Raw genomic sequence first — 238,653 nt, 5'->3', positions numbered from 1 at the left:
ATGTTAGAAAATTGATGCTGTTAAATTTTGGTAATTAAACGTAGAGGGCAGTGGCGTGCCGTGACATTTGATGATAGGGAAGCTGTGTTTCTGTAAGAAGCCGACTTTCAGGGGCAATCAGTTAATTGCGCGTCAGTGATGGTCTAGGGTCCATTCGTACGTGCGAATGACAAAAATAAACAATTTATGTACTTTAATTCTAAAATACAAATAATACATACATAATACAATTATAGAAAAACTTGTTTCTTTTTTTATTTTCTATAAATTAACTCTATTCGGCGATGTTTTCCCGCAAAGTCGTTAATTACTTTATCATAAAAGTCACTCGTCGTTGATTCCATCAACGTATTTAAAAGTTCTTTTTCTATAGAAAGCAACGCTAGCGACGACAATCTTTCCTCCGACTGAGTGTTCCTGGCGAATGTATGAATTCGCTTCATTGTTGAAAAACTACGCTCAACAGACGCACTGGTAGATGGTATTGTAAAAATTAATGATATTAAACCATATAATTCTATTAGTACGTCTTTGTTTAGGTCATCATTAATTATAATATTTTTTATGTCTAAGAGTGACTTACCAATATAGTCCGGACACGAATATAAATATTGCAATTCACTACGTAATTTACATAAATTAAAAAATTCTCCATAAAATTTACGTAAAGCATTAAAACTCTCTCCGGGAAATTGTTTTTCATAATATTTAAAATTATTAAAATCTAAAAGTGATAAAAATTCTAGAGATTTTATGTCGGCAAATCTGTCAATACAATTTTGTATCAATGTATCCATTATTTCATAAAACAGACGTCTATATAAATCCTTTTTAGACTCAATATCAGTATGTCTCATTCCTCTTTTTGGTTGAATTTCTAAAAAAGAAATTTTCACACCTGAGTAAAATATTCTACTTGCAGTTGGTACAGAACAATGAAAAAATAAAGATATAACAGAAAAAGAAATATTTAATTTCATTTTGATTAGGACCATAAAAAGTTTATCTTCGAAAGAAAAATTAGTATTACTGATTTGTTTTGTTTTACATACATCACTAAAAAGTTTAACAATAGCATTAAATAGTTTAAAAGTGGGTATACCAGTAATGGAATTTAGTTGGGATTCTGTCTTAACAAAATTACGTATGTTCACCAAAAATTCTCCCGTGGATATTTGTATGCCAACTGATCTGTAATATTTTAAATTTTTATCAGAATTAGAATTGCATAACATAGAGAAGCTGCTGAAACACTTTTAATCATTAATTTAAAAATCAATTGCATGGGAAGTTTTTTTCTGTTTGTTCTCTATCACTAATTTCTGACTCAATTGCATGGAAAGTTTCTTCTGTTTGATACATTGTTTCTGGAAACTTATTTCTTTTAATTCTTTTAGAACATGTTTTTGTACAAATACTGCTCTCCGGCAAAAGTAAACTTGGTACGGAAGTTTTCTTTAATTGTCTTCTTTTACATGCATATGCTAAAATTTAAATAAAAATTATTTCACAATTTGAATAGAATTAGATTTTATTGAAGATAATCCTATAGTATAGGTTAAAAACGTATACAAATACTAAATTACTTTACATTTAGAATATATGCAATCTTTTTCAGTTTGATTTTTTAATACTATCAAATTACAATATTCTAAACATATTTATAAAAACTTGATAGCATACTTACATGACAAAATATAATCTTCAGGAGTAAAATGTTTCGAACATACTACCATATATTTCGTAACTTTTTTGCCAATTCTTAGCAGTCGAATCCACTCTTTCCGTCGGTTACATTTCTGAGATTCGCCGAATTCTGATTTACGTAAAATCATCCGTTTTCATGCGGGAATACATGAAAACTTACATCGGGATCACGTATGGCTTTGGAATTACAATTTGGAACACAACAGAAAGCTTTACTTTTCCTTTTACTAGTCATCTTTACTGCTGACAATACACAAGGAACATTCGAACGACCCAGATAGAATAATTTTGCTCTTAAACACCAGAGGGCGAGCATCCGGTGAAAAACGCGAATTGCGACAATCAGCCAACTGTCGAAGAGACAGTCCAACTGAAAAGATTGAAATGGTTTGGCTATGTCTGTAGAATAGACGCTAGCCAAACGCCATATGAAATGCTCTGGTGGAAACGCCCTGTGAGCTAAAAAGTACGGGAGTAGCACCTAAAAAGACGTGCTCCAACCAAATCGAGAAGAATCTGCAAAATCTGCGACTAAGCCTCAATGATGCCAAAACTACAGCCATAAACCGTAAACCGTGGAAGGCCATTATTAGTGCTGTCCGAATTTTTGCAGTACCTACAGCTGCGTATAGGCTCAGAAAGAAACCTCGTTTCAATGCTAGCTAAAGGGTAAAGAAAGGAAAAGAAGAAAAACATTGCTAAAAGTACTAATAAAATCAAGTTTAACCCTATATGAGATATGATACACGAGCGACTCTATCTCTTCATCCCTTTGACCTTTAATTTCCGAAATTTAGTAGAATTAACCTTCGGTGTGCCTGGTGAAGAAATTTTTGCCGAGCGCTTTGTGGAGTCTCAGAGACCCCAAAATAAAACACTACATTATATGGCTTGTAAAGATAATTCCAATATTATGTTAATATATATATATAATAGGTCTATTAAGACATATTTAGAATAAAACAATCATTGATTTACGTGAAATATTTATTCACACGACTACATAATAAAACACATTAACTATTTTTTGTTGTAACAAAAATATTAACTTTGTTTCTCTAGAAATCATGATGTAATCTCATTATAATTTAAGTATTTTGGCTTCATTTTAATGGCACATAATATAATTATCTGTTAAGGCATAAAAATTAATCTTCTTCAGTTAAAATTTAAAATCGAGAATTCAGGCATTTTTTCCATAGTAATTTCGCATGTCCCATGCAAATAAATCTGGATCATTTTTTACAGACGCTCAGTAGCTGCTTAAAAGTTTATCTACTGACAACGTAAACGTGTTATAAATCAAGCAAACACAAAAAATATTACTTACACTTTTGCAACGCGGAGCGCCTGGTGGGGTCTGTGAGGTCAGGCACTTATTCAAACACGCCTTCGCAGGATATCGAGCGATAAACTAAAAATTTTGTGGGGATCGCAAGCGCATGAAGAGAACTGAAGCTACTAATAACCTTAAGTTGCTAACGCAAATATTAGAATAGTTATAAACTTTTGAAAATGAGTCGGGCCTCTTAGACCCCACCAGGCACCCCGAGGGTTAATTCCCCTAACAACCACAATACTCCGCGAAATTTCAGAAATTATCGACGAAAAGTAAAAAAGTTATTAAGCTTCAACCTAGATGAAAAAAAAATCACGCCAACCCACCACACAAACGACAGCTTTTATATTATTAGTTTGTGCAATTCAATTTCTAGTCGGAATTTTACACTTAGTTTCTAAAACAATGCTTTAACACATCGCACTGTCGTTTGTGTAAAACGATTCCTGCCTGTGTGACACGTGTTCAATTCTGTTGTCTGTCCAATTATTCATAGAGTCCACAAATCACAAACGACTTCGTATTTGGGGGTCGGACATGTGATTATTTATCACCTGTAAAGAATCTTTGTGTGGGCGACTAGATGTTAGCTGTGATTTGTTATTCACATCTCGCGGCATTATTTTACCATAGTAACCATGACTCCACAAATGGCCAAGTGGTTCTGTCGCTAAACACTGGGAGTTCGGTTGCCGGTTCGCGCCGCGATCGGACGGGCTGGCCACGTGGAGTTTTCTGTGTTTTCTCCGTTTATAACATTTGAATAGTGGCCAGTTTCCCATACAAGACCTCCCAGAAGTCATTCTTTTTCCTCGCGTAACACTGCGTTCCAGAGAAGGTACGGGGATTTATCTTGGCGCGTTACTAACTACTTATTAATATTAACCTGCGACAGACGCTCGCCGACGTCAGGATGTTCTGATATGGCACGCAGAGAGAGAGTAACCTGACATCAACACTTTAGTATTTCATTTGTTAAAAATAAATGGCCCAGGCGCAAGCGCTATCCCCCATGCAACCTGTCGATGGCCCTGCCTGCATATAAACAGTAAACTGCTAGTTTTCTTGGATAAAAAGTTTTAGGCTGATGCAACATTTTTCAGAAATTTTATTCACAATTAATATAACTTTCTTAATAAGTGCAAAAATACATAAATTTTACTTTTTAACGCAAAGCAATTGTTACAAGATAGAGTAGTTTATTAACCTGTTACATTAAATATCCATTTTCTGGTAAAAACTGGCTCTAGTTCGATTTGTCATTATGATTATCCAATAAATTTTGATATCTGTATACAACATAAAATTTTTAATACTCCTTTGTGTTAGTTTTGATCAATATCCACGTTTCACAGCTACAACATGTGACTCGATCTCACATAAAATGGCGATTTTTAATAAAGTAGTAATCAAATACCATTCAATTTCTTTCCAATTATCGTTGTTACGCTGTATTTCTTAACTGTTTTATCCTCCGACCTCATTAAATCCTATTAATGAGATACAGCTGATGTCAGTTACATATGCAGTATTGTGAGATAATGCTGACAAATATAAACAACATCTCATATTGATCAGTAGCGCAATCATTTTCATATTGCACTACACCAGTAATGTGCAAATACTAAGTATATCTCTTGTTTCTATTAGTAATACAATACTTGATTCTAAAAGAATTCTTCAGTAATCCAGTATCAATCGAGGTTTGTTACATTCTACTCAATATCCGCCATCTCCTAACAACTAACTTCGAATAATGTTGAAAGTAAAACGTATCTATCTACATCACTAATCTAAACTTAAATGTAATTCGGTGAAAGATTGCTGACATCTATTTTGTTACACAATAGATTTTCACATCAATTATACTATTAAAATGAATATCAATTTATAATTTTCTATTGAAGGAAAGATCAATTCTATGATGCAGCTTGTATTTCCCATTAAATAATGTGCACTACACACAAATGCATTAAAAGAACGATTTAGTGTCATTATTTTCCAATGCATGCAGTCATAAATCGGGAAATAACTTGATATGAGGTCGTATACTTTCAAACAGATCTTTCTTTAAAAGTAAACCATACTCTTCGGTGTCATCATCTGTAGAAAATTTCAATCTAACCAACTCGTAAGATAATTGATTTGCATCATCAACCAATATTTCTGCAGGATTTTCGACACAATTGAAAGCTTTGAGAAAATACGCAGGGAATGTATTTAGTCGACTTCCCTCTCCATACTGATTGAGAACAAAAGGCACCTGAATTATTCCACAAAAATAGAATTTAAATTTGTTCCACGTGTTTTTAATTAATATATCTCGAATTTCCTCCATCTGTTTCCAACTATTTTCCATTGCTCTAGTATCTTTCTGTCGAAGAAGCTCTTTCCTTATTTTCATAAATATAAATATTTCCACTTCACAAGAACTTGGAACTCTTCTGTGAAGTCTATCCACACTTTCAAACGTACGTTCGTAAAGGTTGGGAGGATCGTTAATGTCAACAATAAAGTATATTTGTAAAAAATCTGAAGGAATCAGGAAGTCATTAACGTTGATATGTAAATTGTAAGCGTTTTCGTACTTTTTAACTGTGTTCGAAAATATTTTCTTGTCTTCTTTATCGACGATTTCGTAGTATATCCTTTTCGAAAGGTCCAACGAAAATACAACTTTTTCCAAATGATTGAAACAACTTTCTGGAATTTTTTCGTTTCGAAATAAACCAAAGTAAAATATAAGAAAATTGTGATCAGTTGTAAACTCTGTAACAAGTGGTACAGTAGAATCGCTAGTGACATTCAGGAAAAATACTTCAGGGGTATTATACAAATACAAGGCGACGAGCAATTCTTTGACGGTCTCGTGCACGAAATCAAAGAAAGGATTATCGTCAATGTCATAGCAGTGAATAAGAAAATCCAAACCATAACCAAAAATCTTATTACCATCACCGACACATTTATTTAATTCGACGAATGTAATTTTTTGTTTCTTATTGAAGGGATAAAATCCTACTTTTTTATTGGAATTTTTTTCGTAAATTAACTTTCCTAATTTAACTAAAATTTCTTCCAAATAAAAATACTTTCCTAGCTGCACATATTCATTTTTATGACGAAGTTTTCTCCATAATCTGTTTGTAATCAATTGCATTATATAAAAATACAAATCTGTCTTTATATGTATATTTTCTAATAGATTAGTTTTGTGCAAACAACAAAGCATATGAAAGAATAACGGATTTTTAGACAAAGAAAAATAACATTCGTTTTCTAACATTTCAAAGAGTGTTTGTGTTTTATCAACATCATGTTTGAACACAAACTTTACGTATTCTTCCTGCTGTTCAGGTGAAAATCCTTTAAGATCAAATCGAAAATTCACGTATTCTCTTATTTCTTCTCCACAGTGAGGACGACTCGTCACAAGAATGGTCAATTTTCGAAAAATATCAATGGAATCATTAATCAAGAAATTTTTCATTTTGTCGTGGTCTAAATATTCATCGTATCCATCTAAAATAATTAGTACATTTAAATTTGCATTCCGTATTTTCTTCTTCATTTCTAGTTGTGAAGTTCCACAAATATCTTCTAGAACTGCATTCTCCAATTTCTTATCACTTTCAAGTTCTCTTAATGTTAAGACTGTAACAAATTCAAAGCGACTTAAGTAATTGTTTGAGGGATTATCGACAGCCCAATCGTAGGCAATCTTCTTGCACAATGTAGTTTTGCCATAACCGGGATCCCCACACACAAGAATGCTGGTATGTCCGTCATCCACTTCTTTAAATATATCCTTGATATCAAGAATTTCACCACTTGGACTACCAAAATTATCTGTTTCCTGAAGTTTTAAATTTACGTAATAATCTTTTAGAGGAAAATCTCTTCTCTTATGATCCCATAATAAAGACCTCATAAAACTGTTTTCTGTTTGGTAAAATTTCTTCCGTCGTTTTTTATTTCGTTGAAATATTTCTGAAAAAATCTTGATTGATAAAAAATTATTGTTTAAATGATTATATATGTTACTCTAAAACGTAGAATAATAAATAAAATATATAAAGTAAAACCTGTAAATTTAGAATTTGAAGGGATCAAAAAATGTCCAGTTTGAGTTATGGATAAATTACAGATAATTCCGGAGTGACATAAAATTCAGGCTGTAATAATGATTTGGTTAAGTTATTCATTACATAAATTGTCAACAGAAAAATTATAAATAGATCTTTATTAATGTAAATCGTTTTGTCAGTTCTTAAATGCAAAGTTCAAAATGGCTGCCGGAACGAAGAACTCCGCACTAAACCGAAAATATGAATTATTTATAAAAATCTAGAGTCAGTTTTCTGCTAAATTAGCATTAGTAATGTCATGTCTTGCTGATGCAACTGTATTGATCCTATATTAAACAATGAGTCAAAAGAATTGGCAGATCTTAACAGGTTTTTCTACTCCTGTCAAGATTTACCTAACGAAAGAGTAAAGATCACAGGTTTTACTGCATTTATTATTTATATTGTAGAATGAATCATACCTAATTCATCTGTACTAAATTTTTGACAGTGCGCACTATTTCTGTTGTAGGAAGATCCATCTACTTGTAACATGGTGAAATTTATTTGAACTGAAAATACAGTACATCACAGTTAGTGTAACGTCGATTGTTCAAGATCCCAAACAGCTGTTGAAAAATGAGATACACAAACTTACCACTTTCAACGAGAGTCTGAAGGATATATTTGAAGATTTCTCAGAAACTTTTGAACTTAGTTCAGTATCCACTTAAGCACGTTGTTCAGTTGCTTGATCGAAATGAATCTGAAATAAATGAACAAATGCAACTTACAGAACTCATACAATTTAAATTTGTTTTCATTCTCTAGTCGAGAGCCAGTAAATGGTATAAAATTCAGAAATAAGAATCGATAAATTTTTAAAAATCTAAATAATACAATTAATACATATGCCTTTGTATCCTTATTATACAATTTATTATATAAATGTCTACTAAAACATGTATTAGTAGGAGTTATTGTACCGGTCTCCTGATTCTGTGAATTGATTAAACTTATTCAAAAAAAAAAAAAAAAAAAAACAGTCTTTATTGTTCACCTGTTTCTGATTAAGTTTCCTTAATACGCAAAACCCGTACACCGGTACAATAAGTTCTATTAATACGATATGTCCTAGTAGATATTTATATAATAAAATGAGATGCTAGTTCACAGTTCATTTTATATATATGTATGTGTATATCAGTCCTTAGCAATTATAATCATCAGACCGTGGCCGATTTTATACACCTTCGACGTGATTTTAATGCTCTATAAGAGTTTTTTAATAACACCTTTCTTTAATAATACTATTAACTCTAGCATTATCAGTAATCGATCATTCAACGATTATACCAACAGATAAACATGGCCAAAAACTTAATTTAGCTTAAAATAAACGATGATATTTGTTATAATGGCAATTATGTTTGAAAAATACTTATTAAATAGATTTATTTATAATTTCACCTACTGGAAAGATGAAACGAACTGAACGGTAAGAAGCAAACTTCTAATATTGCTGCAGTCATGACGAAGTCATACAAAAATGGAGTGTAAAGTTGATAAAAAAATATATATAATTGAACAGGTAATTACACCTATTTAGTCTTATTTCTTACCTGAAAATAAAACAAGACGAAATGAATTACCTGACTACGCCATCTGACGTATTTCTTTCAACTGTTACGTGGACGACACGACGATTTGCGACGTAATTAGAAAAAGTAATTCTTTATTTTCGCTGGCGTAATATATTTGAAAATATCCAAATTTAGTTATTTTTTCTTTGTACAAATCAGAAATTACTTGTAATTCGTAATTCTCGCGCTACATTTAACAATACTCGACAGTACTTGGGCACAACTATCGAAACTAGTGTATTAATTAAACGTATTTTTTTTCTTCTAAAGTGACTCACTTGTTTATGATTTTCCTACCTTTACTGAATTTTCAATAAAAAACTCACCGCCGAGACATTTTTGCATTTTTCGACTGGGGAGAAATTGAAACGTCGAGAAATTAAAAATAAATAAATGAATAAAACTTGGGGGTGTTTCTGTATGTTAGTTTCTGTTTATCTGCTTATCACACGACTGTTGTACTTCGTATAGCCGAGTAATTTCTGCTTGATTAAGTTAGATTAAGTAACAATACTGCATCTAACTGATTAATTGCATAAAATTAAATACATTTAATTATTAATTTTAGCGTTTTCTCTTAACTGTAGTCCCTACTCTTTGTAACTGTGACGTAATTGTAATTTAAATCGAAAAAAAGTACAGATTAATTATATAAACGTTGCAGTTAAAGTATTCACTTTTGTTATATAAAATGTATTATAATTGGATGTTGAGTTTACCTCTTTAGAAGCGGAGTCAGCTATGTCATCAATGAAAGACGGTATTGCTTTCGGTGTGGAAGACATTTCTGCAGAATTTTATAAATAATTGTCTTGTTTAATTATTTAGCTTCTTTGTTTAATGCAACGTCAAACTAAATATAGTTAATATTAAAAATACCGAAAAACCTTATCTCTACATATAGAAACTTATATATGTAAAACTACTTAAATAAGTTCTCAGTGATTTGGCACGAGTGTACAATTATTATTATTTTTTTCTTTTAAATCAAATTCAACATATAGGTTTATAAATGTAAAGCTTAATTATTCGAATATTCGACTTGAAACAGAAGAATACATTTCTATTTACACTAAAACAAAATCCAAAATTTTTTTACTACTGTATTCAATAGCCCCGTCCCTCGCCACCCGAAAAACTCCTGGAAATCTTTCGACGCGTCCGGACTAGATACCGGGTTCCGCACAGCGTAGACTGCCACCTCGACCGCTCGGTCATCCGACCGTCGAACTGTTCGGCATTTGTCCGTGAGACAAATGTCCGCATCAACCGTTCCGTGGGACCTGGTTTGGATTAGAGTACCAAGATATGAGAGTAGCGACATACCAGTCATCGTCGCCATGTTCTGTCGACTGTCATCACGTGGTCTATGGGTTTACGTCGAAAAATGGCGATTGTTTTAGTTTAATAAAACATTTTATTCGTCAAAATACAAATATTTGATTTATATTTATTTTAATTCTGTTCAAATCACGCGGATAATACGAGACTTTGCTTAAAGTTATATTTAATGCGCAGCCATGAAGATACAAGTTACAAATTAAAATGAAATTTGTCTTATTTAATATACAAATATAATACATACGTATGTGTATATAATAATTTATTTAAATATGAATAGTTAAATTAATAACGTTAGTGCGCATCTCTTTGTTTATTTAGATTAAGCTGTAATTTAGAAAATTGTAAACCTAAAATTTCGTACTATCGTCCATCCGTTAGTCTGTCCTTCTATAAAACGATTATTGATGCTAATGTGTGAAATTCTGTTTAATCCGTGCAAGATGTGTAATTACCAGAGCCCCTTCGGCCGCCAATTTAAAGTCTCTTAATCTTTAAAATTGGCGTTTCCACTTCCCGGGACGAGGACCCAGGGGTTGGATTTGTGGGAAGCGAGTGTTCGGGTTGTTTCATTGTGTGGAATTACACAGAACGAGGCGCTTGGCGTGTAAGTGCGTGAGTGCGAGAATTCGAGTAAAGGTTAAACGGTGTATATCTTCGTGTACAGTGATGTTATGTCCGTGCGTGTGTGTGTGTGTGTGTGTGTGTAATCGAAGAACATCTTCGGCATGTCTATAAACAAAGAAACAGTAAATTACAATACGAAAATAAGATGTGTTAAAAAATGAAACGAAAGAGTTCTTACGATCGGAGATTTCGGAAAATATTCACGTGTCCACTTGGTCCTCTTGGTGGTAAAGTTGGGGAGGGAGATTCTTCTCCCTCCCAAATGTTCCTAGAAAACACAAAGGCAGTGAGAAAACGAGAAGGTTCATTCATTTATTACCTAAAATTAATATTATTACCTTTATCAGACAGTCTTTCTTCCCGAACAGTGTTATGAGAAGAGCGACAAACCCGACCTGGCCTAGCCTAGCCTAATCTAACCTACCCTAACCGGAAGCTCAATCCTCATAACAGCTGTTTGGGAAGAAAGGTCGGCCGAATGTCGAATCCGGTGAGTAGAAGTGTCAGGTCCGGGTGGTCACAATCGGGAGTCATATCCGTTGTTGTCGGACTTGTCTCCCGAGTGTCACGTTCGGGAGACAAGTCCGTGGGTCACGACCGAGTAAGAAAAGTCACGTCCGGGAAAAGGTGTCGAGTCCGGGTGAAAAGTGTCGAATCCGGTAAGAAAGTCGCATCCGGGTGAAGAAGAGGAAATCGAAGAAGATCACCGCCTAGGCCAAGGGAACCGCAGCCGTCCGCAGCAACGAAACCACGGACAGCACGGTCCCTCAACTTCGGCGGCTCTCTCCTCCGATTCCTCCCCGTTCTGGCTTCGGCAAGGCGGTGGCGTCGCCGTCGCGGACGAACGGGCAGAACGCGACAAACCAGAAAATGTCAACTCGGACGAGCTGTCATTCTCTACATCCACCACAGCAAGGTCTGTGGCCGGATGACCCCCGAAGACCTTCGCCAAGTGCACTGGACCCAGGGTGTAGCGTCGCATCATCCCGACTCCGGGAGGATGCCACGCCACGCGCACTTGGGGAAGGCCTTCTTCACCCGTTGCCTCTCGCTCGTCGAGCCCCCGCTCCTCCAACGGCACGGAACGACAGACTCGTTCCGCGTCGTCCGAGGAACCCCCTCCCTCCGGTGCCACCGTCTGCCTCCGCCGGAACCTCCTCCAAAGCCGCACCAACGACGCCATTCTGTAAAAAAAAAAAAAAAATTGCAATTAGTCCGGTGAAAACAAAAGCTTAAATTAATGCTTAAATTCTTCCGAGAAGAACAAAATGCCTTTTCAAATCTAAAAGATTCGAATCCGAAGCGCAAACGGCCGACCATCGAACGATGTGCCGAGATGTCTTCTGGAACCGATCCTTCAAGTAATATTAAATAAATTCTTATGTCTAAAGTCAATATGGACTAAGACTTACCTGAAAAATCTTTAATCTTCTCTGTAAAAGTCTTTAAACCGCAAAAAACAGCACGCAATCGAAGAGCACAACAAAAGCACGTCCGACCACAACAAGAAACACAATCGAACTGCGAATCGTCATGCGTGACGAATTTCGAACAAACGTTAAAAGACGCGTCAACAATGTTCGAATTACGTAGAAATTCGAATTAAAATATCAATTTTATTTTTTTTTAAATTAATTTATAATTTTTTTTTTAATTTTGCTTCAATCATTTTATTGTGTTTGGAATTTGATAAATAAATTATCTTCTGCATTTACATGGTGCAGAATGGCCACCGTGGAGAGGTAAAAGACGATCATTTGAAATTTTAGTCTCGAAGCTTGACAATCTCCGAAAATTGCCCGAAATACGTTTGAATACGCTGATAAATATCTTTATCGTCCGTTTTCGGCCGAAAAAGATATTAATCGCATGAAATCAATCAAATTCTTAGGATTTCCATTTATTTCGCCCAATATTATTTCGCCTTACGGAAAGATTCATCGGTCGCCGTCGGGGTTGCGAGTTTCGCGTATTAATAATATCTGCAAATCGAAAAACATTTTATTAGATTGGCGTGTAAGTAAAATTCAGTGGCGTGCCGTGACATTTGATGATAGGGAAGCTGTGTTTCGGTAAGAAGCCGACTTCCAGGGGCAATCAGTTAATTGCGCTTCAGTAATAATCTAGGATTCATTCGTACATGGGTGGTGGCTATAGAGACAAAGACGACAACTATCTGACAAAACCCGTTTATTTTAACATAAAATAAACATACACTATGTACAAAATAGTTTTCTTTAGGACAATCGGCCGTTCCGACGTCCTGAGCGTCGATGTGGTTCTTTGATGGTCGATCGAAAGTGGCCCCGGGACAGTGGCGTTAACGAGTCTGTAAGGCACGGGGAGACTTCGTCCGTTGGAGTCGGGGACCCGGTCTAAGTCCGAAGTGGCACGGGTTACAGGTTTTTTTTAAAACTCTTTCCGCCCTGTGGGCACTAAGAGGGCCTCTTTTTGCAAGCCATTATGGGTTCGGCCAAGCCCACAATGGGGCGACCGGGTAGTGAGGGACGGGGGCCAGACGTAACTGAACGGACCACCCCCCGAAAAATTCCTGCGGATTTTTCGATTTGTCGGGATTCGAACCCCGGTCCTCCAGAGCGGTAGGCTGCTACCTTGACCGCTCGGCCATCCGGCCTACGGGTTACAGGTTGGCACAATAGACGAGAAATTGTTTTTTTTTTGCGCGTTGACACACGGTGTTTTGGTTATTCGGAACGTTAACCGAGTGCCAGGTGTCCTCGATTGTAGGAGATTATATCAATCTCCGTTCTTTCTTTCGTCCATTTTGATTGGTTGTTCTCCCTCAAACACGTTTCCCGAGTGCTTGGTCCCTGGTTACTAAACGTTACGAGACTCTTACCTGGAGCGGGAGAAAAGTCAAAATCGAAGACGAATTCGATCTTCCACCGATCATAGGACGACTTCCTTCCGCGATTTATGGTTTCTGCCCGGCAGTTTGATATAAACAATGGGTGTCCGACTACAAGCGACTTTTACCTATGTTTTTTTAAACTAATAAATTTTTCTCTAAATTAACCGTTTTTTCGCGTCTTTCGTGACGGGTCAGACCTGTCCGGTACATCACATTTCCATAAAAGTTTTAAACAAATACTGGAAATGACAAAAATAAACAATTTATGTATTTTAGTTCTAAAATACAAATAATACATACATAATACAAATCGATACGATACAAACAACGATAGAAAAACTTTTTAAATTTTTTTTATAAACTAACTCTATTCGGCGATTTTTTCCGCAAAGTCGCTGGTCGTCGACTCCATCAACGTATTTAAAAACACTTTTTATATCAAAAGCAACGCTAGCGACGACAATCTTTCCTCCGACCGAGTGTTCCTGGCCAATGTATGAATTCGCTCCGTGGTCGAAAAACTGCGCTCAACAGACGCACTGGTAGATGATACCATAAAAATTAATAATATTAAATCATATAATTCTTTTAGTATGTCTTTGTTCGGATTGACATCAATTATAATATGTTTTATGTTTAAGAGTTACTTATCAATATAGTCCGGACACGAATATAAATATTGCGATTCGCTACGTAATTTAGATCAATCAAAAAATTTCCCATAAAATTTACTTAATTTAAAGAATTAAAACACGCTCGGAAAAATTGTTAATAATTTTAATATTATGAAAAACATCTACAAGTGATAAAAATTCTAAAGATTTTATGTCTCAAAATCTGTCAATATAATTATAATTTTATTTTAATTATACTGTAATTAAATATAACTTTGCAATAAAACGTACATAAAAATAACATTGAATACTCTTTACTTTTTAAATCTTAAACAATTCACTTAGAAAGCTTCCTACTCAGTGGCTAAGGGATAGAATCGTTGGAAGCGTTACACGTGTGTAGCTTCCACCAGCTAAACCGGCTGAGGTTGGTGCTCTGTAAAGCGCATGCGCCAATGCCCTCTGGCTGCTTTACACCATTCAGTTATTCTCGCCTTGAAAGCTGTCTCGGAAGCGCTTCCATTCCGCCACTGACATTCGAATATACAATAGCAATCTTATCGTTTTTTTCACATATAGCATAAAATTTTTTAATAAGCTACATAATGCAGTTATAATAAAATATTAATTTTAATTAATTCAAAGTACGTTAAAATATGAAAATTTATATTTTAGAAAATACAAGGGAAGGTCATTGAAAGGTGGATGCGGCGCTTCCACCGCTTCCAATGACGGCACGCCACTGGTAAATATTATTCCAACACAAAGGAAAGGTTGTAGGGATCATGTGAGGCTGCCTGGGGTAGTGGAGACGATAACGATATACAAGAGATATATCGTTATCGTCTCCATTGCCTCTTGGACTGCCGAGCGATAACAATCGACGACATGTGGGAGCGGTTGAGTCAGAGACTGATGCCTCGTTCACAAACAACACAATTGGTTTATTAGACAATAAACATACAATAAAAGTACTATTATCCCGAAGGGTTGAAGCTCTTGTAGATTTCGGCTGCAGTCTTCGAAAGAAAAAGAAGAATGTTCGGCGATCAGAGTGGTTTTCTATCGCTGGCCCGATGTTGCATTCTATGACCAGTTCTAGAACAGAAAACGATGGCTGGTGAATGCAGATCGGAATTTCCGAAGTTTATCTCAACGAAGGTCTATAACTTTCGGAGGATACATCTGCAAAAAACGAAGAAAGTAATTGGCGGGAAACACCCTGCGAAGGACATAGCGTCTCGGAACACCTCGGCAAAGAACTTATTGTCCTTGTGGTGTGTTCTAAAATACATTTTCTTCTCGAAAATCGTTACTTTACTGGTTATTAACCCTCTTTCTCGGTTCCCGATTGGTCTTTGTGTTACCAGGTAAAATTGGACCAGCTCGGTTCCCGAGAAAAAAGATTGTTTATCTTTTTTGTTCATCTTCTCTTATACATGATTTAATTTACTACTTTTTTATTTTTTACCGCGGAGTTTTAATAATGAAATATTTTACTTTTTCCCTTTTTCTTTATAATTTAATTCCCTTAATCTTAAATAATCGCGAAGATGAAGATTGGTTTTTGTTTGAATATGACTATAAATTGTTTTTTTATTTCAGTACAGGGCCTCAAAATCGTCAAGAGAATTATAGTTATTTCGTTCTTACCTTCTATTTTTAAGATATTCTGTAAGATTCTGTATAGGCTATAGGATTTCTCATTTCCCGAGCTTTTGCTTGTTCCGGGATTCCGGGAAAAAAGGGAAACTGTTTACTGTTAGAATCGTTTTTAATGCATTTAAGAGAAGACAGATGTTATGTGTTTTTTCACCCGTAGCCTGGAAGAATTCTACTTCGTATTTAGATGCGTTGCAGTACTTATTTTGCTCTAAAGTATTCTCGATTTATCTACCTTGGCTGCTTTAATAGTGGCATCCAGCATGTAGCCCGATAATTCGGCAGTACAGTTGGCTTTTATGATCGGGTTTATGAAGAAAAATTTCATAGTTGCATACTTCGTATCAGTTGTATACTTGCCAATTTGCATAACCTGGCATAATGCAGTCATTGAAGCTACTGAGTACGGTTAGAAATTACAACAGAATCGGCGCAATTTTCCAGATATTACGGGTTCTGACAAGTAAAGAATTTTTAGTCCTGCCACAAATAAGCTACATACTGATTATTGATAATCTGTGACGTGCCTTAATACGCAAAGATTTTTAAAAAAAGTAATAAGCTGGCTTTAAATTAATGAATACAAACGTACTCTGACAGTTTATGAGTTAATTATACTTTATATTTTTCAAATTTCATCAAACTTAATATAAAATATTAAAAATACACTGAATTTTTAAGTAATTTGCGGGGATTTTCCAGAATGAGAAAAATTTTCCTGTGTTAAAGACAGCCGTGACCCCGTTAGAGAAACCATAATATGTGATTAGATATGTGGTTGGATAATTATAGGATTGTTTTAGATTTTTAAATTGGTTTTCGTTCTAATTTCTAAACCTTGGATAATATTTTTGTATTGTACACTTGTATTCAAAAAAGATTAAGGAGAAAACGTGGGAAACTTTCTGTCCTTTTCGTTGAATATGCAATGGGCATTCGATTCTCTCGAGAACGATATTTTATGGAGACATTTATAGGGGATTCGTCTAAATCATGGATTTTTTCATTATCTAATCCAATTATAAATTAATTCAGACTTGCTGTACTATTAATGGAAAGAATACGAATATATTTTTTACGCGTAAAAGGGTTAACAAATATAAGTCCATGATGCTTCGCCTCTACCCATTAGAATATCAACATTATAGTTTACCATCTCACCAACTTTGTAATAAAAAGACAACCTCGTAAGAAGACAAAAATTGACAAATAAATACGGTTTAATTCAGAATTCCCTCACAGTTCCCTCACGACATTAGGGTTTCTCATTTCCCGGTCTTTTGCTTGTCCCCGGATTCCAGGATAAAAGTGAACTGTTTCCCGGGATCCCGGGACAAAATTAATTATTTTTAAAATATACAAAATATCATGAAATCAAATGATAAAATTATTTTTCGTTTTTTAAAGTAATTTAATACGTTCTGAAACCTTCAAAATCGTATTAACAATGCTGTGTAACATATTAAAAATTACCTTTTAATTGCGTAGAAATTTTCACAAATAGAAAAAACTTATTAAAATTTGCTGGAAACTGCATACAACAACTGTAATTTTTGTTGTTTTTTTTAAAATAAAATAATACAAAATATTGTAAATTTTTATAAGATTTTAAAAAGAAAAGATGGTCAATACTCCGATCACTCAATCTAATTATTATTTTAGTAATGAAAAGTCTTGCTACCGAGAATGCCTTTTCCGATTCAATTGATGTGATTGGAATCGTGTTTAATGCATTCAAAAGAAGACAAATATTATGTTTTTTTCATCTGTATCCTGGAAGATATCTAGTTCGTTTTCGAGATTGTAGTACTTCTTTTGTTCTCTAGTGTTCTTGAGTTGTCTACTTCGACTGCTTTAATACAAACATCATAGCCCAATAATTCAGCAGTTTGTTTATCTTTAATGATTAAGTTATGAAAAAAACTTCATACTTGCAGACTCCGTACTCGTTTGTATCCTTGCCCAATTTGCACAACATGGCGTTACGTAGTTTTGAAGCTACTATTACAAAGATTTAGCGACTACATGTATTTATCCTAATTATATGCAATTAAACAATTAAATGCGATATTGTTTCTTAACTTAATCAAGCATAAATTAGTTCGATACACAATCCGACATACTTGATAGAAGTGTCACACAATACAACAGTCGTGTGAATAAGCAAATAAACAGTTTCTTTTTTATGTTCACGAACATATTATCTATTATTTTATCTTATGAAGTTTTTCATATTCGCAATTTTACTGTTTTATATTATACATTTAAATTATATATAGAAGTTAGAATTCTGAATTCGTTAATTCGGTGACAGAGTTAATTACAATTACAAATTACACTTGAATGGAAGGTGTAAAGATAACAATGTGGACTGAGTAGCATAGGGAAATGAGTCACGTGATTCCGAAATGTCTGTCAGTCACGCGACTGAAATAATTTGTTCTGCTTCAGCTGTATTTTGGAAGTCTCTCGTGATACAGGAATGATGTCGTCTTTCCTAGCACGTGCTTCACCCCTACGGAAAGTCGTTAAAACGATAGATTTTAATACCGACGTTTGTGTCTGTATAAAATTTAATGCTTAATCTTCGGAATTCGATATACAAGTCTGGTGTCATACAAATTAAAACACGTTTGAGGGTTATTAATTGATGTAGAGAAACGTATGCTGTAACTTTAACAGGCAGATTACTAAGTGATGCGTATCAATAAATAATAAATGTAACTAAAGCATATTAATACGTTCAATTTAATACATAACACATAACATGTATTGTATTTTTTTTCTTTAAATTAAATCAGAAACGTATGCATTAAAATATAAATTTTGGTTAGAAAGTTGTCAGTGTATTTCTTTACATTTAATAAGTTTTTCACAGGTTTGTATGTAGAAGACATCTTTGGTTTTATTTCATATTAAAAATATTTAGAAATATAAAAATGTATATTGTAGAAACAAATAAGAGGGAAAGGGAGCGAGATAAGGTCGATAGGTAACAATAAAATTTATTTATCAAAATATGGCAACAATGCTTTTAATTACAGTTCAAATTTCATTTAATTTCTCTTCTACAATTATTTTACATTTATTAAAATGTGTTTGAATGTTTTACACAGCGTGAATATTTTTCGGTATCTCTTTTTCTGTCAACTAAAATTTTACGAACAGCAATTTGTAACACAAAGAAATTCTCTTCTGAATCACTTCTCCCGTCTGACGTTTTCGTAAACTTCTTAATCTCATCCATCATTTTCCCTTATAGAAAACTAAAATATTGTAAAAAAAATTTTGGCCTTTCATCGACAGGGAGAAATAATGTGTTATAACGATAAAAGTATGCTGTGTTCACTATTATAATTGCATTTTAGATATTCATCCCTATATAAAATTCAGTCAACACATAATTTTAATGACAATCCAATTATGTCTAGTTTTTACGACTCGATTCGTGTCTGCTTAGTACTTTACGTGTTCTTTTAACGTATTTAAGATCATCTAACGTGACAACTTCGTTAACCTGTTACAGTAAACGTCCATTTTCTGCCGAGAACTGAGTTCTACATCCTCCCATACTGCACATTTGTCATTATGATTATCCAATTTATTTTGATATATTTCTACAACACAAAAGTTGTAATTTTGCTTTGTGGTGGTTTTAATCAATATTCACTTTTTATAGCTAAAATGTGTGACTCGATCACACATAAAACAGCGATTTTTAATAGTGATTAAATGTCGTACATTTCCTTTGCAATTATCCATGTTACGTAACATGGATAATTACTGGACGTTTACTGTAACAGGTTAATGAAGTTGTCACGTTAGATGATCTTAAATACATTAAAAGAACACGTAAAGTACTAAGCAAACACGAATCGAGTCGTAAAAACTAGACATAATTGGGAAAATGATTGATGAGATTGAGAGGTTTACGAGGTTTCTTAAATGTTTTATCTTCCGACCTCATTAAATTCTATTAACTACAGACAATATAGGATCAATTGTGCTATGTAATGTACCTAACATGTGCAGTACTGTGGGATAATGCTGACAAATATAAGTCACGAAAACTCATATAGGCCCTATTAGTAACGCAATTATTTTCATATTACACTACACTAGTAATGTGCAAATACTATGTATAACTCTTGTTTCTATTAGTAATACAATACTGGATTCTAGAAGTAATTTTTCAATAATCCAATATTAATAGCAGTTTATTACATTCTACTCAATACCAGCCATTTCCTAACAACTAACTCCGAAAGTTGAAAGTAAAAGATATCTACATCACTAATCTACACATAAATGTAATTTGGTGTAAGATTGTTGACTTTTTTGTAGTTACACAATAATTTTCACATCAATTATGTTATTAAAATGAATATCAATTTATAATCTTCTATTGACGGAAAGGTCAATTATATGGTTCAGCTTGTATTTCTCATCAAATAGTGTGCTGTTTACTGCAATACTGCTTTCAATGGACGATTTATTATTATTTTCCGACGTATGCAGTTAGGAAATAACTTGATATAAGGCCGTACACTTTCAAACAGATCTCTATTTAAAAGTAAACTATTGTCTTCGGTGTCATCTTCTGCAGTAAATTTCAATCTAAACAACTCGTAAGTTAATTGATTTACATCATCAACCAATATTTCTGCAGGATTTTCGATAGAAGTGAAAGCATCAAGCAAATATGCAGGGAATGTATTTAGTCGACTTCCCTGTTCAATCTGATCGACAACAAAAGGTACGCGAACTATTCCACAGAAATAGACTTTGAATTTGTTCCACGTGTTTTTAATCAATATATCTCGAATGCTCTCCATCTTTTTCCAATTATTTTCCATTGTTTTGGAATCTTTCGGTCGAAGAAATTCTTTCCCTATTTTTATAAATATAAATATTTCCACCTGACACGAATGCCGAACTCTATCGTGAAGTTTATTCAGACTTTCAAACGTATCTCCGTAAGGGTTGGTAGGCTGGCAAATGTCAACAAAGAAGTATATTTGTGAAAAATCTGAAGGAATCATCCAGTCAGAATTGTTAATATGTGAATTGTAAGAGTTTTCGTACTTTATAATTGTGTTCGAAAATATTTTCTTGTCTTCTTCATTGACGATTTCGTTGTATATCATTATCGAAAGGTCCAACAAAAAGACAACATTTTCCAAATTATTGAAGCAACTTTCTGGAATTTTTTTGTCTCCGAATAAACCGAAGTAAAATATAATAAAATTCGGATCACTTGTAAACTCTGTAACAGGTGGTACAGTAGAATCGCTAGTGACATTCAGGAAAGGTACTGTACACAATACATGAGAATTGCCAAAGTGAAGAGCAAACGACGCTACATTTTAACCCAATTTCCTGCCGAAGCGTAGTAAACTAAAACGACTTTGTGTATATTCCAATGAACATCCCAATTTTGAAGACAAGCCCAAAAAAGTGGGCACCGGAATCAAGAAAACACGGTAATTTGGAGAATTCTAGAATAGATTGGTACGCAAAAATACAAGCTAAAGCGGACATCGAAATTGCCGATTACGCGATAAGCTTCACAATCAGAGCTATGTTTTTTTTTTTTTTTAACTCTTTCCGCCCTGTGGGCACTAAGAGGGCCTCTTTTAGTAGGCCCATTATGGGTTCGGCCAGGCCCACAATGGGGCGACCGGGTGGTGAGGGACGGGGCCCGACGTATCCGAACGGACCACCCCCGAAAAATTCCTGGGGATTATTCGACCCGTTCGGATTCGATCCCGGGTCCCCCAGAGCGGTAGGCTGCCACCTTTACCGCTCGGGCATCCGGCCGTCAGGGCTATGTTCAGTAATGAATATTAATCAATAAGTCAGAATTCTGAGCTGAGCTAAGAATTTTCTGATTATTATTAAACGATTCTTCTTTGTCAGATAAACTAGGAAAAATGGCGGCCTCTTTACTCATAATCAGTTATCTTCAAAAATGAACTTATTTAATCCGGCACGAGCAGCCATTACATTAGAATTTTACGCTTACGAGCGTAAAGTTCTTCAATGGTGAGGCGGAGTGACAGTAAGTCTACTAAAAGTAGTCTAAGTAAACGAGTAGGTATTGAGAATATCGTCCAATGTCGTGGCAAAGTCAGAATTCTGCGTTACTGAACACGGCCCGGGATTGTTCGATAATTTTCCTCACACGACTCATTTGATCCATGTTTATTTTTTCCTTCAAAATTCTGCGGCTTTCTTACTGTCTTCAGGTATAATTGTGCTTTCAGTTTCACTTTTAATTAGTACTGACACTATCTAAAAGTGAAACTGAAAGCTCAGTTAAACCCGAGCCGTGTTCAGTATCAGAGAATTCTTGCTAAGTCTAGTTATGTAGTTTTGCTGAACTCTTAACTATTTGACTCGCCCATTGCTAGAATTCTAATTAGTTCAGTCAGCTTTTATTTACTAGTGATATCATTGTTTTTGTCTCGTACAACTTGCAAAAGTCGTACTGGACTAAATATTTTTTTATGTAACAATTATTATTATATCATCATCATCCATCGTGTTTAAAAACGATGGATGATAAATCTACACACCATTCAAGGGTACCCAGAATACTTAAGCTCCGTCCTCCTAGCCAATTAATTTCTTACGTATTCTGCTTTACTGATCACAACCCTGGGTTTAGAGGCATGTTGACTGCTAACAGAAATTTAATCAAAACGAGCTTAATTAAAACCCATTTTACGATTTTTTGTTAGATTTAGTTATTCGTATAAAACGAGGAAAAATTTATAACACTAATATAGAAAACGCAGTCATTTGAGCGAGGTAAGGAATAGTGGAATTTTGTTAAACATATCTATGAGAAATAAATATTGTAGTATGGTTAATTACATTTTAACCAAGAGATAAAATGATTTTATTAATACGTTTTATTTATAAAAAGCTTAAAACAAAGTTCGTTTCAAAATTTAGATAAATTACTTTAAAAATATCTATTATAAACAGAAAATATAAGGAACTGCCTAAAATATATAATAATAAGGACAAACATTTTTTCACGTTTTGAATTCAAAATATATGTTATTTTTTTGGCTGATGGATTTCAATCTTTATTTTTAGATGCATAGTTGTTGATAATTAATATTAAAAATCAAATTTAGAATGAGATAAAATTCTACATGTATTTTATTTTTTGGCATACACAAAACAGTGAGATTACAATGGTATACCAATTCTAAACACAAAAGCACAGCCGTTTGTGCAGAACATTTCACAAGACAGCACAGACTTTTCTTTTAATATACAGTGCATATTCCATGTCTACATCTAGAATGTTCTAAAGTGGGGGAGAGATGAAATTTGATGGCAATATCATATTAATCAGTAGCATGAAGGCAATATTCACATCATTAAGCAAAGCAGATATGGCAAAAACATGTTAAGAATGATGCTGGTTGATAGATCTTCTCAATTTTTCAATGATTGAAGTTTCACTTTTTCTCTGCAAATAATTATTCAGATAATTCTTATCTTTCAGGAAAGCTATTGGGAATGGATTACAGTTGCTGTTTGGACAATTTTAAAAAATAAATTTTTATATTGTTAGTACTAACACAAGCTCATCATGATAAAACAAATATATTGAATTGCACTTACAATATAACAAAAAAATATAAACATTTTGATAATACATAAGAGTTATTATTGTTATTTATTTTTCCCCTCTCTCAAATTCAAGATGTAGTATTAACAATAACATGGAAAAAATTTTCTTTCAGTTATGTCCAATATACAGCATCTGTGAATTCATCTTTTCCATCGTCTGGAATTGGATTAAATCTTGATAACAGAATTTTTTGAAAGTTAAAAGGAAATAATATATACCAAATACAAATATTTATTATAAACACTTCACATCTCAAATACTTTTGATCTTTAAACTATACAAAATCAGAAAAGATACAAGATATTAAACATATTTATAAATGAAGTTTATGACAAAATATTTTGTCATTGGCTAAAAATCATATATTTAAAGTTTACAAAGATTTCATTCTCTTTCATACTACTATGTTTATTGAAAACTGTAATCCACTTTTGTGGTATTTGTGCTAATGAGAATATTTTGATGCAAGTTTTGGTTAAAAACACTTGACACGCAGCACTCAATGTTTTTCTAAGTAAAATTTATCCAAACAGTCTGTTTATAAGGTAATTTAATGAGAAAGCTCTCCTTGAACACTTAATCTTGAAATATTATATATTTCACACAAGCTACATAAAAGGAGAAGGTTTGATGGAAAGGAAAAACTGTTTTTGAATTTGAAAAAGTCTAAACACATTTTGTCACAAAAATTGGTAGTTTTAACAAAATGCTGGAAAATAGTCTTTTTAGTTTTCCTGTGATGACAAGCATGTCTGACATGGTAAAATCACATTGATAAGCCTTCTCTGCCAATTACTATAGATGGATTGGTACAGAAATCTTGAAACTTCCCGACCCCAATCTTTTTATTGAAATCCCAATGTTGGACAAATTTGACAAATCATTATGATGAGTGCGATGACTTTATGAATGAGAAACGTTTTAAATGTACAACACGTGCTGGGTCCCGGGTTTAAAAATGAATGTACAACAAGCTTTGTCCCCAGGCTTGTGATGGTCATCATTATTATTTTTTTCTTTATTTTTGTTCACGAAGAATCTTCAGTTTTCATTTTCTTTGATGATTGAATGCCAGATCGTCTATAAAAGCAATATCCAAAAGTTAAATTCATAAAGTATTAAATGATAAAGTGAAAATAAAAGATAGCATATCCTGAAAATATAAAATATAATTACTTATAAGTATTATTAATTTGTACAGTTCTACATGAAAAAATATACAAACTTGTAAATTAATAATTTTAAGCTACAAGAGTCATGTCTTCTATTTAGTAATTCTGAAATTTCATTACAATATAATAGCTGAAGTAAAGAACCTGGCATAATGCTGATTTTAACTATTCCATTTAAATATGAATAGATCATAAACATTAATATACTTCTATTTCAGTAAAATTAAATTGAATTTGAATTTTTACAAGAAAGAATATGCCTAGTTATTAGCCAAATTCTGTTTTCATTTATCACATTTTATGGCATATAAGACGTACCCTCATTTCACCAAAGAATATTTAGGAAAAAGTATTTAGTGTAGTTAATTTAAACCACCCCTTGGGTGTTTGGCATTCAGGACAATTGTTTTTAGTGTATTCTGTTTATAAAAAAAATTAAGATTGCAATATACTAATGCACACTTTTATCATCAGAAGAAAGCTGTTGAAAAAGTCATTTACTATTAAAATATTCTAAATGAATTCATGCAAATAAGATTAGCTATAACAAAAAATAAAATAAAATAAAAGTTTAATTAAACAATAACATTTTTATTTAAGAAGTGGACTCGGTAGAGGTTACCTGTAGCCTATTGAGGGCCGTTTGAGGATTTCATTGGCCCATGGGAGATCATAATTTCATACGAGTTGTAGGGTGATTTTTTTCGATCTTTCTTTTTTGGACAAATATCATGTTTTATATGCCATAAAATATCAGGTTAATGTTACCTTAGGTAGCTAAGATGGTGGCTCATCTCTGATTCCAGCAAATAGAAGAAAGGAAACAGTGGGGACGCACGTTCTAACCTAACCTAACCTATTCTAATAAATTACCATAATTATTGGCAAGCAAATTATTAAAATAGGTTAGGTTAGAACATGCATCCCACTGTTTCCTTGCGGGAATTAGAGACAAGCCGCCATCTTGGCTACCTAAGGTAACATTAACCAAATATCATATTATTAATAAAGTATAATAAAAGAAATAATAAAAGGTTATGTTTTAGATTAATTATACAAATAAAAATTAAATAAGTAATTCTATCTTTTTTCTTATTATTATGTTGCAAATGTCATTGCTCAGCTGATACTGGTGCCAAATGCAATGCCAGAACAGAGTCAAAGCATAGCTACCTAAACAAGTGTAACATTAACCTGTGTTATTGGTATGTGTCAACATCTAGAAACTTCCTGACAATGTGACATGTTCAATATTGCAGCTTTCTGTAGTGCTATGTATATGTTTTTATTAAAGTTTAATGTTTCTAGACTTTTGTAGTATATGAGGTATAACACGAGTTAGGATTTCTCAAACAGGATCTTGGCTGTTTTTGTTTAACCCAGGAAATTTTTCTCATCCTGGTATATCCCACAAATTTCTTAAAAGTTCACTTTTTTCATTTTTTGTGTTAAGGTTGAGGAAATTTTGCAAATAGAAAGTATAATTAACTCATAAACTGTCAGAATACATTTTTATTTATTAATTTTAAACATGCTTGTTAGTTTTTTAAATTTTTGTTTGTTATGACATATCACAGCTTGTCAATAATTAATACTTGTGTTATCGAATCCGCCATCACCTATGGCATTGAGATCTGGAGAAAGGCCACCACCAACAGTCAAATTAAGAGAAGGTTCTTCTCTATTCAGAAGAGCTGTCTCATCCATATTACCAAGAGTTACAGGACTGCACCTACAAATGCCCTTCAGGTTATTGCCAACTTAACCCCCCTAGACCTGAAGATTACTAACATCTACCTGTGGTACCACCTTTTCAAGAAAAATAGGAAGAACTTGAGCATCATATGATCTACATCTCAGAAAAGGTTTGCACTCATGGCATCGATCTGAAATACGACCAGCAGCCCAACCACCTTGCCCATGGTCCTACTAACATTTCTAGTTCTTCCAAAACCAGTACCCATGTGTTGCAAATCTACACTGACAGATCCAAGTCTGTCAGCAGTGTTGGTGCTGCTTTTGTGCCCTTGACCATAATAACCGCTCCCTTCATCAAGCAGCATTCAAGCTTGAGGCCCATTGCTCCAACAACCAGGCTGAGAGCCTCGCCATCCTGAAAGCTCTTCAATTTATCATTGATAATCACAATAAGCTCCCTTATAGCAACATCAAAATCTACAGTGACAGCAAGATCACCTTTCATCAAATTGTCAACAAAAACAACAAACTCCCAATTATACAAATAACCCTCAACCTCATTAACCAATTGATCAACCTCCATCTTAACATCTCCTTCAACTGGGTCAGGGGCCACTCTGGCACTACTGGTAACGAGCGGCAGACTTGCTCACCAAAAAACACCTACCATTGCCTCCAGCTGCTCTTACGCAGCCATCCCTCCTAGCTGGATCACTTACCATCTCAATCTTCACACCATCTCTGAGTGGCAAAATCACCGGGATGCTGAGAATACAGGTTGCAGTACTCACAAATTCTTCCCAGATATTTCTGCCAGACAGAAAATGGACTACCTAGTAACCTACCACAACGTCACACAACTGCTTACCAGACATGGGAACTTTGGTACCTACTTCCTGTAGTTCCTGAACAAGGGGAATGACAATGTGACTGCGACCTCAATGAGGATGACAACCCTCAGCATGTCATCTTCTTATGCCCAAAGTTCAGGAATGCACACAAGTGTCTTGTGGACACTTTACACAGAAAAGGCCACCATTGGCCCTGCCTGTCCAGAACTCTTGTGAGCAACAGGACCATTTTCAACACATTCACTGTCTTTGCAAAGGCAACGGACTGGACCTTTCCTGCTATGGCTAGCGTCTTCATCCACCTGCAACCACCACTGGTGTTGTGACATCCTTGCCCGTAGTGCTGTATTCATCACTGCTGTATTCTTTGTAAATTCCACTTTATTATTATTATTATTATTATTATTATTATTATTTTTTTTTTCTTAATGATGTCCAACTCACTGCTTATAGTAGGATTTCTCAACAGCCTGTAACTCTCATTGAAATCATTGCAATTTTCTATGTATTTTTGTTTATCTGCAGTTACCCTAGCCTGTATCTTCACTCAAATTTGGTAATGTATACTATTGTAAATTACTTAAATAATTGTAATTTTCACAATCCTGTATCAATTGTAGCATCATGCATGTACAAACACCCATCCTTGTATATTTCTACATTGTACTATGTATTATTGTTTGCTTCTTATTGTCATTGTAAAACTGTATACTGTATGTTGTTTTTACACTACTAATGGTTCCCAACCCTCTCAACCACTTCCTCCTTTCATTTCCCCTTGATCTATATACTTCTACTCTTACCCCTTCTATTTCACCCTTTCACCCTGGCTATGCCTTATGCTTTGGCAACTACTACTTTCCTAAATGTAAATCCTAAATGTCAATAATCAATATGTATTTCTGGCAGGACTCTGAAAATTTTTTACTTGTCAGAACCTGTAATATCTGGAATAATTGCACTGATGCTGTCTTAATTTTAACTATGCCCAGTAGCTGCAATAACTGCATTATTCCAGGTTGTGCAAATTGGGCAAGGATAGAAACGAGTATGAAGTTTGCAAGTATGAAGTTTTTCTTCATAAACCTGATTATTAAAGTCAAATCAACTGATGAATTATCAGGCTATAAGCTTGATACTGCTATTAAAGCAGCCAACGTAGACAAATCAAGAATACTTGAGAGAAAAAGAAGTACTGCAATGCATCTCAAAATGAACTCTTCGAAGCTATGGGTGAAAAAACGCGTAACATTTGTCTTCGCTTAAATGCATTACAGACAATTCCACCCACATCCATTGAATTACAAAGGTCATTCTCAGTAGCGGAACTTTTCATTATTAAAATAATAACGAGATTGAGTAATTGGAGTATCAAATATCTGTAGTTTTCAAAATCTTATAAAAATTTACAATAATATTTTGTATTATGTTTTATTTAAAAAAACAAAAATTACCTTCTAAGTTAGAACTTTGATCTAAGTTCATTTTTCCTTTAAATTTTTAACTCAATTCAAAGGCATTTTTTTTATAAGCAGTTTCCAACAAACTTAATTTTTTCTATTTGTGAAAATTTCTATGTAATTTAAAAATAATTTTAATATATATTTTACACAGCATTATTAATATTATGATTTTGAAGATTGCAGAATGTATTAAATTACTTTTAAAAAGGAAAAATAATTATATCATTTGATTTCAAGATATTTTTTATATTTTAAAAATAATTAATTATATCCCAGGAAACAGTTCACTTTTTTCCCCAAATCCCAGGACAAGCAAAAGACTGGGAAATGAGAAACCCCAACATCAGTAGAAGAGAGAACAATGGGTTCAATAAACATCTTATTCATCCTCTACATGAGTCTTATTTCTTGAGAAGTGGAATGTACTTGTTGATTTTTCAGTGTGGACAATTTTTATGTTATTAATGTTTGGAACAGAGATGTCTATTATATAAATGATCTTACTGCATTTATCGATGAGAGTGATGTCAAGTCATAGTATATTTTTGTGTGTATCATTTTCTAATATGGCCTGTGGAGTATATTTGTAATATAATAGCTGGGCATTTAATAATCTGTGTTTGTGTGCAAGCTCTGGTATATTATATTTGCTATTTGATTATGCCTATTAAATAACCTGTTTGTGCTAAGAGCTTGCAACCAGAAGTTGTATATATTGTTTCTGGCAGAATGTGGCATTTTCTGCTAGAGTCATTTAATAGTGATGTATCCTTCGGGATGCGTTTTCTATAGTTTTTAGCATTTATGACCTGACCTTGAATGGCAACCATAAACCCCGCAGTCTCTCCAAGCAGACAGTATCTAATTGGCCAGTAGTTAATGCAGTTTTGTTAACGTAGTCCTGAACTATGCCTGACATGAAGTGGCTTTTGGGACTACAACCCAAATTCGAGAAAAACAGTGGGGAAAATTTGGACAAAGCAAAAAACAGAAAGAAAATCAGACAGAGAAACAGAAAAGTTAATGAAATCAACGATGGAAAATTAGAAATTGTTTTTTTTTTTTTTTTTTTTTTTTTTTTTTTTTGTGGAAAATTAGTGGAGTCTATGTTATTTGTGTGTTGAGCTATGTCAAGATGCTTAGAGTGTAAGTTTAAATATGTGTGGTTACTGTCTGCAAAAGTTATAGCTATATGTAATCTTTGTTTCTTGTTTTGTGTGGAAAAACTTCCACATTGTCAGAATTTGTTTGTAGTGCAGGTTAATTATATAAGCCAGGCAATGACCACCACCTTTATGAGAAAGAGTTAGTCTTTCTACAAATGATTTCAGATGATATTGTTTATGTTTAGTAAGTGTTCTTATTTTCCTTTGGAGTTACTCAAGATCTGTGCATGCCTAGTGTATAACTCCAAAAGAATAAGTGAGTATAGGGACAACATAGGTATTAGGTATTAATAGCTTTAACTTATTATTATTATAAAATTAATAAATATAAAAGATAGTTACTATATTTTAAACAAAGGTCAAAATGTATTCACCAGTGATTAAAATTGTTTATTTTTAGAATAAATTAATCATTTTGTGATCATCTTCAGGTTGATATATTCTACAAATCCAACAACAAAGTTACATACACAAAAACCTTTCTAAATGAAACACTAACATTATGCTTACACATTTGTGAAATTTTCAATATTCAAATATATAAATGAAAATAATATATAATTTTAAAAGTTGTGGAATACATGTATCTAGTAAAAAATAATCATTAATCCTGAAATACTGACATTAGATCCAAAGCAATTTGAGTATTATTATTTTATTTTATGATATTTGAACAAAAACATCTGAGATGTAAAAAAAGTGCACCAAGTAAAAATTATGACAATTTGAATGAATGACAGTCAAATTTATTTTTAGGAGTTTTTCTTTGGGAAAGATAAGGTTTGTGCTTTGAACTGAAATGAAAAAAACATTAATACAGGTAAAAATCTTGTGGATACTACTTTGAAACACTAAATTTAACTTTACCACAGAAAAACTAAGAAAAAAAAAAACTTGATTGTCATTCAAATTGTCATAATCTTTTACTTGGCACAATTTTTTTACATCTGAAATATTTTCATTTGGATATTGATTGTTTTTTTGGTTAATGATTCTGTTATTACATCAAGACCCAAGACTGACACAAACTACACAGTTTAGTTGTTGCTTGGCAATTTGATGGTTACTGACCGAGTGCTTTCAGTATGCCATTAGTAAAATCATTATTAAAAGTTTTAATTTGCACAAATTTGAGCTTTTGTTAGTTTTGCCAGCACCTTGCTGATAACAAGAAAGGCTTATGTTTAAAATGTGAGCTTTCTTGACCTGTTAATTTTTTCTCTAGGAGTGCCCGTAGTGCTGAATGAAAAAAAGAAGACAAGAAGAAAATACAGTTCTTTTGGAAACTTTTGCACTTTTCAATAGCTTATATTTCAGTAATTCCTTTATTTAAAAAACCTGAAATTTTCCACACTACCTAAAAAACAAGTATCTTTCAAATGAATATTCAAATTACTAGAATTACCATCGGCATTTGGGATACAGAGAAACTGAACCCTGAAAATCAGCAACTCTGATTTCTGTATATATAGTCAGTGACTTTTTCACTTGATGCAGTGTCATTGCTGTCACTTTTGGTAACATGAATAATCCAGTGGAATGACAATGAGTTCTATCTAGCTTATTTTTTTCCCCTTTGCATATAATCAAAATTAGGTTTAATCTTGATCAAACTGTCATAATGAATAACTGATGTATAATCAACTACCCAAGGTCACTAATGTTATAAAAAATTGAGTGACTCTTTCATTCTACCTTTGTACCTTCAATAAAAAATAAAAATATTTTGACAAACTGATCTATAATCCTTTATTTACATATTTTTAGAAAGGTTTTTGGCATTGATTTTTATTTACAGATTTAGTGATATCAGAAGTCTTGAATGAAGATTGTCTTCGTTAGACAAAAAATAAAAGGAGGCACAGAAGTTCATTATGTTGGCATCCCCATAAAAAATAGCTAATAATCTGAAATTGTCAGATAATAATTTGGCAAGCTATTATTCCACAAATCATCATCATGTCATTTGTTGAGCATGTAATTTGCTGAAGACCGTAAATGGAAATTTCAGCAAAGAGGGGATGTGTCCATGCTTGTTGCTATATTCTGAGAATGTCATGTTCTGGAATTGAGAGAGAGAGATAACTGAGAAAAATTACTCATTTTGTCACATTAAATGCTTTGATTTTACTTTCTTGTGCCTAATGGATATTTATGCTATAATTGCCAAACAAGTTGGTGCAAACATCTTTCAAGATTGAATTTTAAAGCATAACCTGATGTTTACAGATTTTTTCAACAAGAATTCATTTTCACTACATCTGCATGGGAGAGTCTACTTCCATGCAGATGTAGTGAACTTCCCTCCACAACAATGCCAATTTTTGGAAGTTATTCTACAGTTGCTGTCAGGCCATCATTTATATGTCAAAATCAGTGAATAGAATAATTCTAGGCAACACATTGTCTTTAAATCAAATTTCCAGCACTGCTTAGCCATCAATTACTGCTCAAAGGTGGTGCCAACATTTATGCAATCTAAGTTATCTGACCTTGCAAAGGAAAAAAAGAAAGTGGGAAATACATAAACCTCTAATGCTATGCATTTCAGATGAAAGAAAACACATCCATCTCCAGACTACAACAAATAATACCAAAGTATTATAAATACAGTCAAACCTGTTTTTGTGCAGGGGATAGGGACCGCATAAAAGAAAATGCATAAAAAAAAAAAAAAAAAAAAATTGCTCGAAACTTCACCAGTGGCTATAAAAAATAGTTCTCCCAACACAATTAAAAAAATATTTTTTTTTGAGGTGAATAGGGACCGCATAAAAAAGTCTCACGTAGAAAATAACTCGAAACCGTACGAAATAACTAGGAATTGCTTTTTTAACTCCTTGGGCCTTTTTCTGCAACACCTAATGGGGAAAAAAATCCTCTAAGAATTTTAATTTTTATATTAATTAATTATTTCCACTTAAATACGAATCTAACATTAAAAAGTTAAAAATAATCGTTAAATAATGATTTTATTTAATAAATATAGCTGCAGGAAGTGTTATTTCATTTAACAAGGCATGAAATTTCACACCTGCAGTCTAAAGCTGGAGGGGAGCTAACTTACCACATCTGTTCAAATATAACATAATATTTATGGTTTTTATGCTATTAAAATAAGAGGGAACCGAAATAAACATATGAGAAAAAAATTTTTCTGAATAAAAAATGAAAAAACCTGCTGATGTCATAGAAAACAACCAATAGAGTTTTTAAAAATTTTACAGGAGTCAATTATGTTCCAATTTGATTGAAATTTTCATATACTGCACAAAAAAAAAAAATATTGCACAAAACAAATTGCACAGAAAAAGACCGCACAAAAACAGGTTTGACTGTATATAAAAAAAGTAAAATGCACAAGTCACTAACCTTAACAAAATAATTCACTCATTTAACTTATATAAAAGACGTACACATACAAATTATTACTCAACAATAATTCATGCAAAGCTCTACAACTCATTATTTATCCTGTTCTGTGTCTACCACAACTTTTATTACAGGTGAAGACATCATTCCACATGTCATCTATACCCATACCCATATTTAAATTTATAAGATTCTCATTACAAATTATTGCTGTATGTTCTTTAAACTTTTGTAATAGGTACTTTTTCTTTAAATAAAATTTTTACATTCATTTTCTCTATAAGGGGTGGGGCATAAGTAACGCCCTTTTGAAATTTTAAATTTTATTGAACAAAAATTACATAAATACAACAACAAAAATACAATGAATTAACAATAATGGACAAGCTCAATATGTTCCCCTTCATATTCAATACAATACTGAACTCTACTAGCAACACTTCTACAAACTTTTTGACACATTTCCATGATAATTACAGAAAATTATCATGAACCTGATCCTTCAATACACCTCACAAAAAAGTCCAATGGTGTTAGGTGTGGTGATCATGATGGCCACTCAATAGATCCTCGTTGTCCTATCCATCTCTTCTCAAAATTTTGATTTAACCATTCCCAAACTCTTAACCCATAATAGGGTGGCACCCCATCCTGTTGAAAGTAAACATTTGCAGTACAAACTAATAGAAATTAAAAAGGGCATTACTTATGCTCCACCTTGCAGTATAACTATATTTCTGACAATGTGTGAACTTCGGATACTGTTCATACTTTAAGTGCTGTTTCATGTTCCTTTATTCTTATTCCTAATGATCTGTCAGTCTCTATTATATAATATACTTTATCATCACAATTAAGCTTATGAACTAGTACTGACAAATTAAAAATTTTTTTCCTTCTAAGTTAGTACTTTTTTTTAATAAATATTTTGATTAATTGCCTAATCTTTCTGCCAAATTAATAAAAATTTTACAGCAAAATTTTGTTACCACTTGCAATATCTTTGGATTCATATCCTTCCACATAAGCATATGCAACTTCTTATTCCATTCTGTCACTTCATTGATATCTTCAGATTCTGCAGAAACCGTCTTGAACAGATTGAAGGCTGCTGCTATCAAAAACTTTCCAACCATCCATTGGAAGCTTTGAAACAGCTTTTCCCCAATTTCTCAGCAACTTCCTTGGTCTTTTCCTTGTAAAAACTGGTCCAGAACAAAAATATTCTTTATCTTCATACTGATAAACAAGTAATCTGTCCCAAATAATTTCATTTACATTGTAACTGCCAGTTTTTGCTTCCTTCTTCATAGGCCCATTGCCACTCAGACATTCCTGTTTGATATATGACTCTGATTTCAAAATCTCATGTCTTGCCAATCTTAAATTTGTCCACAATTTGTTTCATACTTTATTTCTCTTTCTTAATTGCTTCAATAACTGACTTTATTATTTAGAGAAAGCCTTACTCTTTTCCTTGAAGCCATGATGACCTCTTCCTTTGTGTGTGCTCTCAACTGACAATACTGGAAATTTGGGAAATTTATAGCATCATTTAAAACCATTTTCAAATTTAAATTTTGAAATTTGTTTTCAATTCTCCGAAACCGTGTTTTATAATTTTCTATAATTCTTTAGAATCATAGAATTTTGAAATTTGTATAACCATTATTGAAAGCAGAACTACTTATTCGATATAATAGTTTAAATTCAAAATTTGACTGTCTAACAGTTTAAATTTGAAATTTGAATCTTGTCTATTGAATGAGTTAGTTCTGCTTTCCTATGACAGCAGCCACACTGCAGTTAAACTATAGATTAGAATACTTTATAAGGTTTTTACTTTCAAAAGTATAGATTCAGAGCATTTTATGAATGCCACAGAAAAACAATTATCTCTTATGGGGATATGCTCATTTCCATTTCTGTTTTATGCATATTCCACTACACACAAATTATTCATATTGATTTTTGCAGAATTTATATGGGACCAAAGAAAATCTCCAGTAAGGGCAGGTTTTCACTATATCCAGGTTTGACTGTATTAAACATTATTTTTTTTAAATGTAATAAAGAAATAAAGTTAAATCATTTTTCAGGAATCAGTTTTATCAGAAATTTATTTATTTTTAAAAGATTTCTTATTAGCTGTATACAACATCTTTTCAAATGCACATGCTCAAGCTTTTGTGGTTGCTTTCAAACAGTGGATGAAAATTTAAATCTGCTCAAGTAGCCACTTGGTATAAATGTTTAAGCACCCAATAATGCAGGTTTGCATGATACAATCTTGACTGTTTGCACTTTCTGTAAATCAAGCTTTTTTCAAACTTTCAAACCAATGGTAGTCTTTATGCATGATCTCTCAAGCATCATCTGGTGGCAGCAAGAATAGTCTGAGATTTGGTAAAGACCATAGTCATGATAAAACAGTGTTGAATACATCTGGGGTAGTAGACTTATCTAATGGCTTGGAAAGTTGAATCATGATACTTGTGATAACATCAAAGCCACAGCAGTAATATTTGTAAAATCTCAAAAGAACATGAGGAAATATACAGTTTAATCCATTTATAACATCATCCATGGGACCAGCAATTTTTTGACGTTAAAAGTGTCGTTATCTGCGGGGTCATAATCTCAGTCCGATAAAAAGTACCAAGTGTGTTTAAGAATCTATTATAAACTCCATTCTAATTTTACATCATATGTATTACTGTAAAATTATTTCTTAATGGTAATACAGTATACTGTATCTATTATGATAGTAATTTATTATCATATGTATAAAAATGCAAACTACATGTTTAAACTTTATTTACATTATTTTGTCTAAGTTTACATCAATGTAATTAAAAATTTCAAAAATTACATTTTATAAGAAATTTCTATTTGTCTTAAGTTTCAATAATGGCAGAACTTCCGGTTTTGAGAATACTGTTGAATCAAAAGATTAAATTAATGTACGCCAATGAAAAATAATTCAATTATTTCTTTATAAACTATTTGATATAATATGTTATATTAAAAATAATAGAACATTTAACAATTTAGCATAAAGTAATTTAAAAATGAGTATGTAATAACCGATCATCACATCATTTAAAAGTGGTGAATTTCACCCCACTGAAGTCAAGTGGTAAGAGCACCACCCACAATCATTCTAGGAAAGTGAACTCTGACCCTAGGACTGAACATGTAGTATTTTCTTTGTTAAATAAAATTTGTAATCTAATTTTGCAAATTTGGGAGTGCTTCAAATATGACATTAAAACAGGGTTTTGTCGTTACAAGTGGGTTTTTTATCATTATGTAGTATAGTAAAATCATGGGACCGATAAAAATTTAACGTTATATTAGGGCTGTTGTTACATGCAATGACGTTATAATTGGGTTAAACTGTATTTGAAATCCATTCCAATTTGTACTATAATATCACGTTAAAAATCTTAGAAAATGACAGATTAAATAAATATTTCACTTCTGTAATAATCATAAAAAGCATCCTAACTGATTTTTCATTTTTAATTCTAAGATAATGATTTGGAATACTATATGGCAAATTTGTTTACTCATAAATATAAGTTCAGAGGTAGTAAGTTTATATTTGCAACAAAACATTCCAGTTTATTTAAATTAGCCAAATATCTATAAAAAAGATTCAAATTCACAAAATTTCTCCAAGAAGAAAATTTCCAACTTAAATCCTGGAGAGTCAATTTATATGGCAGATGAAAGTCTAAACTGAAATTTTAAGCTAAAAATCTTGAGATTGACATACCCACAGAGCATATTGAATTTTTGATTGAAATTTGCCTTCACATTGGTACTCTAGATAAGGGATTCTTAATTCTTAACCTTTTTAGTTCTATGGATCCCTTTCCCAGTTATGGTCATGGACCCCTTCTTTGAATAATCTTTTGTAATTTTATTTTATCCATTTAAAAACAAACCAGTTATATAGAAATACAGTAGAGCATCGTTTATCCAAATCAATTGGGGACTGGGGTTGTTCAGATAACCGATTTTTTCGGATAACCAATTATGTACAAAAAATATATTAACCTATCCCATCCCATGTTGAAATTTTTCTCCGTTGCGTGTCGCTTCATGTTGAATTTTCATCGATTTTAAGTTTAACGAAAATTTTTATAATAATAATTGAGGCTATTGTATCATTAAAAATTATTTCTTTATTTTGTACAAACAAAATAAATATATTGAAAAATATAAAAACAAAAAATTTATACTTTAGAAGTTAATCTAGTATCAAAAACGTTTGACTCAGCTTGACACGGTCTGACTGGAAAGCTTTCAGTTAACCAACTTTTCGGTTGACCGGTTTTCAGATAAATGATGCTCTATTGTACTGTACATTTCTTAGAATAAAAAACACATGTAGTAATATATATACTTCTTCCTTAACACAATACAAAATTAAGATAATATATGATTTTTACACTTTCAAGCTCATGGACCCCTTGGGGGTCCATGAGCTTGATGGACCCCTTGGGGGTCCTTGAACCCGAGGTTAAGAACCACTGTTCTAGATGATTTTATATTCAAATATTTTTTTTCCATTAATGTAAAGTAACAGTACAGGCCTATATTTAGAACACATTTTTTATCATAATATATATAATAAAAAATTTACCATTGTACACAGCATTTGTCTAATTATTTAATAACAACTCCAGCAAATAAACATAATGAACTCAAAAGTATTTTTGACTCAGCTTAGTGGATCATCTTCAGTTACAGATCATAAAAAATGAAATAGAACACAGTATTCAAATATGCAAGTATAAAAAAAAAAGGTAAAAACAAACAAAACTTGGATGTTAACATTTGAACAAAAATATTCTAAAAGTAAAATTACATAAAGCTAAACAAAGCTACATTTTGTGTAATTATTTCCATGTGGTGGACAATGAGTCTGCATCCTGATAGAATCCTGGATGTGTTAACTATTTGCCTTGTAAATTTCTCAGATTTCCAACTGTTTTAGGCTGTTAACATCATTCATTAGGTCTAGTGATCTCATCACTGTCCCAAATCACTTCTTTGACGAGATCATTAGCGAATGCCAACAGGACTGTGGCATTCGCTAATTTCACCAGCCACTTGTGCTCCTTAATTCTACTAAGGAGGTTCCCCTTGGTTGTGCCATGTATTTCATTTTTGTGTTGAATCAATGGTCCTGTATGTGTCCAGAATAAATGCCAAAAGAACTGGAAGGATTCTGTGGATTTTTCTCATTACATACAAGTTTGAAAACAGTTGGGCTACACTTAAAAGTGAGGGTCAGATTGTTGTGGTTCACAATTGCCTTATGTATTATATGTAAGGCAAGGAAATATCTTAAAGTTATGCACTGTTTTATCATATGATATGCTCACTCTATTTCATGTGTTTCAAAGGCATTAATTGTTTGCTAACTTTCTAGGGTAACAATATTGTAGCGTCACCTTCCTGATGTAATTAAGTTCCCTTAAAGTATCAAGCATATTGGAGCAATGTATAAAAGCCCTCCTTATTGATGACCTGAAGGCAGACAACTTTACATGAGATGGTCAGCAACATGTGTAGGACAAAATTAGGATGATAGGTAGGTTTCCAATATATACTGTTATAAATTTCTTCCCTTTTAAACATGACAGAGATGTCTAAAAAAAGGTGGACTCCCATATAGCTTTCCTGTTTTAACTTAGTTGTACTGTATGGAATATAATTAATTTTCTGAAAAAATGCATTACTCAGGCCATGCAATTTGGTCCTCTTTATGTCCCTTCCTCTAATGTATCTAGAAGCCTCTATACTGAATATCAAGACAATTACCAAGAACATGGATGAAACATGCAAGGAAAATCTACTGGAAAATGGAAGTGAAAGCACATGATACAATAGCCAAATCAAAGGTGCAACATTTTTGGCATACAATATGTAATAGTAAGAATTGATTAAATGGAACAATGTTGTCATTTTGAAAGTTACTAAACCAACTGGCACAACCAAGTGGAACCTCCTTAGTAGAATTAAGGAGCACAAGTGGCTGGTGAAATTAGCGAATGCCACAGTCCTGTTGGCATTCGCTAATGATCTCATCAAAGAAGTGATCTGAGACAGTGCTGAGATCACTAGACCTAATGAATGATGTTAACAGCCTAAAACAGTTGGAAATCTGAGAAATTTACAAAGCAAATAGTTAACACATCCAGGATTCTATCAGGATGCAGACTCATTGTCCACCACATGGAAATCATTACACAAAATGTAGCTTTGTTTAGCTTTATGTAATTTTACTTTTAGAATATTTTTGTTCAAATGTTAACATCCAATTTTTGTTTGTTTTTACTCCCCCCTTTTTTTACACTTGCATATTTGGATATTGTGTTCTTTTTCTCAATTTTTTTTTTTTTTATTTAACTTTAAATTTCGTATGGTCTATTTCACTTTTTATGATCTGCAACTGATGATGATCCACTAAGCTAAATCAAAAACACTTTTGAGTTCATTAAATTTATTTGCTGGAATGATTATAAGGTAGTGGTTTTTTCATAATTATTTCATTAATATATATATATATAAAATGCATTATCTAAAGAAAAACATATCAAACTGAGAGAGTAGCACATCTCTCATATTTTGGAATATTTTATTAATTGTATTTATTCTGCATCATATGATTTATGTTTTATAAAAATATTTAGTCCATTTATATTTTCATTACATCATCTTTTTTATATCAAATATAAATATCATAGTATTGTTTTATTATATCGTAAAATAATGTACAGATATATAAACTAGTACATACGTATCTGAGCCAGGCCTTTTCATACTGGAACTTCCAGAGGAGTTCCGACTCGCAGATGGATTTGTTCCATCTAAAAAAATTGATATTTTTAGTGTGTATAAGATTTAAATTTTTTAACACTAGTTCAATTCAAACCTAGAATTATTAAAATTTTATGATAACTAATGAATAGCTAAAATAATTGCTATATTTTTTCACATGTCAACAGATTAGAAATTGTACAGTTTTATCAACAGCTAAATCAATAATATAAATGTTATTGAAACTATAAAATATAAAAAAGATATTACTATTAATTAATAAGGAGCAACAATGCATTCATATTTAACATACATGAGTAAGTTATATTTGTAAAATTGTAAACAAAGATTAAGATATTCAATTCAATTATTATTAAAGGAATTTATTAGTGAAAGAATCAAATTTAATTCAATTATTTTCAATATTTTCAGACCTATGTAATACCTTTTATTTTCTTAAATATATATAAAAAAATATAATCCAATTAATTTCTAAAAAATTTATAGTAACTTACGCACAAAATTATGATACTCTATTTTTAAAATAGAAAACCTATAGTTTTATTACATAAACACAATTCATACACATATATTATTATTTCTGATTCTCTCTTTGCAACAGCATGTGAAAAGATAAAATGAGATTTTTGAGTTTTGATTTCAAAATAATGTGGCCAGAGCAGTTGAAAACATATTTTGGGCACTGTTTTATTGAAAGTGCACAATGTGCTAAAGACCTGTTCAGAATGCAATAAGTGATGAGCTACTTTATCCCATTAAGATACATTGCAGACTGTTTTAATACTTGTTATCTTCTAAAATTTATGTAATAGAATGACTTATGGTAAGAAATGCAAAGTGATTATATTAAACACCAAACTGGACATCATTAAACAATTTGATAATGGTAAAAACAAGGCCAGTTAAAAAGGGCTCTGGTCTTAATGAATTAACTGTGCATGTTTTTATATCAAAATCTAAGAAATACAAAATATAAACATCTCTAAGCTCGATAGTTATATTAATATAAAATGCAAGGTGAGGTGGCATCAACTTCTTTTAATATGCAATGCATTAAAAACAGAATTTTGTCTGATGATGGAAAATCTGTTAGTGTGGTGTGGCTTAAATATTGTAATCAGAAACATACAAATAATTTAATAATTAAAGCATACAGCTGTTTTCATCCCAAAAAGCAAAATCCAATGTAAATACAATATTTTCAGTTAGCAACAGATGCTCCAGAAATTTTAGGCCCATACAAGCATGCACAAATGTAAAATTGATGGCAGAAACCACAAGCGCAGACAAGAATTAAATTGTGAATAAAGAATTAAACAAATTACAAGTGCAGTCAAATTTCCTGCACTTGTAATTTTTGTTTGTAATTGTTTAATTTTTAATGCTGATGAAACCAGTCTTTACTGGGGGGAAAATACCTTTTAGAACTTTTCTGGAAAAAAAATGAGAGTTTACAATTGGGTTTCAAAGCCTCAAAAGATAGATTGATTCTTTTATTGGGAGGAAACTTGAAACATGATTTAAAACTGAAACCCTAGTTGATTTTCCACTTGCAAAATTTAAGGGCTTTAAAAAAATTTACAACAAATCATCACTTCCTATAATTTAGAATCAAATGAAAAGATATGAGTCACAACAGCATTATTCAAAAACTATTATCCAGCAGTGGAAAATTACTGTAAGCAGAATTATCTGAAATTTAAAATCTCATTCATCAAAAATGCACCCAGCCATCTTATATCATTTACTGAACTATGCAAAATTGTAAATGTTGCTTTCTTACTTGTGAACTCTGTCTTTCTCCAGATGATGGGTCAGGATATAATTTTGACATTCAAGGCATATCTATAGAAAACTTTTGAGCAAGTAGTTCAAGCTACAGCAGATGATAATTCCATTTCATTGCATTTATTTTGAAAAATTTAAATATTAAATAAGCTGTGGAAAATATTTACAAGTCTTGGCAAGAAGTTAAGAACAGCAAAACAACGGTTGATGGAAAAATCTCCCTCAAAGCACAAATGAGTCCAGTGACTTTAATAATAACATCAATTTGACCCTCAAAGAAATAAGCATGATTGGACAGGATTTTGGTTAGGAGAAGTTGATTCAGGGAATGCTTTGATTTGAATTCACAGTCACTCACTGATAAAAAGCTCATGAAGCTGGATCAGTAGCAGGCCAAGTTTGAGGAAGAAACAGCTGCAACTGAGGAAGAGCAAAATGTCGCCAAAGAAATCTCTTTTTAGGAACTTGGAAAAATACTAAGAAACTTCAAAACTTTAAAACAGCATGTTATGGATATGGACCTCAATTTCAAATGAAGCATGATAATTTGTCAAATATTTGAAAATGGAATCAATTTTTACAAAAAATGTACAAAGAGAAAAGAAGGCAATAACTGTGTAGGTGATGCTTGATAAATATTTTGCTTACTTTCTAAAATTTTATATTTCATGTTTTTCTTTACTTGGGTTACTTTTATAAATCTTTATAATCAATTTTTGATGTTATTTTTCATGATTTGTTTCATTTTTGTTTGAAACTACAGTACTTTGTCAAGTGTTTAATTAATTTTTCAATAAACTTTTTTAAAATTTGACAAATGGCTTAGGATAAATGACAAGTTTTCAGCAGCAATTTCAGAAGTGTGAGGTATGTGATTAGAAATTTTCTGTAGAGTATATGCCAATGCAACTTATATGCTGTTGCAGATAATTTGCAAGAAATTGTGGAAAATATAAAATATCAGACATATTGGGATATAACACAACACAATATTGCATAAATACTAATTTAACAGATACAAATCTAAAAACTCACCTTGTAACCACCTAACTTGGGTTGCTGGACCATAGCCTTTTTCATTTCTTGCAGCTATCCGGAAAATGATTGCAGGTTTGGTTGTTGTGTCAATATGGGCTGATGCTAAGTTGTTATTACTAACTGTGCATGATGGATTAGGACCACAATAAACACGAACAAATGCCAACTGAGAAGGATTTGACATGACAGTTGTTTTTGTGCCATCTCCCTGATTAGCTGTGGTGGCAGATCGTACAGCTAAGTATACAGAATATTCCATTATTTCTCCTGATGTCGTTTGAGGTGCTTCCCAAGATAAATGGGCACCATCATTTCCCTAAAATTAAATTTTAATGATTTCATTAGAAAAAATAAAATTTGAGATGCTATATGTAAATATTTTTTCATTAAAGTGTTTTACATAAAAATGTAATTTTATCTGTTTTAAAACTGATTCCTAAATTTAAAATATTCCAATTATCAAAACTTTAATATTGTTTTAGAAGATTTATTGTTTGTTATTAATACAATTAATAACAAACAACAAATCTAAAACATTCTGATTTCATTGTATACAATTGATTATATATAATAATAATAATAATGTGTTTTTTAAAAAATCCTAATTTAAATAATTTTATATTTTTTTATTTAAAAACTTTAGTGAGTATTTTTAATAATAAAGGAAATATTACAAGCAGCATTTATTGTGGAATAAAAAATTCCATAATGAAAAAAAATGTAACTTTTTCTTCTGAGAACCCAAAGACCCTCATTAACATATTCACAAACCCTTGGGTCTAAAAACCACAGGTTGAGAAACACTGCATTACTTGAATTATCTCAGATGCCTGGGTACAAAAATTTCTATTGTTCAGCACTAGTTAAAATTTTAAAAAATTGGAGTATGTAGAGGTACACTGTCAAAATTCTAAAATTATGCATAAGAAACAAATCAACATTAAATTCTCTTCAACTTGGTAACATGTTATCTAAACACCTAATCTGCTTAAAGAAGCAATGGTAATGATGCCATGATGCATACACAAGTATATATTGTAAATGGTGTAAGTATTTTAAAGGAACGAGGTAATGAATCAACAGTGGATGATCTTCATCTAGATTACCAGCTTCAGCAAGAAATGAAATGATTTTCTGAGACTGTAGACAATCAACAGATAATCTAGCATTTTGGGAATTTTATAAAACTGTATATATCATTCTTCATAATTATTTGAAAATGCATCTGGTCTGTTCTCACACTTTTCAAGGAAATTAATGGATAAGCAACATGCATTCATCAGCACATAAATGACTGACATAGTTGATATAGATGTGGGTCCTACACAAAGTGATTATTGGCAATGAAACCTGGTATCTTTCTGTATTATTCACAGAGCAGATGCACTTCATTTACATGGAAATCAAGTCTCTTCACAAAGACAGAAAAAATTTCATCTTGACAGATCCAAGGAGAAGGCAATGGCTTGTGGCTTTTTTTGATATGAAAAACATTGTGCATTATGAGTTTGTTCCTGACAGTAGACCCAGTAACAAGGAATCCTATATTGACTTTCTTGATCACCTCTCTAATGAATTAAGATAAAAATGGCCTCATGGCTGGCAAGCAAAAATGGGTTAACCACCACAATAACCAGTATCAGATTATGTTCCTTTGAGGTGCTAAACACAATTCTGTAAGGCCCTGTATGTAAAAGTTTTTTTTCTTAAATATTAAAAAGAAAAAAAATCCTTAAATAATAAAGTTGTTTTTATTTATAATTATTTCTTTAATTTGTCTAGTCAGTAATTATTACATCTTACCATGTTACCTTTCATGCTTTTAAATCTGTAAATAGATTGATATAGTTAATGTGTTAAATTATGATAGCATAATTTTCTATAAACATTATAGATTAAATCATCTAAATGAATCTGCCCTAAACTATTTCTTACATATTTTTTTAAATTCTTTTTAAGACCAAAAGAGGGGAAACATTACCAATAAGCAATGCTAGTGGTCAGTCAAAAAATGTTTTGTCTTTATATTAAGAAATGTACTTTGCAAACCATCTATTATTGTTTTTTACATTTGAAAAGAACATGATACACCTTCCACTTCAATAAATTTTATAAAATGAAAAACCTCACTTTCAAAATATTCACTGTCTATAACTTTTTGATAATATCTTAATGTAAGTATTTATATCTTCTTGAACAATGTTGTTATCACAAAGTATTTGAAAATTAACTTCATTGTAAATAATATTTATATTTGTAATTTTTGCAATAATTACATCACATATTACATAAATAATAAAAGATTCACTTGGAAAAAAGGAGTTTCATTATTTGAATTTATTATTTTTCAATTTTATTTGAAAAAAAGTTTACCTTTTCATTATCTTCAAATCTGCCTCCTATTTCCATTACATATTATGACAGTGATTTTAATAAATTTGATCCTTGAAGAACATTAGATCTGATATCTTGTAATTACCTGCTGGTGATTCATTCTTTGTAACAATTTATCCCACAAAACTACTAACAAAGCAATTTCCTATTCATTTTTTTTGTCAATTTTTTAGCTTAAAGTTTTCTTAATGGCTTTTATTCTGATTTAAATTAATTTCCATAAGCATATTTTTATTATTAGCATAATTAAATCATAATGTCAAAACTGCATCCACCATTCTTTATCCTCCTGGTATAACTAAGTTTTTTTTTTTTTTTAATTTTTCTTGCTGTTATTTTGTACAGAGTTCATTACACTAATACAGAGCAAAAGATCAAGATTCTGCTGCACATATTCCAATTCAATTCCGAGAATATCTCACATGCTATATAAGTTGCTCTTTTCAAATAATTTTTTATTCTAGCTTGTCAGTCCAAATATTTGCAGTATTATAATATAATTGTCTTGGGCACATTTTAATATGAAGTGATAAATTTTTTAATTTGTTAATACAACGTTCTGTAAATTAGCAGAGATAATTTTGTTTGATTTTTTTTATCAAAATTGAAAAAAGCTCTTTTATTATTAACATACCTCAAAATAAAAGTTAGTTAATCACAATGTGTAATATCCAAAGTTAAATCAACAATTATAGAATAGAAACTAACATTTATAGTAAAATTTCTACATTTTGCTGGGTTTGGTGTTAGTGAGCATTATTTTTGAATATTTAACCAGTTGTTTAAGGATTATTTTTAATTATAGAATAGTATAAAGGTTCGTTGACTTTTGAAATGATGGGTGATAAGTAAAAACTTACAAAATTTATAAATTCATTACAAGTTGTATGAGATAGATAATTTACTTTATTTCAACTTCTGGAAGTTCCATTTTTTTCCCATATGGTTTTTTAAAAAACTATCAAATACAGATAGATATTTTAAAATATTTCTCTTTCTAACAGAATCAATATTTTCTTTGTGCCTTGAAATGCTAATCCTACATTAGTTGAAAATTTGACCGTTTCAATAATCCTTTTTAAGACTTTCTGCCAATAATTCATTCTGAATCTATTTGACCAACCAACTATGTATCCATATATCCTGTAATAGTTGATAGTTGCTTTAAAGTTAACTTTGAGGTAATGCAGTCTTTAAAAGATTTCAATATACATGATCAATTTTTATAGTCATTCAATTCAGTACTTAATGTAGTTTGTAATTTTGAAAAACATTTGCATGGATAACTATACACACACACACACTTGCTTGTATCAGAAAATATCCATTTTCAATTTACTTTATAGCAATAAAAATTTGTTTCTGAAAAATTCTATGATAAACTCTATTTCTGTCTATTGCATATCAGGAATTGCATACATGATGCAGGTTTGGCTCCTTTTTTTACTATTTTCTACTTTATTAAAAAATCTTCAACAGAAAAAAAATTACAATTTCTTTTAGCTTTGTTTTGTTTAACTATTCTGATATACTACTCCACACTAACAACAGATACAGTCTCCTCCTCATTTTGTTTGATTTAAAAAATCTTTTAGAATTTGTTTTTCTTAATAAATTTATTTTTATTTAACTTTATTTGGTAAATTAATTCAAAATACTGTATTATATTTTAGAGATTTCAATTGCCTCTTAAGCCTTAATTATACAACTTTGACCTTGATTCTGAAAATCGTTAATACAAATTTTCAATAAAGTAAACTAACTGCTGTCACACTAGTGATACATATTAATGCAAGTTGACTGTATTACCATGTTAATAAATATTTTAAAATTCTATTGTAACAACTAAATTTATTAAAATAAATAATATTATTATTTATTAAGTTAATACTTTAATATATTAGTTTTTATTGAAAAAATTTACACATAATAGTGCAAGAATTTGATTTAATTTTAAACTGATTCTATTGACTTAAAATTATTAGGTATTAATATTTTTACAAAGTATGCAAGTCTCATAATACTTTAGTTTTTTATTATTACTGATAACTAAATACTAATGTGAAATTGAAAATTAACAAAAAATTGACTATACTTTGCTAATTTTAATGGCTGATGGTGCACCAGGATAACCAGGAAGGCAAGTTTTAAATGCTGACACTTCACTCCAAGGACCTCTTCCACAAGCATTAATGGCAGCAACTCTGAATTTATAAGCTGTACCTGGAAGCAATTCTTGTTTTTTCAACATTGAGTGATCAGGAACTGACACAACATCAATATCCTAAAAATATCATCAATTTATAATGAAGCCAATTTACAAAACAAAAGTTTTATAAAGCTAGATTTAAAATTAATTATATTCTTCACAATTTTTTATTATACTTATAAAAATAAAAATTGATAGTTACATATAATTGTTATTATAAAACTGTAAGACACACACACCTTCATGCTGAGAACTTTAACTTTAAATTTAATCATAAAAAACAAACGTTTTTGGCCACTCCACTGGCCATCATCAGGTTAACTATATTCTAATACTATTTCGAACAACCCGTTCAAATTGAAATAGATTACAATAGAACTCACGCGCTCAACTACGTAAACCAAAAGTAATATAAATAACATAAAAAAATAAAATAAAATAAAACATGTCAATGGTACATGTAAACTTCAACTTCAAGGAAGACATAATCTTGTACAGAAGATATGTGGATGATGTGCTTGTCATATGGAAGAACCACGCAAGGATACACCAATTCTTAAATGCCATGAATTCCAACGATCATGGCCTACGGCTAAACTTGGAGCAACTTAGTAGCGACGAATTACATTTTTTGGACATTGGTATTGCATTTAAGAACGGATCAATAAGCACGAAAGTTTATATAAAGCCTACACACGACCCGCTATATATACCGTCAACATCCAATGATCCTATTACGTATAAACTCTCAGCGTTTAGAGCGTTAATTGGAAGAGCGTTTCAATATTGCTCTAACATAATGGATACGATGCGGGAACTGGAGAGAATCAGGCAAGTGGCCAAGATGCTGGGATTTGGTCCAAGAATGGTTGAACATTTGACTGTCGCGTACAAGAATCCTAAGAAAAACAAGAAAAAACGAGATCTTACAAACGGTATCACGAAATTCACGTATAATAAGCGTCTATCCTCTGTTATGGAGTGTATTGCGAGCCACAGGAACAGCAATATTGTGTACAAAAAGGCTCCCTCGATATATAAATTACTAAGAAACGACAAGGAAAAAATTAAACGGAGTGAGCAGTTGGGGGTGTACTCGATACCGTACAGCTGCGACCAACTAGTGATAGAGAAAGAATACATCGGGGTTACGACGAGAAGCCTAAGTAAAAGACTTAAGGAACACAGATATGATGTGACGAAAAGTAAATGCACAACAACGTTAGCAAAAATGGTGCAGACGGAGGGATCCGTTGTTAAATGGGAAGAAGCCAAAATCATAACACCTGTCCATTCGCCGACACTTGCAGCGACAACCGAAAAATGTGAAATTTATAAGTCCAGCTTAACCAAAAAATGCTTAAATTACAAGGATGCGACCATTTTACCATCAGCTTGGAAGTTTCTAATTAAAAAAGTCACAAGAACACATTAACTAGGCGCAAAAGATTGCCTATAGATATATATTGGGACCTTGAATAAATTCTCGCTGTTTTACAGCAGGGGGCGTTACTAGAACTGTGTGCGTGTATTTTTAGATGGTGACGCATCTGTAAGGAAGTACAATAAGCGACCTTGAAAATCAGTATATGTCATTTCGCCGAAGTGTTAACAACTTTTTTTCTCGTGGTGTTAAAAATGTCACATTTTGTGCCAAAAAAAGAGTATTTGCAGGGAATTTTATTGCACTATTTTATTCAAAAAAAATCTGCAGCTGAAGCATACAGAATTCTTGTTGAGACTTACGGTGACCATGCTCTGTCGGAAACAACATGCAGAGATTGGTTTAGACGCTTCAAAAATAATGATTTTGACATTGAAGATAAAAAACGTTCTGGCGCACCGAAAAAGTTTGAAGACGAGGAATTGGAGGCATTACTTCATGAAGACTCATGTCAAACGCTAGCTGAACTTGCAGAATCATTAGGAGTTGATCATACAACAGTTTCAAAACGTTTGAAAGGATTAGGAATGATTCAAAAGCAAGGACATTGGGTGCCGTACGAGTTGAAGCCGAGAGACGTCGAACGGTGTCTTTTCACATGTGAACAGCTGCTTCAACGGCAGAAAAGGAAAGGTTTTCTGCATCGTATCGTGACTGGGGATGAAAAGTGGATTCACTACGATAATCCTAAGCGTAGAAAATCATGGGGTAAGCCTAGCCATGCATCAACATCATCGGCAAAGCCGAATATCCATGGCTCAAAGCTTCTGCTCTGCATTTGGTGGGATCAGCTAGGTGTAGTTTATTATGAGCTGCTCAAACCAAATGAAACCATCACAGGAGATCGCTATCGACTACAATTGATGTGTTTGAGCCAAGCATTAAAAGAAAAATGGCCATTGTACGAGCAGAGACATGACAAAGTGATTTTGCAACATGACAATGCTCGGCCATACGTTGCACAACCGGTGAAAACCTACTTGGAAACACTTAAATGGGAAGTCCTACCCCACCCGCCGTATTCACCAGACATTGCCCTTTCCGATTATCACTTGTTCCAATCGATGACACATGGCCTGGCTGAGCAGCATTTCCATTCTTATGAAGATGCCAAAAATTGGGTTGATTCTTGGATAGCCTCAAAAGACGTATCATTTTTCCGACGTGGAATTCAAATGCTGCCAGAACGATGGGAGAAAGTAGTGGCTAGTGATGGACAATACTTTCAGTAACATGTTTTGTATGACATTTTTTAAATAAAGCATTAATTTTTACGAAAAAACAGCGAGAACTTATTCAAGGTCCCAATAGATATTGCTATGTTTACATGTACCATTGACATGTTTTATTTTATTTTATTTTATTTATTTTTCTATGTTATTTATATTACTTTTGGTTTACGTAGTTGAGCGTTTGAGTTCTATTGTAATCTATTTCAATTTGAACGGCTTGTTCGAAATAGTATTAGAATATAGTTAACCCGATGATGGCCAGTGGAGTGGCCGAAAACGTTTGTTTTTTATAATTAAATTTAAAGTTAAAGTTCTCAGCATGAAGGTGTGTGTGTCTTACAGTGAAATTGAGTCTGAGTGAGATTAGGAGAAGTATTATAAAACTATTATGCTATGAAGGTCACTCAAAGTTTTGCCCCATATTCCTTATTTAGGCTGCACGTGATTAGAAAAAGCCACAATTTGGCACCTAAATATTCATATGTTTTATTTACAAGCTCTGTTTTCATATATAGTTTCTACTATCTGAAAATAAAGATCTTTATTCTTTGTTGGAAAAGATTCTGTGGGTATATTAGAGTCATATCTTCAACTCTTTCATAACCTCATCATAAACTTTTGTTCATGTATAACATTCTTCACTGTACCAGAGATGAAAGTCTGATGGAGCCAAAACCAAACTGTATGATGGATGGGACAACACGATCCAACCCAATTTTGTGAGGGCATCTCTTGTTTGAAAACTGGTGTGTGGTCTGACATCATCTTAAAATAGAACACAGTTGAATAATTCATTTCATGTACACCTCTGGAGTCTTTGCAGCATAGCCACAAATGTCTTAGAATTTACTGTTGTTCTATTCTCCATAGTTTCAAAACAAAATTACCTTTCTTTATGCTCCTAGTTTCCCATCACTTTCCCTACTGGGAAACTATTCTCAATTTTATTGCATAGGGAAGACATATGATGCTGCTTCACAGATTGACATTTCCTTTCTGGCTCAAATTAATGAGGCCACATCTCTTCTTTAGTTACAATTCTCAATAGGAAAATATCTCTATCTGTCTCATAATGAGCCAGAAACTTAGCAGCAATGTTCTTTCTCTGAATCTTGGCTTCTAGTGTCAGTTGTCATAGAAAAATTGAATAGATTTTTATATCCAAATCACTGAATTATCCTGTTCACAATTCCTTTACTGTTTTCAATCTGCTGTAAGTTAAAAACTGATCACATCCAAGCCATATGGAAAATTTTAATGTACCTTAATTATCCAGAGGCATAAAAATTCAAATCTAGCATAACAAATTTCACTTTTTCCGATCCTTTGTGGCCAAAATAAAAATCGTGAGTTTAATCTTGCTAAAAATTAATAATCACAATGATTAAAATGAAAATTAATATAATATTAATAAAACTAAGTCATGAGTCAATAAAAGTTAATATTTGATTCTATGATTATGATGAAGATCCAGTATTTTCTGGATGATATATTATATCTGTAAAAATCAGGATTTAGAAACCAAAGGGAAACCAAATTCATTGAAATGATCATGTCATTTATTCGAATGATAATTTTTTGTAAAAATAAAATACATTGTTATTTATCAAATAAATAAGACAAGAATACTCAGCAGTTTATGACTAAGAAGTGAAATAATACTGAAAAGATTAAGAATATAAAAACTAAAAATGATTAAAGCATTTGTTTCTTCGTTATAAATTAAATTTGTAGAAATAGATAAATAAAATTTAAATAGATAAATTAGAATAGAAATAGATCAGTTAAATTTGGTACCACCAGACTACTGGTTGTTCCCAACATTAAAAGCAATGTTAAAAGATCTTTTTTGGGTTAATGTCAAAGTTCAAGTTCCTGTATAGCAGCGGTTCCCAACCAGTGGTCCGCAAGAGCTAAAATATGGTCCGTGAAAGATTTAAAACTTTTATTCATTTTAAATTATTATTCCCATATTCATACAAACTGAATTTAATTTTTACTAAAAATGTTATGTTTTCTATTATAATAGTACTGTTAAAGTATGTTACTAGAGTTTAACGATTACTTATGTTAAAAGTTTTCATTAAAGTCTATTTTTAGATTGACACAGTTTATTTTTCTTAAACCTTGTGGTCCCTGCTAACAACAATGAAATCAAAGTGGTCCCTGGTCAAAAAAAGGTTGGGAATCGCTGCTGTATAGGAATGGCTCAAAAAAATACCAAAAAGCTTTTACATACATAAAATGTAATAATGGATTAAACATTTCTAAAATGTTACTTTGAATTGTAATTATGCTGCAAAATGAATATGTATAATTAAAATAAAATTTTTTTTATTACTTTTTAAAAACTGGTTGTATTATTCTACATCTCAAACAAATTTTATAAAGTTAAAAATTTTATTTTTCAATTAATCCGGAAAGGTAGTGCGAAAGAATTAGAGAGAGGAGATGAGTTATTGAATCTGATGCAGGGTGAACAAGAACAAATTGTAGAAACCCCTTCTATAACTAAAAGTGGGATAGTGAGAGATTCAAACATTCAAGATTACTTTGCAGTGGCAGCGGAAGAGGATGAATGTGAAACGGAAGAGACCCAATATACTTTAAAAGGAATATACGAGTTAATTCAGGAAAAGTTTATGCAGTTAAATTCAGATTTAAGTACGATAAAAGTAGAAGTAACCTCACTAAAAGTAGAAGTAACCTCACTAAAGGAAGAGAATAGAACTGAAAGAGGAATTGGATAAAGCCTTCCAGAGAGTGACCGACCTCGACCAGATAGTTAAGTCTGGTAAACAACTGCAAGGTAAGCTGGAGTTTCAAATTGATTCTTTGAGAAACGAGAAAGTAAAGAATAATATTATAGTCCTGAACTTCCCGTTTAAGACAAACGATCTCACGGATGAAATTAATTATTATATTAAGAACGAACTAGAATTACCTGGCTGTTTGCCTGATAGTTTGGTCAGAGTGTCAGGCGGGGATGATAAATCTATTGTGAAAATTATATTAAGTTCTATCTATGAGAGAAACTCGATTTTGCGAGAGTTCTGGAAAAAGAGGTCAAAATTGTCAGGTACAGGAAAGGGAAAGCTTCTATTTATAGCAGATCTATGTAAGAGATCCAGGATCAGAAGGAAAAAATTAACTTCAATGATAAGTCAAGAAAAAGCAAAGGGACATAAAATAAAGGTTAGAGACGATTACTTCATAAAAGATGGTAATATCTTTACGCATGATTTAAATTCGGAAGAAATAATACAGATTATTTTTATGAGTCGCCAGACTGTTGATAGAGAGAGGCGTGAGCAGGAGAGGTTGGAATCTGATGTTAAAAAACTGACTAATATTAAGGAAAATTGTAATCTCCACCAGGAGAGTTCATTAAACTTGTTACCTCTAGACCAAGTCGAGGAGAATATTCAGGCTATCCTAAATAAAATTAGCATAAGCTTTTGGAATATCCAAGGTCTATTTAAAAAAATCTATAAAGACCCTGTTAAACAGTTTTTACAATCGCATGAAGTAATGGGATTCACAGAGACTTGGATACCAGATATAAATAAGATAGGGAAGAGACCCCTAGAAGATAAGTTTTGGATTCTATATAGTAATGCTCAAAAGCCACAAAAATTTGGTCGACCAGCTGGGGGCTTGTTACTATTAATTAAGAAATCGTTTGGTCAACTAGTGCAAACACATATTACTTCCAGTTTTATATTCGCCTTGGTGGAATTAAACCAGAGGCTACAATTGTTGTGGGGAGAAGCGAGATTGGGAATCGTTCTAGTATATATATCCCCATCGTCAGCTGCTCTAGGGCATATTGAAGAGATACAAGAAAAAAATCAACCAATGGTTAATATATTCCGACCTTTCGGTGTTAGATGGAGATTTCAATGGACGTATAGGCGACAAACTGGATACGATATATAAAGGAAAAAGTTTGAGAATTGATAATGCGAGGATATCGAAGGATAGAGTGTCGAACAATAATGGAGAAGTACTGTTAAATTTTACACGTGAAAATAATTTCTTTATGCTAAATGGGAGATTTACCGGAGATATTCCAGCGGAATATACGTTTATAAGCCACACTGGCAAGTCAGTCATAGATTATATCATTTGTTCAGAGGAGATGCTTAGTAAGTGTATAAAGTTGTCGATTCTTGACCTTGATCACTCAGACCATTTTCCAGTACAGTTGTTGTTGTCCGAAGATAGTCCAAGAGTGGAGTTCTGCCAGAACAAACTACAGAAACATAAAGAGGCGGGATCGTTGGGAAGTAGAAGGTTTGATAAACAGAAATTGTCACAAGATTTGCCAAAAAAGTTTGAGGAGATATTAGTCCAAGAATCACTCCACAGACCGATTGATAATTATGAGAATCTAATTGCGATAATAGATGCGTGTCGTGTAAAGTATAGGCAGGGATGTGAACCACGGAGATTTAAACAGATTTGATATGACAATAGATGTTACTACTACAAGATACGGAAGCAAAAGAGTTTAGCTCAGTTTAGGAAAACAAATCAAGAAGCAGCCTGGAAGAAATATGTACAGAACAAAAGATGGTACAGGAATTTTGTGAAGGCAAAAAAGAAAAGATATTTATCCGAACTTAACGATAGGCTGATAGAAGCTAAGGACTCGAAAGTATTCTGGGATATCATAAATGATTTTCGTCGACCCATGGGTTATTTACGAGAGCCAAGTTGTGTACCGTACACTAGTTGGCTACAGTATCTTGAAGGGTTCTCAGCCGATTATCGTAATAAAATGGATCAAGTTTATGAGGAAGAATCTTATACTGAGGTAAAAACTAGTGAAGAAGTGTTTAGTGTCCAGGAATTACAAAGATGCGTTGCGAAACTTAAAGTGAAATCAGCACCAGGTATAGATAATATTCCTAATAAATTAATTAAAAGTTTACCAGTATCTATACTTAGTTATCTTGCAAGACAATATAATGGCTTTTATTCAAGAGTAGTAGTTCCAGTTGACTGGAACAAAGTAATATTCTTCATGTTATACAAGAAAGGGGAAAGGTTAATACCTGGCAATTACCGTCCCATTGCATTATTACCGACGTTTCGTAAGCTGTTTACATCAGTGCTGCTTTCCAGGTTTATTGCATGGATTGATAGAGAAAATCTTAGGAATCCCACGCAGTTTGCCTTTGTCAAAAAAGGTGGGACTCGGTTAGCTCTATTTGTGTTAATGGCCATTGTACAAATTCAGCTGTATAAGAAGAGACAGAAAGTTTTCGCCTTATTCCTAGATATAGAGAAGGCATATGATGCAGTAAATATTAAAAACCTTCAAAATAAAATGCGATACTATCAAGCGGAGACTTTAATGGTAGAAATGATAGGATTGTTATTTGGAAGCTATGAAGCGACTATTAGACAAGATGACATGCAGTGGGCGCCGTTTAGGATAGATCGTGGGCTGTTACAGGGTGACCCATGGTCCCCCCACCTCTTTAATTTTTATACTTTTGATTTAAATAACAGTTTGGAAAGGGAAGAGGATGGATTCTTGATTGAAGAAAATATAGTTCACTCCATTGTCTATGCAGATGATATTGTGATAATCGCCCCCACTGCTGCTGCTCTACGGAGGAAAATTCAGCAAACAATGTTATATTTTAATAAATTAAAATTGAATATTAATCCGAAGAAATCGGCTATCATGGTGTTTAGAAATGGTTCTAAGCTTTCAAAGAAGAACATGTCATTTTATATTAATAAAGAGGAATTAAAAATAGTCAATGAAATAAAGTTTTTAGGGGTAATCTTAACCCCTATGTTGTCCTTTGAAAAACAAGTCAAGATGTCACTGGTCAAGGCAAATAAGTTAATAGGAAGTATAGGAATGTTATTTTCAAAAATTAAATTAAAAAACACCCAAACGCAATTTAAATTGTTTAATTCAATAATTGTAAATGCAACAAGCTATGCAGCCCCAATTTGGTGTTTGCCAAAATATCAGAAGTTAGAGGCGATTCAAAATAAGTTCATACGGAGAGTGTTTTTACTGGACTATAAAATCCCTGGAAGTATACTAAGATTAGAGTTGAATAGATTCAGAATGACGTCAATGTTGGTTAAGAGATGTGTAAAATTTTTAATGAAGGTGAGAGACAGTGGGCAGCTGTTATTTAGTCTTTTGAACCAATTATATAGGAAATCATTACGAACAGAATCGAGAAAGAACTGGGTAAGTCACCTGACTAGAGTAATTAATAATTTTGGATTTTCGATGGGCCCGTTTATACACCTTCCGGAGATTAGTGAAGATTTATGTAAACAGCTTACTAGAAATGTAATGGAGAATTCATTGATACTTGATGTGGAGGATATCCGGACACGAAAGATGCCGAATTCATATAATATAATACTGGACTATCCTAATATTAATAATTACATGTTGTTTAATCTCCCCTTTGGTGTTAAGAGGTTCTTTGTCCAGCTTCGCCTTAATAATGATGTAATAACGATTGAAAACAATATTTATATCTATTCTAAAATTGAATGTCCAAGGTGTTTAGAAAACTTCTCTAAATTTCATCTGGTCTGTGGATGCGAAAAAGCAATAGTCCTAAGACAAAGTTTCGATTTAAATATTTTAAATGAGTGCTCCTCGGAAAAAGAAATGTATATGTTTTTTCATGTGGCTAAGTTAAAATCTATTTATAACTTGTATAATTTTGTTAAAAAATTTGTAACTATATAACTGTTTATTTAATGAATGTTGATCATAACTCCCCTTGTAACAGGCCAAGGCCTATTACAAATAAAGATGAATTGAATTGAATTGAATTTTTCAATTAATTCTCATAAAAATAAGAAACGAGTTTACTTACATCATCTTTTTTTTCTGATGATTCTGATGGCAGATAAAAATGTGATACCACACTAGATGTCTCTTTAAATATTCCTACATCATACCACTGATTATCTTTTTTAATAGTTTGTTTACCTGTAATTGTATCTATTGAAGAAACTTCCTACAGAAGAAAAAAAAACTAAGTTAAACATTTTAAAAGAATGAAATTTAATCTTTATTAGCATTCATGTATTCACTTTAAATTTGTTTTATAAATGAACAAACTGTAATTTTTATAATAATACCTAAACTCTTCTTTTGTTGGAACTTGCAACTTTAAGTTTCTCTCTCTCTCTCTTTCTTTTTTTTTTTAAATGCAATTCAAGCAATCAAGTCCATCATTACAAGAAAAACAGTGTCTGAACTTCTCTACAAAATCATTTGTAGCTGTTCACTAACATCTTTGTAAAACTAAAATCATAAAATTGTCGACACTTGACTAACGACTTCCTATTCTATGCAAGGGAAACTAACTTTATTTTTGTACACAGGCAACATTTTTAAATTCCTGGAAACTTTCTTCTTCAAAGAAATGAGAAAGAATATCTAATTTAAATTTGTGAATTCCAATAAGCAGAGTTTGGGTTTTATTATTCTTATTCATTTTATATTTAATGCATTTTAATTATTATTTATAAATGTTTAGCTACATTTAGAATGCTCATTATTTTAAATCTGAGACTATTTAAAATAAGTAGACAAAAATACTTGATTAATTATTATAAATTTTAATCCATTTGTTCTGCAAATAAATTTAAATCTAAACTATTTAAACAGAAATTTGTTTGCCCTTATATGTGTTTTATTACTTAGTGAGAAAAACATGATAATTTAAATTTATATACATGTGTTAATTTTCATTTTAGTTAGAAACATTTAAAAATTAAAACTATTAATTTTTCTTCATTTCATCAAAAGGAAGAACAATAATGATTATAATTAACAAATACCTGTTTTGGTTCTGGAAGTTCAGATTTAATGGACATTATTCCATTTGTAGTTGTATTGGATGCTAAAGACTGTGAAGATAATTGTGTATCTTGTTTGACTGCAGAAGTAATCAAAGTGGAAGTTGTAGATGCCAATGATTTGGCTGATATGGCAGCACTAGCCAATGTGGCTAAAGGATCTATTAAATCAAACAGAGCAATTGTAAATCTTAATTATTTGAAACATTTTTCATTTTTATTAACATTGCAAAATATTTTGCAATGTTAACTTTTCATTATTAATAAATTATAATTAATACATACCAAATATAATGCCAAATTTATTGAAATATTGGATAATCTAAATGACAAATCAAATAATGCTTGATTTTCTGAATTATAGTTGTTTTTTGTATTCTATAAATGCATTTATAATTTAGATCCAATACTAACTTGCTTGAAGAATAACAAAATCATAATTCAAGAAATCTGGCATTATTTGGTATATGTTTAAATATTTTGAGTTATCATATTTTTGAAAGACAAGTCTAGTTTATTTTCATAATCAAATAATTTGAAGGAATCATTCAAATCTATACAACTTCTTTCAGCTAAATTCTTGGAATTTCTCAGCTGTTTAATACTAAAATGACATAATCAGTTCATACTTTTGTGTTTGATGTGAAAAATGTAAACTTTATCAAGCAATTTTTAAAATTCTAGTGTTAACAATGCAACAGTTTAAATACAATAAAAAAAGTTTTTAATCACACTATATTTTCAACAGAAGGACTTGAAAACAAATTACATCTAAAATTTTGTAAATATAAACGACTATGTAATAAATGCATATATCATAATTGGTTTGTCATATTTTTATCAATACAACATACTCAGAACACCTTGTAAATTTGCAGCCGTGTTTATTAAATACTAACGTTTTCGGTCATATTTAATGACCTTCTTCAGAAAAAACAGCAAAAAATCAAACACTTAAAACATTTGCACTAATGAACAAGCATTTGGAACATTTTTAAAAGATATTCTAGAGAGAATTTAAAAACGTTCAAAACGCTTGTTCATTAGTGCAAATGTTTTAAGTGTTTGATTTTTTGCTGTTTTTTCTGAAGAAGGTCATTAAATATGACCGAAAACGTTAGTATTTAATAAACACAGCTGCAAATTTACAAGGTGTTCTGAGTATGTTGTATTGATAAGTTATGCAGTCTACGATGAGTTCATATTTTTATAATGTTTTATCTTTTGCTCTCTCTTTCCTTATTTATTTATTCTTTTATACTGTGTTGTTTTTGTTTTAAATTTATTTCAATGTTATTTCGAGGTTTGTTATAGGGCAGTAATCAAATGCTGTTAAGTAATATGTGTAATAACTGGATAAATAACTTAAATATTTCAATTCAACTTAAAACATTACTAAATTGTTGAAATGTTATTTTAAGTACAGATGATTAAAAACTGAAATTGATATCAATCATTTATCACTGCAACAAATCAAGACAATCTAAATAAAACGTTTATTTAGCCATTGTTTCTGAAGTACCCAATAGGAAACTGCCTAACTGTTTAGTCTAATGTTTCCTAACAAGAATAAACTTCTTTGTGGAGAAAAATATTAAAGAGAAGATAGTAATTTTTGAGTGTAAAATTTTAATTGTAGACTAAGGGATTTTTTTTATTTTGGATAAGTTTTTCTTCAATTTAAAGTTAAAAGTATCAAAAGGGGATTAATTACATCCATCTCATGTGTATTTATATTAATGTGCATATAAATAAACACACAAAAACTGATTGTGATCATTAAGGAGAGGAATTTTAGGTTTTATGAATATACAGAATATGCACCTTAATATTTGGGTTATAAATTTACCTTCTACTTTGGGTGTAAGTAAACTACTTTTTGGATTACTCATTTCTGTTATTGAATCAGATTCAGAACTCTTTTGTTCCATAATAATAGGACTGAATTTTAACGGAGTTGTTTCAGATTGAAGTGGAGGATCATCTGCACACATCTGAGCTGGAGGCTGTGCACCAGGTTGTTCCAAAGTAAGTTGAGGTTGGCTTTGAACTAGGGAATGATCAGTATCTATAGATGAATCTGGTTGAATCAATGATGATTTATGAGCTGAAAAAAAATTAATTAAAACTTTTAAATATTTTCTTCTACAAAAAAAAAAAAAACTAGATTTAATATATTTAATCCTGTTATTTATAAATGACTGAAACTGATATTATTGTGACATTGTCACAATGCTGGGATGCAATTTTTAATTTATTTAATTTAAAATATATGTTTTCCACATCAAATTAGTAGTATCTTATCCCTGTATATCATACTTTTCCTGTTATCAATAGAGTCATGCTAGTTATCTATCTAGCCCCTTTCAGGGGAAAAATTTTTAATTAAAATAATGTGACTTTGGGCAGTGGAAGTTCATAATTGGGGTCTCCTGCCGGCAAGTTTTCTTTATCTGGTCTCAATTTTCATCTAACTTCATACTCAAGACTAAGGAAAAACAGACATCAGACAGATGGAGAACAATGGAAATTTATAGGTCTACAGTTTTTTGAAATTGCATCCCAAACATTGATTTAACATATATATATATAACTATTTAAGCATACATATGTTATGGTAGGAATGATTAACCAGTAATTATGCATAATCACCAATCATCTTGGTGAGTAATAAATTTCACTAAATTTCTCACTTTTACCAGTTTTTATGTATAATTCTCAAATGAATTTTATAACTTTGATAAATATCATAGAATATATTAATTTTGAAGTGAATTTTGCATAATTTCCAAAATGTCATTCATAACTTTGATAGATATCATTAAATTTCCCACCTTTGTTGTTTTAATAATGTAACTTATGGATTTAAACACTTTTAATAAAATGAATCAAAAATGCATTTTTTTGTTTTATTAATTATTAGAATTATATGTATAAAAATATCAAAAAATTTCTTTGAAAAATATATAAAACTAATAATTCTTACTGCTTATTCAAACATGGCAAATTATCATGACATTCTGAGTTGCATAATTTTTCATTTTTGTTGCATTTGCATTTGGTTGAATTACACTTTCTTTTACATGAGCACATTTGGTACCCGTGACTTGAAATTGATGTTTTATTTGTACACTCCCTAAGAGATTGAGTGATATTTGGTACTCTCTCTACTGTAAGAAATTCTTTGTCACATAGCACAAACTAGTTTCTGATATTCGTAGCTTCACTGCATTTCCTACTTCGACTACAGCAAACTTCAGCTCTGATATTTTCTTCATTTTCTTTGCTTGAGCTTTTAATTCTGCCTTTGCATTCACTCACTTCTCAATTTCTTCCTTTCTGTTATTGATTGTAGAAAGACTGATCACTTCCATACTAGACTGTTGACAAATCAGGGATTATAAGAGTGAATGAGTGATGGCTGTTCACTTTCAATGCTTTTTCTGAAATATTTTCATTGGGTACTTCTAATTAATTTTGATTTTAATCTAGATATTCAATTATTTCTTACAGCTCCTCTTTTGTGCAAACATCTGCTACAGCATTATTAACAGATGATGTCTTCAGCCCAACTTTTAAGGGTGAACTGAACATAGCTTCACAAGGACTACACGTAATGCCTTAATGATATAATCTATTCTTCATGAGCTTCACAATTCTCAATCCTGTGCTGGGTTTGGTTACTTTCTAACCAAGAGTTATACTTGATGAGAATGCATTATTTATCAAATTTACCACTATCATGGAAGTTTACAGTCATTTATTATTTAAGACAAACTACAGTCCTGGATCTGGCCTGCAAACCTATTTGTCACATCATCTGTAAACAGTAAAAACAGGCATACTTTTTGTATACATGTAACACAAAATATTTGTTTCCTGTTTATCTATAATTATATGTGCAATTTGGCCTGCCAATTGAAAAGTTTGGGCACCATTGATCTATTCATTCTAAAGCACAAGTGTTTGATTGAATTATAAAATTTTTGTAGTAAAAAATTCTGTCAACAATAAACTAACAATTGCATGATAATTTTGATAAAAATAAATTATTTATTGTATATAAATAAATTAGAGAAATGTCAAGGAATTTAACACATGCTACTTAATATGCATGGTTACTCCATAAGAAAGAGATCCACAGTTTCTTGAAGGTACAGCAATAGTGAGCTAAGACACTATCATTCAGATATAAAGCCTGATGAATGCTGTTCCAAGCACACAGTCTGATGTCATCATCTGGAATCTAACTAGAAATGTTTTTGTTCTTAACCATTTTTTTTCACAACAAAACTAAATAATGCTAAATACAGTGGAACCTTGATCAACGAGAAAAAATTACTCGCTTAATGAGCAACGTTTTGCATAATGAATGATGAGAAGAGGAAAAGTCCCGAATTGTGCACATGCTACATCAGTCTGTGTTTACCACTCATCCCACTAGCAGCTTAGCATTGCTTGTGATCACACATTTTTCCAAATTTGTGTTCAGACATATTACATATTAATGTCAACAACCATAGTATGTTATATAATAAACACACCAAACGATATGCCAAATTCTTGGACTTTGTAAAGGCTATAATTAAATATTAGAAATTAATTAATTTGGCTACAGGTAGGCAGTTATGATGCCATCTCATATTAAATTTAATGATCAATTCAATTCCAAATTAAATTTTAGAAATGTCTAAATTGAAAATTAATTATTAAATTTAATACGAGATGGCATCATAACTGCCTACCTGTAGCCAAATTAATTAATTTCTAATGTTTAATTATAGCCTTTACATAGCCCAAGAATTTGGCATATCGTTTGGCGTGTTTATCAGACATATTAACAGTGACTTTTTTTGTTTTCTGCAAATCAAATTTGCATTCTACATTGGTTCATTCCATGCTAGAAGAAAAGATGATGATGATTCACACCCCTTAACAATGTATATTGTATAAATTTCTTTGAATAAACGTGATTAGGGTTTCTCATTTCCCAGTCTTTTGCTTGTCTTGGGATTCCAGATAAAAGTGAACTTGTTTCCTGAGATCCAGGGACAAAATTAATTATTTTTAAGATATACAAAATATCATGAAATCAAATGATATAATTATTTTTTGTCTTTTAAAGTTATTTAATATGTTCTGTAACCTTCAAAATCATATTAATAATGCTATGTAAGATATATATTAAAAATTATCTTTGAATTATGCAGAAATTTTCATAAATAGAAAAAATTTATTAAAGTTTGCTGGAAACTGCATACAACAACAACAAAAATGCCTTTGAATTGAGTTGAAAATTTAAAAAAAAAAGATCTTAGATCAAACAAACTTCTAACTTAGAAGGTAATTTTTGTTTTTTAAATAATATATTATACAAAAAATTGTAAATTTTCATAAGATTTTAAAAAGCAAAGATTGTCAATACTCTGATCACTCAATCCAATTCTTATTTTAGTAACAAAAAGTCTTGCTAACGAGAATACCCTTTACGATTCAATTGATGTGATTGGAATCGTGTTTAATGCATTTAAGAGAAGACAAATATTACGTGTTTTTCACCTGTATTCTGAAAGATTTCTAGTTTGTTTTCGAGACTGTAGTACTTCTTTTGTTCTCTAGTATTCTTGATTTGTCTACCTTGGCTGATTTAACAAAAACATCATAGCCCAATAATTCAGCAGTTCGTTTGTCTTTAATAATCAGGTTTATGAAGAAAAACTTCATACTAGCAGACTTTGTACTCGTTTGTATCCTTGCCCAATTTGCACAACCTGGCATTACGCAGTTATTGAAGCTACTGGACATGGTTAAAAATTAAGACAGCGTAAGCACAATTATTCCAGATATTACTAGTAAAGAATTTTGGGAGTCCTGCCACAAATAAGCTACGTATTGATTATTGACCATTTGTGATGTGCCATAACCAGCAAAACTTAAAAAAAACTAATAAGTAGGCTTAAAATTAATAAATACAAATGTATTCTGACGGTTTATGAGTTAATTATACTTTCTATTTGCAAAATTTCCTCAACCTTAACATAAAATAAGAAAAAAGTGAATTTTTAAGAAATTTGCGGGATTTCCCAGGTTAAAAAACAACCGGGATGCCAAGATCACGTTTGAGAAACCCTAAACATAATACATAAAATATTTGAGTATTTTTTTTGGCATGGAACACATCATCATATTTTACATTAATTTATATGGGAAAAATTATTTCACTTAACGAGTGTTTCACATTATGAGTAAGATTCTGGAACGAATTATGCTTATTAAGCAATGTTCCACTGTAGTTTTATCTATTTTTGTTTGTTTAATCTTTAAATATTTATAAATTTACATCAATTCAATATTTTTACCCCCCTTTGTATTTTGTTCTATAACTGTCAAATTAAACATCTGTAATGTTCTATTTAATACCTGAACTTTAGAATGTTTTTCTTTGTTTAATTTGAAAACCATGTATGATTGGTGAATATAATAGTATGGAATTTATCTCACCACATTCTCACTATTCGTATGTCACAAATGATTCATCTTGTTTTTATATACAAATTTGAAGTAAAGCAAATTTGGGATAAGTAACGTTATGAAATTGTTGTGTTTTTGCTACAAAGTCATAGATCATCTTTGTCTAAGATTTGTTGAGATAAATATGATAATTTTGTATATATATATAACACTTTAATATTTGTCAGCATGCTAAACTGTGTCCAAGCACAGAGTACTGTATTTTCGAATTATGTAGTTATTACTGTGTCAGACTTGTTAAACATTTAAACAAGTTTATTTTCAGAATATTTCCAAAGAAAAAATATAGAGAAGTTACAATTGATGATATTTTCTAAATTTGTAGATAGCAATGCCTCTCATAGATTGAAGAAAACAAACTTCTAGCTAATAAAATTCATCTTAAGTCCTATACTCTTTGCAGTGTTTAGCATTTTATCTTCAACATTCCATAATTTTTTGATTTTTTTATGATCAAACCAATTAATTGATAGAACAAAATGTATGCACACATACAATTATTACTAGAATATGTAATGCAATGTTTTCAGATTTATGATGATTCTTGTTAATATTGACTAAGAAAAATTGTTTGATCTGATCAAATTATACCATTCCATTATTATAATATAAATAAACATCACTAGGCCCAATGAGTATATAATGAAATACTAACGATCGCCTTAAAAATCAGGCTATAAATTGGCTAATTAAATGACTGGTATAAAGTAATTTGTTACTAGAGGTAGACGTTAGGCACCATCTCTTATCTAAGTTAATAATTATAATTTAAGTAAATATTAAATAAATGTAGAACCTTCTGGAATAAAAGAACTGACTCAGGGCGGTGCTTGAACCTGCAACCTCCACTTGCCATGCGGTGCACTTGCTAGTTATGCCACCTGGACCCCAAGCAAGTCTTCGCTTCCAGAAGTATATTAATTTAAATATAACCTTACTTGGTTAAATATGGTACCGGCTGGAGACAACTCCTACGTCCACGGCCTAAGAACAACTTCACAATGACACTCAGCCAGTTATATCTAAATTAATATACTTCTGGAAGCGAAGACTCGCTTGGGGTCTGGGTGGTGTAACTGGCAAGTGGAGGTTGCAGGTTCAAGCCCTGCCCTGAGTCAGTTCTTTTATTCTAGGTTCTAAATTATCGTTGGTATTTCATTATTATAATTTTCTAGAGTTATTTAATCAATTACTCAAAATCACTGAATTTGGCTATTATGATTGAGCTAATTAAGTTATAGTATTTCCAATTTTGCAATCATTGAGATTGAAAAATTTTTGTAGTTTAAATTTCATAACCACTAAACAACTTAGTCCAATTGCAACAAATTGAATTTTGTCAGATAATAGTAAATGATTAGTTAATATCCAATTTTGAAAATATATTCATTTTTTTATAAAATAGTTTCACAAAATTTTCATTTCTTTCATATTAATTAGTTTGGCAATGTTTATTTTGTAAAGTGATGTATTTGTATCACTATTTATTGATATATTTGAACAGTTTTCATAAAAAATGTATTAATTAAAATGTATCTTTATATATTGATAAATATAATTTTTTTATAAAGTTAGAAATTTACCTTCTGTTAAGACATTTTCCTTTTCTTCTTCAGTTTTCTTAATCTCATCAAAATTTGATTCAACAATATTAATTTCATCTTCACTTTTTACTTTGATTTGTTCTTGCTCTGAATGAAGTTTTCTGTCTTCAAAACTCTGCTTATCACCATCAGTTATTTCAGTTTCATTACCATTATTTTCATCTTTAATACATTTTCTCTCAGAATTTTCACTATCTTCACAAACTGTTTCTCCAGTTTTATTCCCATCACCACCACTTTCTTCCCCACAGTTTTTTTCATCACTATCATTTTTTTTATCTCCTTCTCCACAATGTTTTCCATCACTACAACTCTCCTCTCCACAGTGCTTTCCATCACTGCATTCTTCTTCTCCACAGTGCTTTCCATCATTACACTCTCTTTCGCCACAATGTTTACCATCATTGCACTTTTCTTCCCCACAATGTTTTCCATCACTGCACTTTTCTTCCCCACAATGTTTTCCATCACTGCACTCTTCCTCCCCACAATGCTTCCCATCACTGCAGTTTCCTTCTCCACAATGCTTTCCATCACTGCACTCTTCCTCCCCACAATGCTTCCCATCACTGCACTCTCCCTCTCCGCAATGTTTCCCATCACTGCACTCTCCCTCTCCGCAATGTTTCCCGTCACTGCACTCTCCCTCTCCGCAATGTTTCCCGTCACTGCACTCTCCCTCTCCGCAATGTTTCCCATCACTGCACTCTCCCTCTCCGCAATGTTTCCCATCACTGCACTCTCCTTCTCCACAATGTTTCCCATCACTGCACTCTCCTTCTCCACAATGTTTCCCATCACTGCACTCTCCTTCTCCACAATGTTTCCCATCACTGCACTCTCCTTCTCCACAATGTTTCCCATCACCACAATCCCTTCTTCTGCAATGTTCACTATGACTACAATTTTCTTTGCAGTTTTTCTCATCAGAACATTGACTTTTTTCACTAAAATCTTCTCCACAATGTTTCCCATCATTACATACTTCTCCAGAACTCTTTTCACTATCACACTTTTCTCCACAATTTATCCTATTGTTACTACTACAACTAGGATTTCTATAAGCTTCTCCAGATCTGCCATTTTCAGTGACTTCACTACCACAATTCTTTTCAGTACATTGCTCTTTATTATAACCATTTTCCCCACATTCCTTTTCATTATCACAAATCTTTTCAGTACATAATTTTTCTTCTTTGTTTTCATTTTCAAAATTTTTTACATCACAACCCCCTCCTTCACATTCATTATCATATAACTTCTGCTTATTATGCTGACTACTATCAGAAAAATTTTCTGTACATTCTTTTTCTGATACTTCTGAATCACAAGCAGTTTTTTCACGACTTCCACTTCCTGCATTTACTGTACAACCTGTACTTATATTTTCTTCCACTTCTTTTGGTTCCTCAACTGAATTTTGTGCTGTCAACATATTTTCTGTTTCTAATGAAACAGCCTGAAAAAATATTATATCCCATTAACATTTAATTTTCATATTTATCAATAACTGTATTTAAAATTTATTGAAATAATAAGTAAAAATATTTTTTAAAAATCATTTAGAACATTTAAAATCTGTAAAAAGGACAAACTAGAATAATTTTTGGACTAAGAATAATTTTTAAATCATTAAAAATTCATTATTTTTTAATCAAAATCATCATTATCAGAATGAACTCTAAGAATAAATATAACTAAAAAATCATATTAACCAATCACTAAAACAGTACACATGCCCATACTAATGCATGGTGTTTTATTCTGTTTTTCATATTGTTAAAGAGCATTCCAATATGTTTTCCATTTTTTAAATTGGTTTGATCTTTAACAGACATTGTATTTTGTTTGGTTTTAATGGACATTGAAATTTTTATTTTTCTGTGATTGTATTCTATCAACAAAACAAGGAGAATCACCTGAAACAAAACTCAGGTGGAGCCTAAAAACATTTGTACAGTGTACATATTACCAACACCAAACAAAAGGTTTATAGTGCAATTTATTTGTCATCCAATGTGAGTGTTCTTTTTAGTTTATTCTTAATCTAAATTTGGCATCATTAGTGAGTACATTTTTATTCAATTCTCCCTCATTCAATGCTTTAATCATTGTTGTTATTAGCAAATGACTTTAATGCTAAAACAGGATTAAAATATGTGACATATCTGTATGTGTCTTTTATGATGTTAAGAAAAAACTGCAATTGCAGATACAGATATCTGTAGTGAATAAATTTTTACTTTTATATAAAGATGCCTCTTGGATAAGCAAAGGATAAAGTGTTTAAGTATTTCTTAATAAATTACAAGTTGTAAATTGGCAGATAAACCATTCTATCACATCACTCACATCTAATTTCAAATAGTTTTTACTTTCCTGGCTGTTATGTATATATAACAAAGAAAAGTATTGAAATTTTGTGTCAAATTTGGCCTCCTAGTTCTTTGCAAATCTCCATGTTTTGAGATTCCCTGCCTTGAACAAAAAAAAGGGGGAAATTCCATGTCTCTTTCATTTAATGTCTCAGGATGGGGTAATGATAAAGAAATGAAATTTTGCATGATATTTGTGTATATGGATCATTGATGCTATTAAATTTTGATGTGTAAAGGTTGAGGGGATGAGGAGATAGGAGGTTGTCATGTATCATATGAATGGAGTTGGATTTAATGAAGATTTTATTTGTTATTAGAACCTTTTTTATTATAAAAAGTTTTTGTAATAATATCTCATAATAGATGGTGCCACATCTGATTTTATTCATTTGTATAATTAATATTACAAAAGTTGTTTTTTAAATAAAATCCCATAATACCCAGAAAAGTTATGCAACTCATTGCTAATTTTTTTATGGCTAACCTATAGGTTAACCACAACAGTTACCTTCATGAAAATAAAATATTTTTAACTTTATACAAACTCAAAATCTTAAATTAGCTGGGTAAAAGTAAACAGTCATATATTTGATGACCCCTTTCACTTAAAAAAAAAGTAAAAATTTTCTAAACTATGTATAAGTTTTAATCTATTGCAGTCTGAATACATTCTTTATAGAAATTTTAAAGAAAAACTATAGGCAGAGTAATGAAGGGAGTAACTAATAGGAAGAGTAACTAAACTATAGGTAGTTTATTAATCAAGTTCATCATTTTCATCATTCTAACACATATTGTTCCAATAAAATTCTTGTCTAAATTTATCTGTAGATTGGTAAATTTCAAACCTTCTATAATGAAAATAATAAAACAGCACTAAAACTGTAATGAAGAATTATTAATTGATAATATTAGCAAAAATAATTATTCTGACACATCTAAATAGTAATTTCACTTTGTGTGTCAAACTATTTTTTATTATGTCAACAACATCCATACTATACCAGGTAATTAAAATAATAAAAATGAATTATTATAAAATAAACTGCTACCATATGCTCATAAACAGAATTGTCACTAATAAATAATTAAAAAAACCAAAGCTAAAATAGGAAATTTAAAAAATGATTTTTCAAAATTGCATTTCTCCAACCGATATCTGCACATTAGTTCCAGAGGGTCTGCAAAATGTTCAAAAGTTAACTAGCAATATATACCGTATATTTCCACAGATAAGACGATAGTTGAATCATAAAAAAAGGCCCCCAAAATCCAGGGTCATCTTATAGGACAGATACAAAAAAATTAGATTGAAATTTATATAAATTAAAACCATTATAAAAAAAATGGATAAACTGTAATTATTTCCAAGAAGCACTAAAGTACTGTGGTTTTAATGCATTACCACATCCCTGCCCTATCCAGTCACACAATTTTGTACACTCATATTTCTGACTATAACATATACAGTAAAACCTGTCTATGGCGACCACACATGGTTCCTTTCAAAAAGTAGTCTGTTAGACAGGTGGTGCTGTAATACCATATTTCTGTATGTATTTTGCACACTATTTAGCCATTTCTACTAAGAAAAATTCTAGGTGAGCAAAAATAAGCAAATTTTTTCAATGATAGAGCTATATTAGTATTGTATTTTATTCTTATTGGATAACTCCATTAACAGGAGTTATCATGATTTTATAAGACATTTAATATCAATATTTTAAAGATTAATACAGTATTCGCATTTTCTTGATTATAATGCATACTTTCTTTTTTCCAACTTAATTAATTCAACTTGGTTCTCTTCGTTTGCTCCTCAGTTACTTGCATTATGTCATTGATATAGAAGCACGATGTACCTCTCTGGTTTTGATTTTCATTACTTTAATCTTATTTTAACTTTAAATAATACTGTATTTTTTAAAAAATATTTAATATTTTCTTAAGTACAATAAGAAAAATTAATTAATTAATAATAAAATGATTTTATTATTTCTTCTCATGATATGATTTCATTACATCAATAACAATTGCAGAGTCAAAAAAAGGAAGATTGCCTATAAAACTGACTTTTGCGTTAATGTGTTTATTGTTTTTTGAATATTTTGCATGCGAAAATTACTTGGCCATTATTTTTTTTAAATATTGTGAAAATAAGATAGGTTGATACAGAAACTGTTTATCACACAGGTACTGTATATGTATGAGCTTCAAAAAATATAAACAAAATAAATTATATCAAATGATGAGATTAGCCAATTAATTGTATCATGTACAGTATTTTTATACCCCTAAAGAAAATACTGTAGGTCTACAGTACAATAAACTGCGTTTTCCCACAGTTAAACTTTGCCGCTAATTGCCGTTGTGATAAACCATTTTCACTTTCTCTGATAACTTTCACATGATCTTCTAACCACAGCACTTCACATTTCTTTTGTTTTTTGACATTTTTGAACAAACTGAAATGACTTTCCTTTTTAGCTGGACTAATCCATTAACACCTGCACCTAATTTCAAGAGTGGAAGAAGTGCCCGAGTTGGGTTTGAACAATAGTTTAGACCAGATATATTTGCGGAAGCAGTCGTTTATTACAGTTGTTGTATGTTGTTTCCGACCAAAAATCAATGTCCACAGTTGCGTTACATAGGTGGTCGTTTAATACAGGTAACTTATGTGAAGACTATGTATAAACTATTCCATACCAGAAATGAAGGTGGTCACCTAAGCAGTTTTTACTGTGTATGAATCTGCAAACATTAAATTTTTGAGTCTGTGGATCGCAAAAGTTTGGGAACTACTGTTTCAGAATATTACATTTTCATAAAATTAACTTTACATAATCTTCAAATAATGTTTGTAATCTAAGATAAAAATTATTATATAGATAATATACTAATTCTAAAAATACCTCAGACTGTTGTAAAGAATCAGTAAGATCAGAAGTTGATTCAACTGAAAAAGTAGTAGATTCATTACTTTCTACAACCATTCCTTGATTCTGCTCAAGAATTTCTCTATCTGTGATTAATGATGTTGCATATTGTGGTTCTACAACATCTTTATTAGTATCCAAAGTAATCATGTTTGATGTAACTATAAAATAATGAAAAAATAATAATAAAGATTAATTAAAATAAAAATATCACAGTTTTATTATTAAATTTTAAAATAAAAATTTAAAATGTATATGATATATATACAGTGGTATTTTGTACTTCAAATGACTGACTTTGGACACAAAACACAACAAAAATTTGCCCCAGAGTTTGAGCTGCACACACAGTGAAAGAAATCTGCTCGAAGCATAAATGTAATCAGTTATTTGTCAAAGTCATTTCTCGCTCTTGCATTATACTTGTATGTTTTCAGTGCTTTTTTCACTTTATTTTTGGTGTGTTTGGTTATATATACTGTATTGAGTATTATTTATTGATTTTTAACAGTTTCTTTCTGCAATATTTCTTTGTTGACAGCTTTTGGGTTTTGTATCCTTTAGTTTAAAATTATCCAAATAAAACTTTTCAAACCACATTTGACACACTCAAAGTTTAGGAGTATCTTCCCCTTACACATTAAATCTGTTTTTTTACTGTTTGTATGGCATTATATGCTTTTTGAAACTCAAAGCATAATATGTCTGACATGCTTTTTATCTGAAGACATTACAACTTTATTACTACAAAAAACAAACATTTAAAGCAAGCTTCTAAACAAAAAATAAAATCTCAGACTTCTATATGTTTTAATTATAATAGTTGTAAAATCTATCACACATCATGTTAAGATGTGGAAGATCATAGTGTGCAATCAATAAATGCAACTTTTATTTTACTATACAGTATTTACTTATTTCACTTATGGTTTTCACATTTTAATTCATTATTCAGTCATTTAATTCTGTTATTTTTGTCTTAAGTTGTGTATTTACTGTTTTAAGTTTTTCAAAATGGGTATTGTTCAGGGTCTAGGAATGGACTAATTCACTTTCCATTATTTCTAATGAAAAAAATTGATTTGAACTTCAGACAATTCAGAGTCCAAATGGTCTCCTGAAATGAATTAAGTTTGAAGTACAAGGCACCACTGTATAACAGACTTAAACTCACATGTAACAGATAATGATTAAAATATTTTTTAATGCAGCGATTTATTAATATAAAATTTTAAGATACATTTGTTAGAACAAAATTTGATCTTAGAAATTTTTTAAATAAATGCAAAAAATCACTTAATTTTTAATAATTAAAACAAAACATTTATGCATTACCTATAAAAAACTGTAAAAACTGCAAATATGTTTTCTAGCAATTTTGCAGATATTTGTTCTTTATTTTCCATTGAAAATGAATGACTTATTTTCTAGTATTATTTTTAAAATTTATTTGTATATTTTTATTATCACCCCTTTTCTCTACTATTACTACTACTATTACTCAATAGAACTTTACTTTAATCATACACCTCATTTAAGCATAATTTCAAGAACAGAGTCAAAACATACTTAAAAGACTAAAAATACAATACTCTATTAATTTTTTCACCAGAACAACTGTATACAAAAAAATTTAATATAATTTTCTAACACACAATGATAGACAAATTCAATAAAAGTAAAGTTAAATGTACCTATATTTATAAAATTAAAAAAATGTATGTTTTTCAATATAGTATAATGTTTAAACATTTTATGAAACAATATATAAAAGTCTTTGTGTTATATACTAATCTGTGTTAAAATTTTCCTATAATATTAATATAAATAACAAAATGAAAAATAAACATTCCTCCTCCATTTTGTTGTCTGAACAAGTGTGCACTATGATGATTTTCTTTTCATATAAATCATACATTTTGCCAAGCCCACAATGGAGAGTGCTAAATGATGAGAGTATTTCATAGATGATTTGGACTAAACTATGAAAATTTCTTTAGTTTCAATTTACAAAACAGTCCAAATCCTCAGAATAGCAAAGCTAATACTTTCACCTCATACTTACATTCAATTCTCTTAGTTTTAGCAAATATTATGACAATTATAATTTCTTTATATTCTGTAAATTATTTATGGATTTATTTAATATATTTTAAAATAATATAATTTTCATCACTAAATTATATATTCATATTATAAAGATTTTGTAATTTTGGGATGTGTATGTATGACTTGTTACAGAGTGTTACAGGAAGTAAAATGGTAGTTAAAAATTATAAAAACAACATTGAGTAATTTATGGGTGATTCCTTATGCCGATTTCTAAAAGATCCTTATAATTATTTAACTGTAATAAAAACAATTACAATCCAAATTAAAACATAAAGAAATTGAATTCAAACTATATCAGTAGTGAGCAGCACCATAACATGTCTTTCATGTATTTACTAAAAGTATAAAAAGTAAAATAACTGTAATAAAGAAGTAGGGAGTGCCACATGAAAAAATCAAGTTAGGATGCAATTGGAAAAACATTGAAAAACACTGGACTATATCATGTACAGTAATACTAGCAATTTTATTGCGCTACATACTTGCTAATTATATATAGACTGTTAAGTATTTAACAATCTTTTAAAGTTATCATTATATACAAATCTATATATATAATCGAGACGAGATGATGATGATGATGATAATAATAATAATAATAATAATAATAATAATAATCATCGCAGAGCCCAAACGGTTAGGAGTTGAAAGTTGATACACAGTTAGGGTACATCACGAGAACACACACTAAGAAGGGATTTTTTGAAATTCCTCCCCACGGGGGAGACGGACAGAATTAAGTCTTAACACTTCCATCGTTGATGGAAGGGTTACGTAACAACGGAAGTGTTAAGAGAGCGACGGGCAAGACGCAGATGCAGTCTTTTTCGTTTTTGCGGGAAATCGAACATATTTTTAGACCTATCTAAAAATTCTGTAATTAGTCTGGAAACAGGGAGGACCCAATTCTTGTATTCTGTGAAAACAGATAAGGTTGACTATAATGTAATAATCTTAATATTCACTAAAATGGTTAAGAGTTGAAAGTTGAAATTTGGTGCACAGTTAGGGTACCAGATTTAAGTACCAAAGTGTTAAGTAACGATGGAGAACAAGAGAAAGCAACGTGCAAGATTTACGGGTGCTGGAAAAAAAGAAAAAGAGTAATATGTTGGAACATATTCGATTTTCAAATTTAAACAGATTAGTTCAGTTTTTCTCGACCTTTCTTCTTTACAACATTCGATGAAAATCAAAGGATATAATCAGAACACGTGAAAATCAAACAATATTAGAACATTCGATTTTCAAATTCGACCTTTCTTTAGAAAAACTTAGTTCGTTGATGAAATTACTCTTTTTTTTTGTGACTACAATGTAATAATCTTAATCTTCGCTATCGTTACTTTTACCCGAGCAATGCCGGGCCTACCTGCTAGTTTGATAATAAAACAACAAAGTTAAAAACTTATATTCATCAAAATAATTTTATCTTTAAAATAGTTAAGATTTCTTCAGCTTCACATTAAACACACACTGCCAGAAATGGAAATCCCGACACTGAGGAGGAGTTATACTAGATGAATGAAAATTACAGAATATTTACCTATGATTACATTGATACCTGTTTCAAGGGCATAACTCACAGGATTCATGTACAGTGCCACAACAAATGCAAATTAGTTGGCGATAAGTTTCTAGTTGATATATGTGACGCTATTATGAGCATTAGTGTCATTGAAAAATTGTGATGACATTAGCTACAACATACAGAATGTCTCAAAAGCAACAATGACATGCATATCAGCAATTAACAAGGTTTGAATGAGGCCTTGTGATAACTTAGTGTAAGTTTTCAACTATCAACCAATTTCAAAGTCTTCTGGAAGATGAATGAGAAAGAATTCCATTACAAAAAGTGCATGTATTAGTAGAAGCAATGCACTATAGCAGTGGTGGCCAACTTTTGTGTACATAAGATCTACTTTTCATCTTAAAAATATGTTGCAATCGACTTGTTGTCATAGTCCTAGTCTAAGTGAGGAGGGAAAGGTGTGAAATACATACTATGTTTATACACTGTTTTTCATTCCGTACAGGCAGTACCTAAAAATTTCAATTTTTTGACTCTTTTACAAGATAGATTTTTAGTAACTTAAAATATAATTTAATTTTTTAATCAATTGCAATGTATAAGTTGTGGTACTATTTGTTCGTAAATATGAAAAAGTTGCTATAAAAATGCACAGTATGGCTGATAATTTGATTATAAGATTTCACTTTTGCAATTTTTTGGCCAGGAAAATTTATCATTTTTATACTTATTTTTTGCTAATCTATCAATAGCTTGCGGGAGTGAACCTTGTACTGAAACACCCTGTATATCTACCTATATAAAAAAACAACAATTATTTAATGGGCCAATAAACTCACATCCAGGGAAATTAAAATAACATGAGTAATTATTAACAATATTTATTAATTCAAATTAGCTATAGATAAAGACAGATTTAGAATTTATTTTATTACCTTAATATTAATGGAAGGGCTGAGTTTGCATGTCTCTAAGCAAGAAATCATAATTAGGTGTATATCCTGACAAAAATGGGTCTTTAGTATGGTAATCAGTCAGGACAGAATGTTGTTTAGTCTTTGTTAACTTTAAGTATGAAAATGCCGATTCACACAGGTATGTAGATCCGAAATAAAAATAAATATATTCACTACATTTGGTGATACTGGGATATTTTTCTTGGTTGATGTATGACAGTACCAAATATTCAAGCTAAATGGTTGTGTTTTTCTATGAGTCGAGTAATAACTGCATGCATACCGTTGCATTTGCGCATTAGGTTCACACGTTGCAATCAGTTACAAGTGTAACATATTAAGTCAAGACATCGTGAGCAATTGACCAAAATGAATTTGTGATCAACTTGTTGGCCACCTCTGCACTATAGAATTAGTAAATTATTATAAATTAAAAATTCAGAAAAATAGCAAAATCTTAGTACTTGGTTTAACTTATGTGGTATGAACTATTTTAGTTCTGTAGATTTTTGATTTGGAACCAATTAATGTTTTTATGTACCTAGAGTGCATGCTGAAAAATAAAGCATATAGCAAATGTTAACCGTCTTTTTGCTGTACTATTGTCTCATTTTACATCACCATCCATCTTTGCAAGCTTAATGTCAGTGATATATGCAATGGTACAAATTCCTTTGCATTTGACTGTTTGTTTGTGTTTTGAATCTTGACATATTAATATGTGCTAATAACTAGATGTAAAACTAATCTCCTAATTTACTGAAGATAATGGAAGCATTTGAGTGATACAGGTATTTCATTTCCGTCATCATCTTTACTAACACATCATAAACGATAATGATCTAAACACAGAATCAACATAAAAATGTTCTTGATGTTTCATAACTTTCATCATACACACACTAGCTTTATCTATTTAATATTTGTCAGATCTTAAAATTTGTATGACTTGATAAATATCTAACAATTTTATGTGACTGTATCTATGTATGAAGCTATAATTTTAGCCAGATATTTGACAGTGACAGTAAACTTTCTTTCCATAACATTTTTGTTTAAGAGTTTTTGCAAAGTTTGAATCTATTTAGATATAACTTAATTAAATTAATTTTCCTATAACTTTAATAGATTTTTAAACCACCATGTGATGTTGCCATCTGTATAAATTTACTAAATTCCTGCTCTCTGTGTCAGCAAGAAAAGTAGAGATGGTTGTGTTTATTAGTACATGGAAAGCTACTAATTTATATAACATTCTGTCATCAAGAATTCCACATAAGCATCTACAGCAGTATGTTTGTAAAATATATTTGATCTTGTGACTTAAAAAAAATTGTGATATTTAAAAACTACCTTTTTGATCAATATTAAACTTAATATCAGTAAGGTTGTTATCATTATCCATGAAATCTTATGGAAAAACAAACAAAAACCTACAGTGAGATTTATGCTGTTAAACCTAATTTTTATGTAAAAGATTTATATATGAGTTTTGTAGGCTTGAAAAGTTGTTGGTCATTTAAGTTTTGTCTGCAATTTATATATGTGAATTGTTATTCTAAGTGAAGGAAAGTAAGTTTAATCAATAAGTGGATGTTTTAGTATAAGAAAATTAACAAACAGTACTTAATTTTAAGATTTTAGGATTAATAAAATTATTATGGTTAATTTTGAAATAAATTTTGACTTTTGGAATAGTATGTTTTAACATGGCAAAATAAACAAAAATGTACTTAATTTTAAGTTTCAGAAAATCCAGTTTGGTTAATTTCAAATAAAATTTGATTTTGAATAGCACACTTTTTCAACTCTGATGCAAAACAGCATTATGTAATGCAGCATGACATTGGAATGTGACACACAATGCACATACCCATAACATAAAAGTGCCAATTGTTGTATTAACTGTTTACAAATTTAAATGTAATAATATAAACAATAAATAATGTTTTGTATAAAACATAACATTAAAAACTATAAATAAATGAAAAAAAAAACTCACTTGCTGGGTCAATCACTGTAGTTGCTTCTTTTTCAGAACTATTGACAGGAATTGCAGAAATTATTGGCACTCCAATTGTAGAAGAAGGTGCAGTAACTATCATAACTTTCGCCGATGTTCCAATGGATGTTTGTGTAGTGATAGGAAGACCAGTCAGAGCCTATTAAAACAGAAATTTAGATAGTGTTTTTACTTTTATTATTCTATCTTTTAGATGTTAATGTTTTCTATATTTTATATCTCATAAGTTTAAAAATATAAAATATCAGATGCCATAAAATTTAAATTGAAAAAATATATTTTCCTTTTCTAAAGTATAAGCATGGTCAGATATATTCAAAATTATATCTATATATAAAATAATATAAAATACCAACCAGTGAAGTATCCACCATGATCTAACCATGATCAAAATATGTCTTTTTGATTGTGAAATTTAAGATTCTCAAAACTTAATGATAAAAAATTGCTTTATTTTCTATATAATTTTAATGCTTATTATATAATTAATATACATACCTTGTATATTTTAATTTATTGAGGCAGTGTGTTAACAAAGCCTCTTCTATATGGCTTACAGAATTATGTTTGTTCTGAAAATATGCTTGATTAAATTTTGCCATTTCCCATTAATTGCAATGGGAAATCCAAAAATGTAATAAAAAATGGGGGCCCATGACTTTTTTTTGGAGATATATGATTGTAACACCAGCATATGCAACAAAGTGATGTCACACAAATTGTACAATTTTGTCAGGCAATGTCTAAAGGTCACTTGCATCTCTTCTACAGGCTTATAGAATTGAGTTTGTTCTCAAAATTTGATGAATGATTTTGATGAAACTGCCATCTTCCACTAATTTCAAATTCCAAAAATATAATGAGGGTCCATTAAAATATAAAAAACAGAGTCCATAACTTTGTTTTCAAAATACAGTGAAGTCAAAGTGGCAATATCATTTGTGTGCCTAAAAGAATATAGGCCTAAGGGTCAAAATTAAAAACAGCATTGCACACACCTAACAGAAAATCAGTATGAAAAACAAACAAAGCTCTCCCTGTCAGCAAATACAAGAATAGTCTCTATAGCCAGTTCAAGGAAAGCCATTTTTATGCCTAACAGGTGCAGGGATTGCTTCTTTCTTTCTGGCTTCACCTCAATTCTACCACAATAAGATAAAGTCACACAATGTCCTAGTTTATATTAGTTGTCAACTTCATTCAAATGAGAACAAATTTAAGATTACAAATTAATGATTATAAATAAGATATAGAAGCATAATTACTGTAAAATAATAATGAACTAATGCTAAAATAAGGTTTAAATCTCTGCATCTATCTACTACAAAGAATATAATTACATAAAAAATTGTTTTACTAGATTAGTTTGAATTGAAACAATTATTGAAGCAAATAAACCAAACAATCACTGTAATTAATCAGGCTATTTTTTGCTATTATTAATAATTAGATACTAAGTAATTTGGTATTACAGGTAGACTTTAGGCACCATCTCTTGTCTAAATTAATAATTATAATAATTTAATATTTATTAACTAATTTTTAATAAATATTAATATTAGCAAAAAATAGCCCGATTAATTATGGCAATCACTTGGTTAATTATTAATACATTGGGCTTAGTGATGTTTATATATTGAAACAGATTTCAGAAGAAATTTATTCTTATTGAATCAGTTAATTTGAAAAGAGTGTAAGTCATTTGTGTGCCAATTAAAAAAAACTGATGCTCATTTAAATGCTGAATAAATACAAGTAAATATATTCTTTACAAGTGAAAACTTATTAATAAAATACTTTTTCTTAATGCTTCCTATCCTTCGAAAAGCTGATCAATATATGTTTTCTTTGTAAGCCAATTTTTGAAATATCCTGCCCTTTTAATAATCTGTACTGAGTATTTATTACATATTACACAATCAATTCTCTGGTAAGTGCAGACGGCAAGTTCAGCATTGTTCTAAGTGTTTGCTTTGTTTCCCATAAAAAAGAATCAGTACTTTGGATGACACATTTGCTTTGCACAAAGTTTTTCCAGGGAGATGCAAGTTTTCTTTTAATGTTCATCTTCCCACTTTGAAAAATTAGCACTTCCTTCAGTTTCAGAATTGACATTCAACAGCTCCAACCTGGCCACAATAATCATTGTAACATACACATTAGGTATGTACTGTACTGTACATCCTGTAAATTTGCTTAATTCTCTCAAAAAAGGCAAAATCTCTATTGCATGACAAATAGAAGTGCCCCATTCCAGATAATATTGATAGATTTTCTTAAACTGACATGTCATTCTCTGAAGTACATTTGATTCCTCTTCACCCATTAATTTGTAGTGAAGTAATGGCGTGCCCTTATAAACTCTTTAGACTGAAACATTAATGTTGAAATATGTGTAAGTCATGACTTGTACCAGTACCTTTTTTCAAGTGCTATGCAAACCTTTGGTAAGTTTGCATAGCATTTGAAAACCATTTGAAATCCAGACTTTGCATGAACCTTATGTACATTTCAGTGTCAACTTTTATGTCCTATATGTATACAATAGAACTGCACTTTTAGTTTAAAATGACAGAAATGTTGACTTTCACCCTTTTCAAACTAATCAATTCAATTCTATGGTGTTCTCTTTATACAATTATATTACTTCTAATAATAACTGTATTGTAATCATTTTTAATAAAATTTCTTTACAAATTTACACCTGTATATTTAATTCTATGGCCTATTAACTCAATCTTTTCCAAAAATAAAGCAACAAACATGAAAACTGAGTTTATGTGTATGGAATTTAGTATCCTTATCATCTTCTAATCTAAAAGAAATGATACAATATAATTTTTTTAATAGGAAAAAATAATTTAATTAGGAAAAAACAAAAATGAAAACACTGAATTTGTATATGGATTAATTTTCAAAGTAAATGAGATCAACCTGCAACTTCTACGAAACATTCAGTTCAAGCTGTTCTTTTTTATGCAGGTAAACTCAAGTAGTAATGTACAATTTTATTAGTTTTACAAATATAAGAAATAGCACAAATTCATATCAATGTTTTCACTCACCACCACAATTCAAGTTTTCTTAGATTTGGGTAAAGAAACATAATAAAATGTAAACATTTTACAGAATAATTTCACTTTTTAATTCATTTAATGCACACTACATTAATTATTTGGCACACTTCTAATCTATATATATAAATGAGAATGCTTGTTTGTTCATTCACTATGCATGCTTAGGCAGTTTGACCAATTGCTACAAAACTTAGCAGTTACATTTACATACTTCTAACTTAGACAATGTCATACATTCCAACCCAAAATATTAGATTTCTGTATATCAATTAATTTCTGCCTACACTAATTTGCTGGCTTTATATAGCACCATCTATTGGCAAAAAATTTAAAATAATAAAACTATATATAATTCTCACAAAAAATATATATATATATATTATATTCACTTAATTACTGCAACAATGACAAAGCCCAAGATAGAAGTGCTATTATGCCATTACTGCAACAGGTAGCATATAGCACTTGCCTATGTGGGGTAGTGTTTTGCCCCCATACAACCATCTTTTCCTGTTAGGAATAGAGCTGTGCCAGTTGTGTGTCTAACTCTGTTCATGTAAAAATTTTTAAATTCAAATTATGTGATTTCCAGTGAAAACTGGAAGTTCATATACTGTATAGTTAATCCAGGCTTCCAGCTCTTAAGCTTTTCATATCTTGTCTCAACATTCATCTATCTAACTCTGTTCGGTACTCTTTGCTTAACAGGATACCAGTTAATCGATGAAATCCAATTTGCATTTACATCTTAATATATGCTTTAATTTAGATTAAATTGTATATAAAGTTAATTAGAATGCAAACCTACCCTTTTCTTTAAGTATGTATAAAAGTTTTAAAAGTCAATTAAGATTTTAACAATGATTGTTAATACATGTTTTATATTGAAAATGATTAGCATATTTTCGTGCTGGTTTGATTAAAAAAAAGTTGAAATTCAACTTCTAGTTGTATATTATACGTATAACTTGTTATTTTATGTTATTTGGTGATAAAGTCGAAATTAGGATAATATTAACAGTTTTAAAAAAATTTATTTTTAACTGACTTTGCATAATACTGCCTGCATCTCATAGTTGCATCATTCAACATCATGTAGTTATGTAAATTAAATTTCTTTGCAGGAGTGATGTACTGTACCTCAAAGTTAGATATTGTAATTTTTTTTTTCAAAGTTTGCCATATTTGTTCCATTTGATAAGTTTGTTATCATTTGATTTCAACTGGATTTAGAATATGGCAATTGTCAAATGACAAAGAAATTGCGATTCGTTTTTTCCTAGAAATGTGAATCTTACATGGTAAGTTAGGAAATAATCCCAGTACAATTGTTGATCAAAATGATTATAGGTGTTATGTTTGTACCAATTTTGTAATATCTTTAATTGTTGTAAAATTAAGTGGTGCAAACAGTTGTTGATGTGTACGAAAGTCGATTTACACATAGAAAACAAAACGTCAGATGTGATCTTCCACAGCACTGGGTATTCGATGGAATTAGCCGTGAATTGAAAGAGTGTTTTCTAGTCACTGTGCGAGACCTCCTTTCAGCTAAAACATCAATTGATGCTATATGAAATAACATGAAAGAAAGAAGTATAATATTTTATGACCTTTAGAAAGTGTACAAAACTGTTGGGTTAGAAAAAGACAGATATGAACTTTTGCAAGTAAACTACAGGTATGAACTTTGTAGACCCTGAAACTTGATGTCATGCTCAAAACAAAAATAACTGTACTAAGTTTATTCCTTTGTTAAATGTTCAGTATTTCATTGTAATTTTAAACTGGTATGAATTACAAAATAAAATATCAATTTTGCTAAAAATAGTAGTAAAAATGACTGGTGTCCTATTAAGCAAAGAGTATCCTCTGTTCTTGAGGTTAAAGAAAGATTGATAGACAAATGGATGATAGTAAAATTTTTAGGTCAACAATTTTTCAAATTGTAGCCCAATAAGTATCCTCCAGTAACCGAGTCTATAAAACTACCAAACACCAAAAGTCAGTCATGGATTCATGCATCACCAATGGAGTTATCCACATGATGCACAAACCCACCTGACCACAAGGAGTTATTTGGGTTTTCTTCATGTTAGTAACACCTAAATAGGAACAAGCATTACACAAGTCTTCTTGGGATGCATCCTCACTTACGTGTCACGTTTCTGTAACCAAATAAATCAAACCAATTCTAATAATTTTTCTATAAATGCAACATTTATGAGGACATGTTTAACTATCACAAAACCTGGACATTCTGCTCCCTGATTTCATCTCCCTTTAGTAACTCATAAACTCATTGCCCCAAACTTCTTTCACTGATACAGCTTAAGATGTTCTAACATTCAGCCAAATTAATGTACTGTACATGCAATGATTATAAAGCACATGTAGAGCTTGAAGTCTTTCTGTGCCAATGTTTATTTTTCCTAATTATTATTATAGAAACATTACTTCATTCAAAATTTCCTGTAGTTGTAGTCTGTGTAATGTGCACTTTATTCACATGTTGAGTCTTACTGTCAAATCTGTTTTCCAGTATACTTATGCCACAACTTTCAAAGGTTTCCTTTACTTGGATGTTTTTATTTAAATAAATCATATGAAGTCTTTCAGACATTAAGGTTAACAACATTGATCACATGCAGGGGAGATCACAACCTAACCAACATGGATCACTTTTCAAATATTAATAAGAGACTGGTATTAATTAGTAATTGCAGACCACTCTCTCTTCTGGGAGAAGGTCAACGGCTACTTTTGGTCAAATTACTTCAACCCCCTTCCACAACAGTCTCTTCTTTCTATTGGACTGGCTGTATGGTGGCATTTGAATAGGAAAATTACATAATACAAGGTTACTAGCCTGCACAAAATATGTTTTGAATGGTTTTGAGGGTGCAAAGTTTAAATATTTTATTCCTTTTTGATAAAATTTGATTCATTGACAGATTATCATTTGATATTTGACTGTGAATAGAACAGTTTGTTAGATCTAACATTAGAAAAAATGCTATCTACTTGACCAATGAAATTGTGCCATTTTGTACCATCCAAGTATCACAATAAACATGACAATGGTAGGCTAAAATAACCAAACTCTTTATATAGTTTTTGTTTTAATGTTTCTTATAGTATTTGATTTATATAACAACAAAGGTTATCTTATGTAAGGGTTTATCACATCAAGTGACCAAAACACATTTTAAAAATTCTTTAAATTGTGTACAGTAGAAGAATATAGAATTTAAAAAATGTGTTAGATTGGTCACTTGGTGTGATAAACCCTTACATAAGATAACCTTTGTAGTTCTATAACCCAAATACAGTAATGTAATATAATAGAAGGGTTTGAAGTACAAAAGAATCTACTAATCATAATGTTTGTTTTTATTTTTTGTGCAGGCAACTCTGGACTTACCTGCTGGTAAATGTATATTTAACAATATGTTTAAAAATAATCAAAATTTGGTGCTGATTCACCAAGTTTTGCTGAAAAAAATCATTCTGGTAACTGAGAGAAACTCTTAGATTTCTTCCACTGGTCAACAATCTTCAACCTAAAAAACAATCATGAAAGTGAGGAATATAAACAATATAATCAAGAAAAACAAACCATGGCTGAACAACAACAGCATTATCTTCCTCAAAGCCAACAAAAGCAGAACAATGATACTACCAAAAATCATCCAAAGTTTCTCTATGGAAGAGCACATTAAGGCAAAGGAATGCCAATGCATTGACAATGACTGTGTACACAAATTGCAAAACAGTTAATCTGTCTAATGCACATCAACCTGGCCAGAATTATTAACTTAAACCATGATACCATACAATTCCAGAAACCCTGCAGCTCTTTCATTTGCAAAGACCCATAAGCCAGGTAAACTACTATTCCAATTGTAGACAAAACAAGATCATCCACAATAGGCATAGAAAAACAAATTCATAATCTGCTAATTGACCACATTTAAACCTATGACTTCACTGTCCAGCATCTTTTTCAGTAAGGGCTTAAAAAAAAAAAACATTACATTAATGGATACGGATACTGAATACATGTCATTGTTTGATTTTGTATCCATGTTTCTGTACTGTACATCAGACAAGAGCCCTGTTTTTGTGCATTAAAACCTTTTCTGGGTGGTTAGACACCAATAAGCATATATAACATGACTTTTTCATTACTTGATAATGCAACAACGCCCTTAAGCATAAATTAATTAAAGAATTAATCAAAAAATTTGATTAATTTGTGTTATATTCGAGTTTTCCAGTGATCTTCACTTTAATTCACTCTTCTGTAGGTCAATTGACTTTGTTTAACCCTTTCCCGGCCAGGGTACCGATCTATCGTTACCCTAATTGTTTCGCAAAACGGCCAGGGTACCGATTCATCGTTACCCTGTTAAAAATCGATTTTTATAAAATTTATCGACAACAGATGTCAGCACTTGACGGCATCGTCTTGTTTATCGTCTGTTTCACATATTTTTGTCCAGGTGAAGTTTTGTCGACTTAAAAAATTTTAATTATCGATGGTTTTTTTATTAATTTTTCATTTTTTGATTATTTTTTATTTTATTTTTAGCATATTTATGCAATAATATTACTATAATAAGTTCATTAATGCTATAATAAGTTTATTCAGCTATAATATGTTAATGCATCATAAATATTCAAGTTATGACCTTTAGTTCTGATATTTTATATATTTTTTTAATTTTTAATTTTTAATTATTTTTTAAATCTAAAATATCCGAAAATGTTACATCTATTGCTACTGGTAATCATATGTTTATTACGAAAATAAATAATCTTGTTTGATATAAAATGAATAAAGTATATTAGTTCATTATATTAGTTAAAAGCAGAATAAAGTTCAGATTTTAAACAAATGTTTGATATAATGTGCGATAATTTCACAACGAATAAACGTACATGCATAAATGTTATATCAAATTGTACAGAACAATATTGTACTTGGTATTGGCTCAGTGACAATAAGAATGAAGTAACCAGGCAATGTTAATTTTGACAAATAGTAACAAATTTTCAAATCTGAATGTCAGTTATCATATATTTTTTTTTTTCCTCATAAATTTTTCAAACAAACTTTATTGAAATATGTCGTATTTAAAACTAACTATATTGATAAATATACGTGATTTTTTTCATATGAATAAAATAATAATTTAATTTTTAGTGAATTTTTAAAATAATATTGCCTGATTCACCTGTTTTGACCTTGGCCGTTTTACAAAATAAGGGGGCTTGGCAAATGGCAGGCTAAGGGTTAAGCCAATAAGTGTTTTGTTACCACCCCTGGGCCATAAATATTTCAGTAAATACATCCACCTACCATTCTACAGCAAATCTTAGCAGTTAACTACATAGTTGGCTGAAAACAATCAAAGGAAAACTCCTTCTAAGGTTTTATTGGTTATCTTCTGTCTTTGTTGACATTACTTTAACTAATCACAGACTTATGAAAGGAAAAAATTGCTGCAAAAAGCCCTGCTTCCAACCTTCAAAGTAAAATGTAAACAATTGTTTTTTAGCTCTAACTAATTTAATATACTTAGACATTAAATTAGCTAATACAACAATATTTAGGTGAGTAAATATGTTTTTTAAAACTATCTAGCAATAAATAATCCCAGGAAACTCCACCTCCCTATAGTAAGTCTATGGAAGATCTTCTTGCTGTTAATTGGCTTTAAAATATTTGTTTCTACATCTATTACATTCTAATTGGTAAATTATATTATGACTGAATCAACTTCAACAAATGAGAGTTTTTTCAGAACCGTCTGGTCTGGATTTTCCCACAAAGAACCAATCCACGTGATTGGAGCCAGAGTGTAAACAAACATTAAAAAATAGCTATATTCTTTATTTTAAAGTGTAATTCTACTAGTTTCATGTTATTTGACTCTACTTTGACAAGAAGATTTCTTATCAAAAGCTTCCAGTGAAAAATTTACCAGGAAACTCATTACTTCTGGATATTGCATAATTGCAGGAAAAAATTAAGTAATCACTTATTATAGTGTATTATTGTATAAAGCATTGAAAAAATATATAAAAAGTCAAATATTCACTATTTGAAGCAGAAATATATGTTGATAAACTTGGACGAGTCACTTCATGACAATAATGGACTCCTCTCCTGGCTAAGTAATTTGAGACATAGTGTAAATAATGGCAATAACTTCTCCCCCGCTCTAGATAAAGAGCTGCGGTTTGTTTTGTTTAAAAGAAGACAGCTGTGTCTAACTAACAGATGTACAAAGTTCAACAAATCTCTGTAAATTAATTTTTTTTTTTTGTTAATAAACTTCAAATTTTATTATTATTTTAAATTTATATTAAACTAAAAATTAAACAATCGTAAACTGTAATATGTTTTAATCAAACACAAAAAACAAACTGAATATAGCGTGATTTTGAAGTGAAATACAGTAGAGCGTCGATAAGTGGAACCAATTGGGGACTGGGGTCCTTCCAGTTAATGATTTGTTCCAGTTTCCGACTTTGTACGAAAAAATACATTAACCTGTCCGATGTTCAAATTTTTCTCCGTTGCGTGTCGCTTCGTGTTGAATTTTCGTCGATTTTAAGCCTAACGAAAATTTTTATAATAATCATCGAGGCTATCGTATCATTAAAAATTATTTCTGCATTTTGTACAAACAAAATAAATATATTAAAGAATATAAAAAACATGAAAATTATACTTTAGAAGTAAATTTAGTATCAAAAACATTCGATTCAGCACGACACAGTCCGACTGAAAATCGTTCCACTTTCCGGCCATTCCATTTATCGACGCTCTACTGTATTGTGATTATAAAATTATCCAAGAAATGCACCGCATGAAAAATTTCACCTAATTACTTAATTTTTTTTTTTGCCAGCCCAGAAAAGGTTGAGAAATGTTTTGCTTAACATAGTGCCTTCAGTACATGTACATCACCACAAAATCCTGGAATTAATCCACATTCTCCTTTATACCTCATTTTTTGAGCTTTAACATGTGAATATACCTACAAAAATGCATGGATAGTCCACTATCAGGGGATTTATATGAGTTGGAGGTTAGAAAATTGGAGATCAGCACATTGCAGGAGCTCCTACTGGTATTATTCTACATACCCAGTACATAGATAACAACTTAATTTTATGGCAATCTAAGCCAGACATTAATGTCACTTTGCAAAAATTTAATGTCAATTCATATGGGCTCACTCTGAACTTGGAATAGATTAACAATAAGGATGCCTATTTCCTCAACCTCAGCATTTTATTAAACAACAATAAGAGAGTAGTTTTCTTAAACCAACATATTGCCTGCTGTTTATTCCTACCACTTTCAATGGTTCAAATTCCTATAAAGTTGGTTTTTAGAGCATTGTGTAAAAGGAAATTTATGCACTGCTCCAACACTAAGGACACTAAGAATGAATTGGAGTACATTAACAACAGAGGTATAGCAATAAAATAATTTATAGCCAACCTCATAGCTTTCAGTTGAATACCCAATGACACACACATCAAGAGAAGAAACATGAACACAAGAAAAATTGTATTAGTATATACTTCAACCCAAACCTACAGACCACATATAAACATAGCCAAATTCACTAAAGCCAAGGTAACATACAGACTCAAGCCAAATATTTTTCCAATTACCATCCAACACTAAGGATAAGCCTAATGAAAACAACATGCCAGGGATGTACTCCTGTCCCCTTACACAATAGCAGATTTGACAGAAATCTGATCTATGTGGAGTCTACTGATAGATCTTGGACTCAGAATTGCAGAACATATCTAATAATAAACCCACAGCTGGACTAGTCCAATATGTGAACAAGCCTAGGGTGACAATGAACTGGGAAGATGAAAAATTAATTAGAAAAATATTTGATTTAAAAATACCTAAGAGCCCTGAAGGGGTGAAAATTTTTAATACAATATTTAATAGAAACTATAAATAATAAGAACGATGAGATAATATTTACCATATATCATTTGTATAGACAAACAACCCTATGAAAGAAAATACTACAGTGATGAAAGATATGCTTGTGATTTATGACAATTGTCCATTAAATTAAAAATTTATAATATTTAGTATTACATTTTGAGTAAGAATTTCTATTATGTAATAATTTTCACTCTAGGTGAATACATATAATTTCAAAATATCTCAAAATCATTTAAATGCTATGACAGAAAAACAATCTTAAAACATTCTATATTTGGAATTCTGAGTGTGTGTGTGTGTTTACATTTCTTTTGTGTAAACCTGACACAGCCCTCTGAAGACCAAAAATGTTTGCTATTGTGAAAATTAAGACATTTCCCTGCTAGAAGTGGGTTTAAGGTTCATTGCATGTTATTGGATTTATTACGTAATAATTAAAATAAAATGTGATAGTTAATTTTAGTAACATTTAAAGTCAATGAAGTCAATGTATAGACAAATTACTAAAAGTATAAAAAAAATTATAGATTTTTTTTTGTTGATTTGAATAACATGAAAATTTGAACAATAACACTTATTTCACATTTTTCAAAACAATAACAAATTTTTTCTATCTGTTTTAATTAATCAGCTATGCAGTGACTTTAAATGTTAATATAAGTACAGGCGGCCTTCAACTTTTGCACATAACTGGTTCTTGAAAGTGTGCACGAATGATGAATGTTCAAAAGTAGAGGGATCTAAAAAATTATGCACCAAAAACTGTGTTTTAAAGTATTTATTTATCAATATGTATACATAATAAAGTTAACGTGGCATGTTTAAGTGCTTTCAGGTGCTTTCTTTATAAACTTGTCAAGAGTTAATTGAATATCACCCTTTTTTCTTTTCTTGATAAAGATTTCTATAACATGCCATATCTTTTGGAAACAATCTTTGAAGATATATTTCCACAATTTTGAACATATTCCTTAATTTTACTCTTATTTTTCAAAATTGAACATATCGTAGATCTGTTTACATCATATGAACATCTGATTGAAGCAAAAGATTCACCGTTTTCAGAATGTTTAATTATTACCATCTTTGTCTCGATCATATGAGTCCTTAATTTCTTTTTGTTCGTATCAACACTGCAGTTTCTCCATTTATCATTCATGTTTACCAATTTACAAGGACGAAATATTTAAACATAAACAAATAAATTAGAAAAAAACACAGCACGTTGACGCACGTCCTAATACAAGACAAACTGTTTTGACTTCTTGCTTGAAACAACACAAAGTGATTAGGATTCTGAGAAGTCCGCTATTGTAGGAAGTAATGTGTACGAGAACATAGAGTGAGCTACCACACTTTGTAGTATATGAGCATTCTGCATGGAAGCGAATTTTTTCATTATCGACAAAAATATTTTAAAAGTTGAATTTTTAAAAATGTGCGAAATAGCGAATTGTGTGAAAGTCAAGGGCCGCCTGTAATGCATTTCATTTATAATAAACCTTTAAAATTAATTTATATTTTTACTTAGAATTAGTAATTTTAATCTGTAGTATTATATGTTATTACAATTCATTATGAAATATAATAGACATTCAATTTGCATAAAGCTTTCAAACATAGTAATAGTCCATCCAAATCTATCAAACATTATTAAACACTGAATTTTTAATCTTATACAATTATGGATAATAATTGTGTTTATCTATAATAAAAGTAATAAAGCTCAGCATTCAGAATAGATAGTTTGTAAGAATGGGTCTGCTTTAAATATTCCATTTTACTGCAAATGTTTTAATATATAAATAATGCTAAATCAAAGTTTAGTAATTTTACAAAGTATTTTTTATTTTTAAAAAATAGTTTGTAAATAATATATCAATATGCTTATCCAAAAAAATAAGCATAACCATCAAATTGGTCTGTATCTCAAACTACTGATCAGAACAGCATAAAACTTAACATAAAAGTAGAACATTTTATTCTTTATGCAACAACATAAATGAAAAGCAATAATTTGATCTAAATTACATTAAATCAAAGACAAGAAAATGTACATAAGCATTGTTCTAAATCTTTTTGCACAAGAAATGATTAATATGGCATGTGATTGCCTCCTGCATATATACAGCTGCCCAGCAATTGTTCACGCTGATAAGTAGAGTCCTGCTAGTCAAAACATGTTTCAATTGGTGGAGAGTTAATTTTTTAGCTCGCAAAATATACGTTTTTTTTTTAATTTTTCAGTTGAATTTAAATGATATTAAAAGTACAAAAAGATTTAGAATTCCATAACAAAAAAAAAATTATTTTATTATAGTACTGTACAAAATTGGATTTTATTAATACTGTACAAAATTAATAAACCAGTGTTTGATATGGCCTATTAAAACAGCTAACAATTATTCAACTAATCCAAAAATCTGCTAATCAAAACAGGGCTCGGTCCCAATTAGTTCGGACTAGCGGGACTCTACTGTATTAATATTGTTTATCAGCTTTGTCAAGAGCAAAGCCCATTTTTGAACAAAAGCTCCTGAAATGGTTTTTGTTGGAAGGTGATAGGATGCAACTTGTCTCCCTAGAGCATACCACACATTCTATGATATTTAGGTCAGGAAATTGTGAAGGTTCGAATATAAGAATAACGAAATTTTTATTTTATTTGCCAACCGATTTTCGACAGTTAGGGAAATCAAACACAGAAACAAAAAAACGGAAAAACACCGACAAATTTTCTCGTAAAAATTAATCATAAACTATCGTTCCCACGGTAATACTTCCTTGTAGAAGATGAGTTAACTGTTGAAAAATAATTATATCATGTAATTCACCATTGGTCAAAAAGGACTTCCACCCTTGACGTACTTCACAAAATCTCGAACCCAAGATCCAGAAATAAAAGGAAAAACGAACGCAGAGAGGGAGAGAGAGAAAGAGTTTCGACAACTGTCAAGTGTGTGTGTGCCGTGGATTATCATCTCCCGCCGTTGAAGCCGTCCATTTCATCTATCTACAGTCCATTGACTCTTATTTTCAAGCGAACTCTCGTTCCTCGGACTTTGTGCAAATCTCAGGATCACAAATCTCCGGATCACTAAGGTATTTATCCTACTCGCGATGTTTTGTAAACTCTCTCTCTCCAATCACTCGAGACGCAGTTTAATAATTCGATTCGATGATATAAATACTTCCAAATATGTTAATTGATGTATTCCCTATCAATCTCAAAATAAACGGGTATTTTTGTTTAATATTAGAAGAGTGTGCGTTTCTTCCTCCATTACCCTCATCATCGGCATCTTATGCTTCCGAAAACGCGTATCTATCCGCGAGAAGTTTGATAGATTGGTGTCAGTTCCTGACGTAAACCGGATCTTACGATCCCAAATCCGTAACTAATCATTGACCGCTCGAGCCTTAATCATCCTTTCGACAACCGAGGTCGGACCTCAAGGTCTTGTGCCATTAAGAGGTAGAGAAGATAGGAATCATCCTCCATCTCCTACCCTCGGTGAACCTCACAAAATCTTGCTGGCCACTCCATGCAATGAATATCTTCATTGTCAAGAAAATCACTGATGAGTGTAGCCCTATGTGATTGGGCACTGTTGTCCATAAAAAAAATCTGCACCCATAACATCTCAGAAAAGTCTTACATTGAACTCCAAAACTTTGTCTCTATCTAATATTACCTCAGGAGTTTCTGGCTCCATATTATCATCTATATTAAATGCTTATTTCAGATATTGTGTCTATCTTTTTTCAGTAATGGCACTCCTTGCAAAAACATTAGAACTCTGTGAAATCATCAAATATAATGACATTCCAAGCTAGGATATCACCATATGCATAATGGTTTCTTTTCACAATGGACGACAGGATATATCAAGTTTACTTCTAATAAAATTTAAAAGTAAATACGTCTTAATCAAAGATGAAATCTTTGTATTCTGTCTTTTCTTTTCACCGTTTACACCATCCTCCATTTATCAAGTTTACTACTTTCTCCAAATTTTAATCAGATGAGAATCTAGATAAATCAGTGAACAGACCATTGCTTCCATTTATTCACAAGTTCTTGACACCATCTTAAAAGGGATCATCTCTCTACAGGGTTTAATGAAACATAATGACTGGGCATCAGACGAAAAAATCATCTGTCTGAAGCTTCCAGTAGATAGTAAGTTGTGAAACTAAACTTGAGACTCCACTAGTGTAAAAATCCTTGTTAAATACTTTTATAATCACTTGATCTATTTGTGTTTGGATTTCAGTGCAGGTCTGGCTCTATGGCTCCACTAGCAAAGTTTTTACTTTGACAGTACTATTACAGTTATGATTGTACGAGATGTGGCTATTAAATAATGAGACTGATGCTGTAAAATATTTTACTTTGATTTCATACATGCTTACTTATTATCACCTTCAATATACACCCTTCCTCTATCTCTACAACGCTCCATGCAAATCTTCCATTGTTCAAAACAGTGCTGGAAGTCTTCTGTCAGCTCCTCCAGGACACATGCCACTTTCTCTTTCACAGCTCCAATAGACTCAAATCTTGATCCTTTTAATGCAGATTTTACCTTAGGAAACAGATAGACATTGCATGGCGCAAGATCTAGTGAATAAGGCAGATGGTCTAACATTGGGATTCTATACTTGGCTAGAAACCTCTTGACAGACAATGCAGAATGAGCCGGCACATTGTCTTGGAGGAGAACCCATAACTTGTCCTACCACAATTTGGGTCATTTTTTCCTTATTCTTTCACGGAGTTCAGCAAGAACGTGAAGGTAGTAATGTTGATTAATAGTTTGATTTTCAGAAACCCAGTGAAGGTATACAATCCCGTGAATATCGAAAAAAACAATCATCATTGCTTTAAATTTTGATTTGCTCATTCAAGCTGTTTTGGCACTCAGTGAGGTTGGACTCTTCCAGTGCATGGATTGGTGTTTTGTTTCAGGATCATAAGTAAAAAACCACGATTCGTCATATGTTGTTATCCTTTCCAATAAGTTTGGGTCATTTTCAACGGCATTCAAAGTGTCAGTACAAACATTTTTGCGAGCTTCTTCATTCAAACATGAGATTTTTAGGCACCATTTTGGCACACACTTTTTGCATGTTAAAATTGTTATGTAAAATTTGCCATACGCATTCTTTGTCAATTCCTACAGTTTCAGTAATCACATGAATACTTAACCAACAGTCAGATCGAACCAGATTACCAATTTTTTTCGAAATTGTCATCCATTTTTGATGTGGAAGAGTGACCCAGGCGTGAATCATCTTCAATGTCTTCTTGGCCATCTTGAAAACGCTTAAACCACTCAAAAACACGTGCACGCGATAAACATTCATTGCCATACACTTCTTTCAATAAATTTTAAGTTTCATATGAAATTTCACAACAATTCATTGTTCTATTGTTACACTTAACGTTTTTCCGGCGAAACAAAACAACAGCTATAATATGAATGAAGGCTATCGATATACGGATTTGTTTACAGAAGTGAGAGGTACTGCATTTGAAATAGAAAGCTTCACGCTAAACAGTTGTCAGTCGCTGGCATTTGGTGCATGTGTACTTCTGTAGCAGCGTCAGTCTCGTCATTTAATAGCCACACCTCGTATGTGTGATATGTCGACATAAAGACAATGATTATATTCTGAAATTTTTTTCTATTATAATTACAAATGTAGTAAAAATAATATCTTTACTTTCCTATATTAACTTTTATCTTCATATTATTAAGATACTATACTACACTTACACACTTAGCTTTTTTATTATATACTCAATAAATTGAAAAATTTTCCTTTGGCCGTCCATATTGCTTGTTTTAGGCATCCATTCTTATAATCAGAATGCCCCTTGTCATATATACATGAATACTTTCAAATGTTTTTGATAAATCTTTCCAGATCTATTCTAGGAATTTTCTAAGTAGCCATGAGAGAATGTACAGTACATGAAAACTTGTTTCCCACCAATTTTCGCATGATGTCACAATGACATAGATTCTACTGACTTCTGATTGATTGATAGTACTGTTTTATGAAAGTATTTGCATCAAAAGTTGAACACTGCTCAACTTGCTTTACGTTTGTTTTATGACCTGCTCCAGCATAAAATATCATGGTCACGTGATTAAAAGTATTTATGGCAAGGGTTTTTATGGTCATTTTTACACTATTAGAATCTTGGCTTAACAATGATGGACATAGAAAGTTGCCTACCGGACATTCTTCTGTTACAAAGTGCTTGCTGGTGAGCAAGATTTTCTCCAATGCCAGCCCTGAATCCATTCATCATCTGATTGACAAATATAAATTACTGGACACAATCCACCAACTGATTGATGATCTCTTGAAATTAATTCCTTAGATATAAACAAAAACACCCCAAACTATCAAGCCATGATGTATAGCACGGTTCTAAAGTCTGGAAATTTTGTTAACTTTCCAAATAAAATACATCCACCCACCTCAGGCAAGCATGTGCTGTTGGTGTATGACAGAACCGATAAGAAAAACAGTGATCGTGTTAAGAAACGCTTACAGGAGCAAATTAAGCCGAGTCAACTCAAGATCGGAGTAGACAAAATTAGAAGAATCGGGAATGGCGGGGTGGCTGTTGAACTAAAAAATAAGGAAGATCTAAGAAGCTTGGAAAGCTGCATTAAAGACAGACTGCCAGATATCATCATGAAACTTCCTCAGAAGAGGAAGCCCCATGTGATCTTATATTCTGTTCCAAAGTTAGAAAACCAGGAAACAGTGAAAGATAGCATTTATTGTCAAAATGACATAATCAACGAAAACATCACAAAGGAACAATTTGTAATGGACTTCAAAATCAAGTTCGCTACAGGAAAGAGGGGCAGCGACTACTGTAATCTAGTGGTTGAGGTCACGCCACGATTGAGGAAAACCTTATTAATAATAGAAAGAATAAATATAGAATGGTCTCGATGTAAAGTAGTGGATTTTTGCCCTGTCTTACAATGTTTTCGATGTTGTAGGTATGGGCACTCCTCTCACAACTGTGAGCAACTACAGAACAATTGCAGTCATTGCATGGGAGACCATGCTATTAAGGACTGCCCCAAATATGAGGAACAACCTAGATGCATCAATTGCATGCACCAGAAATCAGGGAAGACTAACCACAATGCTCGTGATCCTGCTTGTAAGATATACCTCAAAATGAAGGCCAATCTAATTGCACGAACAGACTGAGTCAAGTTAGATCACCCTACATCCGTTTTCTTCAGGTAAATCTAGGGAGAGGCATTGCTGCTTCCTCTCTACTCTCTACTGAGGTCCACAATTATGACTTTATTCTCGTGCAGGAACCGTACTGTCAGCAGGGCGTTCCTGCCGCCCTGCCTTTATACTGTACTGTTATCAAGGGGACTCACTATTACCCTTGGGCCATCATTCTGGCCACTCACAGTAATATTGCTATTTTACAGCACTTCCCTTCCTAGCGAATTTGTTGTCTGTATTGAGATCAATGTTCAGGGACAAAAGTATATTATTGTTAACATATACTGTCCCTATCATGGCAACATAAACCTGATTCTTAGGGATGTACAGAATTTAATTGATAGGTTTCCAAATGAACAAATCTTAATTACTGGAGACGTTAGTGCCCACTCCCCAGCCTGGGGAGGGGAGAAGCTCGATCGCAGGAGCAAAGCCTTCGAAGAATTCTTATTTTGTAACGACCTGCTAATTGTAAACAACAGCTGTTCCCCTCCAACTTACGTAAACAGTAGGTATCATAGCTGGATCAATATCACCTCTTCCTCTACCAATTGCCACAGCCAGATCACCCATTGGAGGGTCCATAATTGTGATACTCTAAACGACCACAAATAGATTTCGTTTAATATTGACAGATCAACTCAAACTGATCGGAACAGTAGCAGCAAATTGGAACCTGCTTGCTGATTTTCTCAATAGGGAATGGCCCTGTGAGGATGTGAACAATGAAAATAAGGCTCGCACCTTCTTGGCGACATCCATCAAAACCATCAATGCAGCTTGCGATCTTCACATACCAACCACCACTCACAGAAAAAGACCTGTTCCGTGGTGGGACTCCAAACTAACCCAACTTCGCAAAACTAATAACAACCCGAGAAGAAGGTTCCAAAGATGCCACGATGACTCTCTGCGTAACACACTGAAACGCAGCTACTTGACCATCAGAGAGCCTACAAAAACGAAATACTCCAGGAAAAACAGAGATCATGGAGAGACTTCTGCTCCAGGGCATCTTGGAACTCATGGGGTTACTTGTCTAGGATGTGCACTGGAAAAATGAGATCGAACATCCTCCTACACACTCTTGCAGATGAAACTGACACTGCTGTTGAGATCCATAGCATTGTTAACACCCACCTAAACAACTTTTGCTTAGACGATCCAACTGACAACGATACCAAATGACACCAATCTCCGAGAGACAGTTATTTCCTCCAGGTAGATACTCCAGATGCTCCTGATTTCACTCACCATGAGGTGGATGAAGCTTTTAGAAATCTTAGAACAGGAAAGGCACCTGGAATGGACAATGTCAGTGCGGAAATTGTGCGGAAAATTTGGACAATTATCCCTGAGAAGCTCCTCCACATGTATAAATCCTGCCTTAGATATGGAGTCTTTCCAGAGCAATGGAAGAAAGCAAGAATCATGGCCATTCCAAAGTCTCCAAACTCCAATGACCTTCGCCCGATTCCCTCTCCTTCCATATTTGGGAAAGTGTTGGAAAAGATTTTAGCGGCCAGACTCACCTGGATAATTGAATCCAGTCAGCGGTTGAGCAATTTTCAATATGGGTTTCGTCACCAATGTTCTTCAAAAGACGCTATTCAGGCCAATGTGAGTAGCATTAGGGAGCTTCTCAATACTAACAAATATCTTTTCTTTTCTTTCGAAGACACAATGTAGTGACGTAAACTTAAACACTGGGCGAATTTTTCATCCTTTTTATTCGGTTGGTTATCTATCTCACCTTTTATCCTTTGTTGGTATTTGTTGTCTTGGTATTGGGCCATGTTCTTCTCTTAGGTGATGATATTCGCCGTTTCAATAATAATATTTTAGTTCTATCTTGAGGAAACCGTGTTTTGTATTTTCGTTTCTTTTCTTTTCTTTCGAAGACACAATGTAGTGACGTAAACTTAAACACTGGGCGAATTTTTCATCCTTTTTATTCGGTTGGTTATCTATCTCACCTTTTATCCTTTGTTGGTATTTGTTGTCTTGGTATTGGATTCGTCCCAGTGTTTAAGTTTACGTCACTACATTGTGTCTTCGAAAGAAAAGAAAAGAAACGAAAATACAAAACACGGTTTCCTCAAGATAGAACTAAAATATTATTATTGAAACGGCGAATATCATCACCTAAGAGAAGAACATGGCCCAATACCAAGACAACAAATACCAACAAAGGATAAAAGGTGAGATAGATAACCAACCGAATAAAAAGGATGAAAAATTCGCCCAGTGTTTAAGTTTACGTCACTACATTGTGTCTTCGAAAGAAAAGAAAAGAAACGAAAATACAAAACACGGTTTCCTCAAGATAGAACTAAAATATTATTATTGAAACGGCGAATATCATCACCTAAGAGAAGAACATGGCCCAATACCAAGACAACAAATACCAACAAAGGATAAAAGGTGAGATAGATAACCAACCGAATAAAAAGGATGAAAAATTCGCCCAGTGTTTAAGTTTACGTCACTACATTGTGTCTTCGAAAGAAAAGAAAAGAAACGAAAATACAAAACACGGTTTCCTCAAGATAGAACTAACAAATATGTTCTTGGCATTTCCCTAGACATAAGGAAAGCTTTTGACAGCGTGTGGTGGCCTTTAATCCTCCACCAGCTGTGGAACATGGGCTGCCCAGCAAATATTTTCTACCTTCTGAGAGATTTTCTGAATAACAAGCAGGCTCACATTCAAACTGGTGACATCAAGGTCTGGAAAGTGGTGGTCCGCGGTTGTCCCAAGGGCTGTGTCCTGAGCCCACTTTTGTGGATTATACTATTTGAAAGATTTTTACAACATAGCTTCGGACAGGATTTTACCGCCACTTACGTGGATGACGCACTCTTACTCATAGGTGGGCGCTCGCGTGCAGTGCTCGAGAGAAGGGGGAACAAGACTTTGGAGGAAATTTATAGTTGGGGCATTCAAAACAAGTTCTCTTTTAACTCTGCTAAGACAAAAGCGATTGTATTTAATAGAAAAGGTGAGAGAAATCTGTACGTGAGGGTGCCTACATTGAAAATGAATGGTGAATCCATTAGAGTGGTCACTGAAATCAAATACTTGGGGGTATTTCTGGATTACAGATTGTCGTGGGAACAGCACATTCGTTATATCTTTGAAAGAACTGGTCTCCATACTACAAGCCTTTTCCAGAGTGGCGAAAATACGTGGGGCCTTAATGCCACAGCAACACAGACTATTTATGATAGCATCTTCTTGCCAATTGTTCTCTACGGCTGCAGTAGCTGGGGCAAGGTAATTAGCAGGGTTCACCCCAGGCAAAGAATCATAGCAGTCAAAGAATCATTCCTGCTCAGCGGAAGGCACTTCTCATGATCACTAAGGCATACCAAACGACTGCTACAGTTACCCTTCAAGTTATTGCCTGCCGCCCCAATTGACAAAGTGATTAACCTCCATCAACAACTCTGGAACCTAAAGTGGGGAAATAACAGTGTATCCCAAGGCGAGATCATCTCAGCAGATATAATTGAAAGACGGATTCCTTTTAGCCAATCACATAACCCTAGTGTTCCTCTTCCAATCGTTGAAGATTTCACAGATACTGTACCATCTTCACAGATGGTTCTGGCATTGACGAGCAAAAAGGCTGTAGCTTTGTCTGTTATATAGACAACAGCGAAGTGTTCAGTAAGCAGTATTGCCTGGATCACTTGTATTCTGTCTTCCAGGCAGAACTTTTTGCAATAACTCAAGCTATTAAATGGTGCAATGACACCTATACAGGATATAATATCACAATCACCTCTGACAGTGCCTCTGCACCGAGTCTCATCAAAAGCAACAGCCTCCACCCTATGATTGCTGAGGTGCACAAGCACTTGCATGATTCTGAGAACAGTTATTCTTTAAAGTAGACTCAAGCTCATGCCAGAACTGCTGGAAATGAGAGGACAGATGTCCTTGCCAAAGAAGCAGCTAGAAATGATTCCCTCCCTTTCTCCTATAATAAAATTCCTCTTAAGAAAGTGAAAAAATTACTATTCAAAGATCTCACCGACTGGCAACACGAATGGGAGGAAGACAATCATACTATCACATACAGCTTCATCCCAGATATACCACAATATTTTCTCAACAATTGGATCAAAAACAACCATTACAGCATACAATTTTATACAAATCATGTCAGGTTTAACACTTATAAGCATAGGTTCTCCATTGGAAAATGTAACAAATGTAATTTCTGTGATAAAATCGATGGGAGCTACCATTACATCTTCGATTGCCCTATAACCGAGACCGAGCGAAACGAACTTAAATTAACTGTTATCAGGAATGGTGGTAGTTGGCCTTGTCAACCCTGGGCACTTCTTAACATGCAAGAAATATATGACCTCTTTCAAAGGATTATCAAGAAATATTTCCGGGTCATGACTGTCAGGTAGGAGTTGCTACAACCAGGTCGACTGATCTACCAACTCTTTGCATCTTCCTCATGTTAACCTTGTATTTATTTTCCCTTCGCGTCTCCACATATATCCTTGTAATCACACTTGTTGTTGTGCCTTCTTCTCTTGCCAGCGCTGGGCACACTACACGTAAAACAACATGTACTTGTTTGTAAATAGTTTAACTCTCTGTTAACTCAAATCACACAATTGAATGTGTTTTCTCTACCAATGTACAAAATTTGTTATTCTGTTACCTCTGGTCTTCACCTGATAATGCATATGCGGGATCAGGCTATGTACGTTTAATACATTAATAAAAAGATAAAAGTGAAGTGGACATCAATATTGATTGTACCAACCCCCACCCGGCTCACAGTATCACTTCCAATTTCGACTTCCATTCCCTCCCAATTCTGAAAGGGCTCAGCATCTACACTGACGGTTCCAAGGCTACAGGAGTAGTTGGCACTGCCACCCACCTAGAGGATCCTCAAAAATGGCTCTTCTGAGATGCAGCCTACAAGCTGCATGAGAAGTGCTCAAACAATCAGGCAGAGTCTTTGGTTATCTGGAAGAATTTAAAGTACATTCAAGACAATACTCACTTGTTCTCTGGGAAAGTTATTAATATCATCAGTGACAGTCAAACCACACTGCAGCAGATTAGAAAAGAAAATCGCAAACTACCTATTATCCTCAACAGTCTTGACATAATTAGTGCCTTAGAGGGAGTTACTACCATTAACTTATTCTGGGTCAGGGGCTATTCCATAAACAGTGGCAACAAAACAGCAATCAAGCTTGCAAAGAAGGCTCATAAAGTGACCTCTCATTACTCCTACACATCAGTTTCAGTCTCCTATCTGTGCAAAGAGCTCCCCACCATCATCATGTCAAAGTGACAGAAAGACTGGGACAGCAGCTCCACTGGGCACATTACTCACAAGTTTCTTCCAGATGTTCATCAAAGAACCTGCCTCACCTTCCTGAGTACAACCCACACACTAACAAAGATTCTTACCTCTCATGGCAACTTTAACTGCTACTTGCTTCGTTTCCTAAAAACGGAATTGTGCATGAATTTGTAATTGTACAGTCAAGGAGGAGGATGATCTATTCCACCTCATTTTTACCTGCACTAAGTACTCTCAGCATCGTCAGTAACTGAGGGACAAAATCACAAAAAGTGGACACAACTGGCCCTGCCAATTCAGTGCTTTTGTTGAAAACAAAGACACATTCAAGTCTTTTCTCAAATTCATCAACACTAAACCTAGCAGACTACCAACCCTCATCTTCTGCCCGGACCCACACTTCAGCATCACCATCAATCAGCACAACCAGTATCAACCCTCTGGACTGAGGTAAACCACCAACCATCAACCGACTCCACGTTTGATCACCAAGACCTTCTACCACCAGAACCACCATCATCAGGATCAGTCATGAAGACCCACTTCAAGGACCTTGCTCTTCACATTAGACTTTATTTCTCAGGTGCACTTACCTGAGTTGTTTGTATTGGCACCCATGAAACTGTCCTCAACTTTATTGTCTGCCTCAAGAAGGCACTACCTATATGTTAATGTTTCCTTTCTCTTTGTACTGATTATACCTTATTCCACCAAACAAACGGTTTGTGACAGGCACTCACAGATCCCTCACTTCCCCCAATCTTTCATTCCTAATCTCCTATTCCTTATTCCTTCCCCATCCCCCCTAAATCCTCTATCCCCCATTTATTCCTCCTTCACCCCCCTCTCATATTCTTTCTAGGGCTACACCTCTGAGTAAAGCCCTATCCTTTAATTGTATGTATGTAACAAATTGCTGTAAACATTAAATAGCAGTCCTATTAAAGGGTGTAACTCTTGGACATCAAACAACATTCTCCTGTTTTTTGAAATTAGCCCAAAGCATGGATATGATGCTCTGACACATTCAGAGTCCTGGATATATCTATCTGCAACTGACTTGTTTCTAGTCTTCCAATAATTTATCCGTTCATAAAATTGCTGTGTGATATTATTGCAAAAATAAAATACTAAAATTCAATATCATCCATTAAAACAACAACAAACTGTCCTTCATACAGAAACACAACAGAACTTAACAGAACAAACTGTACACAACAGAAACAATGGCATGCAACTGCCATATTTATAACATCTGCATATTTTTCATCAACTTATGCTTTTTAATCGAATATTCAACTACATCCTGGGTATTTTTATTATCTGGAAAAGTTCATATAAATTTTCTACTGTTTAAAAATAAAAATAAACAAAGCTTACTGGAATTATTTATCCGATAAATAACAACCTTTAATAAATAACAACCGACGGAACATCTTTAAAAAAACGCCATTTTTAGCGTGTATGCGCGTTACCGATGATCGGCATGAGCGCATTCGAATTTCATTTAATTTTCATACGTTTAGAACGCCACGTGCGTATTTTAGAATTCTATGTTCTTTTGTACTGGTTAACTGAAGATGGCTGCTGAAGGCAGTTGAAAACATTTTTTACAAAATAGAATATTGCTGGAACGTAAAAGAAGGTTGTTATTTATCGGATTTTTCTACTGTTTATTTTGTTTATTGTTTTGCTTTCTCTATGATTAACTAGGACATCACATGACAATTGTTGTGTGATACAATTGAGGTGGAGCAAAAACAAAAAAAGAAAAAAAAAGAAAAAAAAAACAATCCTTGCACTTGCCACCACAAAAGACTATCCTTGCAACTGCAAGCCATAGGAGAGGCAATCCTTGTATCTGCCAGCCAAAGAAAAGCAATTGAACAAAGAACAAAACAATCAATGTAAACTGCTTTGTTATTGAGTTTTGTTTGCTTTTTGCATCTATTATCCGTTAGCTGTACACAATGCTTTTCTTTGGGGCATCTAAATTCCACTAGCTGCACTGAATCATGTCAGGTTGCATGAACATTATCACTTTTACTCTACTGTATCTCAAAAATAAAGTTGTAAATTGCCATTTTTTAAAATTACATTTATGGATTCTTCATTCCAAGTAATGGAAAATGATAAAATTTTATCAAAATCAGTCCATCAAATTTTGAGAACAAACCCAATTCTATAAGACACTAAGAAGAGTCTGTGCTAATGCTTTGCCTCAATGATTATGCTTATTTTTCAATACAAGTGCATATCTTAGTAAATTCCTACAATACAAAACAAATTTTTGTTTTTGTTCATATGTTTAATTAGTTTGCATGTAATATGCAAATTGTATAAAGCAAATTTTATAAATTAATAATTTAATGATTAACTATTCATGTAAAAAGCTATTTCAAACCGACTAAAGAAAAAAGGTTTTTAATTTTCAATGCTTTTGTATGTAAGAAGTAATCAGTATCAGTAAATTTGACTCTTATCTCAAAAAAAAAAAATTTTAACTGCAATAATTCTGAAAAATAAAGTTAATATAACATTACCTGTGTAACAATTGTCATTGTAGGAGTTGTTTGAGAATTAATAACTTGGGTTTGTGTTGATGATATCACAGAGGACTGAGTTGTTACCACTGTTACCACTTTTTGATTAGTGCATGTTGTCATAGAGGAAACTGGTTTTGTTTGAAAAGTAACTGCCTGAGATCCACTAGGTAGAATGCCTTGTGCTGGTACAGCAAGTAATTGTGTACCACAAGTTTTCTGGGTTCCTGCAATCTATAACAATGCATTTTACATTAATTTAATGAGAAAGCATTTGATCATCTTAATGTTATTACTTTTATTATCAGTATTCTTTTTGATATGTAATTTCAAGTTATTTGTATATTACTGTTGACAATATAGCAATGATTTGATCAAATATCAAAAACAAATCATTAGTTAAATATTTATTAGTATGTATAAGTTAAACAGAAACTCTAAAACATTATAACATTATAAACAAAAACTTCTTGAAAAATAGTGTAATTCACTTACTATCACAAATGATATGTTATATTATTAAATCAATAAATATGCAATTATAATACATAAGGGCGAGTCTCTATGTTAAATAGATCAATTTGATATGTAGATCTCACCTGATCATGTCCAATTCAAATAAAAGTTAATACAACTGTTCCATAACTTCTAAAACTTATCTATAAAGTCATAAATCCTTGGAAGAAATACTTGATTTTTTAAGTTTTAAGTCTAGATCTTAAGTGAAAGCCTAAAAGTGTCATAAGCTGATATAAAACAAACTTCCAATTTTCACAAGATATAAGAACAAAATTAATAGAAATAGAATTCTAAAATTTGGCTATCTGTTGGACCTCAATAAACTCATATAATTTCAATACATTGTTATAAGCAAACAAGTAAAGCTAGTTTGTTGAAATTTTGTTAGTTGAACACAAAAAGGTATACAGTAGTACTGAATTTTAAAATTTTATTCCTAGAGCTTGTAAAATTTTGTAGTTTAGGCTTTCACTTAAGACTGTGCACAAGCTCAAGGGCAACAGTGGGCAACCCCTGGCCCGTGGGCCAGCTACAGCTCGCGAAAAGTTTCTATCTGGCCCACAAGATCTGTAGAAGAAATTATAAATAAATATTTTTCGATGTAATTTGTCTAGTTTAAATTGAATATTATTCTCTGAAGCATTGCAGCAGCAATGACAGAAAAAAAAAGGGAGTCATTTCCTTATTTAAACAAAAACTGGGAGAACAGAATTTTTCTAAATTATTTATATCTCATTGCATCATCCATCAAGAAAATCTATGTGCAAAAGCTATGCAATTAGAAAATGTAATGTCTGTCGTATCCAACTACATAAACACAATAAAAAAATCAGCACTAAGTCATCGAGAATTTCGAGAATTGCTAATTGATCTTGAAAGTGAATAAACAGATGTTCGACATTATTGCCCAGTCCGTTGGCTCTCGAAAGCAAACATATTAAGCAAATTTTATAATTTGAAACATGAAATTAAACTATTCATGGATATGAAAGGAATTCCCATTGAAGCATTAAATAATAAGAAATGGTTGTCAGACCTGTCATTCTTCGTTGATATTACAGGACACCTGAATGTTTTAAATGAAGCCTTACAAAAGTAAAATCAAGATGTGACACAATTATATGGACATATTAAAGCTTTTAGAAGTAAACTCCATTTGTGGCAATCCCATATACAGAAAAATAATCTTTTTCATTTTCCACCATTATATAATTATCGTGACAAATATAATCTTCAATTTTTTGTTAAAAAAATCAAAGATCTTTATTCAGAATTTGATTGACATTTTCAAGATTTTGACAAGTAAAATATATTATTTAACTCACCCATTTCCATCACTGAAATCGAAACTGTTCCAGGAAAATTTCAAATGGAATTATTGGATCTCAAAGAGAGGGTAGGTTTATAAGAAAATTTTAATTTTACAACTGTCCATGAGTTTTATAATAAGAATCTGTCAGCTGAAGAATTTCCAAATTTATTTGATAATGCAAAATATATTTACTCTTTATTTGGCTCAAAATATTGATGTGAACAGCTGTTCTCCAAGATGAAGTACTTGAAATCGAAGTACAGAACCAAAATAACCAATACGCATTTGGAAAACAACTTGCGTTTAAGCACCACACAAATCGAACCAGATATTGAAATGCTAACAAAATCTTTGCAGCACCAGATGTCACATTAAATTCACACTTTTTTCACTTATACACGTATATTTATTGTTTTATGATTAATATTTATTTTTCCAATTCTTTGTAATTTTCGAAAACGACAAGAGAAATAAATGTAGTAATTAATTTTTTTTATTTTATATTTGCAGACTAAAAAATTACAGGTCACAAAAAGGTGTCAATTAACTACTACGGCCTGTGGAAAAAACGAAAAATTTATTCTGGCCCATGTTATAAAAAAATATTGCCCACCCTTGCTCAAGTGTATTTGTTCATGGAGCCTATAACTTTTTAGAGGTTATGGAAAACCTGTCCCAACATGTTATTCAATTGGACAAGATCAAATATGACAACAGGCCCACTTGACATGGAATGACTCAAAGTAAAAACTGAAGGATAATAAATGGTAATTGGGTTAAATGTCATATTACATTTTAAAATTATTTAAAGATCTTATTAAAATGTATTATACAGACAAAGTAATTCGTTTTAAAACAAGAACTGAATAAACATTTTCTAGCTTATGTGCTAATCAATTAAGTAATATAATTACAAACAGATTTTAAAAAGTTCATAAAAAATTGAGTAATTGAAGTATTTAAAATGAAATTCATACATTAGTATAAAAACACAAATTGATTTATTTAATTAGGAATTACTTAGCAAAGCCAATGGAACAATATTAAAAATAATAGTGAGTTATTTAATGATTGGTGAGTTATTTAAAAATAAAGTTTTCTTAAAAAGTTTGAAATTCTCAAGAAATTAATGCTTGGCTAAATATTTAGAGAATGAATGAAAAAAAAAATTTTTTGAAAACAGAATTATACCAAAGTAGCTGTGTTTATCTTACTAATATCTGATTTAAAAAATACAAAAATTTTTGAACAAAGTTAATTAATAAATCAGAACTTTTCAATTAACCCTGATACACAGAAAAAAACATTTTTCTTACTTATTCCAGCTTTTATTTAAGGACCTCTAAATGCAGCTGAAAATGTTTGTAATCCAGAATAAATGTTGCTGAAATAAGTAAAAAAGGTGTTTTTTTTTTTGTGCACAATCAGTGTCTTTTGTACAAAAACCAAGGGAGACAACAATATATTTGTCCAAGTGCATATACACAGATATATAACCCTTATTTACAAAAATATGAATTTTTTCAAAGTTCATATTAAAAGACTTCACTTTTCATGTAAATGAACACCTCTCTCTCTCATAAATCCACACAACACTCATATATTTGTAATGTAGAGAAAAATTGTATGTTGAGGTTCACCCATTATCACAAGGCACAACCTTACATTACTTTCTTCTTAACATAAAACAACCATAAATCTCTATCAAATATGTTTTAATTATGAATATTTTTGATCACTTTGTGTTCGCCTGAAAATGGCCATTCAAACAAACAGAATAACCATTAAAATAACACAGTTCAAATTATAAACATAAACTAAGATAAAACATTAGCATAAATGAAATCTAGAAACATCTATTGATAAATGTTACAGAATGTGTTCTTTTAATGATTATTCTACTTTGTATGTGGTTTTACCTGAAGATGGCCATTCAAAATGGTCAACATATTTGCTGGAGATTTAGGATTGTTTTATTTTGGAGTTTAACAAATATGAAATTCTATTTATTGATTCTGTTTTTTGAAAAAGTAAAATGTCAAAAATGAAGTCTACTATTAGTGCCATAAATATAAATTTAGAATTCCAAGATGGACGTTAGTATTGTTTATTGCAAAATGCAAGTGATGCTCTCTCAATGGTATTCTCTCATAGGTTGAACATAGAATATAAATAAACATAACTAAGCCCGATGAGTATGTAATAAAATACCAATGATCACCTATCGTCTACCTCTTGAACACAGAAATAATGATTATAATTGGGTATAATACAAACACTAAATAAGCTTATACAGCAAATAATGAAATACCATTCAAATATTTTAGAAATAGAAACTAATATAAAAATAGGTTTAAAATCTCTATTAACATTTTTTAAATTTTGCTTTTAGATCTAGCCTGCCAAAAATGGTACTTTCAAATTTTTTGCCAAAATATTAATACTAGAGTTGTCAACTTTCTAATATCATTCTGTATATATTTTATCCTTCTGTCAACAAACTGAGGTAAGTATTGGGTTGTTCGGAAAGTTCGTAGCGATTTTCGATAGCCGACAGTTGAGACACCGATTGACGCAAAAATTATTAGAATTGTACAAACCAATGAATATTACGATAAATGACCTTGAGACGCGTCCGTTACAAAAAAACCATTAAGATTATTCAAATAGCGTTTAATTTGTCTCATTGCAAAAATGGATGTGAACAACGTGCATTATTGACACTTGTTTTTTTATTTTTTTGTAAAGGCAAAAATGCTGTACAAACAGCAAAAAAGATATGTGATGTTTATGGTGGGAGTACTGTATCAGAATCAACTGTTCGAAAGTGGTTTGCAAAATTTAAAATGGGCAATTTCAGCCTTGAAGATGCTCCTCGCTCGGGAAGACCTCCTGTTATTGAAGAGGACCAGATCAAAGCATTATTGGATGAAAACCCTCATTACACAACTCGAGAGATTGCAGACATAGTGAAGTCATCAAACAGTACTATATTTCAACATCTAAAGAAGCTTGGATACGTGAATTGTTACGACATTTGGATACCTCACGACTTAACGGAAAAAAACTTATTGGATCACATCTCCATTTGTGATTCTCTTGAAAGACGAAATGAAAATGACCCTTTTCTGAAGCATTTAGTGACAGTTGATGAAAAGTGATCATTTATATCATCATCAGCCGAAAACGATCACGGGGTAAGAAAAATGAATCGCCGTTAAAAACTCCAAAGATCGGTCTTCATCTAAAGAAGGTCATGCTCACTGTCTGGTATGATTGAAAACGAATCGTGTACTACGAGCTGCTTCCACAGAATCAAACAATTGATTCTGATAAGTATTGTTCCCAATTGGATAAGCTGAACATGGCAATTAAAGAAAAATGTTCGGAACTGGCCATTAGAAAAAAAAAGGCATTGTGTTTCACCAAGATAATGCCAGACCTCACATGTCTTTACGAACACACCAAAAATTATTGGAACCAGACTGGGATGTTTTACTCCATCCCCCTTACTCACCCGATCTTGCCCCGTCGGACTACCATTTGTTCCGTTCTCTACAAAATTCCCTTCATGATAAAAACTTTGATACTCTGGAAGCTTGCAAAAACCACGTGGATCAGTTTTTCGCGGGAAAAACTGGAAAGTTCTACGAAGAGGGTATCATGAAGCTGCCCCATAGATGGCAACACGTCATTAAAAACAATGGCACATACATAATGGAATAAAAGTATATTTTTAGTTTTAAAACAATTTAATTTATTTCTCTTAAAAATCGCTATGAACTTTCCGAACAACCCAATAACAAATAAGCCTTAATGTAATAAATGCAAACAAAAGCTTATCCACTTGTAATATTTTCCAATTTCCTTCCATCACTTTAAACTAAAACAGAAAAAAAAAAGTTGGAACATAAATTTACTTTCGCTGTATTAAAAAAAAACTTTAATGTTATTCAAACAGACTAACTTACAAATAAGTTACAAAAACTGCTTTAAATGTCCTCTGTAGACAAACACTTACTTCTTATAAAAACTGAAGCTCAATATACTTGTACTAAAACAAATTTATATAAAAAACACCTTAAATACTTTTTCCAGACACTCTACTTTACTCAAAGAAAATTTTTTTTGCTCCTTTCATAGACCTATGTCAAGATTTAATATATAACATTAGAAGGTTTAAACTGACAGTTCAAATTAATGTTCTTACAGCTTTTTAAAAAATTTAAAATATGATTTTGAATGCAAACAAAATATGTATTTTAATTAGATATTGAACATAATATATATGCTATGCCTAAAATATTACAAAATTTGATGCAGAGATAGAGTGGATTCTGTTTAAATGAAATTTGATTAATTTGTCTTGATTAAGCAGCTGTCCCAATATAGTGAATTTTAAGGTAACAGACAAAATCTAAGATACAAAATGATCATTAAAAACAATATATTTATTGAAAATTATTATAAATGTTCAGTATGTTCAAGAATAAAATTAAAATATAATCATTAAACAAAAAAATTATTTTTGAAGAAATTTAACTAGCATATGACACATTATTCTTTGCTAGTGTACAAAATTGGTGCAGACATCCGAAGCAGAAATAACACTTCAATTCCATCTTAAATAAAATATCTTAGTTCAAATTTAAATTTTCTGGTTTCCTAATCAACAAGTCTTGATCAGGAGTATCATCTCCATCACTATTCTTATCTTTAATTTTTAGATGTTTTCCAAAGTACCTTATTATATTTGTTATAATAATTGCATCTACACAATTTTCACTTTCAACGTAACATAAAAGGTTGTCATCAATGCATAAAAATTCTTTGCAATTTCTTTATTTTATAGTTCATAAGCAATTTCACTATTGTTATTGGCTGCATCTGCCATTTCCTGTTCTGAAGTCTTAAAACCACTATCAGAAAAGCAGTTTTGAATTGTGTTACAGTTTGCTTTTCACCTATTGTATTGCTTGTAAAATAGTAACCTTAGAACTATTTTTGTCTGCTTTTGTAGATAATATTAAGATATTTTCTTCAATTGCTTCAAGAATATCATACCAGACTTCTGCAATACAATATTTTCAAACTTTTTATGACTCCCATATCTTATGGTTGTATCAAGATGTGGTATTAAACATTCATCTGGAAGAAACTCCAGATGAATATTTTTCAAACACTACCCAAGGATGTGCAGCAGAGTCGTCCAAGAGTACCAGAACTGTTATCAACTTTTCCTGTAGTTCTGCATTCCAATTCATAAACATCTCAGAAGTTGGAAGTCATCCATGCATTATAAATAAACAACAACTAACCCATTATACATAAAGACCAACCACTGCTGAATTATCGGGCTAGAAAATGGCTATAGTAATATTAATAATTTAAGATAATTTGGTCTAGAGTTAGATGTAAGATTACTGTACGACCATCGACGGTCATTACATGGTCGTACAGTAATCTTATATCAATAAAATAAAACACTTACTGGAATATAAACAGAATGAAAACAAAACACCTTGGTATTTCCAGCAAACAAGTAAAATTTATTAAAATAAAAACGTTTTCGCCTATTTTTAATAGTCCTCTTCAGTTACTCTTTAAATTGAAAATAGAACATAAAATAGAATGCTTCTTTAAACAGAATTAGAACAAAAAATAGAATGCCAGCAATAACATCATTTAAATTTAAAAAATAAAATAAAAATAACATGAAATAAAAGTAACATAAAAATAGTACAAATTAAACAGTAAAATAAAACAAAGTATTAATATAATTAATTGTAGTAAAAAGATTTCCATGCACTAGAAAGACTATCAGCATCTCTATGGTTGATGCAACCTTTGGTATTATGCGCCTTGTAAATCTCGAGTTTTTCAATGTATTTAATAAAATGTTTGTTAGTGGCAGTCTTAATTATGGAAGCTTTATCCCAATAAATATTGATATCTTGTTCTTTTGCAAAGGCTGCCAGTACATGATGTTATTGCTGGCATTCTATTTTTTGTTCTAATTCTGTTTAAAGAAGCATTCTATTTTATGTTCTATTTTCAATTTAAAGAGTAACTGAAGAGGACTATTAAAAATAGTCGAAAACGTTTTTATTTTAATAAATTTTACTTGTTTGCTGGAAATACCAAGGTGTTTTGTTTTCGTAATCTTATATCAACTGGAAAAGGAGATCGAACCAAAGGTCCGGGTAGCGTAACTGGTAACGTGTCTGCACGGATAGCAGGAGTTGTGGGTTCGAGTCCCGCTTCGGGCTGATTCTTTTCTTCCAGTTAGGCCTAAATTTATTTAAAATTATTTAATTAAAAATTCTAATTATTAAATTTAGCAAGAGATGGCACCTAACGCCTAACTCTAGTACCAAATTATCTTAAATTATTAATATTACTATAGCCATTTTCTAGCCTGATAATTTGGCAGTGGTTGGTCTTCATCCATGCATTACATATAAGTCTCCAAAAGCTGGAATGTACACAAATTAAAACTGCATACTATACATACAGTCTTCCAGCAAATAATATGTATTGAAATTAAATAAAAACAATGTTTTTGGTCTCTTTCAGGAACCTGCACCAATCATTGATCATTACAGAACATTACAGATTCTAAATTTAGAGGGATTTTTTTTAAAACTATGTTCTTTTTTGACATCAAGTCATTTTGAATGTTTAACAAGTATTTGATACATTTTGCATATACTTTACAATTATTATTATACAATAAAAAATTAAACAAATAAAATTACAAGTATCCCTCATTATAACACAGTAGTTACATTCCAAAAATGAGCCATGTTATGCAAATCCGTGCTATACAAAACAAAGGACTAGTGCAAAATATAAGATTACATTCCAGAAGTTAGAAACAAAAAAGGCAGTATACTTTTGCTAAGAGAAATATGTTTATTTAAGCAATCAATATTTTATTTCCAATCAATAATTAGTTAACAATAACAATTAAAAGAATGTATTACAAATTAATATTTATTTTATAGTTAAACAAGTAAGAGTTTTTTTTTTACAAAGTATCATCATCATCTGAGCATTTTTGTTAATCTTGATCAGAAATATCATCATTTTCATACTTTTTATTTTTTTCATAAAAAATTTCTATGGATGAAAAAATAAAAATATGTTATTGGGCTACAATTTTAAAAACTTTTACACCTATAAATTCCCACTGTTGTCCACCTGTCTGCCTTTCCTTGATCTCAGAACAGAGATAGATAGATAAAAGCTGAGACCAGTTATGGAAAACTTGGGGCACAAGGCCCCAGGTTTTCCATAACTGGTCTCATCTTTCCATAACTATAAACAAACTTCTGACGTAAACTGGAAGTTACGTTATTTCAATTCAAAAATCTTCCCTTCAGAGCAGTTAGATAGATGACTAGTTGCTATAGGAAAAGTATGATGTACAGGGGCAAGACACTACTAATTTCAGGTAGAGAGGATATATTTTAAATTAAATAAATTTAAAAATTATGATTAAAATTGCATCCTGGTATTGTGATGTCACAATAAATAATTGCTTATTAATAGAAAATTTGTTCTAGCAGGTCGTGTTTGTTCAGTCAAGTACAGAGTGACTTTTTTCCAGAATGTGTACTCTAATGTTGTGAGATACCACCATATTTCATTTGTTATTTTACGAATTATTGCTTATCTACAGTCTAAAAAAAAAAAAAAAGATGTAATAACACTTAACCTAAAAGTGTTTAAATGAACATTACTAAATATAAAAATTAATCTATAAAAAGAAAACACAATGACAGTCTTAAGGGCTAAAGTCTGAAAGCAATAACCATGTCACCTGGTTGATATAAAAGTTAGAACAAGAAAAAAAAATTGCACTATCAGTTTTCATTACAGTAAACCTGTCAAAAAGCACAAAATAATTTGAAAATCTCAATATTCTAAAATCCATCAGCAAATTTGAGACAACATGTGTTTATTTAAGTAAAAAAAAATCAGACAATGAAATTTACATTTAAAAACTGAAATTTTGTATAGAGGATTTCCAAAACTGCATCAGAATGAAACTGGAAATCATGTTGTATGGGAAATATCCCCAATTTTCAAACCATGTTGTACTATGGATAAATATATTATATGAAAAGAAACTAATCATGCATATTACAATAACTTATCTCTCTATAGTAGCCTGCTGCTCTAATATTATTTATTTGTTTTCCTTAACCAACACTGACATGTGGCAGATATTGTCTCAATCTTTACTATTAATGCAATTCCCACTGATTGAAAATTTCCCACACTTCTAAGGCTCTTAGTTTTTGAATGTCAAAGGTTTTCCTTATCAGTTTTGCCATATTTCAGATAATTGACACCCCAGATATTTTTAAAAAACATTTAAATTTAGAATCTCTAACATTCTATAACAATCAATGCTTGATGCAGGTCCCCAAAAAAGGTAAAAAATATCATGTGTTTATATAATTCTAACACATATTATTCACTGGAAGACTGTGTGTATGATGGGTGGCAAACATTTTTGAGTCTGTGTGCCATATAGTAAGAATACTTAGTTTTAAAGATGTTTATGAGTGCCAAAGTTTTGGAGATTTCGAATAATGGTATTTAAATAAATTAAATGAATATGCTTTAATGAGAATAAATGAAAAAAAAAGAATGATCAGATGATAAAGTGAATAAATGATTGAAAACTACAGATAATAAATAAAAATCATACGATACGTTACATGCCACTTTGAGCATCCATACCATTTGCCAACCCCTAGTGTATGGTGAGTAGTTTTAATTTCATTCATACATTCTTGATGTCATATTACTCAATTGTTAACAGTCCATTCTAAGATCTTGCACTGAAACTTAGCATGCATTCCAAAAAACTTTCTGACAATACAGCAGCACAATATGATAATGTGATCCATTTCTTTTTTGAACCTGACAGTACTTCATGTTTATAACTCAGGAAACCATTTGGGGTGGAACAGTAAACAGTCCTGTTTCATCTTCACTGTAGATTTGACAGGATTAAATTTCTGTAGAAATTCAGGTAACTTAGTTGATTTTCACTCCTCAGTGCTCATAGTGTCAGCACTATTCTATTTTTTTATTGTGCGCCCTTTCAAATTTTATTTCACATTTGGTTTTCCATTTCGATAAACATCCATCTGTAACTTTAAAATTCATGTAACCCATCGTTTTGGCTAACTCTTCTGATTTGGTTTTCAATATCAGCCCATTAATACATATTTCTCTTTGTTGTATGTTCTGTTCTGATAAAGTGGTAAGATGTCCCACATAAGCAAAACAAATTTGCTTATATTACATCTTTTGTTTCAGTCATTAAATATATGTTCCAAATAAATGATAGTCCCAATCAGTGCCATAACTAGCCATTCCTGTGCCCTGTGCAAAAAAGAATTTGAATTTAGGCCCTTAATTAATTAGGTTTGGGGAAAATAATAAAACAAACATATGCATTTTGGGCCCCTTTCCAAGTGGATCCTGAGCGGGTGCACCTGTTGCACCTGCCTAGTTATGGCACTGGTCCCAATTAACAAAATATACCGACATTGTAAAAGAAACTCAACATAAAGAAATAAACTATAATAAAATTAAGAATATAAGAATTAAAAAAAAATTTATTTGTTTGTTTATTTTCCACATTCAAAAAAATTTCAATATTTAAAATAAAGCTTCAGTTTTACATGTTGGTAACAGTGGTATCCTTTTGATAAGAGATTTAGATATGGTTTCTGGTATGACTTTTTGGCAGGCCAGATCTTCAGAACATTTAGAAGATTTTAGTCTTACTTTCTATCTCAGAATTTATCCCCACAGAATTTCATTACACTCAGTTTATTTGTAATTAGTTACTGTGCATATATACCGTAATATAACATAGCAATGACATTTAGGTAAATCAACTTCATCCACTAATGTTTAATATTTTAATTAATTGGTAATTTTATTCACACCAAGTCATGAAAATGCATTTATTAAAGTAATTAAAACTGATACTGAGGGAATATTGTAATCTTTTAACTATTTTTATTCTTAACTATTTATTAAAATTAACTATTTTTATTCTTAATCTTAATTAACTATTATTATTCTAACTATTTAAAATTATTATTCTTAACTATTAACTATTTTTATTCTTAATTCTCTTAATCTTACACACATACAGTACTTCCACAATTTTCCTGTATATATTTTTTTATTAAAAAATTTCTTATAAAAATATTCATATAGAAGTTTAAATAATACTTTGTTAATTATATAAGTTATTTTTGTTGTTTATGATTTAATTGTTAATATTCTTCATTCTGTAGCAAATCTTTATTGACTAGCAATAAACATTTAAACAAATATTTTATTAACCTTTTATTTACAATTTATGTATATGGTTAGTGGTGGTTATGTATTCAATTAGAACCCTTTTAAGAGTAAATTCTGATATAAATCTTATTTAAATGACTTATTTATACATTTTATATTTAACACAATTTTGGACAAATATAAAATTATATTAATTAGGGACAGTCAATAATTTTTGCACATGTAAACAAATTATTTTGATGTGTCCAAAACTTTGCATAATCTATATAATTATGTTTCGTGGAAATTTCTAATATGGCAATCTTTATAATCTTAATTATATTGAAAAAACTTATTAAAACCTGTGATAATAATAATAATAATGTTATAATTAGTTTTATATTAATGTAATTTACCTGTATTGTAGCTGTTGATCCTAATGGTTTTCCTGGAATGGTAACAGTAGCAGGTTTAGTTGAACCAGCAATTGCAGAAGCTGGCATTGTAATTGTTATTGGAGATGTAACAGTACTAGTTGTCATTTGTGTACCTAAAAATAATCCAAATACTTAACTGAATATTGTTAACATAAAAAATTCAATTTATTGTTACTCTTAATATTCTGATGATATATCATATATATATATATATATATATATATATATAATGTATGCATGTGATGCAATTTATGAGAAGGTAAATAAGTGAGAAAAATAAATTTCTTTATTGGAAAAACAAAATGTGTATAAACAGGTCAAAATTGATAATTTTTAAATTTCAATGCCAAATCTTTCTAACAGAGACTATAAGAGGGACAGAATAAGAGGAATATATAAGAGGGAATTTATAGGCAAATGTCAAGTAACATTTGCCTATACATTTGCTTATAAATTCCTTCTTATATTTTCCTCTTACTCTGCAGAATAAGATGTACTCAAAAAATGAAAGTTGGGTTTTCCTAACGTGATGTATCTTCTTAAAGATTGCATTTCACACAAACAAACAATGCATAATGATGTACTGTACATCAGTGGCAAATTATTCTACAGGAAAAATGGCAATTGCCTGGACCCTCACCAACAGGGGGCACCAAACCAAGCTTTTATAAAAAATATTCCTCCAAAAATATTCCCTCATGGGAAAATATCTGAAGTTAATACTATATTTGGAGCTCCTTAATTCAAAATCTCCTGAGCCCCATAAACTATAATATACTACTGATGCATATAAAATTTTATGTAAACCAGCAATGAGCAAAGATGCAGATGACTGAAAGTAAACTTCTGGTGGAATGCATGCAGTTTTTTCTTATGGAGTTGCAGACTTTAAATCTGCTCAGTACTAGCATATTCTATAACCACCAAAACACTAGGGACTAAAATAATATATGCTAATGATATGCAAACTAATAATGTATACTTTATTCTCATCTTTTCACTGATCAAGTTTAGTTTGAATGTTCTTTATCACAAATATCAGTTTAATTAAAACCAAATAACTACCAGATTACATCAGGGTACAGGCTACAAATGATTATTAAACACTGATTAATTTGACACTAGAGATGGATGTTAGATACCATCTCATTAAATTTAATAATTATAATTAAATTAATATTTATTAAATAATTTAGAAAATTCTGGAAAAACAGTAAGCAACAGTTGTGGGTTCAAGTCACACCTGGGCCAATTTTTTTCTTCCAGAATTTTCTAAATTATTTAATAAATATTAATTTAATTATAATTATTAAATTTATTAAGAGATGATGCCTAACACTGCCTCTAGTGTCAAATTACACAGTATTTAATAATTATTGATAGTGGTAATGTAGTTACCACTTAATCCGATTAATTGTCTGGCTTTAATACAATTATCAGGCTTTGAGCTGTTTATGAGTGTATGTCAACTTAATTAAAGTTCCATAAGGGTATGAGGCAGAAAACAGGAAAATAAAATATGTTGCCAAAGCCCCAGGATCTGTAAATTAGAACCTTGTCGGCAACAGGATGCTCATGAATGATGCAAATTTTATGATAAAATACAATGTGAACATCTTTGATAACTTACAACTGAGGAATTATATGGAATAAAGTACTTAAGTGTATTTAGATATCATTTTCAGCTAAGCATTTTATTATGCATAACAAGTAAGGTTTTATGAATATGATTATTCCCTTAAATAAACACTTTATTTAAGCATGTTTAACATTTACATTTTACTCAGTTCCTAACAAACCTCATACAAAATGAGCTTCTTTGAGAATTCTTGAAAAACATCAAAATGTGACTTTACATACGTTTTTCCATAGATATACTACCAAAAATATTTCAGTTTAGAAACAATCAGCTTCTGCCTGATACCCAAATTATTTATGGACATTTGTTTCCTTCCTTTTTTATGACCACCCTGTTTCTCATAAGTGTATAAGTATAGCCTTCAGAATTCCTAACATGATTCATTTCATATATATCAAATTATGTATTTTTACAAATAGAGGTCTTAATATTTGTTACTTAGAGACATCTGAAGTTTTTGCCTAACTCAATTTGCTAAGTCAGGGGTCCCCAACCCTATGCCCGCGGGCACCATAGCGCCCGCCGATCGTTTTACGTGTGCCCACCGCTGTGTGACCACGATAAAAATAAAAATATTTCAGTTTTCAATAAAATGCTATGTAAAAGTTTTTCTCGTTTTTAATGATTAACCACTCAAAAGTAGAAATGGCGTCCAACACAGATAAAAGCACAAAGCGAAATGCGACCGATCTCTTTTTCCTCTCGCGCCAAATCTTCACCAACCAAATTTCCCATACCTGAAATGAAATAAACCGGTCCGTTCTGAAATAGAAATAAACCGGTCCGTTATAAAATCAAAGTACAGATCACTACTTACAGATGAACACCTTGACGATTGCTTACGAGCAGGAATATCATCATACTCTCCTAATTACGAAGCAATGGCCAATGAAATGCAATGCCAAAAATCACATTTACTTTCAGATTTATATTTTTTATAAAGAATTTTTATACTTTGTAGATTTTGTATGCATTGTTTAGTAATTACTTGTTTTGTAAAAATTATTGTTAATAGTCTTGTGTATGTTTTATTACATTTTTGGAATTAAATGTTTTCTGTACATTATGTGTATGTATTATTAACTATGTCCAAATATAAATTCACCTTGAAAAAATAAACGGTGCCCGCCGTCCAGCCGGTATTCTAGAATGTGCTCTTAGTTACAAAAAGGTTGGGGACCCCTGTGCTAAGTAATAGGTAAGAGATTAAACAATAATGGGTTAATGTTACCTATGATAGGGAACATGGCAACTCGTCTCTGGAACAGTGGGGATGCACGTTCTAACCTAACCTAACCTATTCTAATAAACTACCATAATTATTGCCAACCAAATTATTAGAATAGGGGTAATTTATTAGAATTGGTTAGGTTAGGTTAGAATGTGCGGTCCCACTGTTTCAGAGACAAGCCGCCATGTTCGCTACCATAGGTAGCATTAACCCAATAATGTATATGTTTTGGTTTTCATATTCAATTAGTTGGAACTGCCATTTCAATTCAAAAAGACAAGAATTTGATTACTTATATGATTGATTGAAGATTCAATTTGCAGGGTTGAAGGAAATTGAAATAATAACTGCTGATAGATAACAGCATATGTTAAATCTGATTAAGTAAAGTTTTATGCTTCACTTAATGAAAACTAAAATTGTAGCATTGATGTCATTTCCCACACTCTAGCTTAATGGAAGTATTAGTTTATGCACATCAGACAGAATTCGTAAGTTCTCACATGAAATCTGAACAAATTACCAGATAACATTATCTAAATACTAAATGATATTTGTCCAAACATTTTAATTTTAGATTAACAAATAATCTAACAATAATGATTAAATGACTCAATTACAATATTTCAGGAAAGTGAAATGTAAATATGACATATTAAAAGGCATTCATTTTATTCTGATTGCATCTCAAATGAAAATGTAACAGTCCAGTTACTAGTACTACTGTGAGAATTGGGGCTACAATTTGTATTTAAAATAATTATTTGTTAGAAACAATAATGTTTTAATATTAAATAGAAATTAAATATTTTGTTAACTCTAACAAATTTGTCAGATAACAAATGTAGAATACTTTCATTATTGAAAGGAAGTTGATTTTCTTTCAAAAGATGACTAGAGAGTGAATCATAAACGGGACTTGACTGTCAGTCGGCTGCTTGTCCCTATAAAAAAGGGGCCATTGTCTCACCAAATTGCACAGTTCTTGGATATCAAGTCGACACCAGAATGAGCCATACTAGTTAGGCAGTTCAGTAGACATACAGAATCGACTCAGTTCACAAAAGATCTAGAAGATACCTGAATTCGCCATATGATACTCATACGATAATTCATACAAGTTGGAACACATTTTGTTAAGTGCCATACTACAGGAAGGACCTTCCGAATATATTTGAATGAAGAAAAGTATTGTAAAGGTAGTATAAATCAATGATAGTTTAATGTAATACTCTCTCACAGCACATAGTATTACATTTAGAGTGAATAGGTTAAATATAGATTAAGTGATAGTTTATTCCTTTATGAGTTAAATCTGAAGTTGTATTATTTGTAATTCCATTTTCCATTTGTATATTACTTGTAATCATGCTTAGTTTAGTTTTATTAAATATTATTATTTGTTTATAATGAAATTGGTTTCCATTTTGGTTATATTATCAGTGCACTGCCACTCGTAAAATCTTAAAACCCCCTATATTAAATGCAAACATCAATAGATCCTAAATAGACTAAATAGAAGTAAACGTATGATAGGGCATGAATTTCATTCCTATCTGGTGTCGGGAATCCTGACGTAAGGAGAACGTTGATCTTAGAATCATCAGTTTCCACTATTTTTCACAAATTAACTTTAAGTCCCTCCAACTACTCATTATTCAAATTTGAAGTCATCTCATATGACAACTGAGAGTCAATTTCATAATTGACTGCCGATTAAGTGACAGAAAGTACTTTCCAGACTTCCTGCCCCTGGCCGATCTCACACTAGTATATAAACATAACAGTAGATTTGTTTTGACCTCCTACAATACAATAAAAGTTTTAATTATATTTCTCAAACTAATTTTATATCTATAGATTAATAAAAACTTAAATTTTCGTAACTAGAATAATTTCAGATTTTAATGCATTTTCAGTTGATAGCTTTACAATGTCATGAATTCATTTCACTCATTTAAAGGATCAGATAAACTAACAAAAATAAATCTCTATATTTACATTTAACTTTCTGAAAAGTAAGAAAATATTTCTAAGGCAAAAATAAAATTGAGATGATTGCATCAAGAATATCAAAAAAAAAGTATACAGTACATAAGCAAGCTGTAATTAGGATTTCTCATTTCCTGGTCTTTTGCTTATCCCAGGATTCTGGGAAAAAGTGAACTGTTTCCCCGGTATCCCGGGATATAATTAATTATTTTTAAGATATAAAAAATATCTTAAAATCAAATGATATAATTATTTTTCCTTTTTAAAAGTAATTTTAATACATTCTGCACCTCCAAAATCATAATATTAATAATGCTGTGTAAAATATATGTTAAATTTACCTTTGAATTACATAGAAATTTTCACAAAGAGAAAAAATTTATTAAAGTATGTTGGAAACTGCTTACAGAAAAAAATGCCTTTGAATTGAGTTAAAAATTTAAAGAAAAAATGAACTTACAAGGGGAGGGCACGACCTGGGAAATTCACTTTGGGATGAGACTTGGTATATAGGTAGTACTCCTTTGGGATGTTCAATCCTCAAAACAAGAAAGTGCAATGGCCAGCCAATTTTAAGAAAAAGGCCTTTAAAAATTTGAGCTCAGCTTATGCACTACTAAGTTTCGTTAGGTTAGCAGCTGCCGAGCAGCTCAGTTGACATCGTTCTCGGCTACCGCCAAGTCATTCAGGGTTCAAATCTCTGTCTCAATTAGTATTTTTTTTTTCTTTTTAAAGATTTTTTAAAAAAGTATTTTGAATATATATAAATATTAAAATTTTATTATAATAAATAATTCCATTTAAAAAATGTTTAACACATATTACGTGTCATTTTAATTATAATAATACAAAATAATTAATAAGTATATTAATAATCATCATCATCAACTGTTGGTAAACATAGTATCTTCATTCACAGACATTTTACTGTAAAATATTGAAACTATTTGTATTATGGTGTGATATATTACGGAACACTATGATCTCTTCGAAATCCAAAAGTAAACTGACACTCCAAATATCAGGTTAGTCCATAAGTCCATGCGCATTTTTATGACCTTGAGAAAAATCTTGTTTTGCTGTTGAAAATGTCAGTCTAATGTGATACTTTTCACACTGAAGTGTTAAATTGGATCTCATATATATAATACTGTTGGAATTGGAAACATTCTAGTTGTTTATTTTTGTTAAAATGGAAGTAAAGAATGAATATAAAAGACATGTTTTATACTTTTTATTTTTAAGTGGTGAGAATTAATAAGAGTAGTAACCTTTGAAAAATTTGATACAATAGAATAATAAATGAAAACTATTGTTTCATAACTAATTATTTATAACTATTTTTATTAATTATTTTGTATTATTATAATTAAAATGACATGTAATATGTGTTAAACATTTTTTTAAATGAAATTATTTATTATAATAAAATTTTAATATTTATATATATTCAAAATACTTATTTTAAAAAATGTTTAGAAAGAAAAAAAAAATACTAATTGAGACAGAGATTTGAACCTTGAACGACTTGGCGGTAGCCAAGAACGATGTCGACCGAGCTGCTCAGAAGCTGCCGACCTAGCGAAACTTATTAGTACATAAGCTGAGCTCGAATTTTTAAAGGCCTTTTTCTTAAAATTGGCTGGCCATTGCGCTTTCTTGTTTTGAGGATTGAACATCCTAAAGGAGTACTACCTATATACCAAGTCTCATCCCAAAGTGAATTTCCCAGGTCGTGCCCTCCCCTTGTTAGATCAAAATTATAACTTAGAAAGTAATTTTCGTTTTTAAATAAAACATAATACAAAATATTACTGTAAATTTTTATAAGATTTTGAAAACCACAGATAATCGATACTCTGATTACTCAATCTTGTTATTATTTTAATAATGAAAAGTTCCACTATTCAGAATGCCCTTTCCAATTCAATGGATGTGGGTGGGATCATCTTTAATGCATTTAAGCAAAGACATTAAGCAAAGACATTAAGCAAAGACAAATGTTATGCGTTTTTCACTCACAGCTTTGAAGATTTCTCGTTCATTTTGAGATGCGTTGCAGTACTTCTTTTTCTCTAAAGTATTCTTGATTTGTCTATCTCGGCTGCTTTAATAGCAGTATCAAACTTATAGTCTGATAATTCGGTAGTTGGTTTGGCTTTAATAATCAGGTTTATGAAGAAAAACTTCATACTTGTTTCTATCCTTGCCCAATTTGCACAACTTGGCATAATGCAGTTATTGCAGCTACTGGGCATAGTTAAAATTAAGACAGCATCAGCACAATTATTCCAGAAATTACAGGTTCTGACAAATAAAGAATTTTTCAGAGTTCTGCCACAAATACATCTTGATTATTGACAATCTGTGAGATGTCATAACAAGCAAAAATTTAAAAAACTAATAAACAAGCTAAAAATTAATAAACACAAATGTGTTCGGACAGTTTATGGGTTAATTATACTTTCTATTTGCAAAATTTCTTCAACTTTAACAAAAAATAAGAAAATAGTGAACTTTAAAGAAATTTGTGGGATTTCCCAGGATGAGCAGAATTTCCCAGGTTAAAAAAAACAGCAGGGATCCCAGGATCCCATTTGAGAAACCCTAGGTATAATATGGCAAGTAGCTAAAGATATCAAAAATTTAGATAAGATAAAGTGCAAAATAATATAATTGTAAAGTGAAAGAAGTAAAAGAAAAAACATTGCAAACATGAATACACTGTAATAAATTAAGGAAATCACATTAGGGAATTTTTTCAGAAGCAAATAGAATATGGAAGAACAGACATTCTACTGAAATAAAATATTTACAGATTATTTTCATCAAAATGCACAGAGATGATTAACACCACTATTAGAGACATTTTACAGAAGTATAAAAATTTACAAAATAATTGGTAGAATTGTTCATATATATAAAATAAACTAAGTATTAATAGATATGAAATAAATTAACTAAATTTTACTTACTTGTGTTATTAGCAGTAGTAATTATTGTTATTGCTTGTTGACCAGATGAAGTTAAACCAGCAGATGAAACTACTATCATTTTAACACCTCCAGCTGTGTTAACTGTATTCAGCTGTGTACCACCTAATAATATAATCTTGGTGTTAGAAAAACAAGTAAATTATTTTTACATGATCTTGTAAATTAAATTACAAAAAATATAATCAAGCTATATAAGGTTTTATTTACTGCTTCTGTACAGTAATATACAATAGTTCTGCAATATGCAACAGAATATTTTTGAAAGATCACACTGTTTTTTGAGATTGAATACATTTTTAAAAAATACACTAGACATTACAACCAAACAAAATTTCTGATATTTCAATTATCTATGGGGGCGTGTCTGAACGTCGACGCTGAGAGTGACTTTTTGGTGAACCTTTCATTTGTGCTGCGAAGTGATGAATCACTGTTCGTTTGATTAATTTATTACTAAACAAGTTTAAACTAACAATATCGAAGTGAAGGTAAAGGAAAAAGCAATAATATAAAAATAATAATATGCAAAGATCTCCAGTCAATCGTGGAAGACCTCCACAGACCAGAACGAGAACAGAGAACAAACAAGCTCAACCAAGCACTTCAAACTTCAAACTCATTACGGATTATGGAACACAACCAAAAAGTGATTTACAAGAAGGAACAAAAGAATTCTCGAATCAAAATATGGAACCTGGTCAGCAGAATTCATTAGGTTCAACAGGTGAGTCACCTAATATTAATTCAAGTCTTCTTACTAATTCAGCAAGTCAACTTAACACCTCATCCGCACTTCTATGGAATAAAATATCAGATTTAATAAATGTCTCAAATGATAAATTGTTAGAACAAATGGCCTATATAAAAGAAGATGTAAAACGAATATGTCAAGATATATGTGAAACTAAGGAAAGACAGATAAAAATAGAGGAAGAAATTAAAAATTTAAAACAACAACTAGAAAATCAAAAAAGTAAAAATGAATTAACGCAATTTAAAATAGACTCCTTAAGTAATGATTATAATTATTAAAAAATAATTGTATACAAATATCCGAGTTCAAAATCCATATCTAAGTTAGAGGTATATAACTTTATGACAAATGTACTTAATATTCATGATATAGCCCAAACTGAGATTACAGAAACAAATTTAATCACAAAGTAACCTAATACAACAGTAAGAATAACATTCAGCAATAAGCAACTTTGTGATAAATTTTTTTATACCTTTATTCACAAAAAACAACAAAAAAATGTATCAAAAGAATGGGAAGATATGCAAATATCCCCAGATTTGACTAAAAACTCAAGGATAAGAAGGAAAAATTTACTCCCAATACTTCATGAATTGCGAAAACAAAAAGACCAAGTAAAACTCCATAATGATATATTAACGATAAACCAAGAAAAAATAACATATAGCCTAAGATTGAGCAAATTGGTTTATGTAAATAATTTTCGTCCTTATAGTAATCAAATAAATATTGACAGTTGATATCACGTTAAGCAAAAATTTACGCAATACAACAAAGTCATAAACAATAATCAAAGGCTTCCATTGCAAACTGGAATGGCCAAGGAACAAAAAAATACGTCATTAATAAATAACATTTGTGCTAAATACGAACCGGATATCTTAGCAATTACTGAAACTTGGATTACTTTGAATTTGTATTATAAAACAAAATCTTTCAAAACGTCATAGTGGAATCGATCCAAGCTCAAAACCTACAGGTCCAGGCCGTCCAAGTGGAGAAGCCTACCTTGGTGAATAAAATGAATAATGTAATAATATTATTAATTGCTTATATTCCGCTGTTTAAAATACCATCTGTTCAATTTATAGGTTATATTCAGTAAATTTGAATGTAAAATGCCTTGTGGTACAACTTCGTTTAAATAAATATTCGTTGTATGTTAACAACACTTATATAAGCTTATCAACAAAATGTTTCTTATGTAGCGCCGAAGATTTAACACCTTGTCATTTAATATTAAAATGTCCAAATTAAACGACATTCGTGAACATTATGATATAGCTCAAACTTATAAATGCAACTCGCTAATAGAACTGTTAAAAAACTTCAACAAAACAAGTAAAAAAGACTTATATAAAAGTTATAACTATTTTGGTAAAATAATTGACATTTACAAAAATAAACTAATCAACACTGAGGAAGTATTAAAATATGTTATTATTAATGAAAAAGAGTAATAAGATTGTAAGATTCAAATTAAAAATTTTTGGAATGTATCTGCAGAAAAACAGGTGTAAATTAATAAAATCAGAGTATTGTAAAGTAAAAAAGCAAATAAACATTGTAAATGTAACCCCCTTGTAATAGGGAAGAAATTCCCATTAGACAATAAAGGATGATTATGATGATGATGATATTTCAATTATCTATTATGATTTTCTCGATACCTGGACTAAAATGCAGTATGCTGAGTAGTAGAAAAAAGTAATGAGTGAAATTCTTCTTTCATCTATAAAATGAAAAAGAAAGATTCTTGAAAAAAACATGCATATAAGTACACATTTATGACTGAAAAACAATTACAAAATATAAATCCATCAATTTAAAGTGCTGTCTTTTTTTAAAAAATAAACTTTTAAAAAATTTTTCAATAAATTTATATTTATTTTTTTTAGAAACTATTTATTTTTAAAATGAATATCTCTTAGCACACAATAGAATATGCATACTACCAAATTGACAAACCTAATCATCATCATGGATTGAACATAAACACTCTTTAAAATTTTTTTTTTTTTTTAAATTAAAAACAAACTGTAATATATAAACTTCTACATCATTTGGCTAAAACAGTTATGTTAAAATTTATAGGCTGACACACAAATATAAAATATGAAGTTAATACATAAACTAAATATTATAACTAACTCATTTTATAGTAGTTTATTAACCTCTCAGCAGTGACTGACGTATATATATTTGCTAAATTCTTTTGGGGGTATCGCCAAAAACTACCGCAAAAAAAATTCACATAAAAAATGAATTATGTAACAATAAAAAAAAAGACTTTTCTTTACTAGACATAACTGTTTACAAAATCCTTTTCCGAAATGGTAATGAGAGAAAAACGCGTGAAAAAATACTTTAAAAATTTCCCACATTTCTTATCCACAACTAAGTGGTAGCGCCACATCTGACTGTTCCACTGTTGAAAGGTTAATAATTACTGGTAAAAATTATTTGGTGTTCGAAGTTTCATCTTCAAACCTCGTTTCTTTGTAATATTTTGTTCTACTACATTGTCTTGGCCATTAAAAGTGAAACATGATTCAAAACAAACTGCACATTATATTCAAAAACTGGTATAATAGTTTTTGTTGTAAACAGTTAAATATGAATTCTTACATGATATTTTCTAAAAATAGATTTAAAAGTTTTTATCATGAACTGTTAAACACATTTATGTATGATTTTATTGTGTTTACTTTAGGAACCATATCCAGAAGTTTGAAATCAATCCTTCATTATTTTGATTAATTACGTCTATTAGTGAAATGGCTATACAGATTTCTCCAGCTGTTCTTAGCAGAGATGTTCTTGTTGTGGACCTAACTATTCTTCTGTCTTTCCATTTAATTTCTTCATTTTTATTTGTTTGATCAGTGAGAACTATGTGCTCTTTCCTATTTTTACACATCTTATATATGTTTATAAAGCATGTTTTCAAAATGGACTATGTTCTGATTGCACTCCATTATTAAATGGTCAAGGCTATAAAGCAGAATTAAATTTTACAAAAGCAACAACCTAAATATAAAAAATAAAAGCATTAAAAATTTTAAGAAATGTATGCAGAAAAGTAAAACAAAAAATAAAACAAGAAAAAATATAGCTAAAATCTTTAAGGGATAAAAATTATAAAAAGCTCAACTTCAAATGATTTTCTTATTCGTCTATTTTCAAAATTAGGAATTTGAAATCTAATATGCTGGCATCTATTATTCTTTATTCTGAACTTCTTTATTACAGATCCTTTATACACAGCTTTAACAATTTCTGTTACCTCTTTATTTAGAGCTGAGCTTAGTATTAATTTTTCATTTCTTAATTTGTATTTAGTGTTTGATGATTCTTTTATTTAATTTTCTTTCTGTAATTATTAGCACATTCTTTTTCTTTTTTCTTCATGTTAAGAATCTCAATCTTGTAAATCTGTAGCATCATATAAGTTCCCCCGTATGTAATTAATTATAAAATTATGAAGCTCTTCTAGAAGATCAAATTTAACTCAAAATTCGTTTAGAGCCTATCTTTTCTTAATTTTTCTCAAACATTTCTAATCATGTAATCTTTATCTTCTGAAAGAAGTGATAATACAATAAAATCCTGATTATTCAAGATAACAGAATAATGATATTGAATCATTCAGAATGTCTGGTACAAAGTAATTGACAAATTACAAGATTGTTGTTATAGAAGTCAAGTTTTATTATGATTACAATTAATATTTGTAGCACTCTGAGTCATTCTCATTTCTAAGATTCATGACACAAACTATACTATATTATGTTCTCTTGTCTTTATTGACAAAATACTCTTTCACAATTCAGTTTGGAAAATGCAGAACTTTGATTAAACAGATCTTAATTAATTGGGACTCTACTACAGATATATTAATTAACTGTATCCCAAATAATAATGAACTTTTTATCCAAACATTCTCAGACCAGAGAATCAATGGAATATAGTTTTCTTACAAGATTCTGGAGTTTTAGTGTCTGCTGGAACATAAACAAATTTTTCTTATAAATCACTATCTATTCTTCCAATTCTTTCCTTATTAAAAGATCTAAAAAGTATATTTATTAAAGGAAGACTACTTTATTTTTATCATCAGACCCAAATTCTTTTTGATAGTAATTTTTACCAAGCTCTGTTTCTAGTACTTTTCCAAACAAAAGATTCATCTCTTAATTTCATACAGCATTTAATTTTGTCAGAAAATTTTCTACTAACTTCTTTAATTACCCTGATATTTTCTGCTGTGATGCCTACTAAAGAAGATCTGATAGATAATCTTATTCTGTTTTAAAAATTTCAGAAATGTTATTTCTAAAAGTAAATTGTTTAATGTGTCAAGCTTGTAAAGTTTCACTTGTAGAAATAACAGAACAACTTCTAATTTAATTAATAAGTAGAATTTATCATAGTCAATACAGCATATAGCAATCATTTTATCAAAACTTTGATTACAAATACAAATTATTATAACTCAAGTACCATTTACTATAAATACAAACATAGTCAAATTACAAAATAACTCAAATTATATTATAACAACTTATAGCTGTGATTACAGATTTTTAAAAAAAATCCATTACAACTGGGCAGATAATGATTTTATTTCATTTTCAATGAATATTGGCCTTATTTCATATTTTTAACACTATAAGGCAGTTTAAAACTGCCTTATAGTGTTAAAAATATTTTACAACTTTTTATTGTTTGAGTTTATTTCATATTTTTAACACTATAAGGCAGTTTAAAACTGCCTTATAGTGTTAAAAATATGAAATAAACTCAAACAATAAAAAGTTGTAAAATTACAAAGATAATTATTATTGGGGGAAGAAAAACTCTTAATTATATATTATTGTTTTCTTGCAATTAGAATAAAGAAGAAATAAGAACATTAAAAACAAAATAAAAGACATTATATTTCTTGGAACATACATTTAAAAATAAAAACTGCTATTTAAAATTTTGAAGTTAAGTAAATAAGAAGAAATAATAGAAAAAGAGAATAATGATATTTATATATACTAAAAGAAATTACCTTTTCCTGCTTGAACAGTTGTACAACCTCCAGAAACTGTTTTTAACTGAGCATGTGTTGTAACTACAATAATTTGGGATGTAGGTGTAGATAACTTTGGTACAGTAGTTAGTAATTTTGCAGGTGTTCCTGTTTGTCCAGATTTTGGTGCCGCAATTACGATAGTCTGCTTTGCTAAGTTTGACAGAGCAGATGATGTAGTGATTGCACCAGATGTGGTTGGTTTTGCAACAGTAATTATATTTGTGGGCAAAGTTCGAAGAATTGTTGTTATTACTTTTTGTGTTTGTATAGAACCCTGTAATAAGATAAAGTAGTAGTATTTATTAAATTTCAAAATTTATAATGGCTTAAAATAAAATAAATTATGAAAAATGATGAGAGCTGATAGTTTAATGAGAGTTGCTATTCTTGAAGGATTTTGAAAGTCTAACTGCTTAAAACTCGTCCATCTGGGGTACAACTGGCCTTGCAACCTGCACCAACTCATTCACACGCGTACAATGTTCCATCATCTACTTGCATTTATATCTCTTAGTGGGGTGCTTGAGAGCACTCACTCCGGAGGCGTGGATGGCATATGATGTCATACATAGTAAGCACATTGTTGAGCAGTAAACCAGTGATAGTCTATCACTCACGTTGACTGCATTATGCTAGAATGTCCTTGACAGCAAATGCTCAGTCAATAAGACTTATAACAACATAAGTATTTCATAACTGTTTTTTGTAACATGTAAAATACTCATAAGCATCATAGTTTAACTCTGTCACAACACGAATTGAATTAAAACCTTATTTTAAAAAGTATTGTATGAATTTTTTCCTTATAGTGATTCAAAATGCATATATAACTATAATAGGAATAAATTATATTACAAACAGTTGTGTTTGTTAATTTAGTCAATGCAATTATAGACAATTTAAATTCAGCATAAAATATTGCACCAAAAAGTTTTTTGGTTTATGAACCATAAAAGAAATAAGAGAATTACTTAGACTCCAAATCCCAGTAAAATAATTAATGAAATTATATTGTTTATTAATTCTTTTGAATTAATAATTTTGTAATTAAATTTAACTTTAGGTAATTTTATTCAAAACTTTTATAGTAAATTATTTAAAACATCTTTTTATAGATAAAATTTTAAAAAATGTCCTTTATTTTAATTGATACTTAGCATAGATAATCAAATCAAACAATAACAACAAAAAAAAAAATTATTCAAAAGATATTCATGTTTTTGTTATCAAAATTTGCAATCTTTTTGATCTTGAGACACAACACTAAAAAGAAAATAAGGAGTATTTATTTCATTTTTGTTTTTTAAAAATACTATTATTTATTCCTAAAATAATGAAAAAGTGGCATTTATCCAAATCTTGATGATGCTATTCTTTCGAGACTTTTCTGATTGATGACATATTTTCCAGTTATTTTGAAAATAAATGCTAAAAATTGTTTAGAAACAAATAAAAAATACTAAATTAAGTAAAGGCAATTTGTTTCTATTAAATCAAGAACATATATTATAAATATAGTATTCATTTTCATTAAATTTAATAGCTCTCCTTCTCTAAAAATTTCTTATATAAGTTCATAAACACTGATGACACCTAAAAAATGTTTTGGTGTTTTTGTAGGCAAATGCATCTTTAGAAGCTAAGGATAATATCTACAAGCAATAATAAAAATAGTGACCTGTTTATTTTCTTGAATAGCTTATTAACTTAATCAATAATATTTATTACTGTTAAAATTGCCGGTTAATTTTTAAATTGACCAGCAATTTTAAACCTTTCCCAATCAAACCCAATTTTAAACCCAATCAAAACCTTTTAAGGTTTTGGTCAACATTTTTTTCTGTAACATTTTTATTGATTTATCAATACTTTGAATAATATACCATTTTTCATGTGTTAAAATTGATTCAAAAGAGCTAACTTCTCTGATCACAAAAAACTGATTATATTTTGTTGTTCATTAATAATGAAAATATAAAATTAAAGCTGACAGAATTATACTCAGTACGAAATCAAACTGATTTCAAATGTTAACATTTTTAGACTTGTTTAACAATATAGCAAACATGATGGCTTTGGAATCAATTTTTTACAAAATTATTAATTTTCTATCCAAATTGCCTTTACATTTTGATCTGCTTTCTTATATATATATATATATATATAAAGCTTTAGTACCTGAGGAGATACAGATGAGATTCCAAGAATTGTGGGCTGTGTAGTATTTGTTTGAGAAGTTAATATAGCAGTTGGTTTTCCTCCAGTACCACCAGCTTGTGTTGTAACCAATTTCACTATGGTAGCACCCGGTATAGTTGATTTTGTCTAAAGAAAACATATCATCTGACATTCATACTACAAAATTTATTATTTTATATAATAAAACACTGCTTAATCTACAATCCTTACTTTTACAAAAAACAAATTTTTTAACATAGCTGTTTGAAATTCCAAATATAAATGCAGTAACCATTTATTTATTTTTAGTCGATCATCTAATATGATATTACATATAACTTCAATTTATGATATTAGCTCTGAGAAATTTAGAGCAAATTGCTTACTTTCAGCAATTTGCTTAAAAACAGTCAAGCAAAAACAAATCAGATTTGTTAAATGAGAAATAACTTCAGGCATTACAGTAAATTCACTGAATTAACTTTTTCTATTTACAAAAGAGAATAAAAGATATCATTAAATTCAAGTAAAGTAAAAATTATAATATCTTTTAAACAAATACATGTGATTACATACAAACATAGCATAACAGTTGTTTTAATAATTCTGCTTTGATTTCAGTCCATTATAATAATTGATACTACTCTCAATCAAGAACAAAATAAAATGCCTTTTCAAAAATAAATATTAAAAATTAATTCAATGCAGTGGGTAACAAACAGATCGGTTAACGAACAAATCAGATAACTAACATTTTCACAAGATTTTTATTTTCAGACAATGAACACTTCACAGAACAAACATAAAAAGAAGCGACATAAAATAATGAATACCGATTGATCTTCCCTTGTCTTCAGGCAACAATTCAAAACTTTTTGGAGCACAGGAGACGTCAACATTGACGCTCAACCTGGTATATAATGATCAGATAGTATCTATCTATCTATCTCCTTCTCAGCACTGTTTACTTAAAATGCAAATTCAAATAAATTCGAATGTTACCATTCGAACAAAAATGTAAAGCCTGAGGATGGCCTATTATAGTAGGCTAAAAACGTTCAGGGGAATAAAACAATAAGCTCAGCAAATATAAAACAGATGTGTTTATTTATTAATTGATCAGATAGTATTTTTCAAAACTTTGAAACTCTCCCTTGTAATTCCAGCCTTTTATTTTTCTGACAGAAACAATTCTTTTATAGTATTCGCGAGAGAGGGTTTTTATTTTTGAAAGGTGAGAGTATAATAGCAAAGTTAGAGAGTGGGCAGAAGATGTCTGATTTTGCTAGGTAGTATGGCTTGAACAGGTCTACAGTAGGCTGCAATTCAATCTTATCTAAAAAAGATGCTGTATTATCAAGAATTATCAAGGAGCTTAAGGAGTAACAAAAAACACATCTGAGAAATAAAGAACATTGAAAAGCTCATAATGGAACCTGCAACTGATCTGACGACAAGAACACCAAGAAATTTGGCAAGATTAATTCTCTTTTTCAGAAGAAAACAGATGTCAATATCTGCTATTACAAATTTTTTTGAAGAAGTGGGAGGATGTCAGAACGACAGTCTTAGAATGGCATCCGAACTGGGTTGAGGTTAATAGACTCAGGGATCTCTACGTCGATAATGCTATTAATTACTTCTGAAAAATCCTGAAGAAGAGAGAAAAGCAAACGACAATAGACAGATTCTTTAACCCCCACAAACAGAAAAAACATGACTAATAAAAATGCAAGACTGTGTATATATGTATTTTTATTATTACATACGTAATAAGAGTAGTAAGAGTAAGAGTAATAAGAGTAAATAAACGTAGTAAGAAAGTATATATTTTTTATTTTTTGGGGCCTCCAGAACAAATTAATCAAATTCCCATAAAAACCAATGGTAAATTAATAATCGGTTACTGAATAAAGTCTTGGAATGGATTATGTTTGTTAACCGATCACCCACTGTATTTTGATTATTATAACAGTTTAGTTATGATTAAATACCATATTTACTCACATATAAGACAAGGTTTTTATTCATTTTTCACTGCTTCAAATTCCTAGGTCATCCTATATGCTCAAGTCAAAGATTCTTTGCATTTTTGCAAATAATTTTTGTGAACAGTGTATTCACATTTTTTCCCCGAATGCTTACCCTCTTAAATATATTTTAAAATATAAGTATTTTATCTGGGTCATTTGAATCGTTCTTGTGTATTGTCAAGAGTAAAGATGAATAGCAATAGGATATATAGCAAAAATAGCAATAATTTCAAACTGGAATTCATTTCAAAAGCTTTGCTTTTGAAATGAATTCCAGTTTGAAATTTCAAAATCACACAAGAGCCCAATATAAGTTATAATCCATTCCCACATGAAAACAGATGATTATTCAGAAATCAGAATTTGGAGAAACTCGTAAGTGTAATTGACAGAGAGTGGATTAAATTGTTAAGAATTGGCAAAAAAAGGTTTCCGATTGTCCAGCTCTACATGAACAAATTATGTTGTAGATTTTACAAGATTTTTCCTTAAAGTTTAAAATGCCAGTAATTTTTGTGGGACAATGTGTTCATTTACATTCTTTTGATAATTTTATTTGTGATTAAATTATTTATTTTGATCTTTAAAGTCATACCTTGTCCTATATGCGAGATTGTCTTATATGCAAGTAAATACTGTAACAAATAACTGAAAAATCTTTGTGAATATATACTAATTCTACTGATGTTATTAAAATTTATTATTATTATTATTATTACAAAACAACAAAATAGAGATAGTAAAAGAATTTTATCTATAACTATATTTACTTTATATTTCCAATAATATTAGTTCTGAGAATTAGAAGTGCTATTTCAATTGTTCAATTACTATCTCAATACTTCTTGTTTTAATTACTTTGCATTATTATGTTGTTAACAAGGCATTTAATTTCATATACTAACAACAAAACTAACTGTAATTATCACTTTAAGTCTGAAATATTTATAAATTGAACAACATTAGAACAAAAATCAGTTTTATTTTGTAAATAAAATAATTTTGTAAAAAATAAAAATTATTTTAAAAAATTTGAAAAATTCTAAATAAATTATGACATCGCTTGTTCATATGAAACAGTTGTAAAGTTGAACAAACGCACTTTAATCAATCTGAACTTAGGAGCCAATCAAGAAGCTAATCAATCAAATTTTATCCAAAATTATATCACTCAAGTTATTCAGAAAATGATTAGTGTGACTAAAAGTTTTTGTTTGCTAGTTTATTTTCCTTTAATCATATGAATGCTAATTCAGCAAACTAATTATTGTGTTAAAATTAATTTTGTAATTAAATCTACATGATAAAATAACCAAAACTACTTTAAACAGTCTATTTCAGTAATTTTTAACAGGTGTGCGATGAAAATTTTTGAAGGTTATTAAATAAATTACTTTTGAAAGAAGCCCAAAGAATAATTAAATGTATGTGTCAAAATTAAAACCTCTGAAAAACTTGTATTTAAATTGTTATAACAAATAAACATAAACATAATGTAGTAAAAATAATACATTCATAAGAATAAATTATGTGCATAAAACCAAGTTATTTCATTTAAAATGAAATTTTCTTTAAATCAAAAATGTATCTATAATTGTCCATATTTAATTCAAATTATTTTAAGTTAGAAATAGTGAGATAATGAGCAGGTTTCAAAAGGCAATTATCATGCTACTTTTAAATGCAAATTAAGACTTAATGTTAAATGCTTTTACGTAAATAAAAATTATTAATTTAAATAACTATTGTTGTAACCTGCTGCTATTTTAAGAAACAATAATACTGTTTTATTTAATTCACAAAAACTATAGACAAAAAGACTAACGTTAAGTTGCAAGTAATATGAAAATACAGGGTGACAATAATTAACCCGTACAAAGTTTGTAGCAATGCTGCACCTGAACTTTTTTACTGTCACCAATTTACATAATATTGTTTAATTCTCCATGATTTCCTGCCCGTGTAGATATACTTTCGATGTAATAAGGGTTAGTTCTTTATTTTTTTAATGGTGTCGAACAAATGTTGTGCAATTTTGGAGCTATTCCGGCAAGGACAGCATCAATGTGAAATTGTTCGTCTGCTCGGTGTTCCAAAAATGACAGTCTCAGATGCAGTTCGGCGATTCAAGGAGCTTGGCCACAATGGTGACCGTCCCGGACGTGGAAGAAAGCGCACTGTCAACACGTCTAGGAACCGCAAGATCATCACAAAGTGAGTTGACTGACATGCGAAGGTCTCCATGAGAAAAATTGCTCGTGAGATCAGAATCAATCGCAAATCGGTGCGGTTAATGGCAAAAAAGGAACTCGTACTCAAGCCCTACAAGTTCCAAAAGATTCAGCTCCTCACCGATGAAAACAAGTGCGTGAGACTCCAAAGATCCCGTTAACTCAAGCGTCGGGCCGCAGGTCGACAATGGGAGTGCATTCTCTTCACAGACGAGAAGCTTTTCTCCGTACAACCATCAAAACGACAGGAACTGGTCCGCGGGGGCTCCTGGACGCTCAGCCGTCATCGAACATCACAAAATCCAATGTCAGTCATGGTTTGGGGCGGAATTTGTGCGAGCGGCAAGACACCCCTTGTTTTCGTCGATCAAGGGGCCAAAATCAATCAAGATGTGTACCACCATGACATTCTCGAGGCTGTGGTACTTCTGTGGGCTCAGCAGCATTTTGGCAGTGCGAAATGGACGTTTCAGCAGGACTCGGCGCCGACACACAGGGCGAAGAAGACTCAGGAGTGTGCAAGGCTCATTTTCCCGATTTCATCTCGTCTGCGGAATGGCCACCGTACTCGCCGAATCTGAACCCAATGGACTACAGTGTGTGGTCCATTTTGGAGGCCAGGGTCTGTTCTAAGCGCCATGAAAGTTTGGAGTCGCTGAAGCAATCTTTGCGCTGAGAGTGAGACAAACTGTCTCCAGAAGAGCGCGGCCCATCGCTGAGAATTTCAAAACGCGTTTGGGGCTCTGCATCAAAGCAAAAGTAGGCCACTTTAAAACTGGCTGAATATCCGATTAATACGTAAAGTATTGTCACTGTTATATGCTGTTGTTTTGCTAATTTTCATTTCTTTAATAAATTTATGATACAAAAAACTTGTACGGGTTAATTATTGTCACCCTGTAGAATGTTTACAAACACAACTACACAACTTTAAAATCACATAATTTTTCCCTGGAAATTTAATTATAGGTTCAAGTGTGCTGTGAGATAAAAAAAAAAACAAAGTTGAAAAACACTGGTCTATTTGCTAGTTTAATAGTTTTAACTTTTTTCAAAATTCTAATGCAAGATATTTTTGTTTTGTCAAGGGTTACCAAGTTAAAACACCATAACAGTTAATAAGATTAGAAACTTTCATAGTCTATTTTAATTTATTAACTGAATTATAAATAAATTTTGTTATTTCTGATTGTTAAAATTATTGCACAACTTCAGAAATACATTCATTGACAAAAAAGTTATGCATCCAGACAGAATTGTCCAATTACTGCAAAACACATCAGGCAAGCTACAGAATGCCTTATAATCACTACCGCAATGTCAAAAAGGCTGTTTTCACAATTTTCAACATGTCTGTTGTTTGGAGATCTTGCTAGGCATGGCCAAACAACACAATCAAAGATGTTATGCAGAGCTGATAAAGTTTGCAAAAAACTTTATCATTGGCTCAGATAAGAGAAGCAAGATGGCTATTTCATTGAATTTCTCACCATCTGGATTATTCTGATTTGACTATTAACAGGTACTGAGGGGGAGTGCATATATCAAAGCAAACATACATGGTTAACAGGCTCTGCACATCCCAAAAAGACCACCAGCAGATTGTGATTGTAAGACAAGGACAAACAGCTGCAATGGAGTCTTTGTTCACCATCTATAGAAAGTTGGACAAAATCCTCTCTCTTTTGATACCACTGACTGGCAACTATTAGCAGCAAATTTGCATACATGGTGACCACTACACATCCCATCATTGGCTCCATTTGCAATGATATCATGACAGAATCATGTACTGCTAAGACCTGTAGCATATCATTTTTAGTAACAAATCCTACTTCCATTTGGCAACGGATATTCACATTGTTAGAATGTAGAGGACAACTAACGAGTATTTCAATCTTCTTTTATTGTTGAGTGTGTCACTCAACAATAAAGCAAAATCAGTAGTGGGGGTAGTGTGCTACACTGTCCCAACTGCAGCAATGATTGAATTGGTCTGGAAAACCATTTCATAAAACAGTTCTAACAACAATACAGTGGAACCTCGCTTAACAAGCACCTCCACAACAAGTATTTCGCATAATAAGCAAACCAAATTGTAACAAAAATGACTCGCTTAATGAGCAATGTTTCACATAACGAGTGACAAGGAGAGAAAAAGTCCCGATTGTGCACATGCTCCGTCAGTCTGAGTTTAGCACACGTTCCACTAGCATCTTACTGTTGCTTGTGATCAGATATTTTTCCAAACTTGTGTTCACACATATTATGTATAAACATCAATAACCATAGCTCATTATATAATAAACATGCCAAACGATATGCCAAATTCTTGGGTTATGTAAAGGCTATAATTAAAAATTAAAAATTAAATAATTTGACTAGAGGCAGGCAGTTATGCTTCCATCTCGTACTAAATTTAATGACCAATTCCAAATTAAATTTTAGAAATGTCTAACTTAAAAATTATTTATTTATAATTATTAAATTTAATATGAGATTAAAGCATAACTGCCTACCTCTAGTCAAATTATTTAATTTCTAATATTTAATTATAGCCTTCACATAGCCCAAGAATTTGGCATATCGTTTGGTTGTTTGAGACACATTTTTTTGATTTTTTCATTTTCTGCAAAATCAAATTCTCATTACAGGTTGCTTCATTCCGTGCTAGAATGAAAGATGAGGATAATTCACGCTCTTTAACAATGTATATTGCATAATTTTCTTTGAATAAACATTATACATAAAATATTTGAGTATTTTTTTTCACTGTGGAACACATTGTCATATTTTATATTAATTTCTAGGGAAAACTTGTTTCACTTAACGAGCATTTCGCATTATGGGTAAGATTCTGGAACGAATTATACTTGTTAAGTGAGGTTCTACTGTATAAGAAACATTGATGGCAAGGAGGTACATTTGGAAAGTCTTGTGACTCATGCTGCGATCATGGTAGGACTGCAAACAGATATTCTGCAAAAAAATGCTTGACCATACACAGCTAAGATTTTTCAGGAATATCTCCATCAGATTTCATACTTCCTTGGCCTGCATAGTGTCCACATGTGTTATCCATCAAGTATTTGTGGGATCAGATTGGACACCAGTTTTAGACATGGATGTGCCTCCATGCCTGGACAATATACTACCACATGTATCCAGGCAAGAGATGGACTTATAAGATACTAAAGGTTCCTTTAAATTGAAATGTTATATCACAGGATATTCTCTTTTTGCTATGATATTGTAATCATCTATTACCATCATCATTACATTCATACCAATAAAGTTTCATCCAATTCTAACACCACTTTGATGCCCAATTTTCTATCAATAAATGTACATTATTAGAAATAAATTTAACTGTCAAGCACTTGATTTAAAAAGCTAACGTATTAACATACTAATTTTTTTAACTCTTTAAGCACTAAAATTTTTGTTTTTACTATGTATTTGTAGACTGAATAGTTTTTACCCTAAGGATATACTTTAGTGGGGACATATGGTCTAGTTTCTCCCCAGTTGTGGAACAGTTCAAATATATTATCTATTTGTGAAGTTTTGTGATATTTTGTTGCTATTGTTTTTGTCAATATTTTTAAAATTAACATGATTTTAAATATTATCTTTTGTATATAATGAGAAATGCTCATTCTTTGCTTTATATATAAAATAAATTATATATTAGTTACTCATCTTCTAGAAAGAGATGAATAATCCTTTCATTAAATATGATAAATTTCAATAAAACGTTTCGTAAATCATTTTAAAATAGCGTAAAAAATATTAAAATATATGTGAAAACGAATATAACATAATTAACTAAACAAAGATAACTAAACAATAACCTTAATACCTGAACATTCTAACCTACACGCCATCAATGCCATAAGGCATCAGGCTAGATAAAGGCTATAATATTATTTAATTACGAAATAATTTGGTACTAGAGTTAGATGCTATTTCTTATTAACTTTAATAATTATAATTTAATTAATTAATTAATTTTAAATAATTTAGAATAATTAAGAAATAATTATTTCTTAATTATTCTATATCTTATGTCTTCTATATTCCAATATCTTACAACATTGATAGCACGTAACATAATTAACGATATAAAGTAATCTGCATTATAACAATAAATAATATAAAATATATTATTTATAAAGAAGTCAGAAAAAAGTGTAAACAACATTTCATTCAACAATACAATAATATTTAATTTATATAAAAAATATACAGTATACAAAATAACAAAGATTTTGTAAACATAACTAACTGACATTCGATATCACTCTTAAATGAAAATGAACTCAACCTAGCGGGAAGGGAGTAGACGAAACGTAAACAATAATAGTAAACAATTTGTAAAATGAGATCAGTAAAACAACTTTTATTTAGGCCAACTTCATGTTTAAAGAGTTAAAATTATAAAAAATCTCAGGTATAAACTTATTAACATAAATTTACTTACTTGTATTTGTTGTCCCTGAACTGTTCCAGATTTACCTTGAATTAAGCTAACTTTTGGTACCTATTCATTAATTTGAAAAAAATAAAAACTTTGTTTAAAACAAATAAACATTGTTTGACATTGTTATAAAAGTTAAATATAAACTATAAAATATTTATTAGTAGATAGTAGCATTAGTAGATTTAATAGCAGATAATAATAATAACTATAAAATCAACACAAATAACATCAGTGTGACCTTCAGGTCAATGAAATGCATACACTATCTGGATATTAATATCAATTTTACAAAAGGGAAATACATAGAATATCATTTTAATCTTTTGAAGTGTAATGTATGTACTGTACAATAAAGATCCTCTTTGGTACAAGTTAGAATGTTTCTGAAATTGGATACAGTTAGCCATTTTACTTTTGACACCATAAATGCTGAATAGAGAAATGGGACAAGCCTGTAGCTTTCCATAAAATTCATATGTAATGTTTTCCATCCTCAACAGATTCTGCTAATTAATGATGACAGGAAAAAAGTTATTTTCTTTGTTTCATTAATATATGTCAGAACATTGAAGAAGCAAGTCACTAAGAATCAAAAGGACTAACAATAATATACAAAATGTACAAACCAATTAAATTTTAAAACATAAGAGAACATAAGGAAATTTCTTTGTTCTTAATCTAATCAGATATACAAAACAATGAATACTGTTTTGAGCAACAAGTTTTGTAATAATGACAAAGTAAATTTTCTGTACATTAGTTTGATAAATTTTCTATACTAAACAGATTAAAGGACTAGAAACATTAATTCGTTTAATTTTATTTTATTAAAATTAGTCTATTATGACTATAATCTATTAACAGGACTTATAATTGTTAGTAAGAAAATATATAAATTTAATATCAGATCTATTTTGATCTGGTATTAAATTTAAAGAATTATTCTGCACCAAATAAAGAATTATTTAAATTATACAAGTAGAAAAGATAAAACAGTAAAAGAAAGAGTGGTTTATTTACTTACCCTACTAGAAACGTAATATTTCTAGCTTTAAAACGTAACATTATGTTTTCAGCAATCAAAATACGATTTGTGTGTGTATATTATTGTCTGTTAATAAATAGTGGAACTGTTTATTCAGAAATTTCAAATATAAGCAATTTCGTACAACCACAATCATCATCTGATTCGAAGTTTCTTCACCATATTTTGCAAGCAAATATCGAGTCATATTATTTTTTATATAAGAGTTAAATTTAGATATAGTGCATTAACATACTAACCAATGATTGTTCGAATTCATTAATTAAAAAAAAAAAAATACAAATAAGCCACATAATTTCGTTATTATTTTAAACCTATATAGTTTATATGATATTACATAATTTATATACTTTTTAGATATTATCAATACAAAAGTGGAATTCCTATATTTTTGATAGTGCTAAAGCCATCTTATGTACAGTACATTTGCTGAACCAATGCATTTACAAAAAACAGCTACAATCAGAAAAAGTCTACTGATGATATTGATATAGTACAGTACATCATTATTATAAATAAATTCATAGATGTAATATATATTTCATACATAAAAATACAAATTTTAAAGCTATATTGTAGTTTTTTAATTATTTTTCATTGTATCTTTGTCTCTAAAACATGTCCAAATAACATTAAAGCATAATACATAAAAATAAAGGCCACACACCACAAAACTGAGTAATGCACAGATAAATGTTCCCAATATCAAACTATTTTTACTTTTTATCTAGCTTTAGTCAACTTTTTTTTTTTTAATTTTTAGTGGAAAATACTGTAAAATTGCTTAAATCAGTCAGCACACAGGTAAGGAATTAGGTCAACTGGACCAGCAGGGTAAGTGTTAAATTGTAGTTATCTAAATTTAACATATGTATGAAAAACAAAAAGAAGATTGAAAATAAGAATTAAAGAACATAGATCAGTTCAGAAAAATTATGCAAATACAGTAGCACTTTGCAGCAATGAAAAAGGATGTGAAATAGTAAATAAAGAAAAAAGCATGCTTAAAAGACAACTTTATGAACACAAATATAATAAAACAAGATAAAAAAATCAATGATAATAATGGAATAAATTTAATTTGAAACAATTATATTTATAGAGGACATCTTAATAATAATGCTATTTTTGGCTTTTAGCCTGGTCAAAAAAAAAAATTGATCAGGCTAAAAGAAAAATTATAGAGGGAAAAAAACAACAATCTATTTGATACTTTATCATTCAATAATTGGAAAAACTTTCAAACTTATAAGTTATGAAAAAGTTGTCTGAAGTATTTTATGTATATAATTACAGTTTAAATCTTGCAATTAAAAAAAATTTTATATTTTAGAAATATAACTGATAAAACACCTGCTGATGAGGGATAAAAGGTTTGAAATACAAGAAAATATTGTATATCAGTGCAAATAAAAAAAAAGTTTATTCTTTTGAACCAGACTAATAGACTAATTCAGTCTCTCTAATTTTGTCTGCAGGTTAAAGCAGTATAATAAGTTCTACTAATAGATAATAGTCAAACTAATATTAATAAATAGTAAAAAATATTTTGCTATCACCATAAATAAAATATTAAATTCTGACATATATAATATAGACACTTGTATGGACAAAAAATTTAATAAAAATTGCCAATTCAAATATAAAATAATATAAAAATTTAAAATGGCATTCATTTAAGAAACTTTTAAAAATAATTGCTAATTTTATTTTTTAGATGTTATAACAAGTATTTAACATACAAAATGATTTAGCCCATTTACTTTCACAGAGTGATTATAATTAGACTGTCCCTACTCAGGGCCTGATGGTGCGTGCTGGTTATAACAAACTTATGTAGATGAAACTTGGTATATAATGCTAATCACATCATGGAGAACAAATTTTGAGAAAACAAAAACTTAGTTCAAATTGTCACCACTAGAGAAAAATATGGACATTAAGAACAACAACAAAGGTCAGTAAAGCAAACATTAATTTACACTATGTGTTCAATATGCAAGTCATCTGGTCAATTACATGATGGAAGCAAAATATGGCATGATTAATTGTTGCACCAAGCTTTTTGATGGGAATATTGGTAATGTATGGCAGTACTTTTTTAAGATTTTACATTTATCAAAATTTCATTTCTAATATATATTAACTTTTTTTTTTGCTATTAAATTAACATAAGCTTAAAAAGAAAATCTTACATTTCACAATCATTGTAAATACTCACTGTAGCAACTGTTACTCCTTGACTTGTCTTAACTAAAGTTACAATTTGTGGTTGATTAGATGTCGAACCTGTCTTTCTTACAGTAATAATTTGTTTTCCAGGTGATCCACTCATTCCTCCCGCAGCATTAATCAGTGTTGCTGGATTACTTACACGCAATGTTTGAGTTCCTGTTGCTCCACCTATTACAAAATTATTTGTTATTTAAAGCTTTAAAAAAATTTTGATATTAAATAACAAAAAATTACAGGGTTTTACTTTGAAAGAAAAAATATTTTTAAAAGTATAATGACCAAATTAATAAAGCTGCAATTATGTTTAGAAGAATTTGCAGTAACAGGAATAATCCAGTAAAAAAAAATATAAGGCTCCTCTAACATAAAAATCAACTATGCAGAAGAAACAAAGGGAAACAATGAAAATTGTTGCTGGAAACATTAACTTAATTTGATGGAATGATAATAGTGTCATACAGTACAATCAAAGAATATTGTGAAAAATTACATTGTTGATTACAAGACAAATTAAATGTCCATTACAAAAAAACTCCATTAAGATTTAGATAATCTTAGCAAATTTTTTGTATCAAACATTTAATTTGTCTTATTGAGAAAATGAAAACAAACAAGTTACACTTCTAATGCTTGTTTCTTTTCTTCTATCAAAAGGACAAAAATGCTGTATAAACAATAAAAAAATATGTGATGTTTATGGTGAGAGTGCTGTAGCAGGGTCAACTGTTTGAAAGTGGTTTGCTAAATTTAAAATGGGCAATTTTAACCTTGAAAATGTTCCATGCTCAGAAAGACTGGCCATTATTAAAGAGGATCATATCAAAACATTATGAGATTACAATCCTCCTTACACGACTTGAGAAACAGCCGACATGGTGAAGTCATCGAACAATACTATATATCAACATCTGTAGAAGCTTGGATATGTGAATTGTTAGGACATTTGCATACCTCACAACTTAACAGAAAAGAACTTACTGGATCACATGTCCATTTTGATTTTGATTGGACATGTGATCCAGTAAGTGAACAAAAACCTTTAAAAATGAAAATGATCCTTTTCTGAAATATCTATTGACAGGTATTGAAAAGTGGATTTTTATAACATCAGCTGAAAAACATCGTGGAGAAAGAAAAACAAACTGTCATTAAAAACTCCAAACGCCGGTTTTCATCCAAAGAGCATGCTCACCATCTGGTGAGATTGAAAAGGAATTCTGTACTATAAGATGCTTCCACAGAACCAAACAATCAATTCTGATAAGTATTATTCCCAATTACCGTATATCTCAGCAGATAAGATGATAGTTAAATCATAAAAAATGGCCCCCAAAATCCAGGGTCATCTTATAGGACAGATACAAAAAAATTAGATGGTTTTAATTTATATAAATTTCAATTATAAAAAGACAGACAAACTATAATTATTTACTAGAAGAGAGTAGGGTATGTGCACAAAATAGAATAGCCCATAGGATGTTTTTGTGAATAGTCAATGTCATTACCAGAATACTCGAATTAGTGCAAATGTTTGCAAAAATCGCAAGGTAGTGCTGCCAGATGCAAGAAAATAAAATTTATTCATTTGAAAAATTACAAATAGGACATAATTCCATATATGCTATACAGTATTATTATTCAGATAATGATCACTGATCTAAACTAAATTCATAGGCCGTTGATAGTTTGCGGGTTGTCTTATAGGACAGATATATGCTAAAACTATAAAACTTTGACGAAAATTTATACATCGTCTTATCCACCGAGATATATGGTACATCAATTGAAGAAAAATATCTGAAGTTGACCAACAGAAAAGGCATTGTGTTTCATTAAGATAATGCCAGACTGCACACTTATTTACAAACACTCCAAAAATTATTACAACTAGGCTGGAACATTTTACCGCTTCCACATAACTCATCTGGCCTTGCCCTGTTGGACTACCATTTGTTTTGGACTCTGCAGAGTTCCCTTCATGATAAAAACTTATAATTCAGAAGCATGCAAAACCACATGGAACAGTTTTTTGCAGGAAGAAACAGAAGTTCTATGAAAAAAGTATTATAAAGCTATCCTGTAGAGAATAACACATCATTAAAAATAATGGTGCATACATAATTTAAAATTAAAAATAATTTTTTATTCAAACCATTTATTTTATTTCTCTTAAAAATTTCTATGAACTTCCTGAACAACCAAATAAATCTCTTGTTACTGCTCAATGAAATTTTTTCACAAGTATGTTAGTAATGCACTTTCACATAAGACTATTCATTAATGTTGAAACATTTTAAAAATGAAGCCATCTGGAAGGACATGCATATCAGAAGATAAAGTGGAAGGAATCAGAATTTCCTGATCTCAAAGTATAGTACATGAAGTCATGAGCATGATGCAGTTTGGATTTAGATCCCTAAACCACTATACCCAAAAGGACCTGCTCCACCTCAGTAAATGCATTTCTGTAGCTTTAGATAGCAGATTTCCTAACAGGATAAATTGGAAGAAGTGGTATGATTGAATAGCCATCTCAGAGTCCAAACCTAACACCACTTGGCTTTTATGCGCAGAAACTTAAAGAGCATAGCATATACAGAGAAATTCTGTAGTCTTGACTACTATCTGTGTGAGAGAATAACCAATGCCATTGCGACTGTCATGTTCAACATGCTGATGCAGATGCTGGAAGAAAAACTATCACTCAAATGTTTGCAGGGCTACAAAGAAAGAACATATCAAAATGTACTAAATAAAAAAAAATAAAGATATATCTTAATTTCATCTTGTATTCAAGTGAAATTTCTTATCTATCATTTATTAAATTGTGTATGAAACCATGGGATTATTTTGTGAAGATCCTATATTTTTTAAAATTGAAAATGGAATTTTCATTTCTGAAAATAAATTTTTTTAATTTTAAATTTCTTACTTTTAGTTTATTTTACCTTGAATGGGAACAGAACTTATTTTCATTCCAGGTTGTGCAATAACAGAGGGAGTAACTACTCTTATATTAGTTGTCCCTGAGGTTGCAGAACTTGCTGCTGTTGCAGTTGTAATTTTCTGTGTAGCTGCAGCTGCAGCTGCTAAAGCTGCCATTCCACTCATACCTGTTGTAGTATTGACAGCTGTTGTTACCTAAATTAATAGTTAACAACAATTAAAAACCAACATAATTTGAATTGAAGATAAAAAATTTAATATATTTAAACATTAAATTTAGTAAAATCTACTATGAAAAAGATATTCATTCAAATTTTTTAATTTTGTTACACAGTTCTGAATCTTCTCAAAGCTGGTTATACATGATTAAATAACTCTACTAAGAACCTTCAAAAGTATCAGCACATTAATATATTTAAGATTAGGTTTGGTTAGTTGCAGTTTTTTGGTGCAAGGGCCACAAAGGCCAAGCTGTGCCGTGCTGAATGGTTAATTCATCAAACACTATATGTATATATTATATAAAATAACAACAAAAAACAACAGAAAATAACATAAAAACAACGAGTATATACACAATTAAAACAAACAAACAACAAAACACAAAAAAGTAAAAAATAAATAAATAGTTAAATCTCTTTGTACAAATTAGTGACCTTTAAAAAGTCTAATACATTATATACATTGTAACTCTGGCCCAGAATCTCTATCAAACATCCTGTCCCAAGATACTGTCTACACATAATCTCAAAGGCAGAGTAATCAAGCAGTATGTGTTTTATGGTAAGTGGACATTTGCAATAGTGGCATACTGGCTGATCATCGCCCTTCAAAAGATATTGATGAGTCAGCCGAGTATGTCCAATTCTCAAACGAGTAAAAATAACCTCAGATCTCCTGTCATAGGGTTGCTTATGTGTCCAATTTTCTATCATAGGTTTGATCTCATGTAGTTTATTGTGGACTTGTGCATTCCACACATTTTGCCATCTCTCCTCCAGTCGTTTTTTAACAACTAGCTTCAAGTCACCTCCTTCAATACGCATTGTATGCTGAGAAGGACTTGCTGACTTTGCAGCTGTGTCAGCTTCTTCATTTCCTCTTATACCCATGTGGCCTGGGACCCAACAAAATTTTATAGAGAAATTAATTGCAATAAGATAACAAATCAGTTTACGAATTTTAATCACTATGGAGTGAGAACTAGGTTCACATGAGATCAAAGCCTGAAGTGCACTAACTGAGTCAGTGTAGATTCAGTGTAGATCACACAGCAACGATGACCTTTCTTATTTATATACTTTAGGGCTAAATAAATAGCCTGCAACTCTGCAGTAAAGAAGGAAGAATTCAGTGCTATTTGTTCTGCCACGATTTCATCCTGGCAAACAAAGGCTAAGCCAACAAAGTCATCCGATTTAGATCTATCAGTGTATATAGGAATTAAATTCCTGTCACAATGTTGAATTTTTGCGAAGTGCTGTCTATAGACGTAGTCTAGTGTGGTTTCTTTGGGGAACTGCTTTAAGCTTAAACCAACATTTATCACTGGGGTTAACCAAGGTGAAATACTATTAAACTCAACCTGTGAGATATTGCATGTGTCCAAGTCGATCGTGCTGCTTACATTCTCCATTCTTATGTCAAATGTAGGTACACTACTTGGACGAGCTGCAAATAATCTTTTCAGCTGAGTATCTGAACGATCAGCTAACAGTTTATTCTGAGATTTCTGTTTAATGTAATAAAAAAGAGACAACTGTTCTCTCCTAAGAGATAGTGGAGGCTCATAAGCATCCACGTACAAACTTTGAACAGGAGAAGTTCGAAACGCACCAGTGCACAAACACAATGCTTGATGGAGAATTGGATCAAGCATCCGAGGAGTAGATTCTCGTGCAGAGCCATACACAATGCATCCATAATCAAGCTTAGAGCAGACAAGGGATCTATGTATTCTGAGCATTGAGCATTTGTTTGCTCCCCAGGATGAGCAGCATAATACCTTTAAAAGGTTGAGCTTTTAAACATCTACTCTTCAAATTGCGCAAGTGTGGCAAGAACGTCAATTTATAATCAAACACAACACCAAGACACTTAGCCTCATTGACCATTGGGATTTTAACCCCATTTAGATGAATTTCAGGATCCAGGTGCAAACCATGCCTTCGGCAAAAGTGGATGCACGAGGTCTTATCTGCGTTAAAAGTAAAACCGTTGGTCTTGGACCAATTGTCTATGCGATTTAAAGAGGTTTGCAGTTGTCTCTCAATAAAGCTCATGTTACTAGACTGGCAGGAGATCTGAAAGTCATCCACATACAGGGAGTGTTTCACACTGGGAGGGAGACATTTCGCCATGCTGTTAATTTTAATTAGGAACAGAGTCACACTCAAAATAGAACCTTGAGGAACACCCTCTTCTTGTGTGAAAGGCCTAGATAAAGTGTTGCCCATCCTGACTTGGAATCTTCAATTCTGTAGGAATTTTTTTTTTATAAAAATTGACAAATTACCCCGCAATCCAAATTGGTGCAGATCAGATTGGTGCACGGATTGGTGATGCAGATTGGTGCACGGAGTATCCCATATCGCCAGCAGCGATTGTAGGCCTTCTCTATATCAAAGAAGACAGACACTAAGTGCTGTCGTCTAACAAAACGCTTCACATATGGATGTTTCAAGGTTTACTAAATTGTCCGTGGTACTTCTGTTCCTACAAAATCCACTCTGATGTGTAGTAGTTTTTTTCTTCTAGGAGAAACATCAGGCGTCTGTTTACCATTCTCTCTAATAGTTTGCAGAGACAACTAGTCAGAAAAATTGGTCTATAATTAGAGAGAATCTTGCAGTCTTTACCTGGCTTGGGAATGGGAATAATAATCAATGACCTCTAGGAGTCAGGAAAAGTATGTTCTGTCCATATTCTGTTGAACAGATTCAGGAGATTACTAAGGGAATTGTCTGACAGATTTTGAATCATGCTGTAGTGAATTTTATCCAGGCCTACAGCAGTATTCCCTGAGCAAGAGATTGCTGTATGTAGTTCTACCCTGGTGAATGGCACATTATATTCCTCAATAGACAAGGAGTATAAATTTAAATATAGTTTTTCAGTTTGGGCTTCATAAACCTGAAAATTCCTTGTATACATAATATTGCTGGAAGAAGAAGAAAACGATTCACCTAACAAATCAGCAATACCTTTCATGTCACTGATTATTGTGCCATTATTTTCCAGCATGGACAGAGAGTGAGAAGCATATTTCCCATTAATTTTATGAATTTTATCCCAGACTGTTTTTGAGCTGGTGGAAGATGTTATGCTAGAAACATACTTCCTAAGAATCCCTTTGGCTTTGCCTTCTTATTTTTCTGGCATTTGCCTTTGCTTTTTGAAAAGCAATCAAATTGTCAGCAGTGGGGTAACTTCTGAAAATCCCCCATGCTTTCTTTTGTTTTTTTAAATGCTGCCTCGCAATTCTGATCCCACCATGGTTTCAGATGTTTTGGATATCTTGTTGATGTTTTCTCCATTGTATTTTTGGCTCCTGAATAATACTGGAAGTGACAACTTCAACTGCATCATTGAAATCAGCAGTATTGACCATTTCCTCAGTGATGATAGCCAACGAGGAAAATGCAGGCCAATCTGCTGTTTCAAGTTTCCAGTGTGGTGGATGGGCTGTTTCACAGCTTTCTCTGCCTTGATATTTTAAAAATATTGAGAAGTGGTCACTAGAGAGTGGATTAGATCCAACCTCCCATGTAAATGCTGAAAACAGGTTCGGAGTTGCTAATGTTAAATCAATGGCAGTGAATGTTCTTGTTGGGGCATGAAAGTATGTCACTTCTCCAGTATTAAATATATACAGTTGGTGATTACCTATGAATCTCTCAATGGCTCTGTCTCGACAGTTGATATCGTAACTGCCCCATATTGGATTGTGGCCATTGAAATCACCCAGTAAAAGGAATGGAGTTGGCAGCTGTTCAACCAAGTCATCCAATTCATCCTCATTGACTCTGACATCTGGTGGCAAGTATATGGAACAAACTGTACAAACAAACTACGCCAATTGAAATTCTGACTGCCACAGCTTGCAGCTCTGTTGTTATTTGTACCGGAAAGGACAGGATGCGGTTTGAAATCAGTACAGCGACACCTCCACTGGTGCGAGTGTGGCTATCATCATCCTTACGGTAAAGATCGAATCCTTTTAAAGAAAATTTTTCTCCAGGTTTTAGATGTGTTTCCTGGAGTGCCACGCAGAGAGATGTGGTAGATGATGTCAAGTGTTTAACGTCAGAAAAGTTGTTGTGGAAACCACAACAGTTCCATTGGATTATTTTACAATCCATTATGTATTTGAGGCAGCATTTTTTGTGAAGGTATCCCTATTTAACTTCACAGACGATTTTCCTTTTGAAAGTGAGGTTGTTTGTGTCACCTCCATATTATTCTCATCATCAGAGATATCAGAGAACTCACTCATAGATTGAGCCTCTGAATTTTTAATTTAGAGAGAGCTGCTTTCACTCTGTTTGTTTAGTGGGTTCTTACTTGCCTTTTTAGAACCCATGTTTCTTGTTGTTACCCTTGTTTTAGGTAGGGATGTTTTAGGTTTTACATTCTCCTTTTCTGATGTTTCTTTTGATGGGATCAGTAGACATTTCACATGGTGAGTGAGACATTCACTTGGTGAGACAGAAATATCTGTTTGAACCCCACATCTTAGTCGATTTCAGAATAGCAGCAAATGTCTTTTTTTCACTGGTGAACTTAAAGTGACCATGTGACGTGCCTCAGGGTAAAGTATATTATTCACAGTTTTCACCCGTTGTATCTCTTTCTCTCTCTGCCATGTAGGACATTTCCGTGAGGAGGAGGATGGGCATCTTTACAGTATACGCAGTATGGGATACTCTTACATTCAGTACTCTCGTGATCTTGTTTTCCACACTGAGCGCATGCACCTTTCCCTCTACAAGATGTTTGTGAATGTCCAAACCGCTGGCATTTAAAGCAACACGGAGGATTTGGAATGTATGGCCGAACCAGACAGCGCAGATATCCTGCCGTAATGAAAGATGGCAATGTCAGTTTGTTAAAGGTTAAAATTAGGTGTTTACTAGGAATTAACTTGCCTTCTTGATGGATAAAGATATGTCGAACAGCAATTATACCTTGATCCAAAAGGCCAATCTGAATATCTGATTCATCTTCAGACATTAGATCGATCTCTGATATCACTCCACGTGATGAGTTTAGACTTCCGTATGGGGCGACAGCGACTTCCATGTTTTTGAGGGTCTTTATTGCCAAAAGTTTTGCTGACTGTTGAGATGAGGTTGTTTCTACAAGCAGATCTCCTGACCTCAATTTTCGTATTTTTTTCAGGTTTCCAACTGTAGATTCAAACAATTTCTGAATCAGAAAAGGGGAACATTTTGATAGAGGTGTTTCTCCAGTAGCATGCACTATTAAGTAGGATGGTTGACTGGCATTGTTGTCGTTCGTGTTTTTTGGCTTGTCTTTAGTTTTTGGAAGTTTTAGAATCCATGATTGAGAAATACTATTTCGGCTCCTAGTGACCCCACCCACCATGGAGCCCAACGAGGGGATGCCGTCACATGGGAGACTCCCATAGACCGTCACAGCAGGGTTTCCTAGAAGCTATACCCTCACAATGCAGTCAAGAAGAGCACATCATCTGATGTGTCCGCCTGGTCTGCATCGATCAGTTGACTCCAAGCCGAGGTCAAGAATGACTCAACGACCAGCCGATTGACTCAAACAGAGCCTGATTTGAGCCTCCCGTTTATCCGAAGCAGGGGCCAAAGCAGTGTGTTGGGGACGTTATGTTGCCCCTCAACTACCAGGATACCCCCTTTCTGGCATACAGGCCACCATGCATGGCAAACACATGGGTGGGCGTTCAGATCCCAGGGATAGTAAAAAAGAGATACTAAACCATCTCTGAGAAGTCCCCTCATCATGGACAGGAATCCACATCGAGGGGTAATATATTTAAACTAATTACGAACTGACAAACGTTTTCGATCCAATATGGATCTGCTTCAGGTAATTAATGTTCTACAGAATTAAAATGCAAGCTGTTCGAATTTAAATATTTTAAAATCGTTCTAACAGTAAAGCTTTAACATGTATACAACAAAACATTACATCACATTTAAAAAATTATAAATTTACAATACAAAACACGCAAAGTCTTCTAGTAGAATTGCACAACATTGCACTGACCAATAATGAACACATCACTGTTTTAGATTTTGCATCATTATATCCATCCCTTGCTTCTGTGCCTTATAGAATTGGTTATTCCAGGTAGTTGAAAACCTTGTACGCCACCAACAGATTTTAGAATTAGTGCACATGCTATGCTACACATCATGTTTTCAGTACGATAACAAAATTTACTTACAGAAATGGAGTGCGCCTTTGTGCAGCCCCCTATTAGGGAACCTATGCAAACTGGTGATACACAACTTAGAACAGGATATACTACCATCGTTCCTCCCTGAGATAATCATATATAAGAGATATATAAATGATATCTTGATAATTTGGAGAGCTGAATCTGATATCAACAACTTTACACAATGCATGAATAATAACCCGTACCGTCTTACACTTAACATAGAACAATGCAGTGACAAACATGCCCACTTCCTAGACCTAAATATCTAGTTTAAAAATGGCCAGATCAAAATAGACATTTACTATAAACAGGGGTACCAGCCATTATTCATACCGGCTGCTTCGAATGATCCTTATAATTATGAAATAGCAGCATTCAGAGTCCTTACAAAAAGAGCCTTCACACACTGCACAAGTATATTTAGTACAATACAAGAGTTAAAGCATATAGAAAAATAGCAGCTGCTCACGGTTACCCCAAAAAATGATACAAAGTCTAGTGAAAAATTACAGTGGTGCCTCATATAACGTACTTAATCCGTTCCAAGTGCATGTCGTTAAGTGAAACGTCCGTTATACAAAACGCATTTTCCCATAGAAATACATGTTAAAACATCTAATTCATTCCGCAGCATAAAATAACCGTACAATATCATTAAAAAAAATGAACATGGGGTGCGTTCTTTTATTCCTCCGCGTAACTCTGTGCGAGCGACATCCGTTTAAAAATTCCTGCAGAACGCGTTCCTAAATTCCGGTGGGAGTGCGCACCGTCGAACAGCAAAAACGGCCGCTTGTAGCAGTAGTTTACGGTGGAAAGCAATATGGCGTCCTCCATGGTTCAGATAGTTTCGTTTCCGGGTCCATTATGTGGTTTTATGAATGAAAATTTAGAAATTGTGAAAGTGCAAGTTAGCGCACGCGGTGATGTGTCTTTATGAATTTTTTTCGAATGGTAGCTGGCGTTCAAATTTTTTCGTGGCTATTTTGAATGTTCTTTCAACAAATAATCCATTTTATGATTAAATTTTACAATTGGGACCCTTCTTTTGCCTTTAAAAGCTCATATTTTAGAATTATAGATTCCTCCATCATGATACTATTGATAGTGCGGCACTGCCATCTTTTTTTCTTTCACCGTCATTCCTAAATGCCTACAAACAGCAGCGCACTCCCGCAGTAGTGGAGACGCAGAGCGACCGCTATTAAAGAACGCACTCATGGAGCAGTCACCAATTATGCCGGAAAGTCCGTTGTTCGCAGCCAGTCTGTTATTCGAGGCGTACGTTATACGAGGCACCACTGTATATTAAAAGAATGAATAAACACACCACTTCCAATCTTAACAATGGCGATAATAAGGGTTGCGAACATACGGGCAAACGTATAATAATTGATTATGACCAGGGATTAAATGCTTTATACTAGGATATTGCTACCTGTAGAAACTGTTCAATAACATATATACTGATGGATTGCACATGTAAGTTATTAAGAAATGGCAAAGATGCCATTAACACCTACAAAACACCAGGGGTGTATAGTATATCTGTCACAGACAACAGATTTCATAGGGATCTTGTATACATCAATTCAACAAAGAGATCACTTAAAAAAACAACTGGCAGAGCATAGATATGATATACAACACAAAAAACAGACCACTGCCCTGTAATATACACTTCAGAAACAGACATAGAAGCTAAGCCAGTCTTATTAAACACTCTCTGTGTATGGATCAAATCAGAACTGTAGAGGCTCTAAAAATTTTTAAAGCCGAACAAAAGGGGATCCATCAATTTTAAGGAGGAGGTGTATATCTCATATGCCTGGCAATCCTTTTTCGACAATCCAGGCAACATTAAAAATTAAAAAACAATTAACTCACATATTATTTTAAAATGTATACCTAAATATTTGTGATAATTTTATTTCATTTTAGTTTTAGCATTAATGTTAACACATACATGTGATTTTTGTTGTTTACATGTTATAAAGCTTTATGGCGATTGTAAAATATTTAAATTAGAATGGCCTGCATTCTAATTCTGTAGAACATTAATGACCTGAAGTAGATCCATATTGGATCAAAAACGTTTGTCAGTTTGTAATTATTTTAAATATATTAATGTGCTGGTACTTTTGAAGGTTCTTAGTGGAGTTATTTAATTTCTTACACAATGAAATCCCACTGTACTTTGATACACAAAAATTTAATACAACAAATTATTTTAACTCAGTCTTTTCCAAATTTATGAGACAAAACACTCATTATGACCAATTGATATACGTGAAAATATCGATAAATATCCTAATAACAAGTGCTATACGATTAAAATTTCCATGTACTCCAATTAAATGCCTTTCATTCAAGATTCAAACCTCCATTTTCTTTGTTTCATTCACATTGTTTACTCATTTGTTAGAGATAGTTCTAACACAGGTGTGCAGTTTATTAAACTTTAAATGAATTTCCAACTGAATGCCAGTGACTTATATTCATCATAATGATAAAGCTGATATAAAACAGGACAAAAATGTTTTTGTGGTAAATTTAAACAGTTGGTTACTTGAGATTAATTATTTAATACTTATAATACCTAAATTTTTATTTCTTTTCAATATAGAATAAAAAAATTTTAATTACTTTATGTAAATCTTACAATTTTACATGATAACATATTGAAGAGTTATATAATAATAAATCAATTTTCAAATTAAATTTTGAAAACACTAATTAAATTAAATATTCATGTTAAAATAATAGGACACAACAAAAAATTCATTGTAATCACATGTGATTAATTTCTAACAATTATATATGATCAATAAAAAAATCTTGACATTTATAGTACAGTAAGATTTTAATTTTTATACTTACATTTCCACCTAAAGTAGCAGCAACAGTTCTTACTACTTGAGTTCCAGTAGGTGTGGCTGCAACGACACGAATTTGTTGTCCAGTTACAGGTGTCTGTCCTCTTGATTTTACTACTGTCACTGTACCAGCTATGTTTAAAATTTATTATATAAAAACAAAAATATTTTAAATCAAGAAACATTAGTTACAAAAGGATAAAATATGAAAGTGTTTTTTTTTTCAATTATTTATACAATACAATAAATTTATAAAATTTTGAAATAAAGTAGTAAATTCTACTAATTGTAACCATTTCAAAACTCATCTACACTGATGATAACTGATCAATAACATTAAGTGAAGTATGTAAATAAGATCCTGATTTAGAAATGTACAGGTATACCTCACCCTACGTCAGTAATTTGTTCCATTAGAGGAGATGTAAGTCAAATTTACTTGTGTAGTTACGACGTAAGTCGAAACTACGGTGGAATTTACCAATAATGAGCACTTAAAGACCGCTAAATAAGACGACAACACAGAAACGCAGATTTTTTATGTTTTGTTCTCTAGGATTTATGATGATTATGTTAACATTTACTGTAAATGTACATATTTTAATATGATTTATGTGCTTTTAACACTTTTCTAGTGATATTACGACTTCAATATTTCTGGCGGACGAATGTAAAGTCGAATAAAATGACTTAAAGTTGATTTTTATTTTTCCATATACTTTTTTGACAAACGACGAATAATCGAGAACAACGTAACTCGAAACGACGTAATTCGAGGTATACCTGTATTAATTTTATCTGTTAATTTGTAGATACAATTTGGTTCCTTACTTTTCATCGTTTATTTTATATTTTAATTAATTAAGTATACATTTAGCCTGTGAGCAGAAATCTGGACCACTTCCAGTACTAAGTTTGCTTGGTACTATACTTGGAAAAGTGTAATCAATATCCGAGTGGATAGTGAACTAAGAGTAAATTTGGGTGTTTACATATTAGAAAATTCATTTAGTAGATTTCAAAATAAGATCATCACTCTTGTGTGCATTATCCTTGTTACTGTAGTAAGTTCATATCTCATCTACTTTGGCAGCTTTTGCTGTAGATGATCAAGTTCAAGTGTATCTATATTAATACACTTAATACAACACTCCAGCAAGATCAACAACATAAAGCACTTGGAGAAACTGGAGATATACAAAGCCTATGGGAAAGACACAGCCACTAGTTACAAGGACAATAACATTCTTTCATAAGCACGGAGATTTTATTTTGAAATCCTCCAAATAAATTTTCAATGAGAAAATTGGTACTAGAAAAATTAAAATGAACATAATGCAATAGTATATTTAAAAATTTGCCTTACTTATACTATTTTTGCATCTTCTCTAAAAATGTGAACATTGAAAGAACAGTTTAAAGGTTTAAAACAAAAGAAAATGTTTGTTTTGTTTAAATATATTCTGTCTTACTATTTATTGAAAGAACAAATATTAGATTCACAGATATTCTATATATAGTAAACTTTGTTTATCATCATCACAAATATTTATTATGTTTTGAAGCTTTCTAATTTTAATAACTTATAAAAATTTGTTTATTGTGATTAGAATTCAGTTATTTTTATCATCTTTAGATGTACAGGCATTACTTAAGGATAAGTTTACCTGGTAGTCTCAATGGCCACACCTCCGGAATCTCAACAGTAGGCACAATTTGAAATCTGATCAAGGTGGTGCTGATCATACTGACGTATCTGTATGCAAATCAGAGACCAACTTCCCCCCTCGGAGAGGAAGAAGAATTATGCAAATTTTTGAGTTCCAGTTTAATGTTAACAGAAGTTTCAGGTTGTGTTGTTATGACAGCATTAATATTATTCAAAAGTTTGTATTTTTATTATTTTTGTTTTGAGTTAAATATTAACAAAAGTAGAAATATTTATTTTTCATTTAACAAATTAATGTCAGAAGGAGTGAAATTGTCGTCTGAAGACTTTGGAAAAATTGCAATTCTAGAATTTTCTTTCACCTGTTCTTAGATTCTGAATTTGTTTATTTAGATGTCAATAAAAGAATGCCTTCAGGTATTAAATTAGCTGTTCAACTTGGTTTGCAACATGTAGATGAAATTTGTACTAATTGCTCATTTCGTCAAAAATTAATTTACAGGAAGGATTGTAATTCCATAGCATTAAGATGTAAACATTGTAAAATGAATAGTTCAGCATTCAAAGAGACATTCAAAGAAAAATTCAGGAATATGTCTTGCAGTACATATTTTCTTTTATTTGGCATTAGGTTAGGTTAGGATGGTTTAAGAAACCTGGAGAACATTTTCAGTTATTTGCTAAACATTTGAATTGGATATATCCAGGATCAGGTAAAACTCCAAACGGAAAGAACCAGAAAGTGTGTTTACTGCCCCTAAACCAAGCAAACAGAAGAAAGGAATACCTAAAAAGAAAAAAAACAGAAACATCTACTAAAAATGTAGTGAAATTGTCAAATAAGAGAAAAGAAGGTTCTAAAACAGAAGTCGAATCTAGTTGTCAAGCGGAAAAAAAAACAGGAAAACAAAATAAAAGTATGGAAAACATGAGTAGCATATTTATGTTTTAAATATATTATAGTTTTTAAAAACGTTAAAAATAGGCATGTGTTGGTAAGTTTGACAGTCGCCATCTTGTTTGCATGTGCACATTCACAAACAAAATGGTAACCAGAAGCACGGCCAATGGAACTACCAAGGTAAACATTTACCTAGTTAAGTACTCTTTTAATGTTATTTGCTTGTAATGCTACATTGTAAGTTTAAATTGCTGGTATTTCCAACTTCAATTATATGCTAATTCTTGTTAAATGCAGCAGCATACAAACAATAATGGATTAATTACAAATTAATGATAATTAATAAATCTTCAAGTTACACAGATTTTAATTGTTTTATTAATAACATGCTCTTTTAAAAACAGAATGAATAAAGGAAAAAGAAGGACTAAAGCAAGGTGTTTACAGGTGTGAAAAAGTCGTATTTATACTTTTATTTTTTATTTATTATTTGTATTTATTTTATTTATTAAATGTAAATAACACTGGCCATGTTCCTTTTATTTTTTACTTAAATGTAATATTATGATAGTGGCAAAGAACACCAGAGGACACTCTACCTGTTTTTATATCTTTACATTTTTTTGTGGAGACAGTAGCCTAAAAAGGAAGGTCGTCTTCGTAACTTTGTGAATTTTAAGGATTGCTGATAATGTAATGGCGAAAAAGAAAAACTAAAGCAAGCTGTTTACCCGTGAGGAAAAGTCGTATTTATATTTTTATTTACAGAATGAATAAAATTAAAATTTCTATTAACTGCAGTCTTATTCACTTACTCCATTTAATGTTATAAATTTACTGTAGATGAGTCTCAAAGAAATTACGATAAGATCTGTTGCATTAATAAAGTTTATATTGTACAAAAATAAAGTTATCAATAGCAAGCCAAATGAATACATTAAGTGACCACTACTGTATGTAAATCCATATTTGGAATCCATTAGCAATATTTAGAAAATATAACAAATTAAATAATGAAAACACTACTATACAATAATACTGTTAATTTACATATAAAATAAATTACAAACCTCTTGGCCCACATACAGCACTAACTGGCATTCTCATTGGAGACTGGGTAACAGCAACTAAAATTGAGAAAGAAAACTTATAATTAACTTATTAATTTTAATGTTATAACTATAATGAAATATATTTGAAAAATCAGGATAAAAAATGGTATATCCCACTCAAGAATTGTTTTGAAAAAAATGCATTTAATAAATTTTAAATAAATCTTAAACCTTAAATGTTTGCTTCTATGGAAATATATGCTGTGAAAATATGTATAAAAGAAACTAGGACTATGATTATATTACGAAATAGAATAGATATTATATGCATATTAGTAAAAAAGATAACACTAACTAAAAATGACGTGGCACTATATAAATTATAATCCTCCTCAACAACTACCTCCACTTCATAAATCCATCAATTACTAACTCATACTTCATATTTTTACATATATCATGATAAACAAATACAAAATATGTTCAAATTATCCTAAGTAATTAAAATTGGCTTACTTAATAGACAGGCCATGAGGATACTGCAGAAGCTATTGTTTGAAAGATGACAGATTCTATTGTAATTAATTTCTTGTTCTATTTGTACCATATAAAACTACCCTATCATACTCATTACCAATCCATACATATAAGAAATGTATAGTATGGTAGAGAGTGTTGTACAAGAAAAAAAAAATCCGTGGAAGTTATTTAATAAGGCAAAGAAGTTAAATATAAATAAAATGTTTTGCTTTGTATAAAAATTATTTAAAAGAGTATACACTGTTAAGTCAAAAAATAATAATAAAAAAATATAAAATGTCTTACTTTTGGAACTTAAATAAAAAATTGATTACATTCAATAACTCTGAAGTATTTTGGCAAGTAATTAATATCCTTAAACATAAAAGTTCATCAGATCATAGTTTAAAAATTTCCCTGGAAAAATGGTTCACTTTCTATGCTGCTAAATTTTCTATAAATCATTCTTTGTGTGTTAATGATAAACAATTGTTCATGGATGTATATAAAGTGTTTCTCATAATGACAATGTTTTTTAGATTTTATATTGAAGAAAGTAAAAGAAGCAATTAACTGCTTTAAATGAAGTACCTCATCCAGAACTGATTTTATTGGAACATAACATTTAAAGCATTTTTCTGAAAAATTTCTTACAATATTGGAAGTTTCTAACTCAATTAAAAGAAATTCAATTTTTGGAAACATGGACTGATTCTTTGATTATTCCTATACATAAAAAAGGCAATGTTTATGATCCCAAAAATTATTGTCCTATATCTTTAGTTCATGTAATTGGAAAACTACTTGCATCTTTATTTAATAAAGGATTAGAAGAATGAATATATATACGTACTTAACACCTTACACTTGCCGAGAAAAAATATATTTATTTGCAACAAACACGCAAACGTTTTCAGCCTGATTTACAGGCCATCTTCAGGCTTGGAATACATTTGAAATTAAAATTCCATCCATGGAATACAAAAATTCAAATTCAAAATTAAATAAGGAACAATCAAAATACAACATTGAATAACTAACATAAAGCAAAAAATAACAAAAAATATATAAAAATGTAACAAATGAATACGTAAGCATTAATAAATGCAAACTTCTAAGACATACAATAAAACCACTATATTGATTTATTAGAGCCCTTATTAAACTTCTTAACCATAAACTTCCATGCAGAGGGAAGACTTTCTGCGTCCCTCGCATTAAGACAGCCTTCTTGTAATCTACTTCTAAAAATCTGCAACTTTTCCGCTGTCAAGGCTAATGATGGAGACGATAAAGGATTTATGACGGCCGCCTCATTCCATTTGACCGTAGCTAAAGGGGTCTAATGCAACAGTTTTGTCCCAAATGGCGCAAGCGCCAGGAGCTACGGTCAAATGGAATCAGGCGGCCATCATAAATCCTTTATCGTCTCCATCATTAGCCTTGACAGCGGAAAAGTTGCAGATTTTTAGAAGTAGATTACAAGAAGGCTGTCTTAATGCGAGGGACGCAGAAAGTCTTCCCTCTGCATGGAAGTTTATGGTTAAGAAGTTTAATAAGGGCTCTAACCAATCAATATAGTGGTTTTATTGTATGTCTTAGAAATTTGCATTTATTAATGCTTACGTATTCATTTGTTACATTTTTATATATTTTTTGTTATTTTTTGCTTTATGTTAGTTATTCAATATTTTATTTTGATTGTACCTTATTTAATTTTGAATTTGAATTTTTGTATTCCATGGATGGAATTTTAATTTCAAATGTATTCCAAGCCTGAAGATGGCCTGTGAATCAGGCTGAAAACGTTTGCGTGTTTGTTGCAAATAAATATATTTTTTCTCGGCAAGTGTAAGGTGTTAAGTACGTATATCTATAATGATTTGCTGAGTGCTTTATAATATTATTGATATGGCGGCACCGGTGAAACTTTGCAAAAGATACAGGAAGTTAACCTTAAGGTTGGTTAAAGCTAAATGCAAATTGGATTTTTTAAAGGCTTGTTTAAGGAATGGAGTATTCCCTATGTCAATCTACCGAATCAGCGTTCCTACGGAATGCAGTTCACTGAAATTCAGGTTTTGTATGGCTTGCCTGAAGAAGTCTATTCGGATTGCGAAGAACAAGAAATTCGGATTATTGAATGATCTCGTTAGCCTAGAAAACGCTATATACAATGAGGATCCAGAGAAACTAGTTGATGTGAATAAAAGAGTGGTCGATCTAGCTGAAGCAGTCCAGAAGAATTCTACTAGTAATTATGTAAAGAAGTTAAAATGGATTATACGTAAACAAAAGGTTAGAAATACAAAGAAAAATCTTATTACTTTCTGCGCGTGGGACCAAATTGAGGTACCAGGAAGAATTAAGAAGCTTCTAATAAAAGGCCCAAATTTTGTACCTGTAGAGGCTATGAATTGGGAAACCTCAGTACAGGAAATTGAAAGAGGCATTGTTGGGCTGGACGATTTAGAGAAAGAGTACTTCAGATGGAAAGCAGTCCTCAACAACAGGCAGAGGGGCCGTAAGCAGGATTTTAGGAGTAGTGACATCCGGCTCACGAAGAATTGGTTAAAACATAATGATTTGGTCTTGACTAGGGCTGACAAAAGTAAACAACTAGTCATCATGAAAAGGCGTACATATAACGAAGCACTAATGGATTACATCGAAAAGACGGAGTGTGAAAAGATCAACAGCAATCTTATTGGAAGCTTGGATAGAAGGGTCAGGAAACTGGAGGTCTCTAAGCTTTCCAAAGTTTTGCCTTTTCTCAAGAAATGCAGGAACCCTAGGCCAGGAACACCTAGATTATTTGCTTTCGCGAAGGTGCATAAAACCGGTAAAGAAATAAGACCTGTTGTAGAGAAGTGCAGGGGTCCCACATTTGTGTTAGAAAAGAAATTGCATGAATACTTATCCTTGCAACTAGACACGGATACTCTTGTTGCCCGTGATCCTATGAAGGTGGTTAAGGATCTGCAAAGTATAGCATTAATGGAGGATGAAGTTGCAACGGTTTTCGACTATGAGAGCATGTATCCGTCAGTAAGGATAGAATCGTGCGAGGAGGCACTATTGGATTTCTTATACAGCAATAACTCGGAATTGCTTAGTTATACAGAAGAAGTAGAGAGTTTAACTAGTTTGGTCTGCCGGGAGTCTTGTTTCGTGTTTAATGGACAGGTCTACAGACAGAGAAGAGGGGTCCCTATGGGAAGTCCACTCTCAGGGATCCTATGCGAATTGGTAGTTAGGAGGCTGGAAAGAAGAATTTTTCATGGTTTTAAGGATGATATCGTGTATTTCAGCAGATACGTTGATGACCTACTTATATTATGGAGAAGTAACAGCAGAATTAAGGATTTTTTAGATAAGATCAATGATAACAATGATGGCCTTACTTTAAGATTGGAGCAGAAAAGTTCCTTGAATCTGCATTTTCTCGACATCGATATCACATTCAAAAAAGGCCACTTGTCCACTAGTGTTTTTATTAAACCATCCCACAGCCCATTGTATATTCCCTCCCAATCCAAGGATCCGTATAAATATAAAATTGCAGCTTTCAGAGCTTTAATAAGAAGAGCCTTTTTGTATTGCGAAAGAGTACAAGACAGGACGAAAGAAATAAATAGAATAATAAGTGTAGCCAGGACCCTAGGTTACCAAAAAAGTACAATTCTAGGAATAATTAAGAAATATGAAAACAACATCAAGAAAAGATGTTTTAAGAATGCTCCCAATAAGTTTGTAAAGTTTACATATAATGAAAGTATGAATACAGTCATGAAAGAAATAGCACACAGAAAAAGTTCGAGGATGCTTATAAAAAGGGCCCCTAATTTATACAAAATCCTCAGGAATGATAAAGATGTTATAAAGGCAGAAGAGAAAGCAGGAGTTTATAAAATTCCGTATGAAAACATGCAATTGGGCGTTAAAAAAGATTACATCGGAGTAACCACTAGAAGTTTAGGAATTAGAATCAAGGAGCATGGTTATAATATCAGAAAGGGGTCTAATGCAACAGTTTTGTCCCAAATGGCGCAAGCGCCAGGAGCTACGGTCAAATGGAATGAGGCGGCCATCATAAATCCTTTATCGTCTCCATCATTAGCCTTGACAGCGGAAAAGTTGCAGATTTTTAGAAGTAGATTACAAGAAGGCTGTCTTAATGCGAGGGACGCAGATAGTCTTCCCTCTGCATGGAAGTTTATGGTTAAGAAGTTTAATAAGGGCTCTAACCAATCAATATAGTGGTTTTATTGTATGTCTTAGAAATTTGCATTTATTAATGCTTACGTATTCATTTGTTACATTTTTATATATTTTTTGTTATTTTTTGCTTTATGTTAGTTATTCAATATTTTATTTTGATTGTACCTTATTTAATTTTGAATTTGAATTTTTGTATTCCATGGATGGAATTTTAATTTCAAATGTATTCCAAGCCTGAAGATGGCCTGTGAATCAGGCTGAAAACGTTTGCGTGTTTGTTGCAAATAAATATATTTTTTCTCGGCAAGTGTAAGGTGTTAAGTACGTATATCTATAATGATTTGCTGAGTGCTTTATAATATTATTGATATGGCGGCACCGGTGAAACTTTGCAAAAGATACAGGAAGTTAACCTTAAGGTTGGTTAAAGCTAAATGCAAATTGGATTTTTTAAAGGCTTGTTTAAGGAATGGAGTATTCCCTATGTCAATCTACCGAATCAGCGTTCCTACGGAATGCAGTTCACTGAAATTCAGGTTTTGTATGGCTTGCCTGAAGAAGTCTATTCGGATTGCGAAGAACAAGAAATTCGGATTATTGAATGATCTCGTTAGCCTAGAAAACGCTATATACAATGAGGATCCAGAGAAACTAGTTGATGTGAATAAAAGAGTGGTCGATCTAGCTGAAGCAGTCCAGAAGAATTCTACTAGTAATTATGTAAAGAAGTTAAAATGGATTATACGTAAACAAAAGGTTAGAAATACAAAGAAAAATCTTATTACTTTCTGCGCGTGGGACCAAATTGAGGTACCAGGAAGAATTAAGAAGCTTCTAATAAAAGGCCCAAATTTTGTACCTGTAGAGGCTATGAATTGGGAAACCTCAGTACAGGAAATTGAAAGAGGCATTGTTGGGCTGGACGATTTAGAGAAAGAGTACTTCAGATGGAAAGCAGTCCTCAACAACAGGCAGAGGGGCCGTAAGCAGGATTTTAGGAGTAGTGACATCCGGCTCACGAAGAATTGGTTAAAACATAATGATTTGGTCTTGACTAGGGCTGACAAAAGTAAACAACTAGTCATCATGAAAAGGCGTACATATAACGAAGCACTAATGGATTACATCGAAAAGACGGAGTGTGAAAAGATCAACAGCAATCTTATTGGAAGCTTGGATAGAAGGGTCAGGAAACTGGAGGTCTCTAAGCTTTCCAAAGTTTTGCCTTTTCTCAAGAAATGCAGGAACCCTAGGCCAGGAACACCTAGATTATTTGCTTTCGCGAAGGTGCATAAAACCGGTAAAGAAATAAGACCTGTTGTAGAGAAGTGCAGGGGTCCCACATTTGTGTTAGAAAAGAAATTGCATGAATACTTATCCTTGCAACTAGACACGGATACTCTTGTTGCCCGTGATCCTATGAAGGTGGTTAAGGATCTGCAAAGTATAGCATTAATGGAGGATGAAGTTGCAACGGTTTTCGACTATGAGAGCATGTATCCGTCAGTAAGGATAGAATCGTGCGAGGAGGCACTATTGGATTTCTTATACAGCAATAACTCGGAATTGCTTAGTTATACAGAAGAAGTAGAGAGTTTAACTAGTTTGGTCTGCCGGGAGTCTTGTTTCGTGTTTAATGGACAGGTCTACAGACAGAGAAGAGGGGTCCCTATGGGAAGTCCACTCTCAGGGATCCTATGCGAATTGGTAGTTAGGAGGCTGGAAAGAAGAATTTTTCATGGTTTTAAGGATGATATCGTGTATTTCAGCAGATACGTTGATGACCTACTTATATTATGGAGAAGTAACAGCAGAATTAAGGATTTTTTAGATAAGATCAATGATAACAATGATGGCCTTACTTTAAGGTTGGAGCAGAAAAGTTCCTTGAATCTGCATTTTCTCGACATCGATATCACATTCAAAAAAGGCCACTTGTCCACTAGTGTTTTTATTAAACCATCCCACAGCCCATTGTATATTCCCTCCCAATCCAAGGATCCGTATAAATATAAAATTGCAGCTTTCAGAGCTTTAATAAGAAGAGCCATTTTGTATTGCGAAAGAGTACAAGACAGGACGAAAGAAATAAATAGAATAATAAATGTAGCCAGGACCCTAGGTTACCAAAAAAGTACAATTCTAGGAATAATTAAGAAATATGAACACAACATCAAGAAAGGATGTTTTAAGAATGCTCCCAATAAGTTTGTAAAGTTTACATATAATGAAAATATGAATACAGTCATGAAAGAAATAGCACACAGAAAAAGTTCGAGGATGCTTATAAAAAGGGCCCCTAATTTATACAAAATCCTCAGGAATGATAAAGATGTTATAAAGGCAGAAGAGAAAGCAGGAGTTTATAAAATTCCGTATGAAAACATGCAATTGGGCGTTAAAAAAGATTACATCGGAGTAACCACTAGAAGTTTAGGAATTAGAATCAAGGAGCATGGTTATAATATCAGAAAGGGGTCTAATGCAACAGTTTTGTCCCAAATGGCGCAAGCGCCAGGAGCTACGGTCAAATGGAATGAGGCGGCCGTCATAAATCCTTTATCGTCTCCATCATTAGCCTTGACAGCGGAAAAGTTGCAGATTTTTAGAAGTAGATTACAAGAAGGCTGTCTTAATGCGAGGGACGCAGAAAGTCTTCCCTCTGCATGGAAGTTTATGGTTAAGAAGTTTAATAAGGGCTCTAACCAATCAATATAGTGGTTTTATTGTATGTCTTAGAAGTTTGCATTTATTAATGCTTACGTATTCATTTGTTACATTTTTATATATTTTTTGTTATTTTTTGCTTTATGTTAGTTATTCAATGTTGTATTTTGATTGTTCCTTATTTAATTTTGAATTTGAATTTTTGTATTCCATGGATGGAATTTTAATTTCAAATGTATTCCAAGCCTGAAGATGGCCTGTAAATCAGGCTGAAAACGTTTGCGTGTTTGTTGCAAATAAATATATTTTTTCTCGGCAAGTGTAAGGTGTTAAGTACGTATATATATATAATGATTTGCTGAGTGCTTTATAATATTAGAAGAATGAATTCTTAAATATTATATTTTGTGTCAGGAGCAAGCAGGTTTGATCTGGCCAATCTTGTCAAGATCAAATATTTGTATTAAATGCATTAGTACAATTAAAATTGCAGAAGAAGAGAGAGAAACTTTATGCTGTTTTTTGTGGACTTTAGATCTGCTTTTGATAATGTCAATCAAAGTTTTATGATCTCTATTAGAAAGAATGAGTGTGAATAAACAATTTCTTAGCCTTATAATTTATATATACTCCATAGCTACTGCAAGAATAATGATAATATCCAAAATGACTAATTCATTTGGAATTGACAGAGGAGTTTGGAGTTTTGCAGGGTGAGATTCTAAGCCCATTGTTTTTTAATTTGTAAGTTAATGGTTTGATAGTGCAACTTGCTGAATTTGAATTACCTGAAATTTCTCTCTGATCAAGGGGAGATACATGTGTTAATGTATGTGAATGATACTGTAATTCTTGCCAATACTCCACAAATGTTGCAAAAGAAATTTGCAATTCTAGAGAAATTTTGTTGTGACTATGAATTAACTGTTTCAAAAATTAAAGTGATGGCATTCAAGAAGGAAGGTAGACTATAACCTAGAGAGAGATGGCTTTTTAATAAACAGCCTTTAAAGGCCGTTTCAAATTACAGTCAAACCTGTTTTTATGCAGTGGATAGGGACCACATTAAAAAAAACGCATTAAAAAAAAAAATTGCACGAAACTTCACGAATGGCTGTAAAAAATAGTTTTCGCAACACAATTAAAAAAATATTTTTTTATGCATAAAAAAAGTCTCACATAGAAAATAACTCAAAACTGTACGAAATAGAATTTATTGACAACAGATGTCAGCACTTGACTGCATCGTCTGGTCTATCGTCTGTTTTACATATTTTTGTCCAGGTGGTGTTTTGTTGACTTAAAAAGTAAATTATTTCATTTTTCGCATATTCATGCAATAATATTACTATAATAAGTGCATTTATGCTATAATAAGTCAACGTGAGACATGACGAATCGCACGAGACTAGTCGCCAACTATACCGCACAAATAAAAAAAAATCGCACAAAAAAAACCGCACAAATTAAAAATTCGCATAAAAAAATCGCACAAAAAAAGACTGCATAAAAACAGGTTTGACTGTACATATACTTCAGAGTATTATTTCTGTCCTCCAGACAATTTTTACAGGCTAAAAATTATAGTATATGTAAGGCTAAAATGGCATTGAGTTCTATGTGGCCTATTTTTTCAAGAGCTAAAATTAATTCTGCTTATATCTACATTAAGTTATTTCACTGAATAATTTTTGTCAATATTACTTTATGCTGAATATGTAGCAATGATAAAATGGGAATTGTCCTTGTTTTATATCTTTGAAAAATTTTTACATTATATAATAAAATTCCAGCTTACATGTTGCATTTAGAGTTTCATATTTCTAGAATATTGGTAATAATAATAAAAGCAATAGTTTCATTTTGGATTAACCTTTTAAAATTAGATGATAAAAGTTATGTTAAGTAGCATATAACAAACTATAAATTGTGTTTAATGATAAATAATTATACATATGTAATTGGTCATTAGTGTTGAAAAATCTGCTAGATTGACATGGTTTCTCTTTCCTGTGGTTGTCTCAAGATCCTCATTTGATCAAAAGTTATCAAATGTTAATTATAAGTGTGTGTTGTGAACAAAGCGTACAAGATTGTTCTTTGTTTGAAAAGAACAAACATTTTCAATTATATCATAATATTAAAACAACTTTTATGTGTGAGGATTATTTATTTACAGACATAAATTATTATGCAAAATGATTAATCCTGCAACTGAGATGTGGTCAAAATTATATATTTTGACATATAGACTAACATTAGATCTCAAGACAATATGCTGTAATTGTAGTATGCAAGTGTATGAAATTTGAAAACATGCATTGTTTTCATTGTGTGAAATTTGAAGCAAGCAAGAAAAAGTATTTGACAAGATTTAAAATCTTGGAAAGATATATAACCACAAATCACTATAAAAGACAAAATCCAGATAATTCTTTCAAAAATGCCAAAAAACTAAAGATAGCTGACTCATCTTCTAATCATTACACAGAAGAAATAAGCACTGAAGAACCAGCATGACACTTACAAAATAATGCTGCTGAAACTTCATTTTATATTCGGGGTTCCTACTCAAAATTTTGTTTTAAATTCCATGGCTTTCCCTGACCAATTCTGTACAAATTCTCTGACCCTCACATCCCTCACAGCAGGGGTGGCCAACAAGTCAATCACGATGGCCAACAAGTCGATCGCCAAGCCAATTTTGGTCGATCGCTAGCGATGTCTTGACTTAATGTATTATATTTGTAACCGAACGCAACTGTATGTATGCAGTTATGACTCGACTCATAAGCAGTGAGTTCACTTCGTACTGAAACAGTGTATAAACATAGTATGTATTTCGCAATTCCCCCTCCCCGCTTAGACTATGCCTATGACAACAAGTCGATCGCGACACATTTTTACGATAAAAAGTAGATCTTATGTACACAAAAGTTGGCCACCCCTGCCTTACAGCATGGCACATAATAAAACCACATTTGACTTACTATGCACTTATGCTATTGTTTCTGCAACTTTTTTTTATTAGTTATTTTTTCTAATTGCCAAACTATTAATATTAAAAATAAAATGTTTCATTATATTAAAGTAATTTATTCTGTTATTAATCCATAGTCTAAATGGTTTAAAATAAATAAATAAAAAAAGGCAATTATTTATTCATTATTCATTAATAAATCCTGTACAATCCATGTACAAAAGTACAGTCAAACCTGTTTTTTTGCGGTCTTTTTCTGTGCAATTTTTATTTGTGCGATTTTTTTTGTGCGGTATATGAAAATTTCAATCAAATTGGAACATAATTGACTCCTGTAAAATTTTTAAAAACTCTATTGGTTGTTTTCTATGACATCAGCAGGTTTTTTCATTTTTTATTCAGAAAAATTTTTTTCTCGTATGTTTATTTCGGTCCCCTCTTATTTTAATAGCATAAAAACCATAAATATTATGTTATATTTGAACAGATGCAGTAAGTTAGCTCCCCTTCAGCTTTAGACTGCAGGTGTGAAATTTCACGCCTTGTTAAATGAAATAACACTTCCTGCAGCTATATTTATCAAATAAAATCATTATTTAACAATTATTTTTAAGTTTTTAATGTTAGATTGGTATTTAAGTGGAAATAATTAATTAATATAAAAATTAAAATTCTTAGAGGATTTTTTTCCCCATTAGGTGTTGCAGAAAAAGGCCCGAGGAGTTAAAAAAGCAATTCCTAGTTATTTCGTACGGTTTCCAGTTATTTTCTATGTGAGACTTTTTTTATGCGGTCCCTATTCACCGCATAAAAAAAAATATTTTTTTAATTGTGTTGTGAAAACTATTTTTTATAGCCACTCGTGAAGTTTTACGCGATTTTTTTAATGCATTTTCTTTTATGCGATCCCTATCCCCCCGCACAAAAACAGGTTTGACTGTATATGCAGTAAGACCCCGCTTAATGCTGCCTTAATTAATGCTGATTCGACATAACGCGGTCCACTCAAAGCCTAAAAACAAGCTCAAAATTTGTGCTGATTCAAATTATCGTCACATTTCAATGATTCGTATATATTATTATTCCCAAACACAAATCAATCAGCAAAAGATGGCAATTTGTCGTAGTGCTGTTCTTTCCTTAAATCTATGTTTGTTTGGTGCAATTTTGGAAAAAAATATAACATCATGGATGCCATAGGAAATACTGTCTTTACTCGGCAAAAATTAACTTATAAATGCATAAACAAAGTGTGTAAGTTATGGCTGAAAGTATCCAAGAATTCTCAATGAGAAGAGCCTATTGCTGTATCATTAGGTTGACCAAATTTTCAACCTAATTGATACAGCAGGACTAGGAGATATAGATGAGCAGGATATTGAGAAGTTATTGTAGGTTTTTGGTAAGAGCCTTACCAACAACAACCTTCAAGAACTGGCAGAACAAGGAATTCATGTAGAACTGGAAAATAATGATTCTGAAAACAAAGAACCCAAAGAATTTTTCTACATATTTCCTTAGGAAAAGTTTGGTAACGATAACTGAAATTGTTGATCAAATTGTAGTGAATGATCCAGATTCTGAAAGGAGTGCAAAAGCAAAACGAGGTGTTTTGGATGTGATCTCTTGCTACTGACATTTGCTTAAGGAAAGAAAAAGAAAGTGACAAATGAAACTACACGACTTTATCACAAAAACAAGAATTTTCAGAAGAGCCAGGACCTTCATCACAAAAAATGAACTTTACATTTCTGTGTGCATATGATTGTGTGTTATTTAACATATTATTATGCAAATTAATATAAAAATAACTTAAAATTAAAGTAAAATCTGTTTATTTTTGATCACGTGTTTCTCCTTTTCTATTTACTCTGTGTTAAAATGACCTCGTTTAACACTGTTTTGCTTAGTGCTTTGTTATCTAGGAACATATCCCCCGCGTTAAGTGGGGTCTTACTGTATTTATTAAATTTCTCTCTTAATATATTTCCTGAACTTTATAAAATATTAATAAACTGAAAAAAAAATAATCAGAAATTGTTTTGTGACACAATCAAAATTATTAAAATGAAAAATGATAAATAATATCATATCATTTAATTTATTTATAATTTTTTTGTACTTTGTAAATTTTTGGAAAAATTGTGTGTATGCTTGAGAGAAATTTTGAGTCCTGAAAATATTATGAAAAGGGAGTGCAGAAGTTGTATTGCATCACTGTACTTCTTGCTGCCTGTATTCAGCTACACTTAGTCAAGCATATTGCCAGCAAAAAAAATCAACAAGACTTACAAGGAGATAAATTCCCTGACTTTTTGACAAATTTCCTGACTTTCCATAACTTTTTCTGAACACTAATAAAAATCCCTGGCTTTCCAGGTGCGTAGGAACCCTGTATATTAATTAATACCATATTAGAAGAAAATATAAAATTAAAAAAATGCTACTTACATCCAAACAATAGTGAGTCTAGAAAAAAATGTTTGATCTTGCAAATATTGCTTGTAATATTCTGTTCTCTCTCTTTTTATCATTTCATAGTGAATTACCAAATAAGGAAGTGCTTACCAAACTGTTAGAGTTTATTAATACAACTGAAATAATTACAGGTAAATTTCAGTTTATGTTGACTTTGATGAAACAAATAGTGATTTGTTAATAAATTTCTAAGTTTTTGATTTGGAATCATTAAACATACAGTTGTAAAGATATTTGAACTGACTTAATCCTTTATTAATATATTGTACTAAAGAATACAGTTATATGGCCACAGAGGATACAGTTAAAAAACCTGCCAGATATTTTCAAAGATCCAATGTTTCAAAATATTAGCTGAATCATTGACTAATAAACACCCAAACTTTTATATGTGTAAAGATCACTTTTAGCGTCCTAGGTCGAAAAGCCACGCAACAGAGATAATTAGTCCCACCTGGGGGTTGGGGCTATAAACGACGGGAACAACAAAGGGAGTAGCATCTCTGTTTATGGTACACGTCAATGTGTTTGCCACGTGTTGCCCGACTTGTAAAACGTAAACAAGGGACGGACGCGTTGGTAAGCTACGTTGTCGGGCATAGGGCGGACGTCTTTGGAAGCTCCCAGGGGAAAAGAAGGACCCTATTGGTCGCAAGTGGTCGCCGTAGAATCCCTTAAAAGGTAAGGGTGGCGAGAGAAACGGAGAGAAGGGCGAGAGACCGGATACGTGGTAGTCTCTGGCACTAGGTAAACCTTTGAGGTGTAGAGAGAGTGTTCTCCTCTTAGAAAGTCCTCTGAGAAGGGTTAGTGCAGGGACTGAACGGCCACACGGTTGAGCCAGCTCCGAAAAGCGACCTGAGTTCCCCGAAGTCTAACAGTCCCCAGTAGACAAGCCGACGTGAGATACCACATCCTTGTTGCATAGTGTATGTAATGTTGTCGAACTTGTACATCCTGTAAATATTTGTTGTGTAAATAAACTGTATATATTCACTTGCTGAGTGTGGAGGTGTAGCTTTCCTCGAACCATCTTACGGACATTCTCGAGTCATAAAACCCAACTCGAGACGGATCATCGTAAAGATCGTAACGGATTACGTAAGAATCTTCACTATATGCTTTAAAAGTTTCTTTTGTATATGTACACACGGTTTACAAGTTGTACACGGTTGTACGGTGTGTACACGGTTGTGTACATACGGTACACAAGAAAGTCTTCCCTTCAGAGCATGTGGATGTTTTTCTTTATCCACGAATACAGTTTACAGATCTTGTGGAGCTTCATTGGATGGATTGTTGTTTTCAACAATTCATCCAATGAAGCTCCACAAGTTTGTCTACTTCATCTGATGGAAGTCCAACATTGGCTGCTTCAATTTAGCTAATATTTGCAAATAAATTTCTTGTCTATTCAAATCCAATCTCAAATTCTGAAAAATACATACCAAATTTCTCATGTAATCCTCATAAGTATGCTGTGAAATTATTGATAATTTTATCATTGGTTTCCATAGTTCCAACTTTAAGCACAAGCTTTAACCGTAGATGAACATTAAAGAAAGTGACCTCTCTGTTCTACAATGCTAGGTTCAATCCATTCAGAAGTGTAAAGGTATCAGTAAGATGTGTCAGTTGAGCAAACTAGAAAAAGCCATGTAAATAAATTTTGATACCATCACCCAGTTCAAAGGACTTTTGTATTATGCTCCAAGATAACCAATAAACTTCAATATAGAGAAGAAATTTTATGTGCTTACTTTCTCCATCTCTTTATACAAAACTTCAAAAAAAAACAAAAAAACATGTGCATTGAGAAAACTTCCTTTCATAAGATTTGCAATTTTCACTCTTTCAAAATCATTTTAAATTTGTCAGGCATCTTTTTTGCATCCAATTGTTCACAACGAATGTAACAATGTGCGCTAGAATCAATGGTGCAACTTTTCCATTGTGTGTTCAGAACATGATAACATCTAATTAAGTTAACAAAAAATATTTGTTGGTTTGAAAAATATTTGCTAGACACAACATTGATAAAAATATAGGAAAAGTTCATATATTTTAGAAAAATGTAAAAAATGATCAACATCAATAAAATAGATATAGGAAAAAATATTAAATAAAAAGAATTATAAATAATTGTACTTTGCAATAATTATAAACAATATCAAATATAAAAGCACACAATAGATACAGTAATAGTTTTTGCTAATAATGCTCTGGATGATATTAAATGAATGAATATTTTTAATTATAATTATCATCTTACTTTTCCTGTTCGTAATTAAATGACCATAAATGAAATGTTAAACTCATTCACCTTAATAAAGTTATGTACAGGTACTCCTAGACTTACAACCAAATTCTGTTAAGGGATCTCTATCATAAGTTAAACAAATAAAGGGATATCATGTCCAAGATTGTGTATAAATCTATTGTAATATTGCTTATGTACAGTATGTAAATCAGATGATGTCTCATTCTCAAGTTTAATAATCATATTTATTGAATTATTAACACAAAAATTCACAAAAACATGAAATAAGACAATCACATTTTAAAGCAAAAAACTCAAAATGGAGGAATATATCAATCTTTGTGGGAATTGATTTTATTTTTTATTGTTACTTCTTTAATTTACTATTAATTCACTTTAAAATTATTATAAAATTTAGATTACAACAATAATGATAAAGCAATTTGAAAGTTCTGCTTTTGCTTCTTATATGTTAATGACACAAATTCAAGTCATAGTTAAAAATAAATATAGTTACAAGTTACTGTTATATAGTAAGGTGTTTATTGCCAATTAAAAGTATTTACATTTAGTAATACAGTTGACTCACCTTAAAACAAACACTGATAAAGCAAATTCTCATGTTAAAGTGACTTTTGATGTTGCCCTGGAGAAACGTCATTGTCACAACGTTAATTTTCATGCAGACAAAAATTTTACCAGAATTCATTAAACCAAACTGTAAATTACCTTCACAATCCCCAAGAAATAAACCTATTTCTAATAATGGTTGCTTTTTACACTTTTTGATGTAAACAATAAAAAGTGGCAGTGTAACAAATGTTCCATTTTCAGTAGAATAGATTTTATTCTCCTAAAAAGAAAAGCTGGGTTTGACCTCTGATTGTACAGCAATTCAAACATTTGGTTTCAGCAGATCATTCTATTGTATTTAGAAAATAGAGGTTAAAACTTAAAGACACATGCCACTCTGATACACTGCTCCACACTTAAAAGACAAATACTGTCTCCCTCTCATTTTGTTTGAGTTGAAGATTATTTACAACATTAAATTAATTTTATTTAACTTTATTTAGTAAATTAATTCAAAACATTATAATTTAGGGCTTTTGATTAAGCCTATTAAGCCTTAACTTCCTAAATTATGCAACCTTTACCATAACCATAAATATCATTAATACAAATCTCTGATAAAGCAAACAACCTACTGTTCCCCTAGCAATTTGTATTAAAGCAAGTTGACTGTAATAGTTGTTTCATGCCATTAGTAATGCAACATATTAATTCACTCAAAAATAATTTGTTTAATATACTTTCAGCTGTTGTAAGCTAACAGTATCTTATCATTGATTACATTTAATATCATAAATAAAATTTTTTCTATAAAAAAATAATGGGAAATAACTAACCTGATGCTCTTGGTTGCAAACCAGATGATATTTGAGAGGCTACTGGTTTGCGAATAATATGTCCTGTTGCAGTCATAATGGTACCAGTGCTATTTAATGTTCCAGATATAAGAGATGTTAATGTTGTTGCAGGTGTTGTTGGCTTTGTTAGTAATGTTTGTTGCTGCAATAATGTTTGAGCTTGAGACTGTATAGGAGACTGTAATTGAGGCAAGAGCTGTGTTGATGGTAACTGTGGCTGAGATGATGTAGAAGTAGGAATTGTATTTCCAGTGCCAGATACTGGAGTTAAAGCTGTTGAAGGAGGCATATCATATTTCTGTAGTTGTAACAAGTAAGCATCAGCTGAATAAAAAAAAAATAAATGATAATTATTTATATGTATGGCTAGTTAATAAAGTTAAATATAAACAATAATTTATAAATTCAAAATATTAATAAAAATTTTATAAAAAATTTTTTACCTGTTGGAACTGAGCCCCAACAGACATCTAATGTGGTTGTTGAAGCTCGTACAAGTTGAACTCGAGAAGGTGCAATTGGTTTTTCTGTTTCCAAATACCATAAATCCTTACAACAAACCTGCAAAATTTAGATATGAAACAATTTAGATAACTTTAAACTATTTTAAATTAGTAAAATCTAACAAAATCCATGCATACTATAAAATTTAGAATTGCTAATGATATAAAAAAAATTTAGTTAATGTTACCCTAAATATACAAAATGGCAGCTTGTCTCTGATTCCAGCAAGGAAACATTGGGAATCACGTTCTAACCTAACCTATTCTAATAATTTGGTTGCTAATAATTATGGTAATTTATTAGAATAGGTTAGGTTAGGTTAGAACGTGCATCCCACTGTTTCCTTGCTGGAATCAGAGACAAGCTGCCATTTTGTATACATAGGGTAACATTAACCAAAAATTTATAGTAAAAATATAATTATGTGGCAAAGCTAGGTCAATTCATATGACACATACATTCTATTATAGTCAACTAAGACCTACCTTATTAATAGGACACTTACACTGGTGTGATAGTTATTTGCAATAAGTATGAGTTCTTAATGAGAAAAAACAAAATCTTTATTTTTCACCTGTTGTTCCACTGTTGTGAAACAACAGGTGGTAGAACACTAATAGCAACAGTGTTCCACCACTGCAGAATTTGCATAATTTCTCTTTATTGACCTTACATGTTCTTTCATACGTATTTTTAATTGTCTTTTAGTTTCATCTACATATGTTTTTCTTGGGTTACAATTACAGTCAAAAGAATAAACTACCTCTTTTTCTTCCATTATATATCAGTTTTTTTATCTGACTTATGATGATATAAATATTTTTTAAATAAATCATTTTTTTCAGTATTAAATTCAATTTATCACTTAAAACTCTTTTAACTCTTTCAAACAGTTTTAATTAATAGCTACCCGAAAAAACTGCTTGAAAAATGGCTAAATTGGATAATTGATAACGAATATAGAAACAGAAATAAAACATTTGATAAAGATAAAAAATGTACAAATTTAATTTATATACCGAAACTATTTGAAAGAGGAATGGTAAATTGAATTGATTTTAAATGGTAAATTGAATTTAATACCGGAAAAAAATGATTTATTTAAAAAATATTTATATCATAGGTCAGATAAAAAAACTGATATAATGGAAGAAAAAGAGGTAGTTTATTCTTTTGACCATAATTGTAACCCAAGAAAAAGATACATAAGTGAAACTAAAAGACAATTAAAAATACATATGGAAGAACATGTAAGGTCAATAAAGGGAAATTATGCAAATTCTGCAGTGGTGGCACACCACTGCAGAATTTGCATAATGAAATGGATGTGAAATAGATTTAAACACAATTAAAATAAAGAAAAAAGAAAGCAACAATTTTAAATGCCAGTTATTTGAACATATCTATATAAAAAGACAAAGCAATAAAATTAGGACAGGAAATCCACCAATCATGGCAGAGCATAATCGATGACGACAGTACTAAGCAAAGGGGTATAAAAAGATGGAAGTGATAGGTGATGGGTAATTAGTTGTTCAAGCGAGCTAAGGATGGTTATGTAAGTTCAATTTAATTTTAAGAGTGTTTTTGTATTTGTAAATTTTAAACCCCCTTTTTAAAAATTTTTATGCAGAAATATGTATTCAAAGAATGTAAAATTGGTGATTATTCTATATGTGGTTTATGCATATTTTGAGGTATTCAACTACAAAAAAAATTTGTAAGTTTTTATTATATCGTTGTTGGGAATTTTTAAACTGTTGTAAGATAAAATTTAATTATTGTGTACTTTTTAGAACATTGTTGTAAACCTGCTGATGAGGGAAATATGTGTCCGAAACATAAATATGTATATTATGTGTACAGGAACAACAGGTGAAAAATAAAGATTTTATAATGAACATGTAGTACACTTCACGCCAGTGTTTAGAAAATTAAATAAATGACACTTCCATGTAGCGGCATTATTAACAGTGTTTTATCAAATCACTGTTAGTAACGCCACTAAATGGAAGTGTTATTTATTTAATTTAATATAGATTTTGTTTTTTCTCATTAAGAACTCATACTTATTGCAATGTAAGTGTCCTATTAATAAGATAGGACTTAGTTGACTATAATAGAATAAAACAAGAGATAAGGATGTAAAGGCAACTAAATTAATCATATGACACATGTTTATCATTTTTATCAAGTCATTTTTGCAAATATTCAATGCATTAAAAAACCAATTATAATTCAATAAATATTAATGTTAAATAAAGAGAAATTTTTTGTACCCATATAAACTTTTTATTGAACTAAAAATAAACAAATATGAAATATTTTAATAAATTTTTCAAAAAATTAAAATTATAGTTGAATCATCTTTTTCCACAAAAAACTTGATATTAGTTAAGTCAGACCATCTAAAATTCTGTAAAAATTTATCTTAATAGGAAAAAATTTTCTTTACATTGTTTTGCTTTAAAATTCTTAAAAATAATAATTCCTGTTGTTTTTCCATATCTTTATTCCAAGTAAAATATGTTGTTATTTTTGTTGTTTATATCCTCTATCAGATGCTCAATGGAAAGTTTACTTGTTAGTAGTAGATTTCTTGGCAAAAAGTGAGCCTGCTGTACTTGTTACCAGTCTACTATGTATTGTAAGAAACACTTAATCTTAAATATTTACTACAGACTCAAGAGATAAACAACATTTGAAACTGTTCACCTTGCAAGTAAACTTTTTCACTTGATCATTACACTTATTTGCATAATAATTTTCATAATTGTATACTTTTGATTTCTCTTGATATTAATATTTAACAGTATTAATAAAATTCACAAATCTTTTAACCTGCATATATAACAATAGGTTCGTTCATTTTATAAAAAATAATATACAAAATATTTAGAAATATGTAGGTTACAGAAGATATTAGAAATGCATTATAAAATTTTTTCATTTACAATATGTACTGGAGGAAATATTGTAATTATGCAGTGACCAATCTTTTAATTCAGCTGAATAGTCAAAATCTTCAGAGTACAATTATTTTATTGAATTTAAAACTATTACATTACTATTTAAATTCAAATTTGCAAAATTCATAAAACTACATGGATCCAAAAGGATTCTACCAGTTCCCCCCCCAAATCTACCTTAGTTATCTGTATACTAAACACTTCAGGTGTGAAATACAGAGCAAAAAACAAAAGAATAATTACAAAATAGAATATCATCTGTATAAATGTGATAAAACACATCTGTACTTAGATAATTACTATAATTGGAACTAATTAAAAATAAAACATCTTCCATGAGTTAGACTTTCCACATTGCAATAACTGAGATAATTCTGACTTATACTGTGTTCATATATTTCTATTATTTCAATTTGGTACTGTCGTTAAATGCATTGTGGAAAAAACGAAAGAATAACTGAATTATAGCCTTCCTACCATCATAGTTGTGTTCTTGGGATGTATGGAAGTACAGTACATCTAATGTAAATAGTCTATCTTTCACTTGGATATTTTTCCATACTTTCAGCTATGAAAGATTCAATGGTGACCTTGTCATTTCATAATACAATAAATTGTAGGATTATGTTTAAATGCAACTTCCAAGTTTGTTTCATTGGCAATCTTTCTGTATTTATGTGCAAGGCTTGCATAGTATTCACTTTCTTACATTTATTGGAAAAATAGCAAATAGTGCATAAAGTAGATGAAATGGTGTTTGGAGTGATTCAAACAATAAAATAAGCTTTCTAATGGTGTGAAGATAGAAGCCATGCATGATAGCAATAGTTTCAAAGAACTCAAATACAGTACTAGAAAAGGCTCAACTGCTCTCTCTGTTTTTGTCAGTTCTTTGGAATGAGATGTGTGTTGTTAAAATGTATTAAATAAACCAACATTGCTGAAATAATGGAAATGTACAAACATAACATAATTACAAGATACAAAATGTTTTATCAACACAAATTTTTTATACAATTAGTTTACATGTGTATGATAGTAATTGCATTTTAAACCAATATTCACTTTTATATATTTTTAAATTTTAACTTACTTGACAACCTTTATTCAATCTTAATTTTGTGTTTTTCATTAGTCTCAATCATTTAATTTAAATGCAAATATAAATTTAATTGATTTTATACACAACATTCTATTTCCTAAGTATCCTTTTGTTTCTATTCAATATATTTTAACTAAATATAGAAAATCATTCAAGTGAATTGTTGAAACAACTAGATTATTGCAATTGCTCAAATATCTCAATTACAATAATTTCATTCCAGTAATTTTCTCTTAAATTAGTCATTTGAGTAATGATTACAAATGGTAGATTGAGAAATCACTTGAAGACTAGTTCAAGTAATGGGTCATTCAAACATTCCTCAAATAGTTGTGCTAAATCTACTAATCACTCATTATTTTATTTATGACATTCAAAGAATGTTACGTAGAAAACCAAAACTAAATTATAGAAATAATCAAAGATACAGCTAATTGAAAAAAAAAAAGAAATCAATCCCAAAGCAAGATTCAAACCTGCAACTTTTGTTTACCATTCACATATACATCTATAAAACAAAACAGTTTGCTTGAAAGTTTAAAAAAATATTTAAATAAAAGCTTTTTCACTCAAACACAACTTTAACTTTTTCACTTGATGTTCTAGAACAAATCAAATTTGAATGCTTGGGTTAAAATGATTTAAATATTCATAAATAAAACAATACACTTGTAAAACCATTCCTTCACAGTATTTTTCAGGGATTATACTTTTGCAGACAAAACAATATGATTACATATATTCAATATTTTAAAGTATGAAAGCATTGCATGCATTCAGAACTTGCATTATTACAAATTACACTATCCAGTCACATTAATGTGACCACCTGTCAAAAGCCAGAATAACCACCTTTTGCAGCACGGACTGCTGCCAGACATGCAGGAAGAGAGTCAATAAGGTTCTGGAAGGTACTCGCAGAGATGTGGAACCCCAGACCATAATGCTCCCTCCTCCAGCTTGGACCCTTGTGACAATTGTTGCAGGGTGTTTGCTTTCAGATGCCTCACGCTGTATACGCCAAAGTCCATCTGTCTGGTGGAGCATGAAACATCATTCATCGAAAAAAGCCACCTGTCGCCACTCAGTGGATGTCCAGTTGCCATACTGGCATGCAAATTCCAGCCTTCATCACTAATGAACAGGAGTCAGCATAGGTGCTTTAACCAAGCGTCTGCTGTGGAGGCCCATATGCAGCAACATTCACTGAACTGTCGTTGAGGAGACACTTTTGGTAGCTCCTTGGTTCATCTGGGCAGTCAGTTGGTCAACAGTTGCATGTCTATTTGCTCAAACACATCTCTGCAGCCATCGTTCACGTCTGTCGTCTAGGGCCCATGTGCACCACATTTGCCACATCGCTGATTTTAGATAGTGCCATAGTGCCATTTTCCCATGCATGGTATACTTTTATCATAGTGGCACGCGAACAAAATTAGCCATTTTGGAAATGCTTCCACCCTTGTCTCGGAAGCCAATAATCATGCCCTTTTGGATGTTGGATAAATCGCATTGTACATCCATTACGACAGTGATTGCAATGTGTTTCGCTTACCTCAGATACCCTTTATATACCCTCCACTGTAATGTGTTGCTACCTGCCACCTGTGATTAGTTATTTCACATTGATGTCAAGAGTAAGGGGTGGTCACATTAATGTGACTGGACTGTGTATAAAGCCTTCACCAAGAATAAAATTTTTGATTCATTCCATTTTGGTTAATAATTTTAATCTGAAGCTAGGATGTAAAATACCAAAGATGAACAATAGCTTTAGCAGTCTCTTTTATGTTCTATAATATACAGCAGGTGATCAGTTAACAAACATAATCTGTTCCAAGACTTTGTTTGTTATTTGAATTGTTCATTAACCAATTATCGATTTACCATAGGTTTTTATGGAAATTTCACTAATTCGTTCTGAAGACTCCAAAAATAAAAAATATATACCTTCTTACTACGTTTATTTATATGTAATAATAAAAATACATATATACACAGTCTTGCATTTTTATTAGTCATGTTTTTTTCTGTTTGTAGAGGTTAAAGAATCTGTCCACTGTCAATTGCTTTTCTCTCTTTTTCAGGATTTTTCGGAAGTAATTAATAGCATTATCGTCGTAGAGATCCCAGAGTCTATTAACCTCAACTTGGTTTAGATGCCTGGAAGAGTCATTGATGTTAAGAATGAGGAAGTCCCTTAATTGACAAAAACATGATTCAATACGAATGGAAGGGAACATGGACTCAAAATCACACACGGTGAAGTAGATGCCTTCCAAGTTGCCAAGGGCATTTAATCTGTGAATCAACTCCACCATACTGAACACAGTGTACGGATATTCTTTCATGTTGCTGTTTATAAAAGAATTAAGCATGCACTCCATAAGAATAGCTGGAGATCTCAATTTGTGAATGACAGGGCATAGTTGTTTACCAGTTTTATGAAGTTTGGCAAAAGCGAATAAGCGTGGGGAAATTGGTGCCGAGACTGTTGCCTTAGTTATTTTGAGTATTCCAGCCAATGGGGAATTAGCTATATGTTTAATTTTTTTAAACTCTTGTTTGAATCTTCTCCAAATAGCTGCTGGGAGTGTTAGTACATTCAGTGTTGCGGATGTATTAATGTATGCCATTTCTATGTGTCCCTATTCATTAGTACTACGCTTCTGGATTTGTCTGCTCTTACGGCAACTATGCTGTTACAATCCATTCATTGCCTTCAATTATGTATGGCCTTCCAATAGCTTACTTCATCTTCTGCATTGACACTGTGGTTACAAATAGAGAAGAAAGCTTTCCATCGCAAGTATTCCTTTTGCATGTTGTTAAGATCTTCAATCATCCTTTCAACATTAGGTATAACCTTATTTAAATCCTTTGGAGCAGAAGGAGCAAACGAAGGGCCTAACCTGTGTTAACCAGCAAAGATGGAGGTCGTATGTTGTCCCAACATACAAGAGAACTCTGTATTCAGTTCAGTTCAGGGTTCTGTTCATAAATATAATTTTCCAATTGGATAATGTTGTTCACTAATGCATACCTTCTTCTCTTAGCAAATCTTATCACTTTTCTCAAACACAAGCATCTGACCACCAGTACCCAACATCATAATAATAATAATAATGAAAATATAAAAAAATATTGAAAAATCTTGAGATACAAATAAAATTTAAGAGAGAACATCATATATCATTCCTTTTTATTTTTTTGATTTATTATTTAAAATATTCATTTATTTATTATATCTTAAATTTCTAAAATAATGAGAGAAAAGCACAGTCCAAATCCAAGTAATGCCATCTTTCATACCTTTACTGTATTAGTTTCATATACTGTATATCTAACCTGATTATTCCATGCTTTTCTGTAACCATCTCTTCCACTCCATATATATAAACGGGTATTAATAGCAACAGAGCAGTGACCAGCACGTGCCCTTGGTATAGCTTCTTCAAATACTTCCATTGCTAATGGTTCCCATGTCATTGTTTCTGTAAAAAGTATAAAAGTTTTTTGATTATATTTTAAATTTGAATAAGTATAAAATCACACAAATTTAGAATTTTAATTTAAAAATACACAATTCAATGTTATGTAGAGCAATCACACAGATTTTTTCTTTTGCATGTGGGGCATGTCTTATTGCCATTTCATATTCACCTTAATAATTAAAATTACACTTAATAATTTAGAATATCTGAAGGAAAATACTGTATATAAATGTGGGATTAATTTAGATTGAACAATCTAATTAATACAAAATTTTGGGTTTGATTGTTTATATATATATATATATATATATATATATATATGTGTGTGTGTGTGTGTGTGTACTGATATATTTGAATTTGATCAAATGTTTTTTGAACAGGCTTTTCAATTCAAGACTTGTTTGTTTTAATCTTTGACAAGTTTTATCTAATACTAATGAATAACAGAGTATAACACATATAGCTTTTTATTCACATATCATATGTTCCATATGACAGATATACTGTGAAAAAAATGCCATAATAATGACAAAACAGCAGCAATTTTCCACATTTCAGGTTTTACAGTATTTCAGTTCAATCTATGCCCAGTTTAGGATGATCTGTGATTAATGATGGAGATAGGTAAAGTTAATAGAAAATAATCCAAACTACTGCTGTAATTGGGCTACTTTACTATTACAATTAATAAATAAATTCTAAATAACTTGGTACTTGTGGTTGACATTAGGTGCCATCTCTTATTAAATTTAATAATTATAATTAAATTAATATTTACTAAATAATTTAGAATATTTTATGGCAGTCATTTAACATTAGTAAAAACATCAGACTTTAAAATGTTTATAGATGTTAATAAAGAGGCTAATATATTCCATATCAGCATCATTTAATTCTAGAACATGTTCATTCTAGAATTAGATGATAAAGCCATACTAATGAGTATAGATGAACTTGTACCAAATCAATGTACTGTAGAATGAACACATTCTACATTGGTACAACTTCCATATTTATGCAATTTAAAATTAGCAAGATAGATGTTATAAATAACAACATTAATTAATAGAAAGTTAGCAATATTAATTGTAATGCACAAATTTGCATTAGTTTGGAACATTATTAAAAAAATTAAATAATAATAATAATAATCCAAGAACTACATTTATCAAGAAAACAATTAAAATCTTAATTCAGGAATGACAATCTTTGTCCATGCCAAAAAATTGAAAAATTGGTTTAATTTATCAATTAAAAACTAAAAGGAATTTAATATATTTTTTCATTATTATTTTTATTTTATTACTTTTTGTTTTAGGTATTTATTTATTAACAGATGTTAAAATTAATGTATTTCAAAACAAAAACAAGTTTAAATACATTAAACTTTAAAATTTTGGTTATTGTAATAAGATTTCAATTATAGTTGTCACTATCTTTGAATAAGCAGGTATTTTAAAACTGTTTTTTTTGTGCTATTAGTCTCAACATGTGACTGATAATATAACCAGTGTTTTAAACATTAATCACTTTAACCTTCTGGCAGTTGTGTGAGGTCAACTGCCTTTGAATATTTCTGTATGACATCTTAGATGCCAATTTTTATTTCAAAATGGAAAAATTATCAGCCTAACATCAGAAACTATGATTATATCTTATTTCTGCATTTTATCTTCTTTCTGATGATGTAAAATACTTGAAAATTGATAAAAATGCATTTATGTTTATTTTATTGTAATTTGATCCAATAAAGCACTACAATAAACACAAAATTTCACATCTGTAAATCATCTCATGTATAATGGAATGACATCAGGTTTGTTTGTAATTGGAGGAGGACACATTGTCTTTCAAGATTAGGATAGTAAAACTATTACTCCATAGGAAAATTATCAATACAGCTGTGATTGACCCCTACTGCTGTCAACAAACTGCTAATTGTTTTATTATCCCATCAACAAAAGTTACCTTCCCATTTGTAAGTGGGTCAAAATGACAATGTTATTGGCTTTTTTGTATTCAGAAGAATGTTGTCTTTAACATCTAACAACCAGTTTTGTCAGATCTGATTACTTCAATTTTGTTTATTTTTGTGTGATATAATAACACAGTTATCAAAAATATCTGTAATTCAAAAATTAATATCACTTGAAATATTACAGAAAGTATCAAAACTTTTGCAAGTTTTTGTAATCAGGAATGTTATCCATATGAGAAATGAAGCAATTGAAAAAATATTGCATGAACCATCAAAAATTTGGCATGATGTTGATTATATAAATTACTAGCTTTAAAACTTAAAAAAAAATTATGAAAATTTTATCAAATAAATGCATTTGTTGTAATGCCTGAATAACACTGATAAAATTAACAAAATATTTTTCAATTCACAGTTTTAAATTGCTATTGTGTCAAATTGCACTCATTCCAAACAATGCTTGCAAGAGTACACTCATGTAATTTTCTTGCAACTTTTATTATACATAGAGCCCCACATAAGCAAGCATTTTTCCCCTTTAAAAGTATTTATGTACTGAAAAAGTGTACAGTATGAGTCTTCCAAGTTAAAAGTTAAAAAGGTAGAAATTTTTAAAGATTTCTTTAACAAAATTTTTAAGTATAAAAAATGTTGAAAAATATGTCCTGTGACATCACATGACACCATGTGACGCCCAGCTGATTGATTGTTGTTTGCTTGTAATAGTGTAATTGTAGTTGCTGGTATTTTTTCAATTACCTGCTAGCTATAAGTAAAAGGCAATCTGAAAAAAACAGCATGAGAACAATGCTGAAACAATTACTTTTATCTATTTATATTTATTTATTGTTATAATTTAAATGTTTATTTGAAAAGTTTTTAACTTCCTTTCAAATCTTAGAAGATTTTAGAGAAAGAAATGGTAGAAGTGGATTCATAAAGTGATATGATTAACAGGAAAGATGCAGATAGAAACCAACCTGCTATCCTTAGAAATGTATTCTCAATAAAAATTATGATAATTGAAAGCCGGTTATTTGTAATGTAAGAATTTATATATTAATTTTAAGGTCAGTTAATATAAATATATATATTTGCATATTAAAAACACATTTAGACCAACAGATGACACCATATAACAAAATTTGAAAGACATGTTGATTCTACTGTTTTTGAACACTGAAAATCACGATTATCTTTGTTATATTATTTCTGAAATGCATATGAAAAAATGTAGAAAGAAACCTGTCTCTCAAGGTCATTCTGATCCATGACTATCCAGTTTGAAAAGTCAGTCTGTATTGAAAATCACTCTGAAGATAGATTAGTAAAAAAATATAAAAGTACTTGGAAAAATTCAAAAGGGAATGTTTCTAAACAGCTTTAAATTTTCCAAAAATATTAGAATTTGATTATTAGAATTATCTTACCTAAGTTAAGTGATGCTAATGTATTAGTACATTTCCACTCCTTTTCGTGTGTTGCAGCTTTGTTATCTTCCATTACTAAAGGAACCCAGCCACCAAATACAAACATTCGATGACTAATAAGAGTTGCAGAATGAAGACTTCTTGGTAATGGTGGACTACCATCCACAATAGGCTTACTCCATGACATGCCATCTGTGAAATTAATTATTTCTTTATTTTCATAGATTTTTATAGTGATAAATTATAAAATTTATAGAGATTAAAATTAAAAACAATATAAGCTGAAATAAAATTAAGAATCACTTTTAAATTTAAAAAAATTAAACTAGCAAAAGATTTGTAAAACATTTTGCTTTACAAATTGACAAGCCCACTGACATTAGTGGTAAAGCTCATATACTAAGATTTGGTTCATTTCATTATTGAAAATAAAATATTGAATTAATTCCTGTGTCACAGAGAACTTATCTTACCCTGTTGCACATTTGGTATTTTTGACTATTACATCATATTTAGAAAAATTTAATACATCATGAAAAAATAAATTAATATATAATTTCTATCTAATATTTAATACATTCACAATATATCATAATACACATTTATCATATTATTTTGTGATAAATTAAGTAAGAATTATTTCTGTTATAATAGAATATTTAACATTATTGGAAGAAAAGATTGCAAGTTACTTTCCTTCCTTAAATATAGAAAATTATACTGGATATGAAATTCACAGTTGTAAAACATTTAAGTTGTGAATTGTACAATAATAATAATTGGTAACTTTGTCAATGGATTATGCTTTAAAATGGGAATTCTCTAAAATAACTCCTGAGGAATTTTGGATTTTTGTCCAAGCTGAATATTGAGTATACAACTGCTGAATGACAGTCAACTGGGTGATAATCAAGTGAGTGACAGTTAATTGGGCAACAAAAGTAAAATTTTTGCATGCTTATCAAGCATATGATTTGGAGATTTTTTTCTTTGTAAATATTGGTAAAATATATATAAATATAAATATGGTTAAAACTTATGAGGTATGAGTTATAACAGTTATTTCCAACTTCGGAAAAAAAATTATTTTGAAACAATGTACTGTAGCATTGTTAATTATATTGTCAGAAGGAATTAACAAAGCACATCAAAGAAAAGCAGTTCTTTAAAAATAAATTCTTTCAAACTTTTATACTTTTACAGTTCAGAACTCTCATACTTTTCAGAACTTTTCAATATATATTGAAACAAAAAAGTATAATTTAATGTGTAATGTAATGTATTCTTAATTTTATGTAATTGTTGTCTTTGTTTTTATGTATACTTGTTAATTTTCAGGTAGATATCAACTGTCCTTCAAGACTTATTTATTTATTTTACAAATAAATAGAAAAATAAAATATGTAACATTTATAAATATGTTTGGTAATTACAAAATTGTTTTTTAATTCATTTAACTCATTTCTTAAAAATTATTATTTAAATTTACAGGAATGAATAGAAAAAATGGCAATTTTAATAAATAAAATAATAAAAAAATTTTATTTTGTCTATCAGTGATCTCTTATTTTGTTGCCCAGATGCCTGATACCCAGTTGGTGGTAGCCCAACCATCGCCTGTTCATCTTTGCCCAGTTGATGATGTCCCCAAACATTCCTCTCTCTCCACAAGGATATTGAAAATATTGTTATGGTTTTCAACAACATATTTGTGTGAGCTCAGTTTCTCAATATTAACTGATATAAAAACTAAAAATTGTAAAAGATTTACTAAAATACATGAAGAAATGAGGGTATCTATTCACATTTTTCACCAGATGCTCGCCCTCTGGTGTTTAAAAACAAAACTATTCTATCTGGGTCATTTGATTAATTCTTATGTATTATCAGCAGTAAAGATGAATAACAATAGAAAAAGCAAAGCTTTCTGTTGCATTCCAAATTGCAATTTCAAAGATTTACTGGAGCCTAATATAAGTTTTCGTCTATTCCCAAATGAAAAACAGATGATTATACAGAAATCAGTCAGTTATATTTATGAGCTTCTCTGAATTGTGAACGAGTGGATTAGATTTAAGAATTGGCAGTTTCCCAATTGTCCAACTTTACACAAATAAGTTATGCTGTCATTTTTAAAAGATATTTTCTTAAAGTTTAAAATGCCAGTTATTTTGTGTGGGACACAGGGTTGGATTTAAGCATTTCAAACCCTAAGCTGAACTCTAAGTCCCCTTACCAACCTTTCACAATTTTAGAAAATCATAAAAAGAAAAGAATTAAATCAGACTCTCTCTGATTCAATATGGTTATTGGAAGAAAAAGATGCAAGGTTTCACTAGTCTTCTGTTTTATAACTGAATTTAATTAAATTTTTATACCCATTCCATTAAAATCTTTTTAAAAATTAGTTTTATCATTTTTTTTAAAAAAAAGCCTTTTGTTAATTCTTAGAAAAAAATTAATGAAATACTACACAAAATAAAAAGTATAAGAATATAACCAATAAAAAGTATATTTTGTTGGTTTGTAAAAAAATGTTTATTACAAAATTCAACTTTAATTTTTTTTTTCTTTTGTACAAATGTTTGAGGCTCCTTGAAAGTCGAAGCCTAAGCAACAATTTACATAGCTTTTTACTTGTAAATCTAACCCTGATAAAAACATCAGCTTTGACATTGTCCTAACACAAAGGGCACAAACATGTATAGCACGATCTCGCTCACTTGTTTTGATACCATATAATGATGTATCCCGCTAGCAATAATTGTTCTGCTACTATAAAATTTCTCGATAAACAGCTACAAGCAGCATATATCATTATATCGAACAGTAATATATGATTAATTTTACATTACTAGTTACAAGCAACCCAGATAAAGTAGCCATTTTGTAAAAATTCAGCACCCTCTATAGTTCATGAAAAACGCAAATATCATATAATGCTGATATTGTTCAAATTTGCAGAAGCTGATAAACTCAAATATTGCATCAAAATTGATTTAAAGAAATTCCATTTTTATAAGACATTTTCATTATAGTTTTTACAAATATAATATTTTTAAATTAATGTTTTATTTTTTCACTGTTATGTAATCTATAACCTATAATTTTTCATTAAAAAGTATGTTCATGGATATTTTTGTTGTTATTTTATGACCTTAGTGATTTTAGTGTTCTGTAAAATTTCTTACATTTAAAAGTGTTCTGCAACTTCAAAAAGGTTAACCTCTAGCTGTTACAAAATAAACAGATACATTCAACGATTACAGTAATGTTTTGTTCAAAATTATGTTAGCAATACAATGAGAAAATAGCAGCCAATGACAACTTTACAACATACAAATTACAACAAACTGACTAATTTAGATAATATTTAATTGATTTAATTGTTCTATCAATTTAAGCACTTTGAAATGATGCATCTCTTACACAGTCAGATTAAGTCATTTTGAAAAGAACAAATGAGTAAGCAATTACCGTATTTTACGGACTATAAGACGCACTTTTTTCTTCGAAAAATTGCCTCCAAAATTCAGATGCATCTTATAGTCCGTAGTGTCTTATAGGTATTTTTTTAAAAAATTGCTTAAAAATTAAGGTGCGTCTTATAGTCCGTAAAATATGGTAAGTATGCACCATATAATAAGACTAACATTGTATTTTAACTGATAAGTAAATTGACATTAGAAATCAACAGCAACAATAAACAGTATATTTTTTTAAATTTTTGGTTAAATTCTTAAAAAATTAATTAAGAACATAAAATTGTACCATTTTTATGTAATAAACTACAGTCACATAAGTCAAAAACCATCAGAAGTGGTAAAAAATTATGTTAGCAATTTCTTCCTCCATATTGAAATTGGACATCTTCATACTCTTAACATTCTAAATTTAAATAGCATGAGATGAAATGTATCAATTCAAAATATGAAATCTCATTTGATTGGTGGACACCTTGGTTATCTTATAGACTAATTCATTATGAAGTGAAGCAGGTCTTCTATGCTAATGAAAGAGAATCCATGTCCTTGATATTAATGGCTGTGTTTCTCATAGTGGTTTTTGTATATTTCTAATAGCTCCAAAAATCTGAATCAAGTTCTATTGTGTGTGCAGCATAGAAGTCTGGTACTACATTTGCTAACAATGTTTTTTTACTATTTCTACTGGTTTTTGGTTTCTGATGATGGTTTAGTTAAATTTAACCAGTATTTATTTGTTATTATTTGATATTTTTATGTAATATTATAAGATCTTACCTATTTCTAATTGCCAAAGATCACCTAATCTACATCCACTCATTCCACCATAGATAATTAACCTTGGCTTTTTTCCATCTTTTCCATGATAAGCAACAGCTGTATGACTTTCTCTAGGCGGAGGAGGTTGTCCAGAATATTGTGGTACATCCCAAGTCATTATACTTGAATGAGGTCTTAATTCCAATGTATATAAATCATTCAAGTACCTTACAAATATAAATGTAAAAAAATAAAAATTTCATATAAAAATATTCTTGATTAGTACAAAACATGAAAATATAATTCTTCAGACTTCACTATTTAACTTAAATGTAAACATTTTTAAATGTATAGATATTTTAATTTAGAATTACTTAATATATTTATAATTAAGACTACTGAATTTCTTTTACTTTAAATATTAACTGTTTATCAATAAATTATAAAAAAAAATTCAGAATTTTTAAATTTTAAGCACTTAATTATTTTGTGATTTCAGAACAAAAAAAAAAAAAATAATAATAATTGAATAGGTAAAGTCCAAACAAATTTTTCTGATTTTTTTTATTTCATTTACTTTTTTTATTTATTAAATTTTGAAAAGCTAAAGTATTATATTTTCAAAACAATCTAAATAAAATACATCTAACTTTACCATTTATTCTTTATTCTTATTTTGTTATAATTTACCAATTAAAAGCACTCTCTCAAAATAAATATGATATATAATTTTATTTCCCTTAATTTCCCAGAACAAATAAATAACATTTAAAAAATACAAACTATTGTAAATTATACTTACTTAGTTCTACAATATTTACAGTGAAACTTAATAATAGACATCTCTAGGAAATTTTAAGATGTCTACTTTTGAGAAGTGTTCATTATTGGGAAGGAAACATGAAAGTGAACTTATAATTTTCAAAAGTTTAAATGTAAAAATAAAAATTTGCAAAAAACTAACTTAGCATTTTTAGATTTTTATTTGAAAACTCTGATTCAAAATATCTGTTATGTATTCATATTGAAATGTGATGCATTTACAACTAACTTGCTCAGTTTTTTAAGGAATGCCCTTCAATGTTTCAATTTCCATTCTTTGTCAAAGATTCTACTTAAGTTTTTCAATTTAGCATTTTAAATGATAAATCACATACTAAATAAATAATAATGTTATTTTAGAAGCCATTTATGATTGAAAAAAGTCATCAAAATAAGGAGTACATAAATGGAGAAATTGGATTTATTTAATTTTCACCGATTTTAAAAGTTGATGTCTTTAGTTTTTCACAATTTTAATAAGAATAAAAGATGGTTACTTATTTTTTGGTTTGACAAGATCAGTGAGACAGAAATATTTTTAACATTTTGTAAAAAATTTAAATTATTTAAAAGTTTTATCATTTCATACAGGCATTAATTATTTAAAAAACATTAAAATAGGTATGTTATGCTCTGTTTTTTTTAATACTTTATGTCAGCATTAGTGTTGTATTAATATTGAACAATAAAGAAAATGTAAGTAATTTTATCTTATCTTAATTATTATTATCGAGCATAATGTCATTCTTTTTAGAAAAAGATTTTTATACAAATGTTGTAAATCTGCTGAAGAGGGGTTTTCAGGTCCAAAACACACAAAAAGAGTGTACAGGTGAAAATAAAGATACTTTGTTTCACTTTTGACTAAGATATCCTCTCTTTGCTAATCAGAAACTTCACCTGTATAGTAACTCTTAATAAAAAAAGTCCAAGTAGACAGTATGTACACAGAAATGTAACAGAATCTTTTCTTTGGACTTTACTATTCAATTACTATACAGCATTTTTTAAAATGTTTCTCTTGGTCTCCCATCCAACAGTCAACTTATTTGTTTGGACAAAATTAAAAAAATCTGGAATGCTAAAAAGTTCAAGGAATCTGATTGATTTACTACATAGTGTTCTTCAAGACTATACATGTATCATCATCAGATAATCCTAATTCAAAAAGAAATAATATATTTGAACAGAGAATGACAAATTCAAACATGTAGAGTAAAAGAGAAGAAAGTAAACCCCACCAGTTTACTTTTTAACCTTTACTTTCACATCTTTACTTTCTTAGAGCCTTGTTCAAAAAAATCCACCAATAAATTGCATAACTTTCCCAGCTATTATCAAATGTTATTTAGAAAATAACTTTTATCATTTTAATTATAATACAACCTAATAAAATTGTGTGGCACCATCTGTTATAAGGTTTTGTTATAAAAATTTTCTATATTTTTAATTAGTATAAAATGATAAAAAGCTAATTTTAAGGATAGGGATAAACTTTATTTTTAAAAAAGTGTAAATGTTAATAACAAATAAAATCTTCATTAAATACTACCCCTCTTGAGATACATGACCCCCCCCTCTATCTCCCCACCTTCTTGACCTTTCACCACAAAAATTTAATGGCACCAATGCCTCTCATAAACAAGCCACCAGGCCAAATTTTGTTTCTTAATCTTTACCCCATCCTGAGATATTAAGTGAAATAGACACAACACACACATGCACATGTGGAAAATAAAGTAAAACTGAATCTGTACTAGTTATGATAACTAATTCTTCCGCAATGTCTACAGGAATGTTTTTCAATTAGTTAATCATATCTACCTTCTCCCATTTGACTGAAGCATTTTTATTTAAAAAAACAATTCCTCTACTAATAGCTTATGTCTTTTTAAGATCCTCCAATTTTACTCTACCTTCCTGTTTTATACATAAAGATCAATTCTATAGGCAATTAAGAGGCACATTCATTGAGTTACCTGTAGCTGATGACTTTATAGAACTTAAATTTTTATTGAGGCTCCAGCTATAAGAGTTTGAAGAAGACACAACCATGGTATTCTATTATATCAATAGTATGCTTATTATATAAAATAAGGAGAATAAGATTAAAGATTATGTACTGAGAATAAAACAAAACAACTTAGGAGTAATTTTAGAAGTTGACAAAGTCAAGAAAAAGAAAATTCATTATTTGAACATCTCCATTAGAATTGAAGGAGAGGTGTTTACTACATATATCATTGTATATACAGGAAACCCACAGCTGCATCTTCATATATACACTACTATTCAGAAGATCATTTCAAAAGCCACCATTCATACTTAGATCATTAAGCATAAAGCTTATCTATAGTTAACATTGAAAAAAAGATTTACATAAAAAAATTTACTTCATATGAGCAATTGCCTTAGTAATAAATGTTTTATTATATCACTAAACCAGCAAAAAAGAAAAAAAAAGAAGGAAAAACCCCTCACTCATTTTGGAAAGCAAATGTTTTTGTCTCTTTTTAAATGGATATTTTCAGGCTGTGTTTTAAAAATTAGAATTGCACTCTTTTAGAACACAACCTAAAGATGTCCACTTAAAAATGGACAAAAATATTTGCTTTCCAAAGTGAGTGATTCTTTTGCTAATTTATTGGTTTAGTAGAACATTTATTATTAATATTAACCAGTAATTAGTTGTTGTCTTTTTAGTTTCCTTAGTCATTCCATATAAGCTTTCTAGAATCTGTTAAATACAGGATAGCCAACAGAAAAATAAAAAGTAGACTATGATACCTATTGATAAACTTAAGATTGCCAATGTAATGAATGGAGTTCACAAAGTTGTTAAAATAAATCAAAAAGAATAGTTCTAAGCTAATTAGCACCATATATCCTACTTATACTATCTAACCAAAATTGAAAAGGACCCAAGGCAAAAAACCTAAAAATACTGGCATGTATAGAATACTAGTCAACAGACAAAACAGGAAACATCAAATGATTTATAGGAAGCAAAAGTCATACAATGAGAAAGAATGTGAAATAAAATTTAATCTTAAAAATAAAAAACAAAAACAGATGGCATCAGTGAAGGAATTGCTACAATTAAATTAGAGAAATATACATGATTATGATTGATTCTAAAAACATTCTTATATATATCATAGAAGACCTAGTCACAAATAACATCAATTTAGTTTTAAACATGAAATGAGAAAATAAAGATTTGAACACGAGCACAAGAATAGTTTTTATATTTTCAAAGTTTTCACCATCTATTATCTATTCAAACTGGTGCTTAATAGAGGACCTTGTTGCCTTAAATTGAGGTATTGCAACAGCATATCTATAAACTTAAAAATAGATACATAAATCAAGGCTTACTGTATTAATTTAGTTAATTAAACTGATTTATGAGATGATACATATCAATCATTTTCAAACATACCTTGGTATATTATTTTTAGGATCTTCACTGTCATTTGCAAGTCCACCAAACAAGTAAACTTTATTATTAATCAGAGTAAAACTATGACCAAGTCTGGGGCATGGAGGAGAACCAGATTTAGGAGACCGAGGCTTGAGTCTCTTCCATTCCCATCTACTTGCTTGAAGTTCATATAATTCATTTGAATATTTACCATATTCAACCATGCCACCAAAAACCAAAAGACGAGTTCCATCACAAACAAATCCATATGCTGCACATCCTGGAGGTATATCTCCCTTCACAGGTGGTACAAACCATTGATTAGTACCTAAATAAAAGAAAATTTATATAAGTATTTAAAGTCTTCATATATTTTGAAAAACTTAACTATGGAATAATTGTCTGAAATAAAAATATTTGAAAAATTTAATATAAAATTATTTTGTACATAGGTAAATCTCAACATATGTATTTTGTATTTTCGAACCGAGCAAGTTTCAATTATTACAACCAACAAGCAAATGCTATTAAAAACAGGATTGTGGCTGTTAATTTTTTTATACTTACTTTGACCACTTATTTATTGAAAAGGAAATTTAAAAATGAATTATAGTAGAAATATATTCTTTGTAGCTAACATGCTTAAATCTCTTATACTCATTGTGATTAGTAGTGAATATTTTTTGCTGATGGAAAAGTTTAATACGTTTAATACAAAAGTTTAAAGGTTAAAGGTTAATATAAAAGTTTAATACAATCACAATTTACAAAACAGAAAAATTTGTTGGAAAGGATATCACTGCTCAGACAATATTTGTTCCTCTTTTCACTTTTTGTTTCTGTATGAACCAAGCTTAAAATAGAAATTATAGTAGTATCTCATACTTTGAATTTAATCATTCCAGGTGACCATTCAAACTCTGACTTTGAATTGTTCAAAGACTAACATTGAATCAATTTTTTCCACTAGAAATAATGAAAAGTGAATTAATCCATTACCAGACCCTAAACAATATCAATTCTGATAAACTTAAAACAACAAACACACATAATTTAAGGTAAAAATAACAATTAAATACCCTAATATTAAATTAAAACATGAAAACAATAAATAAAATATGTGAATACTGTATAATAAAATGAAAATTGCATTTCCTAGTTGTATACTATCAAATTCTGCATCTTAAACATAGCTGCCAAATCAGCCACATGTGCACTGCTTTCACGCATAATGATAAATTCTTTTTTCACCTCAATCATTGATATTATAACCTTCTTAGACTTTGTTGTTCCCACACACTTCTTGGATACCATGGTTAATAAGTAAAAGTTATTTTGGTTTGAACAGAAAGTTTTTGTGTATTTTTAATGACTGTCAAATTTAACATATTATTGTTAATATTCTATTCTTTGTTTAAAAGCTTTTTTAAACTTTTCACTTCACATTTTGTTTGAATAAAATCAAGCTGAAATGTCTTTAAATAAAAAGCATATTAAGCATATACTTTACAAGTTTCAGAAAAGTTATAATCATTATAAACAATACAACAAAATTTGTAATATATATGGGGAAGGTAGCCTCAAACTTTAACATATCAAATGTGGTTTAAAAAATTTCTTTTTGTTTTTATTCATATATAGCAATGCAACACATGGACAATCTGCCAAGCAGGAAATGACTCCCAAGAGGTCTTTTATGGAAAATTGGCCCTTATTTAATTATTTCTAATGTGAAGAAAACCCAGAAAACTACATGGCCAACTCATTGGCAAGGTGCAAACCCACAACTAACTACTATTATTGTTCAAAAAGTTCATTCCAGAAATTTTGAACTAACTAAAGAATATAAAATATATAGAGTACCAAAAGCTGTCAACAAAAAAATTGCATGAAGAAATTATTAAAAATTAACAAATAACACACATTATACAGTAGAGCATAGTTTATCTGAAAGCCAATCAACCATAATTCACATAAGCCAATCAACCGAAACGTCAGTTAACTGAAAGCTTTCCAGTCGGACTGTGTAGTGCTGAATGAAACGTTTTTGATACTAGATTAACTTCTAAAGTATAATTTTTTTGTTTTTATATTTTTCAATATATTTATTTTGTTTGTACAAAATAAAGAAATAATCTTTAACGATATAATAGCCAAGATAATTATTATAAAAATTTTTGTTAGGCTTAAAATCGATGAAAATTCAACGCGAAGCGACACGCAATGGAGAAAAATTTCAACATGGGATAGGTTAATATATTTTTTTCGTACATAATCGATTATCCGAAAAATAACTTATCTGACCAACCCCTGTCCCCAATTGATCGAATAACCGACGTTCTACTATATATAATCAAGCACATCAAAAAGAAAGAAAGGCATTGAAAACACATGAATGTAGTGTAATACAAGAGATGACTTGAGTGTACAACAGTGAAAAAATGCACTCTTACTACATTTTTTCACTGCGCATGCAAGTTCAAACTTTGAAGCATCATTCAATCTCAAAAGCAAATTTTTGTTGAATTTAGCATTTGAAGTACTGTACAAGGTACCACTGTACATCATACTGTAAAACAGTAATTAAATTAATATTAAAATATTGAATATGATTCATGTTGACAATTATTATGATTACTAATATTTTAATTTATACACTAGGAATACAGTAAATAACACCTTCACTATTTCACATAAAATAATTTTGTTTTATTCTTATTTTTTTAGTTTAACACCAATTAATTCTTTGTAACATTAATCATCTTATACAAAATCAAGACACCAACACCAGGAAAAATTCTTTAGTAATTTGTCTAATTAGTTGTGAAAAATGTTAGTCGAATTCAGAAAACAATACTGCCATTTTATTAAATTGATTTATCAACTTTATATAAACTTAAAATTAAAAATGATCTTTGGTTTCTAAAAATAGCAGTCATAAATGCATGTTGTAAAAGTAACAATACACAGAGGAGCAAAAATTAAAAACTTACTCTATATGTCTAAAGTCTGCAAGGAATATTACTAACAAATAATTTTTAAACCACATGTACATATTTGATTTTTTTTAATGGTGTAAAAAATTCAAAAGCCAATCAGAAAAGTTTAGCATTAATTAGTCTTAAAAATAATTTATAATTTATATGTATATATTTTTACAGTATTGTTAACTAAGGTGTTTTTCTTTCTTTTTATCTTTGTATAAAGGTAAATTTATTGTGAAGATGAGATTTACCCTTCAAAAGTATAAACAGATTTAAAAGGTTATTCTAGGAAAAAGGTTATTTACTATCTTTAAAATTTAAGTAACTTTTTCTCAAGATTTAGGAAATGAAACATTAATTTTAAAATTAATTAAATTCAACACACAACTAACTCCACTATCAAACTTTTAGTTAGCAGAGTCAAAAATAAATCAAACTTTTGACAAAAGTTTTATTATACAACACAAATTCTTAAACACACTACGTTCAAACTGTTGAGGTAAATGTGCCTTGGTTTCTTCCAGCAGCCCATCACTGCTTACAGTCAACATGCTGCTGGAAGAAACCATTTTACAACAGTTGTCAAAAGGATGACCACAGAATGCACCATATGCTTGTTCTGTTAAAGAATTTTGAACCTTTTGTGTGTGGAGTCTTCTCTCTCTCTTTTTTTTTTAGCATTAAATTTCAGTTTATTAACATTAAACGTCACACATTTGTCATAACAACTCAACACAAAGTAAGTTTTCTGTACCTATACACTTCTGCTAGTGTTTATACTATTTGATAAAGGAGTTTTTGAAAACAATTTCTCTCTAATAGCTTTCATTGTTGCATAGTCTGCTCTACTGCTTGTTGGATTCTGATCTCTTCAATTTTCTTCCGTTTTAGGGTATAGTTAAAGTCTACAGGGGCAAAATTAAGAGTTGGAAAAGCACTATTATATACTTTTATTGGTCAGATACTTGCTAACCAGGAATGACCAATTAAAGCTGGCAGGTGGAAATAGTAGTGAGTTGGCAGAGTAATAGGAAACTTAAGATGAAAGTCATGACTTAGAGCCGTGATGGATAATGTGGCTCATTTAGATTAATTAATCATTTTTAATTTTTCTTTGTTTTAATCATTTAAATAAAGTTCGTCTAAAGATATAAAACAAAGAGTATCTGATACAGATTTATTGGAGAACATCAAATGAGTAATCATTATCATCAAATCCTTCCAATACAAAAGGGAATGGACACGTTGACGTTTTTTGCATCAACCCAGCACTTAAACATAATTAGCGTTCCCATCACATGGTGAGTTTTCTAATTCTTGGTTGCTGGGTCAACAAAGTTCAACAGAGAGAGATGCAGATAAGAAGAGAGAAGTTAGAACAGAACAAAGACTTATTGATCCAAAAGGAAAAACCTGTATTGAAGGATTGTGGTAGAGGTCATTAATAGTACTGTTTACAGTTTTTCACTTCCTGGTCTTTTGCTTATCCCAGAATTTTGAAAAAGGGATTGTCCCCAGGATATAGTTAATTATATGTGGAATATTTATAAAATAAATTATCTTGTAAAGAAATATAATTTTTTTTATTTTTAAAGTAATTTAATATATTCTACAATCTCCATGACTTCATTTTAATTTTAATTTAGAATTTCTGGAAGAAAAGAAATCAACCTGGAGCAGGACTTCAAACTGCTTCAGGTCAATTCTCTTCTTCTAGAAACTCTAAATTTAAAAGATGGCAGCCTAACTGTCTATCTCTGGACAAATTAATTTGTTTTTAACCATTTAATTAGCCCTATTATAGCCTGATAATTCAGCAGTTTGTTTGGCTTTACTTAAAAATTGTGTTTATGGAGTTGTCTATATACTTGCACAATCTGGCAAAATGTATTGGAGATACTGAGCATGGTGACAAATTAAGACAGCATCAGTACAATTATGCAAAATATTACAGATTATGACTTGTAAAGAATTTTCAAAGTCCTACAACAAATACATATTGATTATTGACAATCTATGACATGCCATAACAAACAAAAATTAAAATAATAATAAGCAAAGTTAAAGTTAATAAATACAATACAAATGTATTCCGACAACTTATAAGTTAACTATACTTTCTATTAGATAACTTTTCTCAATTTAACACAAAATACGAAAAAGTACATTTTTAAAGAATTTGTGGGATTTCCTGGGATAAGAATTTCCCTTCTTATTCAGGAAATCCCACAAATTCAAAACAGGAAATCTACTGTTGTTTTGAATTTCAAAAATTGATTTTTCAAGATTAGTCGGTCTAGATATTTGTTTGATTCTTCTTCTTTTCCTGATTGCTTTGATTCTTTAATTTTTTAACTATATATGAACTTCTGGTTTGGACTGGAAGTCACACTATTTCAATTAAAAATTTTCTCCATTATGGAGATCAGTACATGTACACAGATGACCAACATGACACTATTGTTATCAGGAAAAGTATAATGTACAGGGGCAAGACACCATTAAAATCAAGAGCACATATTTTAAATTAAACAAATTAAAATTATGATTAAAACTTGTAACCTGGCATTGTGACAACATCACAATAAATAATTGCTTGTTTAAAATATCTGGTTACTCCAGCAGTCACTATTAAACATTTCACTTTCAAAAACTGTATAAGAGGCAAATACCCTAAAATGAATTTCCTTTTATAAAATAAATTCTACATTAACCTTCAAAAGTATTCCTGTATAGAAAACAATCTTCACTAATGACTACCAGTACATATAAGATCAAATACAACCTCTTCAACCTTCAGATTCCTATATGATAAATTCTCCATAACAATTTTATGCTTACTTCCAAAGAATGATTAATTCTGTCATCAATTAACTAACTTGTTTACAGTACAAAATCATAAAAATTTGGAAAAAAATCTAAACCAAAAGAAAATTCAATTTATACTGTGTAACAGAATTAAGAGTAAAAACTTAAGTCATTAATTTTAGTTCTTTTAGACTTAAGTCTATTTATGTTTGTAATAAACTAATATGTATAAAAATAATTGTTAGATCAGTTTAGTGTGTATTTATGATTATTCAGTCAAAGATGATTTAGTAGGCTACATAACAACAGAAAACTAAAAAAATATTATTTACATAAAATCACTCATTACTAACCAAAAAATAAAATATTCAATTATTATTTCACTTTTTGTATTAAAGAATTTATTTAACAAAAATTTCAATAATTAACTATAACTTTAACAAAATGTTAAGATGTCAAAAAAATAATAATAATAATCTGTTCAAACAAAGATCTATTGCAATATCTAAAAAAATTGTTTTGTCTTAATAATAATTTTTAACTTACATTATGATTCATAACTTAATGTTCCAATGTCAAATATCAGAAGGTAATTTTAAAAGAAAAAAAATGATCTACTTTAAAATTTTATCTTTACACATAGTACTTTTAATAAAAAAATCTCATATCTCTTAGTTTAAAGAATTTTATATTAGCCAAAATTTGCCAGTATACCATTTTGATAGAGAACTAAACTATTTAAAATTAAGTCAACAAGTAATTTGATTTAATATTTAAACATCAAAAGTTAAATAATTATTTTTTGTAAAGTTTTTAAAATATCATTACAGGTACTATGCCTGGTAGGTGATGTGTACATCTGTATAAAGGAAATTATCCTAATGAGCCTAAGGTCAGTGTTTTTCATTTCCAAAGTTGGAAGGAAAAAAACATGTAGTTCTTGTAATTTGTAAAAAAAAAAATTGTAGTTTCTCTAAAAGTATGCAGATCCAGTTTCTACTATATTTCCTAAATATCCAAAATATTTAAGTACAGAATCTTTTGATAGAAAATCTCATAATATAAAGAGAAAGACAAAATAAACATATAAATAATGCTCTAAGTGCAAATTATAGAGATAAAATTATCTAGAAAACAAAGAACAACATTAACATTAAGTGACATAAATTGTATTATGTCAATATTACAAAATTATAATGAAATAACAGATATTTTATTGGAAATGAATAAATTATGCACAGTTGACTTGCCTTAAAAAGAACACCAAAAAAGCAAATTCTCCCACTAAAACAAATTTTGCCATTGTCACAATGTTAATTTTCATGTGATAAAGCAAACAAAAATTTTACCAAATTCCTTACACCAAACTATAAATTACTTTCACAGCCCTGAACAAATAACCCTATTTCCAGTAATTATTTTATTATTTGCAACAAAGTGTAAAAAGCAAAATGGTACTGAAATAAATGTTCTATTTTGAGTATATTTTATTCACCTAGCAAGCAAAGACAGTTTTCAACCACCAATTGTAGAGCAATTCAAACATCTAGTTTTAGAAGATCATTCTATTGTACTCATAAAATATGGAATTAAAATTTAAGGATGCCACCTCCTTAAATGGATGTACTCCCATGCAAACATATGCTAGTTTGGTATCAGAAATTGCATACGTGATGCCAGCTTTAGCTCATTTTTTACTGTTTTAGCGCCAAAAATACTTTCCACTTTTTCAAACAATCTTCAACAAAAAAAATTTTCAAACTTCTTTAGCTTTGTTTTATTTAACCACTCTGATATAATATACTTTCAATGACAAATAGTCTCTTCCTCATTTTTTGTTTGAAGTGAAAAATCATTTACAATTTGTTTTTGTTAATAAATTTATTTTTTATTTAACTTTATAATACTTTAAATTAATTTCCTAAATAATTTAGAGATTTTGATTGCTTATTAATCCTTTTAACTCTATAAATTAAACAACCTTAACCTTGATTCTAAAAATCATTAATAAAAATTTTCAATGAAGTGACATAAATAACTAATTCCCCTAGCAATTTATACTAATGCAAATTAACTGTAATTCTAATAAGTCAACATTAAAATTAGTACTGGAAAAAACATTTATTAAAGGTTGTTTGTAAAAAGTTGTTTGGAGAGAAGAATAAACATATAATTAAATTTATTGAGAACTGTATCTTATGTCATGTATGAAAAATAACTTTAAATATTCCCCTCAGTTATTAATTAATATTTTCCTGTTTGATGAATGCTATTTCTCCACATGAATGCCATAAATTTTTTAAGATAAAGAGGAAACCTTATATTTTCACATCTATGCATTTTAAGAAAATTTTGCAGCAATTTACAGCTTTCTCCAGAGTTGGAAAAGTTTGATAATAATCTATATTTGATTTATAATAAAAAGTTATCTTGAAGACAATGATAAAAAGAAAAGGTGGATGTTCATGCAAAGAAAAAAAATCTGATATTCTGTACAATGTAATAAGAGAAGTCATTATTGAATTATATAAGATTATTTTATCTTTCTATAAGACATCCAAACATTTAACAATTAGGCTATGTAATGATTAAAAAAATTGTGTTAACATAACTACAAATTATAAACTTCAAAAACTTATAATAAATAAAGTTTTCATCTAAATACATAAATAAAAATTTTATATATATATAATCCTGTAAATTTTTAATAAATTCAACCATTCTTCATGCTTTACTTTATATATGTAGATGATTCATGAACTGGTTAGACAATAAATACTATGTAAAATGTGTTTTGTGTTAAATCATAATTTTATAATATTCAATATCATTTCGAGTAATTTGTAAAAAATTTTTAAAATAAAAATTTCACATTACAACATTATCAATTTGTTATGACTGAGTATGACTCACAAGTGCACTCATCTTATTTCTGGCTCTATCTATGTGGTGTTGATTGAAGACCCACCCTTTTGTAACTACCTTATCTTTGCTTTCAAAGTATCACCAAATGTAGGCTACCTTCTGTTGAAGTATTTTTTCCACAAAAGTGAAAAGTGACTAACAATTTCTTGCCAACTTACCTTTGGGTATTAGTTCTTTTAACTTATATCACAGATTTTTTAAAAGGTCAACACAGTTCTTTTAGCAATCATCATAAGCACAGCACACTTGGAGACCAAGACAGTATAAAGTTTCATAAACTGCCTTTTGTATCCTTGTCTCTAGTTTTCTAAAAAATTGTCCTCTTAATTCCATTTTCAGAAATTTTCCACACCAAGTAAGTTCTTATTTCTTCAAGATATAAAGCAGGAGTCTCCAACCTTTATCTGAGAAGAGCTGTAAAACACAAGTCTGGGGGCCATGTAAAGTACAAAAGATAGAATCAAAGATTAAGTTTTTTTCTATTTCTGAATAGTAACAAACATAAATTAATGTGAAATTTGCAACCACTTTTTAAAAACAACATAATCAAAATTGGGAACAAATTTTGTGGTACCCTATATTAAAATCACTTTTAAGATATTCATTGAACAGTTAGATTCAATACAGTACTTTGATTTTATGTATTTCATTTTCAAAAAGATTTGTTAACAAAGGCACACAGAAGTAAAAATAGAAAATAGTCTTCATATAAACTTCTGAAGACTTGAGACTTTTCTGGCATAGATTTAAAAATCATTTACATCATAAGGTATTAATTCTAGATGACTTTTCAAAAGTTTATACACTTTGTACTACAACTGTTGATTATAAAATGTGTCAGTAAAAATGAGCTATGGAGACTAGATAAATATGCTTAAGAGGCTGTATTTGTCCAGCAGGCTATAGATTCAAGACCAGACATAAATGGTTAAATAGCTGAATTGCTTATAACCCATTATGTCAGCTTTAATGGATCTTTGTCACCCTTTCAGTAGTATTTATTCTAGACAAAGGCACAAATACAGTAAGGATTAAATTTACACTCAACGTAACTGGGGTTGAGTTTTAACCTTTGAAATTTCTTAGAGACTTAACATTTTACCTTCTTTTGAAGTACAAGGGCACAAATACAGTGGAACCTCGCTTAATGAGCACCTCACATAAGTGTTTCGCATAACAAGCAAATCAAATTTTTTTAAAATGACTTGCTTAATGAGCGAAGTTTCGCATAACGAATGACAAGGAGAGGGAAGTCCCAAATTGTGCACATGCTCCATCATGCTATTATCTGTGATTCTTTTGTTTTTTGCAAATCAAACTCGCATTCCAAGTTGGTTCATTCCGTGCTAGATGATAATGATTCACGCTCCTTAACAATGTACTGTACATTGTATAATTTTCTTTGAATAAATGTTATACGTAAAATACCATATTTGCTAGCGTATAAGACAATCTCACATATAGGACAAGGAGTGACTTTAACCCTTTCCATGCTGGCGATCTACAGCAAATAATTGAGTGGAATTTGTCATGCGGCGCATTTTTCGCAGTTTTTGGATAATTTTTAAATCGTGATATTTCGCTTCAAAATCGCGCTATGTTTAATCTGTTTTTTGTGTTTGATTAAGAACATATCACAGTTTACGATTGTTTAATTTTTAGTTTAATAGAAATTTAAAATAATATTAAAATTTGAAGCTTACGAACAAAAGAAAAAATAATTAATTTACAGAAAATCGCTAAACTTTGTACATTTGTTAGTTAGATACATCTGTCTTCTTTTAAATAAAAGAAACCGCAGCTTTATAGCTAGAGCGGGGGAGAAGTTATTGCTATTATTTACACTATGTCTCTAATTACTTGGCAGGGAGCGAAGTCGATTGTTATTGTAAAGCAACACGTAAAAGTTTATCATCATTTTACCGAAATATTTATGGCCCAGGGGTGGTCACAAAACACTTTTTGGCTTAACGAAAGTCAATCGACCTACAGAAGAGCGAATCAAAGCTAAGATCACTGGAAAATCGAATATAACGCAAAATAATCGAATTTTTTTGATTAATTACGCCTAAAGGCATATGCTGCATCATGAATTAACAGCAAGTCACGTGACATACGCCTAAAGGCGTATAACCGCATGGAAAGGGTTAAAGATCAAAAAAAGAAAATTAGATTTATTAATAATTCTATTTTATTTCATTTAATCACAAATAAATTATCATCAAATGAACGTATTAAGACAAACAACCATGTTTTTTTGACGCTATAACCTTTTGTCTACTCGGACTTGCCCTCTGAAGCTTCATTACAATTCTCCTCTTTTTCACTCTTACTCCACAAAGTCCTCTGATCCGTGGAGAGAATTTAAAATGCAGTATTTCCTGAATGATTGCTATCAGCTTTTGAAGAATGCTTTTCCACACACCTGACATCCATGGAGCAAAATTAAAAGATTATAATGCATGTGACAGGAAAAAGTTTATTTTTAATGATTCAGAATATACAAATATTCGTTAAAAATATCAATTTAAACAAATATGAAATAACTACATTTATAATCATTAAATCTTTTAATCACGTGACCTAAAAGTAATATCTTTACTTTCATATATTGACTTTTATTATTATATTATTAAGATATTATTAAGTGACCAGCTATTTTCGGATCATCTCTTTAAAAGCAACATTCACCTTGACCTCAATAGCACTCTGCTATAATGGAAACATGAACTATACACAGTTCATAAAAATTATTGAAAAAACACAAAGGATCCTTTGCTCGCGCATATAGGATGACCTAGATTTTTAAAGCAGTGAAAAATGAATAAAAACCTCATCTTGTACAAAAGTAAATACGATATTTGAGTATTTTTTCCAGCATGGAATGCATTATCATATTTTACATTAATTTCTATGGGATAAATTGTTTTGCTTAACAAGTGTTTCACATTACGAGTAAGGTTCTGGAACAAAGTAAGTGAGGTTCCACTGTAAGCAAAAACTGCTCAATAAAATATATTTTAGAGAAAACTACTATTTCTTGGTTCTATATGAGGTGGAACAATTTTGGGAAGCCATGTTATGTTGATAGCTAAAGATCCATTTACATCAATTTTTTGGCATTAGGCAAGATTGGTGTTAGGCTGTGACTCCACTAGCCGTAAAACCCCTCGCCATAAAAGCTTTTAATCACGTGACCTATTTGCATTCGCGCTCAGATTGCAGTGGAGGTCCGGCTAGCGAAGCTTTTTACGGCAACAGTACTATTACGGTGTATACGTGATATAGCGATATAAAGACAATAATTATATTCTACGAGTTTTTTCTGTACTATAATTACAAATGTAGTAAAAGTAATATCTTTACTTTCATATATTGACTTTTATTATTATATTATTAAGATAATATACAGCACTTATAAGCTTAGCTTTTTTATTATATACTCCTCTAAATTGAAGGATTTTCCTTTGGCTGTTCATATCGTGTGTTTTAGGCATCCATTATTATAATCGGGATACCTCTTGTCATAGATACATGAATACTTTTGGATGTTTTCGATAAATCTTTCCAGATCTTCTAGAGTAGCCACGAGAGAATGTACACAAAAGCTCGTTTTCCGCCATTTTCGCACTGTGTCACGATGACCTAGATTTCACTGACTTCTGATTGGTGGATGGTACTGGTTTACGATCGTATTCGCTTCAAAAGTTGAACACTGCTCAACTCGCTTTTACGTTGGTTTTACGACCTACTCAGGCGTAAAATATCATGGTCACGTGATTAAAAGCTTTTACGGCGAGGGGTTTTACGGCCCTTTTACGGCTAGTGGAGTCGTGGCCTTATATTGGAGACTGACAATATATAAACCACTATTAGCTATAATCAGTAAATTACTTTAAACTTATACTTTCCCAGAAAGTTACCATCATGTTTTCATTGTCAGCAGATGAGTAGACTCATTATAAATGCTTTAGGGAAACCTCCAAATTACGAAAAATGGCTTCTGGTACTACCCTATAATATATGGTGATATTACTGAAGTGTACAATTGAAGAAAGTTATAATTTTGATGGTGATCATCTATAAATATTTTCAATATAACTTTTATGAAATTAAAAGTATAATAGTACAAGTTTGGTTGATTTTTTACTCTAACATGTATTAACTGTTTCTCTGAAGGAAGAGTTAAAAACTGGTAAAATGACCATGTAGGATAAAATTAATGAGATTTTGTCTGAGATTTGATTGACAAAATGTAATAAAAAAAATTGAAGTAAAAATGAAAACAAAAAGAACAACACATTTTGTAGATGAATTGAAAACATAGCAAAACTAAAGAAGATAAATAACTGGAATTTGAATTTAAGAGAAATAGAAGAGTTTTTTGATGCCCTGAGAAATGAAGAACAGAAAAAATCATAAAATAATGGATCACATAATGTAAGATAGTATGTATATATATATATATATATATATATAGCAAATAAAGAAATACAATGAGGAAAAGTGTATGTTCAGGTAGCAAAAAAATCCTTAAGAAAAAGATTGAAAAAGTGTGAAAAGGGACTTAAGAAAAATAAATTTTAAAAACTCATGCCAAAGTTTAAATATCTTCTGGTAAAAGAAAATCGTCAAAAGTGCTTGTGTTAATACCAAAGGAACTATTTTAACGCCAAACTCAGCAAATTTTCTTTTACCAGAAGGGACTTAAGAACAGGTAACATAATAATGGGTCTAATGCAAGAAGGAATAGTAGACTAACCAAACTGCTAACGAATCATATAATTCAATATCAAAATGACATCACATAGGCCAAGCAAAAAAAGAGTTAATAAGGTCTTCAGTGTTAGTTTTGAACCTATTTGGGATGAAATGTAACTGTTACAGATCCTAGGCTAATTTTAGTGTAAAAATTAACAACCCTTATGATTCTCTGACAATTATTATCCATAGCATTGGACAGTACTTGCTAGATCATTAAAATAATTTTAACTTTTGGCATTACTAATTTGAAATTTACACTCATGTTTTTTGTATTTAATCTGTAAACTTTATTGAATTTCTCTCTCTTTTCTTTCATTATTTCAGTTTGTTATGTCTTTAATTTTAACATTAATCTACTAAGTACAAATCAAATGTTTATTCATCTCTTTCCCAAATGAAACAATTTTCATAAAAATTCTCTAAAATACAAAAATACACCTTAAATTTTCAGCAGACAGTATTTTATGTTTAAAGATTTTGGAACAACTTTAAAGATGTGTTTGTTTCCAAACAGACCAACAGTAATTTTATTATTGATCTGTTTTGTTCTATTCCCTTTTTCATCTGAAGATCATTGTTTAAGCCAATTTGAAATGTTAGTGAAGCAATAAAACAATTAAATAACTCCACTAAAAAACCATCAAAAGTACCAGCACACTAATATATTTAAAATAAATACAATTTGACAAACGTTTTCAATCCAATATGGAGCTGCTTCCGGTCATTAATGTTCTACAGAATTAGAATGCAGGCTGCTCTAATTTAAATATTTTAAAATCGTTTGCACAGTAAAACTTTATAACACGTATACAACAAAAATCACATGTAGGTATTAACATTAACACTAAAACTAAAACTAAAATAAAATGTAACACAAATATTAAGGTATACATTTTTAAATAATATGTAAGTTAATTGTTTTTCAATTTTTATTATTGCCTGGATCATTGAAAAAGGATTGCCAGGCATACGAGATATTCTCCTTCTCCTCAAACTTGGTGGATTCCCCCTTTAGTTTGGCTTTAAAAATTTCTAGAACCTCTACAGTTTTGATTTGATTCGTACACAGAGAGCATTTAATAAGACTGGCTTGGTGTAATTTAGCTTCTACATCCGTTTCTGAAGTGTATATTGCTAGGGCATCAACAAAGAGATCACTTAAAAAATGATATATATATCGTTTAAGTTGTACGTGTTAAAACGGTATATATATATATTTTTTAAGTGATCTCTTTTTTAAGTGATGTGTCTATGTTCTACAATATATATATATATATATATTCAACAGTTCTTCGAAACCATTATGTTCTGTCAGGACTACTGAAGCAGTCCTGACAGAACACAGACACATATATATATATTTGTATCGTCTGTCACCAAACTGCAGTCCATGAAGTCAGTTCATCTGGTCCACTGCCACACTGGGCTACAAATGAATATGAATATAATTATTTATATGGAAATATCATAGATTATAGATAAACTTACACTTATTTTAATTTTTTCTACGTAGTGAGTAAAAATGTCAAAATTGGTCCAATCTGATTTTTGCATCTGACAGTAATATAATTTTCAGGAAAATTGGTGAAATAAACAATTCAACGACTTTTTGCCACTTTGGCTATCGGAACACTTTTTGTGTAAGTATCTGCAATGAAGTTTTAAGAAAAGTGATTACAAGCTTGCTGTAGTAATCATGTTTGTGTATCGGTAAATAAATATGTTGGTTGTCTTTATTTTTTGTGTATTCGGTATACTGTATTGAACAAAGTGGTTATGCAGTCCACACTCGTCATTCTCTCAGTTATGTGTCCTATGTGAAAAAAGTTTGTGAGCCCAAAAGACTAAGCAGTTCTGAGGAATCATTCTGCACTCAGTACAATTCCAACAGTTCTAGAAGTGGAACTCAAATTCTCACCTAGCATTAATGCTGAAGACTATATTAGGTAAAGTATAAAGGAAAAAACACCGGAGTGAAACTAAATTAGATTGAACAACTGAAGTGCCTTTGACTGGTGTGCTTCTTCTCTCTCTCTCTCTCTCTCTCTGTAAATCACAAACGTATTTAAACCTCGTTGGGTTCTTCCTCGGGCGTAACGGAATTCTGTTCTACAAATTTAAATATCCCGTCGAAGTTGACTGTTGATTTAGAAAAAAGTGCATTCTGGAACGCTGTTGCATGTAGCTGATGTCGTCATCAAAACGAGGTTCGAAAACGTTTGCGATATACAGAGAGAGAGAGAGAGAGAGACAGAGAGAGAAGAAGCACACCAGTCAAAGGCACTTCAGTTGTTCAATCTAATAAAGACTATATTTTTCTCATAACTGATATGGTAGAAATTCACAAATGGAAAGAGCAAAAATAGTTTAAAAAATGGAGAAGAGTATATCAAATTGGCATAAAATAACTGGATTTTCAAATAGTTTGAAAAACAATTATACATGACAACAACTTATAATTTGCTAAATGCCTGGAAATGGATGATTAAAAAAAGAATAAGAAATTTCAAATATAGACAAGTGGAATAAAAGTGCTGTAGAGGGTCTAAAAATAAAATTATTTGAAAATGGATGTTAATGTTTCACACAAATAAAGCCCACAAACATTTAATTAAATAATTTTTCTGAAATAAAAAATATTTCTGGTATATTTCACACTGTATTTTCATATTATCAATGTTACTAATATAAAATTATGTTGACCCATGTTGAAGACTATGTTTAATTAAGCTTTATATCAGAAATCATACTTCTTTGTGAAAATTTAGCTAGCCCACAATTTCTAATATATTCCTATTGCTAGAGTTCATTCTTTCTATATCTTTCACTTTCTTCACCAGCTTAACTGATGAAATACTTTTTTCAATTTAGTACTGATTAAAACGTCAGATTTCAATGTATATACATAACATTTAAAAATGTTTCAATCAATATGTCATATAGTCTATAATGCTTTTCCATAAGATATTTTTTTAGAAAATATCTTTCATAACCATTATATACTTACTATACTAAAAAACAATAAAATAAAACATTGATTTTTCCAGCATTTCTTTATATTTTATACAGATCCTACATTTACAAGGAATTGCATAAGTCTATACAACAAATATATAACTATCAGGCTTAAGATGTTTATATTTAAGCAGAAATATAGACCAATATAGGGTAACAGCACAAGTGTTTGACACAGACCCAGCAACTGACAAATACCACTAAAATTCCTAATAAATGATGCTTTAAATTTAAGACACTTAATACAGTCTAGTGTTATATTTTTACTACTACTAAATGATTTGATATAGTTCAGTTTTTGAATACTACAGAGAGTAGAAGATATTTATGGCTCATGTGTGAAGCTAGAAGACTAATTTTTAACACTAAATCCGGAACCTGTTACCAGTGTAAATCACGTGGGGGAAAAAAAACCTTTCTTCACAAACATTTTCGAACTTTCTAAGACAGTTCTTCCTCAGGCAAAAAATCTGATGGAATGCTTCAAAAAAATAGAACATGGAGATTTAAAACAAAACTGAATGCTCGCATAACAAAACTCGTTGAGATGGGCATGCACACTTGTGCGCGGATGGTAATATTTAAAAGTCGCCGTCTATAAGAGCCTGTCAAGCTACAGAAAGACTAAGTTCATCCTTTCAGTTAATACTGGTGGTCACATGGTTAGCCTTGTAGATGCATACAGCTTCTAGCCATTTTAGATGTTCTAGGTGGGGTACAGTGATGATGATGTTGACCTTGTCAAATTTAGCCTCGATGTCGGGATCAGACGCATATGTGGCCAGGGCAGTAGTGTGTTGCCCATATCGAAAGTCTGCCTGGTGCTCACGTATTCTAGTATTTAAAAAGAGCGCTTGGAGCCTATATATATAAGGCTCTTGTCACATCTGTTATCCTTGACTGGAATGGAGTACACACCAGGAAGTCTGTTACGATCCAGAGAATCTTTTCCATTTCTGAGGATGTCGAAGATTGTGGGATATCTCCTATACGCTATTTGTATTTGATGCCTGCTGGTGATCTCCGCGTACACTGCTTTAACATATGGGTTAAACGTGACTGATCTTCCGGGCCGGTGCTGGCTCTCACATGCGTAGTGGGTGTGTATTGTGAGTGTTGATGTCGCTCAACCAGATGGTGTGTTAGATTAGGATGTATGTGTCTGGCTGCTATCTTCTTAATGTAATTTAACTTGGTGGCTAGGGCTTGTGAGGTGGATGAGTGAAAAAATGCCCTTCTAACCAGAGTATTAAAGGCTGCAGCCTTGTAGGAGAATGGGTCGCATGAACCCACAGGTATGTATGTAGAGGTGGCACATGGTTTATGGTATACCGATGTGAGGATGGCAGATCCTTCGACTTTAATGTTTAATGTCCAAAAAATGGACTTCAGTATTGCTAGACTGCTCAACGTCTAATGTTAAGCCATATGGGTTATCATTAACAGCTTGCACATAAGCCAAAAAGTCAGATACTGCCTTCCACATGATGAGAATGTCATCTATATACCTCCTATAGAACATGATGTTTGGGAAGAATGATGGAAGAATCTTTTGCTCAAGTTGCCTAATGACCATTTCGCAAAGGTCTCCAGACACTGTGCTACCCATGGGAACTCCTCTTTTTTGCTTGTAAACAGCTCCAGCAAATGCAAAGATAGAATTATAACAGACCAGATGGGCCATTTCAAGTACTTGTTGGTGTAATGCTTGTTCTTGTGCCAAAGTAAGCAAAACATCCCTAAGGGAGCAAAAGGCTGGAGGGAGTTCCACCGAAGGGTAAAGATATTTAAAGTCCAAGACGGTAATATACTGTGGTGCCAAGGATAGATCTTGAAGGAGGAGGACAAGCTCAACTGGATGGTATATGGATAGCCTTGAGGTGGGGAGAAAGTAGGTTGTGGATGGCCTTCTCCAGTTTTTGCGTGGGAGCTCTGGCTTTATCCATGATTGGACGTAGTTGCTGACCTATCTTGAGCATTTCGGCAAAGGCAAAAAAGCCTTGGTGTATCTGAGGAATCGACTATTATGTTGCCCAATGTTAGGCGTTTTGCTAACTTAAATCTTGCAAATCACTTGACCTTATTTTGTATTCTGTCCACCATGTCCTCGTTCTCCTTATCGCATTGGGTGATATTCATGTACTCCTTTAAACATTGGTGGTAGGTGTTGCATTTCATGAAGACCAGTGACTTAGGTTTATCTGCCCTGGTGAGAATGATCCCATTTTGTTGCATCCATTTGCAACAAAACGGGATCATTTTGTTAGAAGGGTGTTTTACCACTCATCCACCTCACAAGCCCTAGCCACTGAATTAAGTTACGTTAAGAAGATAGCAACCAGACACATACATCCTAATCTAACACACCATCTGGTTGAGCGACATCAACACTCGCAATACACACCCACTACGCATGTGAGAGCCAGCACCGGCCCGGAAGATCGGTCACGTTTAACCCATATGTTAAAGCAGTGTACGTGGAGATCGCCAGCAGGCATCAAATACAAATAGCGTATAGGAGATATCCCACAATCTTCGACATCCTCAGAAATGGAAAAGATTCTCTGGATCGTAACAGACTTCCTGGTGTGTACTCCATTCCAGTCAAGGATAACAGATGTGACAAGAGCCTTATATATATAGGCTCCAAGCGCTCTTTAAATACTAGAATACGTGAGCACCAGGCAGACTTTCGATATGGGCAACACACTACTGCCCTGGCCACATATGCGTCTGATCCCGACATCGAGGCTAAATTCGATAAGGTCAACATCATCATCACTGTACCCCACCTAGAACATCTAAAATGGCTAGAAGCCATATGCATCTACAAGGCTAACCACGTGACCACCAGTATTAACTGAAAGGATGAACTTAGTCTTTCTGTAGCTTGACAGGCTCTTATAGACGGCAACTTTTAAATATCGCCATCCGCACACAAGTGTGCATGCCCATCTCAACGAGTTTTGTTATGCGAGCATTCAGTTTTGTTTTAAATCTCCATGTTCTATTTTTTTGAAGCATTCCATCAGATTTTTTGCCTGAGGAAGAACTGTCTTAGAAAGTTCGAAAACGTTTGTGAAGAAAGATTTTTTCCCCCACACAATTTACACTGGTAACAGGTTCCAGATTTAGCGTTAATTTCACCCCCAGTGTTAAGGTGATGTTGGGTTTCTTATTTACCTTAATTTTTGTTAGAGAAAAGCAGAGAAAATCCATTTATATCTAATTGGTGTTAAGTGTTTCTAATAATGTTTTACTTTATTTCCCCAATTTAACCAGTGAAAAATTATTAAAAAATACTGTCTAAAGCTACAAATAACTATTTAAGGAAATAAAATGTAGGGTCAATTAGTAGTTTCAATATCTGTTATCAAACCAGTGATTGATTTTAAATGTCACATACTGGATAAACTTTGTCAATTACTGGTTTTCTTATTGGGTGACAATTTGAAAAAATTGTAGACCTATAAATTCCCACTGTCAGTCATCGTCTCTATTTCCTTAATCTTGAGAATGGATTTAGATAGATGAAATCCAAGATCAGATGTGGAAACCTTAGGGACAGGAGGCCCCGATTAACTATACATGAACTTCCAATGCAAACCAGAAGTCAAGTTATTTCAAGTCCAAACTTCCACCCGAAAGCCGTTAATAGATGACCAGCACGACTTTACTGTTAAAGGAAAAGTATGAAGTATAAAGGCTTTATGTAAATTATGATGCTTGCCACTACTAATTTGAAGTGGAAAGCATATATTTTAAATTAAATAAATTAAAAATATGATTAAAAATTGCAACCTGGCATTTGACAATGTCACAAGAAATAATTGCTTGTTATTAAGTTATTTCTTTTTGGTTTCATTCTAGATTTTCATATATCCAACTGGTGATTATGTCTCCTATGCAGTCTAAGCCGTTTGAAAAACCAAAATTCAAATATTCCAAGTCTACAATGAATGAACCTCTTGTAGTACAAAATAAGATGTCATATAGCCAGTAGGACTTTTAATGTTCCTCATTCCATTCTGGTGTATAAATATTCTGGGAAAAATCCAATTGGAAGAAAAATGGGGCCAACCATTTGGAGTTAGATCCAAGTCTCCAACTGCAATGATGTTACAAGTTCAGATTTAAAGATGACACTTCATGATAGCTGTAATAAAATCTGTTTTCATGATCTTTTAGAAGAAATGAAAGCTGAAATTCAATTTTCTCAGAATAAACCAGTCTTCAAATTGACATATTGGTGTTAACAGAGCTTTCAACTGTGAACAATGCTAAAAAACATTATGTTTGACTCATAATTAGTATAGAAAATGGACCTGTTGTAGAATTTGTGAGGAAAGTGCTAAGGAACTTGTGTACAGTAGAGAGTCGTTAATTCGAACCCCGTTAATCCGAATCGCCGGTTATCCGAACGATTTTCAGTCGGACTGTGTGGTGCTGAATCGAACGTTTTTGATACTAGATTTACTTCTAAAGTATAATTTTCATGTTTTTATATTCTTCAATATATTTATTTTGTTTGTACAAAATGCAGAAATAATTTTTAACGATACGATAGCCTTGATTATTATTATAAACATTTTCGTTAGGCTTAAAATCGACGAAAATTGAACATGAAGCGACACGCAACGAAGAAAAATTTGATCATCAGACAGGTTAATATATTTTTTTGTACATTATCAGTTATCCGAACAACCCCAGTCTCCAATTGATTTGGATTAACGACTCTCTACTGTATTTGTATAACCTGATTATGACAATATTTCAGTGGTTTGGAAATTTTCTTCTGAAATATCATCACTAAAACATTATAAAAATTTTAGCTGAACTAAATCTCGGATATAGAGAATTAATTTTCAATGTTTACTTCTCTAGAAATACAGTCAAACCTGTTTTTATGCGGTCTTTTTTTGTGTGATTTTTTTATGCGAATAAAAATAGACAACCATTCCAACTTCAGCAAAAATTCTTTAATCCTAAGAACGTTTTCAAACGCATTAAGCGTCCATCTTCAGTTACTTCTTTAAATCGAATATGAAATTCGAACAAATATTACGTAAATTAACGGTACGATTACAATAAATAAATTAATTAATTAAATAAAATAAACAGGATTATCGTAATTTACAAAATTATGCCAATATTTCATAAACAAATAAAAATAAAATAAAAATAGAACAAAATATAAAACGAAACAAAAAACAAACATGCGGTTTAAACCAATCACGGATTATCGCAGTATTTCTTTACAATTATCCTCATCAGTTATTAAAGACTTAAAATAAGACCAATATCAGCTCTAGGATTATCGTACTTCTATGTTTAGTCCAAATCATCGCACAAAGATTTCCAAGCCGTGGAAAGCCCATCAGCGTCCCTATAATTAACGCATTGCGTACTTCTCTGAGCTCTGTGGATTTCCAATTTTTCGAAAAACTTTATTGCGTGTCTCGATCTAGTAGACCTGATGATAGAGGCTTGGTCCCAAAAGACCGTGATGCCCTGCTGCTTAGCATAATTGGCCAGGACTGTACTATCTACTGATTTTTCCACCGATCGTTTGTGTTCATTAATCCTCTTTTTTAAATTTCTCAAAGTTGCCCCTATATATACTAATTTAGAATCGAACCAATGATCCCTTAATGGTATCGAATAAATTCCTGTTAGTGAGTTACGCTCATACTTCATCTTATCATTCCTTAAAAGCTTGTATATAGTCGGATTGCGTCGATAAATAACTTGCAAATTCCTACTCCTGGAAATCCTTTTAACTAACGGCGTAAGAAAAGGAATGTAATCGAGGATCACTTTTTCTCTTGGTTGGTTTCTATTCCTCCCACCTGTTCGGTTATAGTCCTTCTTGATGAGAGCATCTATTTTTTCTATTGTTTTTTTGGAGCCATTCCTTTGTTTATTTAATGCGCTGCTGGAAAACTATATTTGTTGAGTTGTTACGTTTTACTTTTTCGGTATATATTCTCGTTTTCCATCTGTAATAATCCTGTGTAGTTAATTTCATACCCTTTATGAGATTTTCAACGTTTGGTATAATAACGGCTTTGCAACATGGCTACAGAACAGAAAAAATAGATGCTCTCATCAAGAAGGACTATAACCGAACAGGTGGGAGGAATAGAAACCAACCAAGAGAAAAAGTGATCCTCGATTACATTCCTTTTCTTACGCCGTTAGTTAAAAGGATTTCCAGGAGTAGGAATTTGCAAGTTATTTATCGACGCAATCCGACTATATACAAGCTTTTAAGGAATGATAAGATGAAGTATGAGCGTAACTCACTAACAGGAATTTATTCGATACCATTAAGGGATCATTGGTTCGATTCTAAATTAGTATATATAGGGGCAACTTTGAGAAATTTAAAAAAGAGGATTAATGAACACAAACGATCGGTGGAAAAATCAGTAGATAGTACAGTCCTGGCCAATTATGCTAAGCAGCAGGGCATCACGGTCTTTTGGGACCAAGCCTCTATCATCAGGTCTACTAGATCGAGACACGCAATAAAGTTTTTCGAAAAATTGGAAATCCACAGAGCTCAGAGAAGTACGCAATGCGTTAATTATAGGGACGCTGATGGGCTTTCCACGGCTTGGAAATCTTTGTGCGATGATTTGGACTAAACATAGAAGTACGATAATCCTAGAGCTGATATTGGTCTTATTTTAAGTCTTTAATAACTGATGAGGATAATTGTAAAGAAATACTGCGATAATCCGTGATTGGTTTAAACCGCATGTTTGTTTTTTGTTTCGTTTTATATTTTGTTCTATTTTTATTTTATTTTTATTTGTTTATGAAATATTGGCATAATTTTGTAAATTACGATAATCCTGTTTATTTTATTTAATTAATTAATTTATTTATTGTAATCGTACCGTTAATTTACGTAATATTTGTTCGAATTTCATATTCGATTTAAAGAAGTAACTGAAGATGGACGCTTAATGCGTTTGAAAACGTTCTTAGGATTAAAGAATTTTTGCTGAAGTTGGAATGGTTGTCTATTTTTATTTTATATTGTCTCTTCAGTAAGGAAGTATAGTTTTATTTATGCGAATTTTTAATTTGTGCGGTTCTTTTTTGTGCGATATAGTTGGCGACTAGTCTCGTGCGATTCGTCATGTCTCACGTTAACTTATTATAGTAATATTATTGCATGAATATGCGAAAAATGAAATAATTTATTTTTTAAGTCAGAAAAACACCACCTGGACAAAAATATGTAAAACAGACAATAGACGAGACGATGCAGTCAAGTGCTGACATCTGTTGTCAATAAATTCTATTTCGTATGGTTTTGAGTTATTTTCTATGTGAAACTTTTTTATGCGGTCCCTATTGACCGCATAAAAAAAATATATTTTTAATTGTGTTGCGAAAACTTTTTTTTATAGCCACTCGTGAAGTTTGCAATTTTTTTTATGCGTTTTTTTATGCGGTACCTATCCACCGCATAAAAACAGGTTTGACTGTAATATTAACTAAGCAGCCCAAGTAAGCCTATAGTTTACTCTAGTTAATTTTCTATCTCTAAGAATTGCTACTGTTTACGTATTTGTAATAATGTCAAGTCAACAGCTCAATATTCTTATTATAATTTAAAAAAAAAAAAAAAACTCTCTCTCTCCATATTCTACAGAGAAGTTTTCATAATAAAATAACTTGAAATTCACACCAATAATCGTATATATAGTACACTTAGGTATTGTGGCATTACCAAAATAAACTTTAAAAATGAGAATGTTTGCTAGTACTTTCAGTATCATAAAGTTACTGTCATCAGGCAAATATCAAATACAACAGCTATCAAACTTTAAATATTTTAAAAATTGTTTGAAAGGTTAAAGTTTATTTTGGTAATACCACAACACCTAAGTGTACTATATATAGAGAAGTTTTAAATCTAAGTTGAAGCCATAGTACATCTCAATTCATTAAAATATCTTTTTAATTGGAAATCTTATTGTTTAACACATCTGTGTGGTGTTAACTGTGTCAATTACTGGGATATTAGAATAAAGAATACTTTCAATTAATATATTCTTTATTTTAATATATAAATTAAATATATTAGAATGAAGAATAGAAATAAATATTTTCTTTTCCTTCACCACAATAATTAGTTGCAGCTGTTACCACCAAAATGCTTTGGTAGTAACAGTTGCAACAGCATTTTAAGAGAAATCGAAATGGTTTCTCTCAAAATGTTGTTGACAGTAGAAAGCATTCTGTGACTTCAAAACTGAAAACCATCAACAAACAGCATAGAGCATTCATTCAAAATCCACATGTTTCTAAGAGAAAAATACAGTAGAATCTCATTTTAATGAATCACAAAACAATGGATTTCTTATAGCAACAAATTTTTTTCCAGGTTCTACCAAATCAATGTAATTTTACCTCCTTTTAGTAGATCCATAACTTGGAATAATGGATTTTTTTTTCTAGCCCTATCTATTGTAAACTTCATGTTTTTTCAACATTTAGTTAATATTTGAGATTTCCAGGAATTTTAAGAGTTAGACAATGCACTTGTTACTTTTAGGATATGTACAACTGAAGAATTGTAGCAGTTGAAGCAGGCTGATACAACTGAGGAGGAGCCATCTAGTAAACATTCTGGTTCAAGTGTAATGCCAAAATTTAGCAAGGCCATGGAGTCTTTCCAAGTCTTGATGATCTTCCTGACAAGTTTAAGCATAAACAAACAAGCTGTGCCTGACACTACTAATGTCAAGTGGTTGTTATATTCAATATGCAGAAAAGCAGCATCAAAACAAACCAAGATGGTCAAGTTTTCTGGAGAAGTCAAATGGAATGCTAATGAGCATATGTAATTTGTCTCATTGTGTTTACAATATAAAGTTTTTGTCAGCATTGTTGTAAACACAGAGCATAATATATCTTGTAACATACATGTTTCTGTCAAATAAAGAACAGAGATCTTGAGACACTAAATAATTTCAAGTACAGGTATTTCTTATACGTATATGGTTTAAAAAAAATAAAATTGGAAATTTCTTCAGATAATGGATATTTTCCAGGGTGTGCAGAAAATCTGTTGTTCATGATATAACAGATTCTCAGAACAACAGATGGTTTTCAGCAAGCCGAGCAATCCATTAAAATGAGATTCTACTGTATATGGACTATTCCTTTCCTGGGAAGAGACAATTACTGTAATGTCCTATCTGGACATGCTGCAGCAGTGACTCCTCATCCAACTATGCTATACAGTGAAACTTTCATTTTTCAACAAGATGGGGCATTACCCATTACCATACTGCAATTTGCATATATCTCAACAAGCAGCTACCATAATGCTGGATCAGGCACAATGGAAGCAATGATGCATAACTTTTTTGTGGTGGATATGTCAAGGAATATGTACAGTGGCATTTTCCAGAATTTTCCTATGAACAGTCCACTCCTGACTGCATAAACCAGACATGTAACACCTATGCCTCAAGACATTCAAGAATTTTCACATCATATCACAGTCACAATTAACAACACTCCAGATATACTGGAATGTGTGTAGACAGAATGTGACTACTGGTTGATAAATCTGCCATGTGATAAATGGAAGTTGCATTGTGCACTTATGAAGTCAGAAAAAAAAATTTCTCTTCTTCCTTCTTGTAAGTAACATAGTTTATGTATTACAGTAGAAACTCGTTAATCGGAACCCCGGTAATCGGTATCGCCAGTAATCAGAACGATTTTCAGTCGGACTGTGTCGTGCTGAATTGAACGTTTTTGATACTAGATTTACTTCTAAAGTATAATTTTCATGTTTTTATATTCTTCAATATATTTATTTTGTTTGTACGAAATGCAGAAATAATTTTTAATGATACGATAGCCTCGATTATTATTATAAAAATTTTCGTTAGGCTTAAAATCAACGAAAATTCAACACGAAGCGACACGCAACGGAGAAAAATTTGAACATCAGACAGGTTAATATATTTATTCGTACATAATCGGTAATCGGAACAAATCACTAATCTGAACAACCCCAGTCCCCAATTGATTCCGATTTTCGATTCTCTACTGTATAAATTTTCTAATTGTTATACAGACTTATTCTAAACACAGTAAAAAAAGGTGTTTCATAAGTATTTTAGATAATTTTGAATAATTAAAAAAAAAAAGATAAATAATAAGACATTCATAAATTTGAATGTGTTTTTATAGTATGTTTAAAAAATTTATGAATAATATTTAGAGACAAAAAATTTTATATTTTGATATTGTAGTTTTTAAATCAAACTTAGCATAGCTATTTCCCAAGTATTCATGAAAAATTTTCAAAATTAATATAAGACTAGAATGGTTTTAAATTCTGCAACAAGTTCAAACATGTTTGAAAATCCCATTCTAAGAAATGTGCAGTCACACAATTGAAAAACACGGTTAATTGAAGTGTAGTCAATTGAAAACATAACAGAGGCATCTTTTCACAAGTTATTGCATTGCATATAATTATGAAGCTCATACAATTGAAGAGTTGCTCATTAAGCCTTTTGTGAAAGACATTGTATCATGTATGTTAAATGTGCAGACTGTTTAGGTGACCAACCATCCTCCTTTTGTAAGTTCTGTCCTCCCTCGAAAAGTGTCCTCCTTTTTGATATTTGAAGACAAATAAATTGCGAAATAAACCTTGATAACGCGCTTTAACATTAAGTCATGGAAAGTTCAACCAACTCAACAGCCCATGACTTAAAAAAAAAGGTCAACGGGTTCACACTAGTCAATATAAACGTATGTGATGATAATTGCTTATTCAAGATAGCATTCAAGTTTGCTCGAGTGTGGGCATATTACAATTCAATAATCTGATACTGTTTTATAAAACAGGTAAGAAGGGTGACACCCACGGTGTGACTTGGGGTGACACCACAATATCCACCCCAGGTGTCACCCATGCTAGCTATGCCACTGGACATGCAGTAGAGATTATTATAGTGTATTATTATTGCAATGAATAAAATGTTTCTTTTATTTACAATATTTTTTCCTTCAATTTGTGTGTCCTCCTTTTCATTATAAAAAAGTTGGTCACCTTAAGACTGTTAAAAAATAAATTTCAGTACAATTATCAAATAATACTGTTTCACACTGCATCAAAAATTTCCCTATAGACAGAGCTAATTCATCAATTTTAACAACTACTCTTCCAACCTGTTACCAGTGCGTATTCTTTCTTCACCAAACTCGTAACTCCCAAAAATAGGTCTTTACACACATTTTCGAACCCCAAACTTCGGTTCTTCATCAGGTAATATGAATTTCGTTGGAATTGCAGTCATCAATTTTAGATTTTGCAGTAAATATTATTGCAAATGAATGATTCTACAATGTTGCACGGCTTCCTGTATTACTAGTGTTGTTAATATTTGATAAAAAGCATTGAAGAAGATTTACTCATGTGCAAATATCTACAAGACAAAATTACCAGAGAAGATATATTTAACTGTATTAATTATTACATTAGAAAACAGGAAATTTGTTAACAGAAATGTATTGATATTAGTACAGATGGTGCTGAAATAATGGTATGAAAGATAAAGGTAGTAGTAACATGTCCAGCAAATAGCTACAAGAGCCATCAAATGTCATTGTGTTTTGCATTGGTAAGTAATAGCAACAAAAAACTTGCTACATATTTAAAAACTATTATTTCTCATGAAGACGTAAAAATGATCAACTGTATAAAATCTTGACCACATCAATCTAGATTTAAAATTTTATGCAATAAAATGGGTAGTGAACATAATATATTTTTATTACATGTTACTGAAGTGAAATGGCCCTAAGAGGAAAAGTATTATTGAGGCTTTTTGAACATCATAGTGAGTTATTGGTTTTCTTTGACTTCACATAATTTAGGACAAAATTTTATTGAATTTTTAACAAATTCTTAATGGTTGATGAGTCTTGGGTATCTGGCATATATGTTTACAAAGTACATTGAAATGAACTAATCACTACAAGAAAAGCATGTTACGATGTTTAATACAAAATATAAAATTGCATCTTTTAATAGGAAGTTACAATTCTGGATTTCTATAATTGAACAGAATAATCCTGTGTTTATAATTTATTTTAGTAAAAAATTCATTTAAATTGATGAAGTTTCTAATGTAATTTTAGAACATTTACATGACTTACAATATTTTCCAAAATCCAGTGAGGACAATTCAGAGTTTGGAATCCATTTATAGTGACAACTAAGCCTTCACTAATCAGAATCACTTGTGCTGAAGAACAAGTGATTATGAAAATTGAATTGATTAGTGACTCTGATTAAAACAAAAATACAAGGAACTGCCATTAAATGATTTCCGAATAAATTTAACAGAGGAGTACCCAGCATGACAAAATTAACTATTCTTGTTTTACTTCCTTTTACAATGACATATTTATGCAAGACTGAATTCATATTATGTTGTAAGCAAATCAAAGTACAAAAACAGACATCTTGAAATCATCATCGTAGCTGTTGTTAGATGGTATATATGACTATTAACTGGATATTGGTTAAATCTTCAGTATCAAGTCTTCAATCAGCCCAAATGATTGAAATATCAGTTTAACTTCAGAGACTGCATCTACTTTAAGATCAACAATTAATCTGCCACTGGGTTTTCCAGGATCCTTACAGCTATATGCTACCTTATGATAAACTTTATATAATGATTAGAAAACATTGAATCAATTGTGAGAGGTATCTACAAGACACATCCATTCTGTATATCAGATTCTAAAAGTTAGGAAAGCAATATTTATTATTTAAACTAGCAATATTATAAAATAAAAGTTTCATGTCATTATTATCCAAGTACAGAACTTTATATTTGTTATCCTTATCCCGTTTTAAATCATCATATTGTTTATCATTGTAAACTATATTGCTAAAAAAAAATTGTTCTCCATCTGTCCAGATAATTTCACCTTTGTACTTGCATGCAAATGTTATTGTCTATGATTAATGTTATATTATAATTTAACATTCCTAACTCCTTTTGGATGCATTTCTTTACTATATAGCCTTAATTTGTTTCTGATAGTTCTTTGTATTCATCAAGTAGTCATCATTAATAAATATATTTAAACCTTTTAAATTACTAACATTTTTATATACTTTTAATTTATCTTCAAAACTGATCAACTCACAAATAATTAATCTTTTTCCATTTGGTTTAAGTTTTCCAATTCTAGAAGCATGCTTAATATTCCATCTGTAAACTTTAAGTTATTGTTAAAAACTTTTTGAAACTTAAATAAGCTATCATTCATTTTATCGTTATCCTCTATACCAGAGATTACATTATTATTTCTTCTTTCTTTATCTTCTAAACTCATTATCTTTTCATGCAAATTATTACATATTGCATCAATTTCCATAATTGATTTATCACTTTTAACATAACCTTTTCTCTATAAGTTTCAAGGACAAAGAGCCAGGATTCAAGATCTACCAAAGAAATGTCTATATTTTCTATCCACGCTTGATTTCTATCTAAACGCTCTAAAAGAATTTGTAATTTACTATTTGAAGAAGCTTGTAATTTCAACAACGGTCAAATGCCTTCTTGAACATTAATCTCCTTTTCCGCACTTATATAAGACAAGATCAGCTGTTCCGGTGACTCACCTGACACATTATCTTTGCTTCAGATTCATTTTCTTAAGACGGATCTCCACAAAATGTAAGAAAATGGCAAAAAAGTTTTCCTTTTCTGAGATGGAAAATTGTCATTTTCCAAGAAAAAGACAAAAATGAGTCAAATCAGAGAAAAGCAAAAAATTCATGCCAGCAGCCATGACAGTCAGATAATTAATAGGGGGTGCTAACATTAAACATTGTAAAAACAATGTTTTCTTTTTATACCATTATTTCAGTTCAAGAAAATAGTTTATAGCAAGTCCCACTTAACATTCTTGACAGATTCTTCAAAAATGAAATATTAATGTATAACAAAACCAATCTTATCATAGGATAATTGAAATAAATCAAAGTTTCAAAAACACATTTATAGTAAAAGAAATCACCAAACTTCTAAATAAAGAACCAAAAGTCTTCTAATATGAAAGATGATATAAATATGAGTTCTACCTGTCAAATTTAAGGATTAATGACAATAAGTAAAGTAATTATTTACCCAATTTTTAGTGAATCTGTGCAGGAAGTGTTATGTATTTGTTTTCTTTTCTTAATAAAACAGCAAGCAAAAGCATTATTTTAAATATTTTTAATATAGTTGTGCTATAATATGAATTTTTTTCCTAACTTTTGATAATATAAAAGAAATATAAGTTAAAGACACTAATATATTTATGTATCATTTAAACTACATTGTTATTTATAGATGTATAAATAATAGCTAGAATACATGTTTAATAATAATTGATATGTAACATAAAAAATTAATATAAAATTTTAATTAAAAACATTTAATAAAAATAATTTCAAAAAATGCATTGTGTATAAATAAATGTATTTATGATTAAAAAAAGATTGTAAATCACTTAAATCTGTATTTGGGTAATATTGATATCATACATATATAGTAGCAATAAATTGAAAATTAAAATACAAAAATATTTTTTGACATATTTAAATAATTAACTAACCAACCACAGAAGAAAAGAAATTTATATAAAAACTTAAGAATAAAAATATTTGAATTTCTTACATTGAAAAAATTATTAAAAATGCTAAATGCATAATTAAACATATTGTACTGTACATGATACATTTCAAAATCTACTAAAACTCAATTATTGAAATTTAAACAAATATTCTTACTATGTATGAAAAATGTCAAATTTTTATGCCTATTAGAAAAAGTTATAAAGAACTAGACAAAGACAATTAAAAAAAATATGTTTTTTATTGTAACTTGACATTTGAAAATCATTCATTAAATTTACAAATCTATATTTATAGAACTAAGTTGAAATTAAAAGCGTCACATTAAACTACCACTTCATATTTCTTTATGTATACTTACTGTTAAAACTAATGAATAAAAAAACAAATATTTTTTCAATAATATATGTCAGGGGTGGCCAACTTTTGTGCACATAAGATCTACTTTTTATCGTAAAAATGTGTCGCGATCGACTCGTTGTCATAGGCATAGTCTAAGTGAGGAGGGGGAAGTGTGAAATACATACTATGTTTATACACTGTTTCAGTACAAAGTGCACTCACTGCTTATGAGTCGAGTCATAACTGCATGCATACAGTTGCGTTCGGTTACAAATATAATACATTAAGTCAAGACATCGCTAGCGAGCGACCAAAATTGGCTTGGCGATTGACCGGTCGATCGCGATCGACTTATTGGCCACCCCTGATATATGTCATCAAAAATCAGTGACAGCATTCTGAAACTAAACAACAAGCTTAATAAATGTATGTTTTATTGCTACAAGATATCAATACATAAGATTATGTTATAATACAGCTTCAATTTTTTTCATTAACAGCAGATCATAGCAGACAGATTGGCTAAAACAGGCAAGAAATAAGGAATGATACACAATCTAAATTATTTGTCAAAACTTGAGTTGAAATTAGATTAAACTCTAAATTTATTACAGTACTCTGTATCATGGGCACCCCAAATGATATGAAAAGGCTCAAGTATTGTTAATTTAAAAACAAAAATAATTTTAAACAACAAAAAATATAAGTACTTTTGAATTGTCACCCATCTTCAGATACCAATGATTTAGAAAATTAAAAAGGATACAATTATGATAATCAAATCAAAAATAACTATTCCATGTATAAAAAGACTTTAGACTTTTTGTGTAATAGTACTTTATTTTAAAAGTTAAAATTATTTTAACAAATATTTGAATGTATTAAGCATTTATAACTTAACACAGAATGATATAAAACAATATAGAATTTTAATAAATTTTAAAGTGTTCTTTAATATATTACTTTTATTAATATGTTTTTGAATCCTAAACTCAAGTTACTGGTTATTGATGATTTCTCTATAAGATGATAACTGTTCTTCAAGAACTTGGAATAGTAATACTGAATTTACAAAAAAAAAAAATTGGCAAAAAATAAAGAAATGAAATTAAAAATGCAATTTTGAAAAGACGAGTGAGAAAAAATAAAAATAAGCAATAATAAATATAAATTCTTATTTTCAAAGTTTTTTCTTTTTATATAGAAAGAAACTACAAACGAACATCAATATATACTAAAATAGGCATCTTATTTTGTTCGAATAACTTTTTTCAAACTAAAACTTAATTTCAATCAATAAAAACTTCAAAGTAAACAAACCAAAATAAACAAATTCGGAAGCAATGTTAGAAAATATTTTATTAGGAAACACAATTATTTGTATGTATCTCATTTGAAGTTTAGGATTTTATTTTAAATATGTATTTAAAGTTTTGTTCATTTGACAGCTGAATGGCTAAACAATTCAGTTTAAAATCTGTCAAAATATTAGCGAGGTTGCAGCCGAAGTTTTCATCTCTGAAAGGCAAACATCGCTATCTCATAAGCAGCACTCAATGTTCACATTTTAGAGTCAAAAACTTCGTCTGCAACCTCACTATTTAACATTCAGTCAAATTACTGTATTCATTGCATATTGAATCAATATCTTAGAAAATTTAAAAACCTAATAGTATTTTATTTTTTATGTAGAGCCCAAGTTAAAATCGTAATCTTTAAATAAATAAAAAAAATATATATATATATAAAATAAATTTGGTAGATGATGATATAAATAAAAAAATTTTGTTAAAAATTTTAAATATTTAACTACAAAAGATATATAAAGCATTCATTAAACTTTATACGGTAAAAAAATAGCACTGAATAAAACTTATCGTAACTAACGAAATTAATTTGATGGAAGAAAGCAAAAAACAATCGGTATTGGATGTTGATCTTTGTACAAACAAAAACGATCTGGCAACCTTCAAGTTAAGCCTAACCATAAACCACTGTTATGCAAGACAGAAAGTTAAAATATAACAGGCTTTTTTACAATTAATAATACATTTCTTCCAAAAAGGAATAAAACAAAAATTTCAAAATCTATTTTAAACAATATCTGAGAAAACGAAGTATCCACTATGCCAATGTCAAAAATGATGCCCGGATGTGCAGACGATAATTTTAAATTGTAACTTTCTCCTTGCCGATTATCTGGTGTCTAAATTACATTTTGTACTTATTAACGATAGTCAATGATATAGCATAATCATAAACACTTGTAAATCCCTTCTGAGAAAAAGAGAATACGAAACACTTTGTACATCTTGCAAAATGTCATTCTCTAAATGGGCGCCGCCATCTTGGATTCGCTACAACAACTTTAAATCATCTCTTTATCCTAACGGAATTTTTCCTAAACTTTTTACGGAATAAGTTTTATAACTAATTCCACTATCTAATAACGTTTTATTCAATTTTATAATAACTTGGAAAATTTACTAAAGTTGACGGATTCCGTTTCGCGCCATTCATAGAAGACGCCATCTTGGATTTTTAAGGAAATATGATTAAAACTCACTTGTATTATAAACGTGCAATTCATCGACGATGCCTTCGTTGCCACCACCAAATACGATCATCAGATCTTTAATAGCAACAGCACGATGACCATGACGAGGTCGTGGGATAGGGCCGGTTGTATTCGTCACCCGCTTCCACTTCAAGATGGGTGCCGCCATTTTGCTTCATACCCACCATCAACGAAGCACCCGGATGATCAACAACGACTCGATCAATTACAGATCATACAATTTTAATAATAATAATTTAAATTAAAAACTTTATTATATTTTCCTGTATTATTAAAGTTTTAAAAATGTATTTAAAATATTAATTTGCCAAATATTATTTAAGTACGGGACTTGGAATTTAAAGTCCCGGATGTAATCTCGAACCTCTTTATATTATGTGATTTTTGATTTTAAATAAGTAGCTGTGGTGTGTAAGGTCGTTAATGCCAATTTTTTAAATAACAATAAGTTTTAATTCCCATAGTACTTAAGTTAAAGTTAATGCATAAATTCTATTATACAAGTAACTAAATAAATTATAAATTCATAGATTAATTGATTTAATTGACTGCATACAATCTTTCAGTCCATTTAATGTAAAAAATGCTATAAGCTTTCACACAGCATTTATATTATACTAGTCTTTAAAAACACTTAAGGTCAAATATAGTAAAATCTGAATACAAATATCAGAATTAGCAGGTCCCAAGACATGCAAGCTAAAATGCAAGTTTGTCATCAAATTTTCATTATAGTTATCATATTCTCCTCATAAATAGGCATTTTTAAGCTGTGGTTTTGTGCTAATAACCTTCACATGTGGTAGATAACATTTAATTATCATCAGTCTTAATTAATGCTTTAAACATTAAACATTCATCATTATTAGCTCACAGTACAGTAGTGTAAATTTCATATTTCAGCTAGTGTTGTGTTACTGTTATACTATACATTAGCTGTTTTACAGCTAATGTATAGTATAGCAGTAAACACAACACTAGCCGAATTACTATTAATTATAATAATTTATAATTATTTTTGAGTTATATATTTTTTAACAATCCTGTTAATGTCAAAATTAATGGTTAATGTAACCAGGATTTCCACTGTAATTATATATACTTTCTCTACTTAATGTTATTCCTCAGTTATTAACATCAGTATAGACAAATCCTATGGTGATTATAAATAGCAAATTCTACTATATTTAAACTGTGTTTAGCAAGTATTGATTTAAGAATTTCAATTATTTTTGTTTCCAAAATATTTAAATGTAATGAAGCATTTAAATATTTGGAAATATTCCCATGTATATTAACGTTTTAAGCACTAAATTCTGAACACACTGGAAATCAAGTTTAGATGTTCCAAATTTGACTCAGTATTTCACAAGGAATGTAAGAATACAAAGATTCAAAATGTAATTTACAGAATCATTATATTTAAACAAAAAATATACTAACTATAATTAAATAATAACAAAGTACAGTAGATTAAAATGATAGAATTACAATAATAAAACATTAATTATAAATAGGACTTGAAAATTCTTGAAAAATGTAAATATATATATAAGGTATTAAAACTGAGAAGAAACTATTATTAATTATTTCGTTTGGAAAGGCAATTTCATAAAATTTAAATATAAAATGAGCAATTATGGCTCCAAATTTTAATTTATTTAATTTAAAATACCATATTACTCACATACAGGACAAGGTGTGACTTTAAAGATCAAAATTAAGAAAATTACATTTATTAATACAATTCTAATTTTATTTTATTTAATCACAAATAAAATATCAAATGTAAATGCACACATTGTCCCACAAAAATTATTGGCATCTTAAACTTTAAGGAAAAATCTTGAAATCAACAACATAATTTGTTCATGTAAAGCTGGACAATCTGAAACCTTTTTTTGCCAATTCTTAACAATTGAATCCACTCTCCATCGATTACACTTGAGTTTCTCCAAATTCTGATTTCCGAATAATCATCTGTTTTCATGTGGGAATGGATTAAAACTTATATCATGCTCCCATATGGTTTTGGAATTTCAATCTGGAATTCAATTCAAAAGCTTTGCTTTTCCTACTGCTATTCATCTTTACTCCTGACAATATACATGAATGATTCAAATAAAAGACTTATGTTTTTAAATACAAGAGGGTGAGCATCCAGTAAAAAATGTGAATACACTGTTCACAAAAATTTGCAAAAAGAAAGAATCTTCTGCTCGTGCATATAGGACAACCTAAGAATTTGAAGCTGTGATAAATAAATAAAAAACCTCGTCGTACGTGCAAGTAAATACAGTATATGCTCTCCACTTCAAATTAGTAGTGGCTTGCCCCCTATATATTGTACTTTTCCTTTAACAATAGAGTCGTGCTGATCATCTATTAACTGCTTTCAGAGAAAAAGTTTTTAATTGAAATAATGTGACTTTAGTTTGCATCAGAAGTTTTTATTATATAGTTAGTTAGCAAATGAGCCCGGCATTGCTTGGGCAAACGATTTGGATGATTTGGTAAATATTGTACATTTGGAAATTATAAAAATTCTATTTCATTTTAAAGAGGCTTAACTGAAGAGGACTATTGAAAATAGTCGAAAACGTTCTTATTTTATTACATTTAGTTTGTTGCTGAGAACACTAAGGTGTTTGATTTCATTTTTACATTTGGAAATTAAGTTATTACTATCAAAAAGAAAAAATTGCATCTGAAATAGTACAGTAGAAGCCATTCTTCAGGTTAAGCCTTAATCCTCTCCCCCGCAGGGGAATTTCCAAAAATCCCTTCTTAGTGTGTTTTTTCTTGCACACTAAGAGGTAAAATTTGGTACCCTAACTGTGTACCAAATTTCACTTCTAGGTTCAGCAGTTTGCTCTGGGCAATGATGAATCAATCACTCAGTCAGTAAGGACATGTAATTTTATATATTTAGAGTGGGCCCTCCTGCCTCTAAGGTTTCCATATCTGGTCTTGGATTTCTTCTATCTAACTCTATTCTTGACATTAAGGAAAGACAGACTGACAGACGACAATGGGAATTTATAGGTCAACAATTTCTTCAAATTGCAGCCCAATTAACTATGTAGCTTTTAAAAAGATTACTGCAACATCAACTTTTTTAATGTCAATATACTGGTACACTTCCATTCATATAGTTTTAATGATACTTGTGCAAATATTTTTTTACTTGTATAATATTAAATGATATAACAAAAATACATTTTTTTAAGGTCCACTGTTTTGTTTTTATTGGAAATCCTAATAAAATTACATAAAAGAAAAATGAATTTTGGCCTTTCTTATAAGTAAGAATTATATTTCTATAATGCTTTCAAAGTATTATATTGAATGTATTCTACAGTATGTGTTTAGAATAAGTTATATTCAATAATCATTTCTAGTGTAAAAGTGCATAAAACACTTCACAAATTTAAAAAATGAAAAATATTTGTTTTAATGAAACATAAAACAATAGAATATATAAAATAGTTTTAGTACTTTCTGACTTGGACTCTAAAAATGAATGCAAGTTCAAAAGTATTATAACTTTTTTCATGTTCTATTGTGTTTATTTGCAATTAAAGAAAATTTTTTTCTTATTCTACAATTAAATTTATAGATAAAATTCTAGAACAAAGTTAAACACTACTATTAACATTATTTTAGAATTTAAAAGATTGGATACATTCAGAACATGGAACCAAATTGATTAAAAAATTTTAATAAATATCAATCATTAATCAATCAATATCAATCAATTATTTTTGTTGTTCTTTTTCGTATTTCAGATCACAAAAATATACTTTGTCTGAAAAAATAATATGCTAGAATCAATTTCAAAATCTAACAGATTGTTAACATTGAATATGGAACTATTTTGTCAGAAACATTGTTCAATATTTGGTTATAAATATATAACAGCTTTCTTGGATTAAATTTCTAATTACATTTTTTGAATTACTGATTTTTTTAATTTTCTAGTTATATACATACATAAAACAGAATTAAAAAATAAATTTTAAAATTATAAACTGTATTTTGATATCAATATAAATCAGATAAATGTGTTCTTTATGTATTTCAACTATAATCTTTTTCATGTCATGAATTGTAAATTGTGTTACAGGATAAAATGGTAATTCTGAATATCATCATTATTTCCTATCTTATCACATGAGTTATAAATTTATATGAATTTTTATATAAAATAAATTCATTGATCATTGGTGGACAAATGTATTAGGCTCAGTTGAAATGCTTGAAATGGCAGTAAGTTTTTCAAACAGAAATTAACATTTCTGATCTTAAGATCACTTTTATTGATTGTTTACTTTTTCTAAGGATCCAATAAAGGATGTTCACCATCAAGTAATGGCTCAAACAGGATAAATTAAATTTTGTTTTGTCAAATTTATTATAACATAAAAAACAGAGGTGTTCTGTTCTTTGTTATAATATATATTCCAGTCTTAGTGTTTGAACTACAGTCAAATTTATTGTTTACAGTCTTCAATAAGTATAATGACAACATAATTAATTTGATAATCATTACTAAATTATTATATTTATGCAATAAATGCAGAAACAACAACCAATATTTCATAAAAATAGCTTTATTAAAAGATGAAGTAAAATTTTAACAATTCCAATAATCTACTGCATTAGGAAAATAAAGTTTATTAAATATAGATGAGTGAATATATAGTTCCAATTATCTTCATGTAAACTTAGTTTTTCCCATTCTGTTGCAAATTTTTTAATATCCATAAAAATAAACAACTTTCTAATTTGGAAAATTATGAAATTAAAAAGCTGATAATTTTTCTCTGAAAAATTGTTGCTTAAAATTCAGAATTAATCCTTTTGTTACTTCAATAAATGTTACCATTAATTGTGTTCATTCTTCAGTAATTTCATGATTAAACTTTATTGTTTGTGTTAACTGTGTTTTTGTGTAGCTGACGAACACTAGTTATTCCATTAATGTTATCACTTAGATTTGTAATATTTTACAAAGAATGCATTGTTTAGCTGTTATTAATAGATAACACCAACAAATTATTTTTTGATCAAGTTATTCAACAAGTTGTTTCTGTAAAGATTATAAAACGAGTAGACAAGATTCGCTTTTAGCAGAATTTAAAAAAAAAAAACCGTTTACTCGTTCGTGACGAGTGATAATCTTTAGTTGACAAAATGTTTGTTTTTTACTTAATATAATCATCGCTTTCATTTACATAAAGCATGTCATAGAATTGGCAGTATCTATCTATCTTATTGGTTTATATGGAAGTGCAGCCTTTCCAGCTATAATACTCCGAAAGAGCGATGGCGTTAGCATCCGATAATCCGGCCGAAGCTTTTAATTGCATGGCCTTACGTGAGAGCGGGGAATAATGCCTTCCCCGCACTCACGGGAGAAGGGAGGTCTTTCAAGGGTAACTGGACCCTATTTCTTGTTTTGTTTGGTGTCACAACTTGGTGAATTTAAAGACACTTGGCAAAATTCATCGATGTTTATTTCATAAACTTTACAGAAACGCGTTTCGGGCTTTTCTGTAAAGTTTATGAAATAAATATCGATGAATTTTGCCAAGTGTCTTTAAATTAAATTCACCAAGTTGTGACATCAAACAAAACAAGAAATGGAAGACATGGTTTCAACAAAACTAATGGACCCTATTTGTTACAGACGTGGAGAAAACCCGGAAAACGCCACGTCCTGGCCAGGCACAAACTGATGACCAAACTCCCAGTCCCAGTGTTCAGGGAACGGAACCGCTTAGCCAGAATGGGCAGTGTCGGTCTAGCGTGTATTTTATATCAATTTAAATGTTTATCATGTGCGTTGAGACACAGCAGTCAACACTAATGCATATTTTATAATGGGATATGGCTAATAATCAGGATTCGTGAAGGGGGAGAGCTGGGAATTTTTTCCCGGGCCAAGAGCAGGACTAGAATTTTCATTCTGGAAAACAGAAAGTGGGCGAAACATTGTTTTAGTGAAGCAGGTGTTGTCTACACATTTTATCATTAAATAAACTAATTTTTAATGTTTAGTGATTGTTCTTCATTAAACTATAGTAGACCCCCCCCAATAACACGGTAGATACGTTCCGTGTTGTACGAGTCACTTAAACACACGAGCCAATCATAGCCCGGCACTTGTGCAACGGCTGTTTGAAAAGTTTTCTTCCATAAAATTAATCGATTCTAAACTAATTTGACTGAACATTTCCAAATCACATATAATTTTTTGGGAATAATTCATATAAACTATGCAGTAAACAGAAAATTGTAGGATTACCTACCGAGTGTGCACCGTTCGACTACGCCATTGCTTAAGCTTGTTTTTGTCGTGAAGCGGCTCATCCAATGTCGGGTGCGTGTTTCCTGATAAGTTATTTTTCTGCGTAAAATTCGCTGAACTTTGGAGACATTAATAAAAATATAATTTTTATGGCCGTTAAATAATGAATTTTTTTAGTAGGTCCAGTGCTCGTTTAAACTCAACGATTTGTACAGTACAATATCCGCTATCGGTCCAGATTCGACCAATTCTGTCGTGACACGAGTCGGCGATGACGTTTTAACGTGTTATACGAACACGATCGCAATTTTTTCGCCGTGTTATACGAATCCGTGTTATATGAACCCGTGTTGTAAGGGGTCTACTGTTTAAAAGTGGAGTTCCCCCATTTCTGTAGAAAAACATCGTTAAAGTTCCAAAGTGATAGAACCATAAGCCTTGCGCTCATAATTTAGCCCGTTGTTTGTGATTTCTATCGACAATCTCCGGGCATAGTCGACGAAAAGGTGTCGAATAGACGCCTCGAATCGGACCTTTTTCGTGGCCCGATCAGGTCTCGGTTTTCACCTGGAAACAAAGGAGAGCCAATCGGGAAGCGAGGAATGGGACGTGGGCCGCCAATCAGAAATACGGATAGCGGGAGAAAAACTATAAAAATCGGTAATTCAAGGTCGAAAGACTGTCTTCCTCTGGATTAAGCTCAAGGTCGTGCTCATTGTGTTGAGTTGCCAACGACCACATCTTCGCCGATCATCTGCACCCGTCCAAAGGTCCCTTCCGGGCTACGACCGATAGACCAAAACTCTCGCCACTTCAAAGTAACACCGAGACTTAGGAACTGTCTAATATCGATGTAAGCATAAATTCGACAAAATAAACGGCTTTTAACTTTGTAAGACACTTGTCTTCATTTGTCTCCCCCGCCACAACCCCC

The 238,653-nt window shown here is 30.9% G+C and overlaps 1 protein-coding gene and 1 long non-coding RNA gene across 4 annotated transcripts; both read right to left on the bottom strand.

Annotated features, from left to right (window-relative positions):
* Positions 1 to 10,650: 10,650 nt before the first annotated feature.
* LOC136981432 (uncharacterized) lies at positions 10,651 to 12,275 on the bottom strand. Its single transcript, XR_010881707.1, has 4 exons — positions 12,137 to 12,275; positions 11,063 to 11,908; positions 10,903 to 10,992; positions 10,651 to 10,829 (listed from the first exon to the last, which is right to left on the bottom strand). It is a non-coding gene; the product is annotated as an uncharacterized lncRNA (long non-coding RNA).
* Positions 12,276 to 23,027: 10,752 nt separating this feature from the next.
* Positions 23,028 to 231,595, bottom strand: Hcf (Host cell factor). 3 transcript variants are annotated; one of them, XM_067277724.1, is made up of 27 exons: positions 231,395 to 231,595; positions 197,314 to 197,623; positions 193,068 to 193,276; positions 188,806 to 188,997; positions 185,252 to 185,397; positions 177,772 to 177,889; positions 177,308 to 177,652; positions 160,795 to 160,851; positions 157,159 to 157,286; positions 147,839 to 148,031; positions 144,877 to 145,058; positions 141,611 to 141,670; positions 132,864 to 133,010; positions 130,662 to 130,959; positions 124,825 to 124,947; positions 116,967 to 117,100; positions 104,400 to 104,633; positions 78,131 to 78,290; positions 71,503 to 71,687; positions 66,189 to 67,668; positions 59,924 to 60,181; positions 58,057 to 58,235; positions 57,084 to 57,227; positions 47,422 to 47,610; positions 42,930 to 43,248; positions 40,066 to 40,135; positions 23,028 to 24,606 (listed from the first exon to the last, which is right to left on the bottom strand). In XM_067277724.1, exons 1-27 carry the CDS (start codon positions 231,552 to 231,554, stop codon positions 24,555 to 24,557), a joined length of 6,072 nt encoding a protein of 2,023 aa, XP_067133825.1. In that variant the 5' UTR covers positions 231,555 to 231,595; the 3' UTR covers positions 23,028 to 24,554. The 3 variants fall into 3 exon arrangements, with proteins under 3 accessions (XP_067133825.1, XP_067133827.1, XP_067133826.1); XM_067277726.1 differs by lacking the exon at positions 59,924 to 60,181; XM_067277725.1 differs by lacking the exon at positions 104,400 to 104,633.
* Positions 231,596 to 238,653: the final 7,058 nt, after the last annotated feature.

The sequence above is a fragment of the Centruroides vittatus genome, unplaced genomic scaffold (assembly GCF_030686945.1).
Source record: "Centruroides vittatus isolate TY-2023 unplaced genomic scaffold, ASM3068694v2 contig_754, whole genome shotgun sequence".
NCBI lineage: Eukaryota > Metazoa > Arthropoda > Arachnida > Scorpiones > Buthidae > Centruroides > Centruroides vittatus.
Note: the sequence above shows the minus strand (reverse complement) of the source record. Positions and strands in the feature narration are given on the sequence as shown.

Excerpts from the sequence above, each read along its gene's own strand:
- Hcf (XM_067277724.1), bottom strand. The coding sequence starts at position 231,554 with ATGGCGGCACCCATCTTGAAGTGGAAGCGGGTGACGAATACAACCGGC. Across the intron at positions 130,960-132,863 it reads TCTCATCTGTATCTCCTCAG|GGTTCTATACAAACACAAAA; the intron begins GTACTAAAGCTT and ends ATCTTATTACAG. Across the intron at positions 67,669-71,502 it reads ATTCTTTACAACAGTCTGAG|GCTGTTTCATTAGAAACAGA; the intron begins GTATTTTTAGAA and ends ATATTTTTTCAG.